General features: G+C 47.2%; 2 protein-coding genes and 1 long non-coding RNA gene across 4 annotated transcripts; 1 reads left to right on the top strand and 2 right to left on the bottom strand.

The window, feature by feature from the left end:
- Positions 1 to 26278: 26278 nt before the first annotated feature.
- LOC121272692 (cytochrome c oxidase subunit 7A1, mitochondrial) lies at positions 26279 to 80774 on the bottom strand. Its single transcript, XM_041179419.1, has 4 exons — positions 80666 to 80774; positions 34275 to 34355; positions 29503 to 29587; positions 26279 to 26487 (listed from the first exon to the last, which is right to left on the bottom strand). The coding sequence occupies exons 1-4, from the start codon at positions 80690 to 80692 to the stop codon at positions 26429 to 26431; spliced, it is 252 nt and encodes an 83-aa protein (XP_041035353.1). The 5' UTR covers positions 80693 to 80774; the 3' UTR covers positions 26279 to 26428.
- Positions 80775 to 102372: 21598 nt separating this feature from the next.
- On the top strand, positions 102373 to 106941 carry LOC121272588. The gene is made up of 3 exons (XR_005941891.1): positions 102373 to 102624; positions 105324 to 105450; positions 106518 to 106941. It is a non-coding gene; the product is annotated as an uncharacterized LOC121272588 (long non-coding RNA).
- On the bottom strand, positions 104449 to 194435 carry LOC121272587 (synaptosomal-associated protein 25-like). 2 transcript variants are annotated; one of them, XM_041179240.1, is made up of 8 exons: positions 194277 to 194435; positions 173321 to 173470; positions 161557 to 161598; positions 136539 to 136587; positions 130021 to 130138; positions 118853 to 118987; positions 110963 to 111107; positions 104449 to 109634 (listed from the first exon to the last, which is right to left on the bottom strand). In XM_041179240.1, the coding sequence occupies exons 2-8, from the start codon at positions 173390 to 173392 to the stop codon at positions 109566 to 109568; spliced, it is 630 nt and encodes a 209-aa protein (XP_041035174.1). In that variant the 5' UTR covers positions 173393 to 173470; positions 194277 to 194435; the 3' UTR covers positions 104449 to 109565. The 2 variants fall into 2 exon arrangements, with proteins under 2 accessions (XP_041035174.1, XP_041035175.1); XM_041179241.1 differs by lacking the exon at positions 130021 to 130138 and adding an exon at positions 129529 to 129646.
- Positions 194436 to 224178: the final 29743 nt, after the last annotated feature.

Raw genomic sequence — 224178 nt, 5'->3', positions numbered from 1 at the left:
CCAAGGGGATAGGTTCCTTCCTTTCTACCCTATCTATGCCCCTCATAATTATACACTTATACACACCTCAATCATGTCCCCCCCTCAATCTCCTCTGCTCCAAGGAAAATAACTCCAGTCTATCCAATCTCTACTCAGCCCAGGCAACATCCTGGTAAACATCCTCTGCACTCTCTCTAGTGCAATCACATCCTTCCTATAATGCACGCAATATTCTAGGTGTGGCCTAACCAGCGTTTTATACAGTTCCGGCATAACCTCCCTGCTCTTACATTTTATGCCTCGGCTAATAAAGGCAAGTATCCCATATGCCTTCTTAACCACCTTATCTACATGTCCCACTACCTTAAAGGACCAGTGGACATGCCTGCCAAGGTCCCTCTGATCCTTGGTACTTCCCAGAGTCCTACCATTCATCGTGTATTTCCATGCCTTGTTTGTCCTGCCCAAGTGCATCACCTCACACTTATCCGGATTAAATTCCATTTGCCACTGATCAGCCCATCTGACTAGCCCGTCTATATCCCCCTGTAATCTAAGGCTATCCTCCTCACTATTTACCACCCTGCCAATTTTCATGTCATCCGCGAACTTACTGATCAACCCTCCTATATTCAAGTCAAAATCGTTTATATATACCACAAACAGCAAAGGACCCAACACCAATCCCTGTGGAACCCCACTGGACACTGGCATCCAGTCACAAAAATACCCCTCGACCATCACCCTTTGCTTCCTGCCACTCAGCCAATTCAGGGTCCAATTTGCTGAATTGCCTTGGATCCCATGGGCTCTTACCTTCGTTATCAGTCTCCCATGCGGGACCTTATCAATAGCCTTGCTGAAGTCCAAGTAGACTACGTCAAATGCATTGCCCTCATCTACACACCTGGTCACCTCTTCGAAAAATTCAATCAGATTAGTAAGACATGACCTCCCCTTAACAAAGCCATGCTGACTGTCCTTGATTAATCCCTACCTCTCCAAGTATAGATTAATTCTGTCCCTCAGAATTGCTTCCTATAGTTTCCCTACCAGTGAGGTTAGACTGACTGGCCTGTAGTTCCCTGGTTTATCCCTTCCTCCCTTCTTGAATAACAGTACCACACTGGCTGTCCTCCCATCCTCTGGCACCTCTCCTGTAGCCAGAGAGGTATTGAAAATTATTGCCAGTGCCCCTGCTATTTCCTCCCTTGTCTCACTCAACAGCCTGGGATACATTTCACCCGGGCCTGGAGATTTATCTACTTTTAAGCCTGCCAGACCACTTAGAACCTCCTCCCTTTCTATGCTAATTTCTTTAATTATATCACAGTCGTTCTGCCTGATTTCCATACCCACGTTGTCCCTCTCACTATGAACATCGACACAAAGTATTCATTTACAACCCTACCTATGTCTTCCGGCTCCACACACAAATTACCACTATGGTCCTTAATGGGCCCTATTCTTACCCTAGTTATCCTCTTACTCTTAATGTACTTGTAAAATAACTGGATTTTCCTTTATTTGGCCAGAGTGGACTGGGAGCAGCTACTTTTAGGTAAATCTGCATCAGAGCAGTAGGACTCATTCAAGGAGGAAGTAGGGAGAGTACAGGGCCAACATATTCCAGTAAAGATCAAGGGTAGGATCAACAAATCCAGGGAGCCCTCGATGTCGAGGGATATACAAGATTGGATAAAGAGAAAAATGGAGGCTTATGGCAGATACTGAGGGATCTTATTAAAATCGGCCTTCCCCAACCTTGAATCTAACAAAGTTATGATCACTATCTGCAAAATGCTCCCCCACTAATACCTCTATCACTTGCCTGGCTTCATTCCTTAAAAGTAAGTCCAGGACAGCCTCTTGTCTTGTAGAACCTTGTAGGGGACAATGATCATTGTATCATAAGTTTAGGATCACTATAGAAAAGGACAATGAACAATCTAGGTTAAGAATAATTAACTGGAGGAAAGCCAACTTCAATGGGGTAAAAATGGATTGGGGCCGAATAAATTGGAGCCAAAGGTTGTCAGGAAAAACGGTAGCTGAACAATGGGCTACCTTCAAAAAAGAGATGGTTTGGCCACAGTCAAGGTATATTCCCTCAAGGAAAAGGTAGGGCAAACAATCCAGAGCACCCTAGATGACAGAAAAGGTAGAAATTAACATAAAGAGGAAGAAGTGTGCCTATGACACGCATCAGGTAGAAAATACAATTGAGAACCAGGCTGAATACAGAAGGTTCTGAGGGGAGGTGAAAAAGCAAATAAGAGAAGCATAGGAGGAGTATGAAAAGAGACTGGCAGCTAACATAAAAGGGAATCCCAAACTCCTCTATAGGCAAATAAATAGTAAGAGTGTGGCTGCCCATTGAAATTTGTCACCATCCTGAGGGTCCTGTGTGACAACATGGCTGCCAATGTCCTGAGTAGAGGATCTGAAACTGACAATTTCACATCTGAACCAGGGCCAAACAAGGTTGCGTCATCACCCCCAACTTGTTCACCATTTACCTGACCGTCACTGCCCACCTCATCCAAGATGACGTACCACCTGGTGTCAGCTTTCAGTATTGTCTGGACGGGGAGCTCTTCAACCTTGGCTGCTTCTGGGCAAAAACAAAACTCGCCTCCGTGGACATCCAAACCTTCAGTTTGCAGCTGAACGCTGGGTGATGATTCACTCTGTACAGGATATGCAAAGGACACTTGACTTCTTCAACACCTCATATATGAGGCTTGGTCTGTCCTTAAACATTTCCAAGACGAAGGTCTTACACCAACCTTCCCTGAGCAGTTGAATAGCCCATGCATCATCTATGTAGATGGGGTGGCTTTGGAGCATGTGCAGCACTTCCCTTATCTCAGTAGCCACCTCTCCCAAGGGATTACCGTCGATGAGGAAGTCCAACACTGGGTCAACTGTGCCAGCACTACCTTCAAGCTGGACCAACAGTTTGACAGCAGGAAGTCAACAAAAAACAAAAGAACAAAGAACAAAGAAAAGTACAGCACTGGAACAGGCCCTTCGGCCCTCCAAGCCTGCGCCGATCATATTGACTGTCAAACTAAAACATTTTGCACTTCCGGGGTCTGTATCCCTCTATTCCCATCCTATTCATGTATTTGTCAAGCTGCCTCTTAAACACCACTATCATACCTGCTTCCACCACCTCCTCTGGCAGCGAATTCCAGACACTCACTACCCTCTGCGTAAAAAACTTGCCCCGCACATCTCCCCTAAAGTTTTCTCTTCTCACCTTAAATCTATGTCCCCTAGTAATTGACTCTTCCACCCTGGGAAAAAGCTTCTGACTATCTACTCTGTCCATGCCACTCATAATTCTGTAAACTTCTATCAAGATTCTGGTTTATAAGGCCATTATGTTGAACACCCTCCTCTGCTGCAGCAAAACATAAATTGTCTACTGACGCCACATTAAGATCTTTGAGACCTTCCATCAGCAGCGCTTGCATTGAATCCTGGGGATGAAATGGGAGGACTGCTGGACTAATGTGAGCATCCTCCATAAAGCTGCATCTACCAGTATTGAAGCCCTGCTCCTTCAGAACCAACTCTGATGGATGGACCATTGTGTCCAGATGCCCGAAAATCGTCCCCCTCAGCAGGTTCTATCCTCTCAGCTCTCTGTTTGCCAACACTCCAAGGGCAGCCAAAGGAAAAGGTATAAGGATATGCTTAAAACACGGAAGCATTAACACCACTGACTGAGAGGAGAATTCTTCCAATCGCTTGGCATGGCACCACCTGGTCCATCAAGGCACAAGCCACTTCAAGGCCCAGTGACTCGACAGCGAGGCGGCAAAGGAAAGAGAAAGAAACCAACCCGGGGCTGCGATTTCTACTCCCCTGCGCAACAATGTGCCCCCACTGCAGAAGAACATCTGGATCCAGAATTGGGCTCCTCAGTCACCAAGTCTGGCGGACGTCATCCTCAATTCTGAGGGAACACCAATGTTGATGAGGGCTGATTAAGGACCAAAAAAGGATTTTACACATGGAGGCAAGGGGCATGGCTGAGATATTAAATGAATACTTTGCATCTGTCTTTACAAAGGAAGAAGGTGCTACCCAGGCCATGGTGACAGAGGAGGAAATTCAGTCACCAGAAGGGTTTAGAATTGATATGGACTAAGTATTGGATAGGCTGTCTGTACTTAGAGTTGATAAGGCACCAGGACTGGACGAGATGCATCCAAGGATACTGAAGGAAGTGAGCATGGAATCACAGGGGCACTAGTCATAATTTTTCAGTTTTCCTTAGACTCGAGAGAGATGCCGGAGGACTGGAGAATTGCAAACGTTACACCCTTGTTCAAAAAAGGACGTGAGGATAAGCCCAACAACTACAGACCAGTCAATTTAACTTGGGTGGCAGGGAAACCTCTGGAAACTATAATTTGGACAGAATTAATAGTTACACGGACAAATATGTGCCAATTAAGGAATATCAGCATGGATTTCTTAAAGAAAAAACGTGTTTATAATTTGCTGGAGTTTATTGAAGAGGTAACAGAGAGGATTGATGAGGCCAGTGCAGTCAATGTGATATAAATGGCCTTCCAGAAGTCATTTGATACAGTGCTGCACAACAAACTTGTGAGAAAAGTTATAGCTCATGGAATAAGTAACAACATGGATACAAACTTGGCTGAGTGACGGGAAACAGGGAGACTAGTGCTTAATAGATGTTTTTCAGGCTGGTGGAAGGTTTGTAGTGGAGTTCCCCAGGGGTCAGTACTGGGACCCTTGTTTTTCCAATTATATATTGATGATCTAGACCTTGGTGTACACGGCACAATTTCAGCATTTGCAGATGAAACAAGACTTGGAAGCAATGTAAACCGTGAGGAGGACAGTGTAGGACTTCAAAAGGACATAGGTAAGCTTGTGGAGCGGGTGGATAGTTGGCAAATGAAGTTCGATGTGGAGAAATATGAGATGATACATTTTGTTTGGAAGAGAGAGACAATATTAAATAAAGGCTAAAGGGTGTGTAGGAGCAGAGGCACCTGGGTGTATATGTGCACGAGTCATTAAAGGTGGCAGGACAGGTTGAGAGAGCAGTTAATAAAGCATACAATATCCTAGGCTTTATTAATAGGAGCATAGTGTACAAGAGCAAGGAGGTTATGATGAGCTTATGTAAGACACTAGTTAAACCTCAGCTGGAGTATTGCGGAAGAATGCGTAGGGTTACAGGGAGAAGGGAAGAGAATGGCACTAGGTGAAATGCTCATTTGGAGAGCCAGCGTAGACACGATGGGCTGAATGGCCTCCTTCTAGTGCGTAACTCTTCTGTGATTCTGAATTGTGACTGAGCTAACTGCGTCTGTTAGTCTGTCCAGTGCAGGCAGAGGATGAATGACCTCTTTCGCTTCATCAGCCTCCTCGCTCTATACTCACACTCTGTCCAATCAGCCCACAAGTGCAGCCGTCGTTTCTTCCCACAAGCCCTGAGAATCCCCCTGCCCCCTTCCCGGCAACGCTTTTCAGAGCTTGCTTTTCAACTGCATCATTAGATCAGGTTGGAAACTGGTGGTGCTGAGGTTTTACTACCAGACCAGCTGCAACACCACCCCTCCCACCATGACCATTGGGGTTCCTCCCATCATGCCGGAGGAGCATCATTCAGGCTTCTCTCCCTCTAATCATTCTGCTTCTCCTGCTCTATTCCATGATCCCATTGTTATAGTGGTTGACATCCTGTCCCTCCCCACTGAAGTGTTTGATGTTGGTGTCCTGATGCCCCTCCCCATTGCACTGTCACCTACAGAGACCCCACCCCCAATGAGACCATCAAGTGCTCCCTCACACCCGTACTCCCCATACCTGCTTCCCATTTACAGGCTGCAGGTGCCTCCCCTGACTGTGACTGTGCCCATCTGTGGCCCAGTATCAAGCCACCTATCCCTAAGACCGACATGTGTGTTGAACTGACCACTCCCTGAACACACCATGCTGGGCATGACAGACACAGGACTGACAGGCCCTCCCCCTCCCTAGACTGGGACCAGGACAGGCATGCCAAGGGCATCCCTCTACATTATGGCGCGTGGATCCACAGGAGTGGCTATGCTTTGTGGCTCTGACTGCTTGTTGAGAAACTACCCAGGACCGTCTCAGCGTTGTGGCCCTGTCTAATACCCGCATCTCCTGCCCAGTCATGTGTCCGTGTGCTTTTGCCCCTAGCCATTCCCCCTCCCTGTCAAATATTTGCCCTCTAGCCCCTTCCCTTGCCTCTGTTTTGTCTCCCCCGACCCCCACTACCCCAGTCAAGCCTTTACCCTCCAGCTCCTTCCTGTTGGTCTGGCGTGGTAAACCTTGGCTCTGACGCAACCCCCACTCCCCACCCCACACCCCCCCGCCCCCCCCACCCCACCACATCCTTGAGTTCCCGCTGGTCTTGCCCATGCAGACTGGCATGGGCACAGATTCAGAGCAGCTGCGAGCGCAGTGAAAGGTGAACAAACCACAAGGTCAGGAGTGAAGTGCTGCTCTCCAGGTGCACGTCACTTAAATGTGACTCAGGTCAGTCTAATCAGCGGCTGGTGGGGCTATCTGACCTGGAATAGGGGCATGATGGTGGTGAGCTGCCTTTTTAATGAGTTTTCAAGATGTTCAAATGCGTTCACATGTGGTTCCCGATGTGACGGGCTGAGCTACCCGGCCCGGTCAGGAGCAGAAAATTGCAAACTATTTCTCCATTGGCAGGAGACGGACTTTTGGCCATTGTCCACATTTTCCCATCCCGGCCTCCGACCGGAAAATCCTGCTCAAGGTGTGAGCAGACCCTGCAGGGATTGCTGAGTGTGCAGAGCGATGGCATTGGGACATTTCCACGCTGGGCACAGTGGAGCTAAATGGTTGACTCCACAGCAAAACAGGACATCAACTCATTTGGATGTCAGCGCTGGCACTTACTGCATGCTGAACTTGGGGCATGTTGGCTGTCTGGGGGTCAGGTTACCCAGTGCCAGCGGGTGTTAAAGGGCTGCTTGCGGCCATCCAGAAAGCTGTGCGTCCGTGCTTTTTTTTGGATGGAGAAACTCAGCTGGGGCCAGAATAACCCCATATACTAATCTGGTTTTTCCAGCTCTCCGCAGGAAATCCTGACTCCAGCCTGGCAAGAAAGGATTTGCATTTCTCAGCAAGTTTCCCTTGAAGCAAGCGATTCAGATGGACAATAAATAAACTCAATTTTCCACCCAAGAAGTATCTGCAGATCCACTCTATCATTAATAGTACAACTCGGCCATTCTACAACAAACTGGCGATGGGGATAAATCAGATTTGCTACTGTCCCTCACCCAGTGATTGTGAATATCTAAGATAATTAAAGAGAAAGGAAGATATACTCACCAGGTATGCTTGTTGCTTTAAGTTAAAGAAAAAAACGGGTTTTGATCCAAATGGCTGACAAATCTCCTGGAACAGTCCCGACATTTAAAAAAGAATACTAAAATTGAAAGACCCCCTGAGTGAGACTCCACAAGATGGTTAAGCAAAACATTAAAAAAAAGAAAAAACCCAGCAGAATTGCCAGAAAACGGAGAAGAAATTGTTTTTTTTTCTGAACATGAACGAAGTTTATCAAAGTTAAAAGAGAAAAAGGCCCAAGATCGGGAGGATCCCGCCAAAACTCAAAAAGCACGGGAAACACAGCACAGAAAAGCTGCAGACACAGCCGAGAAAATCAAAAACGGTGACTGCTCTTAAAGCGACAATACATTTAAAGTGGTAAATACAAGAAAAATGGCAATGGACAGAAAATTAGAAGAGATCTCAGAGGGAAGGCAACAAGAAAATAAACAGTTGAAAGAACAGTTGACTGTCCCTCAAGATCAAATGCAAGTGGAATGTGTAACTATTCTGCCACATGAAGAAATGAAGACAGTCTCAAATGTAGAATGGAAACACAGCAGAAGAAATGTGAAGCCCTGGTGATTGGAGAGGGTTTGGGGAAGCCCTGGTAGTTGGAGAGGGTTTGGGGAAGCCCTGGTAGTTGGAGAGGGTTTGGGGAAGCCCTGGTAGTCGGAGAGGGTTTAGGAGAAGCCCTGGTAGTTGGAGAGGGTTTGGGGAAGCCCTGGTAGTTGGAGAGGGTTCAGGAGAAGCCCTGGTAGTTGGAGAGGGTTTGGGGAAGCCCTGGTAGTTGGAGAGGGTTCAGGGAAGCCCTGGTGATTGGAGAGGCTTCGGCGAAGCCCTGATGATTGGAGAGGGTTCGGGAAGCCCTGGTAGTTGTGAATAGCTGGATACAGCCAGGAGACAGGAGTTCAGATTAACTCCAAGGCAGTGCCAGCTCAGTGAAGCAAAGAGCTGAAGAATCTGCTAAATGAAGCCAAAGAGGCTTTGGAGGCAAAAGCTGCAGAATTTTCCAAGAAGCAGACGGATAATGAAATTCTGGGAGACTCAACCACTGAGATCAGACAAGATGAGCTGGCAACTGGGAGAAGTCTGGCCAATGGCGACGTCAAAAAGAAGGCCAAGATTAAAGTCTGTGCGAGAATGAAGAAGGCACCTAGAAAGATACAGAAATAATAAGAGGGTCTCCCCCTCTTGAGGAGAAAGTGAGAGCTAAAAGAGAGGCACCTGCACCAAAGAACACCTCAGAGCTCAGATCATTCCCAGGGATGATCAGCTATAATGTACGGTTCTTACCCAATTTGTCTACAGTGCTTCCCTCCCCCCTGCATTCTCTACTCAAAAAGAACAACGTTGGTCTTGGAAGGCACCCCAGAAAGAAGCTTTCATAAAGGTGAAGCAATTGTTACACTCATCCAATCTATTAATGCATTAGGACCAGGCGAAAGAATTGGTGCTGACATGTGACACATCTCCCTATGGTGTGGGAGCAGTGCTCTCTCATCGGATGGATAACAGCACAGAACGGCCAATAGGATACGTATCAATAACACTGACCACAGGGGAAAAGGGATAATCACAGATAGAGAAAGAATGTCTGTCCATCATCTTTGTTGTCAAGTAATTTCACCAGTACGCTCACGGCCGCCATTTTACAGTCATTTCAGACCACAAACCATTGCTAGGATTGTTTAGTGAGGACAAGGCTATACCACCCATAGCCTCAGTGAGAATATAATGATGGGCCTTAATTCTGGCAGCATATGAATATACTTTGGTCCATAGGCCTGGCGATCAAATTGCAAACGCCTTTACATCTTTAGTCTTTTGCCTTTACAAGAAAATGATGAGCACATTCCAGTTCCATAAGGAACTTGTTTTACTGTTAAATTTCTTAGATTCCTCACCGGTATGAGATTGACAGATCAGAGACTGGACAAGTCGGGACCAGATCCTATCTCAGGTACAAGAACAAGTGCTACAGGGTTGGTCCCAGGAGCCTGTATCTGATGAAATGAAACCGCACTGAAACAGAAGACATGAAATAACCAGTCAGGATGGCATCTTATTGTGGGGAGCACGAGTGCTAGCTCCTCCAAAGGGAAGGGAGCCACTTTTAGTTGAACTACACAGTGTCCATCCAGGAATTTCCCGAATGAAGACCATAGCACACAGCTATCTATGGTGGCCTGGGATGGATGGTGAAATAAAGAGTTTAGTAAAGCACTGTGTGTAATGTCAGCAACTGCAAAATTTGCCAGTGACAGCTCCATTACACCCATGGGAATGGCCAGATAGACCCTGGGAGTGGTTACACATTGACTACGTTAGACCTTTCCTGGGAACAATGTTTCTGCTAATTGTCAATGCCCATTCACAATGGTTGGATGTATATGAGGTGAAGGCACCAACGTCGGCCGCTACAATTGAGAAACTACGTCAGAGTTTTGCCATTCACAGATTGCCAGAAATAGTCGTTTTCGATAATGACACGGTGTTTACAAGTGGGGAGTTTCAACAGTTTTTCAGCCTCAATGATATCACTCATGTGAAAACTGCACCGTACCCACCCTCCCTCAAACAGATTGGCCAATAGGGCGGTTCAAACGTTCAAGACAGGAATGAGAAAGCTAACTGGAGATTCCTTGGTAACTAAGCCAGCACGCTTTCTTTTTCATTACAGGACCACCCGTCACACAACCACAGGTGTCACACCCGCGGAGTTATTGTTGAAATGCTGGAGGAGGAGATTGAGCTTAATAATGTCAGATTTAGAGGGGAAGGTGGAAAGGGGTCAGGGAAGGCAGAAAACTAGACATGACTGGCATAGTCGTGAGAGGAAATTTACTGTGGGAGAGCAGGTATACGTGAAAAATTTCGGAGAAGGACCAAGGTGGTTACCTGGCAAAATAAGTGCAGTGACTGGATTTCTATCTTACCATGTGGAGGTGAAAGGGTAGATCATCCATAAACATGTGGACCATTTAAGGAAGAGAGAGACAAACCACCAAGATTTGGTTCCACCGGTGATCATGACTGGGTCAGCATTTCCTGTTGAGGATATTCAACCCAGGACTGACATGTCTGATGTTCCTGTAAGAGTTGAAGATACAGAACTGAAAGTGTCACCGAAGCACCTGATGTTCAGGCAACTCTGTCAAAGGAGGTTCCTGACAAAGAATTTGAAGTTGTGGAACTGCAGCATTCCAGGAAACCACCTGAACGACTGAACTTGTAAATTCCTAACCCAGTGTAAATATTATGTTGTCTTGAGAAATATGCAGTTTTAAATATAATATGTATAGCCAAGTTAAAGGGGGAGGAATGTAGTAATTATGGTTTTATTTAGTGTGTAATGTACCTTTACAAATAATATGTATGAGAAGAAATCACATGATCTGTAGTAACCAATAGGAGAGCAGCACGGGCTACCTCAGCAGTCAGTGTAGAGATAGAGTTGGAGTTGAAAGCACACGTATAGTTGCTGCTGAGTATATTGTAAATAAACTTAATGTTTCCACCCAAGAAGTGTCTGCAGTTCAACTCTCTCATTAATAGCACAACAGGACCACCCTACAACTAGGTCCTGATTTAAAATAGGGTATTCCTGTAGTTTGTTGTCAGAAACACATATTTCTATTACACCATTAACAACCTCAGAACCTCCCCAAAGTGCTTTACAGGCACTGAAGTGTTTTTGAAGTGTAGTCACTGCTGTAAAGTGGGAAAGTTTGTGCACAGCAAGATCCCACAAACTGCAATATGATAATGATCAGATAATCTGTTTTTCACAATGTAGATTGAAAGATTAAATATTAGTCTGGACTCCTCAGATAACCACACCCCCCCACCACCTTTGAAATTGTAGCCATGGGATCTTTTATGTCCACCTGAGAGCCCAGAAGGGGCTTTATTTTAACGTAGTCTGGAAGACGCCACATCTGACAATGCAGCACTCCCTCAGTACTGCGCTGGGACTGTCAGCCTGTGTATTTAGTTTAACGTAGTCTGGAAGACGCCACATCTGACAATGCAGCACTCCCTCAGTACTGTGCTGGGACTGTCAGCCTGTGTGTTTTCACGCTCATGTCCTAGAGTGAGGTTTAATCCCACAAGTTTCTGACCCCATGTCAGATCACTTCCCAGAGAGCCGCAGCTGATATGGGATTTAAGTGGTGTGTTTCACTCTAGTTGGTCTGGTTTAGTTTAGTTTTATGTGGCTTAGTTTGGGGCGCAGTCCTTTCAGTTTTATTTGAGTTTCTTGTTCACCAACTGTAATTTAATTGGTCATCGATTGCTTTAGTTTGATTTGATTTCCTTAAAGTGATTTGGATTGGTGCATTTTGGCTAAAATTGGTTTCGTCCTGTGTGTTTGTATTCAGTTAGTACTGTTTGGTTTGCTTTAAAGTAACCTCTGTGTCGTTCTGAGCACAGCACATTGTAGCCGATGTGTTCTTTGGATTGGTTTTAATTGAGATATACTGTTTGGTGTGATATTGTGAAGTTTGATCTGAGTTGAGGCTTCACAGTTGTTATGTCGAGTGATTCCCAGAAGTTTGAGATAATCACACTTTTAGACTCAAATGCTGCAGCTCGATTGAATGTATTTCTCAGATTACACAAGTGCTGTGAACTGATATGTTGTTGCTTGGTGTACAGACTGTAGTGAGTGATGTTGCATTCTGGATATATATGTATACATGCCCATAACAATATAGTTCCTAAGTCTCTTTGGATAATATAACAATGTTCTTTCTGTCATGGGGTGTGGGCATCACTGGCAATGCTGATGCTTGTTGCCCATCCCTCATGGCCCTTGAACTCAATGGCTTGCTAGGACATTTTAGAGGGCATTGCTGAGTCTGGAATCACATGGAGGCCAGACCAGGTAAGGACAGCAGATTTCCTTCCCTAAAGGTCATTAGTGAACCAGATGGGTTTTTACAACAATCGATGATAGTTTCACGGGCACCATTCCTGAGACTAGCTTTCAATTCCTTGGTTTATTAATTGAGTTTAAATTCCACTGGCTGCCATGGTGGGATTGGAGCCTGCACCCTCAGAGGATTAACCTGGGTCTCAGGGTCACTCGTCCAGTGACATTATCACTGCACCACTGTCACCCAGGATATAACAACAGCCACCAAGTCATTTCTGCTCCGGACAAATGAATTTGCAAATCTAAATGAATGAAAAGCTGCCTATTCCAGCACCACCATCACTGTTAAAATCCAGTAACACAATCGTCTCTGAGCTATAAGGCACTGATAAAGGAGGAATCTGCTTCTTCAGTTTCAATGGGATTACAGTTTTAATCCTGTTAGAAACCATAGACCAAGGAAGCTGCAATAAAACACAGTATCCTGATCCCCAAAGTAGCAGCGCACTCAACCAGCAGAGCTGACAGTTAAAAATGCGAGGCTCATTCTCCAGCAGCCCTGAATGAATTGGATTCTCCAGAGCGAGAAGCTGCCTCTATCAGTTTCCTGTCAATTTGGACAGAAAGCTGCAACTATTCACCCATGGCAGAGAGCTGTTCCCAGTCAAGCCTGGTGAGGCAGGGAACAGCCCATTTGTTGGGCCCAGTATACATGCGAGTATTTAAACTGAGGCATGTTCAAAACTGGGTTTCACCCTCAGGGGCATAAAGAAATAAATCGAGGAGCTGCTCCTGGCCTTTTGGGGATGTTGAAGTTGAAGTTTTTGAAATGTCAACATTTACTCAGACAGATTGTTGGGGCTGCTGGAGGATTGGAAGGATGAACCCATGCTTGACCAGCTCAGTATTTCCAGCACTTTCTGTTTTTTATTACAAGATGGAGAGATTAGGAGTGAAAGGGCAGGATAGACCCAAACCCATTGAACGTGGATCATGTTGGTTGAGGTCAACTGAAAGTTAAGCATTTATGGATAGAGAATGAATTAAGAAAATTTCTAAGCGCTGTCCCTACTCCCACCATGAACCTTCACCCTTACACCCACCCAGAAGGATAAAACCATTCAGACCAGTGCTCTCATTCCCCAGTTTTTACTGGTGTTCCATTTTAAATTATACAAGACCTGTTCAGACCAGTATTATTTTCCCCAGTTTTTACTGGTTTTTTCCTTCTGGGTTTTCTCTTACTGAGCACTGTCTCTACATCCTGTCTACCCCCACCAAACCTTTATCTGAGTCTCCAGCTTCCCTTAGATGCTCACTCCCAATTCTGCTCACTCCCTATTCTCCCTGGCTCCCTCCCTATTCAGCTCATTCCCTATTCTGCTCACTCCCTATTCTCCCTGGCTCCCTCCCTATTCAGCTCACTCCCAATTCTGCTCACTCCCTATTCTCCCTGGCTCCCTCCCTATTCAGCTCATTCCCTATTCTGCTCACTCCCTATTCTCCCTGGCTCCCTCCCTGTTCTCGCTCCCTATTCTCCCTGGCTGTGTCTCCCAAGCTTCTATGCCCACCACCTTTCTCCCTGTTTCACGCCTCTGCCCCCACCCCACCCCCGCCCCACCTCCACCCCACCCCGCCCCACAGCCTGTACATCACACACCGGCCTGTATGTCAGATATAACCATTAATAATGACAGTTTATTTAACACTCTGACTACAGAACTGTTTTAATTTTATCTTTAACTTGGACTCTGGTCCTCTTGCCCCAATGGGCCTGGTTTAATTTGAATTAATAGCCCAGGTTACTACTTAATGCCTGTCTCGGACCAATGTTCCCTATCATGTTTTGTTAATGAGTGTGGCCGATTCAATTCAATGTTTGCATGGCCCCTCCCACACATTATTTTAAACAGGAGAATTTGTTGGTGGTCTGCGTGCTCCCTTCAGGGTTGCTGCACCATCAATGCGCACGTGCACATCTTAGAGAGAACATTGTTCCTGCCTCACCGTCTGCCCATCGACTGCTGAAGCCCTCGTCCACGCCTTTGTTACTCCAGAGCTGTCAATTCCCAAACCTTCCTGCCTGTTTCCATTCCTTCGTCCTTCACAAATTTCACCTCATCCAGACTCTGCTGCCTGGGTCTTAACCTGCACTGAGTCCCCTTCCCTCATCACGCCTGTGTCCCTCATCCTAACCTGCACTGAGTCCCCTTCCCTCATCACTCCTGTGTCCCTCATCCTAACCTGCACTGAGTCCCCTTCCCTCATCACTCCTGTGCTCGCTGTGCTCCATTGGTTCCTTGTCCAGAAAGGCCTTGAATTTTCGATTCTCATCCACGTGTTCAAATGCCTTCCCCTTCTCCATCTCTGTACATCCTCTAGGGTTTCTGTGCCCCTCTAACTCTAGCCGTCTGCAGCACCGATTTCCATCACTGGTGGTCGTGCCTTCAGCTGCCAAGGCTGAAACTCTGGAATCTCCTCCCAGAGCCTCACACCCTCTCTCCCCTCCTTTAAACTCTGGAATCTCCTCCCAGAACGTCAGAACTTCTCTCCCCGCCCCCCCCTCCCCCGTTTAAGTCAGTTCTTAAAACCAACTTAAAACCTGCCCTAATATGTCCTTAAGTTGCTTGGTGCCATTTTTGGCTTGGTAACAATTCCGTGGAGTATCTCCGGATGTTTCACTGTTAAGATGTGCAAATTGTTGTATGTGAAGGTGTTTTATATGTTCGAGAGATGTACCATATGGTGGAGATCTTTGTGGTCAAACTGGGCACTATCTGCATTCACTAAGTCGGACAGAGTAATATGAAAGCAGCTCAGGGACAGGAGCTGCTGTGCTGCAATAATCAGCAGCTACTGCTCACTGACAGTTGCTGTGTCCCTTTGCCCTTAGCGGCCCAGTGGTCTCTTTACACAATTGCCCAGCAGCAATCCTCTCTATTTCTATTTTAAGGCTGTTTTGCCGTGAGCACATTAACCAGGCTGCGAGTTTTTAATTTAGAATCAGCGCTCCACACTCAGTCAGCAGAAGCGCACCGGGTGCCAGTCAATCCATGAGCCAGCTTCCCGTGTGGGTCAGTTGGCCGCATTTTCACAGAGACAGGGAGACTCCACGACCCTTTAAAAATGACGGGTGGGACCCGCATTCAGAAGTCTCACCGACACCGCACCCCCCCCACCGCCGTTTCCCGACAGTTCCAACTTTGGCCTGCAGGGGGAAGGGGGAGGATTGTGATTCACACTAGAGGGAAGCCTGAACTCAGTAGGGACATTTGGACTTAGTGCTGAGCTCAAGCAGACTCCATATTGGCTGTTCCAAGGGCCTTAACCCACAGTGTGGGAGTCAGGAATTGATGGAGTAGAGGTAACACTCTTGAACAGCAGATTAAGTGTTATGATCTGAAGTTTTTGAAGCACCCTACTCTTTAAATTTGGGGGAAAAAAACAGGTTTTAGCTGTCAGTGAAAGTTAAAAAAATGCTCCTAGACTACTTTGATTGACAGGCCATCTGGAATAGGTTAGGAAAAAAGCACGACCACCTGGTCCATAATTTCAATAGAGTTCTTTTGTGACATTTCCCGGGACCTGTTTTACGTCATTATGAATACTTGGCTGAGTTTCAAAAGCTACAAAAGCATTACCTCAACATGGGGTTCTGAGTTCACAGTTTGATTGACAGTTTAAAGGATTAACTGTCCTTGATGTGGCTACTGAATAGAAGTGTGTGTTGTTTTATGAAAGATTAAGTTCTTGAGATTTAAAAGCTTTGAATGGGTTTCAAGAAGATTTTTTTTTCATTATCAAGTACCTAAGAGTGAGAGACATATTGGATTATTAGAAGTTTGTTTTCATCTCCACATGGATCCTGAGGTCTGCAAACTGTGGATAGTTGTAGAGTGGCTAAGGAAGTGGCATGGAGGGTATAAGAGGATGTGGGGGTGGGTGGGGGTGAGGGGGTGTGAGGGAGTGGGGGGTGAGGGGGTGGATGGGGGTGTGAGGGGGTGAGGGGGTGTGAGGGGTGAGGGGGTGTGAGGGGGTGGATGGAGGTGTGAGGGGGTGAGGGGGTGTAAGGGGGGTGAGGGGGTGTGAGGGGGTGGGTGGGGGTGAGAGGGGGTTTGGGCAGGACTGGGTGGGGTGAGGGGGTGTGAGGAGGTGGTGAGGGAAGGTAAGGGGGTGAGGAGGGGTGAGGGGGGTGAGGCAGGGTGAGAAGGGCGTGTGAGGAAGATGAGGGTGTGGGTGGGTGTGAGGGAGTGGGTGGGCGTATGAGGGGTGTGAGGGGGTGTGAAGGGCTGGGTGGGAGTGTGAGGGGGTGAGGGGGTGTAAGGGTGTGAGGGGATGTGAGGGGGTGAAGGGGTGTGAGGGGGGTGTGAGGGGATGTGAGGGGATGTGAGGGGATGTGAGGGGGTGAAGGGGTGTGAGGGGGTGTGAGGGGATGTGAGGGGATGTGAGGGGGTGTGAGGGGGTGTGAGGGGGTGTGAGGGGGTGTGAGGGGGTGTGAAGGGGTGTGAGGGGGTGGGTGGGGGTGAGGGGGTTGTGAGGGGGTGTGAAGGGGTGGGTGGGGGTGAGGGGGTGGGTGGGGGTGTGAAGGGGTGTGAGGGAGTGTGAAGGGTTGTGGGGGTGTGAAGGGGTGTGAGGGGGTGTGTGAGGGGGTGTGAGGGGGTTGTGTGGGGGTGTGGGGGTGTGAGGGGGTGGGTGGGTGTGAGGGGGTTGTGAGGGGGTGTGAAGGGGTGTGAAGGGGTGTGAGGGGGTGTGAGGGGGTGGGTGGGGGTGAGGGGGTTGTGAGGGGGTGTGAAGGGGTGGGTGGGGGTGAGGGGGTGGGTGGGGGTGTGAAGGGGTGTGAGGGGGTGTGTGAGGGGGTGTGAGGGGGTTGTGTGGGGGTGTGGGGGTGTGAGGGGGTGGGTGGGTGTGAGGGGGTTATGAGGGGGTGTGAAGGGGTGTGAAGGGGTGTGAGGGGGTGTGAGGGGGTGGGTGGGGGTGAGGGGGTTGTGAGGGGGTGTGAGGGGGGTGGGTGGGGTGAGGAGTGGGGTGAGGGGGTGAGGGGTTGAGGAGGGGGTGTGAGGGGGTGGGTGGGGTGTGAGGGGTGAGGGTGTGTGAGAGGGGTGAGGGGGGTTGAGGGGGTGTGAGGGGGTGTGAGAGGTTGTGTGGGGGTGTGAAGGGGTGTGAGGGGGTGTGAGGGGGTGTGAGAGGTTGTGTGGGGGTGTGAAGGGGTGTGAGGGGGTGTGAGGGGGTGTGAGGGGGTGTGAGGGGGTGTGAAGGGGTGTGGGGGTGTGAGGGGGTGTGAAGGGGTGTGTGGGGGTATGAAGGGGTGTGGGGGTGTGAGGGGGTGTGAAGGCGTGTGGGGGTGTGTGGGGGTGTGAGGGGGTGTGAGGGGGTGTGAGGGGGTGTGAAGGGGTGTGGGGGTGTGAGGGGGTGTGAAGGGGTGTGAGGGGGTGTGAGGGGGTGTGAGGGGGTGTGAAGGGGTGTGAGTGGGTGTGTGGGGGTGTGAAGGGGTGTGGGGGTGTGAGGGGGTGTGAGGGGGTGTGAAGGGGTGTGAGGGGGTGTGTGGGGGTGTGAAGGGGTGTGGGGGGGTGTGTGGGGGTGTGAAGGGGTGTGGGGGTGTGAGGGGGTGTGAGGGGGTGTGAGGGGGTGTGTGGGAGTGTGAAGGGGTGTGAGGGGGTGTGAAGGGGTGTGGGGGTGTGAGGGGGTGTGAAGGGGTGTGGGGGTGTGTGGGGGTGTGAAGGGGTGTGGGAGTGAGGGGGTGTGAGGGGGTGTGAGGGGGTGTGAAGGGGTGTGGGGGTGTGAGGGGGAGTGAGGGGGTGTGAAGGGGTGTGAGGAGGTGTGAAGGGGTGTGGGGGGTGTGAGGGGGTGTGAGGGGGTGTGAGGGGGTGTGAAGGGGTGTGAGGGGGTGTGAGGGGATGTGAAGGGGTGTGAGGGGGTGTGAGGGGGTGTGAAGGGGTGTGGGGGTGTGAGGGGGTGTGAGGGGGTGTGAAGGGGTGTGGGGGTGTGAGGGGGTGTGTGGGGGTGTGAAGGGTGTGAAGGGGTGTGGGGGTGTGAGGGGGTGTGAGGGGGTGTGAGGGGGTGTGAAGGGGTGTGAGGGGGTGTGAGGGGGTGTGAAGGGGTGTGGGGGTGTGAGGGGGTGTGAGGGGGTGTGAGGGGGTGTGAAGGGGTGTGAGGGGGTGTGAAGGGGTGTGAAGGGGTGTGAGGGGGTGTGAGGGGGTGTGAAGGGGTGTGGGGGTGTGAGGGGGTGTGAGGGGGTGTGAGGGGGTGTGAGGGGGTGTGAGGGGGTGTGAAGGGGTGTGAGGGGGTGTGAAGGGGTGTGAAGGGTGTATGTGAGGGGGTGTGAGGGGGTGTGAAGGGGTGTGGGGGTGTGTGGGGGTGTGAGGGTGTGTGAAGGGGTGTGAAGGGGTGTGGGGGTGTGAGGGGGTGTGAGGGCGTGTGAAGGGGTGTGAGGGGGTGTGAGGGGGTGTGAGGGGGTGTGAGGGTGTGTGAAGGGGTGTGGCGTGTGAGGGGGTGTGAGGGGTGTGAAGGGGTGTGAGGGGGTGTGAGGGGGTGTGAAGGGGTCTGGGGGTGTGAGGGTGTGTGAGGGGGTGTGAGGGGGTGAGGGGGGTTGGGGGTGGGTGGGGTTGTGAGGGGGTGTGAGGGGTGTGAGGGATGGTGAGGGTGTGTGAGGGGGTGTGAGGGGGTGTGAAGGGGTGTGAGGGGGTGTGAAGGGGTGTGAGGGATGGTGAGGGTGTGTGAGGGTGTGTGAGGGGGTGTGAGGGGGTGTGAAGGGGTGTGGGGTGTGAGGGGGTGTGAGGGGGTGAGGGGGGTTGGGGGTGGGTGGGGTTGTGAGGGGGTGTGAGGGGGTGTGAGGGATGGTGAGGGTGTGTGAGGGGGTAAGGCGCTAGTGAGGGGATGTGAGGGAGGTGAGGGGGTGTGAGGGGTTGAGGGGGTGAGGGGGGTTGGGGGTGGGTGGGGTTGTGAGGGGGTGTGAGGGGGTGTGAGGGGGTGTGAAGGGGTGTGAGGGGGTGTGAAGGGGTGTGAGGGATGGTGAGGGTGTGTGAGGGATGGTGAGGGGGTGTGGGGGGTGAGGGGGTGTGAGGGATGGTGAGGGGGTATGGGGGGGTGTGAGGGGTGGTGAGGGGGTGTGAGGGGTGGTGAGGGGGTGTGAGGGGGTGAGAGGGTGTGAGGGGTGGTGAGGGGGTGTGAGGGGTGGTGAGGGGGTGTGAGGGGGTGAGAGGGTGTGAGGGGTGGTGAGGGGGTGTGAGGGAGGGTGAGTGGGTGAGCGGGTGTGAGGGGTGTGAGGGGGTGGGGGGGGTTAGGGGTGTGAGGGGGGTGAGGGGGTGTGAGGGTGGTGGGGGTGTGTGAGGGCATTTCAGGGGGGTGAGGGGGTGTGAGGAGTGGTGAGGGGGTGTGAGGGTGGTGAGGGGGTGTGAGGGCATTTCAGGGGGGTGAGGGGTTGTGAGGGAGGGTGAGTGGGTGAGCGGGTGTGGGGGGTGTGAGGGGGTGGGGGGGGGTTAGGGGGTGTGAGGGGGTGTGAGGGCGTTTCAGGGGGGTGAGGGGGTTTGAGGGGGTGTGAGGGTGGTGAGGGGGTGTGAGGGGGTGTGAAGGGGTGTGAGGGGGTGGGGGGGGTTAGGGGTGTGAGGGGGGGTGAGGGGGTGTGAGGGTGGTGAGGGGGTGTGAGGGCATTTCAGGGGGGTGAGGGGGTGTGAGGGGGTGTGAGGGTGGTGAGGGGGTGTGAGGGGGTGTGAGGGCGTTTCAGGGGGGTTGAGGAGTGTGAGGCTGAGCGTTTAACATCTTCTAAAGCAATTGGGGCAAAGTCCCAGGGACCTGAGGTGAGATTCCCAACCACTCACCTGTCCCCATCTTCCTGGAGCTAAAATTGGGTCTAATGCAGCCCTTTAAATCAAAGTGGGTTCACCGAACTGGGACATTTCCTGACTTAAGCTACCCATCTCTGAAGTGAAAATCCAGCCCAAAGTGTACACGTGTCTCTAATTGTACTTCTATCAGTCCGTCTCTCCCTATTTATCACTCTTTCTGTCTTCTCCTGGCCTCTTCCTATCTCTCTTCTGTCTGTGTGCATCTCTCTATTTCAGCCTCCCCATCTCCCTCAGTCTCCGTCGGTGGGCAATCCATTCACCCCCATTCTTTGGTGGGGGGGGGCAGACTTGGCAGCTTGCCCTGCTTATTGGAAATGGGTGGGTAAGGCAGAAAATTGGTCATAATTGGACCGTGAAAAGGTGTAGCCCACACAGACCCAAGTCTCACACCAGGGGCCTGAGTAGCATTCTTCAGAAAGAAAATACCCCAGACAGCCTCCCATATTTAAAGACACAGCCCCATAAAAGGAAAGTCCCACTTATGGACTGCAGGCTGCAGAATCATTATCTTTTTTACTCATTCATGGGATGTGGTCTTCGCTGGCTGGGCCAGCATTTATTGCCCATCCCTAGTTGCCTTTGAGAAGGTGGTGGTGAGCTGCCTTCTTGAACCACTGCAGCCCATTGCACCTCACACACACACACACACAGACGCACACACAAGCACACACACACACACACACACACACACACACACAATCCCACACACACACACAGACACACAGACACGCACATGTGCACAACACACACACACACACACACACAGACACACACACACAGACACACACAGACACAGACCCACACACAGACACACACACACACAGACACAGACCCACACACACACACCCACACAGACACACACACACACGCAAACACACAGACACGCACATGTGCACAACACACACAGACACACACACACAGATACGGACACACACGCAAACATACACACATGCAGATACACATAGACATACACAGACGCACACACACACACGCAGACACACACAGATACACAGACACACACGCACACAGATACACACATGCAGACAGACACACACACACACACACAAACACAGACACACACACAGATACACACACACAGACACACACACAGACACAGATGCACACAGACACAGACACACACACACACACACACATGCACACACAGACACACTCAGCGGCTGAAATTTTCTGGTCCTGTTGGCATCAGGCATCATAGCGGGAGGGTAAGGGGGGATAGGGACAATATGCTGAAAAGGCCAAAAATCAGATTCCTGCCCTGCTCACCTGAATAATCCCCCCCCCCAACCCCCCACTGGAGCATCCAAGCACGTCAGTGTGATTACACCCCAACGTGTTTCACAACTGTACATAAGCGACCTGCACCTGGCGAGCTGCCCTTCACTCGGGACTTCGAGGTTTGTTTGCCTACCTTGCTTCAGGCAGCGCTCGTGGGCATCAGCGCCAGGCTTCACAGGCAGCACCACATCACTTTCAGAGGGATTCACGGGCGGGTCTCTACCCACCAGACCAGCCATAAGGCAGGGGGTGGCTTTTCAACGGCTGCAGGGCTGGGGCTTGTTTGGGGAAGGGGGAGAAGTGGCCTCAGGCAAGGGAAGAGGCTGCAGGGTGAGGGCTGTACTGGGGAAGGGGGGTATCCCAGGGTGTGTGTGGGGGGCACATGTTGACCTGTGCAAGTGGCCTCAAGAGTGTGAGGGCTGAGGAGGTTGTCTCCAGAGGAGATGAGGCCAGATGGAGATGTGAGGGTGTGTGTGAGAGAGTGAGTGGTGATGTCCCTTGAGCTGGCAGTGAGTGAGATGCCAGTGAGTGTGTGATGGGCTTGAGTGTGTGAGTTTACAGTGATGAGATGGTTGTCTTACCCTGGGGGCATGGATGAGATCCTTCATCCTCTTTCTGCACTGGATGACCAACCTCTTGTGTGCAGCATTGGCACTGACCACCTCTACCATCACCTCCCAGCCCGGGCGGTGAGACTGATGGGCCTCCTGTGTGGGGGTGGATGACATCACGGCATGGACTCCACAGCAACCAGAAGGTGTCCCAGGGATGTGTCACTCAACCAGGTGAGTCTTCTTGGCTCTTGGGGCCAGGTGCTCACTGGAGCAGGTCCTGGGCTGCGAGCATTGAGAAGTGTAAGTTTAAACTGCAGTTTAAATCTGGCGCCTGGTGTGAGGAAGAAGTGAAGGGACGGTGTGGTGGGCAATTCAGAGGCTGCCTGTCAGCGAGATGGTGTGTTTCCTGTGGCTGCATAAGTAATGAGGCAGGAATGGGACAATACATCGTGAAAAGCCACCATTGTGGCCAATGGGTAAGATGACCTTTTCCCCATCCACTCACATTTAGCGCAAATCTGGGATGATTCTGCCCACAGACAGACACACACACACACAGACACAGACACACACACACACACACACACACACACAGACAAACACACAGACAAACACACAGACACACACACACACACATACACACACACACACAGACAGAGACACACACACACATACACACAGACACACACACACACGGACACACATACACACACACAGACACACATACACATACACACACACTCACACAGACACAGACACACACATACACACAGACACACACACAGACACACACACGGACACACAGACACACACACACACACACTCACACAGACACAGACACAGACACACACACAGACACAAACACACAGACACACACACAGACACACACACACGGACACACATACACACACACAGACACACATACACACACACACTCACACAGACACAGACACACACATACACACAGACACACACACAGACACACACACACAGACACACATACACAGGTACACACACACAGACACACACACAAATTGGCACAGACGCACATTGACACAAAGGCACACACTGACACAGACACACAGACATAGACACACTCTGACATTCTGGCTGCTCTCTTGCAGGACAATTGGCCCACAACAGGTGAGAAAGCCAGAAGAGGAACAGGATGTACACATCTCCTCAGCTCCCTGGACCAGATGGATCATATGAAGCTGGATAGGGAGTCAGTGGTATCCAGTCAGTGGACACCTCCTGAACGAGGTTTCTGCCTCCTGCACCTTCTCCACTAACTCCTCACCCTCACCCTTTAAGGTGCCATGAAACAGAAACTGCCGATGGTGTGACAGTGGGCCCCCTGATTTCCTCCCCACACACATCCCCCTCCCCTTTTGTTTTTGTGGTTTCAGACAGTCAGGAGCTGTCTCCCCTCAGCCTCTGCAGAGACAACGGAAAGCGAGAGGAGGGAGAGAGCTCTGGGGAAGAAGCCATCACTCATTCTAACTCCATGGACACCAACTCAGAGACTGGCACAAATGTCAGAGGAGGGTGTGCACGTGGTGAATCACTGGGCACGAGGAGGGCGTGCACGTGGTGAATCACTGGGCACGAGGAGGGCGTGCATGTGGCGAATCACTGGGCACGAGGAGGGCGTGCACGTGGTGAATCACTGGGCACGAGGAGGGTGTGCACGTGGTGAATCACTGGGCACGAGGAGGGTGTGCACGTGGTGAATCACTGGGCACGAGGAGGGCGTGCACGTGGGGAATCACTGGGCACGAGGAGAGCGTGCACGTGGTGAATCACTGGGCACGAGGAGGGCGTGCACGTGGCGAATCACTGGGCACGAGGAGGGCGTGCACGTGGCGAATCACTGGGCACGAGGAGGGCGTGCACGTGGGGAATCACTGGGCACGAGGAGGGCGTGCACGTGGCGAATCACTGGGCACGAGGAGGGCGTGCACGTGGTGAATCACTGGGCACGAGGAGGGCGTGCACGTGGGGAATCACTGGGCACGAGGAGGGCGTGCACGTGGCGAATCACTGGGCACGAGGAGGGCGTGCACGTGGCGAATCACTGGGGATGAGGAGGGCGTGCACATGATGAATCACTGGGCACGAGTAGGGCGTGCACGTGGCGAATCACTGGGCACGAGGAGGGCGTGCACGTGGCGAATCACTGGGCACGAGGAGGGCGTGCACGTGGGGAATCACTGGGCACGAGGAGGGCGTGCACATGGCGAATCACTGGGCACGAGGAGGGCATGCACGTGGCGAATCACTGGGGATGAGGAGGGCGTGCACATGATGAATCACTGGGCACAAGGAGGGCGTGCACGTGGCGAATCACTGGGCACGAGGAGGGCATGCACGTGGCGAATCACTGGGGATGAGGAGGGCGTGCACATGATGAATCACTGGGCACGAGGAGGGCGTGCACGTGGCGAATCACTGGGCACGAGGAGGGCGTGCACGTGGGGAATCACTGGGCACGAGGAGGGCGTGCACGTGGCGAATCACTGGGCACGAGGAGGGCGTGCACGTGGCGAATCACTGGGCACGAGGAGGGTGTGCACGTGGGGAATCACTGGGCACGAGGAGGGCGTGCACGTGGCGAATCACTGGGCACGAGGAGGGCATGCACGTGGCGAATCACTGGGCACGAGGAGGGCGTGCACGTGGCGAATCACTGGGCACGAGGAGGGCGTGCATGTGGGGAATCACTGGGCATGAGGAGGGCATGCACATGATGAATCACTGGGCACGAGGAGGGCGTGCACGTGGCAAATCACTGGGCACGAGGAGGGCGTGCACGTGGGGAATCACTGGGCACGAGGAGGGCGTGCATGTGGGGAATCACTGGGCACGAGGAGGGCGTGCACGTGGCGACTCACTGGGCACGAGGAGGGCGTGCACATGACGAATCACTGGGCACGAGGAGGGTGTGCACGTGGTGAATAACTGGGCACGAGGAGGGCGTGCACGTGGGGAATCACTGGGCACGAGGAGGGCGTGCACGTGGGGAATCACTGGGCACGAGGAGGGCGTGCACATGATGAATCACTGGGCACGAGGAGGGCGTGCACATGATGAATCACTGGGCACGAGGAGCGCGTGCACATGATGAATCACTGGGCACGAGGAGCGCGTGCACGTGGCGAATCACTGGGCACGAGGAGGGCGTGCACGTGGGGAATCATTGGGCACGAGGAGGGCGTGCACACGATGAATCACTGGGCACGAGCAGGGCCTGAACGTGACGAATCACTGGGCACGAGGAGGGCGTGCATGTGGGGAATCATTGGGCACGAGGAGGGCGTGCACACGATGAATCACTGGGCACGAGGAGGGCCTGAACGTGACGAATCACTGAGCACGAGGAGGGCGTGCATGTGGGGAATCATTGGGCACGAGGAGGGCGTGCACACGATGAATCACTGGGCACGAGGAGGGCGTGCACGTGGGGAATCACTGGACACGAGGAGGGCGTGCACGTGGGGAATCACGGGGCACGAGTGAGCTGCAGTCAGGACAGGGTGACAGCTCAGCTCATGGGTGAACCCTCCGGAGAGTGGGGCACCCCAGTGCTGCAGGGGACTCAGATGAGGGCCCTTTTGGAATGGGGTACACGGGACACTGATGCACACAGGCAGCGAGGCACTTGGTGAATTGGCACGCCTGCCCATGGTCACTGACCAGGAGCATGGTGGAGTCCAACTCCGCTGTGGCAGGAGGCGTTGCTCAGAGCTTGGAGCCCATTGTGGAAGTGGTGGCACAGCCAGGCTGGGTTATGACGGAGGGTCTGCTGGCCAACCTCTCAGCTTCCACTGCCACAGAGACTGCTCGATCCCCCCCACCCCCCACCCCCCCACCCGAGTGGGGGCTCAGACTGACGTCACGAGGTCCATGCTTTGTTGCCATGCAGGCTGCACCCTGGCTGCGGGTATCAGTGCTCAAAGGGGGGCCTGCGAGACTCATGCAGCGGCCCAGCTACCACAGGTTAGCAGGTACGCCGAGGTACCGCGGGATTGGCAGTGGGTCCGCTGCCCTCGCTCCGAATGGCAGCATTCGTGCTACCGCCACTGCCCACATGACCAGTGCCCTTGCCCCTGCCTCACCGTCAGTCAGCCCAGGTCACCCGATCCTGCTCCAAGTCTCACCTCCTGACACAGCTGCAAATAGCTCCCGTAGTCCATCCTGAGCTCAGTTTAATCCAGCATGGGCTGGGCGGGTAGTAAGGGGTCAGCAAACTCACTCAAGCGACCATCACTCGCAGACCGACCAACACCTTAAGGATCTGTTACTCCAAAACCCAGAAAACACCAGAGTCCAACCTGTTCCTTTAACGACATTTTAATGGTAACCACAGGCACAAATGGGAACACAGTGGTTATGGCACACGGGATGACTGTTGGTTTCCTTCATTTCAGCAGAGTTGCAATCGAAGGCAAAGCTTCGACCGGCCCTGCTTGGCTCCCCACTCTCCCTCATTTCTTTCCTCGAGGCAGAGCAGCCTGAAATAAATGATAGAGTGAGAAGCAGGTACCTGGGGAAAGAGCAAGAAAAGATTAGTGAGGAGCGAGTGTGATTATCAACAAAAATAAAGTATTACCCTAAGTGAAAGTGTTGTCAATAATTACAGCACATCCCTCCAAGAAATGGAAAAGGAGGATAATCATTGTTATAAGCAGAGCACAATCATTACTCTGGTGTTCAATTGTGTTGTGTTTGATTACGTGAGCCTGTTACTATCGATGCTCACTGTGCTTGATTGATTAGGTCTGGGTGTGGACTCACAGAAAAGTAAACAAAGCTGTAGAAAGAGCTGGAAGCCTGGGCTGAAGCATGGAGCAGACATTTTAAAGCACTGTGAATAAAATCATTAGAGACATAAAAACTAGTGTCATCTCCACATAGCTCGGAGGTGTAAAATATACAATTACTGCAAAGGTCACGCAATCATTACTGACCACAACACAATCATTTATGCACTCTACTCACTGTCAATACCTAATAAATCCCAATATTAGTGAAGAGAGAACACAATCGTTAATGGAGATATCCAATATTGAAAAGGACCTCCTAACCAAGTGGGAATGCTTCCTGCTTTTCTCTCTCTTTCTCTCCAGAGGTGGTGACCATCGCTGGGGCACAGGGAACAACTGACACCCAGCTCCACCCCAGCTCATTACCCAGGCACTAGGCTAAACAGCGATTGGTATTCATTTGTTGAAGGATTCTTCCGATCTTCCACCTTAACCACAGCAGAAGATCCGATAACCACCAGGGAAATGCCTTAGACATAAGAAGTGAGGTGGGGTAGGTTTGGCATTCATTCAGTTAGGGTCAGAGTGATCTCCTGAGCTCATTTTGATTCAGTGAGGGGGAGAGGGAGGGGGCCAGAGAGAGATTTGTTTTTCCCTAATTGACTTGGGTTTTTATCTGGTTTATATGCAGACGCTTCCATTTGCTTCAATCCCCACCACAAACCCTGTTCCTCTGCCTCTGACTCCATCCCTCTCCCTGAATACAATCTGAGGCTGAACTGGACACCAGGCCTTCAGCTACCTGGGCCCGGAGCTCTGGAATTCCCTCCCTCTCTATCTCTCGCTCTCCTTCAGGACCCTTAAAACCAACCCCTTTGATTAGGCTTTTGGTCACCTCTTGTAATGGGCTGGGGGCTGGATTTAAAGGGGGCGATGTGGCCCCCCCACCTCTCGCACCCTCCTCCACCATCCCCCAATCCACCATCCCCCACCCCTCCCCCCGCCAGCCACGGGAAGTCCACCCACAATCCCGATGACTGCCCTGCAGCAATTTCACACTGGGAGCAGCGTTAAACGCTTGAAAGGGAGTCTCCCGCCTGAGAGAGCTGCCGGCCAATCGGGAGAGATGGTCACTGCTGGGTCTACAGGCAGTCCCATCGGGCTGAGGAGCCCAGGTAAGCCTGGGTTGGGGGTCTCACTGGGCCTGCCAGTCTGTCTCAGCCAAGGAGCTGGGTGGAAGGAGGGTGGGGTGGTGGTGGGCGGGGGGGGGGGGGGGGGGGGTGCGCAGGTTAAAGAGGTCAGTGGGAGGGTTAAAAGTGGGGGGTGGGGGGGGTTAGGATGACTATTGGTGGTGGAGTGAGCTCACCGCTGATGGACAAAGGAGGCCCCATCTCTTGCTTGACACCAGCCTGCAAAGCTGTAGGGCTTCCCACAGAGTGTAGGCCTCCCCCAAAACACGAGGCCTATTGATTGCCCATCAATTGGCCACTTTGTTTTATATGATTGTTCATGGGATGAGGGCGTCACTGACACTAGTTTTTATGTCTCTAAACGGTTTTATTTACAGTGCTTTAAAATGTCTGCTCCATGCTTCAGCCCAGGCTTCCAGCTCTTTCTTCAGCTTTGTTTACTTTTCTGTAAGCCCACACCCAGGCTTAATCATTTATCGCCCATCCCTAATTGCCCTTGAGAGTTGAATGACTTTCTGGGCCATTCCAGAGGGCATTTAAGAATCAACCACATGGCTGTGGGTCTGGAGTCACATGTAGGCCAGACCCAGGTAAGGATGGCAGATTTCCCTCCCTAAAGGACATTAGTGAACCAGACGGGTTTTTACAGCAATGGTTTCATCATTAGACTTTTAACTTCATATTTTTTATTGAATTCAAATTTCATCACCTGCCGGGTGTGAGATTCAAACCCAGGTTCCCCAGAGCATTACCCTGGGTCCCTGGATTACTAGCCCAGTGACAATACCACTGTCTCCCCCCCACCCGCCTTGGCCCAAGGCTGGCCAGGCTCCTTACCTACCCATTGCCCATTGTAATGTGGGTCACAGGTCAGGGGTGGGTGGCCAGGTCACTTGTTATATTTTATGAGGCCACCCCCCCACCACCACCATCTTCAAATGGGCTGGCAGGGGCACGGGGGTGGGGGTGGGGGTGGGGTGCTGTAACTTTCACCCCTCTGTCTTTATAAAGCTCCTGTGAAGCCCCTCGGGGCATTTTCACCTCACTTGACAAAAATCAGGCATGGACCACAGGCCCATATTGCCCCGAGTATTGATGTAATCAGCCTGCTCGAGGGGATTGAAGGATTTGACCTGGTAGAAAGGGAGAAACTATTTCCTCTGGTCGGGGGAAGTGGGGGGGAAGCCCAGGACAAGGGGGCAGAACCTTAAAACTGGAGCCAGGACGTTTGGGGGTGTGGGGGGGGGGTGGGGGAGGTGATGTCAGGAAGCATTTCCTCACACAAAGGGGAGTGGAAATCTGGAACTCCCTCCCCCAGAAAGCTGGGGCTAAAGTGAACATTTCAAACCTGAGGCTGATAGATTTTTGTCGGGGTTAAAGGATGTGCGGGTGGATGGAGTTAAAATACAAGTTAGCCTATGATCTCATTGAATGGTGGAACAGACTCGGTGGTGGGGGTGGGAGAGAGATTGAATGGCCCTAAAGTAATGTTACGCTGCTGGAGGGAGGGAGGGGGTTGGGATGGTTGGGGCGGCTGCTCTCAGGGTGGGGTGGAGAGGGGGGACATGTTTGTACCATGCTACACTCCCAGTCACTCGTGCTCACCTCCGACTGTGATTGCCATGGTGATGCGGTAGAGCACAGCGTCCACTGTCCCTCCCTTCAGGTGCACGGGGAGATCATTGTCTGCCTGAGATAAGACACCAAACAGCATTGAGAAACAGCAGGACCTCTCCAAGCCTCTCTGCCGTACGGTGCTAAACTCTAAACAGACGCAGATGTAGATTTTTAAGTTATAGAAAGAAAAATAGCTCACATTTGGATAGCAAAATCAGAACATCTTTTACCAGTTGGTGTGGTGTAGCCTCGGTTGTGGTGGTCTTGAGGAGAGGGGTCGGCTCAACCTCGGTGGGCGTGGCTAATCCCAAGTATATCCAATCCCCAATCCCAGTCCTGGGAAATCCAATCCTGGGGGTGGGGCAGGGGTATGGGAGGGAGCTTGTGGGAGAGGCGTGAGTGCAGCTCCTACAACACTCAACGCCCAAAGGGAAGGTCTGTCATAGGGCAGAGAGCAGGAGAGATTAAATGACCAAAGGCTCCCTGTTGCAAAAAGGAAGTGGGAAAAAAAGACAAGTAAAGAAAAAAAAAGATGTGCCGAGATGAGGTATGAATGGCAGGGTCGCAGCTGCCTAAACGCAAAGGAATGTGTTTAAGAAATGAGAGAGAAAAGCAGAACCTGCAAAAAATAAAGGACACAAAACAAAATGGGGCAGAGGGTTCGATGTGAAATTGTTGAACTCAGTGTTAAACCCAGTCGAGTGCCCAGTTGAAAGATGAGGCGCTGTTCCTCGAGCTTGTGTTGAGTTTCATTGGAACACTGCAGGCCAAGGACAGAGAGGTCAGAGGTGGAGGATTCAAATGGTAGGGCGGAGTCACGCTTACAGGTTGAGTAGAGGTGTTGTACTAAAAAGGTCACCCAATCTGAGTTTGCCTCCCCATTGCAGAGGAAACTGGGTTGTGGGCAGTGAAAACACTATACCAAATTGACAGAGGTACACGTAAATCACTGTTTCACTTGGAAAGAATGTTTGGAGCCTGGGACAACGGGAAAGGAGAAGGTAAAAGGGCAGGTTTTGTATCCCTTGTGCTTGGATGGAAAGATGCCCATTGTACCTGTGCCAGCTCTTCATGTGATGACCCCCAGGATCCACTGTGCGACACTGTCACCACCTCCCTTCCCTCTGCGTCACGTGTCGAGGATAACCCTCAGCCAAATCCTTCCATGACCTGAATCCTCCCTTCCCTCCCAGAGTTCATGTTTCTTGTCATGAGGCTATGTCCCCTTAATTTTGAAAATGTGGTTTTCAAACTTCCAACTGACTGGAAATTTTCCAGTTTGAACTGAGACAGAACAAACTGCGAGGCCACCTTCCAAGATGAAGGTGAAATAGAAAGAAACCTTCAGACCCATCGAAATCCATCACTGTCTAAGGAAGAGGCATTAAAATGCAAAGGGCTGTATAATGAAACAATGGCTGCCACAGGCAGACCCATCCAAAGCCCCTTGGAAATACACAATGGGTGAAGTATTTTAGACCAGGCTGCAGCCATTGCAGAGAAGGATTTCGAGGATGTTTTCAGGATGGGAATCTGGCTGGAAGCTGGACTCTCTCTCTCTCATTCTCTATCTTTTGGAGCAAGTGTATTACCGGTTTAGAAGCCAACTTTACGACAGATCTTCCAGTGAGCCGAGATTTCGTAATAATTGCAGCATCTTCTATACCTGACTCCAACCACAAAACCAGCTAATCCAAATCATCCACAACATTTAACAATCTAAGCCTCAAAGCACAATCAAAGGACACTTACCTGTCTATTAATTTCTTTATTGGACTCAACTTCCCTTTTTTCTGATACCGCCTCTCTGATGTTGCATTTTTATTATTTTTTCCTTCTGGTTTAGTGGTTAATAAATTCACTCTTTCTTTGACTCAAGGAAACCCTGTTTAATTGGCTCCTTATTGCTCACAGTTTCAATAGTTAAATACATTCGGAAAAGGCAAATCCTCGTGAAAAAAAAAACACTGAAACCTTTGTTGTGAACAACTGAGGAGTTTGAATAGAGGAGGAGCCAGTTCACCCCTTCTCACCTGGTGGTAACACCCTGCCCGCTGGCTCTGGGGGATGGGAATGGTTGGCAGGCTCCAGGCTCTAGTCTTCTCAAGAGACGAGCAAGAGGCTGTCCACCTCGACAATCATGGCACATCTGACTCCATGCCATCCCACCCATCCCCCCTCCCCTCCCTCCCCTCCACTGTACCCGCTTCCCTCCCTCCCCTCCCCCACTCCCCTCTCCCTCCCCTCCCCTCCCCCACTCCCCTCTCCCTCCCCCTCCCTCCCCTCCCCAATCCTCACATTCCTCCTCCTCCCCGCCCCCCTCTTCCCTCCCCCACTCCTCCACCCCTCTCCCCTCCACCCCCTGTCGCCTCCCCCTCCCCCTCCCTCCCCTCCGTCCCCTCTCCTCCTCCCCCCTCTCCCCCCCCCCCGCCCCTTGCAGCCAACCTCCCCAGGAAGAACACTCCTTGGGGCGGGAGTATGAGGGAGAGGCAGAAGGCAAGGTCCCAGCTTTAGGTTTGCACTGCCCTTTCCTCTTTAACACTCTCCATCCGATGGACTCCGGGGAACAGCAGCACTTGACAAGATAGTCTTGTTAACCTAACGTTTGCCAAATGGCTCCATTGGAGCCGACAGTTGGAGTTTTTAGTGGGATTTGCATAGGATGTTCCAAAAAGCAGCAGGAAGTGTGAAGGGTTCCAGCCCTGGGTGCTCATCAGGCAGGGCAGGGAGAGCATGTGCTCAGTCCTGGGCTGAGTGGGACATTCAGGGACTTTGCAGTAATCAGGGTGCCCGTACAGGACCTGGGCTATAACCTCACCTTCCCATTGGCCAGGACAGCTGATCACCTGGACTGAGAGAGGTGAGAGACTGATGGTGGCTCCTGTGGTGCCCTCAGGATCCAATCACTTACTGACCTGGGTTTAGCTCAATGAAAGCTGTGGGTTCAAACCCTACACCAGAGATTTAAGCACCTAATCGAGACTGACACTCCAGTGCCGTACTGAGGGAGCACTACACTGCTGGGGGTGCCGCTCACCTCGTGAGAGGAAAGGCCCCCATGGCTATACGTGCAGAGGAGCTCTGCCCAGTCTCCTGTCTAATGTTTATCCCTCAACCACCATCACTAAAGCCAATAATCCACTCATTATCACATTGCTGCTTGTGGGATCTTGCTGTGCACAAGTTGGCTGCTGCGTTTCCTACATCACAACAGTGACTGCGCTTCAAAAGAACTCTTTATTGGCAGTTTGCTTTTTTGGGAAATCCTGAGGACATGAAAGGTGCTATAGAAATGCAGGTTCTTCATTTCCCCAAGGATTATATCTAACAGCTCCCCACATCACCGGGACTTGCTCTTCCTCCTCTGAGATCTGGTGTCCTCCTCCTGCCGATGTCCAGGTGGCTCGAGGGCTCCAGGGATGTTGCTGCAGATTAAGACCTCGCTCAGCGGGTGCATTAACATGGAGTTTGCAGAGAGAAGAGCAGATCCAACATTAACAATGAGTGAGGCTACCAGCCCTCTGTGCAGCAACCCATTCACATCTGCACCGATAAGGTCATCTGAAAGTAGCCAAGGTTCATGCTGACTTTGGTCAAGGAGATGGGCAGCAGCCTCAAGTAGGACCACCTCAGGCTCCAAAAGCAACGGGCTTGGGAGCCACTTGACCCTCACTGTGAAGCTCAGCTGTCAACCACAACTGGCTCACACCCAGGGGAGGGAGCTGGGATAATTAGCAAAGACAACAGCAGAGAGGCAGCCATGTCACCAGGGGTGAGGGACTTCAGTTAATGTGGGGAGAATGGAGAAGCTGGGATTGTTCTCCTTAGAGCAGAGAAGGTTAAAGGGAGATTTAATAGAGGCGTTCAAAATCATGAGGGGTTTTGTGAGGAGTAAATGAAGAGAAACTGTTTCCACTGGCAGGAAGATCGATAACCAGGGGGCACAGATTTAGGATAATTGGCCAAAGAATCAAGGAGGAGATTATTTTGAGCACAGTGAGTTGTTGTGATCTGCAAAGCACCACCTGAAAGACTGGTGGAAGCAGATTCAATGCCAAACTTTCTTAAGGGGAATTGGCTAAATATTTGCAGAGGGAAACCTTGTCGGGCTAGGGGGGAAAGAGCTGGGGAGTGGGGCTAATTCTTTCAAAGAGCCAGCACAGGCACGATGGGCTGAACAGCCTCCTCCTGTGCTGTAAGACTGTGAGATTCTTTGACACAGGATAAAGAACGTGGCTTTCATGTTTTTTTTCAGCTTCTCAGCCTTGTCTCCTGCTCGGAGGAGGATTCTCGCTGCTGTTCCAGGTCAACGTGCGGAGAGGAGGAAATCTGCCCCCAAGGTCCTTTAACGCTGTTGTCTATCCGTCCGATAGCACCTTCACACCCATCCCAAGGATGACCCTTGAACCCGAGCGCTCAGGCTGCAGACTCAAGCAGACTCTGGGAGAGTTCACTTATCCAGCACATACCACGTTAACCATCATCGAAAGCAATGCTACTTCTGTCATGGGATGATTATCTACAACACTGTTTCCCTCAGCATAAAGACAGCAAAAAAAAGAGTGGACAGAGAGAGGGGAAAAAAAGACAGGAAAGGTTTTAAAAGTTTAAAAAGTCTAGAAATATTTTCCACCAATTCACAGGCCCCTTTCGGGACCTCCATTTTGACTGGCATGTCACCTTAAATCGTGTCTCATGACATGAATTATTATTTTTGTCCAAATTCACTATTAATTAAAATTGCTCAATGTCACTGGTACCTGAAAGATCTTCTGATATTCCGGCACTTTGTTTTTTAACTGGTTTCTGACTGTTGTGGAGAAAGATCTAGAGGCTAGAGCCTGAGGGAGGAAAGAGAAAAGGCAATGTCACTCCTCAGCTGTACATGACGCCTGTTGCTACGCTGTCCACTGAACTTTCCAGACCCTGTGGGACCCTGGTATCCTGAGTTAACCGGGATCTTCCGCCCCGGCCACTTTCTGAACTGGCTTAACCAGATTGTTCGCAACCTCGATATCATCTCTGACCCTGAGGTGAACTTCTAACCCCATACCCTCTCTGTCACAATGACTGCTTACCTCGATCTCTGTTAAAGCACCTGATTCCATCCATGCCTCAGCTCATCTGCTGCTGAAACCTTCATTCGTACCTTTGTTACCTCCGCACTCAACTATTCCAATGCTCTCCTGCCGAGCCTCCCAAAACATCACAATATCTAAAACTGAATCCTAACTCGCACCAAGTCCCATTCACCCATTAGCCCTGGGCTCATTGACCCACACCGGCTCCCGGTCCAGCAACTTCTCCAGTTTAAAATTCTTATCTTTGTGTTCAAGCCCCTTTATGGCTTTGCCCCTCTCTATTTCTGCAATCCCCTCCATTCCCACAACCCTCCAAAATCTCTACACTCCTCTGATTCTGGAATCCTGCACATCCCCAATTCCCATCATGCGCCCTTGACCTTCAGCTTTCCAAGTCCAGATCCTGAGTACCAGTCTAAGCCTCTCCTCCTTTAGTACACCAACAACAACCTGCATTTATATCGCACCTTTAACATAGTAAGAGGTTTCACAGAAGCAATTATCAAACAAAATTTGGCACTGTTTTACATAAGGAGATATGAGGGCAGCTGACCAAAGCGAGGTCAAAGAGATAGATTTTAAGAAGAGCCTTAGACCCAGATTTTTGCCATAAGGGAGACGCTCTCCATCTTGGTGAAAATGGCAGAGGAGCCTGGAAATTCTAAGTCTCGCCCCCGAACATGGCACTTCCTATTTTTGCGAGCGGTGGGGAGGGGGGAGGGGGGGTGGGGGGGTGGGGGGGGTGGGGGGGGGGGGGGTTGTGGGCTGGTGGTGGGCGCTGGAATTGAACCTTCTCTTAAGGTTAACTTGCAGGTTGAGTCGGTAGTTAGGAAGGCAAATGCAATGTTGGCATTTATTTCAAGAGGACCAGAATATAAAAGCAGGGATGTGCTGCTGAAGCTTTATAAGGCTCTGGTCAGACCACATTTAGAATATTGTGAGCAATTTTGGGCCCCGTATCTCAGGAAGGATGTGCTGGCCCTGGAGAGGGTCCAGAGGAGGTTCACGAGACGATCCCAGGAATGAAAGGCTTAACATATGAGGAACATTTGAGGACTCTGGGTCTATACTCGATGGAGTTTAGAAGGATGAGGGAGGATCTGATTGAAACTTACAGAATACTGAAAGGCCTGGATTGGGTGGACATGGGGAAGATGTTTCCATTAGTAGGAGAGACTAGGACCTGAGGGCACAGCCTCAGAGTAAAGGGAAGACCTTTTAGAACAGAGATGAGGAGAAACTTCTTTAGCCAGAGAGTGGTGAATCTATGGAATTCATTGCCACAGAAGGCTGTGGAGGCCAGGTCATTGAGTGTATTTAAGACCTATATAGAGAGGTTCTTGATTGGTAAGGGCATCAAAGGCTACAGGGAGAAGGCACGAGAATGGGGTTGAGAAACTTATCAGCCATGATTGAATGGCGGAGCAGACTCGATGGGCCGAATGGCCTAATTTCTGCTCCTATGTCTTATGGTCTTATGGCCAGGGTTCATGCATGCACGGTTTACGGAAGCAGCTGGCCATTTAAAACGCTAGTTGACTCTGCTAAACTGAGACTTTGGAGGCCAGGAGCATGAAACCTGGAGTGTAAAGGCTAGACCAGGTAAGAGTGGGACTGAACTTGGTGGGTTAATTTGGATAGCCAGAGGTAAGGTACCCCTAGGAATCTGGTGCCAGAACACCTTTGGGAGAGGTAAGGCACCCTTTGGTATTGTTAAAAGTACACATGATTGTGCATAAAAAGTGCATAAACTAATTGGAACTGTCAAAGCTGTCAAAGAACTATCAAAGGATACTAGATGAGTTGGCATGGAGGGGGTAAGGGCAAAGGGTGGTGGGTGGGAGCATGGGCTGGCATGAATTGGCACTAAGTTGGCAAAGGGGCTATAAAGGGTTGGGGGTGTGGCGGCATAGAAGGTATGAGGGCCCATGGGGGAAGGGTAGAGGGGCAAGGTTGGCATAGGGGGTAAGGGGGGGCATGGGTGGGAGGCATGAGGTGGCATAGGTTGGTATGGATATCTCTTTGACCAAGCTTCAGGTCATGTGTCCTAATATTTTCTTATCCATCTTTCTGTTATATTTTGTTTAATAACACTCCTTTAAAGCGCCTCAGGGCATGTTAGTGTGTTAAAGGTGCTTTATAAATGCAAGTTGTTATTACACTGCGTTTTGAATATATTCAATGACCCAACCTCCACCACTTCCCTGTTGTTTCCCCACAGCCCTACAAAGTATTTATCTAATTCCCTTCTGAAAGTTACTACCAAATCTACTTCCAGCACTCTTTCAGGCAGCGCAGTCCAGATAATAACAACCCGCTGTGAAAAAAAATCTCCTCATCTCTCCTCTTGATCTTCTATTGGTTATCTTCAATTGGCATCCTCTGGTAACCGACCGTCCTACCAGGTTCTTCCTATTTCTCCATTAAAACCCCTCCTAATTGGAGCAGTTGTCCAGAGATAACCTCGTCGGTTTGACAGCTGCTACAAGTGAGGGTGTTTGGAGGCTGGTGGAGGGGGTTTGGAGGAGATACCCCACCATTGTCCTTACAGTGCCTTCACTTCCTTCCTGCTCTAACACCCAACACCTGCTCCTGGAATCTTTGAGTGCACAACAGCACCTCTCCCCACCCCCACCCACCCACCAGCGCCAGAGAGGGGCCAGTCTGACTGGAACCCTCTTATTGGTTGCATTCCACCAACACACAGCTTTTGAATAACTCAAAGGAAAATAACTCTATTGAGAGTGTAAGGCTTATCACTTCCAGATGCTGAATGTAAAGCTCAGGCCCAGCTCTCTCCTGTTCATCTCTATGGAAACCTCTTATTTTCCAGGAAGTGTTTTCTGTTGCTATAGGTTTACTAATGTTGGGTAGATGTTTTTCTGACTTTTTTTGTCTGTTCCTCTCTATACTATTTGAGGTGTCTTTGTGCCAAATATGCGGCTGCTTGGGGTGTAATTCATACATTGGAGATTCCAGGGTTCAGGATTAAAATTCTCATCCTTGTTTTCAAATCACTTTCTCTCCTATCTCCCGATCTCTCTAATCTCCTCCAGCCCCACAACATTTTTTTATTCATTTACGGGCTGTGGGCTTCGCTGGCTGGGCCAGAATTTTTTGCCCATCCCTAACTGCCCTTGAGAGGGTGTTGGTGAGCCACCTTCTTGAACCGCTGCAGTCCACGTGGTGTAGGTACACCCACAGTGCTGTTAGGGAGGGAGTTCCAGGATTTTGACCCAGCGACAGTGAAGGAACGGTGATATAGTTCCAAGTTGGAATGTTGTATGGCTTGGAGGAAAACTTCGAGGTGGTGGTGTTCCCATCTGTCTGCTGCCCTTTTCCTTCTGGGTGGTAGTGGTCTTGGGTTTGGAAGGTACTGTCAAAGAAGACTTGGTGAGTTTCCTTTACTTAGGCCCCTCTAATTCTGGCTGCTTGAGCATCCCCAGTTGAAGGTGAAGTTGTGTTTTCGGATAATGGGACCGAGGTGCAGGATGTAGTTGAGAAATTGTCCTCACTACTCAGCCGCTCAGAGTCTCTCAGTGGAACTCCCTCCCTAACAGCACTGTGGGTGTACCTACACCACATGGACTGCAGCGACTCAAGAAGGCAGCTCACCACCACCTTCTCAAGGGCAATTAGGGATGGGCAATAAATGCTGGCTTAGCAGTGACTTCCACATCCCATGAATGAATTAAAAAAGGGCCATTCTCTGATGTCTTGGGGCATCCGCATTTATATCTGATCTTTTCCCTTGTCACACTGGCACCACTCTCCAACCCAACAGCAATCCAACTTCACTCTCCTGACCAATCCCAATCTGGCATCACTTTCATGCCCAATCACCAACCTGAGCTTCTCCACTCTGTCCAATCCCAAGGTGACCCTCCCTACTCTTTGCCCAACCATAACCTGGGGCCAAACTGGTTTCACTGCCTGACTTGGGCCCCAATCCAAACCTGCTTCTTGCTGGTGGCCTAACACTGAAAGCAGGCATGCCCAGCAATCAGCCTGCTTCCCGGCTCAATTTTAACTTGCTTTTCTCCCCTTGCTTCCTGCTGTTATCTGCCCAATCACCAAGCGGCAAAAAAAAACGTAGGTTGTGGCTGGATCTGTGAGGAAGGGAATGTGATGAAAGGAAGCATTGTGTTAAACACCCAGGGATAATAATGGTGCAGGAGACACAATGCTCTTGTGAATGCTCAGCCGGTTAACACCTCCTAGTACTGAGGGAGGAAGGTGATGCTGCATTATTCATGTTACTATTAGTCAATGTAACATGTATCCCGGCAGCCATATCACATTCCCAGTATTCCTGACAAGTGTAATCACTCACCAACAAGCCTATTCATCACTGTTCTTTTTGGAATGCATTTCAACCTTCATTCCTGTCACTTGGGATGTGCTTTGGGAGTATTTACTTTTCAAGAGTTCTGTCATTATAAGCCCAAGCTGAACACCGGGAAAGCACTGCACAAGCTGTCTTGTGAAAGAGTCAAAACCAAGTCACAAAGCAGAGATTGTTTGTCAGTGCCTCAGGTGGACAGTCCATGAAGAACACTGGGTGAGGACAGTGCGTCGGATCGATCAGCTGGCCTTTGAGATCTTTGTGAAATGAGATTGGTGAACTTGACCCAATCTGAGCAGGCCTGGGCCCAAAGTATAAAACTGTTCATAATTTCTACCAGCTAAATGGAGGTCGTGTAGCACAATAGGTAACACTCCTGCCTTTGAACCAGGAGCTGTGGGTTCTCATGTGTGAAGATATGAAACAACCAAAATAAGACTGGGTAGGTCAGGGCTGTTTTCCTTAGAGCAGAGAAGGCTGAGGGGGCATCTGACTAAGGTATACAAAACTATGAGGGGCATAGATAGGGTAGATAGGAAGAAATGCTTTCCCTTAGCGGAGGTGTCAGTAACCAGGGGGCATAGATTTAAGGTAAGGGGCAGGAGGTTTAAAGGGGATTTGAGAACATTTTTTTTCATCCAGAGGGCAGTTGGGATCTGGAACAGACAGCCTGAGGGGGTGGTAGAGGCAGGAACCCTCCCAACATTTAAGAAGTATTTAGATGAGCACTTGAAATGCCATAGCATACAGGGCTACGAGCTGGAAAATGGGTTATAGCAGATAGGTGCTTGATGGCCAACATAAACACGATGGGCCGAAGGGCCTGTTTTTATGCTGTATAACTCTACGACTCTATAACTATAAATCACAGAATCATACAGTACACAGGGAGGTCATTTGGTCCATCGAACCAGTACCAGCTCTCGGAAAAGAGAGATCCAATTAGTCCGACTTCTCATAGTTCTACAAACGTATCCTTGTTCAATAAATATTCAATCCCCCTTTGAAATTTACAGCTGGAACTGCTTCCACTGCCCCTTTCAGACAGTGAAATCCAGATGGTGACCAAAAGGGGAGTTTTTAAAAAAATCATCTTTTCACCAGCATTTTTAAATCAATTATTCTAAATCTATGTCAATCCAAAAATATTTACACTTCATTAAGGTCCGAGTCTGGCAGGCAAATACCATCAACTCTTTGCCTAGCTGCTGCCATTAAACCAAACATGCTCTTTGTCCAAAAGTTAGGTGTGTCAGCTCATTCCAGAATTGTCAAAGCAAGAGTAGCCTTTGGCAGATTGGAAACTGCAAAGGACATCAGACTGGGAACTGTAAAGGACATCAGACTGGGAACTGTAAGGGACATCAGACTGGGAACGGTAAGGGACATCAGACTGGGAACGGTAAAGGACATCAGACTGGGAACTGTAAGGGACATCAGACTGGGAACTGTAAAGGACATCAGACTGGGAACTGTAAGGGACATCAGACTGGGAACGGTAAAGGACATCAGACTGGGAACTGTAAGGGACATCAGACTGTGAACTGTAAAGGACATCAGACTGGGAACTGTAAGGGACATCAGACTGGGAACTGTAAAGGACATCAGACTGGGAACTGTAAAGGACATCAGACTGGGAACTGTAAGGGACATCAGACTGGGAACTGTAAGGGACATCAGACTGGGAACTGTAAAGGACATCAGACTGGGAACTGTAAGGGACATCAGACTGGGAACGGTAAGGGACATCAGACTGGGAACTGTAAGGGACATCAGACTGGGAACTGTAAGGGACATCAGACTGGGAACTGTAAAGGACATCAGACTGGGAACTGTAAAGGACATCAGACTGGGAACGGTAAAGGACATCAGACTGGGAACTGTAAGGGACATCAGACTGGGAACGGTAAAGGACATCAGACTGGGAACTGTAGGGACATCAGACTGGGAACTGTAAGGGACATCAGACTGGGAACTGTAAGGGACATCAGACTGGGAACGGTAAAGGACATCAGACTGGGAACTGTAAAGGACATCAGACTGGGAACAGTAAAGGACATCAGACTGGGAACTGTAAGGACATCAGACTGGGAACTGTAAAGGGACATCAGACTGGGAACTGTAAGGACATCAGACTGGGAACTGTAAAGGACATCAGACTGGGAACTGTAAGGGACATCAGACTGGGAACGGTAAAGGACATCAGACTGGGAACTGTAAAGGACATCAGACTGGGAACTGTAAAGGACATCAGACTGGGAACTGTAAGGGACATCAGACTGGGAACTGTAAAGGACATCAGACTGGGAACTGTAAGGGACATCAGACTGGGAACTGTAAGGGACATCAGACTGGGAACTGTAAGGGACATCAGACTGGGAACTGTAAGGGACATCAGACTGGGAACTGTAAAGGACATCAGACTGGGAACTGTAAGGGACATCAGACTGGGAACTGTAAGGGACATCAGACTGGGAACTGTAAAGGACATCAGACTGGGAACTGTAAAGGACATCAGACTGGGAACTGTAAGGGACATCAGACTGGGAACTGTAAGGGACATCAGACTGGGAACTGTAAAGGACATCAGACTGGGAACTGTAAGGGACATCAGACTGGGAACTGTAAAGGACATCAGACTGGGAACGGTAAGGGACATCAGACTGGGAACTGTAAAGGACATCAGACTGGGAACTGTAAGGGACATCAGACTGGGAACTGTAAGGGACATCAGACTGGGAACTGTAAGGGACATCAGACTGGGAACTGTAAAGGACATCAGACTGGGAACTGTAAAGGACATCAGACTGGGAACTGTAAGGGACATCAGACTGGGAACTGTAAGGGACATCAGACTGGGAACTGTAAAGGACATCAGACTGGGAACTGTAAAGGACATCAGACTGGGAACTGTAAAGGGACATCAGACTGGGAACTGTAAGGGACATCAGACTGGGAACTGTAAGGGACATCAGACTGGGAACTGTAAGGGACATCAGACTGGGAACTGTAAAGGGACATCAGACTGGGAACTGTAAGGGACATCAGACTGGGAACTGTAAAGGACATCAGACTGGGAACTGTAAGGGACATCAGACTGGGAACTGTAAAGGACATCAGACTGGGAACTGTAAAGGACATCAGACTGGGAACTGTAAAGGACATCAGACTGGGAACTGTAAAGGACATCAGACTGGGAACTGTAAAGGACATCAGACTGGGAACTGTAAGGGACATCAGACTGGGAACTGTAAAGGGACATCAGACTGGGAACTGTAAGGGACATCAGACTGGGAACTGTAAAGGACATCAGACTGGGAACTGTAAGGGACATCAGACTGGGAACTGTAAAGGGACATCAGACTGGGAACTGTAAGGGACATCAGACTGGGAACTGTAAAGGACATCAGACTGGGAACTGTAAAGGACATCAGACTGGGAACTGTAAAGGACATCAGACTGGGAACTGTAAGGGACATCAGACTGGGAACTGTAAGGACATCAGACTGGGAACTGTAAAGGGACATCAGACTGGGAACTGTAAAGGACATCAGACTGGGAACTGTAAAGGACATCAGACTGGGAACTGTAAGGACATCAGACTGGGAACTGTAAAGGACATCAGACTGGGAACTGTAAAGGACATCAGACTGGGAACTGTAAGGGACATCAGACTGGGAACTGTAAAGGACATCAGACTGGGAACTGTAAGGGACATCAGACTGGGAACTGTAAGGGACATCAGACTGGGAACTGTAAGGACATCAGACTGGGAACTGTAAAGGGACATCAGACTGGGAACTGTAAGGGACATCAGACTGGGAACTGTAAGGGACATCAGACTGGGAACTGTAAAGGACATCAGACTGGGAACTGTAAGGGACATCAGACTGGGAACTGTAAAGGACATCAGACTGGGAACTGTAAGGGACATCAGACTGGGAACTGTAAGGGACATCAGACTGGGAACTGTAAAGGACATCAGACTGGGAACTGTAAAGGGACATCAGACTGGGAACTGTAAGGGACATCAGACTGGGAACTGTAAGGGACATCAGACTGGGAACTGTAAGGACATCAGACTGGGAACTGTAAGGGACATCAGACTGGGAACTGTAAGGGACATCAGACTGGGAACTGTAAAGGACATCAGACTGGGAACTGTAAGGGACATCAGACTGGGAACTGTAAAGGACATCAGACTGGGAACTGTAAGGGACATCAGACTGGGAACTGTAAGGGACATCAGACTGGGAACTGTAAAGGACATCAGACTGGGAACTGTAAAGGGACATCAGACTGGGAACTGTAAAGGACATCAGACTGGGAACTGTAAGGGACATCAGACTGGGAACTGTAAAGGACATCAGACTGGGAACTGTAAGGGACATCAGACTGGGAACTGTAAGGGACATCAGACTGGGAACTGTAAGGGACATCAGACTGGGAACTGTAAGGGACATCAGACTGGGAACTGTAAAGGACATCAGACTGGGAACTGTAAGGACATCAGACTGGGAACTGTAAAGGACATCAGACTGGGAACTGTAAGGGACATCAGACTGGGAACTGTAAGGGACATCAGACTGGGAACTGTAAGGGACATCAGACTGGGAACTGTAAAGGACATCAGACTGGGAACTGTAAGGGACATCAGACTGGGAACTGTAAAGGACATCAGACTGGGAACTGTAAGGGACATCAGACTGGGAACTGTAAGGGACATCAGACTGGGAACTGTAAAGGACATCAGACTGGGAACTGTAAGGGACATCAGACTGGGAACTGTAAGGGACATCAGACTGGGAACTGTAAGGACATCAGACTGGGAACGGTAAGGGACATCAGACTGGGAACTGTAAGGGACATCAGACTGGGAACTGTAAGGACATCAGACTGGGAACTGTAAAGGACATCAGACTGGGAACTGTAAAGGGACATCAGACTGGGAACTGTAAAGGACATCAGACTGGGAACTGTAAAGGACATCAGACTGGGAACTGTAAGGACATCAGACTGGGAACTGTAAAGGGACATCAGACTGGGAACTGTAAAGGACATCAGACTGGGAACTGTAAGGGACATCAGACTGGGAACTGTAAGGGACATCAGACTGGGAACTGTAAAGGACATCAGACTGGGAACTGTAAGGACATCAGACTGGGAACTGTAAAGGACATCAGACTGGGAACTGTAAAGGACATCAGACTGGGAACTGTAAAGGGACATCAGACTGGGAACTGTAAAGGACATCAGACTGGGAACTGTAAGGGACATCAGACTGGGAACTGTAAAGGACATCAGACTGGGAACTGTAAAGGACATCAGACTGGGAACTGTAAAGGACATCAGACTGGGAACTGTAAAGGACATCAGACTGGGAACTGTAAAGGACATCAGACTGGGAACTGTAAGGGACATCAGACTGGGAACTGTAAAGGACATCAGACTGGGAACTGTAAGGGACATCAGACTGGGAACTGTAAAGGACATCAGACTGGGAACTGTAAGGGACATCAGACTGGGAACTGTAAAGGACATCAGACTGGGAACTGTAAGGGACATCAGACTGGGAACTGTAAGGGACATCAGACTGGGAACTGTAAAGGACATCAGACTGGGAACTGTAAGGACATCAGACTGGGAACTGTAAAGGACATCAGACTGGGAACTGTAAAGGACATCAGACTGGGAACTGTAAAGGACATCAGACTGGGAACTGTAAAGGACATCAGACTGGGAACTGTAAAGGACATCAGACTGGGAACTGTAAGGGACATCAGACTGGGAACTGTAAAGGACATCAGACTGGGAACTGTAAGGGACATCAGACTGGGAACTGTAAAGGACATCAGACTGGGAACTGTAAGGACATCAGACTGGGAACTGTAAGGGACATCAGACTGGGAACTGTAAAGGACATCAGACTGGGAACTGTAAAGGACATCAGACTGGGAACTGTAAGGGACATCAGACTGGGAACTGTAAAGGACATCAGACTGGGAACTGTAAGGGACATCAGACTGGGAACTGTAAAGGACATCAGACTGGGAACTGTAAGGGACATCAGACTGGGAACTGTAAAGGGACATCAGACTGGGAACTGTAAAGGACATCAGACTGGGAACTGTAAAGGACATCAGACTGGGAACTGTAAGGGACATCAGACTGGGAACTGTAAGGGACATCAGACTGGGAACTGTAAGGACATCAGACTGGGAACTGTAAGGGACATCAGACTGGGAACTGTAAAGGACATCAGACTGGGAACTGTAAGGGACATCAGACTGGGAACTGTAAAGGACATCAGACTGGGAACTGTAAGGGACATCAGACTGGGAACTGTAAAGGGACATCAGACTGGGAACTGTAAAGGACATCAGACTGGGAACTGTAAAGGACATCAGACTGGGAACTGTAAAGGACATCAGACTGGGAACTGTAAGGGACATCAGACTGGGAACTGTAAAGGACATCAGACTGGGAACTGTAAGGGACATCAGACTGGGAACTGTAAAGGACATCAGACTGGGAACTGTAAAGGACATCAGACTGGGAACTGTAAGGGACATCAGACTGGGAACTGTAAAGGACATCAGACTGGGAACTGTAAAGGGACATCAGACTGGGAACTGTAAGGACATCAGACTGGGAACTGTAAGGACATCAGACTGGGAACTGTAAAGGACATCAGACTGGGAACTGTAAAGGACATCAGACTGGGAACTGTAAGGGACATCAGACTGGGAACTGTAAGGGACATCAGACTGGGAACTGTAAGGGACATCAGACTGGGAACTGTAAGGGACATCAGACTGGGAACTGTAAAGGGACATCAGACTGGGAACTGTAAAGGGACATCAGACTGGGAACTGTAAGGGACATCAGACTGGGAACTGTAAAGGGACATCAGACTGGGAACTGTAAGGGACATCAGACTGGGAACTGTAAAGGGACATCAGACTGGGAACTGTAAGGGACATCAGACTGGGAACTGTAAAGGACATCAGACTGGGAACTGTAAAGGGACATCAGACTGGGAACTGTAAGGGACATCAGACTGGGAACTGTAAAGGACATCAGACTGGGAACTGTAAGGGACATCAGACTGGGAACTGTAAGGGACATCAGACTGGGAACTGTAAAGGACATCAGACTGGGAACTGTAAAGGACATCAGACTGGGAACTGTAAGGGACATCAGACTGGGAACTGTAAAGGACATCAGACTGGGAACGGTAAGGGACATCAGACTGGGAACTGTAAGGGACATCAGACTGGGAACTGTAAGGGACATCAGACTGGGAACTGTAAAGGGACATCAGACTGGGAACTGTAAAGGACATCAGACTGGGAACTGTAAGGGACATCAGACTGGGAACTGTAAGGGACATCAGACTGGGAACTGTAAAGGGACATCAGACTGGGAACTGTAAAGGACATCAGACTGGGAACTGTAAGGGACATCAGACTGGGAACTGTAAGGGACATCAGACTGGGAACTGTAAGGGACATCAGACTGGGAACTGTAAAGGGACATCAGACTGGGAACTGTAAGGGACATCAGACTGGGAACTGTAAAGGACATCAGACTGGGAACTGTAAGGACATCAGACTGGGAACTGTAAAGGGACATCAGACTGGGAACTGTAAGGGACATCAGACTGGGAACTGTAAGGGACATCAGACTGGGAACTGTAAAGGACATCAGACTGGGAACTGTAAAGGACATCAGACTGGGAACTGTAAGGGACATCAGACTGGGAACTGTAAGGACATCAGACTGGGAACTGTAAGGGACATCAGACTGGGAACTGTAAGGACATCAGACTGGGAACTGTAAAGGACATCAGACTGGGAACTGTAAAGGACATCAGACTGGGAACTGTAAAGGACATCAGACTGGGAACTGTAAGGGACATCAGACTGGGAACTGTAAAGGACATCAGACTGGGAACTGTAAGGGACATCAGACTGGGAACTGTAAGGGACATCAGACTGGGAACTGTAAAGGACATCAGACTGGGAACTGTAAAGGACATCAGACTGGGAACTGTAAGGGACATCAGACTGGGAACTGTAAGGGACATCAGACTGGGAACTGTAAGGACATCAGACTGGGAACTGTAAGGGACATCAGACTGGGAACTGTAAAGGACATCAGACTGGGAACTGTAAAGGACATCAGACTGGGAACTGTAAAGGGACATCAGACTGGGAACTGTAAGGGACATCAGACTGGGAACTGTAAAGGACATCAGACTGGGAACTGTAAAGGACATCAGACTGGGAACTGTAAGGGACATCAGACTGGGAACGGTAAAGGGACATCAGACTGGGAACTGTAAGGACATCAGACTGGGAACTGTAAAGGGACATCAGACTGGGAACTGTAAGGGACATCAGACTGGGAACTGTAAAGGACATCAGACTGGGAACTGTAAAGGACATCAGACTGGGAACTGTAAGGGACATCAGACTGGGAACTGTAAGGGACATCAGACTGGGAACTGTAAAGGACATCAGACTGGGAACTGTAAAGGACATCAGACTGGGAACTGTAAAGGACATCAGACTGGGAACTGTAAAGGACATCAGACTGGGAACTGTAAAGGACATCAGACTGGGAACTGTAAGGGACATCAGACTGGGAACTGTAAGGACATCAGACTGGGAACTGTAAAGGACATCAGACTGGGAACTGTAAAGGACATCAGACTGGGAACTGTAAAGGACATCAGACTGGGAACTGTAAGGGACATCAGACTGGGAACTGTAAGGGACATCAGACTGGGAACTGTAAGGGACATCAGACTGGGAACTGTAAAGGACATCAGACTGGGAACTGTAAAGGGACATCAGACTGGGAACTGTAAAGGACATCAGACTGGGAACTGTAAAGGACATCAGACTGGGAACTGTAAGGGACATCAGACTGGGAACTGTAAAGGACATCAGACTGGGAACTGTAAAGGACATCAGACTGGGAACTGTAAGGGACATCAGACTGGGAACTGTAAGGGACATCAGACTGGGAACTGTAAAGGACATCAGACTGGGAACTGTAAAGGACATCAGACTGGGAACTGTAAGGGACATCAGACTGGGAACTGTAAGGGACATCAGACTGGGAACTGTAAAGGACATCAGACTGGGAACTGTAAAGGACATCAGACTGGGAACTGTAAGGGACATCAGACTGGGAACTGTAAAGGACATCAGACTGGGAACTGTAAGGGACATCAGACTGGGAACTGTAAGGGACATCAGACTGGGAACTGTAAAGGACATCAGACTGGGAACTGTAAAGGACATCAGACTGGGAACTGTAAGGGACATCAGACTGGGAACTGTAAAGGACATCAGACTGGGAACTGTAAAGGACATCAGACTGGGAACTGTAAGGGACATCAGACTGGGAACTGTAAGGGACATCAGACTGGGAACTGTAAAGGACATCAGACTGGGAACTGTAAAGGACATCAGACTGGGAACTGTAAGGGACATCAGACTGGGAACTGTAAGGGACATCAGACTGGGAACTGTAAAGGACATCAGACTGGGAACTGTAAAGGACATCAGACTGGGAACGGTAAAGGACATCAGACTGGGAAGTGTAAAGGACATCAGACTGGGAACGGTAAAGGACATCAGACTGGGAACTGTAAGGGACATCAGACTGGGAACTGTAAGGGACATCAGACTGGGAACTGTAAAGGACATCAGACTGGGAACGGTAAAGGACATCAGACTGGGAACTGTAAAGGACATCAGACTGGGAACTGTAAGGGACATCAGACTGGGAACTGTAAGGGACATCAGACTGGGAACTGTAAGGGACATCAGACTGGGAACTGTAAAGGACATCAGACTGGGAACTGTAAGGGACATCAGACTGGGAACTGTAAAGGACATCAGACTGGGAACTGTAAAGGACATCAGACTGGGAACTGTAAGGGACATCAGACTGGGAACTGTAAAGGACATCAGACTGGGAACTGTAAGGGACATCAGACTGGGAACTGTAAAGGACATCAGACTGGGAACTGTAAAGGACATCAGACTGGGAACTGTAAGGGACATCAGACTGGGAACTGTAAGGGACATCAGACTGGGAACTGTAAGGGACATCAGACTGGGAACGGTAAAGGACATCAGACTGGGAACTGTAAGGGACATCAGACTGGGAACTGTAAGGGACATCAGACTGGGAACTGTAAAGGACATCAGACTGGGAACTGTAAGGGACATCAGACTGGGAACTGTAAAGGACATCAGACTGGGAACTGTAAAGGACATCAGACTGGGAACTGTAAGGGACATCAGACTGGGAACTGTAAGGGACATCAGACTGGGAACTGTAAAGGACATCAGACTGGGAACGGTAAGGGACATCAGACTGGGAACTGTAAAGGACATCAGACTGGGAACTGTAAGGGACATCAGACTGGGAACTGTAAAGGACATCAGACTGGGAACTGTAAGGGACATCAGACTGGGAACTGTAAGGGACATCAGACTGGGAACTGTAAAGGACATCAGACTGGGAACTGTAAGGGACATCAGACTGGGAACTGTAAAGGACATCAGACTGGGAACTGTAAGGGACATCAGACTGGGAACTGTAAAGGACATCAGACTGGGAACTGTAAAGGACATCAGACTGGGAACTGTAAAGGACATCAGACTGGGAACTGTAAGGGACATCAGACTGGGAACTGTAAAGGACATCAGACTGGGAACTGTAAGGGACATCAGACTGGGAACTGTAAGGGACATCAGACTGGGAACTGTAAAGGACATCAGACTGGGAACTGTAAGGGACATCAGACTGGGAACTGTAAAGGACATCAGACTGGGAACTGTAAAGGACATCAGACTGGGAACTGTAAGGGACATCAGACTGGGAACTGTAAGGGACATCAGACTGGGAACTGTAAAGGACATCAGACTGGGAACTGTAAAGGACATCAGACTGGGAACTGTAAAGGACATCAGACTGGGAACTGTAAAGGACATCAGACTGGGAACTGTAAAGGACATCAGACTGGGAACTGTAAAGGACATCAGACTGGGAACTGTAAGGGACATCAGACTGGGAACTGTAAGGACATCAGACTGGGAACTGTAAGGGACATCAGACTGGGAACTGTAAAGGACATCAGACTGGGAACTGTAAGGACATCAGACTGGGAACTGTAAAGGACATCAGACTGGGAACTGTAAAGGACATCAGACTGGGAACTGTAAGGGACATCAGACTGGGAACTGTAAGGGACATCAGACTGGGAACTGTAAGGGACATCAGACTGGGAACGGTAAAGGACATCAGACTGGGAACTGTAAGGGACATCAGACTGGGAACTGTAAGGGACATCAGACTGGGAACTGTAAGGGACATCAGACTGGGAACTGTAAAGGACATCAGACTGGGAACTGTAAGGACATCAGACTGGGAACTGTAAGGGACATCAGACTGGGAACTGTAAAGGACATCAGACTGGGAACTGTAAAGGACATCAGACTGGGAACTGTAAAGGACATCAGACTGGGAACTGTAAAGGACATCAGACTGGGAACTGTAAGGGACATCAGACTGGGAACTGTAAAGGACATCAGACTGGGAACTGTAAGGGACATCAGACTGGGAACTGTAAGGGACATCAGACTGGGAACTGTAAAGGACATCAGACTGGGAACTGTAAAGGACATCAGACTGGGAACTGTAAAGGACATCAGACTGGGAACTGTAAGGGACATCAGACTGGGAACTGTAAGGGACATCAGACTGGGAACTGTAAGGGACATCAGACTGGGAACTGTAAGGGACATCAGACTGGGAACTGTAAGGGACATCAGACTGGGAACTGTAAGGGACATCAGACTGGGAACTGTAAAGGACATCAGACTGGGAACTGTAAGGGACATCAGACTGGGAACTGTAAAGGACATCAGACTGGGAACGGTAAAGGACATCAGACTGGGAACTGTAAGGGACATCAGACTGGGAACTGTAAAGGACATCAGACTGGGAACTGTAAAGGACATCAGACTGGGAACTGTAAGGGACATCAGACTGGGAACTGTAAAGGACATCAGACTGGGAACTGTAAAGGACATCAGACTGGGAACTGTAAAGGACATCAGACTGGGAACTGTAAAGGACATCAGACTGGGAACTGTAAAGGACATCAGACTGGGAACTGTAAAGGACATCAGACTGGGAACTGTAAAGGACATCAGACTGGGAACTGTAAGGGACATCAGACTGGGAACTGTAAAGGACATCAGACTGGGAACTGTAAGGGACATCAGACTGGGAACTGTAAAGGACATCAGACTGGGAACTGTAAGGGACATCAGACTGGGAACTGTAAAGGACATCAGACTGGGAACTGTAAGGGACATCAGACTGGGAACTGTAAAGGACATCAGACTGGGAACTGTAAGGGACATCAGACTGGGAACTGTAAAGGACATCAGACTGGGAACTGTAAGGGACATCAGACTGGGAACTGTAAAGGACATCAGACTGGGAACTGTAAAGGACATCAGACTGGGAACTGTAAGGACATCAGACTGGGAACTGTAAAGGACATCAGACTGGGAACTGTAAAGGACATCAGACTGGGAACTGTAAGGGACATCAGACTGGGAACTGTAAAGGACATCAGACTGGGAACTGTAAAGGACATCAGACTGGGAACTGTAAAGGACATCAGACTGGGAACTGTAAAGGACATCAGACTGGGAACTGTAAGGGACATCAGACTGGGAACTGTAAGGGACATCAGACTGGGAACTGTAAGGGACATCAGACTGGGAACTGTAAAGGACATCAGACTGGGAACTGTAAAGGACATCAGACTGGGAACTGTAAGGACATCAGACTGGGAACTGTAAAGGACATCAGACTGGGAACTGTAAAGGACATCAGACTGGGAACTGTAAAGGACATCAGACTGGGAACTGTAAGGGACATCAGACTGGGAACTGTAAGGGACATCAGACTGGGAACTGTAAAGGACATCAGACTGGGAACTGTAAAGGACATCAGACTGGGAACTGTAAGGGACATCAGACTGGGAACTGTAAGGGACATCAGACTGGGAACTGTAAGGGACATCAGACTGGGAACTGTAAAGGACATCAGACTGGGAACTGTAAGGGACATCAGACTGGGAACTGTAAAGGACATCAGACTGGGAACTGTAAGGGACATCAGACTGGGAACTGTAAGGACATCAGACTGGGAACTGTAAAGGACATCAGACTGGGAACTGTAAGGGACATCAGACTGGGAACTGTAAAGGACATCAGACTGGGAACTGTAAGGGACATCAGACTGGGAACTGTAAAGGACATCAGACTGGGAACTGTAAGGGACATCAGACTGGGAACTGTAAAGGACATCAGACTGGGAACTGTAAGGGACATCAGACTGGGAACTGTAAAGGACATCAGACTGGGAACTGTAAAGGACATCAGACTGGGAACTGTAAGGGACATCAGACTGGGAACTGTAAAGGACATCAGACTGGGAACTGTAAGGACATCAGACTGGGAACTGTAAAGGACATCAGACTGGGAACTGTAAAGGACATCAGACTGGGAACTGTAAGGGACATCAGACTGGGAACTGTAAAGGACATCAGACTGGGAACTGTAAAGGACATCAGACTGGGAACTGTAAAGGACATCAGACTGGGAACTGTAAGGGACATCAGACTGGGAACTGTAAAGGACATCAGACTGGGAACTGTAAGGGACATCAGACTGGGAACTGTAAAGGACATCAGACTGGGAACTGTAAAGGACATCAGACTGGGAACTGTAAAGGACATCAGACTGGGAACTGTAAAGGACATCAGACTGGGAACTGTAAAGGACATCAGACTGGGAACTGTAAAGGACATCAGACTGGGAACTGTAAAGGACATCAGACTGGGAACTGTAAGGGACATCAGACTGGGAACTGTAAAGGACATCAGACTGGGAACTGTAAAGGACATCAGACTGGGAACTGTAAAGGACATCAGACTGGGAACTGTAAAGGACATCAGACTGGGAACTGTAAGGGACATCAGACTGGGAACTGTAAAGGACATCAGACTGGGAACTGTAAAGGACATCAGACTGGGAACTGTAAAGGACATCAGACTGGGAACTGTAAGGGACATCAGACTGGGAACTGTAAAGGACATCAGACTGGGAACTGTAAGGGACATCAGACTGGGAACTGTAAAGGACATCAGACTGGGAACTGTAAAGGACATCAGACTGGGAACTGTAAAGGACATCAGACTGGGAACTGTAAGGGACATCAGACTGGGAACTGTAAGGACATCAGACTGGGAACTGTAAAGGACATCAGACTGGGAACTGTAAGGGACATCAGACTGGGAACGGTAAAGGACATCAGACTGGGAACTGTAAAGGACATCAGACTGGGAACTGTAAGGGACATCAGACTGGGAACTGTAAGGGACATCAGACTGGGAACTGTAAGGGACATCAGACTGGGAACTGTAAGGGACATCAGACTGGGAACTGTAAGGGACATCAGACTGGGAACTGTAAGGGACATCAGACTGGGAACTGTAAAGGACATCAGACTGGGAACTGTAAGGGACATCAGACTGGGAACTGTAAAGGACATCAGACTGGGAACTGTAAGGGACATCAGACTGGGAACTGTAAAGGACATCAGACTGGGAACTGTAAAGGACATCAGACTGGGAACTGTAAGGGACATCAGACTGGGAACTGTAAGGGACATCAGACTGGGAACTGTAAGGGACATCAGACTGGGAACTGTAAGGGACATCAGACTGGGAACTGTAAAGGACATCAGACTGGGAACTGTAAGGGACATCAGACTGGGAACGGTAAAGGACATCAGACTGTGAACTGTAAAGGACATCAGACTGGGAACTGTAAAGGACATCAGACTGGGAACTGTAAAGGACATCAGACTGGGAACTGTAAAGGACATCAGACTGGGAACTGTAAGGGACATCAGACTGGGAACTGTAAAGGACATCAGACTGGGAACTGTAAGGGACATCAGACTGGGAACTGTAAAGGACATCAGACTGGGAACTGTAAGGACATCAGACTGGGAACTGTAAGGGACATCAGACTGGGAACTGTAAAGGACATCAGACTGGGAACTGTAAGGGACATCAGACTGGGAACTGTAAAGGACATCAGACTGGGAACTGTAAGGGACATCAGACTGGGAACTGTAAGGGACATCAGACTGGGAACTGTAAAGGACATCAGACTGGGAACTGTAAGGGACATCAGACTGGGAACTGTAAAGGACATCAGACTGGGAACTGTAAGGGACATCAGACTGGGAACTGTAAAGGACATCAGACTGGGAACTGTAAAGGACATCAGACTGGGAACTGTAAAGGACATCAGACTGGGAACTGTAAAGGACATCAGACTGGGAACTGTAAAGGACATCAGACTGGGAACTGTAAAGGACATCAGACTGGGAACTGTAAAGGACATCAGACTGGGAACTGTAAAGGACATCAGACTGGGAACTGTAAAGGACATCAGACTGGGAACTGTAAAGGACATCAGACTGGGAACTGTAAAGGACATCAGACTGGGAACTGTAAAGGACATCAGACTGGGAACTGTAAAGGACATCAGACTGGGAACTGTAAAGGACATCAGACTGGGAACTGTAAGGACATCAGACTGGGAACTGTAAAGGACATCAGACTGGGAACTGTAAGGGACATCAGACTGGGAACTGTAAAGGACATCAGACTGGGAACTGTAAGGGACATCAGACTGGGAACGGTAAAGGACATCAGACTGGGAACTGTAAGGGACATCAGACTGGGAACTGTAAGGGACATCAGACTGGGAACTGTAAAGGACATCAGACTGGGAACTGTAAGGGACATCAGACTGGGAACTGTAAGGGACATCAGACTGGGAACTGTAAAGGACATCAGACTGGGAACTGTAAAGGACATCAGACTGGGAACTGTAAGGGACATCAGACTGGGAACTGTAAAGGACATCAGACTGTGAACGGTAAAGGACATCAGACTGGGAACTGTAAAGGACATCAGACTGGGAACTGTAAAGGACATCAGACTGGGAACTGTAAAGGACATCAGACTGGGAACTGTAAAGGACATCAGACTGGGAACTGTAAGGGACATCAGACTGGGAACTGTAAAGGACATCAGACTGGGAACTGTAAAGGACATCAGACTGGGAACTGTAAAGGACATCAGACTGGGAACTGTAAGGGACATCAGACTGGGAACTGTAAGGGACATCAGACTGGGAACTGTAAAGGACATCAGACTGGGAACTGTAAGGGACATCAGACTGGGAACTGTAAAGGACATCAGACTGGGAACTGTAAAGGACATCAGACTGGGAACTGTAAGGGACATCAGACTGGGAACTGTAAAGGACATCAGACTGGGAACTGTAAAGGACATCAGACTGGGAACTGTAAAGGACATCAGACTGGGAACTGTAAAGGACATCAGACTGGGAACTGTAAAGGACATCAGACTGGGAACTGTAAAGGACATCAGACTGGGAACTGTAAGGGACATCAGACTGGGAACTGTAAAGGACATCAGACTGGGAACTGTAAAGGACATCAGACTGGGAACTGTAAAGGACATCAGACTGGGAACTGTAAGGGACATCAGACTGGGAACTGTAAGGGACATCAGACTGGGAACTGTAAGGGACATCAGACTGGGAACTGTAAGGGACATCAGACTGGGAACTGTAAGGGACATCAGACTGGGAACTGTAAAGGACATCAGACTGGGAACTGTAAGGGACATCAGACTGGGAACTGTAAAGGACATCAGACTGGGAACTGTAAGGGACATCAGACTGGGAACGGTAAAGGACATCAGACTGGGAACTGTAAGGGACATCAGACTGGGAACTGTAAGGGACATCAGACTGGGAACTGTAAAGGACATCAGACTGGGAACTGTAAGGGACATCAGACTGGGAACTGTAAGGACATCAGACTGGGAACTGTAAGGGACATCAGACTGGGAACTGTAAGGGACATCAGACTGGGAACTGTAAGGGACATCAGACTGGGAACTGTAAGGGACATCAGACTGGGAACTGTAAAGGACATCAGACTGGGAACTGTAAAGGACATCAGACTGGGAACTGTAAGGGACATCAGACTGGGAACTGTAAGGGACATCAGACTGGGAACTGTAAAGGACATCAGACTGGGAACTGTAAAGGACATCAGACTGGGAACTGTAAGGGACATCAGACTGGGAACTGTAAAGGACATCAGACTGGGAACTGTAAGGGACATCAGACTGGGAACTGTAAAGGACATCAGACTGGGAACTGTAAAGGACATCAGACTGGGAACTGTAAGGGACATCAGACTGGGAACTGTAAAGGACATCAGACTGGGAACTGTAAGGGACATCAGACTGGGAACTGTAAGGGACATCAGACTGGGAACTGTAAAGGACATCAGACTGGGAACTGTAAAGGACATCAGACTGGGAACTGTAAGGGACATCAGACTGGGAACTGTAAAGGACATCAGACTGGGAACTGTAAGGGACATCAGACTGGGAACTGTAAAGGACATCAGACTGGGAACTGTAAGGGACATCAGACTGGGAACTGTAAAGGACATCAGACTGGGAACTGTAAAGGACATCAGACTGGGAACTGTAAGGGACATCAGACTGGGAACGGTAAGGGACATCAGACTGGGAACTGTAAAAGACATCAGACTGGGAACTGTAAAGGACATCAGACTGGGAACTGTAAAGGACATCAGACTGGGAACTGTAAGGGACATCAGACTGGGAACTGTAAAGGACATCAGACTGGGAACTGTAAAGGACATCAGACTGGGAACTGTAAGGGACATCAGACTGGGAACTGTAAAGGACATCAGACTGGGAACTGTAAAGGACATCAGACTGGGAACTGTAAAGGACATCAGACTGGGAACTGTAAAGGACATCAGACTGGGAACTGTAAAGGACATCAGACTGGGAACTGTAAAGGACATCAGACTGGGAACTGTAAGGGACATCAGACTGGGAACGGTAAGGGACATCAGACTGGGAACGGTAAAGGACATCAGACTGGGAACTGTAAAGGACATCAGACTGGGAACAGTAAGGGACATCAGACTGGGAACTGTAAAGGACATCAGACTGGGAACTGTAAGGGACATCAGACTGGGAACTGTAAAGGACATCAGACTGGGAACTGTAAGGGACATCAGACTGGGAACTGTAAGGGACATCAGACTGGGAACTGTAAGGGACATCAGACTGGGAACTGTAAGGACATCAGACTGGGAACTGTAAAGGACATCAGACTGGGAACTGTAAGGGACATCAGACTGGGAACTGTAAGGGACATCAGACTGGGAACTGTAAAGGATATCAGACTGGGAACTGTAAGGGACATCAGACTGGGAACTGTAAAGGACATCAGACTGGGAACTGTAAGGGACATCAGACTGGGAACTGTAAGGGACATCAGACTGGGAACTGTAAGGGACATCAGACTGGGAACTGTAAAGGACATCAGACTGGGAACTGTAAAGGACATCAGACTGGGAACTGTAAGGGACATCAGACTGGGAACTGTAAGGGACATCAGACTGGGAACTGTAAGGGACATCAGACTGGGAACTGTAAAGGACATCAGACTGGGAACTGTAAGGGACATCAGACTGGGAACTGTAAGGGACATCAGACTGGGAACTGTAAAGGACATCAGACTGGGAACTGTAAGGACATCAGACTGGGAACTGTAAGGGACATCAGACTGGGAACTGTAAAGGACATCAGACTGGGAACTGTAAAGGACATCAGACTGGGAACTGTAAGGGACATCAGACTGGGAACGGTAAGGGACATCAGACTGGGAACTGTAAAGGACATCAGACTGGGAACTGTAAAGGACATCAGACTGGGAACTGTAAAGGACATCAGACTGGGAACTGTAAGGGACATCAGACTGGGAACTGTAAGGGACATCAGACTGGGAACTGTAAGGGACATCAGACTGGGAACTGTAAAGGACATCAGACTGGGAACGGTAAAGGACATCAGACTGGGAACTGTAAGGGACATCAGACTGGGAACTGTAAAGGACATCAGACTGGGAACTGTAAGGGACATCAGACTGGGAACTGTAAGGGACATCAGACTGGGAACTGTAAAGGACATCAGACTGGGAACTGTAAAGGACATCAGACTGGGAACTGTAAAGGACATCAGACTGGGAACTGTAAAGGACATCAGACTGGGAACTGTAAAGGACATCAGACTGGGAACTGTAAGGACATCAGACTGGGAACTGTAAAGGACATCAGACTGGGAACTGTAAAGGACATCAGACTGGGAACTGTAAGGACATCAGACTGGGAACTGTAAAGGACATCAGACTGGGAACTGTAAAGGACATCAGACTGGGAACTGTAAGGGACATCAGACTGGGAACTGTAAAGGACATCAGACTGGGAACTGTAAGGACATCAGACTGGGAACTGTAAAGGACATCAGACTGGGAACTGTAAGGACATCAGACTGGGAACTGTAAAGGACATCAGACTGGGAACTGTAAAGGACATCAGACTGGGAACTGTAAGGACATCAGACTGGGAACTGTAAGGGACATCAGACTGGGAACTGTAAAGGACATCAGACTGGGAACTGTAAGGGACATCAGACTGGGAACTGTAAAGGACATCAGACTGGGAACTGTAAAGGACATCAGACTGGGAACTGTAAGGGACATCAGACTGGGAACTGTAAGGGACATCAGACTGGGAACTGTAAAGGACATCAGACTGGGAACTGTAAAGGACATCAGACTGGGAACGGTAAAGGACATCAGACTGGGAATGGTAAAGGACATCAGACTGGGAACTGTAAGGGACATCAGACTGGGAACTGTAAGGGACATCAGACTGGGAACTGTAAGGGACATCAGACTGGGAACGGTAAAGGACATCAGACTGGGAACTGTAAAGGACATCAGACTGGGAACTGTAAGGGACATCAGACTGGGAACTGTAAGGGACATCAGACTGGGAACTGTAAGGGACATCAGACTGGGAACTGTAAAGGACATCAGACTGGGAACTGTAAAGGACATCAGACTGGGAACTGTAAGGGACATCAGACTGGGAACTGTAAGGACATCAGACTGGGAACTGTAAAGGACATCAGACTGGGAACTGTAAAGGACATCAGACTGGGAACTGTAAGGGACATCAGACTGGGAACTGTAAGGGACATCAGACTGGGAACTGTAAGGGACATCAGACTGGGAACTGTAAAGGACATCAGACTGGGAACTGTAAGGGACATCAGACTGGGAACTGTAAAGGACATCAGACTGGGAACTGTAAAGGACATCAGACTGGGAACTGTAAGGGACATCAGACTGGGAACTGTAAAGGACATCAGACTGGGAACTGTAAGGGACATCAGACTGGGAACTGTAAAGGACATCAGACTGGGAACTGTAAAGGACATCAGACTGGGAACTGTAAAGGACATCAGACTGGGAACTGTAAGGGACATCAGACTGGGAACTGTAAAGGACATCAGACTGGGAACTGTAAGGGACATCAGACTGGGAACTGTAAGGGACATCAGACTGGGAACTGTAAGGGACATCAGACTGGGAACTGTAAGGGACATCAGACTGGGAACTGTAAAGGACATCAGACTGGGAACTGTAAGGACATCAGACTGGGAACTGTAAAGGACATCAGACTGGGAACTGTAAAGGACATCAGACTGGGAACTGTAAAGGACATCAGACTGGGAACTGTAAGGGACATCAGACTGGGAACTGTAAGGGACATCAGACTGGGAACTGTAAGGGACATCAGACTGGGAACTGTAAGGGACATCAGACTGGGAACTGTAAGGGACATCAGACTGGGAACTGTAAAGGACATCAGACTGGGAACTGTAAGGGACATCAGACTGGGAACTGTAAGGGACATCAGACTGGGAACTGTAAAGGACATCAGACTGGGAACTGTAAGGGACATCAGACTGGGAACTGTAAGGGACATCAGACTGGGAACTGTAAAGGACATCAGACTGGGAACTGTAAGGGACATCAGACTGGGAACTGTAAGGGACATCAGACTGGGAACTGTAAGGGACATCAGACTGGGAACTGTAAGGACATCAGACTGGGAACTGTAAGGGACATCAGACTGGGAACTGTAAAGGACATCAGACTGGGAACTGTAAGGGACATCAGACTGGGAACTGTAAGGGACATCAGACTGGGAACTGTAAGGGACATCAGACTGGGAACTGTAAGGGACATCAGACTGGGAACTGTAAGGGACATCAGACTGGGAACTGTAAAGGACATCAGACTGGGAACTGTAAAGGACATCAGACTGGGAACTGTAAAGGACATCAGACTGGGAACTGTAAGGGACATCAGACTGGGAACTGTAAAGGACATCAGACTGGGAACTGTAAAGGACATCAGACTGGGAACTGTAAAGGACATCAGACTGGGAACCAGTAAGGACATCAGACTGGGGACTGTAAGGGACATCAGGACTGGGAACGGTAAAGGGACATCAGACTGGGAACTGTAAGGGACATCAGACTGGGAACTGTAAAGGACATCAGACTGGGAACTGTAAAGGACATCAGACTGGGAACTGTAAGGGACATCAGACTGGGAACTGTAAAGGACATCAGACTGGGAACTGTAAAGGACATCAGACTGGGAACTGTAAAGGACATCAGACTGGGAACTGTAAGGGACATCAGACTGGGAACTGTAAAGGACATCAGACTGGGAACTGTAAGGACATCAGACTGGGAACTGTAAGGACATCAGACTGGGAACTGTAAAGGACATCAGACTGGGAACTGTAAGGGACATCAGACTGGGAACTGTAAAGGACATCAGACTGGGAACTGTAAGGGACATCAGACTGGGAACTGTAAGGACATCAGACTGGGAACTGTAAGGGACATCAGACTGGGAACTGTAAGGGACATCAGACTGGGAACTGTAAGGACATCAGACTGGGAACTGTAAAGGACATCAGACTGGGAACTGTAAGGGACATCAGACTGGGAACTGTAAGGGACATCAGACTGGGAACTGTAAGGGACATCAGACTGGGAACTGTAAGGGACATCAGACTGGGAACTGTAAGGGACATCAGACTGGGAACTGTAAAGGACATCAGACTGGGAACTGTAAGGGACATCAGACTGGGAACTGTAAGGGACATCAGACTGGGAACTGTAAGGGACATCAGACTGGGAACTGTAAGGACATCAGACTGGGAACTGTAAAGGGACATCAGACTGGGAACTGTAAAGGACATCAGACTGGGAACTGTAAAGGACATCAGACTGGGAACTGTAAAGGACATCAGACTGGGAACTGTAAAGGACATCAGACTGGGAACTGTAAGGGACATCAGACTGGGAACTGTAAGGGACATCAGACTGGGAACTGTAAAGGACATCAGACTGGGAACTGTAAGGGACATCAGACTGGGAACTGTAAAGGACATCAGACTGGGAACTGTAAGGACATCAGACTGGGAACTGTAAGGACATCAGACTGGGAACTGTAAAGGACATCAGACTGGGAACTGTAAGGGACATCAGACTGGGAACTGTAAAGGACATCAGACTGGGAACTGTAAGGGACATCAGACTGGGAACTGTAAAGGACATCAGACTGGGAACTGTAAAGGACATCAGACTGGGAACTGTAAGGGACATCAGACTGGGAACTGTAAGGGACATCAGACTGGGAACTGTAAGGACATCAGACTGGGAACTGTAAGGGACATCAGACTGGGAACTGTAAGGGACATCAGACTGGGAACTGTAAGGACATCAGACTGGGAACTGTAAAGGACATCAGACTGGGAACTGTAAGGACATCAGACTGGGAACTGTAAAGGGACATCAGACTGGGAACTGTAAGGGACATCAGACTGGGAACTGTAAAGGACATCAGACTGGGAACTGTAAGGGACATCAGACTGGGAACGGTAAGGGACATCAGACTGGGAACTGTAAGGGACATCAGACTGGGAACTGTAAGGGACATCAGACTGGGAACTGTAAAGGGACATCAGACTGGGAACTGTAAAGGACATCAGACTGGGAACTGTAAGGGACATCAGACTGGGAACTGTAAAGGACATCAGACTGGGAACTGTAAAGGGACATCAGACTGGGAACTGTAAAGGACATCAGACTGGGAACTGTAAGGGACATCAGACTGGGAACTGTAAAGGACATCAGACTGGGAACTGTAAAGGACATCAGACTGGGAACTGTAAGGGACATCAGACTGGGAACTGTAAGGGACATCAGACTGGGAACTGTAAGGACATCAGACTGGGAACTGTAAGGGACATCAGACTGGGAACTGTAAGGACATCAGACTGGGAACTGTAAGGGACATCAGACTGGGAACTGTAAAGGGACATCAGACTGGGAACTGTAAAGGACATCAGACTGGGAACTGTAAAGGACATCAGACTGGGAACTGTAAAGGACATCAGACTGGGAACTGTAAAGGACATCAGACTGGGAACTGTAAGGGACATCAGACTGGGAACTGTAAAGGACATCAGACTGGGAACTGTAAGGGACATCAGACTGGGAACTGTAAGGGACATCAGACTGGGAACTGTAAAGGACATCAGACTGGGAACTGTAAAGGACATCAGACTGGGAACTGTAAAGGACATCAGACTGGGAACTGTAAGGACATCAGACTGGGAACTGTAAGGACATCAGACTGGGAACTGTAAAGGACATCAGACTGGGAACTGTAAAGGACATCAGACTGGGAACTGTAAAGGACATCAGACTGGGAACTGTAAAGGGACATCAGACTGGGAACTGTAAGGGACATCAGACTGGGAACTGTAAAGGACATCAGACTGGGAACTGTAAGGACATCAGACTGGGAACTGTAAGGACATCAGACTGGGAACTGTAAAGGACATCAGACTGGGAACTGTAAAGGGACATCAGACTGGGAACTGTAAAGGACATCAGACTGGGAACTGTAAAGGACATCAGACTGGGAACTGTAAGGACATCAGACTGGGAACTGTAAGGACATCAGACTGGGAACTGTAAGGGACATCAGACTGGGAACTGTAAAGGACATCAGACTGGGAACTGTAAAGGACATCAGACTGGGAACTGTAAGGACATCAGACTGGGAACTGTAAGGGACATCAGACTGGGAACTGTAAAGGGCATCAGACTGGGAACTGTAAAGGACATCAGACTGGGAACTGTAAAGGACATCAGACTGGGAACTGTAAGGGACATCAGACTGGGAACTGTAAAGGACATCAGACTGGGAACTGTAAGTACATCAGACTGGGAACTGTAAGGGACATCAGACTGGGAACTGTAAAGGACATCAGACTGGGAACTGTAAGGGACATCAGACTGGGAACTGTAAGGGACATCAGACTGGGAACTGTAAAGGACATCAGACTGGGAACTGTAAGGACATCAGACTGGGAACTGTAAGGACATCAGACTGGGAACTGTAAAGGACATCAGACTGGGAACTGTAAGGGACATCAGACTGGGAACTGTAAGGGACATCAGACTGGGAACTGTAAGGGACATCAGACTGGGAACTGTAAGGACATCAGACTGGGAACTGTAAAGGACATCAGACTGGGAACTGTAAGGGACATCAGACTGGGAACTGTAAAGGGACATCAGACTGGGAACTGTAAGGGACATCAGACTGGGAACTGTAAAGGACATCAGACTGGGAACTGTAAGGGACATCAGACTGGGAACTGTAAGGGACATCAGACTGGGAACTGTAAAGGACATCAGACTGGGAACTGTAAGGGACATCAGACTGGGAACTGTAAGGGACATCAGACTGGGAACTGTAAAGGACATCAGACTGGGAACTGTAAAGGGACATCAGACTGGGAACTGTAAGGGACATCAGACTGGGAACTGTAAGGACATCAGACTGGGAACTGTAAAGGACATCAGACTGGGAACTGTAAGGGACATCAGACTGGGAACTGTAAAGGGACATCAGACTGGGAACTGTAAAGGACATCAGACTGGGAACTGTAAGGACATCAGACTGGGAACTGTAAGGGACATCAGACTGGGAACTGTAAAGGACATCAGACTGGGAACTGTAAAGGACATCAGACTGGGAACTGTAAGGGACATCAGACTGGGAACTGTAAAGGACATCAGACTGGGAACTGTAAGGGACATCAGACTGGGAACTGTAAGGGACATCAGACTGGGAACTGTAAAGGACATCAGACTGGGAACTGTAAGGGACATCAGACTGGGAACTGTAAAGGACATCAGACTGGGAACTGTAAAGGACATCAGACTGGGAACTGTAAAGGACATCAGACTGGGAACTGTAAAGGACATCAGACTGGGAACTGTAAGGACATCAGACTGGGAACTGTAAAGGACATCAGACTGGGAACTGTAAAGGACATCAGACTGGGAACTGTAAAGGACATCAGACTGGGAACTGTAAAGGGACATCAGACTGGGAACTGTAAAGGACATCAGACTGGGAACTGTAAGGACATCAGACTGGGAACTGTAAAGGGACATCAGACTGGGAACTGTAAAGGACATCAGACTGGGAACTGTAAAGGACATCAGACTGGGAACTGTAAGGGACATCAGACTGGGAACTGTAAAGGACATCAGACTGGGAACTGTAAAGGACATCAGACTGGGAACTGTAAAGGACATCAGACTGGGAACTGTAAAGGACATCAGACTGGGAACTGTAAAGGACATCAGACTGGGAACTGTAAGGGACATCAGACTGGGAACTGTAAAGGACATCAGACTGGGAACTGTAAAGGACATCAGACTGGGAACTGTAAAGGACATCAGACTGGGAACTGTAAAGGACATCAGACTGGGAACTGTAAAGGACATCAGACTGGGAACTGTAAAGGACATCAGACTGGGAACTGTAAGGGACATCAGACTGGGAACTGTAAAGGACATCAGACTGGGAACTGTAAAGGGACATCAGACTGGGAACTGTAAAGGACATCAGACTGGGAACTGTAAAGGACATCAGACTGGGAACTGTAAGGGACATCAGACTGGGAACTGTAAAGGACATCAGACTGGGAACTGTAAGGGACATCAGACTGGGAACTGTAAGGGACATCAGACTGGGAACTGTAAAGGACATCAGACTGGGAACTGTAAGGGACATCAGACTGGGAACTGTAAAGGACATCAGACTGGGAACTGTAAAGGACATCAGACTGGGAACTGTAAGGGACATCAGACTGGGAACTGTAAGGACATCAGACTGGGAACTGTAAAGGGACATCAGACTGGGAACTGTAAAGGACATCAGACTGGGAACTGTAAAGGACATCAGACTGGGAACTGTAAGGGACATCAGACTGGGAACTGTAAGGACATCAGACTGGGAACTGTAAAGGACATCAGACTGGGAACTGTAAAGGGACATCAGACTGGGAACTGTAAGGGACATCAGACTGGGAACTGTAAGGGACATCAGACTGGGAACTGTAAAGGACATCAGACTGGGAACTGTAAAGGACATCAGACTGGGAACTGTAAAGGACATCAGACTGGGAACTGTAAGGGACATCAGACTGGGAACTGTAAAGGACATCAGACTGGGAACTGTAAAGGGACATCAGACTGGGAACTGTAAGGGACATCAGACTGGGAACGGTAAAGGGACATCAGACTGGGAACTGTAAAGGACATCAGACTGGGAACTGTAAGGGACATCAGACTGGGAACTGTAAAGGACATCAGACTGGGAACTGTAAAGGACATCAGACTGGGAACTGTAAAGGACATCAGACTGGGAACTGTAAGGGACATCAGACTGGGAACTGTAAAGGGACATCAGACTGGGAACTGTAAAGGACATCAGACTGGGAACTGTAAGGACATCAGACTGGGAACTGTAAGGGACATCAGACTGGGAACTGTAAGGACATCAGACTGGGAACTGTAAGGGACATCAGACTGGGAACTGTAAAGGACATCAGACTGGGAACTGTAAGGGACATCAGACTGGGAACTGTAAGGACATCAGACTGGGAACTGTAAGGGACATCAGACTGGGAACTGTAAAGGACATCAGACTGGGAACTGTAAGGACATCAGACTGGGAACTGTAAAGGACATCAGACTGGGAACTGTAAGGGACATCAGACTGGGAACTGTAAAGGACATCAGACTGGGAACTGTAAAGGACATCAGACTGGGAACTGTAAAGGACATCAGACTGGGAACTGTAAGGACATCAGACTGGGAACTGTAAAGGACATCAGACTGGGAACTGTAAAGGACATCAGACTGGGAACTGTAAAGGACATCAGACTGGGAACGGTAAGGGACATCAGACTGGGAACTGTAAGGGACATCAGACTGGGAACTGTAAAGGACATCAGACTGGGAACTGTAAGGGACATCAGACTGGGAACTGTAAAGGACATCAGACTGGGAACTGTAAAGGACATCAGACTGGGAACTGTAAGGGACATCAGACTGGGAACTGTAAAGGACATCAGACTGGGAACTGTAAAGGGACATCAGACTGGGAACTGTAAAGGACATCAGACTGGGAACTGTAAAGGACATCAGACTGGGAACGGTAAAGGACATCAGACTGGGAACTGTAAGGGACATCAGACTGGGAACTGTAAAGGACATCAGACTGGGAACTGTAAAGGACATCAGACTGGGAACTGTAAGGGACATCAGACTGGGAACTGTAAGGGACATCAGACTGGGAACTGTAAGGGACATCAGACTGGGAACTGTAAAGGACATCAGACTGGGAACTGTAAAGGGACATCAGACTGGGAACTGTAAAGGACATCAGACTGGGAACTGTAAGGGACATCAGACTGGGAACTGTAAGGGACATCAGACTGGGAACTGTAAAGGACATCAGACTGGGAACTGTAAGGGACATCAGACTGGGAACTGTAAAGGACATCAGACTGGGAACTGTAAAGGACATCAGACTGGGAACTGTAAGGGACATCAGACTGGGAACTGTAAGGGACATCAGACTGGGAACTGTAAGGGACATCAGACTGGGAACTGTAAAGGACATCAGACTGGGAACTGTAAAGGACATCAGACTGGGAACTGTAAGGACATCAGACTGGGAACTGTAAAGGACATCAGACTGGGAACTGTAAAGGACATCAGACTGGGAACTGTAAGGACATCAGACTGGGAACTGTAAAGGACATCAGACTGGGAACTGTAAAGGACATCAGACTGGGAACTGTAAAGGACATCAGACTGGGAACTGTAAAGGACATCAGACTGGGAACTGTAAAGGACATCAGACTGGGAACTGTAAGGGACATCAGACTGGGAACTGTAAGGACATCAGACTGGGAACTGTAAAGGACATCAGACTGGGAACTGTAAAGGACATCAGACTGGGAACTGTAAGGGACATCAGACTGGGAACTGTAAAGGACATCAGACTGGGAACTGTAAGGGACATCAGACTGGGAACTGTAAGGGACATCAGACTGGGAACTGTAAAGGACATCAGACTGGGAACTGTAAGGGACATCAGACTGGGAACTGTAAGGGACATCAGACTGGGAACTGTAAAGGACATCAGACTGGGAACTGTAAGGGACATCAGACTGGGAACTGTAAGGGACATCAGACTGGGAACTGTAAAGGACATCAGACTGGGAACTGTAAGGACATCAGACTGGGAACTGTAAAGGGACATCAGACTGGGAACTGTAAGGGACATCAGACTGGGAACTGTAAAGGACATCAGACTGGGAACTGTAAAGGACATCAGACTGGGAACTGTAAGGGACATCAGACTGGGAACTGTAAAGGACATCAGACTGGGAACTGTAAAGGACATCAGACTGGGAACTGTAAGGGACATCAGACTGGGAACTGTAAGGGACATCAGACTGGGAACTGTAAAGGACATCAGACTGGGAACTGTAAGGGACATCAGACTGGGAACTGTAAAGGACATCAGACTGGGAACTGTAAAGGACATCAGACTGGGAACTGTAAAGGACATCAGACTGGGAACTGTAAAGGACATCAGACTGGGAACTGTAAGGGACATCAGACTGGGAACTGTAAAGGGACATCAGACTGGGAACTGTAAAGGACATCAGACTGGGAACTGTAAAGGACATCAGACTGGGAACTGTAAAGGACATCAGACTGGGAACTGTAAAGGACATCAGACTGGGAACTGTAAAGGACATCAGACTGGGAACTGTAAAGGACATCAGACTGGGAACTGTAAAGGACATCAGACTGGGAACTGTAAAGGACATCAGACTGGGAACTGTAAGGGACATCAGACTGGGAACTGTAAAGGACATCAGACTGGGAACTGTAAGGGACATCAGACTGGGAACTGTAAAGGACATCAGACTGGGAACTGTAAAGGACATCAGACTGGGAACTGTAAGGGACATCAGACTGGGAACTGTAAGGGACATCAGACTGGGAACTGTAAAGGACATCAGACTGGGAACTGTAAGGACATCAGACTGGGAACTGTAAAGGACATCAGACTGGGAACTGTAAGGGACATCAGACTGGGAACTGTAAGGACATCAGACTGGGAACTGTAAAGGACATCAGACTGGGAACTGTAAAGGACATCAGACTGGGAACTGTAAGGGACATCAGACTGGGAACTGTAAAGGACATCAGACTGGGAACTGTAAGGGACATCAGACTGGGAACTGTAAGGACATCAGACTGGGAACTGTAAAGGACATCAGACTGGGAACTGTAAGGGACATCAGACTGGGAACTGTAAGGGACATCAGACTGGGAACTGTAAGGGACATCAGACTGGGAACTGTAAAGGACATCAGACTGGGAACTGTAAGGGACATCAGACTGGGAACTGTAAGGGACATCAGACTGGGAACTGTAAGGGACATCAGACTGGGAACTGTAAAGGACATCAGACTGGGAACTGTAAGGGACATCAGACTGGGAACTGTAAGGGACATCAGACTGGGAACTGTAAGGGACATCAGACTGGGAACTGTAAAGGACATCAGACTGGGAACTGTAAGGGACATCAGACTGGGAACTGTAAGGGACATCAGACTGGGAACGGTAAAGGACATCAGACTGGGAACTGTAAGGGACATCAGACTGGGAACTGTAAGGGACATCAGACTGGGAACTGTAAGGGACATCAGACTGGGAACTGTAAAGGACATCAGACTGGGAACTGTAAAGGACATCAGACTGGGAACTGTAAGGGACATCAGACTGGGAACTGTAAGGACATCAGACTGGGAACTGTAAGGGACATCAGACTGGGAACTGTAAAGGACATCAGACTGGGAACTGTAAGGGACATCAGACTGGGAACTGTAAGGGACATCAGACTGGGAACTGTAAGGGACATCAGACTGGGAACTGTAAAGGACATCAGACTGGGAACTGTAAGGGACATCAGACTGGGAACGGTAAAGGACATCAGACTGGGAACTGTAAGGGACATCAGACTGGGAACTGTAAGGACATCAGACTGGGAACTGTAAGGACATCAGACTGGGAACTGTAAGGGACATCAGACTGGGAACGGTAAGGGACATCAGACTGGGAACTGTAAAGGACATCAGACTGGGAACTGTAAGGGACATCAGACTGGGAACGGTAAGGGACATCAGACTGGGAACTGTAAAGGCATCAGACTGGGAACTGTAAGGGACATCAGACTGGGAACTGTAAGGGACATCAGACTGGGAACTGTAAGGACATCAGACTGGGAACTGTAAAGGACATCAGACTGGGAACTGTAAGGGACATCAGACTGGGAACTGTAAGGGACATCAGACTGGGAACTGTAAGGGACATCAGACTGGGAACTGTAAGGGACATCAGACTGGGAACTGTAAGGGACATCAGACTGGGAACTGTAAAGGACATCAGACTGGGAACTGTAAGGGACATCAGACTGGGAACTGTAAGGGACATCAGACTGGGAACTGTAAGGGACATCAGACTGGGAACTGTAAAGGACATCAGACTGGGAACTGTAAGGGACATCAGACTGGGAACTGTAAGGGACATCAGACTGGGAACTGTAAAGGACATCAGACTGGGAACTGTAAGGGACATCAGACTGGGAACTGTAAGGGACATCAGACTGGGAACTGTAAAGGACATCAGACTGGGAACTGTAAGGGACATCAGACTGGGAACTGTAAGGGACATCAGACTGGGAACTGTAAAGGACATCAGACTGGGAACTGTAAGGGACATCAGACTGGGAACTGTAAGGGACATCAGACTGGGAACTGTAAAGGACATCAGACTGGGAACTGTAAGGGACATCAGACTGGGAACTGTAAGGGACATCAGACTGGGAACTGTAAAGGACATCAGACTGGGAACGGTAAAGGACATCAGACTGGGAACTGTAAAGGACATCAGACTGGGAACTGTAAGGGACATCAGACTGGGAACTGTAAGGGACATCAGACTGGGAACTGTAAGGGACATCAGACTGGGAACTGTAAAGGACATCAGACTGGGAACTGTAAGGGACATCAGACTGGGAACTGTAAAGGACATCAGACTGGGAACTGTAAGGGACATCAGACTGGGAACTGTAAGGGACATCAGACTGGGAACGGTAAGGGACATCAGACTGGGAACTGTAAAGGACATCAGACTGGGAACTGTAAGGGACATCAGACTGGGAACTGTAAAGGACATCAGACTGGGAACTGTAAAGGACATCAGACTGGGAACTGTAAGGGACATCAGACTGGGAACTGTAAAGGGACATCAGACTGGGAACTGTAAGGGACATCAGACTGGGAACTGTAAGGGACATCAGACTGGGAACTGTAAAGGACATCAGACTGGGAACTGTAAGGGACATCAGACTGGGAACTGTAAGGGACATCAGACTGGGAACTGTAAAGGACATCAGACTGGGAACTGTAAAGGACATCAGACTGGGAACTGTAAGGGACATCAGACTGGGAACTGTAAAGGACATCAGACTGGGAACTGTAAGGGACATCAGACTGGGAACTGTAAAGGACATCAGACTGGGAACTGTAAGGGACATCAGACTGGGAACTGTAAAGGACATCAGACTGGGAACTGTAAAGGACATCAGACTGGGAACTGTAAGGGACATCAGACTGGGAACGGTAAGGGACATCAGACTGGGAACTGTAAAGGACATCAGACTGGGAACTGTAAAGGACATCAGACTGGGAACTGTAAAGGACATCAGACTGGGAACTGTAAAGGGACATCAGACTGGGAACTGTAAAGGACATCAGACTGGGAACTGTAAGGGACATCAGACTGGGAACTGTAAAGGACATCAGACTGGGAACTGTAAAGGACATCAGACTGGGAACTGTAAGGGACATCAGACTGGGAACTGTAAAGGACATCAGACTGGGAACTGTAAAGGACATCAGACTGGGAACTGTAAGGGACATCAGACTGGGAACGGTAAAGGACATCAGACTGGGAACAGTAAAGGACATCAGACTGGGAACTGTAAAGGACATCAGACTGGGAACGGTAAAGGACATCAGACTGGGAACTGTAAAGGACATCAGACTGGGAACTGTAAAGGACATCAGACTGGGAACTGTAAGGGACATCAGACTGGGAACGGTAAAGGACATCAGACTGGGAACTGTAAAGGACATCAGACTGGGAACTGTAAGGGACATCAGACTGGGAACGGTAAAGGACATCAGACTGGGAACTGTAAAGGACATCAGACTGGGAACTGTAAAGGACATCAGACTGGGAACTGTAAGGGACATCAGACTGGGAACTGTAAGGGACATCAGACTGGGAACTGTAAAGGACATCAGACTGGGAACTGTAAAGGACATCAGACTGGGAACTGTAAGGGACATCAGACTGGGAACTGTAAGGACATCAGACTGGGAACTGTAAGGACATCAGACTGGGAACTGTAAGGGACATCAGACTGGGAACTGTAAGGGACATCAGACTGGGAACTGTAAAGGACATCAGACTGGGAACTGTAAGGGACATCAGACTGGGAACGGTAAGGGACATCAGACTGGGAACTGTAAAGGACATCAGACTGGGAACTGTAAAGGACATCAGACTGGGAACTGTAAGGGACATCAGACTGGGAACTGTAAAGGACATCAGACTGGGAACTGTAAGGGACATCAGACTGGGAACGGTAAAGGACATCAGACTGGGAACTGTAAAGGACATCAGACTGGGAACTGTAAGGGACATCAGACTGGGAACTGTAAAGGACATCAGACTGGGAACTGTAAAGGACATCAGACTGGGAACTGTAAGGGACATCAGACTGTGAACTGTAAAGGACATCAGACTGGGAACTGTAAGGGACATCAGACTGGGAACGGTAAAGGACATCAGACTGGGAACTGTAAGGGACATCAGACTGGGAACTGTAAGCAGTAGGTCTGCCTACCAAACTAAAAGGCTCAGGCTTTTGCGGCATCGTGGAGACTCAGTGGAGCTTCCAAAATTGCAGGCAGGGCCTGGAATTGGAAGCCCCACCCCCAAGTCTGACAGATCCAATTTTTGTCGTTAAGGGATGTGGCGAGGGGTCACTCACATGAGGGAAACCCAAACTCAGCAGGACCATTTGAACTCAGTGCTGAGTTCAAACAGACTCTGTTTTGGCTGCTGCAAGGCACTTAACCCGCCGTGTAGGAATCACAAATTTATGGAGTGGATGTAAATGCTCTTGAAGGGTGGATAATGTGTGTTTAACTCTCATGATATGAAGTTATTTAAATCTCCAGCCCTTTCAAATGACAACAGGCTTCAGGTGTCAGTGATAATTTTTTTAGAAGTCTGTTCTAGCAGTTTCAGTGGTTGTCTGTTGACATTTCCCTCAGGGTTGTTATTAAATGCTTGGATGATTTCCAAAAGCTACAGTTATTCTAGTGGGGCAATTCTGAGTTCACAGTCTGATTGACAGCTTAGAGAGGCCATTAAAGGTTTAGCTGTCTTTGGTGTGGGGTATGAATGGATGTTTGTTTATTTGAATATGAGGTTAAGTATTTAAGGTTTTAAAACAAGCTTTGAATGGACTTTCATGAATGGGATTTTTTTTACTATCAAGTCTGTATAGTGAGTGCTGTATTAGATTTTTAGAACTTTATTTTATTTCATCGCCACTGGCGACTGAGGTCTGCCCAGAGCGGATACCTGGTGAATTGGCACAGGGCTGTAAGGGGCCATTGGGGTATATGAGTTTGCATGAGATGGTATGGGGGAAAAGGGGCCATGACAATATGGGTGGGGATCAGTTGGCATGAGATGGCATGGGAGTTTAAGAGGTCATGGGGGGGGGGTGGGTGGGTGTATAAAGGACCATAGGGGTGGGTGAGGGGTGAGGCAGTGTGAGGGCTAGAAGGCCCAAAATCTTATAACACAACTGAGATGAAATTCCAGAGAATTGAGGCAGGCTTGATGGTAATGGTGGAACAGGGGATATGTCAGGCCATGAGGATACAGATTGTGCTCGAGTACAATTCTGCAGCTGCTGATGGCCCACAGTGCCTCATGGATGCCCAGTCTTGAGGTGCTAGATCAGTTCAGAATTGATCCTAGTTAGCATAGTGATAGTGCCGAACAACAGGATGCAGTGTGTCCTCTGTGTGAAAATGGGACTTTGTCTTTAGAACGACTATGCGCTGGTCACTCCCACCGATACAGTACTGGACAGCTGCATCTGCGACAGTTAGATTGGTGAGGATGAGGTCAAATGCGTTTTTCCCTCTCGTTGGTTCCCTCACCACTTGCTGTTGACCCAGTCTAGCAGTTATGTCCTTTGGAACTCAGCCAGCTCAGTCTGTAGTGGTGCTACTGAGCCACTCTTGGTGATGGACATTGAAGTCCCCACCCAGAGTACATTCTGTGCCCTTGCCACCCTCAGTGCTTCCTCCAAGTGGTGTTCAACATGGAGGAGCTGAGGGAGGGCAGTACGTGGTAATCAGCAGAAGGTTTCCTTTCCCATTTTTGATCTGAAGCCATGAGACTTCATGGGGTCCGGAGTCGATGATGAGGGCTCATGGAGCAACTCCCTCCTGACTGTATACCACTGTACCACCACCTCTGCTGGGTGTGTCCTGTCAGTGGGACAGGACATACCCACAGATAGTGATGGTGGTGTCTGGGACGTTGTAAGATACAATTTGGTGAGTATGACTATGCCAGGCTGTGGTTTGACTAGTCTAAGGGGCAGCTCTCCCAGTTTTGACACAAATCCCGGGTATTAGTGAGGAGGACTTTGCAGGGTTGACAGGGCTGAATGTGCTTTTGTAGTTTCTGGTGCCTAGGTCAATGCCAGGTGGTCCGTCTGGTTTTATTCTCATTATAATTTTCAGCAGTGGTCTTGCTGGGCCCTTACACAGTGTAGTGTCACATGTAGGTCAGACCGGATAAGGATGGCAGATTTCTTGCCTAAGAGTCATTAGTGAACCAGATGAGGTCTTAACAACAATCTCACAATCACCATTACTGATAATTGCTTTCATTTTATTCCAGATTTTTAAAATTCAGATGGATGAGCAAATTCAATTTGAAACATCACCGTATGTGCTGAAGACCAGTTTCCTTTCATTATTGGCCGTCTTGATCAATGAGGAGAGCTAGTGTGAGAAATGGAAACAATCCTGCTGGCACACTAAGGTCTTATAACTGAGTGAAATCTGCTGAGCTTGCTTCTGCCTTTCCTTAATGTTTCTTCTTATTAAACCTGTTTTTGCTTTATTCTTTAATGGGACGTGAGCTTCGCTGGCTGGGTCAGCGTTTATTGCCCACCTCTAGTTGCCCTGGAGAAGGTGGTGGGTGAGCTGCCTTCTTGAACGGCTGCAGTCCCTGTGGTGTAGGTCCACCCACAGTTTGGAGCTTGTGTAGAGATATGTGGTTTTCCCAAGTATTCCCTGTCTATCAGACAGAGATACCGGATGCAAGACATCATGTACCTGCCTCCAATGAGGCTCTAACCCTTGGTAGGTCAGGTTATTAGCTGGAAAGCGAGGCCTTGCTTTTATGGATGGTCTTTTGCACAGGGCTCAAGAGTAATTATCTAGTGAGAGCTGACATATGGCCCTATCTCCCTGTAGCTTGCTGCTGAACAGATTATCCATTCAGTTTTTGAAGGAGCCATCTGGAAAGTTGCAAAAACTGACACCAACAATCAATTTTTACAGGTATTTTTGTTTGAATTTCCAACACTGTCGCTGGGTCAAAATCCTGGAACTCCCTCCCTAACAGCACTGTGGGTGTGCCTACGCCACATGGACTGCAGCGGTTCAAGAAGGCAGCTCACCCACCACCTTCTCAAGGGGCAATTAGGGATGGGCAATAAATGCTGGGCCCAGCCAGCGACACCCACATCCCGTGAATGAAGAAAAAAAGATGTTTCTTTTAATTCTCCTCAGCTGGCTGGTGCACAGGTTTCTCTGTTTCTGTCTCTCTTCAATTTCGGCTGGGGCCTATGGGGGGGGGTTGCCTGAATAATCTTTAGCCCAATGTCATCTGAGCCAAGAGTTTCCACCTTAAAGCAAGAAAGATTTGCATTTATATAGCACTGTTCACATCCACCAGATGTCCCAGAGTGTTTCAGAGTGAATGAATGAAGCACTTTTGAAGTGTAGTCACTATTGTCGTGTAGGAAACAAGGCACAGCAAGCTCCCACAACCATCAGTGTGATAATGACCCAGATAATCTGTTTCTGTAGTGTTGATTGAGGGATGAATTTTGGCCTGGGCACCTGGGATAACTCCCTCATGCTCTTCAAAATAGAGCGATGGGGTCTTTTACATCCTCCGGAGAGGGCAGCCTTGGTTTAACATCTCGTCCAAAAGGTGGCAACTCCAACAGTGCAGCACTCCCTCTGTACCGCATCGATGGGTCGACTTTGGTTTTATACCCAAGTCCTGAAGTGAGACTTGAGCCCAGAACCTCTTGGTGTAGAGACGAGAGCACCACCTACTGTGCCACGGCCTTGGGCACAATCACTAAACCCGGCACAAATAGGACACAGAATTGTGTTAGTTGTCGAAAGGGATTTTTTTTGAACTCTTGCATATTTGCACATCGCCGGACTTAAAATCTTCATGAACCAGCACAACTGGGCAGTGGTTTCTAACTAAATTCCGTTTTCAATTTTTGCATCAGAAAATATTCTTGGCTGTATTTAAGAGCAATAACCCTGTGTAGCTTGGTTCGCTACGGGCTCAGCAAGAACAAAATTACAACATCAACTCTTCACCTGTGAGTAATCCAATTTTAAACTACTGAAAATTACTTTTAAAAACTATTGCATTTTCATTGGTGTGCGGTAAGATTCTAAGTATTCTTTTTTAATTAAAAGCTTTTAAAATGTGTCTATTAGCATCCATGCATCTAAGAGAAAGTTTAATTTTGAGATGTTCAGCGAAGGCCCATAAACAGGTACAATTAATAGCAACAAAAACAGAAAATGCTGGAAAAACTCAGCAGGTCTGACAGCCTCTGCGCAGAGAGAAGAAGAGGAAGCAGAGGGGTCATACAGACTCGAAACGTTAATTCTGTTTCTCTCTCCACAGAGGCCATCAGGCCTGCTGAGTTTTTCCAGCATTTCCTGTTTTTGTTTCAGATTTCCAGCATCCGCAGTATTTTGCTTTTACAATTAACAGTAACTTGCAACACTTGCTCATTTGATAGGGCACGGGCAGTTTTTTCGGGGTGGGGCAGCGACTTCCAGTGCAACGTTTTTTTAAGCTAGTGTGATTCACACTGGATGCAATTTACACTTGAAACTCTGCAATCTTTTGTGGTGATTTGGCCGAGTTTCGAAACAGCCTGGCCCTGATCTTTGGCGACTGCACTGTGGCTCCTACTGCTGCCGCTCAGTTTTCCATCTCTGCGTTCCTCTACAGTCCATTTGCCATTTTGACTGCTCTCTGCTTCCCTGGTTTCCCGGTCCTCTTGTCTTTTCCGAAGTTATTAATTATTCCTTTGTGATTCCCTCTTTGTCTCTGACCCATTCTCGACTTTCCACTTCAGCACCTGTCTACTCCAATCAGTCTGCTGCCTTCTCTCTCTCTCTCTCTCTCTCTGTCTTGCTTTCCCTGTTTTTAAATCTGAAGACTTTGTCCCACTAGTGAAGAATGCACTAGTTAACTGATAACTGGCAGTTAACAGGCAGTTTTCAGTTAACTGGTGCATTGTCAGGCTCAAAATTGTCAGGCAACAAGGCTGTCCTAAGCCACAAATGTAAGATACCAAAGAAGAGATTTACCAGAATAGTAAAGGTAAGGGATTTCAAATATGTGGATGGGCTGGAGAAAGTGGGCTTGTTTTCCTTGAGCAGAGGAGGTCAAGGGGAAATTTGCTGCAGGGGATCGAATTTGCAGCAGGGTTTAACAGAGTAAGGAGAAACTGAGATTTGTCAATGAGGGCACAATTAAGATAATTGGCAAAAGGAGCCAGAAGGTAGAGGAGGAGAACCTATTTTATGCAGCAAATTGTTGTGATCTGGAATGCACTGCCTGAAAATCGAGGTGGAAGCTGATTCAATAATAACCAAAAGGGAATTAGATGAATACTTGAAAAGCAAACATTTGGCAGTGCTGCGGGACTAAGGGAGTGGGACCAATTGGATAGCTCTTTCAAAGAGCCAGCACAGATATGATGTGTCAAATGGCCTTCTTCAGTATTGCAAGATTCTAAATAGCTTCTATTTTAATAGTTGTTGGGTAGCGCAGAACTTGAGTATTGCTGAAAAGTAACACATGTTGTCGAATTTTTTTGTCTTGCACTCATCAGGACAATTTGCAAGAATACCAAATTGTGAAGAGAACAACAATTTGTACTGCATGAGAAGACAGTGCTGATTGGTTGGCAAGTGGACTCTGATTGGTAGAGGCGTTGCCATGGAGAATGCACCAGTTAACTGAAAACTGCCTGTTAACTGCCAGTTATCAGTTCACCAGTGCATTCTCCATGCCAACGCATCTACCAGTCAGGTTTTTATTCTACAGAGCGACACAATGACCTGAATTTTCAGCTCAGTGGGCGGGCGCAATTGGGGGGGCCCAGGAACAGACAGGAAACAGACCACTGACTATGATCGGCCCCCCGACCGCCATTTCACGCTGGCTGGCCAATTAACAGCCAGCCAGCACCCAGCGCGTGGGGTGGGGGTGCAGGAGGAGTGGGGGCACTGACGTCAATGCGGGTGTGGGCCAGCACTGTCAGGAAGCTCCATGAAGGCTGGGAGCAGCCTCAGGGGCTGGAAACCCGAAACCCAGGAAACAAAGTTTTTAAAAATCAGGAAAGAAAAGTCCAAGCATCACAATCAGGCACCTGAACCTATCGATTATAAAAATGCTGTCCACAGAATTCGATTCTTATTTTATTTCATCCTGGAAACCTCATCCCGCGCTTGGATGAGGTTTGATGAAAAATGTAAAGGCTGCCTGGCCAATTCGCCCATTTGCCAACCGTAAGGATGGGTCACCTAAAATGACAGACAATTGCGCCATTAATGGGCTTAATTTCCTTCTTAATTGTTGGCAGGCACACTTCCCACTATTTCGCGCGCTCACAGACCGAAATATCATGTGAGCGTGGGATGATGACAGGACACTCGCCCAGCGCCGTCTTGCACCATCTCTCACCCAATATCAGGTAACCCGCCCGATCAGCATAAAATTCGGCCCACTGTGCTTGTTTTTCCCATCATTTGATGATTGGGAATTTACTTTATTCAATGTTTATGGTCAAGCAGATACTAACAGTATCCAAACAGTAAATGGTCAGGTCAGGGATGTCTAACGTTCTTGTCTACATTTTGGAGTCTTGGAGACCAGGTATATTCCAGGGCTTTCTGATGGAAAGTCACAGACCCGAAACGTTAACTCTGTTTCTCTCTCCACAGATGCTGCCAGACTGGCTGAGTATTTCCAGCATTTTCGGTTTTTATTTCAGATTTCCAGCATCTGTGATATTTTGCACCCTTGCTTTTCTTCAGAAAGTGTTTTGGGACTTTTACTTGATAGGGCTGACTCAGTTTAATGCCTGATCCAAAAGGTGGCAGCTCTGGCAGTGCAGCACTCCCTCAGTGCTACACTAAAGTGTCAGCCTAGATTTTGCGCTCAAGTCTCTGGAGTGGGGCTGGAACCCCTAACCTCTGACTCAAAGGCAAGAGCACGTATCACATTGCTGATTGTGGGATCTTGCTGTGCACACGTTGGCTGCCAATGGTCCCTCCATTACTTCAACAACTCAAAAAAGTACCTGATTGCTTATTAAACACTTTGGGATTTCTTGAGGTTGTGACAGGTGCTTTATTAAACGCTTATTTAGTGTTTTATCTCCTTCTGATTATAGTAAAACACTCAAAAGTTCCACCCACTTTGAGATCACAAGATAAATACAGATGAGGAAGGCCATCCGACTCAATTTAGTACAACTCCCCAGTTATTCCCGAAATAACTCCATGCTATCTGGCTGCACTATCTTACCCTGATGCCCATTCTGTGTGATCACTCTGTGTCAGCGACCTCCCAGCACTAGTCCGAAACCTGCCTCCTACCAATTTGAACCCGTGCCTTTGCCCTATGGTACAGCTTAGAACTAACTTTCCAGGGTTTAACTGTCCGACGTGTCTCTGCACTGTCACAGAATCGCAGAATTGCTACAGTGCGGAAGGAGGTCATTCGGCCCATCGTGTCTGCACCAGCTCTCCGAATGAGCAACTCGGCCAGTTCTGTTCTCCCACCTTCTCCCCTTAGCCCTGCACATTCTTCCATTTCCTTCTGAAGGCTTCAACTGAACCTGCCTCCACCACACTCTCAGGCAGCGCATTCCAGACCCTAACCACTTGCTGCGTGAAATAGTTTTGCCTCATGCAGTCATTGCTTTGTTCACCAATTGCTTTAAATCTGTGCCTTCTCACTCTCGATCTTTGTCACCTCTCCTTGCAAAGCTGAAGCTCTTCAGATCTTGCTCTGTATTTCAGTCCTTTGATGCTGCTCCTCATTAAGCTGCCTGCAGCATATCTCACTTGTGTCTCCTCTCCTTAGCACAGTGTCACTCTTAAACTCTGTATTCTACTGTAATCTTACTGTTAATTCAATCAGAAGAACACAACCCCTGCATCGTCCACAGGGGCACAGAGCTGAAGCCTGGAGGCTGTCCGAGAGACAGTGGGTCACCCTCTGGCATTAGCCTGACCACTTCAATCAGCCTCACATAACGGTGCGGAATGACTGGCGTGAGCAGGGACCAATGAAGGAGAGGAACCTGCGACAAGCGGCCAATCAGGGATGCTAGGGGGCAGGGCCCAAATTTAAGTCAAAGTCGGACTGACTCACGGCGAACTGTAAGAGATCTTTAAATATTTGTGTTTTTCAGGATTAAAACGGGTAAAATCGACAGCAAATGATTCAAAACAGCAGTAAGAAATAAAGATCAAAGACAAGACATGCAAGATTTAAAGCAAAAAATCCAGGCTGATATGAATTTTAACATTAGCAAAAGTTCTTCCAACTTTAATAAAAGTTTCTTAATTTGTATGGAATAGCGGTGGGAAGGTGGAAATGAGATAAGAAAAGTTAAACCTGAGATATCAGCAGGAGGTGCTTCATGCTGGGTGGCTTTGAGCTGCTCCTCTTGTCCTTTACTTGTTAAAATGCTGTCCAAGGACGTTCAGTGTGACAGCTCTGAAACTCTGCAGCTGCCAAATCACAAGGCTAAGGGCAGCTGCACAGATCAAACTTCTGTTCGCATTCACCGCTGCTGCAAACAGTGCGAGAGAGAAACATAAACAATTTGCATTTATATGGCACCTTTTCGAGACCTCGCGTCATCCCACAACCCTACAATTAAGCATTTTCGAAATGCTGTGACCAGAGAATCAGAGAATGGGTTACAGTACAGCAGGAGGCCATTCGGCCCATGGTATCCATGCCAGCTCCCTGTCAAGGCAACTCAGCTAGTCCCACTGCCCTGCCCTTTCCCTGTGGCCCTGCAAGTTTCTTTCTCTCTTCAGGTTCTTATCCAGTTCCTTTGGAAAGCCCCGATTGAACCTGCCTCCACGACACTCTCTGCCAGTCCATTCCAAACCCTAACCCTGTGTAAAATAAAGTCCTCATATCATTGTCGTTTCCTTTACCAATCACTTCAAATTGGTGTCCTTTAGTTCCTGAACCTTCCGCCAACAGGAACAGTTTCTCTCCCATCCAGGCACCTCATGATTTTGAACGCCTCTATCAAATCTCCACTCAACTCTCTTCTACTTCAAGGAGAACAGTCCCAGCTTCTCCAATCTATTTTCCTGACTGAAGTCCCTCATCCCGGGGGGAAATGCAGCAGCCAATTTGCGCACAGCGAGCTCCCATAAGCAGCAATGAGACAGTGACCAGGTCATTTGTTTTAGGGTTTGGTCGAGACATAATTATTGGCCAGGTCATGGGAGGGCTTTCCCTCTCTCCTTCACAATAGAGCTGTGGGATCTTTCAGATCAAAGTGAAAGGGCAGGCAGGGCCCCAGTTTAATGTCTCAGTTATAATTTCTGACAGTGCAGCACTCCTTCAGAGTGTGTCAGCCTACACTTCGTGCACAAGTGTTTTGGTGCAAAGTGAAGAGAGATACCGAGCCAGGGCTGCCTCTGAAGATATTCTCATAGTTTCTTTCCCCTCACTGGTTTCCAACATCAGTTCCTCTCCTCTCAGAATCCATACTAAACTGCAGGAGCCAGTCACCCTTCAACACTGGTTTGTCTGTGATCGTACCTAGAGAATTATGGGCCTGTCTGACTGAGTGCTCAAATCGCTTTAAAGATTTAACAGGGTGGATGGATCAAGAGAAACTCTTTCCTGTGGTGGGGGAAGCCCAGAACAAGGGGGCAGAACCTTAACATTAGAGTTAGGCTGATCCGGGGCGATGTCAGGAAACACTTCTCCCCTCACAGGGGAGAGGTAATCTGTAACTCGCCTCCTCCCCCAATAAAAACTGTCACGGTTGGGAGTCAGTTAAAAATACTAAGACTGAGATTGCTCGATATTTCTCAGGTAAGGACGGCTGGATGGGTTATGATACAGTTCAGCCATAATCTAATTGAATGGGGAAACAGGCTGGAGGGGCTGAATGGCCTTCTCCTGTTCCTATGATTCCATCCCCAGCCACATATCCAGACTGCAAATTTCCTGAAGCTGTTGCTGGACATTCCTCAGCAGTGGGGATATCATAAAGATGGAATTCTGCAGCTAATTCTAGCATTGATACCAAAATAAAATACTGCAGATGCTGAAAACCTGAAATAAAAACAGACAATGCTGGAAATAATCAGCAGGTCAGACAGTATCGATGGAGAGAGAAACAGAGTTTACATCAATGAACTTTCCCCAGAAACCTCTTATGGTCTCTTACACTCAGTTCATTGTCAGAAGCTATGGGTTCACAGCCCACTGTAAACAGCCTGTGGATTTGGGGTGTGAGATTTTCAGTTTCTATCTGTTCTCTTTCTTAGACAGTCCCTCGGGATTGAGGATGACTCACTTCCAGTTCAGTTCGATGGGCCCTGAGATGGTTGGTGAGTCCGATGCGCAGTCTGCAGACTCTGTCACAAGTGGTGTCGGAGGGTCAGGTAGGTGAGTTATTCAGAGGTTTGTGCACTTGTCCTGATGCCACAAGTTTACCTCAGCGTGTTCCTGACAGAGTCTCTCACCGTGTTCAATATCTCCTTGAATGAATGTCCTCCATTTTGGTCAGTCACAAGACAGGGACTCCCATGAGTCAGTGGGGATGTTTGATCTCTTCAGGGATATTTTGAGGACATCCCTAAAGTGTTTCCACTGTCCCCCTGGGAGTTTCCTGCCACGGCCAGGTTGTGAGTAAAGCAGTTGCTTTGAGAGTCTGGTGTCAGATATGTGAACAACACCTGCTCACCAGCCCAGCTGGTTTTGAGAAAATGGTTGAGACCACGACCAGATCAGTCCTGATCTTATTGAATGGTGCAGCAAGCTTGAAGGGCAGAATGGCCCACTCCTGCCCCGAAGTCCTATGTTCCTATACGTTCATGGGATGTGGGCACAGCTGGCGAGGCCAGCGTTTATTGCCCATCCCTAATTGCCCCTTGAGAAGGTGGTGGTGAGCTGCCTTCTTGAGCCACTGCAGTCCATGTGGTGTAGGTACACCCACGTGCTGTTAGGGAGGGAGTTCCAGGATTTTGACCCAGCGACAGTGAAGGAACGGTGATATATTTCCAAGTCAGGATGGTGAGTGACTTGGAGGGGAACTTCCAGGTGGTGGTGTTCCAATGTATCTGCTGCCCTTGTCCTTCCAAATGATAGTGCTCGTGGGTTTGGAGGATGCTATCGAAAGAGCCTTGGTGAATTCCTGCAGTGCATCTTGTAGATGGTACACACTGCTGCGTTAGTGGAGGGAGTGAATATTGAAGGTGGTGGATGTGGTGCCAATCAAGCGGCTGCTTTGTCCTGGATGGTGTTGAGTCTTGGAGCTGCATTCACCCAGGCAAGTGAATTAATGTCTTGCTGTTGGGCATGTTGGTTTGGGAGAAGACTCTGCTGTTGGAGCCCTTTTCTTGCCAATGGATTTGGAGAATCTCGGTGGTATTTCTCTCGTGCTTTGAGGTCCTGCAGCCTAGAGCTGGTTGCACACCTTAGGGTTGAAACAGTAAAGGATAACCACTCATTTGTCTGCATTCACTTTATTTCATTACAGCCTCCAAATTATTCTTGGTTCAAGCACTGAATGTATTCAGGTAAATGTCTTGCTGCTCTTTTTGCATAGTCTTTAATTAGTTTATTTTAAACAGCTGGACAGTTCCATGCAAATAGCAGAAGAGGAGCTTCAAACAAACCTCTCAGCTTTTGTAGGTCGGTGTCCCCGGGGTTAAATCCAGGGCTTTGCTCTCTCCGCAGACCACCTGTTTCTGAGGCTCCAGTATCCATTGTGACAATGGAAGTTCCCTATTAGTGTTTCTGAATGCTCACCCTGTGTCACTCACCCTCAGCTGAGATAATCATAGAACCACTCACAACACAGAAAGAGGCCATTCGGCCCATTGTACTGGCAGAAAAAGCTATCCAGCTTGATCCCACTTTCTAGCTCTTGTTCTATAAGCCAGTGGGTGACAGCGCTTCAGGCGCATATCCAAGTATTTTGTTTAATGTTATGAGGTTTTCGGCCTCTGCCACCCTTTCCGATAGTGAGTTCCAAACCCCCACCAACCTCTTCATGAAAATGTTTCCCCTCAACTCTTGTCTCAACCTTCTACGAATTAATTTAAATCTATACCCTCCCTCCTCCCCCCCCAAGTTATTGACCTCTCTGCTAAGGGGAATAGGTCCTTCCTATCCGTTATATCCAGGACCCTCATAAGTTAATACACCTCAATTAAATCTCCCCTCACCCTCCTCTGTTCTGAAGAAAATCACCTCAACCTACTCAATCTTTCCCTCACAGTCAAATTGTTCCAGTGCTTCAGCTGTGACCTGACTAGTCTTTTGTACAATTGCAGCATAACCCCCATTGGCTGATAAAGGAAACTATCCTACATGCCTTCTTGACCACTTTATCTCCCTGTCCTGCTCCTGTCAGTGATCTGTGCACGTGCACTCTGAGGTCCTTCTCTTCCTCTACACTTCTCAGTATTTGAACATTTATTAAGCATTCCCCAAGGGCATGACCTCAATCCTATGGATTGAATTCCACCTGCCCACTAACAAATCATAGAATCATGCAAATGGTTATAGAGCAGAACAAGGCCATTCAGCCCATTATGTCTGTGCTATCTCACTGCAAAAGCAACTAAGTTAGTCCCATTCCCCTGTCCTTTCCCTGTAGCCCTGCAATTTTTTTTTCTGGAGAAGTGTTCATCCAATTCCCTTTTGAAAGCCAGGATTGATTCCGCCTCCAGCGCACTCTCAGGCAGTGCATTCCAGATCTTAACCACTCGCTAGTAAACAAGTTTTCCCTTTTGTCACCTTTTACCAATCACCTTAAATTGGTATCCTCTGGTTCTTGGCCCTTATGCCAATGGGAACAGCCTCTCTCTATTTACACTGTCTAGACCTGTCATGATGTTGAACACCTCTAACAAATGTCCTTTAAACATTGTCTGCTCTTCTGTAAGGAGAACAGTCCTTAATGATATCTTCCAGCTTCTTACTCCTCATCATTAACCATATCATATCATCTGCAAACAACTTAATCATGCCCCCTACATTCAAGTCTAAATCATTGACATATACTGTTAAAAAGGAAGCTGAACCCTACAGAACCCCACCGGAAACAGGTTCCCAGTCATAAAACACCCATCCATCATTATTCTTTGCTTCTTGTCACTGAGCCAATTTTGAATCCAGTTTGCCACTTGTCCTTGGATGCCAAGGGCTTTTACTTATCTGATCAGATTGTCACCTTGTCACAATCCATTTGACTACATCAAGTGGTGTTACTCTCATTGACCCCCCCTTGTCACCACTTCAAAAACTTCAATCAAGTTAGTCAGAAATGACCCTCCCATCACAAATCCATGAAGACTGTCACTGATTAATCCATGCCTTTCTAAATGATGATTAATATTGTCCCACAGAATTTCTCCCTATAACTAGACTGACTGGCCTGTTATTATTCACTCTATCCCCTTCTCCCTGTTTAAACAATGGCACAGGGTAAGCTGTCCTCCAGTCCTCCTGTACCACACCTGTAGCCAGAGAGGATTAGAAAGTGATGGTCAGAGCCTCTGCTATTTCCTCCCTTACTTCTCTTAGCACCATGGGATATATTTCATCCAGGCCTGGCAATTTATCCGCTTTCAAAGGTGATAAATCCATTAATATTTCTTCTCTCACTATGCTTATCCCATCCAACAATTAACAACAATGTCTGCATCTTCCCACTCTTATGAGGACAGGCACAAAAGTATTTATTAAGAAACTAGTTAATAAAATCCAAACCGGTTAGTGAAGCCAAAACCAAGACACAGAGCCTTTCTTTACTGAGAGAGAGAGCTTAGTGACTTTGTTTAGACTCATAGCTCTTCTCACACCCCCAGTGTCCCAGCTGTCCCCTACTTATACTCTTTTAGGAAAATAAACAAAAGATAACCTAATTAACTAATTAAAATGACAGTCCTTTAAAGCGACACTATAACAAAAAGGCAAAACTTCAAAGGAAACTTAACAAATCAAATCAAAATGTTGTTCCTGGGGCTGATGATGCACTCCAGCCCCCAAGGTGCTCACTGGTCACCGACGGCTTTAAGCATACCAGCAGATGCTGTGTGCTACCTCTCCAGGGACACCCGGAAGTCCCCTATTTATATGTGCTCGAAGTACTTAATTAGACAATGCCCTTCACCTGTATATCTTAACAATATAATTAACGTACCATTAACAACCATGCTGATGTCTTCCAGCTCCACACACACATAATCTTTTTGGTCCTACTCTTTTATGAAGCATCTTAGGGTTTTACTTGATTTTTATACCCTGAGCTTCTTTTCCTAATCCTCTTTCTAATTTCAGCCCTACATTTTCTATCCTCTTCCAGGCTTTCTGCATTGAGTTTTTGGTGTCTGACATAAGTTTCCCTTTTTTTGCCTTGTCCTACCCTTGTATCTTCCTTGACATCCAGACACCTCAAGGTTTGAGAATCCCACCCATTTTCTTTGTGGGAACAACGTTTGTTCTAATCTCTGGAGCTGCCATCTTTTGAGAAGTCCAAAAGCGGGCAGGTGGCACAATAGGGACAGGACGGGTAGGGTCATGGCCTGAGTTCTGATGTACGCTTTGTTGTAAATGAAAGTGAGCTCACATGGATGCATAACTTCAGTTGATGTGGAGAGACTGGAGAAGCTGGGACGAACATCCTTGGAGATGAGGGGAGAACATCCTTAGAGCTGAGAAGATTAAAGGGAGATTTAGAGCAGGCGTCCAAAACAATGAGGGGTTTTGATGCAGTGAGCACAGCAAATCTGTTTCCACTGGCAGAAGGGTCAGTAACCAAGGAAACAGATTTAAGATAATTGGCAAGAGGTGCAGAGGACGGATGAGGATATTTTATTTACTCAGTGAGTTGTTATAATCTGGAATGTGCTGCATGAAAGGGCGGTGGAAGCAATTGTAGCTTTCGAAAGGGAGTTAAGTAAGTACTTGAAGGGAAACATTTGTTGGGCTATAGAGAAAGAGCTTGTGAGTGGGATTAATTGGGCCACTCTTTCAAGGAGCCAGCACAGGTTTGATGGACTGAATGGCCTCCTTCTATGCCCTTTGACATTATAAATTGAAACTTTTAATAGTTTGGCATCAGCACAGAACAAAATGGAAAACATGCATTTGCTTCTGAAAATTTGTGCCTTCAATGACCGGCTTTCACTTCTTAAACTGTGGTGCAATGTGGAATGAAACACTGGGTCTAATTTTACACTCGCCTTTCCTCACTCCCCCCACACACGGTTGATCCCACTCCTCCACCCTGCCCTGCTGAGATCTGTTAATTCTACACAGACTGAGATTAAAGTGGCAGAGACACAGTGTGAGAAGAGACCGACAGTTAAGATAAAAGAGAATCCAAAAATCGTCTCTCGTCGTATGAATAGTAAGAAAGCAGTAAAGCAGGATGGGGACAATTAGGGAGCAAAACAGAGATTTACTCATGGAGGTAGAGGTACTGAATGAGTACTTTACATCTGAGTGCAGCAAGGAAGAAGATGCTGCCCCAAATCTTAGTGAAAGAGGAGGTAGTGGGGGCAGCTGGATAGGGTAAACGTTGATAAAAGGGAGACATTAGAAAGGCTGGATGAACTTAAACGTTTACGTCACCGGGACAGCATTGGATTTGTGCACATATACCCCAAGTCCCTCTGCTCCTGCATCCAAGGATAATGAGGCAAGTAAGCGTGGAATTTGCAGAGGCACTGGCCATAAACTCCAACCCTCCTTGGAGACAGGGGCGGTACCAGTGGAGTGGAGAATTGCAAATGTTACAAATCTTGATCAAAAAAGGGTGTGAGAATAAGCCCAGCAACTACAGGCCAGTGATGAGAAAGCTTTTAGAACTGATAATCTAGGCCAAAATTAACAATTACTTGGACAGGCGCAAATAATTTAAGGAAAGCCAGCACAGATTTGTTAAGACTCGTGTTCAGCTAACTTGATTGGTGAGGTAACAGACAGAGGGTAGATGAGGGTAATGTGTCCATGTACTTCCAAAAAGTGTTTGGTTAAGTGCAACATACCAGACGTGGCAGCAAAATTGAAACCCACAGAATAATAGGGACAGTAGCAACATGGATACGAAGTTGGTTGAGTGACAGGAATCAGAGAGTAGTGGTGAAAGTTTGATTTTTGGACTGGAGGAAGGTCTACAGTGGGGTACCCCAGGGGTCAGTATTAGCACTGCTGCTTTTCCTGATCTATATTAATGATCTAGACTTGGATGTACAGGATACAATTTCAAAATCTGCAAATGGCACAAAACTTGGAAGTATTGTGAACTGTGAGGAGAGTTGTGACAGACTTCAAGAGGACACAGACAAGTGGAATGGGCAGACAATTGGCAGATTAAATTTAATGCAGAGAAGCGTGAAGTGATACATCTCAATAGAAAGAACAAGGAGAAGCAATATAAAATAAAGGAGACAATTTTGAAGGGGGTGCAGGAGCAAAGGGACCTGGGTGTATATGTGCATAAGTCATTGAAGGTGGCAGAGCAGTTTGAGAGCGCGATTAATAAAGTGTATGGGATCCTGGGCTTTATAAATAGACACATAGTGTGCAAAAGCAAGAAAGTTATGTTGAGCCTTTATAAAACATTAGTTCAGCCTCAATTGGAGTATCCTGTCAAATTCTGGGCACTACAATTTAGGAAAGATGTGAATGCATTAGAGGAGAGTGCAGGAAAGATTGATGAGAATGGTTCCAGGGATGAGGAACTTCAGTGATGTGGATGCACTGGAGAAGCTGAGGTTGTTCACCTTGGAGAAGAGAAAGTTGAGAGGAGATTTGAAAGAGGTGTTCAAAATCACGAGGGATCTGGACAGAATAAATAGAAAGAAACTGTTCCTGGTAGTGAAAAGGTCAGGAACCAAAGGACATCGATATAAGGTGAATGACTAATTAATCAATGGCAAGATGACAAAAATCCTTTTTACAGAGCGAGCTGTTAGGACTAGGAGTGTTCTACCCGAGAGTGTGCTGGAGGTAGATTCAATCGTACCTTTCAAAAGAGAATTGGATAAGCACCTGGAGAGAAAGAAAAGGACGATGGGGAAAGGGTGAGGGAGTGAGACTAGCTGAATTGTACTTCCAGAGAGCTGGAACAGACATGATGGTTGGAATGGTTGCCTCCCAGGCTGGAACCATTCTACAATAAGCGCCAGCCTTTTCAAAAATGCTTCTGTCAATTTCTAATGAATCACTCCTAATGGTGCTCTTATTGGCTGTGTTCAAAAGTTGTGGTTTCTAAAGTGACAGTGCTATTCGCATCAGCTGGTAGGATATTCAATGGAAGTGAAATTGGCTTCAATAACAGGTGCCAATTTTATGTCTGGTAGGACAGTTGAAAATCCACCCCATTATCTCAATGCAAGGTCTGTACCTTCATGTCCCCAGAAGGAAAGTAACAGGAGGTTAAGGAAAGTAACAGGAGGTTAAGAACCTGTGGAAAGTGGAGACCAAAAACAGAACTGAGGAAACTGAGGATCTAGAGACACCAGGTGGGACCAAGGACCTGAAGAGCAAGAAAAGTCCAAGAACTAAGGGCTGGATTTTCACCACAACAGAGTGTCTCCCTCTGAAAATGGTGCAAGTGCCCGAAAATCAGAAGTCCCCCTCCCCCACTCCCAAACGCGGCTCTTCCCATTTTCACGCGCGTTGTCATTGGCCATTGAAATCATCAGCTGCCTCCGCTGGAGTCAGGTTTTTCTATCCCAGGACTGTGAAACCTGAAGTGTGCAGGGCAGAGCTGGTAAGAGCAGGCATTAACTTTCTGGACTCGTTTGGATATCATGATACCCCTTTAGAGTTGTAAGTTACCCCCTTTACTTTTACCTTTGTTCTTTACCCCTTTGGACATGGTCCCAGGACAGGTCAGGTGCCCTTTGCAATTGTTAATGTTAGGCATAAATGTGGGTAAAAAGTGTAAAACTCTGACTGTCAAGGTCATCGAAAATGTCAACAGATCTATCAAAATCAACTGTCAAAATCAACTGCCAAAATCAACTGTCAAGAGGACCTGTCAAAGGGAGCTGTCAAAGGGAGCTGTCAAGGTGTCATTGGCATTTAAGAGTCCTGCCCTTTATATCTTTGAAAAAAGTATCTGGTGTGTTAAAAAAAATCATTGCTTGCTATTTCACTCTGTCTGTTCACATAAGCCAGAGGGCTTCCATTACTGGATTATTGCTGCATGACTGATTTCACAACCATCCATTATCACAGTAGGGTGCCTGCCATTGCAGTTTGATTGACAGCTAGTAGTAGTTATAGACTCTTTGAAGTGGAACTATAAATTCTAATGCTTATTATTATTAGGGATTATGCACTTGAATTAAATGTTTGTTGTTATAAGGCTTTATGTAATAGAAGGAATGTACATGTAGTAAATGGGTTTTTATGAATTAAAGTGTTGGAATAGACACTTAGAACTTTATTTTATAGAACCATCTTTTATCTCATCTCTGCATGGGTCCTGCATTCTGCCCATGGTGGATACAGCGTGAGTTAATTTGGTAGGTGTAGGGGCAAAGGGTGGTGGGTGGGGGGGCATGGGTTGGCACCAAGTTGGAATCGGGGCTATAAAGGCCAATAAGGTGCATACAGGACATGAGGTGGCCTGGGTTGTCATGGATGGGGCATGGGGCATGTCTGGGGGTGGGGAGGGCAAGGGGGTGTGGGCTAGAGGGATATTTCATGTTTCATTCTTTCTAAAAAAAATTTGGACACAGTACCAGAGCCCCAAAGCAAGCCTTTTGCCCAGCCTGCCTCTCCACCCGGCATGACTTCAAATCCAGCCTGCCAGCCACTGCCCCCCCCCCTGGAAATCTGATGTCCAGGCAGCCATTTTTAGTCCAGTTTGTGGAGCTGGGAATCCTCCTGACTCTACGCATTTGACTCACGAATGAAAATCCAAACCTAACAGGTGGATGGAGCAAGTCTGTGTTCATTTCGATGTAAAGCCAAAGGTTTTCAGTATCGGATAGCTTAGAATTCGTCCTACACTTTCAAGACGTTCATATCTTGCTGCAGTGTTTTATGGAGAGTCCCCTTGTATCGATGTCTGATCCCCCCCTCCCTACACCCCACCACCTGATGCCACCCAGAAGCACTCTCAATTGGCCCACTGGTGAAGAACGGAAAGCTAGAGGTTGCCAAACTTCCAGGATTATCCTGACGTCTCCGGGAACTAAAGATTAATCTCCTGGATATGGCTGCAAGCGACACCCAGGAGGAAAATCCTAGCCCTGTTAAAACGAATGGTACCTCTTTTTCATTCTCTTTGAACAATTTCATTAATGGTTATATTGGACATGGGGTGAAAAGGTTGTTTGACTGGGTGGTGTGCCTAGGTCACGTGATGCAGACACATCTTCTCAATAAACTGCACAGCCCAAAGATAGCACGATGTCACATTAGACATCACATACACTGAGCAAGCGGTGAGTTGGATGTAGAGCTGGTAAAACCAGCCCAGGAAACACAAGAACTAAAAGTAGGTCTCCACCTGCCGCTGGATTAGAAGTCGGGGAGAGTGATCCCAGAGGTACTGAGGAGGATGCCGGGTGGAGAGGCAGCCTGGGCAAAAGGCTTGCTTTGGGGCTCTGGTGCTGTGTCCAAACATGAAACATCCCTCACCCTTCACCCACTTACCTCCAGACACACACCATGCCCCATCCATGCCACCTTATGCCCTGCACTCATCCCATGGCCCCTCATACTCTCCATGCCAACCTATGCCCCTGTATCCACCCCATTGGCCTTTATAGCCCCTATTTCAATGGTGCCAATCATGCCCCCACCCATCACCCTTTTTGACTTTACACCTACCGTATCAGCTAACCCACTGTACACCATGCACAGACCTCAGGACCCATGCAGAGCTGAGATAAAATAAAGTTCTATAAACTAAAGCTCTAAGTGTTTATTGTTGACTACTATATTGGAAAAAACACTAATTCATAAAAACCCATTTACTGTATGAACATTCCTTCAACTAAATAAAGCCTTTTAACAACAAACATATTTCAGAGTGATTATTAATAGCACTGTGTCAGCTAATGAATTAGAGATTGGGCAGGGCTTATGACAGGATCTACAACAAACATCTATTTTGCAGCAAACAGAGTCTATTTATCAACAAATAGAATCTACATAACAATGAACAGGAACTCTTTCATCTCAAATAGCATCTATTTTAAAGCAAACAGACTCTATTTAAACAGGGGTCAAACTAACTGCAGCAAACAGGACTCATGACCAAAACTACAGCAAAGTCTCCCAATAAAAGAATGATCATTTCTTCGGCAAAATGCAGTGAGTGGAGGATAGTTACGCAATACAAATTATGTCCATAAAATCAGTTCCAGTCGTTTACAGCAATGTGGGATCCAGGCTTGACTGACAGGGAAAATTACCCACTCATTATCATTCTGGCCAGGAATAATAGTGCATTTTGACACTACCAATAGTATTGGTGCAACATATAATGCAGCAATTATATTTACAAAGGTGAAGACAGCAGGTGAATTGTGCATTTGCCATTGATTGTTGCAACATAAAAACACCTCTGAGCTGAAATGATAGTGAGTTCTGTTATATTTGGTCTATAGACAAAATGGTCCTGATCTGCACAATGCCATCACTTCCATCAGTGAGTTTAGTGTTGAGCAGGTTAATATTTAGTGGAGTGAACTGTGTCAAGGTTGAGTTCACTGTTCTATTAGGGGTTTCTTTGTGCTGGAATGCTCTTTGCTTACCCTGTGTTTTCCAGACCCAGGGCTGATTCCTGTGTTTAGATCTTTGTTTAGATTCAGCACAAAGTTCAACAGTTCCAAGTGCCAGTCAGCCTGAGACCAGCTACTTTCCCAGCTCTGGATAAACTGAAACACAGAGTGAGGTGGGAATGATTTCCTCACTCATTTGGGGGCTGGAGGTTTCCATTACTCTTTGCCAACTTGTCTACCAACTGTGGCCAAGGGGGCATCTGAGTGTTCTGCTGAGAGTCCCGACCAGCCTCATGCTTAAGAAGCTCCTAGGGGGAGCAGCAAGGGTGACTATCCTCCCGACTGCTCCACTCCTTCAGGCTGAAAACGGCCATGGTTTGACATATTTATTTATTTCTTTAATGATACCCAACTGGAGCTATACTCACCCACCCTGGCAGATTGGTAGCAGTGTGGCAGTCGGCGGGTAGTGAAAGCAACACTTGTTACACTGCACCATGTAATACAGCTGCATGGTGCTGCACTATTGCTCTGTCTCATTTCTGACTGTTTGCTTTTTCTGCCTGTTTAGTTTGCTCCATTGCAGCTCTGGTGATAGATCACAGAGGGGGAAATAACCAGTAACATCGATAAAGTGTGGGAATGACAAGAGGAGATTGTGATGGATGGAGAGTAGGGACTGGAGGCCAGAGGTGATCAAGAATCAGGAGTGTGAGGGAGCTGGGAGTCATGTGGAAGCTTTAGGTTGGTTTAGACTTTGGTGGAGTGAGGAATTTCCTTAGGATTTCAACAAAAAAATCTAAAATTTATAAAATTTCAACAGCACTTTTCACAAACCCAGGACGTTCCAGCAGCCAGTGAGATAATTTTTGAAGTGTAGCCAGATAAATTTGGCTGTGGGAAAATATTGAGCAGGACACAAAGGGTCCTGCGCTCTTGCTTAGAACATTGCCGTGGAATTTCTGATGTCCTCCTGAGAGGGGGGGGTTAATGTTTTGGTTTAACGTCTCAGCACCTATGAATAGGGCAGTGCTGCCTCAGACCAGCCTTGGCGATGATCTCAAGTCTGTGCAGTGGCACTTGAACCCACAAGCTTCTGATGCTACCCGCCGAGCCACAGCTGCCATAGAGCAGTGTTGCTTCCTTTAGCCGGCCCCATATCGTTGTGATGCCTCAAGTATCACGATCCAGACCCTCCCAGGGGCACGTCACCACCCAGGAGAAATGGCACCTGGCAAAATCCGAGGGCAATAAGAGGGGGAAACCTGGAAAATTCCGCTCTCACCTCCCTGGGCAATGGGCATATGTCCAGCAAGCAATGCTGATGTATCTCATAGGCTTCTCACCTCTCCTAGGGTGTGAGCTGTGTTCCAGCCAGGAGCGGGAATATAGAGCGAATCAGCATTGACAGCAGAAGAGTGATCCACGGATCCCACATTCTCTGGGAAATGAAAATGTGCCCAACATCTCAACTAATCCAACCAACCTGGTAAGCGAAATCCCTACTTCTCCATATCCAGTTGTTCCACAGAAACACAATATTATTTTATAAACCCTGATTATTTTCATAGTCCCTAAGCCTGTACTTTTCTAAAGTATAACAGACCCAATTCTCTGAAACTATCTGGGATGTTTCAAACTTGGAATTACCCGTGAGGTTCAACTTCTCTGTATCCTTTTGGAGACTGAACCAGGAGATAATATTCTCACTAACTGAGATCTTGCACAAAGGCAACAGGCGTGTGTTTCTTCCTGAATACAAACGAGAAACCAGGTTTGCTTAACCAAAATCATAAAAATCTTAAAACCGAAGGAGGCAATTCAGCCCATTGTGCCCGTGCTGGCTCTTTGAAGAGCTATTGATCAGTGCCACTTAGTGTCTGCAAATTTCTCAAACGTTTATCAAATTCCCCTTTGAAAGTTACTATTGAATCTGCTTCCACCTCCCTCTCAGGCAGCACATTCCAGATCAGAGCAACCTGCTGCATAAAATCTCCCTCGGATTCTTTAAAAGCTCATGGCTTTGGTCACTCAGTGGATACGCTTTAACATCCTTTTGTTCACTGCTGGGTCACATTCTGCTCCCTGTAAGTTTTATGTTTGTTCAGCATTTGACTGGCATCATTTGCCAAACACAGGCCCCAATGCACCTACACATTAAGTCGTAGCATCCTGAGCTGTTCTGTTACAATGTTGAGCTACATAGGGTAGTTCTGGTTTAACCTGTGTGTTTAAATTTAAGGAAAATTGAGTAAAGAAGGGGTCACGTGACCTGTTCCAAATGCTGGTTGATAGCAAACATGGTTTAGTTGCTAAGGGAATAAGAGAAGTCAAGGAACTTGCTAAAAGGTGTAAAATTCTCACACTTGAGACAAAGCACAGATTTGTCAGCTCCAGGCTGTTGGACAGAAGAGAAAAGAGGAAGAGGGAAAAACCAGGAGGTTCTCTGTTGTCCACAGAGAGGAGAGGCTGCTGGTTCTGCGAGCTACCACGGCGGGAGGGACACGGTCTCTAGTTGAAGAGGCCCATCCTCCAGCAACCTACGGATTCCGGGGGATTTGTTCTGGGAGATTTATTCAGCCTTCTAGAGATTCCAGGAGAAGAAGAATCGTTGGAACAGGCTTTACTGCTGGTAGTGGATTAAGAAACTCTCTGAAAACTGAGGAAAACATCTGGAGACAGCCACTCTAAGTAACCACTCGGCGGTATGGGGATATGGGAACCCAGAAGCTGAGATCAACTATGAACTGTTTGCTAAAAGGACTGTAACTCTGTTGAAAGTGTGATGGCTGATAAGTACACAAGGGCACTGTCTGCAATTAATGTAAGTTGCCTGCAAAACAAAATCAGTGTTCAGTCATTAGTTTTTTCTAGTCATTTGTTACAGTAAAAAATTCAAAATGTGAAATCATGTGTTATGCTTTCAGCTAATAACTGAGTTTGAATCTTTTTTTAAAAGTTATCGGTCTCTAAAGAGATCATAACATAACTCCCGCACCTATCTCAGTATTGTCCACAAACAGGTGGATTGTTTCTCTAGCTCCTACATTTAGGTCATTAGTTAAAAATAGTAAAGAGGATTGGCCCTAACACTGATCCCTGGTAACTGGTAATTGGCCAACCCCAAGTTAATCCATTGGTAACAATGTACTGTCCCCTGGCATTCAGGCAATTCAGGATGGGCATGGAATTCTGAGTTGCCATGGATGCCTACATCCCAACAAAGAATTTTTAAAATGTCAATGCTCAATCAATCAGCAGGTTACCACTAATTCCAGAAGATTCTATCTTATAAGGGAGGTTCTTGTGAGATGCTCCTGAAAGTCTGGGTGGATGATAAAAACTGGCTTACCCATTCCATACTCACACAGAATCACAGAATGGTTAAAGCACAAAAGGAGGCCATTCAGCCCATCTTGTCTGTGCTGGCCCTCCAAAGGAGGGATTCACCTACAGCCACTCCTTGGCCTTCTCCCCGTAGCCCTGCACATTCTTCCTTTTCGGATAATAATCCAATTCCCTCTTGAATGATTCAATTGACCCTGTCTCCACCACACTCTCAGGCAGCGCATTCCAGATCCTAACCACTCGCTGCATGGAAAGATTTCTCCTCATGTCTCCATTGATTCTTTTGCCAATCACCTTAAACCTGTGCCCTTTCGTTCTCAATCCTTCTACCACTGGAAACAGTTTCTCCCCATCTACTCTCCAGACCCCTCATGGTTTTGAACACCTCTATCAAATCTTCTCTTCTTTAAGGAAAACAGTCCCAACTTCTCCAATCTATCAACGGAACTGAAATTCCTCATCCCTGGAACCATTCTCATGAATCTTTTCTGCACCCTCTCTAATGTCTTCACATATTTCCTTAAGTCTAGCTCCCAGAACTGGACATAACACTCACTCCAGTTAAGGCCAAACCAGAGTTTTATACAAGTCTAATATAATCTCCTTGCTCCTGTATTCTGACCCTACGAATAGAGGTGAGGATGTTGTGTGCTTTGTTAACATGCATGTAACCTGTCCTGCCACCTTCAATAACTTATGCACATGTCCACAAACTTCACCCTGCCTGCTAATTATAATGATATTGGCCTACACAATTGGGACCTCAGTTCACTTATAGCTTCGAGGTGAGTGGAACGTACATAGCCTACCTGACATTGCGCTGTGCCGGTCTTGTAGCGATGAACGCCTCGCTGCTGGGACTGTAGGGTTGGTCTGCTCCTCCTCTTTGTCTACATTGTCCCAAGGAACATCACTGCACCGTGGTACTCATGCAGACCTCCACTTTCAGGTAGTGACCGGTCCTGCGGCCAGGGTTGGGGAGTGCAGGGGTCTCCTACTCCCGGTGGCTGAGACTGTCATCCACAAGGACATCACTGTGCAGCAGTGGTCAGGCAGAACTCCAGCTTCAGAAACTTGCACCTCACCCAGGGGTGGGTGTGAAGCCAGGATGGGGATGACAAACACAAGGTGGGCAAAGGGGAGGGAAGGCTGTGGAATGGCAGTGAAGGGGAAGGGTGAACATGAGGCCGCCTTTCTGGGGTCACCCTCTAACTTGATGTTGCTGCAGGAGTGAGCAGGAGTCTGTTTAGAAAATAAGGAGGAATACCTCCTTGTGATGAAAGCCACTGAAAGCCAATGGCTTCATTAGCACTGTTAAAGGGCAACTCAGAACTCAGCGGCTTCACACCACAGTCGCTGCATCTCAAGAGGAACACGGGAAATAGAATTTGGGAATTAAGGCAACAGTGAAGGGGGCACAGCTGCATCATACGTGGCATTCCATCAATGAAGGCCTGTCACATGGTCCCCAGATGTGACACTCCTAATAGGCCGTAGGTCATCCAGCCATTGACCACGTGCAGCTGACTGGTCACTGCTGTGCCACATCAGAGATTGGAGCATTGAGGTAGGTGTGTCTCAGGGACAAAGCAGCATCAGCCATTGTGCAAGTAGAGCAGCAAAAACTTTGGACCCTCACAGTCTCCATATGCTTTACTTTCTTGCCCCTTGAATCATTAATGTCTTCAACGTTTCCTTTCAGAGAGAAGGGAAAAGCAGATATGGATCCAGGGCCCAATGCTGCCTTTGTCAGGGTCCTAATGCAATGGAGGTGAAAGGGGGAGAGGTGATGCCATGTGCAGCTCCAGCAAGAGGCCATGCCTGAGGGACATGGTCAAGCAGAGCCAGAGCATGAACAGGATCTCTCACACCTGTTGTGCACCAGATTGGCCTGTATGAAGAGGAAAGAAAGGCATGTGTGAGAAGGGATGGAGCAGAGCTTGGATGAGATGCATGACCACTGTGTGTGGTGAGCCCTCCCCAGAAGGGCCAGAGGATGGATTGTGAGCTACATGATCGATGTGAACGTCTCGGTGAGAGAACTAGTGTTGATATGTGTCCCCCGCTAATGGTTGTGTGAGATCCCTGAAGAGAGCAGCCAGTTGAGTGCACGATGTCTCGATGAGAGTTTGATATTGGAGGGAGCTGAAGGATGACTTACCCTGGTGGAGTGGATGAGATCATCCATCTTCTTCCTGCTCTGGAGGGTGTTTCGGGCCCAGTCGAGCTGACTCGCTCTGTGACAGCCTCCCGGGCCGGAAATGTGAGGCTGCTGTGCTTCCTGGGACCATCCCTGGGATACAGGACATGCCTGTGTGCCCACACTCCTCTGACCAAGGCCTGGAGGGCCCGGTGGGTGAAACGGGGGGGCGCTGCCTTCTGCTTGAGGCTTTCGGCCTGCTTCTTGTGGCTGGAAGACATCTCTGCCCGTGTCCTGAAGACAGGTGGACTGGAGAGAACGAGATTATGTGTTGAAGTGGCGTTTAAATGTGGCGCCCAGACCTTTGACCCCATCAGCTGACAGTGGGAAGACCAATCAGCTCCCGACCCGCCAGGTGATTCAGCCCGATACTCGCCTGGGCATAATCAATGACCCTCCAAGCACGGATTTCCCGCCATTCCGGCCAGCAGGATGGGTATTACCAAAGCCGCCCACCACCTCACACAGCCTCATAAATGGAAAATTCCAGCTGTTCACTCTGCTTCTCTCTCCGCAGATGCTGAACTTTCCCAGCCCTTTCTCTTTTTATTTCATATCTCCAGCACCAGCTGTATTTTGCTTTAATTATACTGGAGCACGAGGAACAACAAAGGCAGAACAGTTGCTAAGGCAAAGCTTCCCAAACTATTTTCCAATGTGACCCCATTTTAACACTTGAAAGTTAAGGTGACCCCAGACACCAACAAAAACAGAACATGTGATAAAACAGCGAAGTAACATCCAATATGTAATTATTAACGTTTACAATCAATAGATAAGGCATCGTATAAATATGAAAATCTATGTTTTTGCAGTATTTTGTAAAAATGTTATTAATTTATGTACTCACCAGTCTATTAGTTCATCTGAGCTCCTCCTGCTTGTGGATCTTGACCAGGAAGCAGTGGATATTATTAACATTCACATTGCTAATCGATAGCAACATCACAATAAAGGTTTCCATTAAAACATTTTGACATCGTTGATTTTAATGAGGCAAATCAAATAAACTTCTAATTTTCTACTGAGGGCTTCAGTCTCTCTCTCTCCCCACCCCCACACTGTAATCAGCCCCTCTCCCCCCCCCACCCCCATACACACACATACTATAATCAGCCCCTCTCCCCACCCCTCCCCCCCCACACACATATTATAATCAACCCCTCTCCCCACCTCCCCCCCACACACACATACTATAATCAGCCTCTCTCCCCACCTCCCCCCCACACACACATATTATAATCAGCCTCTCTCCCCACCCCTCCTCACACACATATTGTAATCAATCCCTACCCACCCACCCAGCCACACACCGTAATCAGCCCCTCTCCCCCACCCACACACTGTATCAACCCCTCTCCCCACCCCTCCCCCCAACACACACACTGTAATCAACCTCTCTCCACCCGCCCACACTGTATCAACCCCTCTCCCTACCCCTCCTCACACACATACTATAATCAACCACTCTCCACCCACCCAGACACACACTATCATCAGACCCTCTCTCCCCCATCCACACACTCTAATCAGACCCTCACCCCCCCCCACCCACATTGTAATCAGACCCCCTCCCCCCACCCACACTTTAATCAGAACCTCACCCCCACCCACACTGTGATCAGACCCTCACCCCCACCCACACTATAATCGGACCCTCACCCCCACCCCCACCCACACCCACACCCACACCCACTCAGTAATCAGTCCCTTACCCCCACCCACACTGTAATCAGACCCTTACCCCCACCCACACTCTAATCAGACCCTCACCCCACCCACACTGTAATCAGACCCTTACCCCCACCCACACTATAATCAGACCCTCTCCCCCGACCCACACACTATAAGCAGACCCTATGCACCACTCCTATCACAGCTGTGACAGCCCAGGCCCCAGCTCAAACCCCAGCCTGAGCTGGTGGGCCGAGTGTGGCACTGCAGGTGACATTTTTAAATGATCTCGGGAGGAAGGCAGGTGCTTAGGCCAGATCCAGTGAAAGGTTCAATGGGGGAAGGGATCACACGACTTTCCATTGAACAAGCTTATTTCACATCATTAATAGGGTGCAGATCACAATGGTACGATTGCGATAGTGAGGCCGAGAGACACACAGGGTGAGTGCAGGGCTGGACTCCGTGCTAGTGCAGGGCGTAGTCTCAGAGGAGGGGGTGCTTGTAATCCCATTCGCAATTTGTGTGACCCCAACTGGGGGTTTTAACCCACAGTTTGGAAAACACTGCAGAATGGAGCGCACAAGGGTGACCAATTGGCTTCTGTAAAGACACTGGGGATGCTCTGCTGGGTGATGATGGTTCAGAATGGTCATTCTGTGGCTTTATGTCAGTATTGTTGCCAAAGCCATGTTGTGATGGCCCATGAGAGAGGGGCTGGAAAGGTGTGGCAATGGGATTTGTACAATGGGATTTGGGGTTGTGGTCAGATGAGGCAATGAGAGACAGCCCAGTCAGAACGGGGATGGGCAGCTGCCTCCCACACTCCTCACCATGTCCCTGGGAGGGCAAGGCCTGGGCCCTCAGGATGCCCAGCTCGTGGAGGTTGACCACGCTCCGACGGACGCTGCAGGGCTCTCCAGGAACAGTGCAGGCAGCGGAACCGTCGCTTCAGCACCTCAACGGTCAGCTCTGGAGATGTTGGGCGGGGCAGGGTGGCTCCAGGTGTGGCTCCCGCTGACCACGTGTGGTTGGGTTGCGGAATGGAGTCACGAGACCTGCGTGGTGGATAGACCCTCTCATCCAGCTTGGCTTGACGCGATGGGCCGAAAGGGTGAAAGCCTGGGAGCCCCCTTCAGCAGACAAGGCATCTCGCTGAGCTTTCTCCTCCCCCCTCCCTCTGCGAGCTCATGGCTGCCTCAGCTCCATCCTGCTCGTGTTGCAGCTTTGGCCCCCACCCCCCCCCCCCATGGGTGAGGGGGGAGGGTGAGGGCGGGGGGGGGGGGGGGGGGGGGGGGGGTCAATGGCCTTTCAGTCACAACTCTGAATCTTTGAAGAAATGACTAGGCAGGCAAGTCAAGACAGAGAGAGAGCAAAGGTTCAGGGGTCAAACAGGTCACCGAGCTGTTCCCAGTTGAAACATCCGCTTTCACGCTGTGGGGTCAGATTCTAAGACAGGCACAATGGGGAGGGATTGGCTGAGAACAAGAGTCCGAAGACCGTACGGGTGCGCGCTCAACAGGCTGGCGCGTGAAGCAACGCGCGATGGCGGCGCGCGGGCGTTCCCAACGTCATCGCGGACTCGTGCGAAATGTTTCGGTCAGCGCAGGTGTGTGTGTGCGTGCGTGCGCGCGCGTGCGTGTGTAAGAGTCGGCAGCGCGCCCGCCGACTGAAGGCCGCTGAAGTAGTAACTGACAGGGATTTTTCGCCGGCCGTAACGGTTGGCTGGCGGACGGACGGACGGACGGACGGACGGAACGAATCGGCCGGGCGGCCTTTGCATTTTTGAGGAAATCTCATCCAAAGGGGCGGGGTGAGGTTTCCGTGATTCATTTTTGAAAACAATTAAAATGTTTTGAAAAAGTTTTCGCCGCCCGCCCGCATGTTGAGGTGACTCGTTCCGAGACGTGGGACGTTTTGTTTTTTCTCCCCGGGTTTTAAATTCCGTCATAATTGATTTTAAGTGAGGCAGCTCTCCGCCATCCTCCCACACACCCCCGCGCGCCCCGCCCCGCCCCGCCCACTCCGGCAGCGCTGAGCCTTCCAGCGCGAGCTTCCCGCCCATTAATTGGCACAGCCAGTGTGGAATCGCCGCGGGGGCGGGATGAACTCTAACAGCCAATTGCAATGGCCGCATTGAGTTGTCCCTCTCCTCATACCCGGATGTATCCAATTCACTGGTCATGGGATAGACCAAGCCGTTTAATTTGACCAATTCTTGCGGATGGGGGTAACACAGGAAATATTAGGGGTAGAGGGAGGGGGAGGTCAGGTGACCATTTGGGTCACAGCTCTTCTCAGTTTACCCAACTCAACCTTCTGACAGACAAACATTCACACAAGAGTCAACACATTGGTGTGGGACTGGAGTTACATGTAGGCCAGACCAGGTAAGGACGGGTGGTTTCTTTGGCTAGAAGGCCTCAGTGAACCGGTCATTTACGGATTTAAGATTTTTTTTTACTTGAGTTCATATTCTCGAACAGCTGTGGTGGCATTGACACTCATACTCCCGGGATTATTAGTCCAGTAACATAACCACTGTATCTAATCTGAACCCAGGCACTATGCTTAAAGTATGTTAAAGATATAAAGAGTGTTTTTATTTTACCATTTTAAACTGCATTCCATGGATGGCAAGTAGCCTTTGGCACTCCACCATGTGGCTGTTCTACTTGTGTAAGTCTGGAATGTGTAAGGTCAGCAGCACATTTACCCTTAAACGTTCCTTAAAGAACATTCTATTATTCTTCCACCCTCACATCTGATTCTCATTGGTGATTTGGCTCACCTTCCTTCCTACGCTTTGCAAACTCTTCACCTCACTTTCTTAATAACCAAAAACCTGCACCAATAAACCCCGACCTGTGAGACTCCAGCCAGTGGCCTCTTTTCATTGGATGGCTCACATTTGCATAGCCAATTAAGAGCTGATTGGCTCCTTTCACAAGATGAATGCGCAGGATCCAACGAGTTCTTGAACAACTTCAGTTCAATTTGTTCATCACTTTTTTATTCTTTCATGGGATGTGGGTGTCGCTGGCAAGGCCAGCATTTGTTGCCCATCCCTAATTGCCCTTGAACTAAGTGGTTTGCTGGGCCATTTCAGAGGGCAGTTAAGAGACAACCACATTACTGTGGGTCTGGAGTCACATGTAGGTCAGACCAGGTAAGGACGGCAGATTCCCTTCCCTAAAGGACATTAGTGAACTGGATGGGTTTTTACAACAATCGATGATAGTTTCATGGTCATCATTACTGAGACTAGCTTTCAATTCCAGATTTATTAATTGAATTTACATTCTATCAGCTGTCATGTTGGGATATGTGCCCATGTCCCCAGAACAAGTCCACTGAAATAACCATTACACCATTCACTTCCCGTGATGAAACTTCTCCTGAAATCAGTTCTATATTTGCCCTTGCACAGTCTGAACTCCTGCCCTGGCTACAATAATGGGCAGAATTCCCTTGCTCTTTATCAAAGAGTGGCACAGGATCTACTGGGGAGGGCAGACAACTCTCTCAGTGCTGCACTGGGTGGAGATCAGCCTAGGTCATGTGCATGAATCCCTGGGACTTGAACCCATGACCTTCTGATTCAGAGGTGAGAGCGTCAATCACATTTTTTTCCCCTAAATCGAGTTTACCACTAAAAGAAATGGTTATTTTAAGACTTGCATCTTTAACATCCTGTCAATGTAGACTCCCCCCCCCCCCCCAGGGTTTGTCTTCATGTTGGGGATCCAAGGACACCTGAAATTGTATTGAGTGATCAAACTCATCCATCTGTGATGCAAGACAAAGGAAACCTTCATCTCTGTCTATAGACAAAGACAGGTCCAGAGTAGAGTTTTCAATCCCCCAGGATTGTCCTGGACTCTCCAAGAATCAACTTCCTAGAGAGAAAAGAAAATCATTAAAAAATCATTCTCTCTATAATTTTGGGGGGGAGGAGGGGAAGATTTTCATTTATATAGCACCTTTCACGATTGCCAGATGCCTCAAAGTGTTTTACAGCCAGTGAAGTGATTGTAGTCACGGTTGTGATGTCAGAAGCGAAAGGCTGCTTGATGGGGGCGGGGTGGTTGGAGGTAGCAATGAAACTTTCAGGAATATGTCTAGTTGGAGCTGACATCCCTGCTCCAGAGGTGAAGGGCAAGTCTGTAATCCGTTACAGCCAGCCCCTTGTTCCAGTTACTCAGTAAACAGCATCACATTGCAGTACCCACAGGTTTATTTTATTTTGGTTCAGATGATACAGTTTCTGACAATTGCAACCAAAATTACACAGAGTCTCAGACTCCCATCACCAGGTTTTGGGAAGAATGGGAAGGGTTACATCAAATCACTGGGTCTACAGCCTTCCCCCACTAACACTGACCCTTCCTGCTTGTTGCTTTTCTCATGGCACTTTCATCTTTGCCCAATGGTTTCCAACCACTTGCATCTTCAGTATCCCCTCCCCCTTCATCAACCAAGCATTGCTCTTTGCCATTGGCCCAACAATGGCCTGTAAAATCTTTGGGATTAAGCCACTTGTCGGTCAGCAAGTAACTACAGAGCCATCAAGAGCACAGGCTGAGCAATGATACATACACCTGTACACAGCACTAGCCATTGGGGGAGAAACCCTGCCAACAGTCAATGGATCAGCATCGCTGTTGTTTCAAATTAAGGAAGTTTTGAAATCCAGGCCACCACATCCAGCCACAGGAACAGAGAGAGGCCGAACAGCCCTCAGCAGCTACACATAACCTCAAACGTTTTGCAGTCTGAAGGATGTTGAGAGATCAAGCATGCCTCACAGGCTCTGGCCGAATGTGACCAAAACAGGATTTTAGACTGTTAATTAGGGTTGCCAACCCTCCAGGACTGGCCTGGAGTCTCCAGGAATTGAAGATCCAGACACTGCTGTGTGCAACCTGGGAGAAAAATCATCGGGGCATTAAAAAAACACTGTTTCTTTTAAATTTTCTTTGAATATTTCTCTTTAGCTGATATAGAAGTGTTGAAAATGGGGGGAAAAGGCTGTTTGGCTGACAGTCAAGCATCATCCAATTGGGTAATGAGTCTTTTTGCTTTCCAGTTGGTGTAGGAAGGCCGTACATCACAAGGATGGACGTGTTCACGGAATCACACAGTGCTGAAGAGGCCCTTCGGCCCATCGAGTCTGCACCGACACGTGTTGGCTGACTAGTGGCTGGAATGTGGGGGTAAGTCATGTGATGAAACCTCCAAGAATACATTTAATCACAGTTGGCAACCCTAGTTACCATGGAGACATCTATGTGCTCAGACTATCGTGTAATCCAGGGTGAAGGGGAAAGGTGTGGAGGGCTGGAAGGCAGGGCAAGAGGAATAAAACCTGAGGTCAAATTATAAGAAAAAAATAAATCAGAGAGAGACAAGGCCCTTTCATTTCTGGAATAATTTAGAGAATTTAGAATGAATAGAATGATGTGATTCGGGATGGACTTTAAGCCTGTAACATCAGCTTTTTTAAACATTCATTCTCGGAATGTGAGCATCACGGACGTGCCAATATTTACTGTCCATCCTCAGCTGCCTTATTTGATACAGCTGAGTGGCTGTCTCGGTCATGTCTAGGTCATGTCAGACCGCAGACGGTGGTAAGAGGAAACCATGTTGGTCCGGAGTCACCAGACTGGGAAAGGACGGCAGGTTCCTTTTCCTGAAGGACATTAAAGGACCTGTTGGGCCTTTGATGACAGTCTAACAGCTTCACGATCACTAATCCCAACTGCTTATACACATTGAACTCAAATCCTTAACTGGCCACGATGGCTTCTGCAGCTCTGGCCTCTCGCTTACCAGCCCTGAAGCACAATCACTACATAACCATAGCCCCCATGAGAGCACGTTCAGTAAAGTAGGGAAAAGGTGCTATGGCAAACCCGGGTTATGTGAGGCATCGAGCACTCTCCCAGGGCTTGAGGAACAGGTCAGAAACACTCACAGTAGTTTGGAAGAGACAGCAAGTAAAGTAATAGGAATGATTTCAACAAACTGGGTTTAAATTCCCCTCTTTAAAGTTGCCCATCAAAAGCAAAGCTGTTCCATTTCCCAATAAAAAGTGCCTTTAAGGCATGCGTCACCCCATAATTAACATTGCAACATCTTAAAAACAAAGTCATACCCAAGCATTCGAGCGTTTCATCTGTGCTTATTCATTTTTAAATTGCTGACGTTGTTACACTAGATTTTCAGCAGATCTTCATAATGAAAGGTATTACTTCACACGAACAATGTTTTATTATAGAATCTTAAAGCAAGCTAAACCGAGAGGAGGAGTTTGCCACAGCTATTCCCTTATTACGGTCAACTGGCTACAGACCACCCCAGCTATGCAGGCCTGTCATTTTTCCTTTTATTAGTATTTCGAATATTAATTCAGGAATAAATCGTGCCCAATCAGCTCTGTATTTACAGTAATTACTGTGCCTGCTGGAGGCATTAGTTCCCGGAGGTTCAACAGCATGGTGCGGACTGAGATTACAGGAGATCTACAGCTTCTGAAAGGACAGGGCCCTGGCCCAGGATGAAATTATTAGGGTGACCATATTTTCTAAATCAAATCGAGATGCACAGCCCAAGGTTCAGCCGCACCACCCAATCTGGCTCCGCTCACTTGTCCAGTTACCAGCGGTTCCCACCACTCGCATATTTTGGCTCCAGGCCCCATTTTATCTGCCAACTGGGTTTCACAGGAAACCTGTGCACGGTTCTGGAGCTATGATTCAGTGGGGAGCGGAGTTTGGTGGGGGTGGGGTCGTTGAAGATGTTGAAAATGGACTGGGTGCAGCTTCTTCCTTTGCCAGGTGGATATGTTTCAATGAATTAACACCTCACTGAGTCCACCCTTTCTATTGGTGAAAACAGGAGATTGACATCCATCCCTCCCACCAATCAGAACCCACCCTGCCCACTTTCTTGATCGACCAAGGGGCAGCTCGGGGTCACGTGGCTCTTGATTTGAACATATAATTTTTTTAAAGTTCTCCGGATTCTGGGACTGGAACAGTGAGTGGGAAGTCCTCAGAGACATGACACAGCAAAACGGGCCGCACTGCGTAATGGAGCCACAAAACAGTGACGGAGTCAGGTGAGGAAAAGATCATCAACATTCAACACAAACGGTGAAAGAATTGTCTTTGTAAGGTGAAGTCCTAAGAGCAAACTCCCTCCAGGTTTCAGTTTGCCTTAAGAGCCCAGTTGCAATTCAGTATTGGTACAGATTAATAAAGCGAACACAAGCAGAAACCGAGGTGCTGTAATTCTGAGCCTGCGAGCAGCGTCAGGGTGTGATGGGGTCAAACACTGCCATGCAACACTACCGAATGCATAGTTTCAGTTATCGAAGGAAGAACAGATCTCGGAGCTGGGAAAGTGGTAACAAACCATCTGCTCACCGCAATGTTACTGATGGTGGTACAGAAGCTGAGGCGGGCTGGATAGGGGTGACGAAGCCGTTTATACTTTCGCACAGGCCGCATGCAGATCTCTTGCAAGGCCAATGAGTTAAGAGGTCAGGGGGCAGGGTGCAATGACATTTGCAAAGAGATGTTTGTGATGCTTTCATTGGTGCAGAAAACCATCAGGTAACCACAGTAACAGTGAACTGACAAGTAAACGAGCACTTAAAGAGACAGCACCCCCCTCACTGTATAAAACGACTGTATTAAAATAGGAACAAAGAGACAGGATTCCACTTTCCAGGGGCTTCATTCTACAATGCGGAACAGAATGGTCTAAGGGCGCTTGTTCCCTGGGACCTTTCATTTGTTAATTTCAGTATTTTAAGAAATAGTTTGCTGTGAATGTCGGACGTTAACTATTCTGAAGTAACTTAGAGAAACACAAGTACTGGGAACATTTCTTAAAGGGGTAGAGTTGTCTGCTTTTTTACATGTGGAAATTCCACTCTCCATGGACGTGGGCCCCACTGGCTCAGGAGGTACCACTGGAAAAGTTTGGGCTGGAGATGAGTTTTTCTATGGCACAGCCTCCAAAGCTTCCTTTCAAAAATTCTCATCTGCAGATGCAGAACACCAAATTGGTGTGTCAAGAGAGCAAGCTCCCGTGTCCAACGATCGAAGGACGGAGGTAGCAGAAAATATGTCGGGGGATGTGCTTCCCTATCTAATTAGGTGTATCTTTGACACAACAGAATCTGGGAGCTGGGAACTGAAGGGGGAGGGTTAAGTGTGGAGGAAGTGCTAAGGTGTGTGGACGCTCCTCAGCACATCCCTCAGTATCTTTCCAACTCCCTCCCTTCCCAAGTTTGCCAAAAAAAATTGGCCGGAATGTCTTAAGTCGATGTCGCCATGTCTGTGCTTTATTGGCTTTTGGTGAATGCAAAGGTACAATAAAAAAGGCCTTGATTTTCACCCCAATGTTCCAAATACCTGGATTATCTGAGGCACACACATCCAAAAATTCCCTAAGCCGAGAAAGAGCAGGTTACCAGGGAAAATGCTGTCTCTTTATTATAAGCAACTACAGTTGTGTCCTAATAAACACTCATCCTATCCAAACCTGGGAAACCCCAGTCTACTATTTCAATCCCTAGCCCCTTTTGCGGTAAACAAGGAATCCTGATTTCTACATAATATTGCTTGGCAGAAGTTAAGAAGAGTTTTAAGTGGGTGTACTCAGCGATGGAATGGTACTGGCAGAGAAATCTCTGGCACCCAGGACAGTAACTCTGGCAACAAGCATAGCTCGTGCAGGATAAATGCCACCCGGAATGTGCTGGAGATTTCTCGTCCCAGTCAGTTTGTGGGAACCATGGCCTTGGAACAGGAACCATCCAACTGGGGTTTGGCTCCTGGTCTATGGTCTTGCATCCCAGTGAATTATTTGGCTAATAGGTCACAGGCATCAGGATTTGCGGTTCTCTGGCTAGAAAAGGTCTTAGGATCTGCAGGGTGTTTATCAGAATTCAACTGTGTACTGCCAGCTCGCTTTCAGTTTGTGCCCACTTTTATCACAATTACAGAGAAAGACTCAAACATAAAAAACCACTGACAAGTACAAAGATTAAAAAACTAAATACACTCCATTTACTCTTTAGACAGGCATTAATACAAATTCACATTTAAAAAAAATACACTTTCCACAACTGGAACAATTTGTTACACTGAGAAATTATAAAATAAATTAAAATGTACAGAAAGATATTGAACCTTGTGGTTTCCTATCACAGCAACAGGGACTTGCCCCTCCAGGACCTTTCGGATGCTGCAATGGAGAATGGGATGGGGGAATCTGGCAGTGCGAGCAGGGTGGGTGAAAGGTTTGCTTCCCTTCAGCCACTTTCCAGCATCTTGTTGGCGTGCTTGTTGGCTTCATCGATGCGAGCTTTGTTCATATCCCCCTGGGTGAGAGCAATATGTGGAGTTTAGAGTTGTGCGTGTGTATATACCCAACTCTCCAATGTAACCTTCTGCCATCGTTCCCTACAATTCTGTCATTCACTCCCTCTTGTTTTCCTTTCCCATCTCACCTCTAAACCCAAATCTCCAGTCAGCTCTCTTAACTCCTCTTCCAATCCTTGCCCTATGTCCAGATTTCACTCGCACCCCTTGTAAAAAAACATCTTGCTCCATTAAAAAGGCACTTTAACAGTCAAAGCTGTTGTGTGATTATTTCTATTTTTAGTGGCTATAGTTTTGATACAAAGGGCAGTAGGTACAGTGGCGCAGTGGTTAGCGCTGCTGCCTCACAGCTCCAGGGACCCAGGTTCAATCTTAACCTCGGACTTTTGTGTGGAGTTTGCATGTTGTCTGAGTGATTGTGTGTGGGTTTCCACTGCCTGTTTCAGTTTCCTCCCACAGTCCAAAGACATGCTAGTTAGGTGGATTGGCTATGGTGAATTACCTCTTAGTGTGAGGGTGTGTGCCCTGTGATGGACTGGATGTACCCTGCCTACTGCCTGTTGGGATAGGCTCTGACTCCCTGTGACCTTGAGTTGGATAATGTGGTTCTGGAAAAGTGAGTGAGTTTTAATACAAGATTACTCTGGATGATGGAATATCTCATCTTTCCAAGGAAGGTTCATAGGAAACCTCTGACCTACACCTAGGAATACTTTGCCAATTAATTGGCATTTGTGGAAAATACATCTGACATCTGGAAATTGAGCATCTCAAAGTGCAATTATTAAAATGGAGGAGCTGTTGCTTAGGTTTTTAATCAGCTCCAAACAAATGCAAAGAGAACATAATTCAGGCTGAGACTCCCGGCTGTAGTGAGGCAGTGCTGCACTGCCAGAGATGCCATTTTTCAGATAGCACCATCTAAAGAGCAGGCCAACATTTAAGCATCAACCAACATTCACAGAGCAGATTGTCTGATGAATTATCTCACTGGAATTGTCAGGACATTGTAATGCACAAACATTTCAATGATATTTAATTGCAACCAGCAACAAGGCTTCCCTTTGGCTGCACTGGATATGGTCTGACACTCCCAATCTCAACTAATCAATATATCAACATTATGAACTCAAACTTGAATTCATTTGAACGACTAGCTCCTAATCTGATAATGGCCCAACATTGTTTGATGTTTGAGGGATGCACCTAAAGTCAATTGGTCATAAAATGTTATTTGAAACTCTGGTTACGTTACAGAAATATCTCATACCAGACGTTCTGATCCACTATCTCAAACAAAACGTTCCGCCAATCTCACTATTATTACCTTGGTCACAATCCGGTCAATCTGGGTGTTCTGGGAACTTATCTCATTGCCCATATCAAGCGCCATATGTCGCAGGTTTCCGATGATACTGCCCACCTGATCCAGGTTTTCTTCCATCTCATTTTCCCGAGCATCTTCTGTGACTCTGGAATGAGACAAGTTGCCTAAGGTGAGATGTTAAATTCAGAAGCGTCCCCAGGTGCCTCTCATACGGGTACCTTTAGTTTGACTGCAATGCACCAAACTCAACAGCCAGAACAGAACAACTAACATGAGTGAGTGAGGACCAATAGCCCAGGTGACTGGCGAGCTGTAGATATCCATGGAGGTTGGGTCAGGTTAGTCAGCAAAACCAAAAGTTGCCTTTTAAAAGAAATTTAAAACCAGTCAGATGACATTTTCATTGAACTGATGGCGTTCAGGGTGCGATTTTAACATTCAAAACATGACGGGCGGAATTTTCCATTTCTGAGACTAACAGGCAGTTTTGACAGTGCCCACCCCACTGGCCGGAATGGGGAGAACCCACGTCCGATGTTGGGCTTGGAACCTTATTAATTATGCACCGGTGAGTATCGGACCGAATCACCTGGCGGGTCTGGAGCTGATTTGTCTGTCCCGCCATCAGCTGGAGGGGTCAAAGGTCCGGGTGCCATATTTCACAGAATCACAGAATCACACAGTGCAGAAGAGGCCCTTTGGCCCATCAAGTCTGCAACGACACGTGAGAAATACCTGACCTACCTACCTAGACCCATTTACCAGCACTTGGCCCATAGCCTTGAATGTTATGATGTGCCAAATGCTCATCCAGGTACTTCTTAAAGGATGTGAGGCAACCTGCCTCCACCACCCTCCCAGGCAGTGCATTCCAGACCGTCCCCAACATCTGGGTAAAAAAGATTTTCCTCACATCCCCACTAAACCTCCTGCCTCTCACCTTGAACTTATTTCCCCTTGTGACTGACTCTTCAACTAAGGGGAACAGCTGCTCCCTTTCCACCCTGTCCATGCCCCTCATAATCTTGTACACCTCCATCAGGTCGCCCCTCAGTCTTCTCTGCTCCAACGAAAACAACCCAAGTCTATCCAACCTCTCTTCATAACTTAAATGTTTCATCCCTAGCAACATCCTGGTGAATTTCCTCTGCACTCCCTCCAGTGCAATCACATCCTTCCTATAATGTGGCGACCAGAACTGCACACAGTGCTCCAGCTGTGGCCTCACCAAGGTTCTATACAACTCCAACATGATCTCCCTACTTTTGTAATCTATTTCTTAAACAACAGCCGAACACGTACATCCCAGACTCTGCAGGTCACCTGTCTCCAGGAGACTGTTACTGATGTGTTCCGTGCACAAGAAGGAGGCAGCATCCAACATGACGCCTCTCCAGGCCTTGATCAGAGGTACATGCAGGCGCATTGGGATGTGCTCTATCACAGGGATGGTTCCAGGAAGTACACCAGATTCAACCCCCAGGCCTGGAAGGTCATCGCCAAGGAGGTCAGTGCAGATGCCACCTGCACCCAGAACAAGATCCAGTGCAGGAAGATCTCATCCTTCAGCTCCCTCCAATGTCAAACTCTCATCATTGTCATCATGCACTCAAATGGCTGCTCTCTTCAGGGGTCTCACACAACCATTACCAGGGGACACATATCAGCATTGACAGACTCAAGGAACCTTCTACATCACCATCATCCCCATCTATCATGTGGCACACTCTCTATCCTCAAACCTGCTGGGGAGGGCTCACCACACACAGGAGGCCTGAATCTTTGCTGACCTAAGAGCCACCCCTTCTCCTCACCTGCCTTTCTTGTGTCTTCGTCCAGGCCAAGCTTACCCACAACAGGCGGGAAAGTCCCCAGGGGGTGGGATGGGCATGGCCGCCATCACGAGCCTCAAGGAGGCTGCAGCCCAGATCGCTGGGGAGGACAGGGATTGCTCCTTTGGGGAAGAGGAGATCGGATCGTCTCAGCAATCCAATATGGATCACTGCTCCATGAATTCATCACATCCTGAAAGTTACAGTGAGCGACATGCAGTCTTATATTCCTCATGTCCTCGTCTACTAAAACTCCATTCTTTATCATACTGGCACCTTCTCGATGCCCAAAGGGAACATCACCAGGATTCCCAGCCACGTCTGAGGAGGAAGATGGTGAAGAACTATCACAGCGTTCACCCGCACCCTCCAGCAGTGCATAGACACACACCTCGGTGAGGGACATCTCCAGATGAGGCTTGGGCTCACTTTCTGGGGAACACCTCACCCACACGTCCCCGCAGCAGTCGGAGGCAGGGACAGCCCAGATCCCTGGCACTCGGAGGGCTGCTGGAGAGCAGCCACCTGCCCAGTCCGCATCATTTGATGAGCTGCTGGAAGCGGCCTACTAACTCAGGATGGACAGTCAGTGAGAGGCAGGGGGGACAGTTGTGTTTGGAGCCCTCAAAGAGGGTGACTGCCAAAGTCACCAAAGGCAAGAGGGCAAACAACTCCGCAGGGGTCCTGCACCCCTGCTGTGGATATCGGGGCTACACCTAGAAGGAGTGGAAAGCCTAGAGATATCAACAAATTTTGAACACAGATTGTTGCACGGGTGAAGACAATGACTGTCACTAATTGAACGTCTGCAGATATATTCACTTTCACTGCATATTGTCTCCTGTTTCCTTTCAGCGTTCCCCCTAAAGGTTTTGCATGCACCCATTCCCACCATCCCCCAGCAGTTCTCCTGCCTGCAGCCAACCCCACGACAATCTGTAAGGAGAAGGGTCTGTGGCAGGGCCTCTCAGGGCCTCATGCAAGCACTCTCCCCGCACGTGGAATCTTCACTCTCCCTGCACGTGGAATCTTCACTCTCCCTGCACGTGGAATCTTCACTCTCCCTGCACGTGGAATCTTCACTCTCCCTGCACGTGGAATCTTCACTCTCCCCGCACGTGGAATCTTCACTCTCCCCGCACGTGGAATCTTCACTCTCCCCGCACGTGGAATCTTCACTCTCCCCGCACGTGGAATCTTCACTCTCCCCGCACGTGGAATCTTCACTCTCCCCGCACGTGGAATCTTCACTCTCCCCGCACGTGGAATCTTCACTCTCCCCGCACGTGGAATCTTCACTCTCCCCGCACGTGGAATCTTCACTCTCCCCGCACGTGGAATCTTCACTCTCCCCGCACGTGGAATCTTCACTCTCCCCGCACGTGGAATCTTCACTCTCCCCGCACGTGGAATCTTCACTCTCCCCGCACGTGGAATCTTCACTCTCCCCGCATGTGGAGCCTTCACTCTCCCCCACACACACGGAGCCTTCACTCTCCCATCCATCAAACTCATCTTACTGGTCTTTCGCACAATCATTAACGCTGCTGTGCTTCCCTTTCTGTTGTCTATCTGAGCTGACTGGCATCTCCTCCCACACAATGACCCAACTCCCATGCAGCACCTGTGCCTGTCCAACATGAGGCTCCGCTCACTTTCAGTTTGAGAACAATGGGAGTGGTCACTTTTTTATGAGCTGCCCAACCACTTTCCCTCCCCCGGTCGCCAATGTCCTTTCCCCCATCGCCATTGAGCCTCTTGGCATCACCTTCAACCTCCCCACCATCCCCCTCCAGCCCGAACCCTTCTCCTTCCAGGATGTCCAGGTGAACCTACATGTTCCCTACCTTCCTGAACATCCCACCCCTGTTCACATTGACCTCCCCGACCTCCTCCTTCCCACCCCTCCCCGTGTCCGTGTCTATCTCCCCGACTAACAACCCTCGCTGCTCCTTCATCTGACACCATCAAACCCTCACCCTCCCACCCTGCCAGCTCCCTCTGCCCCCTGTAACGTTAACCATCCCCTCCTATCACATGCACCCTGAGCTCACACCCCGGGAGTCAGCAGCTGACTCCACCGAGCCTTGCCTGTGAATACGTTTACCTGGGAAACTCCTTCGCCCCCATCAGTACCTCGCACCCCGCAGCTCGAGGCTCTCATCCCCCATACCAAAGTCCCTGGGAGAACGCTGGAGCCCATGGTGAATCCCCTTGAAGATGGTGCAAAGCTTCAGAGAGGTCCCTGAAAGGTCGAAGCCTCAGCCAAGGTGAAGCTGCAAGGTGGAGACCTTCCACCTTCTGAAAGCTGCTTCTCACAGGAGCCATGTGCTGAGGCACCACCCACCATGTGATGCATGTGTTCCTCCAGGGCCCGGTTAGCTGTTGGTTTCCATCAGCTTCCTCTCGTTGGATGTTCGCAAGTTGAACAAGGCCCTAAAGCTAAGTCCCAGCTTGTGCACCCCACTCATTTTCAACCGGGTTTGAGGCCAATGTAATTTCCCGTTGGAAATCCTGACAATGTGCCGACGAGCAGCTGTTTCAATGAGCATCTGTGAGATGTTAATGAATGCAAATGGTGTTGATGCTGCTAATCAGCAGGATAATCACCATTAACCCGCCATCGGGAGAACTGCAAACTCTTCTTATACCGGCAGGTTTCCCACTTTTTGGCTGCTGCTAGATTCTCCACTCCTGCCCACCATGGAACCTGCCACGGGAGGGATGGGAAAATTCCACCCAATGAGTTATTTTAGAGAGGGGAAGTTAGCTGTAGTGAGGGAGTTCAGGGAGATGACTGGAACTCTGTTAAAACAGATTTGTTTCTCAGGGACAGTTACACTGGGATGGGTGTTGGGAGATTGTTCTAGAGAGAGTGAGACAGGGAGATAGGTATCTGAACCATTGTAACTGATTGGCTCTAACTACTGCACTTCTGATTGGCTGTGAGCCATTTTCCCAGATGGCCTGTACTTGGAGTTGGCTGGCGCGCTCTCTGATTGGCTGTGAGCTGAAATCTGCAGTGTTCTCATTAATTGCCCTAACTGAGGCTCAACTCCAGCTTGGAACTACTTTGTCCTACTTTGAACCGTGACCTCTGGCCTGAACGCTGACTTCGTTTCAGGCCGCGGCTATGTTCTCACTTTCAAACCTGCCGTAATTTTGTTAAGTGACTGGCCCTGGCCCCTGCTATGCCTCCCATTTTCTTGCAGACGTCCCACTTTCATGATGAGTTACAAAGCCTTTGTTTCTTTAATGGCCTAATACTTCTGTCCATAATTTGGCTGAGATGATCTACTGCATATTTCACTCATGGTTCCACTGTATTTGTTTATATATGTATACATTGATACATATACATACATATATTATGCATACTTCCCCCTCATTCTTCCGACTGGATTCATACACCTGCCCATCTCCTTTGGAAGAATGAAAAACAGTTGCATCTGTTCTCTTCCCTGGTGTTGAACATTTATATCTAGAATCTTCTGTTTTTCTTGTAGAAAAATCATGTCTTACTAGGCAGCTGTTACTTTAGTGTGACTTTGAGATTTGTCATACCCATCGTATTATGAATTTTCAGTCAATACTTTTAAACATTGGAGACAAACACGATATTAAAATGGCTGCTGAAAATCACATGACCTTTGACATTTGGGCTACAGTCAGTATCAAGTCTCAGGTGAATACCTAATTAAATATGGACATTCACAGCCATCAGGGAATTCACACAACTCTTTGTCTAAGGATGAGCCAACACAAAAGGACTATGGCATTTCCAGACTGCCTGACTGAACAAAAGGATAGATTGAAATTCAATTGCTGGAAGATGTAGGTAAATGGCTCCTATCTCTGTCCCAGTGTATCATGATGGCTTTCCCCATCCAGACTAGACTGGGTGAACCTCAGAGGAGTTAACCCACAACACAGGGCATGAAATCAATGTAAACATCACCCCTTATTTGGTGGAGGACCTGAACCTGTGAACAGTCACATGATGAGAGGCAGCTGTGTTTTTCTCTGCTTTTAAAAATCAGCTAAGAGTTTTTAGCAGTTAGTCATCAGTTGTCAGTTGGTCAAAAGCCTGACCATAAACGAACTGCAAGTCATCAAGCATCCAAGGTAATTAACAGCAATACTTTGAAAGTGGGAGGTGCCAACTGAGAGAAGGACGTGTCCAAGAGGACATTGGGGCCAGTTGGGGCCAAGCCTATTACTGAGGTAAAATGAAAAGGGAAGTCAATACATCATGAGATGAACAGCACTTGTGAAAGGGACAAGGGAAGTACAATCGCAGTTACCGTGAAATTGTCCACTAAACAAACAAAGCATCAGGTTCAAAATCCTAAATTCACCTAAACCCAGCAGCTCAACTCCTGAGCCCACTGAGGACAACATGCAAGGGAGAACCCAGACACCTCACAGCGGTTTAAAACAATATACCACACACCATCATCCTAGAAATAAGGATCATCAATAGACCAGAATCCAAGTTGTCAGATCCAAGGGTTGAGGAAACAGTGATTAAAGGATTAAGGACTCTACAAGCAAGACAACCCAGCAATCAGAGCAATTTAAATACTGCAAAACTTTGAAACAGACCTCAGGCCTGTGATATCTGTCTCCTCCCCAGGAGCCAGCCTGGAATTTGAATTCTCCCTAACTTTAAATACAGTAAGAACCATATGCCTGTTAATTTTACAGGCCCCGAAGCCACGGTACAGATACTAGTGAAACCTTCATCAGATGACATGTAAGTAGGGATTTTAAAAGGAGATGCAACACACTGAGGAAATCGTGGGAGTATCAGATTTCTGTACGAATGATAGAATCTGTGAGGAATGTAGAAGGGCACCCATCGCAACCTGTTCCAGTTTAAAATTCGCCTGAGAACCAAACTTCTGGTTATTCGACTACAAGAAACCTCACAACCTGCTGTGAATCCTTTGCTTTACAAAACCCTCACTCCAACTTTAAATCGTTCAGGAAACCAGCCTGCCATGTGCAAGATCAAAGATCATAAATCAGAGACTGAGATAACTATAATCTGTAAAAGTACATTACCTTCACTTGTATCCAATATCTGTGTGTGCATGCGTGTGTTTGTGTGCGTATGCGTGAGAAAGAGTGAGACAGAGAAATAAAGTGAGTAAAGCTGCATTAATTCAGGGTAAGTGTGTGAGAATAAATAACCTTTATATTTTAACTCACAAAAGCTTACTGCTGAAATCATTTAACATACACTCAAAGGGGTAAGAAAACACAGACCTCTTTCCAGACAACGCATATGGATCACGGGCCATAAGAAAGCACAAAAATCCAGAATGCAGTGTGTTTAATGCTCCTACAAAGAACAGATTGGACGACCTTCCATTCTGAGCTCCCGCTGTAACAACAAGTACTCCCAGGTCAGAGGAAAGCATGGGTTAGATGCAGGATAAACTTCCCTTTATTCTAGCCTTCACCTGAGAAAGCCCACCCTCACTGTACCAGTGTAATATTTACCCATTCCTCACACAAGTTCCTTAGTGGCCTCTCTGAGTGGTATTGCCAATCTAGTGTGAAATTACAGACCATTCTGCACTGTAGGCGGGGGTTGCCAACTCTGGCCGGTGATATTCCTAGAACTTTCTTCACACGACCTCCTGCCTCCAGCAGTAAGACTAAATGAAAGAGCATCGCCCATCACCTCCAAAATTTTTATAACTAACATCCAATGAAAATGAAAATAAAGCCTTTTTTTAATGCCTTTACAATCTTTTCTTGTCTTGCTTGTGGTCATTTTGGAGAGATTAATCCTTAATCCCTGGAGACTCCAGGACAATCCTGGAGAGTTGGCAACCCCTCCATGTTTCTAACTGCCCAAAAGCATTTCTTTCACTAGAGCTTTCCTGTCAGGAGGAAGAGTAAAGACCTTGATCAGCCTGGGCTGTGTCCAACATCACCCAATTTCCATCCACTAAACATATTCCTGTCCCCAAATGTCAGTGTGAACGGGAGCGGACTTCACCAAAATAAATTTCTACCCTCTGCTCTTTGTTTACAAATCTTTTACCTTCGGATGTATCCACCGCTCATCGCCATCTGTTCCCGATCATCCATCACTCTGGCCGGCTGGCTGGCCACTACACCGTCCTGGTTATTCCCCCACACCTTCTTGTAGGCTCCTCCTGTCTCAAAGTTCTTTAACCTTGGAAGTAGAAAATGTACAAGCGTTATTTTTCCTTTACAATTGTTTAAAGCCAATGCCTTCCTAGTTATATATACCCCATGACCACACTTTACAAACAGGTCGTTGGGCAGCTCATGGCATCAGTTCCTAACACTTCGTGTGATAACATTTTACTCATGCACCTATTCCAAGACACTTTGCTCTTTCTCATATTCTAGCTGTTGCTGTGCTGTGAATATGGGAGGTACTTTTCTTCAAGGTGGTGAAACAGCCTGGACTTATTGGCTTGCAGTGCCTGTGAGGCCCATAAACAACAACGCGATAATGACCAAAATATCAATATTTGAGACACCGGTTAAGGGATAAATATTGGCCAGGACACAGGAAACCTGCACCTTCCCTTGTGTAGATCGTGCCATGGGACCTGTTATGTGCACCTGAGATGGCAGACTGTTTAAAGCCTCATCTGCAAGATGGTACCTCTGATAGGGTAGCACTGCCTGGGTGCTGCACTCAGAGTGTCAGCCTAGATATTTTGTTTGAGTTTCCAAAGTTGGGGCTTGAACCCATAACCCAGAGGCAAAAATGCTACCATTAGGCTGCAGCTTAGCCTATTATTAGAGCTCCCCTGTGGCTCAGTTGGTATAAGGAAGAGGTCTCAGGGTTAATCCATAGTTAGTGTTCGCTGGTAACCCTGAGCCAGAGTGGTATTAAGGATGCTGCAATCTCCAACAATGTCCCTGGGCTAGGGAGTGGGGAAGAAGTCATGAGGATTCATGCTACAAATAACAATCCCTTCGAGAAAGTGGAGTTTTTATGGAAATCCATGATGGCCCCTGGCAGGTGAATACCTTGTGAACATTCACCATCTGTGCTCATGGCTAAAACCCCAGAGGATGAAGGGGGGAGAGGGGAAGAGGAAGAAAAAAAACTATAGTCCGTTTTGAACAGAGTGGAGAACATTACCATTCTGCAGCCAATTCGGCCCTACAGCTGTAACATTTGTCAATAGGAATTAATTATTTGTAAGCCTTTTAGTGAACACTGCAACTGCCATAAATTAATTAGAAGTACAAGGTGCCAAGAGACTCTGTTCTGTACAGCACCACTCAACAGTGGAAATAATATTAAGACAAGAGTTGCAAAGGTCTCAACTAATCTTGTTTGAAGTGCACTGGAGGAGCTCTGTTGGTTCATCAGGCAAGTGGACTGGGGTCAAACACTTTATTGGGTTCAGATCTTTATCCTGGCCATTCCCTGTCCCAAGTTAATTTGTTACCAACATGAGGGCCAGGCAGGAAGGATGTTTCCCCTGACTGGGGGGTTTAGAACCAGGGGACACAGTCTCAGAGTAAGGGGCAGGTCATTTAGGACTGAGATGAGGAGGAATTTCTTCACACAGAGAGGGATGAATCTTTGGAATTCTCTACCCCAGAGGGTTGTGGAGGTTCAGTCATTGAGTATGTTCACGATTGAGACCGATAGATTTCTACATGTTAAAAACATTGAGGGATACGGGGATAATGCAGGAAAGTGGTGTTGAAATAGAAGATCAGCTGTGACCTCATCGAATGGCGGAGCAGGCTCGAGGGGCTGAATGGCCTACTCCTGCTCCTATTTCTTATGTTCTTATACCTTGGGCTTAATTGCGTCTTTTCCAACCCATAGACTGATATCACTCAATCATTACTCTCCCTTTTCAGACAAGGTCACGTCCTATGCTCGATCAGGGTAGATAATGGAGGGAGGTGAAGTTTCTCCCTGTTCTGATGGCCCACTGGTACATAGGGGTTTCCAACCCTCCAGGATTGGCCTGGAGTCTCTGGGAATTAAGAGTGAACTTCCTGGAAACTTGTGCAGCAAAACCCGGGAGAAAAATCATAAACCCATTAATTTTTTTTTATGTTATCTTTGAACATTAGTTTTAAACTGGCCGGAGCTGCTGCTGGAGAGTTCTCGTCACTCGGTTACTGGAGTGGATTCTCTGGAATTGCAGTGAGGAGGGACAATTTTATTTTTGGATGTTCTGGTGCTAGGCTGCTGATAGGGGATTCCCAAAGATCAAGTGAGGGAGTCTGAAGGCTCCTTGGGGTGACTGGGGAGCAGTGAGGGATCTGAGGGGACAGCACTCCTGCTTATCTTGGCTCACAAGGGGCTCAAAGACAGATAGAAGTTGGCCAGTTTTGGCCAGTACACATGTTGCCAGGCAACAGGCAGTGTAGGACTCCCTGTGTGGGTCTTAAATTTACGAAGCAGTGTCAATGCTGTTAATTGTATATTAATTGAGTGTTGATTATACATAAAAGTGGTGGGCATTAACTGGGGATTCACTGGTGCTCCTATAAATAGGAGCAGCCCTCCGTGCCCTTTAGCTTGGTGAGGATGGGTTTCCTGTATGGGGTGTTGCTGCACGCCCTGCACCTCCTTACCCTCGTCCGCTGTTTGGACACGTGCCTTGTTGTCGTCCAGCGGCGTGGGTCCCCAGTGGAGGACTTCCTACTTGGCAGTCCTTCCCCTTACCATCGGGGATCTGGGGTGGAGGGCGTTGCACGCAGCAGCCACATACAACCGTAGGATGTGTCGGTTCACGGACCCCCAAGACGCCCGTGTGTTTTGCGCCCTTGTGGAGTCCGTGGACCACGCACATGTTAATTGTTGTAGGCTGCACCCCCTTTTTAGTTACTTGAATAACTTGTTACTTTTGCTCTGTTTGCCCCACGCACCTGATCTTCGGTCACCCGGTGTGGAGCGGGGGAGCGGGAAGGGAGGAGGACGTCCTCGTGAACCTGCTCCCAGGCCTGGCCAAGTTGGCCATCAATAGGCCCAGGCAGCGGGCGATCGAGGGGAGGGGGTTGTCCAACCTGACTGTCTGCCCCTCTTCCATGGCTATATTTGCGGCCGGGCGTCCTTGGAGAGGGAGCACGTGGTGTCTGCCGGCACCTTCGGGACCTTCCGTGCTCAGTGGGCACCGCGGGGACTGGGGTGTTTTATTAATCCCTTTAATCACATTTTGATTTGACATTTGCAAGTTTCCTTTAAGGTTTTGCTTTTCTATTTTGCAGTAAGTATCCCTTTATGGGGCTGCCTTTTAATTTGTCCCTTAATTTGTTAATTTCATTTATTTGGTTCCAACAGAAAGGGTTATAAACAGGAGCAGACTGAAACTGTGTATTTTTAGAAGTTTTGAGGTGCATGTTTGTACAGGGTGTATTTGTAAATTAAAGCTTACAGAGTATATAAAGGTTAGCTCCAGTTCTATCCTTCACCACCTGACTATCTAGATCAGAACAGATGACATTATTGGGCATTTCCATAGGCCCCCGCCTGCTTTTAGGGAACCTTGTCCAGGGCCTGAATCATCACCAGTTAATATTTTGGCAGGGGTTACATGGTTAAATTTGACATTTTATTTCCTGCTTTCTTAAAGAAGGGTTTACGATCAGTCAGTGGGGAAAATATTTAACAGAGACTTCTGTAAAAACGTATATTATTTCAGTCATCGATCCTCTCTCACGAAGGGACTACAAGTGGCTCGAGGGTTCAATAACTCGATTGAATAACTATTCAAGCTCCTGTGGTGTTGCACAGAGGGATGAGTGACGAGTGTAGGCTTCAGGGGGAGGGAGTTAGTGGGTAGAGATAATTATGCCAGGGCATGCAGACTTGACATTACAATCCCTCCACTGAGAAGGAGGGCGTATTGCAATGACCACCACAACAACTTGTCTTTATAATGTAGTTAATCATCCCAAGGGGCTTCACGGGAGCATTATCAAACAAAATCTGGCAGTGAGTCACCAAAGGAAGTATTCAGACAAATGGTGAAAGAGAAATGTTTTAAAGAGCATCTTAAAGGAGGGGAGAGAGAGGTAGAAGGGTTTAGGGAGAGAATTTTGAGGCTTAGGGTCCAGGTAGCTGAAGACACAGACATCAAAATGGAGTAATTAAAATCAGACGTGCTCAAGACCTCTGCCTGGAAGTTCCCCTCCAAGCCACTCACCATCCTGACATGGAAATATATCGCTCTTCCTTCACTGTCACTGGGTCAAAATCCTGAAACTCCCTCCCAAACAGCACTGTGGGTGTATCTACAACACATAGGCTGCAGCGATTCAAGAAGGCAGCTCACCACCACTTTCTCAAGGGCAATTGGGGATGGGCAATAAATGCTTCCCTAGCCAGCAATGCCCACATCCCATGAGTGAATTTTTAAAAAGAGGCCAGATTTGGGGGAGCACAGATATCCTGAAGGTTTGTGGGACAACAGTACTAAAAGTGTCGTGAGCCTCTGGAACATGTTTCCCTGATGCAATGGGCACTGACTCTGCCAACAAGAGGGATCTGTGGTTTCCGACTGGGGTAGAGATTGCACCACCTGGAAGATAAATGGCTTATGGCCCACATGATGCTCTGGGCTAGTTTTGATCGCCTGATTTTTGGATGTCTCAAGAGATTTACATGGGCTGCGGACAGGTGGGAACCAGGGGGAGAAGAAAGTGTCCAGTCATGATGCTGCAGTGTGGGGCAGGATTGATGGAGAGGTCATCTTTACCTGCTTATCCGTTTCATATGTCAGTAAAACAGCCCTTCCCAAAGCTTGAAATTCCGAGGGGATAACCAGCAAATTAAAAATGTCAGGGTGAATAGGACTGAGTAGCCTGGGTTTCCAAGGTGAGTTGGACACCCTCTTTGAGGCTGTGTACTCTGTAAAGCTTCACTCAATGATAAAGCAACACAAGCAGTGAAAGAAAAATAATGCATGTACTCTGGATAGAGGAACGTGGGGATTCTCTTAACATTTTATGCAGTGTCCCTGTGCCCGTGGCTCTCTCCATCTGCATGACCTCTCCATCAACCCTGCCCATGACTCTCAGAGAAGCTCCGCACATGCATTGGAATGTACATACTCACATACATTCTTAATGGAGCTCATTCTTATCTACTGAGTCTGTAAGGCAACGTGGCAAGGTCATGGAAGTTGGGAAGAATTTCATAAAGGTCTCCCAAGCTGCTTCCAAGACATTCATTGGCACCCGTCTCCCCTTCATAATTTTACACACATTCTGCAACTCAGCAGGGAAAGGTTATCTGTCATTAAATTGCCTTCTGAATGATAGTGGGCTACTCAGTCACCATGCAGGCCAAAGCATTCAAACCATGCGGAGAAATGATCTTCTCTTCATGGTACCTTCAGCTGAAGCAATCTTAAGTGATAGGCTACAGGTACATACAGAAATAACACATCCAGTTCATCGCTAGGGCTAGTTATAGGACATCGCGACACCAGTATGTGTATGAGCATTACATGTTTCAGCTCCATTCACCCTTCACAAATACATTGGGGCTGCCAACCCACCAGGACGGCCCTGCAGTCTGCAGGAATTGAAGAATAATCTCCAGGGGGTTAAGAGCAACTCCCAAGAGAAAAATCATAAGAGATTTGTGAATTGTTAACATTTTCTTTGCACCTTTTCATTGGAGTTTAGGGGGGGGCGGAGGGGCTGCATGACTGAGTCAAAATTAATCTCATTGGGGAATGAAGAATCTGTTTGCTTTTCAACTGGCTGTGGGAAAGCACAGCACATGGAGGATGGACCAATGGTGGGAGAGTAAGGGATGAAGGGGTTCAAGGCAAGATGTCACATGATGAAACCGCAAGGAATCCACTCATGTAGAGCTTCCAACCCTATATATGCCATCTGTCTCCCTGGGTATCTCCTGCTAAGCTCCCCCTGTCTATCTTCCTCACCGCTTTTCCTTATTTATATCCCCGTCAATCAATATCCCCCCCTCTATCTCCACACCCATCTCTCTGCACCCCATCCATCTCCCTCATCAATCTATCTCCCCCGTCTATCTACCTCTCCGTCCATCTATCTTCTCCACCCATCTATCTCCCCATCTATCTATCTATCTTCCCTGTCCATCTATTTCCCATGTCTACTCACCTCCCCCTTCAATCTACCTCCCCCTTCAATCTACCCCCTTCCATCTATCTCCACCCCCATCTCTCTCCCCATCTATTGCCCCGCCAATCTATCCTACAATCTATTCCCCCTTTAATCTTGCCCACCTCTCTCCCCAACCTCTCTCCCCATCTATCTCTCCCATCTTTCTGGCCATCTACCCCGTTCCACTCCCTCTCCCCTCCTATCTTCTCATCTATTTACCCATCCCTCTCCCCGTTCTACTTCCTCATGTCCCTCCATGCCCCCTCCCTTCCCCCATCTCCCCTTGTCTCTCCAAACTCCTCTACCTTCCCCCCGGCTTTTTCCATCTCTCCCCTGTCCACCTTCCCTGTGTCACTCACCGCCCCTCTCCTTTCCGCCTTTCTTCCCCATGTCTTTCCCCGCCCCAACAACCCCACTACCCCCACCCCCGGCTACTTCCCCATCTATCTATCTATCCCACCTCTCTCCCCCTCATCCCTCTCCCTTGTCGCTCACTATTTACTGTGTGTTCATCACATTCCAGATGGCACATTTTTATTTTTCACAGCTGCAATAACTTTTAAAGAGAAGGAAATCTTGGCATTTCATCCCAGGCTCTTCTGAGCCACATCCTGAAAATTACAAGCAATTTACCTCCCACTGACCCCACCAATTGAAAAGAAACAACCACGTGAATTCCCATATTGAATAATTGATTAACTGGAGAACCTCACAACCAAGCTCGAAATCTCACAGCAGTAACAAAGGAGGCTAGATTATGATTGAATTTTTCTTTATGCAACAGCAGAAGTGTTTAGGAAAATGTTTAGGAAAATTGTTCCCATTCAGTAACTTTGACACCAAAGCTGTGTTATTTCTAGAAATCTAATCAGACATCATATTCCTGGTGGGTAGCATTAAGCTTTAATGTCATAAAACCCTGACTGATAGTTAGTTTCTTAACAGTCATATTTATATATATATATATATATATATATATATATATTTTTATATATATATATATAACAAAATTTTGCAGAGCAGAACACATTGACAGGTTATTTACTCAGTGCTCCAGTGCTTTAACAAATCGATGCCTCACAAACACAAGGATGTCACATAAATAGCCCCAGTGACTATCTGTTAGCAGAAACAAGCACTGAATGACACAGAAGGAGAGAGACAACCATTTTTCAAGAAAAGGAAAGAACGAAAGAGTCAGGTAGTAATTGAGCGAGACACACGGGAGGATTTCGTGTCATGGTTTCCCGATGCTTGTTGTTAACAGGCCTTGGAAACAACAATATCCACTGAATACCCACTGGATAGGCTCCCTCGCAGCAACCAGTGAGATAAACCAATCAAAACTATGCTCTAAAGGGCGCATACATGGCCTAGCATTTAGAAGGTAACCTTTGTAACTTATGGAATTGGACCATTGGCCTTGTCGCCATCCTCACCTCAACCCAGCTGGCAAGTTAGGTTTGATTTTTTTTTTTGACCACCTTTGTCTGGTGCACTCGGGAAAAAAACACTGTCCTGGCAGATTTTCCTGCCAAGAGTCTTTCCTGAGACGTAACTGCTGAAAGCTGTGATGCCTCTTCAACCATCAAACTGATGCAACGCCCAGGTTTCCTCTGAAATTCTTGTGGTTTTTTTTTCACTGTGAATCTTTCGGGTTTACACAGTGCACGAGGGCGCTGAGGGTCCAGCGGAGGATGGGCCCGTTCAAGCGCACAGTGGCCAGGAGTTTCTGTCCTGACACCGGCAGGCACCGGCGCAAGCCGGATGGGAAAACGTGGAGAGCTGTTGACTTTTAATGACTGTCCGAGTTTTCCCGTCCAGCCTGCAATGCTGCCCACTGGTGTTGGGGCCGGAGATTCCTGCCAAGTGTTGATGACCACAGCTACTGGCACTGACCACACTCATCAAGTTTTGGTTGTTCCCATCGAGAAAAGGGAGGACAATACTGGGGTGACTACATTTCGTTTCACGCCAATAGCGCCATCACAATTTAAAGATAAGGGGGGGTCCCCCGTTCACGAGGGAGATGAGGAGGGAATTTCTTCTCTGAGGAACGTTAGTCTTTGGAATTCTCTTTCACAGTCAGCAGTGGAGGCTGGGTCACTGAACATATTCAAGGCTGAGTTAGATTTTTGGTTGACAAGGGAATTAAGGATTATGGGGGACAAGCAAGAAAGTTGAGTTAAGGCCACAATCAGATCAGCCATGATCTTATTGAATGGCAGAGCAGGCTCGATGGGCTGAATGGCCTACTCCTGCTCCTACTTCTTATGATCCATTGTTGAATCTCACCTGACCAAGGTGTGTAATACAGTGCAAAACTTCCTCCTCCATTCCTTGACCAATGAGTAAGAGCAAACATCCGTGATTAGTTTGATAGTGGCTTCAAGTTTAGACAGTTTAAGGGGAGATGGTGGCGTAGTGGTGATACCACTGACTAGCAACCCAGAAGCCCAGGCTAATTCTCTGGGGGCATAGGTTCAAATCCCACCATGGCAGCTTGTGGAATTTAAATTCAATTAATAAGTCTGGAATATAAACTGATTTCAGTAATGCTGGCCATGAAACTATCATTGATTGTTATAAAAACCAATCTGGTTCATTAATGCCCTTTAGGGAAGGAAATTTGCTGTCCTGGCCTACATATGATTCTGGACCCACAGCAATGTGGTTGATTCTGAACTGCCCTTTGAAGTGGTCTAGCAAACCAGTAGGTTCAGGGGCAATTAGGGCTGGGCAACAAATGCTGGACTTGCCAGTGACGCCCATCAACCATGAAAGAATTTTTTAAAAAGTTCAGAGACTCAGTACTCCAAATCTACTTTGATTATCAAGTCAGCTGTCAAAAGTGTGGAGAAAGCTTCTGCTGATTACCAGACATTTAGAACACTTACCACTAAGGGACTGAGACGCAAATTATTACTAGATGTCTAGGTGCTGAACACCAACCTCAATTTAGTTTGCCAGAGATTAATATGTAACTCAAGAAATGCTACAAGCTTAGAAACTGACCAACAGTCAGCTGACAACATACAATCACCCTGACAAGAAGACCCCAAAACCAAAAAGCGATATTAAAGACTTACCTTTGCTGTAGTGATTTCACATGCTGGTGTCTAATGGTGGGAATCTCTTCATTGGACACTGAAAAATTACATTTCATGTGTACAGAAGGAAAGTTTGACCCTGCACATCTCCACTGTGCTTCTCCTCTCAAATGATTCGAATTAGATGAAACTCTTGTGTTTTCTATTCTCCAAATGTTGGCCATTTTCAAGACAATTTGGTGACAATGTTTGGTCTCTGTAAATCTGTCTCCTGTTACTCACTGCCAGGATATTTCCTTCCTCTACAATCTATGGGCTTGTACAATGAGATTAAATCTAGGGTCACCCTGTACCTTGAGTCAGGAAGCAGAAATGATGGCCAAACTCCTAGCGTGCAAGCCTTGCCAACTGGATGTAATGTCACTGGACCAGTAATCCAGAGTCCAGGCCAATGTTCTGGGGACATGGGTTCAAATCCCACCATGGCAGCTGGTAGAATTAAATTCAATTAATTAACCTGGAATTGAAAGCTAGTCTCAGTGATGGTGACCATGAAACTGCCATCGATTGTTGTAAAAACCTATCTGGATCATTCATGCCCTTTAGGGAAGGAAATCTGCCATCCTTATCTGGCCTGGCCTATTTGAGTCCAGACCCACAACAAGGTAGTTGACTCTTAACTACCCTCTGAAATGGCCCAGCAAGCTCTGTTCTCACCACCAACTTCTTGAGGGCTATTAGGGATGGACAACAAATGCTGGCCTTGTCAGTGACGCTCATATCCCATGGAAGAATAAAAAAAAAACACTGCCATATAGAGGGGGCCATCAGCTTCTGTGTCTGAGCTGGTTTCAAAGCCAATTCTCAGATCTGAAATCTCATGTCACGGCTACTACATCCTGAGTTCTATCCTGTTACTACCCAATTGGACAAGTTTAATTCACAGCACCAGGGTGGGCAATGGGTTAGTTTATACCCAATAATAAAATATTGCAATGTTAGCTGAGTTCAGGATAACTTGACGCCATTATCATTGGGGCCTTCAATGGAATTTTTTCATTTAAAATCCAACAGATGGGTAGCACAAAACAATTGAATGATTCAATCTAGCGTTTAGTGGAGGGAATGAAACTCACAACATTGACTAGGTGGGGGGAGGGAGGGAGTTAATGTGCCGGTGATATCTCTCGGAGACAGGATATTTTACTGTTAATCACCACTCGGCATTTTGAACATTTGTCTCCGTGGAGATAACCAAAGGCTCTACATGGCATTCATGGCTAGCCAATCAGAAACTTTGCTGATGAGATACAGTTGGTGGGAAAACTCAAAATGATCATCTTATGGATTGAGTTGAGCTTCATGGAATCAGAGAATGAGAGTCTCAGGGAATGAACAAGCCAACAGTTGGGAGGTAATGGTTCTCACGCCTACGCTACAGCAGGTGGTTCATGAGGCTGTCAGTGGCTGTATGGAGCCGTGTTATTTCTGAGCAAGCAGGTTTCAGGCAGGCATGCAGGCAGGCAGGTGGCCTCTCAGACCAACAGTTGGCACCTACTTATTGCAGGGGCAGGAACAAAGACCACAGCATTTGCCCAGATCCGACAGATTTTTTTCTGCTTCTTTCATGTCCTTATTGATTTGATCCATTCCCTCTTCAATCCTCTCCAGTTGCTCTGAATGAGGAAGACAGTTAGTTTCCACAGACACTGACAACAAAACGAACAGGGGATCAGTGAACCCCACAAACTGATCGGGGTTGAACCAAGGCAATTGCAAAATGGGGCATAGATGCTCTTGGAGAAGCTTCAGGATGTTGGACATTGATGTCCCCAATTGGCACCCATACCACAGTTTACACCGCCCCAATCAGCGAGGGATTCCCTCATCCCTCTGACGAGCTACACACTTGTCAAGTGATGGAAAAGAGAGAAATAGACAGACAAAAAAAAGTACCACATGGACACAGGAAGCTATCACAGTACCCTGACTCAATGGGGCCAGTGTAGGCCCTTAAAGTGCCTACTATTTGGCAAATGCCAATACCTACTTGGCGCATGGGCAAACGCAAAGGCCACAGCACTTTGCCATGTCTGATAAATTTTTCTCTGCCTCCTTCATGTCTTGGTTGATCTGGTCCATGCCCTCCTCAACACGATCAAGTTGTTCTAGTCAGAACAGAAGCAAAGGATTTGAGTTTCAAGAGGAAAAAATAATCGGGGGCAAACAGCATTGAGAACGAGTTGGGAAGTTTGTTGTGGGACTGATATTCCAAATTCATGACTGAACTACTCGCATCCAGTTATCTTTAGGTCTGCAAGTTGGAGATACGATGCTAAAATGTTATTTAAAAAACAGTGGCACGTCATAATTAGGATAAGGGTCACTTGATTATCATTCCCCTCTGTTCCATATTCTTCCACTCCTCCCTGTTAACTACTTGGATACATGTCATTCAAGGACAAGCTGCAGTGCTCCAGGAAGTAACAAGCTCCACAAATGCAGTTACATTGCTCCTGAATCAGATAACCGGGTGACAAGATTGATCAGGCTGCGAAAGGACCAGAACACCTCACTCCTCCAATCCCCGAGAGCTGCCTCAGATGAAATTAAAATTAAAATGTAAGCATGCCAGACAGGGCTTGCACTTGCTACTCGCAGGTCAAGTTCCCAAGCCCAACTGTATTGTCAGAGGTCATACTGAATAGAAAGCAGTTGTACCTCCTCAGTGTTTGGGGGTGGGGGTGGAAGTGGGGTACTGTCTCACACACTTCCAGAATAGCATTGACAAAAACTCAGCAAGTGTAACACCATACGGGTTGGGAAATGTCATGTGAATATAGGATTCTAACATCGAAAAAATAACATGAACCTGAAATAAATCGGAGGAAAGCAAGAGGGGAATGTATTAATCCTGGGTGAGATTGATCACGGTGGGGTGGGGGGCTACACATTGGCACAGTGGTTAGCGCTGCTGCCTCATAGCTCCAGGGACCCGGGTTAGATCCTGACCTTGGTTGTAGGTCTGTCTGTCTGTCTGTGTATATGGAGTTTGCACATTCTCCCCGTGTCTGTGTGGATTTCTGCCGGGAGCTCCAGTTTCCTCCCGCTGTCCAAAGACATGCTGGATAGGGTGATTGGCTAAGGTAAAGTGTGTGTGTGTGTGTGAGAGAGAGAGAGAGAGTGAGGTGTGTGTTTGTGAGAGAGAGGGATGTGTGTGTGTGTGTGTGAGAGAGAGAGAGAGGGATATGTGTGTGTGTGTGTGTGTGTGAGAGAGGGAGAGAGGTGTGTGTGTGTATGAGAGAGAGAGAGTGAGGTGTGTGTGTGTGAGAGAGAGAGAGAGTGAGGTGTGTGTGTGTGTGAGAGAGAGAGGGATGTGTGTGTGTGAGAGAGAGGGGTGTGTTTGTGTGTGAGAGAGAGAGGGATGTGTGTGTGTGAGACAGAGGGCTGTGTGTGTGTGTGAGAGAGAGGGATGTGTGTGAGAGAGAGAGGGATGTGTGTGTGTGAGAGAGAGAGAGTGAGGTGTGTGTGAGAGAGAGAGAGAGGGATGTGTATTTGTGTGTGAGAGAGAGAGGGAGAGAGGTGTGTGTGTGTATGAGAGAGGGATGTGTGTGTGAGAGAGAGAGAGGGATGTGTGTGTGTGTGAGAGAGAGAGAGGGATGTGTGTGTGTGTGAGAGAGAGTGAGGTGTGTGTGTGTGTGAGAGAGAGAGTATGGAGGTGTGTGTGTGTGAGAGAGTACGGAGGTGTGTGTGTGTGAGAGAGAGGGATGTGTGTGTGTGTGCAAGAGAGAGGGATGTGTGTGTGTGTGTGAGAGAGATAGAAAGTGAGGTGTGTGTGGCGGTGTATGTGTGTATGAGAGAGAGGGATGTGTGTGTGAGAGAGAGAGGGAGAGAGGTGTGTGTGTGAGAGAGAGAGAAAGTGAGGTGTGTGTGGCGGTGTATGTGTGTATGAGAGAGAGGGATGTGTGTGTGTGTGTGAGAGAGAGAGAAAGTGAGATGTGTGTGGCAGTGTATGTGTGTATGAGAGAGGGATGTGTGTGTGTGTGAGAGAGAGAGGGAGAGAGGTGTGTGTGTGAGAGAGAGAGAAAGTGAGGTGTGTGTGGCGGTGTATGTGTGTATGAAAGAGAGGGATGTGTGTGTGTGTGTGAGACAGAGAGAGAAAGTGAGGTGTGTGTGACAGTGTATGTGTGAGAGAGAGAGGGATATGTGTGTGTGTGAGAGAGAGAGAGGGAGAGAGGTGTGTGTGTGAGAGAGAGAGAGAGTGAGGTGTGTGTGGCGGTGTATGTGTGTATGAGAGAGAGGGATGTGTGTGTGAGAGAGAGAGAGAGTGAGGTGTGTGTAGCGGTGTATGTGTGTATGAGAGAGAGGGATGTGTGTGTGTGTATGAGAGAGAGGGATGTGTGTGTGTGTGAGAGAGAGAGAGTGAGGTGTGTGTGGCGGTGTATGTGTGTATGAGAGAGAGGGAGTGTGTATGTGTGTATGAGAGAGAGGGAGAGAGGTGTGTGTGTGAGAGAGAGAGAGGGAGAGAGGTGTGCGTGTGTGTGTGTGTGCCACCCTGCGATGGACTGGTGTCCCATCCTGGGTGTATGACTCCAGGCTCTGACTCCCCATGACCCCGAATTGGATGAAATGGTCCTGGAAAAGTGAGAGATTGATTACCAGGAATTTGACTGGGGGTTTCAACCAATGAGCTCAAGATGTGATTTTCATTGCAGTCACAACCCTTACAATATGTAGAGCAGAGTTTGGAAAAAGCAATCAGATTTGAGTTTTCATTCAGAGGATGTGCCCCATGATTGGCCTTTTGTGATATATCAGAACCAACACGTTCTCAAGAATTCTCCCATCTAAACTGTTATCTTAGCTTTCTCCTTCAGATACTAACTGACCTGCTAAGCATTTCCAATACTTGCTGATCTTACTTCAGATTGCCAGGATTTACAGCTTTCCTTTCCACCTTTGATCTTTCGTCTGCCTACCTGTGCTGGGGGTGTCAACACCGTCCATCAGCTGGGACCTGCCACTTGTGTTCCCCGAGCAGGTGGCCCCAGTGAAAGGCTGAATTTGTGACACTGTCACAGGCAGGTCACTGGAAAGAAATCAGCAGTGAAACGTTGTGGATATTCCAGATGTGACCATGAAGATTCAACGGGGTTAATCTGCAGGCGGAGTGAATTGCAATCGCATTATACAATCTTCTGGAGTTTAGTTTCCATTGAAATCTATGAAAAGCTAGCCCAATTTATGTGTGACACAGAGCGTAGAAATCAGCCAGTATTCCTGGTCCTGATCCAGCGAGACCTATTAGAAAGTGTTGGATAGACAGATGTCTGGTGAAGGTAAGGTCAGCTGTGCTGCCTTCCTTAACTAATGAGCCTTTAACAACACACAAACCTAGATTTGCCTACTGGCGTTGTTTTGACCTAGTTGTTTTACAGACTGATTAATGCCGGCGTTGAAATAACGCTGATCGGGAAATCTAAGGTGTGCCTAGAGAGGATTGGAAACTGAAGTGAGATGTCAAAGGCTGTTTCCATGTATATGGAGCTATGAGCTAGCAAAGGGTTGGAATTTTCAGAGGAGAGAAGGAAGCAAAAAACTGAAAAACCAAGAATAAAGTGGGAAAAAAAACTCCTTTCGAGATCCCACCACTATCTGTGCCTCTGTTTATTAAGCAACAAGGGGCAATGTAACCAATTGCAATGCTGTAAACAGGAATTTAATTTCGTATCCAGACTTTCTGAAAACATGGACAGCAAGATTAATAACTTCTTTTGACTCCAAGGCGATTAAACAGAATTTCCCATAATATCAATGCACAAAATGTGCTGGGTATTTGATTAAAGGCCAACCAAGAAAACATTTTCCTCTTTTTCTTGTAACTCATCTTACAGGTAATTTTACAAGTTTACAATTAATAACAGAAAATATCTTGAAATAATTAGGTTGCATGGTGTACACGCAGAGAGATTAAGTGTGAACCATTTGCAGTTAATAAACCTGTTTGCAGAACAACATCATGTTTCTTTTATAACTTGCACCATTTTCTAGCCATGTATTATCAAAGAGATGGAGCTGATTAGAGTTTGGTTTTGATGGGCATGAAACTGGTCCCTTTCTTTCCACCTTCTCTTTGTCTGAGTTCATCACTGGTGCCCATTTCCCCTTTTCAAGATCTCTTGTCTCCACATGGCTCAGAAGGCCGCCAATGATCATAAGAACTTCTGACCAACTTGGTGGTCCTTGGCCAGTCGACAGACCTTCTATTGAGTTGAGACCACCTGGGCTAATCCTTTCTTGTTCACCTTCACTTGCCCCCACCCACCCCACCCCCTACTGCCTCCCCAAAATGCTAACATTCCACTGTTCAAACCATCCCACCCAGCAAGCTCGGTAAACAAAACCTTGCCCACTCACTGCTGGGTGACAATGAAAGCTTGGCACCTCCCCGCCTTCAGCCAGCTGATGCTTTTTCCCTCTGTCCCACATGGTACAGAAAACTATTTCACTGAGTCTTGGTGCCCAAAATCACATATTTTGTTTTCTCTGACATTTTCTCTCTCTCTCTCTCTCCTTCCAAGAGATGTATCCTCATAACGCAGGTCAGGAGGAGTAACAGGCCATCTCAATACCCACTGAAATATGGTCTTAAGCATTCTGCCTGCTCATTAACACTTGTCCGTCTCTCCCACGTCAAACTGCACCACCTTTTTCTATGAGTTGGGGATCAATCTGTCCTATTTTACCGATTAGAGGAACATTGTCAATTGTATAGAATTTCTTGTCCTAAGTTTTCTCACCTTCCTGGCTGATGCAGGCAGCACAGGGAAAACAACTGGGATAAAACTGAGGGAGCAATGTTTTGAGTACATGTAGGGGTGGAGTAACCTTACCCAATGGCACTCCATATCCACACTACTCCCAAGAAGTGCCTACCCCAACCCAAAGTAAAAACCTCCAGCAAATTGGCTGAGCTTGTCGCCAAAATCACAAACAAGCGGCCAGTTTATTGGGGGAGTAGTCACTGGACTAGTAATCCAGAAACCCAGGCTATTGCTCTGGAGACAATTAATAATTCTTGAATATAAAGCTAGTTGAGCCATCATCAACTTGGTTCACAAATGTCCTTTAGGAAAGGAAACCTGCTACCCTTACCTGGCCTGGACTCCATGATCCACACCAATGTGGTTCCCTCTGAAATGGTCTAGCAAGCCACCCAGTTCAAGGACAACAAATGCTGGCCTTGTCTGCGATGCCCACATCCCATAAAAGAATAAATTATTAAAAAGTCTGCTTTTGTTTGATTCATATTGGCTTTGGGTTCGGTCAACAGGTCTACAACAGCATCCGCAATGCTCAAATTAAGTTGGTTTCTCTGGGCTTCAAGAGTTGGGTAGCTAGCAGCAGAAGCGAGGAGCCAAGGTAATGTTTAAAGCCTTGCAAAGTAATGCTTTCAACAATTACTGTTTTGCAACTGAGAGGTACTGGCTGTAGTCCCCTTGTTTATAAGCCTTGCTCATCCCGAACAGCCTTGCATTCTGATTGCAACGCTGATTGGATCCATTGGTTTTCAGGCATTGAATAGGATAAATTTAATTACGAGTACATGAGATTCTAATTGGAATTTGTAAACAGTGTTGTGGGGATCACTTTCCACAAATTCTGTCACATACATCTGTTCCTGGGCCCAAGAAGGAGAGTTCAAATCTCACCATGACAGTTTGGGATGTGAACCTGGTTTCAAAAGAATCTTGAAATAAAATGTTGCAAGTACTCAACTAGTTTACTCTTATCCTTCAGGGAAGGAAACCAGCCACCTTACCTGGTCTATATGTGACTCCAGTCCTACGTCAACATGGTTGACTCTCAACTGCCCTCTGGATTGGCCTAGCAGGCCCCTTCCACTGTCTCAAATTACTACAGAGAATAGAATACAGCGCTTCAGTGAGAAGGGTCACCATCACCTTCTCAGGGACAACTAGGACTGGGCATCTCCAGAATGAAATTTAAAACCGTTAAAAAAATAAATCAGGCTTGACTCAAATCGTTCCAGATTGAAATGGGTTAGGGATTAGGATGTTGTGATGTGGGGCAAGACTGAAGAGCAGGATGGCTGGTTGTTTTAACTGTACTGGAGACCCCTGTGAAATCCAGAAGTGGAATAAGTCACAACATGTCCACTGTAATATCACAGGTACCTGAAAAATGAATGACCTATGTCAAGATCTCAAAATAATTCGTTGGGGAGCATCACTCTTGCTGTCTTATTTTGGATGGATTAGGTCAGCAGAGGCCAGGTCTGGAACACTGGGAACATCCTGGGTCTGTATGACTTAGCTCCGCATTGGGCCACACATTTACCCACTGAGCGAGAGTGGCATTCTAACTTTATGCATCATACCAGCAATAGGAGAATGGTTTCTTTGTGCAAGTGTTGCTCTGTAGCTCAGCACCATAACTCTCATCCCCACAGCCCCAGCTGTTGCCTCAGTCTAAACTCAGAAGGATCAACATTTCCCCTTCCATCTCCTGATATGAACCCATGAGTGTTTTCTGAAACCCACTCACCTCCTTGTTCATCCAGCATGACAAGAGTCCTGATCCCAGCATCTTTGCTCTGTGTGAGGTAAGAAGCAGAAAAGAATGTGAGAGACAGAGAACTATTCAGAAGGAAACAGGTACAATTGTCAGCTTTTTTACGTATATCAATAGTCCAATTCTTTACCATCCTCGTTTGGTACAGTTCCTGATAAGAGTAAAACCAGTGTGCGCTGGAATACTACAGATCAGCTGTACTACAGAAGAGTTCCATTAACTACACACACAGTTGCTGCAAGATCTGAAGAACGAAGTTTATGACTGTAGACCTCACAACACTGATGAACATCAAAATTGCATGTCCTTCAACTCACTGGGTAAGTACCATATCACCAATTTGGTTTGAGATGCACAGGATGTTGGGCTTGGGGTTCCCCCAAACCAAGCTGCAGAGAAGGCCACAGGCCTACTGTACTATCCATGCCCTGGACAGCGATACACTCACTCACCTAAATTGGGATCCAAATCTGGCTGCATTTAACCAGCTAGAACTGTATAGCTTACCAACAAAGAGTGCTTGTAGGTTTCCTTTTGGAGATTTAACTGGAATAATCATACCTGTTGGAGCTGAGTGTGCCACAGAGATTTGACTTGATTCCAATTTCCCAATGACCAGACTGGCTACCTTGAAGCTAACTTGATCCCAAGAGCTTGCACAAAGTATAGAACTGGCCATGTATATATAAAGCATGGACCTAGCCAGCTCTATGACAGAGTATGGACCTAACTAGTTATATGGACACAGCATAGCCTTAGCCACCTCAGGGTGACCACGGTCCTACATTTCCCGCGATCGTCTCGTAATTTGTCCTTTTGTCCTGTGTTCCAGGGCTAGGCCTTCCCTAACCTGATTTCTTTTGCAAATGACTTGTTTCTGCACAGGCATCAGGCCTGGCACATACACAGACTGAGTCCAGAGATGCCCTGTGGCTGATTGGATGGGCTGACAGTGAGTCCCTCCCTGCGGCTCTTACAGGCCCAGCAGCAGCCCCATGCCACCCCCCCACCCCCCAACCCCCGCTGTTACAGGTTTGCCCCCATGTCAAAGTGTCCACTAAACTTCTTGCTGGGAGCTGGCCGTCCTGCAAGCAATAAGCACAGAGTAAGGGCTTGGCGATGCATCCATATAGTTATTTCTCAAGATTAACATATTACAAAGTTGGGTCAGCAGGGTTACTGGGTCAAAACCCCGGAACTCCCTCACTGTGGGTGTATCTACACCACATGGACTGCAGCGGTTCAAGAAGGCAGCTCATCACCACCTTCTCAAGGGCAACTAGGGATGGGCAATAAATGCTGGGCCCAGCCAATGATGCCCACATCCCGTGAAAGAATAAATTTTAAAATGTGTTACTTTCCAATCAGCCTTTTATCCTACTGAGAAAGCTTAGGAAGGGAGGGAAGGAATTACACCGCCTCTAGGCCAAGGAAAAGGAATGAGTTAAAGTAAGAGTCCAACCCCCTGCACCTCTGTGAAACGTCAACTAACCAGGGGAAAACAAATAGCTGAAATGATTATTTTAAAAGGAGCCAATGGTTTTCTAATACTTAGATAGTTGAGCTTTGAGCTGATAAATAATTTGAGACTGTATTCCGTCTGGCAACTGATTAGACAGCGAGTTTTAATGGGGGAAGAGGGAATTTTTTTGTACAGGAAGTGGAATTGTATCCTGGGCTATTTGGACTAGCTCAGAATTTAGCTGGGAGAAATGTTACACAGTGCATTGGAGTGTGATTTACATCCAGAATATTATCTAGTAATTTATGAATTTTCAGTCTCCTGCACTGGAAGCTATCCAGTAATGATCCATTCCCACTGCGTGTTCTGGCCCCCTGGGGGTTATGGTGTTTATTCAGCCAATTTATTTCTTCTTCAGTTTTTAATGACTTTGTCAGGGGAGTGATGCAGGAGACTTCCTCATCGACTCGTGTCAATCTTGATTTGTGATCTGTGCAGGAGGACTGGTTTACCAGCTCCTATCCTCTGTGGATCCACAACCTTATGGAATAGAATCCTGGACTGTAAGAGGGTGTAGCTAATCTACACAAAACTCCATTTTAGCAGTAGTGAAAATCAATCAAATCTAACCCTGGTGAGAATGGTTTCTGTGTTTAAATCTACGTGATGGCAGGGCAGGGGAGCAAGGTCATGGATTAATTCCCGTTGCACTATTTTATATATCGAATGGCAGAGCAGACTCATGGGGCGAAATGGCCTACTCCTGCTCCTAACTCCCGTGTTCTTGTACACCCTGACCTTACCCCCACTGCCCTGCCATCACTTAGATTTAAAAACAGAAACCTTTCTCGCCGGGGTCAGTGTGTATTCTTGTATATCAGGCTACACCCTGCCTCGATCTGACAGGAGCTAGGCAAAACCATTGAATGAGAGCAGTAGATTCAAGTGTTTAAGGGTTGGTTAGAAACTGTGACCCCCAGAAGAGAAACTCTCTGAGAGTATACGCGCTCCTTCAGTGTCTCTCAGTGGGTAGTACTCTTGGGTCAGAAGGTTGTGGAATCCAAGTCCCACTCCAGAGACTTGAGCACATAATCCAGGCTTACACTCCAGTGTAGTACTGAGAGGCTGCTGCATTGTCAGAGGTGCCATCTTTGGCATGAGATGTCAAACTGAAGCCCTGTCTGTTCCCTCAGCTGGGTGTAAAAGATCCCATGGTAATGTTTTGGAGAAGAGCAGGAGAGTTCTCCCCTGGTCTCCTGTCCTGGCCAACACTTATCCCTCAACTAGCAACTCTAAAAACAGATTATCTGGTTATTATCACACTGCCTTGTGAGAGTCTTGCTGAGGGCAAATTGGCTGCCACATTTTCTACATTACAACAGTGACTATAACAATTGTGCCCTCAGGTATCCTCAGGTTGTGAAAGGTGCTGTATTAACACAAGTCATTTTTTTTTGTTTATCCCTGCTTCCATTCTGTCGTTCTAATCTATCGCGCTCAAGGACCACAGCTCCCCAGGTCCCTCACGACAGGCCTCACTCATTCCAACAGCAATGTTGTTGAACATCAGTGATCACCATCAGATTTCCCACCCTCTCTACATATCATGGGACAGACACCTACTTGCCCCAAGGCCACTCCAGATCATTGTGCTTTAGATATGGGCTGCTTTTCACTCCCTGCACAAACAGCACCAGCAAAATCACTTGTTTGGCACCAGGATTGAGTCGGCACAAAGGCAGAAGAAAGCAAGAAAAAATAAAAAGAAAGAGGAGACTCTCTGACCCTGAATACAGAGTGAATGCAGCATGTTGTCAGTCACTTGGAGACCAATTGCTGGGTCCTGGAATGAAGTACAATTGCTATTAAATTTTGACAGGCCAGGATATAGAATGGTGAGATTTCACAACAAATTGCCTGAAAACAGCTACACAGAGAACGCATTGTTTCCATGTCACGTTCCACTCTTTCTCTAATGATACGAATTTACACTGTGGTGGATCTCACCAACACTGGCTACCTACTGAGATAAAAATCCATTTGCACTTCAAGAAAATGAGTCGGAGGCTCATGTGATGAACCCTGGAGCATCTGTGCAATCACAGAGGCTTCTAATCGGCCAGAGTCGCTCTTTAGGAGAAGGTAGTAGCAGTCGTCAAAACGCTATATAGCTTCTTGTGAATAAATCTGTTTAAAATCAACAGAGGTCTTGACCTAGTACAGCACTGAGGGAGGGCTGCATTGCCCTTCGGATGTGAAGTGAAACCCAAGTCTCATCCGCCCTCTCAAGTGGTTGTAAAAGATCCCATAGCATTAATTGAAGAAGAGGGGAGCTCTGGTGTCCTGGGCTAATATATATCCCTCAACCAACATCACTAAAACAGATTATCTGATCGTTATCAAGGAACTATGGGCAGCTATACAAATGCAAGTCTTACTTTATGATGTCCTCCAGGTTGTCACCAAATGATCAATCTTTACCTGTCAGCCTAAGGAGTAAATGCAGACAGCTGGATTCTGCCCTTAAATGTAACCCACCTACCATAGAATCTATAAACCGATAGGGAGACAGTCAGGAGTGGGGGAGACAGTGGTGTAGTGGTGATGTCACTGGACTAGTAATCCAGAGACCAAGGCTAATGCTCTCCGGCCATGAGTCCAAATCCCACCAACCAGCTGGTGGAATTTAAAGTCAATTAATAAAATCTGAAATTGAAAGCAAGTTTCAGTAATAGTGACCATGAAGCTATCAAAATTTCTTCTCTCAGAGGGTGGTGAATCTGTGGAATTCTTTGCCCCAGAGGGCTGTAGAGGCTGGGTGGTTAAATATATTCAAGACTGAGAAAGACAGGTTTTTAATCAGTAAGGGAATCAAGGGTTATGGGGAAAAGGCAGGAAAGTGGAATTGAGGATTATCAGATCAGCCATGATCTCATTGGATGGCGGAGCAGACTCGATGGGCCGAATGGCCTACTTCTGCTCCTACAGTCTTATCATCGATTGCTGTAAAAACCCATCTGGTTCACTCATGCCCTCTAGGGAAGGAAATCTGCTGTCCTTGCCTGGTCTGGACTACGTTTGACTCTAGACGCACAGCGATGTGGTTGACTCTTAAATGCTCTCTGAAATAGCCTAGCAAGTTGGGCAGTTAAGGATGGGCAACAAATGCTGGCCTTGCCAGCAATGCCAACGTCCCAAGAAAGAATGAAAAAAATGTGAGTTATGTCTGTGGCTGAAACCAGGGTGTTTCTCAGCTCTCACCACGTGCTGTAGAATACTACATTGTTGCACACAGGCTATGGTGGAGTCGTGAATGATGTGGCATCCTGGACATATGCAGATAACAATATAGTTCTTAACTCTTTTCAAATAATATAACAAAGGGCCGTGGATGATTTTTTTTTTTTGCTTCCCAGCATAATGACCAGCATCACACCAGTTCAATGGCAGCTAACTGAGTATAGACTTGAGATGGGCCATGGGGCTTTCCTTGCCTGTGTGCCTCGGTATTACACCAAGTGGTGCTTTTATCACTCAGAGCCAGGGGTGTCCGAACCTTGACCCTTTGCAGGGTGAACAGGGCATTCCATGGTGTATGTAAAGCTTAAGCTCATATTTCATTTATTTTTTTTTGCTTTTAAACAATGCCCAAACTTTATCAGAATAACTGCTGGTGTTGGCAGGGACTTTGTAAGTGAAGTTATTTTTCACATCACAGCTCTAGCTCTCTTTCTATTGCTGGCTGACCTGCTGGGTGGTACCAGCATTTTCTGTTTTTGTTTCACATTTCTGTCATCTCCAGGCTTCCTTTTCATCTCCACGCTGCTTTTTTTTTTGCACCAGGCTAAATGCACTTTTTCATGGACCCGACGACAACTCCCACCTCATCCACGGTAAAGAGGCTCCCTTTACACCTGGAGTGGTGGATGGGGCCAATGGATAGCAAGTGGGGTGGGTTACACAAGAATTAATTCCACAGTCCCCTGCTCCTAAAGGGGGCCTTCGTTCACACAGGGGATAGTCCAGGGAAGCAGGGTGACCAGCCATGCCCACTTATCCCTGACTTCTCTGCTGTAAGTGCGGAATTGTGGAATGAGTTCCCCACTTTCGATGCAGCAGTCCGGTATTTCCACAGAACTGCAGGACTTGGTTCTGTGGGTAACACTCTCACCTCTTTGACCAGATTAGCACACCAGGAGTTTGAACTCAGGCCTAAGGTGGCACTTCAGCTTTTGGAAGTGTCATCCTTCGGGTGAGACTACAAACTGAGAAAAATAACTTAGGCTTGTATAGCACCTTTCTGGACATCCCAAAGTACTTTACAGACAATTAAGTATTTCTGAAGCATTGTAATACAGGGAATGCAGCAGCCAGTTTGTGCGCTGTTAGATTCCACAAACAGCAATGTGATAACGAGCAGATCGTGTTTTAGTGATAAGAGTAAAATACTGCGGATGCTGGAAATCTGAAACAAAAACAGAAAATGCTGGGAAAACTTGGCAGGTCTGGCAGCATCTGTGGAGAGAAAGACAGGGCAGAATCTACTGTCAGGCATGCAGGGGGGGTGCCCCGCTCGCCAACGTGTAAAATGATGTGTGATGACATCGGGCGTGTGTCCTGATGTCACCGCACATCATTCCGATCTTCAGTTCGGTGGGTGCGCACCAGAGTCGGCCGCACTCCCACCAAACTATCAAAGGCCTGTTAAGGCCATTAATGAACTAATTAAAGTACTTGTCAGGGCTGCTTGTCCAACCTTAAGGTTATTGGGCAGGCAAAGAGCCCAAGCGGCCTTCGCATTTTTCATGGAACCTCATCCACAGGCGGGATGAGGTTTCATGAAGGGTTTATTAATTCAATAAAATGTTTGATGACTATTCATAAACATGTCCCAGCTCATGTGACAATGTCACATGAGGGGACATGTCTGGGTAATTTTATTTTTTATTTTTTCCAATGTTTTAATATGAAATTAATCTCCCTGAGGAAGCTCTGTGCCTCAGAGGGATTCCTGCGCTCTTTCACACACCTGAATTGGCCCGCCCATGTAAAATGGCAGCATGCAGACGATCGCGGGTGGTGATTGGCTGCTCGCCAGCCCGCGTCCACAACCCAACCGGCCAACCCAACGGAGAGAAAATTCTCCCCACGGAGTTAATGTATCGAGTCCATATGACTCTTCTTTAAGTGACGTTGGATGAGGCATAAATGTTGTCTATAGGTTGCTTTTGTGAGAGGGAAGTAATGATGATGGGAAGCTAAAAGGCAATGTAAAGCCTGGCATTGCTAAAGTCAATGTATAGAACAGGTGAATGTCTGTAGAGCACCCGAGAGAGGTTAGAAGAGCAAGGGAGAAAACATTATTGAACCAGAGAGAGGAACCAAGTGCTCAGATGAGAAAAGCATCAAAAATTATTTCTGGCATCTGTGAGTTTAATTCATGCAGCACAGGAGACTGCATATAGAATGGTTGAAGTATTTATTGGAGGGCACTAGTACCCCTGAGGGAGATTGAGATCGTGCCGAAGGATCGTTGCTTCTTCAATTTGTTTCTGCTTGGCCCAAGTGTCACCTCAATATCACAAAATAAAGCTTAACATCGTAACAGCACTTGCAAATCTCAAAAAGCCCAGTGTCTCCTGCACCAATTTGTTCTCAGGTGCTTGAGGCCCAGATCAAGTGCATTTAGCTCTTGTGCCTGACTGTAGCCTGCACCCATGTGCTCCAAACCATCCAATTGGGTGCTTCACTATGTTTCTATTGATATTTCAACATTATTAACCTGAAATTAACCATCCCATCAAAGTGGAGCAATTTGTGAAACTGAATGAGGAGATTAAGGATGGAATTGTCCCAGATTTTCACACAATATGGTGGTGGGCAGGAAAAATGTAATTTTACCCACCGGCCGCAATGGCAGCTTTTCACACCCTAATCGGCCCCTTCCAGCCTCATTAATTATGCAGCCACAGGAATCACACCGTCTCGCCGGCGGGCAGCCTCTGATTTACCTGCCACACTGTCACCTCACTGAAGCCGCGCCTACACTTCTCAATGCTTGCAGCCCAGGACCTGCTCCGGTGAAGACATAGCCCCAAAAGCCAAGAAGAGTGCAGACCCTCCATCCTGAGATGCCTTCTGGACACCATGGAGGCTCACCGCGGTGTCCTCCACCCCCGCTCTGGTTGCAGGAGGCCCATCTGTCTCACCACTCTGGCTTGGGAGGCGATGGTAGAGATGGTCAGTGCACAGAAGAGGTTGACCATCCAATGCAGAAAGAGGATGAATGATCTCATCCATGCTGCCTGGGTAAGGCAACCATCTCATTACTCTAAACTCACACACACACAAGGCCATCACACATTCACTGGCAACTCACTCACTGCCAGCTCAAAGGACATCACCACTCACTCTCTCACACACACTCTTACAATTCCAAATGGCCTCATCTCCTCTGGAGATAGCCTCCTCAGCCCTCACCATCTTCAGGCCACTTGCACAGATCAACATGTGCCCCCACACACACCCTGGGATACCCACCTTCCCCAATACAGCCCTCACCCTGCAGCCTCTTCCCTTGCCCGAGGCCACTTCTCCCCCTTCCCCAAACAAGCCGTAGCCCTGCAGCCGTTGAAAAGCCACCCCCTGCCTTATGGCTGGTCTGGTGGGTAGAGACCTGCCCGTGAACCCCCCTAAAAGTGATGTGGTGCTGCTTGTGAAGCCTGGTACTGATGACCACGAGTGCTGCCTGAAGCAAGGTAGGCAAACAAACCTCAAAGTCCCGATTGAAGGGCAGCTCGACAGGTGCAGGTCGCTTACGTACAGTTGTGAAACACATTGGCGTGTAATCACACTGACGTGCCTGGATGATCCAGTGTGGGGTTGGGTGACGGGGGATGATTCCGGTGAGCAGGGCTAATAATAAAATGCTAAGGTATTGAAATTAGGTTCCAGACGGGTGGTGGTGGGAAACATGGCCCATCACTGACGGATGGAGCAGACAATCGCAAACCTGTTTCATGACGGCATGAAGCTGATTTTTGGCCTGCCCACCATTTTGTCCGCTCACACCCACCATGACGCCTGACACCAACGGGGGTGGAAAATTCCAGCCATAACGTTTTGGTTTTCTGGTAGGTTTCACCATTAAGTGTATGAGGACAAGTACATGATATAGATAATGCAAATCCTGAATGAGTTACGTGACAAACTTTACAGAACAAAGTGTGCTTTCCACCGACTGTTTCTGTTTTTGTTTTTGATGTCACAGCAATGAGATTTTTTTTTGACGGTGAATGACAGGAATATTTATTAGTTTAATGTTGGTATTTTTTATACAACTGTTATCCTGAAACCTGGGTGAAGGGACACAGAGCACCGTGCAAGACACAACCTAGGCTCAAAAGGTTGGGAAAGAAGCTAAGTTAAAATCAGTCAGGAATTAGCAATTAGCCATTGCCAAGTTTGCGATTTAAAAGGTTGTACCTATAGATAGGACAACTGACCACATTTCAGAGCAGCACACAGTTCCACCATTCCCAGAAAGAGTGTATTAAAGTAGGAGACACATCAGTGGGTTTCAGCACAGTGGGGATTTCAAATTCTTATTGTTGTGTTCAGATCTCTCCATGCCTTACCTTCCTCCCTGTCTCTGTAACCTCCTCCATTCCTACAGCTCTCTGAGAACCCTGAATTCCACCAATCCCGGCCTCTTGTTCATCCCCGATTTCCTGTTGGTGGTCATGCCTTCAGCCATCTAGGTCCAAAACTCTGGAATTCACTTTTTAAATCTTCCTACATCTCTTTCCTTCTTTAAGGCACTCCTTAAAACCTACCTCTTTGACCAAGCTTTTGACCATCTGCTATCAGCTCAGTTCCAAATTCTGTTTGATAACACTCCTAACATGCACCTTGGAGTGTTTGACTGTGTTACAGGTGCTATATCAATGCACATTGTTTATGTAGAGAGGGGGGAGAATGTGTAAAATGGCTTATTTAGAGCTTAGGTGGGTTGGGAGAATAAAGGGCAGGGAAGCAAGGGTCATAGTAATGTGTAAAATGAAGTATTGTGGAGTGCGGAAGAGTGATGCACAGGGAATTGTGCATGGGCTGGGGAGCTATGCATGGGCTGGGGAGCTATGCATGGGCTGGGCAGATATGCACCGAGTGGGGAGATATGCACCGAGTGGGGAGATATGCACCGAGTGGGGAGATATGCACCGAGTGGGGAGATATGCACCGAGTGGGGAGATATGTATAAGGGAAAGTTGTGCACAGGGATGGGGAGTTGTGCATGGAAGTGCTGAAGGGAGGCCTGAATGTCTTGTTGCCTAGGATCCCATGAATCTTAATCGGCATTTGTCTTGAGTCCTTGGGGTTTGTCTCAGACTGTTCAGTTGTTTATATAATCACTATAAAAAGAAACTGAGATAGCAGCACATCGTATTGTTAACACACCAGTTGTAAGACTAAGAAGATTTTTAAAGCAGCCCTCTATTTGAAGATGGTGATGTTATTTTCTGGAAGGTTTCTTGCCACCAATGCATATTAAAAATCTATATTGAAAATAAAGAGGCACTGGGGAGGGTTCAGAGAAGATTTACAAGGCTGATACCAGAAACGCATGGGTATACATATCAGGAATGAATGGAGAGGCTGGGTCTCTTTTCTCTTACAAATAGGAGGCTGAGGGGTGTCCTAATAGAGACCTTTAAATGATGAAACATGTTGTTAGAGTGGATACAGAATATTTGCTCTTGTGGGGAAGACCATAACCAGAAGACAGCAATATAAGATAGTCACCAAGCAATCCAATAGGAAATTGGGAATAAACTTCTTTACCCAAAGAGTGCTAAGAATGTGGAACTTGTTACCACAGGGAGTGTTTGAAGTGAATTGTATAGACGTATTTAAGGGGAAATTAGACAAGTATGAGGAAGAAGGGAAAAGAGGGTTACAACTGTAGTGTTAGATAAGGAAAGAAGGGAAGAAGCTCAAGTGATATATATACACCAGCATGGACTGGTTGGACTGAATGGCCTGTTTTGTGCTGTATGTCCTACATAATCCTATTTAAATCCCTATATAGTCCATCATCTCCTGCCACTGCAGTATTAAAATCATCAACAGTGCACTCACTTACAGCTCCAAACCTCTGCTCCATTACAACTTTATTAAATATCCCTTAATGTTAAACTTACCAATATTAACACCAACATTAATATTAATTTGAATATTAATAGGTTATGGCTTTCAGGAAAGACTGACTGGACTGGGGCTCTTCAATCTGGAAAAAAGACTGAGGGGTGACCTGATAGAAGTCTTTAAACCTATGAAGGTCTTTGATAGGGCTGATACATTGAAAATGTGAGCGGAACCAAATCTAGGGCTCATAAATATAAGAGTCACCAATAAACCCAACAAAGAATTCAGGAAAAGCTTCTTTACCCAGAGAGTGGTGAGAATGTGGAACTCACTGTCACAGGGAGTAACTGAAGCAATTAACATTGATTCCTTTAAGAGGTAGCTGAATAAATACATGAACAAGAAATGAATAGAGGGATATCTTGATAGGGTTGCATGAAAAGACTCCTGTGGAGGATAAACACCAACACGGAGCAATTGGCTGAATGACCTATTTCTGAATTGTAATTTTTTTTCCCTTTATTCGTTCATGGGATATGGGCGTCGCTGGTAAGGCCAGCATTTGTTGCCCATCCCTAACTGCCCTTGAACTGAGTGGTTTGCTGGGCCACTTCAGAGGGGCAGTTAAGAGTCAACCACATTGCTGTGGGACTGGAGTCACATGTAGGCCAGACCGCTTAAGGATGGCAGATTTCCTTCCCCAAAGGGCATTAGTGAACCAGATGGGTTTTTATGACAATTGATGAGAGTTTCACAGTCACCAAAGTGAGTGGTGAGTCAGTCAGAAAGGCCATTCGGTCTCTCAGCTGCCTGCATTCTCCTCATTGGGACAGCTTCAGATTGGGGACATTCAGGGATAAAAGATGAACCCTCCGGAACCTGCCCTGATGCCTCCTAATAGTGTGCTTTTTACAGGACTGTACTGACAAAAGTAATCATAAGAATAATGAAATCATAAAGTTAATTGGCAGTAATTTAACTGGAAGAAAAAGAGAATGGGGGGAGAGAGTTTTACTTGGTCATTTATGGATGCCCTAGTGTGGACATATATTGATCATCCCTGGTCCACTAATCTATATAGAAAAGAGAGAAGAATGAGATCACAGAATCACAGAAGATCACAGGAAGAAATGGAACAAAATAAATCCCTTGATGTTTATCAATAATTTCATGCTTTTATTAGTTTTCCTTTCATATAATAGAGAATCGAAAGATGACTGGAGAACATTTCTGGTCAGCTTTTTAACTTATTATGCTTATTTGAATATGTGCTGTGAGCATGTCAAAATATCTCAAGTTCTGAAATGTCTCTATTTGTTTTAAATGTAAGACTTTTATGTGAATTATGTTGAATGCTAGAATCACAGAGTGCAGAAGAGGCCCTTCAGCCCATCGAGTCTGCACCGACACGTGAGAAACACCTGACCTACCTACCTAATCCCATTTACCAGCACTTGGCCCATAGCCTTGAATGTTATGACGTGCCAAGTGCTCATCCAGGTACTTTTTAAAGGATGTGAGGCAACCCGCCTCCACCACCCTCCCAGGCAGCGCATTCCAGACTGTCACCACCCTCTGGGTAAAAAAGTTTTTCCTCGCATCCCCCCTAAACCTCCTGCCCCTCATCCTGAATGGAAGAATGAAAAGAGTAGTAAGAATAAGGAGATTCAGAGAGGTCAAAGAACGAAAGAAAGTAAAATGGCTGCATTACTAACACACTTTTTATGACCTCAGGATATTTCAAAGTGCCTTACAGACAATGAAGCAGTTGGTGACATGAGGTATAATAGGAAACTAGAATGTGAGCTATATCGTGTGGGAGAGAGACGAAGAAAGAGAAAGAAAGAGAAAGGCCGAAGGAAAGAGGAATGAAAGATGAACGAGAGATATTGAAAGGGAGAGAAGGAGCATGAAAGGAGATAGAGAGCGAGAGAGAGAGAGAGAAGCGGGGGAGAGAGAGTGGGTGGGATTTTTCTATTGGCCTGGTGCTTTTCTGTTCCTGAGTGTGGTGGGAGCAGATTCAGACAATGACCAAAGTGTGTTTGTTCTCCTTGTAGACTGACAGACTTAACACTCCCAACTCCAAACAGAACTTGCCATTCATTGAGCTACACAGCAAGCTGATGTGAAACTGTCCTTCAACATCTGCTCAGCAGGGCTCATACAGTGTTCTACTGGAACAAGGCAGATTTCTGCTTTTCCCTTCCTTCTAATGTCTCTCTGATCTCTCTGAAGGCCGTAGGTGCCTAATCAAAAGAGAAGGTGATGTTCCTCAAGCTGCAGTTGAGCTTTATTGGAACAGTGTAGGAGGCTGAGGACAGAGGTCAGAGGGGGACTGCGGCAAAGAATTAAAATGACAGATGACCGGAAGCTCAGGGACATCAGGGACATGCTTGTGGACTGAATGGGGTACAGGGCATGGGGTGGGATAGGAATTAATCTCAGCTGATGTTGCAAAATGGTTAATATTGCACTGACTGCCTGTTGCTACCTCCTGAAATTAAACTTAATTGCAGCCAATGGAATGGAATATGGGGGCTGGGCAGGGGGGCTGCTGGGGGTTAATGGGCAGGGAGGTTCTGGTCACTTTGTGCTACAGTCCAGGAGGAATCTCTACCCCATGGGCACCCCCCCCCCCCCCCCCCCCGGCTTGGCATGAATCCATTAAGCTTTGAAGAAACATTAAAAACACAGAATGCTGGAAACATTCATCAGGTCAGGTGGTGTCTGTGCAAAGACAAACAGGTCGATGACCTTTCATCAGATTCTGGAGAAAGGTTAGAGGAAAGGTTACAGGTTTTAAGTAAGTACAGGGACAGGGAAAGAGGGGAGCAGGGGAAACATAAAGAAAGGTCAGTGATAGTGTGGAAAGCAGGAAGGATTACATAACAAAATAAAAGGAAATTAGGGCAGAGTTTATGGTCTGAAATCATTCAACTGAGTGTCGAGTCCAGAAGGCCATAGGTACCTAATCAAAAGATAAGGTGATGTTCCTCAAATTGCCACTGAGCTTTATTGGAACAGTGTAGGAGGCCGAGGACAGAGAGGTCAGAGAGGGACTGCAGCATAGGATTAAACTGACATGTGACCAGAAGCTCAGAGTCAGGGAGGAGCTTTACAAAGCAGTTTGCTTTCACCCAGTCTGCTTTGGTCTCCTCTAGTGTAGAGGGGACTACATTGTGAGCAGCACATGCACTATCATAAGCTGAAAGGATTACACGTCAATCACTGTTTCACTTGGAAGGAGTGTTTGGGGCCTGGGGTGGAGAGCAGAGAGGGGATAAAAGAAAAGGTGTTGCATCTCCTGCACTTGCATGGGAAGGTGACACGGGAAGGGGAGTTAGGGGTGAGTGAGGAGTGGTGTCGGGTATTGTGAAGCAAACAACCCCTTTGGAATGCTGAAGGGGAGAAGATGTGTTTGGTGGTGACATAATGCTGGAGGTGTTGGAAATGGGAATGATTTGTTGAATGTGGATGCTGGTGGAGTGGAAGGCGAGGACAAGGGGAACCCTATCCTGATTCTGGGAGGGAGGGGAAGGGGTGAGAGTGTGTGAAATAGAACAGACACAGTCAAGGCCCTGTCAAAGTTGGGGGGAATCCTTGCTTGAGACAAAATGAGGGCATACTGGAATATCTGGAATGGAGGGTCACATTGTCAGAACAGATGTGACAGAGACTGGAAAACTGAGATAATAGAACAGGGTGCTTACAGGAAGCAGAAAGGAAGGCATCTGTGGGAGTCAGTGGACTTATAGTGGATATTGGTTAATAGCCTATCCCCAGAAACGGAGACAGGAGTTGAGGAAGGAAAGAAAAGAGTTGGAGGTGCTGTCAAAAGAACAATGGCAAGTTGCTGCAGTGCAACTTGTATATAATACATACACAGTGCACTGCTGGTGGAGGGAGTAAACAGTTAAGGTGCAGGATGGAGTGCCGATCAAGCGGGCTGCTTTTCTTGGATGGTGTCGAGCTTCTTGAATATTGTTAGTGCTGCATTCATACAGGCAATGGAGGGTATTCCATCGCACTCCTGGCTGGTGCCTTGTAGATGGTGGACAGGCTTTGGGAAGTCAGGAGGTGGGTTACATGATGCAGACTGAATAACTTCTGACTTGCTCTTGTATTTATATGGTATTTATTCAGTATTTATATGGCTGCTGTAGTTAAGTTGCTGATCAACGGTAACCTCAAGGGTGTTGATGGTAGGGGATTTAGCATGTTAATACTGTTGAATGTCAAGGAGAGATGGTCATTGCCCAGCCCTTGTGAGGCACAAATGTTACTTGACACCTATCAGCCCAAGTCTGCATTTGTATATGGACCTTTTCAGTATCTGAGGAGTCGCAAATGGTGCTGAACATTGTGCTATCATCAGTGAACATCTCCACTTCTGACCTTATGATGGAGGGAAGCCCACTGATGAAGCAGCTGAAAATGGTTGGGCCTAGGATACTACCCTGAGGAACTCCTGCAGTGATGTCCTGAGACTGAGATGACTGACCTCCAACAACCACAACCATCTTCCTTTGTACTAGATACGACTCCAACCAGTGGAGAATTTTCCCCTGATCTCCATTGACTTCAATGTTGCCAGGGCTCCTTCATGCCACATTGGAACAAACGCTGCCTTGATGTCAAGGGCAGTCACTCTCACCCCACCTCTTGTTTGGACCAAGGCTGTAAGGAGTTCGGGAGTCCAGTGGCCCTGGCAGAACCCAAATTGACTATCAGCGAGCACATTGTTCACACAAAGGGCAGCGGAGATCTCGGATTCTGTTCCCTGGCAAGTTGTTGAGGCTGGAGGTCAACTGAAAATTTCAAAATTGAGATCGATAGATTTTTGTTGGGCAAGTGTAATAAGAGAGGGCGGGTATATGGAGTTCAAGTACCGATCAGCCATGATCTAATTGAATGTTGAAACAGGTTTGAGGGGCTGATTGGCCTCCTCCTGTTCCTGTGTCCCTTTGCCCACTCAAATGAAATTCTAAACAATAATTCTGCTCTCTGTCTCCACTTTCCCAAATTCCATTCTTCCCCATAATCCTGTTTTATTTGTATTAGCTCAAGCTTTACTTTGTCATTACATCAAACTATTTCATCCTTCCTAGTCATTGCTTTGATGTTTAAATACTTCACCCACCTGTATTCTTATCTATTCCACTTAGATCATACATTTTTAAGTTGTGATCCCAGTTTTATTAAAAATAAATTTTTAATAAAACCACAGTCCTCAGGAACTGGCCAAGAGCCAAATGCACATACCTACTGCTGAGAAAGAGGTGGAGCAGTGAGAATGTCACCAGACTAGTACTCCAGCAGCCTAGGCTGATGATTTGGTGATTATGGGTTCAAATCCCACCAGCTGATGGAATTTAAATCCAATTAATTAATAATTCTTGAATTAAAAGCTAGTCTCAGTAATGGTGACCATAAAACTATCACTGATTGTCATTAAAAACCCATCTGGTTCATTAGGTGCTTTAGGAAAGGATGTCTGCTGTCCTTACCTTGGCTGGTCTACAGACCCACAGTAATATGGTTGACTCTTAATTGCCCTCTGAAATGGCCCAGCAAGTTACGCTGCTCAAGGGCAGTTAGGGATGGGCAACAAATGCTGGCCTTGCCAGCGACACCCACATCCCATCGAAGAAAAAAAATTCTGAGACAATCAAAACTTAACCTTTTTGATGTGAGACACAAGCATGTTTTCCTCTGTCTGTTTCCTTGCTCTGCGGTGACACAGGCCTAGGACAGTGTGTCGGACTTCAGGCTGCCTCCATTGATTGTGCCGCAGTTGTGCATGAGAACAGATGTTCAGTCAGTGCCTTTGACGGGCTTTAATTGATTGGTTGCCAAGCTGTCACAAGGCGTGAGTGAAGCCTTTGTCTGTGACCACAGACAGGGTTATCGACACAAAGACTTAGCTGGCGATAGTTGGTTTTAATCAAAAGTGGGATTGCTACAACGGGAGATAAGTGTCACAATGGCTGTCCAACGCCACAAGTCAACACCAGGAAATGAACGGCTGTAAAAAGCAATCGTGCTTTCAGTTCAGTTATATTATGATTTAATTGAATAAAGGAATCAGAAACACCTGAATTAGGTGACAAGCATGTTAACAGCTTTGTTGTTACATTATGTCATTACTGAGTGTAATATCAGGTGTTACAAATTCCACACGTTTGGGTTTATGGATATATGTTTTGAGCGTTACAAAAGGCATTTAGCCCAGAAGGAATAATGGATTCTGACAACTCAAAGTGTGTTTCCTGAGAATTAAAAATGTACATTTCTATGTACTAAAAATTCTACAGGAAACGTTAACGGAAACCAATCTACTTGCTGATGGGTGATAGAGAGGCACTTGCTACACAAAAGTTCTTTATGAATATCAAAGCTGCTTCTATTTCTCCTCCAACCCTACAATCCTCTGGGATCTCAGCACTCCCCCAGTTTTGGCCTCTTGACCATCCACCACTTCCTCCCCCCACCCCACACCCCGCCTCAACTCCCCTCCCCCCACCACTGATGGCCATGCCTCCAGCAGCCTAGGCCAAATCCTGCTGTCTAAACATCAGGTGCCTTTCTCCTTCTTTAAGATGCTTATTAAAACCTACTTATTTGACCCAACATTTGTCTACCTGTCTTAATATCTCTTTATGGGTCAAATTTTGTCTGGCAAGGCTTTTCCTTTATATTCATCATGAGGTGTGGGTCACAGGTTTGGAAGGTGTTGTCGAAAGAGCCTTGGCAAGTTGCTGCTGTGCAGCTTGGTGACAGTGCACACTGCTGCCACTCTGCAGCGGTGGCGGGGAGAGGGAACTGTCATGTCCTGTAAATGCACATCATATCCACAACTTTCCAGACATGAACTTTACTCCGTGTGGAATCTTTTGGAACTGTCTTTTCTTTTAAAAGTGGACAGTAATATGTGCTGCAAAAGATGACCACTGGGGGTCATCTGACCCGATCTGTGAATTCAAAAACTGCCACATTGCATCACAAGGATAAAAAGACATACATTCCAGACTAAAAGGTGTCAACCACTTATATCCTGAGACCATGCAAAAGGCATTCTTGAATTGAATGGGTCTTTCTGAAACAAGATAGTGACTGTCTCAACCCACTTCAGGAGGCGGTGGCATAATAATATTGTCACTGGACAAGTATTCCAGAGAGCCAGGTTAATGCTCTGGGGATCTGTGTTCAAATCCCACCACAGCAGATGGTGAAATTTGAATCTAACAAAACAAAATCTGGAATTAAAAGTCTGATGATGATAAAACCATTGCCATAAAAACCCATCTGGTTCACTAATGTCCTTTAGGGAAGGAAGGAAATCTGCTGTCCTTACCTGGTCTGGCCTACATGTGACTCCAGATCCACAGCCATGTGGTTAACTCTTAAATGCTCTCTGAACAAGGGCAATTTGGGATGGGCAATAAATGCTGGCCTAGCCAGTGACGCCCATATCCCATGAACAAATTAAAAAAAAAACAATAAACCAGCTAACCCAAGACAATCACCAAATTTGGAAAAGGAAATTTTGAGAAGCCACATGGTAAGGCTGCCATGTTTGTCTTGTCATAATCTTTAAGTGCTGTCTGCAGAAGATACAGCAGCAGCAGTGGAAAGGAACTGGAGACTGAAACATTGCAAGGTCTCCAGGCCTGTTTCTTTTTAGCTCCACCAATACTGCCAGCTGACCTCCTGGTAATGAGGCTGCAAGCAACTAACTTCAGGACCTGCAGAAAGTCCATGGCCAGGTTTTCCGGCCCTGAACACCAGCAGGCATCTCCAAATCTTTCTGTCCCGCCTGCTACAATGCCTGTCAATGTCAGGGCTGGAAAAGCCCGTCTCACCCCTTTGATCGAATCCTGAAAACCACTCCAGCACGTGGCTCCGGCTGCTGAACTTACCTAGACTACACTTGAGGAGTGAAGACGCCTTTTTCATCAGGCCTCTGAAGCAGGTTTCCCAGAATAGGACAATCACATGAATTATGAACTAATCCTTTTGTTTATAACTTGGAAAAGTCTCCTTGACTGTACTTTCCTTGAGTATGTTTGTGTGTGTGACCGTGTGAGTGAGTGCCATAGGATTGGATTTTGGGGTGAGCGCATGAATAAACAATCCTCTATGTAAACCCATGAAAAACTTGCTGCTGGTTATTCAAACTGTCCACACGCTCGGGGGTTAAGAAGCACACGTCTTCCTTTCAAAAGTTGACTGCTTATGGAAAGTTGGGAAGGGAATAGGGGTTTCAATAGTTCTCTCTCACCTTGTCTGTAACAGAATGTTTAAGGCAGTGGATGGGGAGCCTATCAAACGGGCAGCTTTCCCCTGAATGATGTCGAGCTCCTTGGCTGTTGTTGGAGCTGATCTCATCCTGTGCAGGGGTGGGTGGGAAGGAGTAAGCGGGAAGTTAGTAGCGAGACCATTGAGTTGGGAACATAGAGATGATGAGTGACCAGTCAGCTCTTAAAAACAGGGGGAACATGATGTGTTCACCCAGGGAATCAAGCTCTGAAGGAGGAACGTTGCTGAGAATACCAGCAGAACCTACTGGTTTTCCCTGAGTAATTTTAAAAGATCTGTTATGGCTGTTTCAACCTCAGGGACAGGGCCATCGGCCTAACATTTTAATCCTATGGCACCACCAGCCTGGCACTGTGGCTCCTGGCACTCACTAGAAGGTGGGTTGAGTTTCATGTGTTGAAGCCCTTGGGTAGTACTCGAACCCATGATCTTCTAGCTCAGAGGGGCTACCAGCTGAGTTAACAGGAGTCAAGCTAAGCAAGGGCCAATGAATTGTGACCTGCCTGAACTGCTCACAAACTTTGAAGACCCTTTCTTAGTTGCAAAATTGCTGTGTTCAGGCAAAATGAAATCAAGCATATCTGTTAGAGGTAGAGGTTTTACACAGAATTTACATACAGCAACAGGGCAACTGATTTATGCTCTACACCAGCCTCTTCCCAATCTAATGCTCCAGCCATGACCAGAGGTTATGGGATATCACCTCTATTGCTTCCAGTTTGAAACTAAAAATGAACAATGCTCCTTCCCACAATAGTCTGAACGCAGTGCCAGCAGGAATCCTTTAGAATCATGGTTTCCCAGTCATCCTTAACATTCTGAAGAATTTTACACTGTTAACCTTTGGGTTTACTGGCAAAGCAACAAAGCCTCAGCAGATTAGATGGTTGCAGTCTTTTATCAGGTAAATTATACACAATCTGCTGAAGCAGTCAGTTTATTCATCTGGATGGCCTCTCTTCAATCAGCTGCCTCCAGAGGATATGTGTGCCAAGGAAATATTAGCAAAAAATAAAATAATATTTAAAAGAACCTCAGTGCATAGAAACATGGAAACATAGAAAATAGGAGCAGGAGGAGGTCATTCGGCCCATCGAGCCTGCTCCACCATTCAATATGATCATGGCTGATCCTCTATCACAATGCCGTACTCCCCATACCCCTTGATGTCTTTAGAGTCCTGAAATCTATCTATTTTCTTCTTAAATATATTCAGTGACTTGGCCTCCACAGCCTCTGTGGTAGAAAATTCCACAGGTTCACCACCCACTGAGTGAAGAAGTTTCTCATCATCTCAGTCCTAAATGGCCTACCCCTTTTCCTGAGACTGTGACCCCTTGTTCTTGACCGCCCCCCCCCCCCACCCACCTCCCCCCCCCACGCCCCCCAGCCAGAGGAAACATTATCCTTACATCCAGTCTGTCCATCACTGTCAGAATTTTATGTGTTTTAATGAGATCTCCTCTCATTCTTCTAAACTCCAGTGAATACAGGCCTAGTTGGCCCAATCTCTCCTCATATGACAATCCTGCCATCCCAGGAATCAATCTGGTGAACCTTCGCTGCACTCCCTCTATGCCAAGTATATCCTCTCTTAGGTTAGGAGACCAAAAATTGTCCACAGTACTCCAGGTGTGGTCTCACCAAAGCCCTGTACAGTTGCAGTAATACATCCTTGCTCCTGTACTCATGTCCTCTCACAATGAAGGCCAACATACCATTTGCCTTCTTAACTGCTTGCTGCACCTGCATGCTTGCTTTCAGTGACTGGTGTACAAGGACACCCAGGTCCCTTTGTACATCAACATTTCCCAATCTATCACCATTTAAATAACACTTTGCCATTCTGTTTTTCCTACCAAAGTAGATAACTTCACACTTATCCACATTATACTGCATCTGCCATGTATTTGCTCACTCACTCAATCTGTCTAAATTGCTTTGAAGCCTCTTAACACCCTCTTCATTGCTCACATTCCCACCTAGTTTCGTGTCATCAGCAAACTTGGAAATATTACATGTGGTTCTCTCATCCAAATCATTGATATATATTGTAAATAGCTGGGGCCCAAGCACTGATCCCTGTGGTACCCCACTAGTCACTGCCTGCCACTCTGAAAAAGACCCATTTATTCCTATTCTCTGTTTCCTGTCTGCTTAACCAATTCTCAATCCATGCCAATATATTCCTCCAATCCCATGTGCTTTAATTTTACACACTAACCTCTTACGTGGGACTTTATCAAAACCTTTCCGAAAATCAAAATACATCACATCCACTGGTTCTTCCTTATCGATTCTGCTAGTTATGCCCTCAAAAAACTCCAGTAGGTTTGTCAAACATGATTTCCCTTTCATAAATCCATGTTGACTTTGTCTAATCCCATAGATATTTTTTAAGTGTCCTGTTATCACAGCATAGCAGAAATGAACAGGTCAGAAGCTAGGAATTCTGCAGTGAGTAACTCACCTCCTGACTCCCCAAATCCTGTCCACAATCTACAAGGCGCAAGGCAGGAGTGTGATGGAATACTCTCCACTTGCCTGGATGAGTGTAGCTCCAACAACACTCAAGAAGCTTGACACCATCTTGGACAAAGCCGCCCACTTGCTTGGCATCACATCCACAAACATGCACTTCTGCCACCACCGACGCACAGTAGCAGCAGTGTTTACCATCTACAAGATGCACTGCAGCAACTCACCAAGGCTCCTTAGACAGCACCATGACGAGGGTAGCAGACACATGGGAACACCACCACCTGGAAGCTTCCCTCCAAGTCACTCATTGTCCTGACTTGGAAATATATCGCCGTTCCTTCACTGTTGCTGGGTCAAATCCTGGAACTCACTCCCTAACAGCACTGTGGGTGTACCTACACCGCATGGAGTGCAGCAGTTCAAGAAGGCAGCTCATCACCACCTTCTCAAAGGGCAATTAGGGATGGGCAATAAATACTGGTTCAGTCAGTGACACCAACATCCCATGAACAAATAAAAAAATGTTGTAACTGAACAAAGCTAAGCCCTATCTCCACTGGGTTTCTCTTAGTTTAATCTATAGGGAACAATTGTTCATCATGCAATGTGGTTTGGTGTTGTAGCGTAAGCTTTTTTTATTTTTATTATGGTCTTAAATCATCAGCCCAAATTGCTCACACCAACAGTGACACGCTTGTAAACCTTTCTTGCTCTCTCCACATACAACCCAAGTTTGGAGTTAGACTGTCGGATATTTATTCAAATTGGATAATGTCTGAATAAAATCCTGGTGTCGGCACCAACGGAGACTGAAAGACCCCGACCCAGACTTTGTCCTTCAGTTCAGCTGCTGGTTCACATTAACAACCCATCTGTCAATTGCTCATGTTATTAGCACAAGGATTCACATGAACAGATGTTCCTCTAAATGCATCAACTGGGACAAGCAAGCTAATTATTTGCTGTAGAGTGTGCTTGCTTGTGTGGTGAAGATTAATGAGATTTAATAAATGTGGCGACAAACTTTCTGTAGTATGACAAGCCAGCCCGAAACAATCCCCATTGCCCATCTATTTCCAAAAGACAGGAAAGCCTTGCATTTATATAGCACCTTTCCTGACTGAAGCTCTATTTTGAGCTGGTGGCTTTGTGGAGATGATGGTTCTTGCTGGATAAAGAGTGCGGTTTGACAAGTGAATGGGATGTGGGCCTTGCTGGGCAGGCCAGCATTTATTACCCATCCCTAGTTGCCCTAGTTCAGGGGGCATTTAAGAGTCAATCACAGTCATCATGCCCCCACTGTGGAATTGCACCCCCAGCCTCGCCAGCCCTGGATTATCCTTTCCCTACCACATTGTTCAATCTGCTGAGGTCCCAGCTACCTTTAGCTCCAGGATTAGACTTCGGAGGGTGGGGGCGATGGGAACAGCAACTGAAACTTTGCAGAATAAGAACTAACTGGAGCATATCGCCAGACTATTTTGCGAAATTTAAATACCTGGAATCTAAGGTAAAATGGCCATTACATATGGGACGGTACTTTTCTTAAGATGCCTGAAGCTGGGTGGAGCTTAATGTTTATTCATTTATAATATTTACATACGAGGCTCCAATCTCAAGCACTGACCCCGTGTGTTGTGTTAAAAATTCTATTACTTGAGAGCTAAAATACCGCTGGTTATTTTCCTGTACCCTGCTAGTCAGGTGACAATGGATATTCTATTGGAAAGCACAAACTGGTTAAAATAAAGAGAGGCTTCATTTCCTGAGGGTGATTTGAATTTGGAACGATACCGAACAGCTGACCATTACCATCCTAGGGTTGCCAACTGTGATTAAATGCATGCCTGGAGGTTCCAGCACTTGACTTGCCCCCACCCTCCAGACATTCGTCGGCCAACACGTCCATCCTGGTGATGAACTACCCCAATTGGAAAGCAAAAAGGCTCATTACCCAATTGGATGATGCTTGACTGACAGCCAAGCAGCCTTTTTTTTTTACCATTTTCAATATTTTTATATCTGGTAAATGGAAGTGTTCAAAGGAAATGACAAAAACCCCCAATCTTTTTTAATGTCCCAATGATTTTTCTCCAGGGCTGCACATAGCAGTGTTCTGGAGATTGACCTTCGATTCCTGGAGACTCCAGGCCAATCCTGGAGGGTTGGCAACCCTATACCATGCCCACCCAATTTCTCTACATTTGATAGATAGTGAAATGGGGCTGGTGTCTAATAGGCAGTTAATTCATTATCGCCCATTTTACGCAAACATCCATAGTTAAAATAACAGCCCCCCACCCCCACCCCACACCCACCTGCTGTGCTGATGCAATTTAAACCTCAGTCAAGAAACAGTAAGAACCAGCAGCAGCAAGTGTGGGAAGACTGGTTCCCCAGGAGGTAGTAACAGAAGCTGGAGGAGCGGGGTGGGGGAATTTGGAGGGAGGGCGGGGATGGGAGACCAACTTCATAAGTTGCTGGCTAAGGGCACGGGATTTGTCACTGGTTGAGAGCAGCTCTCCCACTCGGGTGTGAGGTGGTGCCTCCTGTATTCAGCAGGTCCTCTGTTCAGAAGCGATGTCAAGGGTCAGGCGATAAAATCTGTGGCTGTTCTAGGGGAGCCAAAGGGGGGAGCGGGGGCAGTTTATTGGTATCCCTGCTCTGGAACTGAGGCATGGAGGTTAGGGAGGTCCCCAGATGGATGATTAATCCCCCGCTGGTGTGCTCTTTGTGGGGAGGTGGTGGTGTAGTGGTATTATCACTGGACTAGTAATCCCGAGAGGCAGGGTAACGCTCTGGGGACCTGGGTTTGAATCTCACTGTGGCAGATGGTGAAATTTGAATTCAATTAATTAAAAGTCTAATCAAGACCACAAGACCATTGCCAATTACGATTAAAAAAAACCCCATCTGATTCAACAATGCCCTTCAGGGAAGGAAATCTGCCACCCTTACCTGGGCTGGGATTTTCTGGGCCTGTTGTGGGTGAGGTGATGCCCCAGCCAGAAGTCCATTGACTTACGGTGGGACTGGAAGATCGCGGTGGGTGGGTGTGGAAAATCCCACCCCTGGTCTGGCCTATAGGTGACTCCAGACCCACAGCAATGTGGTTCATTCTTAAATGCCCTCTTAATGTGGGCAATAAATGCTGGCCTAGCCAGTGATGCCAACATTCCCATGAATGAATTAACCTGTGCTAGGTTGACTGACCTCTGCCAAAGCAGCAGTAGAAAGCGGCATCTCTCGTGCACATCTAGACTAAGGGGAGGAACAAATAAGGTTCCGGTGCTACCTTACTGGAGAGTGTTGAATGAGGATAAGATTGACCCCATCATGGTCAAAAAGTTCATCACGGATGTTCGCACAGGGGGATTGATCACTCGGGTGAGAGTAGCCATGGGTGTTAAACAGGATTTGGGGTGGGGGGGAAGGAAGTTTAGTGCGTGTCATTTCCATTTTGTCCCCCCAGATGTAAATCTCGCTCTGTGATGATCCCAAGCAATGCCCGAAATGTCACAGGAACATGACCGCAACAGGAATTCACCAATATAAAATAATAAATGAAATTTGCTGGCACGGTACCTCCTCCACCAGTTGCAGCATACGGCGGGTGCTTTCCAGGGACTGTGGAGAGAGAAAGAGAGAGAGAATCACACAATTAGACCACTGTAAACAAACACGAAGGCTTCAGTTTACCAGCAATAAGTTCTGTGTTTTAATAAACATAAACCCAAGCCAGATGGGCAACCTTTAACCTCTCTAGAGCCCTAACAAACTTCAAAAACAATCACAGGTTCAGAAAGAAAGAACTTATACAGCACCTTTCACAAACTCAGAGTGCCCCAAAGCACTTTACAGACAATGAAGTACTTTTGAATCATACTCACTGTTGTAAGGTAAGAAACTTGGCAGCCAATTTGCGCACTGCAAGATCTCACAATCAGCAATGTTATAATGACCAGGTAATCCACTTTCAGTGTATTACTTTCAGTGGACTAGGCACTTTACAGCCTTTTGGACTGAATATTGAGTTCAACAATTTTAGATCTTAAACTCCCTCCTCCATCCCCACTCCCTTTCTGTTTCTTCCCCCTCCTTTTTTCCAATAATTTATATAGATTTTTCTTTTCCCACCTATTTCCATTATTTTTAATGTATTCCACCGATCATTTATCTATACTTTTTATGTCCTTTTAGTCTCATTTCACCCCACCCCCACTAGAGCTATCTGTACCTTGCTTGTCCTGCTATCCATTCTTAATTAGCACAATCTTTTAGATAATATCACCACCTTCAACATCTCTTTGTTCTTTTGTCTGTGACATCTTTTGGTTATCTCCTCCTATCACAGCTTGCTTGTCCCAACAATCACCACCCCCCCACCCCCCCCAACTTAACCAGCTTATATTTCACCCCTCTCCTATTTTTACTTAGTTCTGTGGAAGGGTCATGAGGACTCGAAACGTCAACTGTACTCTTCTCCACCAATGCTGCCAGACCTGCTGAGTTTTTCCAGGTATTTTTTATTTTTTGTTTTGGATTTCCAGCATCCGCAGTTATTTTGTTTTTAATCCACTTTCAGTGATATTGGTTGAGGGATAAGTATTTGCCAAGATACAGAAAAGAGCTGTTCCTCCCCAACCTCCCCATGGAGAAACTCCAAGCAACCAGTGCCGAACCTCAACCCTGCCACTGGGATTGAAAACAAATCCTCCCTATTGGAACAAAGTGTGGAATGGTGTGGGAGAAACAGGTTTAAAGGCAGGTGGGGCAAAACAGTGCTGAGCAATATCAATAATAAATAATAAAAAATGTCTATTTGTATGCATTCCTGTCTGTAAATCCATACTCCCTGATGCATGCACTCTTGTCTGTAAATCCATACTCTCTGATGCATGCATTCCTGTCTGTAAATCCATACTCTTTGATGCATGTATTCCTGTCTGCAAATCCATACTTCCTGATACATGCATTTCTGTCTGTAAATCCATACTCCCTGATGCATGCATTCCTGTCTGTAAATCCATACTCCCTGATGCATGCATTCCTGTCTGTAAATCCATACTGCCTGATGACTCACGCTTTTGAGTCAACTTTTCCCATTATAAATTCCAATCTCCACATTTATTATTGAAAGTGCTTATGTAAACAAGTCATGCCCGGCAAGGTGGGCTGCTTTGTACTTCTTTGTACTTGCTAGTCTGTCTGCATGCCACGTTGTCTTCGTTGGCTCGCTGGCTCCCTGTCTGGTCCATGTATGCGGCTCAGTGAAAGAATTCGATGGTTAGTGCAGATGGTTAGAATGTGGTGATAATACAGGGTAATGCCAAAGTCCCAGGTTCAGTCCTTATACTGGCCAGTGTGGCTGCTCATCCTCCACGCATGCCCATGTCTCATCCTAATTTTGGACATCAGCCATCTTGAGCTGAAGCACAGGTATCTCTGCGCAGTGTGTGTCCCGTTCCTCTGGCCGAACATATGATCTCTCTGGCAAACAGAGGAAGGACACACTTCTGTGCACGCGTGTGTATGCTTTTATTGATGGTTACCATTTCTTTGTATGAAAACAAAGAGCTGGGAGATGGTGGCATCGCAGTAATGTCACTGGGTCAGTAATCCAGAGGCCCAGGCTAATGCTCTGGGGATCATAGATTCAAATCCCACCATGGCAGCTGGTGGAATTTAAATTCAATTAGTTAATCTGGCTTTGAATGCTAGTCTGATTAATGGTGACCATAAGCCTATCATGAATTGTTGTTAAAAACCCATCTGGTTCATTAATGCCCTTTAGGGAGGGAAATCTGCCATCCTTACCTGGTCTGGCCTACATGTGATTCCAGACCCACAGCAACGTGGTTGACTCTTAGCTGCCCTCCGAAATGTCTTAGCAAGCCACTCAGTTTTACCAGGCTGGTGGTTCAAGAAGACAGCTCACCACCACTTTCTCAAGGGCGTTTAAGGATGGGTAACAAATGCCGGTGTTGCCTGTCACACCCACATCCCATGAAAGAATAAAAACTATAAACGTGTCCTGCTGTAATTACACCTGTCCACGAATGGGGGCGCTCTTTTGCTCTGTACCTCAGAGCTCCATTTATATATATATATACATATATTTATCTTTATATTCCGTACTTTCCTTTAAGTTTATAGTTTTACTATAAATAAGCAATAGAATATCAAATTATTATATAAAACATGGCCAAAATGCATAACTTTAAAATGAGGCCTAACTTTAAAATGCATGCCCTAGGCCAGTTACAGCTCCCAGCTCTAACCCCACTGCACCTGAAGAATACTGTTGGCCTTGGCTGTTCATACACACAGCCCACAGGAGATAAACCAATCCCTGTTTGAAATCAGGCACTATGACAGAGTTGTTAAAACAGATTAAGGCCTTTGCTGAAAATAATAGGTTAAAGAATGTCCTGTGAAGAGGTTAAGTGTTCACTAATGATGCTCCTCACAATTCCACCCTCATGATACAGGGCACCAGAAGACACCAGGAAAAGAGGTGACAATATGTGCCCAGGAGTGAGGAATGGGCTAGTTTGTCACCAGCACCGATGGCAGGGTCCCAGCACCCAGAGTGCACACAAGCACAACTCTGATTCAAATGTGATGCTACCCGGCCGTGAGAAACAAGGTGGCAACACTTTGAATCAGGTGGCTTTTTACATTTGCCTGTTCCCCCAGCCCATCCAACCCCAACCACCCCCCATCCCCTCAAATCATCCACCCCAACTGATTGTGACAGTCACACAGCGGAGAAGTGAATGGGTTAATACCATCCAGTTTAGATTGCAGCTGCTCCAGCCTCTGGGGCTCATCGAGGGGTTAATAGAATAAAAACCTGGCAGACAGTGTAAACACGACGAAAGTGAAGTTAAGTTAGGTGCTCTCTGTACTGCCGTTAATCTGTTTTAATTTCTGATGCTATCTTACTCATTATACTATGTTATAGCACACACTGCATAGACAATAACCCAGAGGCAAAGTTCCATTTCCCCTCTGTCGCTGTCAAAGCCCTGGGCTCTGGAATTCTCAGGCTAAATCCCTTGATCTCTCCATCTTCCTCTCCTCCTTTGAGACTCTCCTTAAAACTCTGCGACTCATGACCAAGTTTATCATCCCTAACCCTAATATCTCCTACTTCAGGTTAGTGTCCAGAACCCCCCATCCCCCAACCCCACACCCTACCCCCACCCCCTACCCCCCCATCGCAGCGTGTATTCCCGCAGGGTGGCCAGCTTAGCCATTGAAATCTCCGTTCACATCAGCGAGACCGGAGGATCCCACCGGTGTGACGGGCTGGAAAATCCCAGCCTCTGTTTCCGTCTCCACAGACGCTGTTGAGTACTTCCAGCATTTTTTGTTTCTCTTTCAGATTTCCAGCATCTGCAGTATTTTACTTTCATAAGGATGCATGAGAGCAGGTGAGCCAAGGAGAGAGAGAGAGAGAGGCGGAGAGGTATCAGTGATGGAGAGCCAGAGCTCCGGGACCAGATGGCTCAAAAGAGCAATGACAATGGGTGACAGTCAAGACGCCAGAAGGGAAGGGAAGCAGAGATCCCAAAGGGCCACAGTGCTGCAGGAGGTTGCTGATGTAAGGAGGGGGTGAGGCTGTGGAGAAGCATGAGGATTTTAAACTAGAGGTGTTGCTGCAGTGAAAGCCACTGAAGATCAGCGAGCGCAGGCTGCTGGATCCTCTATGCTGCTTTAACAGAAGGTAGTATTTAGACTGTGCTCTCCTCTTACTTTGCAACACAAAGGCTGCAATTCTCTCCTCAAAATAAGCACAAGCGTTAAATCGACCAGGACACTGCTCCTGCCCTTTTTGACTGCTGTTGGATTTATCCTCCTTCTTCCCCACTGGCATCTCATTTGACAAACCGCCTCATTCTAATCATCAGGAAGGTGGGTGTGTGTTTCTTTGCCCTTTGCAGTTTCAGGTCCCACACAGCCACAGCCATGAGGTGTCAGCATCAATTATCCGCTTCCCCATCACACACTGCGAGCTCCCATCTTTAATATTTCCTCTATCCTCAAGGTCAAACTTCACCTCATCTCGCTGCATCCATTTTCACTCTCTCATTATTCACAGCCCCGTGACTCTCCAGAGGCTGGGGAAATTACTGCCAATCTGGCCCCTTCGTAATTTTACAGCCGGGCGGAGGGTTTCTGAGCCAGGGATAAATAAGACAACAATCTCAGCCTCTCCAAAGTCACTGAAATTCATGAAAAACACCTTTGTAAGTCTAGTACTAACAAGTATTTCCCATTTGAAAAAAGGGAGAGATCTTTATTTTTTTATAGAGCTTTATTGTGTCTCTCAGAAACGCCTCAAAGTGCTTCAGGTACAATGAATTAAGTTGCAATGATTACCAATTACCAAGACAGCCTACTTCCACCTGTGTCCATCTTGCGTAGAATCACAGAATCTTAACGGCACAGAAGGAGGCCATTCGGCCCATCATGTCTGCACCAGCTCTCCAAACGAGCATTATGACCTAGTGGCATTGTCCTGCCTTTTCCCCGTACCCCTGTACATTGTTTCTATTCAAATAATCATCTAATGCCCTCTTGAATGCCTCGATTGAACTTGTCTCCACCACACTTCCAGGCAGTGCATTCCAGACCCAAACCACTCATTGTGTTAAAAAGTTTTCTCTCATGTCACATTTGCTGGTTTTGCAAATCACTTTAATTCTGTGCCCGCTCGTTCTTGATCCTTTTACGAGCGGGAACAGCTTCTCCCTATCTACTCTGTCCAGGCCCCTCATGATTTTGAAGATCCCTTTGTTGCTGAAACCCTTTTCCATATCTCGGTTTACTCTGGACCGGACTATTCCAATGAATTCCTGGTCAGCCTCCCATCTTCTATTCTCTGTAAACTTGAGCTCACCCAAAACTCGGCTGACCATTTCCAAACTTGCAGTAAGCTCCATTGCCCTGTCACTCTTGTGTTCACTGACCTACGTTGGCTCCCAGTCTACCAACAGTTTGAATTTAAAGTTGTTATCTTTGTGTTCAAACCCTCGTGGCCTCACCCCTCCCTATCTCTACGACCCTCCGAGAATCTTGCTATGCCTCCAGTTGTGTCCTCTAGCACATTTTGGATTTCTTTCACCATGTCATTGGCAGCTGTGCCTTCAGCTATGGGGGGCACTAAGCTCTGGAAGTCCCTCCTTAAACCTCTCAGCCACTCTACCTCTCTCTCTCTGTCTTTAAAATGTTCCTTAAAAGCTGCCTTTTTGTCACGTACTAATATCTCCTTATGTGGTTCGGTGTCAGATAATCTCTCTTGTGAAACATCTTGGGACCATTTGCTACATTAAAGGTGCTACATAAATACAATTTGTTGTTGTGCTGTCATATTGCGCTCAACAGGATCCCAAAAAGGGCAATGATAAAAAGACCAGTTTGTCATTGGGCTGTTGGTTGAGGAATGAACATTGGCCAGGCCACCAAGAGAGTGCCCTGCACTATTCTTAAAAGTGCTCGGGGATCTAAATAATCTGAGTCCTTAAATGTATTCCAATGAAAGCATTGGACACTGGGGGTGGTAATCAATGGAGCTGATGGGGGGTCTCTTGCCCGCTGGCTGCAGAACCAGCAAAAGCATCGCTTTTATTGGGGAAGGTTGGCTGAATTCAGTGCCAATCAGGCACTTAACTGGGCAGCAGATAGCCTTCCCCGGGATCAAGGACCCCAGGGTGAGTTGAGCCCTCTGAGAGCTGCCAGCCAATCAGGGGCCAGCACCTCTTCATTGCTCAGCAGCACCACAGAGGAGGCGGCTGCTGCTGCCGGTACTACACCCACTCGAGGCGCAGGATCACCGTGGACCCATGAAACAGTCGACTGGTGGGGGGGCGATGGGGTGGTGGGGAAGGGGGCAGGGATATCCTTCTGCGCTTACTATTCTACGGTGTCAATTTGAACCACCCCGAGGGGCAGGAAAAGCTTGAGTGAGGGGCTGGAATTCTAAAGTTCAAGAACCCAGCTCCAATCTCCTGTGTTTCCTGCCGGTGTAACATCGGTGCAGCAATTCAGAAGCTGGGCTAGGCTCCCGTTACAACAGACTACTGAAGATCCAAAAGCCCAATAAATGTCATCAATGTAATTATATGGTCCACACGGGAGAGGGTCCTGGCTAGCTGCTACCTGGGATCAGCAGCATGACGGGACAGGCTGACTGCTCAGAAGAAGCCCAGGTAAATTTAAAAGCTTCAGCCACTCTTTGAAATCCTCGTGGGCCAAGAGGAGCATGAGTACTCATTCTTCTGTCAACCTCTCGAGCCCGGTAGTCCCACGGCCTCCCTGCAAGAGGAGTTCCCAGCGTACCCTCCCAGTGTGAAGCCTGACTGCCGAGACCCTGGCTGAGGGCCCCTGTTGCCAGATCTCCCCACTCTTGGCTCGGTGATCATGTGAACAATCTAACCAGGTAACGGGTGGTCCTCTGCAGAGATTTATTCAAAAAGGGCCTTGCTGTTAAGATAGACAGGACCTCCACCGATCCATCACTCAGTTACAGGCTACCTCATGCACCCCACCCTGTAAAAATTGTGGCTTATATGTACACCCTCCTGTACCACAAGCTGCCGTTGTACTGCGATTTATTCTTGTTCAGATCCACAATGACCTTACCTTTGGTCTTCCCAAAAGCAGGATCCATGGATGGTTAAGACCAGTAGATCCGGCAATACTGGGCTGGATTTTGCCCTCCCTGCCGGCTCTGCTGTTGGTATCCGTTACCCACCAAATTTTCTCATGTTCCTGAGCTCAGATCAAATGTTACAGAATTTACAGACCTTGGCAGACCAACATCACCCAGCCGCCCCCATAAAATGTCAGACAGTTCAGGGCAGCCTTCCCACAGCCTACCCGGCTGCTACCGAACTGCCTGACATTTTACGGATTTTACGGGGGCGGTGGGGGGAGCGGGGGGCTGGTGAGGGGGTGGGTGGGTGGTGAGGGGGGGTGATGGGAGGGAGGGTGGGGGTTCAGGGGGTGGGTGGGTGGATGGGTGGTGGGGGGTTGGGGGTGTGGTGGGGGGGAGAGTGGGTGTGGGGGGTCAGGGAGTAGGGGTGGGTGGGTGGATGGGTGGTGGGGGTTTGGGGGGTAGGTGGTGGTGGGGGGTCAGGGGGGTGGTGGGGGGGTCGGGGTGGTGGGGGGTCGGTGGGGGGGTGGTGGTAGGGGGTGGGGGTTGGTGGGGGCTCGTGGGTGACATCGGTCTACCAAGGCCTGTAAATTCTGTAACATTTGATCTGGGCGCAGGAACATGAGAAAACTTGGCGGGTAATAGATACCAACAGCAGAGCGGAGATCGTGGAGCGGGATATTGGGAGTATCCATTCTACCGAGAATCAAGAATGAAAACATAGCTTGGACGAGAAATAATCCGAATATAGTGGATCACTGTCTCTCTAACAGGAATCAAAGAATAAAAGTAAAATACTGCGGATGCTGGAAATCTGAAACAAAAACAAAAATAGCTGGAAAAATTCAGCAGGTCTGACAGTATCTGTGGAGAGGAGCATTGTTAATGTTTTGAGTCCGAATGACTTCACCAGAATCTGGTGAGTTCTGAAGAAAAGTCATACGGACTCGAAATGTTAACTCTGTCTTTCTCTCCACAGATACTGTCAGACCTGCTGAGTTTTTCCAGCAATTTTTGTTTTTGAGTCAAAGAGTAACTCTGATCACTTTTTTTTTCCAATTGAAAAGGTCCTCTGGTGGTTTAAGAATGAATGTACCAACGTGCTAACACAACAAGAGGCCCAAAGTTTAATCCATAGTCTGCAAAGAATGAAAGACGTGCATTTATATAACTAATGGGCTGAATGACCTCTTTCCATGCCATACAAATGTTTATGTTTGATTCTATTGCCCCTTTCAGAACTTCAGCCCGTCCAATGCCCCTTACAGCCAATGAAATGCTTTTTAAGGGTAGTGGCTGTTGTAATATAGGAAACTCTGTGACTCCCAACAGCAAACAGAAGCAGGAGCTTGGCACCCTCCCCACCCACCACACTTCATCCCACTGCTGATGTCATTGCTGTGTGCCCGTTGTCCACTGAACCTCTCGCTGACCAGTCTCCCCATCCTGATCGGGCCTTGCTCATTGCTCCACTCCAGGTCCCTCACTGCCCCCTGCTCACTACCCCTCTGGCCATCTCACTCACTGGGAGTAAGGCAGCAAAGTTAGCCGAAAAATGAGGGGAAAACAATTTTCTTTTCAAGCGGAGTTTGGTCTGCGCCATCTTTGATGCTGGCAGCTGTCTGGATGTCACTGGCAGTGATTGCATGAGCGGGGTTGTACCCCCTGCAGTTGCAGCATCAGTAAATGCAGCCATTTCCTGTTCCCTTTCCCCCTTAAGTGTTGAGTTTAGCCCTTTAAAGGACAGTGAGCTGAATAGTGCTAAGAGCTGTCTGATTCAATTAACTATCCTACTCTTTCATCAAGATTGATCATGTCCATAGGGCTTTGATCTATCAGTATCCAGTGAGTGCTCTCATCTGAATTACCTCCCACCACCACTTCCCCACGCCCAAGATATTTTACTGATATATTATGTGTACAGTCACTGTTAAGTCATTTATCCATGGTTCATCGGCAGAACTGTTTTTGATTCTCAACTTGTCATGGCAATTCCTCTCACACTGAATTTATAATGAGACCTGGCTGAGAGCCCACACATCCATTAGACTGTTGAAACAGCTGAGCCCCAGGGAAATCATTGCTCGATTGACAGCTCTGGTTCTCTGTTCTCTCCTGTCCAATTTTCTCAATGTTTATTTACACAAAATAAAGAGGTTTCAAATGCTTGCAGTTTCTGCTATTGATACTTTAAAGGGCCTGGATGATTGGCACTTTTATTGGCCTGTAGTGACAGGAGTTTTATTTTCAGAAAGTGTGAAATTATGAACGAATGACTGTTTTTAAAGCTCTTTTAACACATCCTGTTGTCACTATAAGGTTCAGTGATTCTATATGGTGGGTGAATGGGCAGGGAAGAGTTATAGTTGGCATGGGGGTGTGAGGGGCTGTGAGGGATGAGGGTCCTACTGTTTTATTATAACCGGGACGACGTCCCACAGCCCATCTCGGTGTCCAGACTCTTTCCAGGGTCAGCAGGCCTGACTGCAGCATGCACCCTCACCCCCCTCTGAACGGTGAAAGTCCTGCCTTTGTGGGTGCTTTCTCTGGAGGCCAGGAAAATCCAACTCTTTATCCCCTCCAAGGCCAATATATCCTTCCTGAGCAGGATAATGTGTTCTCCTGTATCCTTTCAACCATGTATGACTGATTTAATATTGTAAGGATGTTACAGAAGCCAAATAGGGAGATAATCCTGCTACTTTATAAATGATCGGGGTGCAATAATTACTGTGTACAGCTCTCGTCACCACAGTACAAAAAGGATACTGAAGTTATTAAAAAGATACAAAGGAGAGGTTGGGACTGTTTTCCTCAGCAGAAAATGTTGCAAGGAGATTTGACAGGTGTTCAAAATCATGAGGGATCTGCACAGAGTGAATAGGGAGAAGCTGTTCCCATTGGCGGACGGATCGAGAACCAGAGCAGGTACAGAGTTAAGGTGACTGGGAAAAGAAGCAATGGAGACATGAGGAAAAGCACTCTCCCTCAGCATGTGATTAGGATCTGGAGCACACTCCCTAAGAGTGTGGTGGAGACCAATTCAAACGAAGCATTCAAGAGGGAATTAGATTATTATCTGAAAAGGAAGAATGTGCAGGGTAACGGGGAGATGTCAGCGGAGTGATACTCGGTGAATTGCTCCTTCAGAGAGCCAGTACAGACATGACATGCGAATGGCCTCTTTCTGTGCTGTAACCATTCTGTGATTTTATGATTCTATCTCTGATGTACCTGCAGATGCCCATGTTTTATTCCTCCCATACCTGATCTGTTCTGGGTATTAACTAATTGTTTTATTTGACAATCATTTGCTTCATTCACCTGAAACCCGCCAAGCTCTCATTGGGGGTGGTGACCAGAATTGCATCCAGTTCATGCTTTAGGAAGGATGTGAGGGTCCCTGAGAGGGTGTGGAAGAGATTTACCAGAATGGTTCCAGGGATGCGGGATTTTAGCCACAAGGTTAGATTGGAGAAGCTGGAGCGAAGGAGATTGAGGTAAGATCTGATTGCAGTGTACAAGACTCTGACAGCTTTAGATAAAGTAGACAAAGAAAAGCTGTTCCCATTAGCTAGTGGTTCAAGCAGTAGGTGACACTTTCAAGGTTTTGGGCAAGAGATACAGGAGGGGGTATAAGGAAAAATTTCTTTACACAGCGACCTGGAACTCACTGCCCAGGAGGGTGGTTGAAGAGGAGACATTCAATCATTTCGAAAGGAAATTGGACCGGTACTTGGAATTAAACTTGTAGGGCTATGAGAATATAGCGAGAGGATAGGACTGGTTGGAATGCTCTACAGACAGCTGGCACATGCTTATTGTCCGAATGGCCTCCTTCTGTGCTACAATAACTCTATAAAAGATTAATCAGAATGATTGTGGGGAAAGAGAGATTGAGGAGTGATTATGTAAACTGGGCACGTTCTCAAAAGGAATGAAAAGGTTGAAAGGTGCTCCGATTACTGTTTTTAGGGTTCCAGAGGGTCGAGGTAATGTTGACCATGACAAGCTGTTTTACCTTGAACAGCAGACCCAGGGGTCTGTGCTTGAAGGAGGGGCAAATTCAAAAATAACCTCGAAGTAATGGGAGCAATGTTAATTTCTGCCACCCATTGGGAAACTAATGGGTACGAGTACAATGCTGGTTTTACTACCTGCCCAATTTTACTCCCCGATGAAGTTAGTAGAGAATAATATTGACATGGTGTAAAATGGGTGTTCCACATGATCCCACAGATTTCTCGCTCAGCAAGTTAAAATTATCACCAACATTTCAGGAAGCGAATGGCTTTCCTATGGGGTAGACACCCTAGGGACACAATGCAAGTAGTTAAGTGTCGGTTCATTCAAATGCATATTTAGATAGATTTCTTTTGGATGATAACCTTTTTGGGTATGTGAGTAACTTGATGGCATATGGTAAGTGTAACAAGTTTGAGGAGGACAGTTGACTTTGGACCTACGGTTCCCAAAGCTTTCCACCAGTGGGGTTTTTCTTATGTCATGTCCGGCTCTCTTATAGATTCATTGATAGAGATCTATCACTTTAATTGGTCAACAACTCCATTATCACTGTATCAAACTAGATGGACCATGGTCTACCTTTCATTTCGCAATTGCAAGCTTCCTGTGCAATGGTAGAATGTATTTATAAAGAAATGCCCTCTTGGAATTGCCACTCACCTCGTCTGTGATCTGGTCAGCACAACGCTGCATTTCCTCCAGCTCCGACCTCATATCCACATCGCCATCCATGCTGCTGTCCGTGGTTTATCGTGACAGCACCTCACGTCACGTAGAAGCACTTGTGGTTGCACAAAGGCTTTCAAGGATCTGAAAATCAGAAAATGGAATGCTTTAAAATGGTTATCATATTTAGACCATTTATTAGGTGTCAGCCGATATCACTCTCATCTCTGAGTTGGACGGTCATGGGTTCAAGCCCCGCTCCAGAGCCTGACACTCCAGTGCAGTACTGAGGGAGTACTGTACTGTCATGGGTGCTATCTTTTGAATGAGATATTAAACTGATGCTTCATCTACTCACTTAGGTAAACGTAAAAGACTCCATGTCATTATTTCAAAAAAGAGTTAGAGCACTTACATAGAATAGAACCAAAGAACAGCATAGGAGGAGGCCATTCAGCCCATCATGTCCATGCTGGCTTTCTGCAAAAGCAACTCAGCTCATCTCATTCTCCTGTCCTTGTCCCATAACCCTCCAATTACTTTTTCTTCAGGTGCTTATCCAATTCCCATTGGTTCTTGACCCTTTCACCAATGGGAACAGTTTCTCTCTATCTACTCTGTCCAGACTCTTTGTGATGTTGAACAGCTCTATCTCCTCTCCAGTTTCTTTTCTCTAAGGAGAACAACCTCAGTTTCTCCAGTCTATCCACAAAACTGAAGTCCCTCGCCTCTGGAACATTTCTTATAAAGCTTTTCTGCACCCTCTCTAAAGCCACCACATCTTTCCTAAACTTTTTTTTTGGTTGTTCTTTATCCCCAGTGTTTGCCACCATCACTAAAACAGATGATCTAGTCACATTGTTGTTTGTGGGAGCTTGCTGTATGCAAACTGGCTGCTGTGAAAGTAACAACAGTGAACGTACTCCTAAAGCACTCTATTGGTTGCGGAACGCAGAATGTGAGAGACTATTATATAAGTGCCAATTCTTTCTTCCACTAGGTGACTTTAACTGTAACTAAGAAATCCCACACTCAATAGACTTGGAGTTTCCTCATTAAAAAGCAACGCTTTTTTTTTATTCTTTCATGGGACGTGGGCATCACCTGCAAGGTCAGCATTTGTTGCCCATCCCTAATTGTCCTTGAATTGAGTGGCTTACTCAGCCACTTCAGACAGCGGTTAAGAGTCAACCACATTGCTCTGGAAATGAAGTCACATGTAGGCCAGACAAGGTAAGGACAGCAGATTTCCTTCCCTAAAGGGTAGTTGTGAACCAGATGGGTTTTTATGACAATCAGTGATAATTCATGGTCATCATTACTGAAACTAGCTTTACATTGCAGATTTTATTAATTGAATTTTGAATTCCATCAGCTGCCATGGTGCGACTTGAACCTGTGACCCCCCAGAGTATCAACCTGGGTCGCTGGACTATTAGCCCAGTGATATTACCACTACACCACTGTCTTTCCCTCATGGTGGATAAACAAAGTATTTCTGACCACCTTTGACTATCTCTTGAGTGTAGCCATTTTGTTTTTTGTCCCCAATCCAGATAAAGAATGTGGCCCAATGTTAATGATAAAGTTTCTTAATGGACAGAACAGGATTAGGGGTCAACACCCATCTGATCTGGATGGGGCAATCCAGATTTTGTGTGGCCATCCAGAAATTCCTCAAATGTAGGAAGATCACCCTAAATTATTGGGTTTTTTTTACAAAACAAGAGAACATTTTGCCACTGGCAGGGTAGGGGCTAGTGGTGATATTTTTCAATGCAGTTACGTAAACAACAAAACAAATATCGGAACACAAATCATAGTCCGCTCCCTGCCCTGCCCGTTTCTCGCCACCTATCTCATTTTCAACAACATTAAAGACAAAGCCTAAATCAGGCCACGTTGTTGCTCAATGCTTTCTTGTTTTCATTCTCACATTAAAGCTCTATGGAAATGCATGGATATGGGAAACTGAGCAGCCACCAGTGTGACTCATCATTTTATAAAGCTTTTTACACTAACTCTTAAAATAGATCTTTCAAGCGATAAGTGCTGGAAAAGCACAACAGGTCCATTCAGTGTGTGAAAGAGCAGGAGTAGAGGACACATCCTAATGAAGAGCCTACCATAATGTTAGCCCAACACCTTCAGACACACATGCTCTATATTTCCAGTATTTTCTGAGGGTTAAGGGTATATTTCTCCAACCCTACTTCCACAATTTTTTCCTCTTTTAAAGGCACTCACTCACTCACCCAGGTTGGGGCACAGTTTCACAGGCCTAAGGAACTATGCTGTATGTCACCAAGGGTTGCCAACTCTGGTTGAGACTTTTCCTGAAGCTTTCATCAAATGACCTCCCGACTCAACTGCCCCATCCCTAGGGTCGCCAACTGTGATTAAATGTATTCCTGGAGGTTCCATCACATGACTTGCCCCCACACTCCAGCCATTAATCGGCCAACACGTCCATCCTTGTGATGTACGGCCTTCCTACACCAATCAGAAAGCAAAAAGACTCATTACCCAATTGGATGATGCTTGACTGTCAGCCAAACAGCATTTTTTTCCCATCTTTAATATTTTTACATCTGGTAAAGAGAAATTTTCAAAGAAAATGTTTTAAAAGTCAATTTTTTAACATCCGATGATTTTTCTCTCAGGGTTGCACACAGCAGCATCCTGGAGATTGATCTTCAATTCCTGGAGACTCCAGGCCAGTCCTGGAGAGTTGGCAATTCTATACCCAGCTCCTCTCTATCTCCATTGGTCTATTCTGCAGATGCACTGCATTCCCATGTCCAATCGGAAAAGGAACAGGTTGAATTAGACTTGAGCACAAAGTTTCCGCTGAAACTCCCAGTGCAGTACTGGGGGAGTTCCATACTGTTGAAGGTGCTGCATTTTAAATAAGACATTAAACCAATCCACCCTGTCAGATGGTGTGGAAGAGTTCATGGGGCTATTTCGAAGAAGAGGAGGGGAGCTCTCGCCAATGTCCTGGATAAAACTTATTCCTCAAACAACATCACTAAAGCAGATTATCTGGCCATTATCACATTGCTGTTCGTGGGAACTTGCTGTGCACCCATTGGCTGCCACGATTCCTACATCACAACAGTGACCACACTTCACAAGTACTTAATTGCTTGGAAAGCACTTTTCTGAGGTCGTGAAAGGTGCTATAGAAATGCAAGTCTTTCTTTTATTCTCCTGGCTCCCCTCTATTAGGGCTCAGTGAATGCTTCTCTGTGTAGCACCTGAGAGTTTTGGCACAGTGAAGGCACAGTCTAAGTGGAAGGTGCTGACCTGCTTTTGCTTTTCAAAAGTTCCTGCCTTGTGAAAGCTCAGGTGAACGTTCGGGGGAATCAAAGAGTTAAAGATGGAAAGCAGGACTCAGTGACGCTGAGGAGCAGTGAGCAAGGAATATATTAATACCTTACTCACGACACAGATGCCTGGAGCTAATGGACAGGAAGGCTTCAAATGGGGCAATTAATCATGCAAACAGCCCATAAACAGAACCGCCCAGCAATTAGGTGTTAAAACCACCTCTCAATAGGATCGGTAGTGGAAGATGGAATTTTGCTTTATTGCTGTCATTTCCATGAAGCAGCCAGCGAGATATGATCTTATGTCAAATCCCCACACCAGATGCTGAGGGACATTAGTGCAAGAGAATGGAAGAGCTTCTATGTTGGCCACTTGAATCCTGATTTTAATGGGGTGGGAGGGAGAGGTACGGTGAGTGTGAATGGAGTACCTAGGGAGTCCAGAGTCATGGATCCTGTCCAGTTTGAACAGCCGGTCTTTATTTACATAAACTACATTCAGTACTATCCAAACCCAGCCTGATCCGCTACCAGACTGCTGAGCAGGAGTGGGGACTCAGCAACAAGAGGCGGCCGGGGTCTGATGAGAGGGAGTCTGAATGCAATTGGGGTTGAATTGTGAGGGACGGGGGGGGGGGGGGGGGGGGGGGGGGTGACTCTGAAGAAAATCCCCACTGGCGCAGGCCTTCCTCGAAATGGTAGCGTTAACAAGGGAGAACTGCACATACGTAAAGCTACCCCAACATTCCTGTAATATGTTGTGTCAGGCGAAATAAAATGAAAAATCTTCCCCGGCCTCTTAGATTAACTCATGCAGTGTTAACTGGAGCCAAGTAGAAGCTCCTGATAACTATCGCTCCTACGCTCGCTGACAGTCATTGGCTCCTGGTCCAGCAGCTCCTGGATTTTAAAATTCTTATCCTTGTCCATAGCCTCGGCCCGCCCTAGCCACACAACCCTCCATGAACTGTTTCTCCAAGCCTTTTGTACATCCTCCTTCCCACCATTGTTGGCCATGCCTTCAGCTGTTCAGACAATAATCTCTGAAATTTTCTCCCTAAACCTCTCTCCTCCTCTATTCAAAATCTGCCTCTTTGGCCAAGCTTTTGGACTCCTGTCCTAAAATCTTCTTATGTGGCTCAATGTCAAATGGTGTTTAATAATTCACCTGGGGGGAGGATGTTTAGCTTGCTGGGCAGGCGCGTGCCCAACCTGACAGAGTGTAAAATGATGTGCAATGTCCTCCTCCTCGCCCACACAGGCAGTGCTGAGCGCTCTCACACGCGTCTCATGCTGTGTGGGCTGTAACTGACCCATCAGCGTCAAATCGCTGTGCACCCCCGCCAAGCCTGCCCGACAAGGGAAAAACCCTCCCCCTGGGAAACGTCTTGGGATGTTTGTCTATACAAATGCAATTTGTTGCTGCAGTTATGTCCAAGGGCAGCGTTCCACTGAGATCTGGTTAGTTGGGATTGTGGGATACTGATAGCCACATGACACCTCACTGATGTTCTGTTGCCAGAAAGCAGCCCCCTCACTCCAGCAGCAGATTCACAGCCCCGTCCAGCTGAGAGAAGCCCCTCTGGAGAGAGAAGGGCCTGAAATGCACTGCTGGAGGAGGAAGATCCAATCAAAAGAGAATTGGATGATTAGCTGAAGTGAAAAATCTGAAGCGCTGCAGGGAAATGGCAGGGGAGTGGCACCAGGTGAGTTACTCTTGCAGATGATGGGCTGAATGGCCTCCTTCTGTGCTGTAACCATTCTATGATTGACTTATTCATGAACGCACATTGACATTCACCTCACACGTCCTCAATAAGTACGTCCCAGTGTTAAAGATCCAGAAGGGATGGATGTATAATAACTTCTAGACTTAGGGAAACGTTGGCAACAGGAAAAGACTCTTTTGGCCATCCCACTGGCCCCATAAAAATCCGAATAAAAAGTCCAGGCCAATGTGGGGGAACATAACCTGGACAACCCCACTCCAAAATCCATTAGGCAGAAGGTAGGAAGCTCGTGCATGAGCTAATAAAACCGGAACCGGTCTGTGTTCAAAGCTACATAAAAAACACAAAGTGCCGGAAGAATCCAGCAGGTCTGGCAGCATCTGCGGAGCAAGAAACAGAGTTAACGGCCGGGATTTTCCGGACCTGTCGCGGGTGGCACCTGTCGTGGGAGAGGCAGCGCCCCAGCCAGAAGCCCATTGACTTGCGAAGGGACTGGAAAATCCCAGTGGGGGGAGGGTGTGGAAGATCCCACCCAACGTTTTGAGTCCATATGACTCTTCTTGGCAACTGACAGTTCTAAAGAAGAGACACATTGGACTCGGAAGGTTAACTCTGCTTCTGTCTCCGCAAAAGGTGCCGGAACCTGCTGAGTTCTTCCAGCACTTAAGCGTTTTTATTTCAGATCTCCAGCACCTGCAGTATTTTGCTCTTATTCTGTGTTCAATCCTGTTTTATTGAGGCTAATGCTGAGTCTCCTGGCCTGATATAATCAGCCCTCGGCTACCTCAGGCACAGGGGAACCATCATTAGGAACTGCAATGTTTGCACCTCGGGCCATCCAATCACCTGCTCTGCCACCGAATGTAAATCAAAATATTCCGAGCCCGTCAAAAATAGCAAGTCAGGTAATTTTGCGAGGCAGCTTCCAGCTTGGCACCGGCAGCATTCATTCAATCTCAGGATCTGTGAATCCAGCAGAGTAAAGAGTGGTTGTGGTGCCTTCAAAATAGCTGAGATCTTCTATGTCATCTCAGTTCAATGCCTCATCCAAAAGATGGCACTGACAGTGCAGCAGTCCCTCGGTACTACGCCAAAGCATCAATCTAGATTACGTGGCCAAGGCTCTGCAGTGTGACTTTAACCCATAAAGATAGCGCCTCTCACTAAGTGAAGCTGGCAAATTGGTTCAAAGCCGGCGATGTGGAACTGTTAATAATTAAAATTCTCAATGAGTTTTCAGTAGCAACAGGAAGCCTGATCCCTTTTTTTTTAATTCAAAAATGTTAAGAAGACACCAATCAAAGGGTCTTGACCCAGAACTCACATAACAACCACAGATACAGTCCTATCCTGTTCTAGCCAGAGAAAAGATTGTATAGCCCCACCAGCAAAGTGATGGTAAAAATCTCACTCAAATCGCACTCCTCAGTTCACAAGAACAAATGGGATTGTCCTGATGAACAGGAGAACACAATGAGAAGTCCCCAGGTGATTCAGTAAAGCCTTCGGGAGCTACAATTGCTCTCAGCCTTGGTCTGTTTGCGGCCTGTTCGAGTGCCGCAGCCTTAAGCTTACAGAAGGAATTAGCGCTTCCCCAGAACGGCCGTGGAGTATAAAGGAGAGAGGCAGAAACGCAGAGAGGTTTAAGGAGAGGATTCTAGAGCTTAGAACCTGGGTATTTAAAGGCACAGCCACAGATGGTGGGGGTGTAGAAAACCCAAAATGCACAAGAGGCCAGAATTGGAGGAACACAGAGATCTCAAAGGATGGTAGGGGCAGAGGAGGTTACAGGGATAGGGAGCGGCGAGGTCATGGAGTTGATTTGATCACTGAGATAACAGTTTTAAATTTGAGGTGTTTCTGGACCAGGAGTCAATGTACATCGATGAACACAGGGCTGGTGATACAGGTTTGGATATGGGCAGAAAAGCTTTGCACGGGCTAAAGTTTACAGGGGGAGGAAGATGGGAGAGGAGCCAGGGAGTGCACTGGAATAGTATAGCCTGGAGGTGACAAACATATGAATCTGTTGTCAATAATATTAGACTTTCCACGATGTTCACCAGCTCTGACTGCCCTGCTCCAAATACTGAAGCAGAGCCATTACCAGTGGCAGATGGGCCCAACATTGGTTCATTATCAGTTTGTTTCTGCGGCAGAGTACATCACTGGTGTAACAAAACCCTGGTCATTAAAAAGCAGTTAAACTGTTGCAGAGACTCTCTTTCAGAGATTGCATTGACAGAGGGCAAGATCTTATTGTGCCTGATGGTGAAACGGCCTTCACTGGATTCAATAACAAGCTGATACCAATCCACTACAAAATATCTTAGTGTATGCCAAACCGAATGCCGCTGGTTGTACTTAGGATGCATGATACAATCTGAATTTGGGAGCTACTCCAACAAATTAAACTGTTTCAGAAACAGTTACAAACCAAAAGGCCCAAGGAAGGCCATTTTGGGCTTTTAAAAATTCCCAATTCACTCTAAAAGATCTGTCTAAATTTGCCTTACATTGTTTTCTACTGCTGTTAGGGATATATGGGCACATCAAGAACTGTTGAGTTTCGTCTATTTAGAACGAGAATCGTTTAAGAGTTAATTGACCTTAGCTAGTGTTTGGATGAACATCACAATTGCTCTCAGGATTCTGAAAATTTGGAGGTGGAAAATAATTAACCAAAGTTCCAGCTCCTGATCATTACCCAGTGATTCTTGTTGAAAAGCAGATGTTGGGCGCAGACAGGGTTGGTTTCAGTAATGATGCTCTCAAGGTTGAATTCTGAAACTTACATTAGAATTGAACCATTTGGATGAGGTGCCAGAGGATTGTCAACACCAATTGAATTATAACCTTGGGTCAGTCGGGATCATTAGGAGAGAAAGGGGGAGATTAGGAAAATAAGGGATCGATTCCTAGGTATATACCTCTGAACAGCAAAGCCCACTCTGTTGAGGAAGAATTTCTTTTGATGATGGTGGAAACTGTAGAGTAAAGGGTTAACATCAAGAGCACTGATACCAATGTAACTGCTGATGTAACTATGATGCAATGTCACATGATTAAGTAACAGAGATCTGGTGGGAAGCAGAAGAACGACCTCATGTAGAATGCTGAGATGTACTAGATCTGTAAATACACAAGAATGGTTTTTACTAGTAACAGTAACAACCTTAGGATAACAGAAAAACTCTAAAAAAAACATCTAGACCTGAATGCAAGACGAAACAGAAACACAGTTTCTTCTGTAACGTGCCCGCTATGTCACTACACCTAGTCACTACAGCAATTTCGATTCCCCCCCTCTGACCCCTCCCCCATGGAGTTACAATCAATTTGTTCCTTTATTTCCCTGAGGTTGACAGCGATGTCTGACTGTGTGGTCTCATCCCATTGCAGCCAACTTTATTCACAGCACCATCAATAGGAGACATACCCTTTCAAAATCCACCATGTCGCCTACACAACAGCCGGGTCTACACCATAAAAACAACTCATTGGCTGAAGAGATGTCATCAGGTTTGTCTGCATTCGAGAGAATATAATCAGAACTAGATCAGGCAATTTCCCAATTCATGTTCTCATAGATCCACAGGGTCATGGATAAAGTTTAAATCCCTGTTCCCTTTAATTTACATGAATCCCAAGCTGCTGATCCTAACAGACGCCATTCAAGCAACCCCACTCAGGATAGTGCTTTCTAAACTTCCAGCTCAAAATAATTCTAAGGATGAACAACTCAGTAAGAAATATAACTCAGAGTTTTGTGTGTGTACTCATGCAATTGTAAGAACCCAAGAAGAATGAAAAAGTAGGAGGAGCAGTAGACCATTCGGTCCATTGAGCCTGCTTCGCCACCATTCAATAAGATGACCTGAGTGCAACCTTAACTCCACTGTCCTGCCTGTCCCACCCCTCCCCCAAACCTTTGACTCCCTTGTCAATCAAAAATCTGTCTAACTCAGCCTTTAATATATTCAATGACCCAGCTTCCACTGCTCCCTGGGGTAAAGAATTCCAAAGGTTAATGACCTTCTGAAAGGAGGAATATTCCTCCTCGTCTCCATCTTAAATGGGACACCACTTATTTCGAAACTCTTCCCCCTAGTTCTAGATTCCCTCATGAGTGGAAACATTCAGCATCTATTTTGTAAAGCCCCCCCCCCACCCCCTCAGAACCTAATATATTTCAATAAGATCACCTCTCATACTTCTAAACTCCAATGAGTACAGGCCCAACTGCTCAACCTTTCCTCATACAACAACCCCTTCATCCCAGGAATAAACCTGGTTACCTTCTCTGAACTGCTCCCAATGCAAACCTATCCCTGCTTAAATAAGGAGACCAAAACTGTACACAGTACTCTAGGTGTGGACTCACCAATTTCATTTACAGCTGTAGCAAGGCTTCCCTACTATACTCCATTCCCTTTTCAATAAAGGTTAACATTCCATTTGGCTTCCTAATTATTTGCAGCACCTGCATGCTAACTTTTTGTGATACATGTGTGAGGACACCCAGATCCCTCCATATCACAGCATTCTGCAGGCTCCTTCCGTTTAAGTAATGTTCTCTGTTTCTTTTCTTCCGGCAAAGTGGACATCCTCACATTTTCCTACACTATACTCACCTCCCAAATTTTTTGCCCATTCACTTAACCTATCTATATCCCTTTGCAGGCTCTTGGGGCTGGATTTCGCCATTAAACCGGGAAGTTCGAGTCAGGAAATTTCCCAACTTGCCAGATCTGTCTCCTTTAAAAGGGCCCTTGTCTGCCATATTTTCATTCTGGGGAATCCTAAGAGGGAAGGGGTCAGGTCCACTGTCTCAGGGATTGTTCAGATGTGGCCAGGGAGGTGGACGAGTGCCGAGACGTTGGTTGGAAGGCCCGCCTTGATTCACTGAAACTTTGGCCCAGTTGTGCAAAAGACTGCTAGGCCCTCTAGCCCTCACCCCTCCCTGCCCTCTCATACCCCAATTCCACCCCCATGACCCATGCCACCTCCATGCCCCCTCATACCCCAATTCCACCCCCATGACCCATGCCACCTCCATGCCACCTCATACCCCAATTCCACCCCCATGACCCATGCCACCTCCATGCCCCCTCATATCACCCATGCCACCTCCAAGCCACCCATAGCACTCCATAGCCACCCACCCAGTATCTACTATGGACAGACCTCAGGAGATGAAAAAAAAACTCCTAACAATCTAAGAGAGTTCTTACTCATACACACTTGATTCTGGAAAAAAAAACTCTTGTTTATGAAACCCATTCAAAAATTCCAAATCCACCCAAGTGGTCAACCTGTTGTAAAAGCAAACAAACTTCTATTTGCTAACCACATCAAAGACATCAAATCCATTAACAGCCCCTGAAAATTGTCAAGAAAAATGTGAACTCAGCACCCCTCCCCCACAGAGATGTTTTCTGAGCTTTTGAAACTCAGTTGTGCATTCATAATGGGCTCAGCTGTAATAAAAACCCTTGGGAGATGTTACAATGAAATCTATTGAAACTGCAGGAACAGATGGCTAATGGTGTTTTGTAAGCTACACCAGATGGCCTGTTAATCAATGCACTCCAGCAGCAGGTGTCTTCCTTACTCCAACTGAAAAAATGTAGTCTGTTTTTTTTAATCCCCAGATCTGAGGATTTAAATAACTTCATATCATGACATTTAGGTAGACCTCATCTGCCATTCAAGAGCATTTATGCCTCCTCTATAAATTTGTGACTTCCACACTGTGGGTAGAGGCTCTTGGGACAGGAAAAATGCTGTCTGTTTGAGCTCCGAACTAATCTTAAGTGGCCCGGCTGAGTTCGGGTTTTCCACCTGTTTCATTCATGGTCTGACCCTTCCCCCTTCGGCAAAAATGGAATCTGCCAGAAATGTAGGTCAGACTTCTGTCTCCTGGTCCCACCCGCCATTTTAAAGGCCTCCTAAGTTTGCCTGGCTCCACGAAAATCTCGCCTCCTCATAATTTGCTTTCCTATCTATCTTCGTATCATTGGAAAATCTGGCTACAATGTACTTAGTCTCTTCATCCAAGTTATTAATACAGATTGCAAACAGTTGAAGCCACAGCATTGCTCCCTCTGGCACTCCACTAATTACAGTTTGCCAACCCCTTTATCTCAACTCTGTTTCCTGTTAATTGGCAAATCCCCTATCCATGCTATGGGCACTATAAGCTTTTATCTTGTGTGGTAACATTTTATGTGGCACCTTATCGAATGCCTTTTGGAAATGTAAACACACTATGTCTACTAGTTCCCCTTTATCCTTCCTGCTTTTTACACCCTCAAAGAACTCTAACAAATTTGTTGCACATGATTTCCTTTCACGAAATCATGAACCAATCATAAAATCAAAGAATTGAACAGCACAGATGGATGCCATTCAGTCCGTCGAGTTTGCGCTGGTTCTTTCGAAGGACAATCCATTTAGTCCCAATTCCTATTTCTTTCCCCATATTCCTGCAATTTTTCTCCTTTAGTCTATCTGCATTAACTGTAATCCCTCATCCCTGAAACTGTTCTGGTGAATTTCTTCTGTAAGCTCCAAAACCTCACATCTTTCCTAAAGTGCGGTGTGCAGAATTAGACACAATCCTCTCGCTGGAGCTGGTTTAACAGCCTGGCCTGTGTACTTTCCATGCCTTTATTTATAAAGCCCAGGATTCCATATGCCTTATTAACTGTTTTGTTAACCTGTCCCGTCACCTTCGAAGCTTTCTGCATAAACACCCTCAGATCCCTATGTTCTTGCAGCCCCTTTAAAACTGTACCCATTTAGATTGTATTGTCTCTCCGCATTACTGATTATCTTAAATCTGTGCCTTCTGGCTATCAACCTGTTAGTAGCTTGTGCTCAGCATAATGGCTACAATATGCTTAGGAGTGCTCAGATACAAATCTTTCCATGGATTTATCTCACCAAACCTCTGCAACCTTTATTAACCCTACATCCCAGCTTAAACCCTGTCCTCTTTTGAATTTCTGCCATTAGGCATTCATGATCACCTCTTTTTCCATTCCGCCAAGGATTGTCTTCCTATCCCCCCTTCATTGCCACATCTCTTCCTTCAGACGTTCCTCAGCACCTATCTATGACCATACCTTCGGTCACAAACCCTTCCCCCAAACCCACTGCCTAGGATCTTCATTGCAAAACACCTTGGGACATCTCTCTCCGTTAGGACTTCTCTGTCATCCTTTGGCAGCACCTTCCAAAACCCACGACCACTACCATCTAGAAGGACAAGGGCAGCAGACACATGGGGACACCAACACCTGGAAGTTCCCCTCCAAGTCACTCACCATCCTGACTTGGAAATATATCGGCTGTTCCTTCACTCTCACTGGGTCAAAATCCTGGAACTCCCTCCCTAACAGCACTGTGGGTGTACCTACACCACATGGGCTGCAGCAGTTCAAGAAGGCAGCTCACCACCACCTTCTCAAGGGCAACTAGGGATGGGCAATAAATGCTGGCCCAGCCAGAAAAGCCCACATCCTGAGAATGAATAAAAAAGAAATTAGGAATGCTATATCAATGCAAACTGTGACTGTTTCATCACTGCACACAGTTTCGGGGAGCAGTGACCTGTTGAGTAGGAAAACACAGCAGTAAATGCACTGTAGCAGAATCCTTCTAACAGCAATTAGGTGAAAGGCCAAATTATGATTTTTTTTTTGAGGCTCTTATTGAGGGAGGAATGATGTTCACGTCACCATCAGAACTCCTTGCTCTCTCCAGGGAAGGATTTTTAACATTCAGATAAACCGACCAAAGGGGCCTCGGTTTAATGTAACATGAGTATTAGTAACAGGGACAGAAATAACCTGGAAGAAGCATAAACTGGGACAGGAACCATACCACAGTGGACAGCAATCCCTAGTTCCAATTAATTGTACCTGTCCCAGGAGTTGATGCATCCCAATAATATCACAGCCAGCTGAATGCTGTACTTTGAGTCTTTGTACTGTTCATTGCGATGTGACTGCAAATTAAATAATGTGACACACTTGCCCTAAAGGCAGACAGCAATGAATCTGGCATTTCTGATTAATTTTGGCAGTAGAAAGCGACAATTTAATTTACTTAAAAAAGACAATTCCCCTCCTTCACTTTTCCCCTCCTTCACTCTTCCCCTCCTTTACTCTTCCCCTCCTTCACTCTTCCCCTCCTGCACTCTTCCCCTCCTGCACTCTTCCCCTCCTTCACTCTTTCCCTCCTTTACTCTTCCCCTCCTTCACTCTTCCCCTCCTTTACTCTTCCCCTCCTTCACTCTTCCCCTCCTGCACTCTTCCTCTCCTTTACTCTTCCCCTCCTTCACTCTTTTTCTCCTTTACTCTTCCCCTCCTTCACTCTTTCCCTCCTTCACTCTTTCCCTCCTTTACTCTTCTCCTCTTTTATTCTTTCCCTCCTTTATTCTTCCCCTCCTTTACTCTTCGCCTCCTTCACTCTTCCCCCTTCACTCTTTCCCTCCTTTACTCTTCCCCTCCTTCACTCTTCCCCTCCTCTATTCTTCCCCTCCTCTATTCTTCCCCTCCTTTACTCTTGCCCTCCTTCACTCTTCCCCTCCTCTATTCTTCCCCTCCTCTATTCTTCCCCTCCTTCACTCTTCCCCCTTCACTCTTCCCCTCCTTTCCTCTTCCCCTCCTTTATTCTTTCCCTCCTTTCTTCTTCCCCTCCTTTACTCTTCCCCTCCTTCACTCTTCCCCTCCTCTATTCTTCCCCTCCTCTATTCTTCCCCTCCTTTACTCTTCCCCTCCTTTACTCTTCCCTTCCTCTATTCTTCCCCTCCTTTACTCTTCCCTTCCTCTATTCTTCCCCTCCTCTATTCTTCCCCTCCTTCACTCTTCCCCTCCTTTACACTTCCCCTCCTTTATCCTTCCCCTCCTTTATTCTTCCCCTCCTTTATTCTTCCCCTCCTTTACTCTTCCTCTCCTGAATGGTTGCTCCTCCCACCTTGACAGAGAGCTCTCTGTTCCAGGGATTACAGTTCCTTAGAGCCAGGCATCCTTTGGTACCTCGTCTCAGGTGGCCATTCTTCATGTGTGGGCCTTCACAGTGAGCTGCACAGAATATTGAACCGTGGGGTCCCTCACAGCCAAGCCCACTCTTAGCTCCACCCAACGACACACATACCTAAGGTGATTAAAGGACTTGATCGGGTAGATGGAGAGAAACTTTTCTCTCTGGCGAAGGGAGTCCAGAACAAGGAGGCCATTCAGGAGTGATATTAGGAAGCATTTCTACACACAAAGGGGACTGGAAACCTGCCCCTAAAAAGCTAAGGCAGTGGGGAAGCATTGGGAATCAACTGAAAATTTCAAAACTTAGATTGATAACTTTTTTTTTGGCTAACAGTCTTAAGGGTTGTGGAACCAAGGCAGCTGGATGGAGTTACAATACAGATCAACTATGATCTAATTGAGTGGCGGAACAGGCTCTATGGGCTGAATGGCCTCCTCTTGTTCAAATGTCCTACAGGCATGGGATCACTGGACAGCAAGAAAGCCTGGTCAATTTTCCCCTTCCTTACCTGATGCCATTTACAGCACCATTAGCAACAGCCTAACCATTACTGGCTGTGCTTTCAATATTCTATCTTAGAGTGTGAGCAAAACTGCCAAGGCCTGCAATTATTTCCCGAACTACCCTTGAGAAAGTGGTGCCGAGTGTCTTCTTCAACCACTGCAGCCCATGTGTTGTAGGTACACTCAGAGTGCTTTCCTTCCCTGGAGTGGTTTGCTGGGGCCATTTCAGAGGCTGGTTAGGAGTCAACTATAATGCTCTGGATCTGGGGTCATGTGTAGGTCAGACTGGCAGACTTTCTCCCTTGAAGAAACCAGATGAGCTTTTAGGATAAACTGGTAGTTTCATGATATTAATACATTGATACCACAAACACAGAGACCACCTTATAACCTACAACAGGGACAGTAGAGAAACGAAGCTGGATTGCATCACTACTTGCAAAGGAAGCAAAGAACTTCAAAATCCTTTGCAGGAACTGCAGAGTCACAGACTCGAAACTTTAACTGTATTCCTCTCCGCAGATGCTGTCAGACCTACTGAGTTTTCCCAGCTATTTTTGTTTTTGTTTCAGATTTCCAGCATCCACAGTATTTTGCTCTTAACTGCAAAGTCTTCCCTAGCAAGGCACTGACCACGCACCCAAAAGTGCTAATGGTAGAGCTGATTGCAAAGAAAACACTGCAGCAGAAGAGAGAGAAGACAGAACATTAAGTGGTGGAAGCTCAAAGATCCACAAGTGAAGGAGGAATTCAGAGGTCAGATGGCGAGACCACTAAAAGAAATAGAAGATACAACAGATACTGTAGAACACTGGTGGAACTTGGTGGCAGGCTTGATTAGCAAAACCCAAAGCCTGTCCACCATCTACAATGCACAAGTCAGGAGTGTGATGGAATGCTCTCCACTTGCCTGGATGAGTGCAGCTCCAACAACACAAGAAGCTCGACACCATCCAGGACAAATAAGCCTGCTTGATTGACATCCCATCCACCACTTTAAAAATTCAGTCCCTCCACCTCCACCGCACTGTATCAGCAGTGTGTACCATCTGCAAGATGCACTGTAGCAACTCACCAAGGTTCTTCAACAGCACCTTCCAAAGTTGCAACCTCTGGCACCTAGAAGGACAAGGGCAGCATGTGCATAGGAACCTTACCACCTGGAAATTCCCCTTCGAGCCACTCACCATCTTGACTTCCTTCACTGTCACTTCACTGGGTCAAAATCCTGGAACTCCCTTCCTAACAGCACAGTGGGTGTACCTACACCACAGGGGCTGCAGCGGTTCAAGGAGGCGGCTCACCACCACCTTCTCAAGGGCAATTAGGGATGGGCAATAATTGCTGGCCCAACCAGCGATGACCACATCCCATGAAAGAATAAAAAAACTGGTGAGGAAGTGTGTGAAAGGTCACCAGGGAGGAGAAAGACTGGGAAAGAAACTTGCGGTAGAACGAAAACACAGAAAGTACAAAGAAGGAACTGTTTAAAAAGTGGAAACAGTCAGGACTCGAAGAAGATATGGATGGGTACAAAAAGGCAAACAGGAATGCAAAGAAAATGATTGCTAGAGAAGATGTCCTGATCATGGAAGAAATATATGAAAGTCAAAGAGGGGCAAAAATATATCTTCAGAATAGCAGCTGCTTGAGATAGGTGAACAAAAGGTGTGGGAAATGTAGGTACGATCAAGTATGCAGGTGGCATAACCTTAGTGAAACAGGATGAAAAAAAGAGAGGTCAGGCTAATACATTAACTGGCTTGTGAATGCAGAAATCCCAAGAACAAAGACAGAAGAGGTAGCTGCAAATCAAGGAATGACAGCGAGCATCAATCTGGAGGCAAACAGAACATCACTGAAAGAAATGAAAAGCAGCGAAGCAGTAGGACTGGATTAGATACCAGAGGAAGTATGGACCTGCCTACATGAATATGGGGTCCAGGTCCCGCACAATATTCAAAGGAAAAGAGGACATTCAAGGTTGCAAAAACTACCAAGGAATTAAACTCCTAGCACATACCTTCAAGGTATTGGAGAGAGTCATGGACCAGAGACAGAGAAAAATAGTCCACAAAGGTCGGTTCAATTCATGCTCAGAAGAAGCACTACTAATGCTATGTTTGCTTTGAGACAAGCAGTGGAGATATATTGGGAAGGTCAATGCAAAATGAAGAGTATTCCATTGACCTGGAGAAGGTTTATGACTGGGTGTCTAGGAAGAAAGTCTGGAGATGTGTTAAAATTTGCAGAGACTCTGAGAAGTGCTGACGATGATTACAGGACATGTACAAATAGTGCCAGACAAGAGTAAGAATCAGGGTCGGGGAGAATGAGAGTTTCAAATTCAAAGCTGGTTAATACCAATGGTCGGCACTGAGCCCCTTCCGCTTCCTGATTGTCATGGATGTTCAAACTATGTAAATGAGACAGGGTCAATGATATCTGCAGATGACATTGAGCTTTGCAGTAGGAATGATGAGAATATGACTGAGTACCTGGAGAACTGAAGAAAAGCTCTGCAAAGCAGGGGTACAAAGATCAGTAGACCAAAGACCCAATAAATGGACTGTCAGTTTGAGCCTAGGGAAGAGAATCAGAGTGATGATGTGAAGACTTGGAGACAGTGAATAGTCTCAATTACCTGAGGACCAGCAGCCATTGGTGGCAGAAGTTGGAAGTATGGGAACGGAAATTAAGCAACAGAATAGCTCTGGTTGGGGTAATTGGAAAAAGTGCAGTGGGGTGTTCTGTAAGAGGAAAGAGACCATTGAAGCTGAAAGGAAGAATCTACAAGAAACTTCAATCACATCAAGAAGGGAGGAACTGGATACTAATGAGATTGCGGATGCTGAGATGGATGTGTGGAATCACATGAAAGGACAAAACTGGAACCAGCACATCGGTGGTGGTGGTGGTGGTGGTAGTGGTGGTGGTTGGGGGGGAGGGGGGTGGGGGGGGGGGGGGGGCAGCGTTGGTGGAAGGCAATGACGCTTGTGGAAGAAAGTAGCTGAGAAGATACTGGAGTGACATGGTCATCTGTTGCAGACAGAGAGAGAGAGATAATATGTGGTGAGGCTGGTGATGGAGATATGATGGCTAGGAGAAGAGAAAGGCTTGAGGCCAGATGGAAGGATGCAGTGGCGAAAGACTTCACACAGCAGGATTGGAAGAGGAATGGATGACTGAGAGGAGGAGATGGGGCAGGGTGATCAACCAGCATTGTGACAAACCCAGTTCAAATGGGAGAAGCTGAAAGAAGATTGCTACAAATTCTGGGTAAAGTGTCATCAAAGATAGATGCACCTATATAAGGGCAATTATCCAAACGGACATAATTGATCCAGTTCTGGGTAATGCATTCCCTACAGCAACTGGACCATAGTAACAAATACACTGAGCACCAAGGAAGCACCTCCATAAAAGGGAGAAAATTAGGTGAAGCAAGTGGTGATTAAGAATCTGAAGAGAGTGGCAGATTTGTCAGTTACTCCCTTTATTTAATTGTGGCAAATTGGCGGAAAATTCTTAAGCGACTGAGACGTCAAGTAAAATCCAACATGGTCAGCACCAGCCATCTTTAACCAAATCAGAATAAGAGTGTTATCCACAGCTCTATTCACTGAAGTGACAGCTAACAGGCTGGGTTTTGGAGCATAGGAACATGAGTAGGACATTCAGCCCCTTCAAGCCAGTGCCATCATTCAGTTGGATCATAGTTGATATGTATTTTAATTCAATTTATCTGCCTTGGCTCCACATCCCTTAAGAACCCGTATCAAACAAAAATCTATCAATCTCAGTTCTGAAATTTTTTAACTGACTCCCAGCCTCAACAGCTGTTTGTTGGGGATGGGGGGGGACACTCTAGATTTCCACTCCCCTTTGTGTGAAGAAGTGCTTCCTGACATCACTCCCGAACGGCCTGGCTCCAATTTTAAGGTGCTGCCCCCTTGTTGTGGACTCCTCCACCAGGGGAAATGGTTTCCCTCTGTCTAAACCAACAACTCCTTTAATCAGCTTGTACAGCTCTGGAGAAAGGTGTCAGAGATTTTTAGTTATCAAATATGCCCTAAAAAAAAACCTTGTATTCCAGAGGCAGCCATTTTAAGTGTCTTGTCAAAACTGCAGTTTGAATGTGACCATGTCACTGAGAAAGTTACATTTTGCATTTTTTGTGAGTCCATCCGGTTTCTATCTCCTTTGATTAATCAGTGTTGATTCTGAATTTGAGTGAAGTTATTTAATTCAGTACTCAGAAAAAACTGCCATTTATGTAGAGCTTTTCAGGCTGTTCCAAAGTACTTAACAGCCAATAAATTACTTCTGAAGTGTGGTCACGGCTGCTGTACAAATATATAGAGAATGCAGCAAATAGCAACAAAATAACAACAGTCCATCTGCTTTGGTGATTGTGGCTTGAGAGATGTCCATTGGATCTTTCACGCCCACCTCAGGTGGGTGACAAGACCTCCAATCAACGTCTCACCTGAAAGACAGCACCTTCAACAGTGCAGCACTTTCTTACAGTGCTGCGCTGAAGAGTCAGTGTCGGTTATGTGTTCAAACCCTGTAGATGGAGCTTGAGGTCACAATATTTGGATTCTGAGAGGTGAGAGTGCTACTATCCAGCCAAGACAAGAATAGCCCCAGACCAGCTACTTGATTCAGCTGTTTGCCCAGTTATTACTGCGTAATTGTCACTTAGGAATTGAGCCTTTACCTTCCCCATCCATTCCTATGGACATGAATTTTGTTCAAAAAAGTGGAGGAGGGACACAGGTTAATGCTCATTACATTTGCTTTCTTCCCTTCCCAGCCTCCTGAAGACACTGTTTCACTGGCTACAGGAGACAGGCATCTCGATATCTTGCCTAAGGGAGCCTGGATAGTATATACCAGCAGACTATTGAACCACGGGGGTATCACATCTAAGCTGGACCCCCTCTTCACTCAACAGGTGCACAGTGAGTGATGAGGAGGGTCTGGCTGAGATTCCTCCCTCCGTAGTACAGGGTTTTAAGTGAGATTGCACTATTTCTACGGGCCTCCCCCTCCCGAACTAGAGCTAAGCTAAATTAGCACAGATCTAGGATAAAACGTGCGATCAATGTCCGTTCCACATTGCACACGTTATCAAACGAACCACGGGGGAAGGTCCTGCCACTGATTTTGGAAAAGTCCCATCATACTATCCATGTCCGGACACTCCGACCTCTGGCGGAGCATCGCACCCCTGGCCCCACAAACCCCCTGCCCCTGGCCCTGTTGTGGGACCCGCTGATTTCAAAGTATCGGCCGTAAGTGAAGTCCTTGCACCGTAAAGAGTTAAACTCCCGACTCTCTATTCCGAACTCAGTCAGATCAACACATTCCTTCCCTCTGTGCCCGACGGACTGACAATGGCACAAACACTTGACTGGAAATCCTGCACAGTTTTGCATCAACAGCTTATGGCGCCATCAAGTGAAATAGTTCATTTGGTGGACGGGGCGGACGGAGGGGGAGGTGGGGGGCAACTTAATGTTAATAATAACCTGTTAAAGGACTGATCTTCGAAGCCCCTTTGTTGTTCTAGTTTTACGGGTTTGATGTCATAGCAACAACAGGCAAAACAGCCAGAATCACAGCTCTGGAACTTGCACCAAGAACAGATCTAATCACCTACTTCCACTGTTGTTGCTTCATTACATTCGGTATCTTACTGCAGGATTATCGTATTATAAACATTAAAAAACTTTAACCACAGTACAATTTGAGGTAATAACATACTCAGACCTCTCCCAATAAGCCAGCGTCCACAGGTTGTTCAAATCCTGTGCAGCATCTCGGTCCCAGACCTACCAACCCATGCAACACTATTCTCAGACCAAGCAAAACCATCACTGAATGGAAAAGACGGATCAAACAGGTGCTTCACTATCGCCTACTGTTTTCAGACTTCCTACCTTATGGTCCCTGCGGTTTGAACCGTTGGTATTTTTGATGATCCCGTCTTGTCCTCCTCATACACAAAGGCGAGCCGATGTTGAAACGAAAAAAAAACCTTCAGCAGAAAGATGCCCCGTCACTTTCAACCCCCCACCCCTAATACCCCCCCCACCCCACCCCACCACCAAACACACGCCAAAATAGATTAAATCCCAATAAAGATAGCCCTCCTGTAAAACAACTCCAGGTGCCCAGGAAGGGAGCTGAATCTCTCACCACTCTACATTGTAGTTCTCATCTGTCTGAAGTAACTAAGCTTTTTGTTCTAAACACGCTGCATAATGACTGGCTAGAAATGCTGGGTTTTTTTTTTAAATTGTATTAATAGTACAGTACTAACCGTCAATTTCTCCTGATCCCTCTTGATTTTTGGGGGGGAAAGACTGCGAGCATTAATCCACTCTGTGATGGCTGGTTTTGCCTCTCTCTCTCTCTCTCGTTCTGTGCCTTCGGATGAATCGCTCTTTAAGAAGCTGGGAGACAAGGCGAGAGAGGCTTCTCTCCACCTCCCACAATTCCCATTCAGTAAGAGCGCACACACACACACACACACACATACACACTGCAGCAAACTGCTGACAGCTCCTGAGTGACACTGCACCTCGGATTCAGGCTCCACCCAAACAGCCTGCGATGCTGCGTTCCGTGTCTAATCGTAACTCAAAGGGAGAGAAAGGAGCTGCTCGATTGTGGCTCAGTGAACAATGTACAAGGGGTTAGAGGAGCAGAAGGGAGCGGGCCTTGAGCTACCGCTCTCTCTCTCTCTCTATGTATATATACACTATATATGCAAATACACTTCGTACACTGGGTTGAATGAGGCTAGAATAAAATAAACTCCAGAATAACCTCATCTATCTTTCTGGCTACATTTTTTTTACTCCCTGTTAACAAAGTTTCAAATGTGGGCAGATGACAAGTAAAAAAAAAGTATGTAGCCAAAGTGGTAAGTTCAGAAATAAAACAAAGAGATAACCAACTCTGTTAGAAAGACAAAATTTTAACGGCACAGGAGGCCATTCGGCCCATCGTTTCTGCACCAGCTCTCCAAATGAGTATTATGACCTAGTGCCATTGCCCTGCCTTTTCCCCGTACCCCTGCACATTGTTTCTATTCAAATAATTATCTAATGTCCTCTTGAATGCCTCGATTGAACTTGCCTGCACCACACTTCCAGGCAGTGCATTCCAGACCTGAACCACTTGTGTGAAAAAGTTTTCTCTCATGTCTTTTGCAAATCACTTTAAATCTGTGCCCTCTCATTCTTGATCCTTTTATGGGCGGGAACAGATTCTCCCTATCTACTCTGTCCAACTCCCTCATGATTTTGAACATCTCTATTGAATCTCTTGGCCTTTTGCTCTCCAAGGAAAACAGTCCCAACCTCTCCAATCTATCCTCATAGCTGAAGTTTCTCATCCCTGGAACCATTCTTGTAAGCCTTTTCTGCACTCTCTCCAATGTGTTCACATCCTTCCTATAATGTGGCACCCAGAACTGTACACAATACTCCAGCTGAGGTCTAATGAGTGTCTTATATAAATTCAGCATAACCTCCATGCTCTTGTACTCTTTGCCCCTATTAATAAAGCCCAGGATACTATATGTTTTATTAACTGCTCTCATCACCTGTCCTGCCACCTCCAATGATCTATGCACATATACACCCAGGTCTTTCTGCTCCTGCACCACCTTCAAAATTTCCCCCCTTATTTTATATTGTCTGTCCATGTTCTTTCTACCAAAATGTATCACCTCACATTTCTCCGCATTGAACTTCATCTGCCACCTATCTGCCCACTCCACCAACTTGTCTATGTCCTTTTGAAGTTCTACATTGTCCTCCTCACAGTTTACAACACTGCCAAGCTTTGTATCAATCACAAACTTTGAAACTGTCCCCTGCACACCAGATCTAGATCATTAATATATATCAGGAACAGCAAGTGTCCCAATACCAACCCCTGAGGAACTCCACTACAAACCTTCCTCCAGCCCGAAAAACATCCGATGACCATTACTCTCTGCTTCCTATTTTTCAGCCAATTTTATGTCCAGGTTGCTACTGTCCCTCTTATTCCATGAGCAATAACTTTACTCGCAAGTCTGTTGTGTGGCACTGTATCAAATGTTTTTTGAAAGTCCATGTACACCACATCAACAGCATCAGCCTCATCGACATTTTCTGTTACCTCTTCAAAAAACTCCAGCAAGTTAGTTAAACACGATTTCTCCTTTAGAAATCCAGGCTGGCTCTTCCTTATCAATCCATATTTTTCTATGTGACTACTATTTCTATCCCGAATAATTGTTTCTAGAATCTTGCCTACCACTGAAGTTAAACTGACTGGTCTGTAATGTCTGGGCTTATCCTTACAACGGTTTTAGATCAAGGGCATAATGCTTGCAATTCTCCAGTCCTCTAGCACCTCCCCTGAGCCTTGGGAAGACTGAAAAATTATGGTCAGTGCCCCTGCAATTTCTACCCTCACTTCCTTCAATATCCTTGGATGCATCTCATCCAGTCCTGGTGCCTTGTCAACTTTAAGTACTGACAGTCCAATCAACACCTCCTCCTTATCAATTTTGAACCCTATAGTGACACAGTTTCATCGTCAGTCACATGGGTAGCAATTACCTCCTTGGTAAAGATGGATACAAAGTATTCATTTAATACCTCAGCCATGGCCCCTTCATCCATGTGTAAATTCCCTTTCAGGTTCCTAATCAGCCCTAGTTCTCCTTTTGCCACCCATTTACTATTTATATGCCTATAGAAGACTTTGGGATCCCCCTTTATGTTGGCTGCCAATATTTTCTCAAAATCCCTCTTCGCTTCTCCAATATGCTTTTTCACTTCCCCTCTGAACCTACTGTATTCCTCTTGTTCTCAATTGTATTTTCGACCTGACATCTGTCATAAGCACACTTTTTCTTCTTTATCTCGCCTTCTATCTGCTTTTTCATCCAAGGAGTTCCGGATTTCTTTGCCCTACCTTTCTCTTTTGATGGAATATACCTTGACTGGGCCTGAACCAATTCTTTTTTGAAAGTAGCCCATTGTTCAGCTACAGTTTTTCCCGCCAATCTTTTGTTCCAGTCTATCTGGCCCAGCTCCGTTCTGGCCCTATTGGAGTTAGCTCTCGTACAGTTAATGATTCTTACTCTGGATTGCCTATCGTCCTTCTCTATCATCGTCCTAAAATGTACAATACAATGATCACTGTCCCCTAAATGTTCCCCGATTGATATTTGATCTACTTGGCCCACCTCATTTCCAAGAACCAGGTCCAACAGTGCGTCTTTTCTTGTTGGATGGGACACATACTGCTGTAGAAAATTCTCCTGAACACAATCTGGGAACTTTTGCCCCTCTCCACACTAGCACTGTCCCAGTCTAGAGTCGGGTAATTAAAGTCACTCATTATAACTGCTCTATAATGCTTGCATCTCTCTGTAATTTCCCTGCAGATTTGTTCTTCTGCATCCTTCTCACTAGTTGGCGGCCTCTAGATTACAACGAGCAATGTAATTGCACACTTTTTGTTCCTTAGCTCTAGCCAAATTGATTCTGTCCTTGAACCCTCTAGGACATCCTCTTTCTCCGGCACTGAATGCTTTCCTTGACAAATAACCCCACCCCTCTTCCTTTCCTTCCTTTCCTATCTTTTCTGAACAATTTGTACCCAGGAATATTTAACACCCAGTTCTGCCCTTCCTTCAGCCTCTCCGTTATCGCCACAACGTCATATTTCCACTTGGCAATCTGCGCCTGTAACTCCCCAGTCTTACTTAGTATACTCTGTGCATTCACATACATGCAGCGTAACCCTGAGTTAGATTTTATTACTTTCTCCCTCACCCTGACTTCACCTATTAACTTACTATTCTCTATACCAGTGCTACCTGTCTCTCCCAGTATTCTGTGCACCCTGGTCTTCCTCTCTAATATTTTCTCTTGGTTCCCACACCCCTGCTGAGTTAGTTTAAAGCCCCCCCCCCCCCAAAAGCACTAGCAAATTGCCCCACAAGGAACTCAGTCCCAGCTCTGTTCAGGTGCAGACGGTCCAGCTTATACAAGTGTCATCATCCCCAGAGCCAGTCCCAGTGTCCCAGGAATCTAAAGCCCTCCCTCCTGCACCATCTTTCCAGCCACACGTTCATCTGCCTTATCCTCCTATTTCTGTACTCACTGGCACATGGTACTGGAAATATTTCAGAGATTAATACATTTGAGGTCCTGCTTGCTAATTTTCTACCTAGGTCCCTAAATTCTGATTGCAGGACCACATCCCCCTGGGCCAAACACCCAGCATCTTCTGTTCTTATATCATCTTAGAGCCCATAAGTGGTCAGTTTTCTTGCAGTGCTGTCAACTTTCAATAGCAAGAGTAGATAATACATCAGGGTATCAATTTTCTGCTTTTTTTATTGAGTTGTCCAGTTTATTATTCTCCTTACCAAAAGTCAGAATAAAATATGACACAGTGAGAAAGTTTTAATTTGAAGGCGGCTTAATAATTTTACATTAACAGATATTCTAGCCCTGCTTCAAGACCTCCAAGTGTGATTTGAATATAATAGGTAGCTGGATGAAAAACCAACAAATTAGAAACCTTGGAATTCAGACTGTGTACTCTTAAGCTATAAATCTGGAGATCCTACTGAATAAATCCATGTTGTATAATCGCTGACACTGTAGCAATAAACTACAAAGTGTGCATATGGTTGAGTGTGCCGCTTCTGTTATACACTGTCAACATCCTGGGGGTTACCATTAATCAGAAACTGAACTGGAGCAGCCATATTGTGACTACAAGAGCAGGTCAGAGGCTGGAAATTTGTGGTGAATGACTCACCTCCTGACTTTCCCAAGCCTGTTCACCACCTACAAGGCACAAGTCAGGAGTGTGATGGAATACTCTCCGCTTGCCTGGATGAGTGCAGCTCTCGCAACACTCAAGAAGCTCAACAAACATCCAAGATGAAGCAGCCCACTTGACTGGCACCCCATCCACCAGCTTAAACATTAGTTCCCTCGACCACCGATGCACATTAGCAGCAGTGTGTGTACCATCTACAAGATGCACTGCAGCAACTTATCGAGGCTCCTTCGACAGCACCTTCCAATCCTTTGACCTCTACCATCTAGAAGGACAAGGGCAGTGGACACAGGGGAACACCACCAACTGGAAGTTCCCCTCCAATGCCATTCACCATCCTGACTTGCAACTCACCACCACCTTCTGAAGGGCAATTAGGGAAATAAATACTGGCTTAGCCAGTGACACCCACATCCATGGTGAAAAGAACAAAGAAGAAATACTTCCCTTTATCTGGCCCGTGTGCAGCAATAAACATTAGCATAGACCTTTAGGTTGAATAACCTGTTTGTGTCCTTTAGGATTTATTTACATAACTCAATCTCAGGATGTCCGAAAGCACTTTAAGCCAATTAAGTACCATTTACACAGCAAGATTCCACAAACAAAAATGTAATAAATAGCCAGTTAATCAGTTTTGTTTTAAGGGATATTGCTAAAGGTCCCTTGAACACTTGTCCAAACAAAAGGAGGTAAAATCACAACCATTAACAAATGTATATGTTGCTAATGTTTTCTCTTCCTCTCTTCCACTGAGGGTTATAATACAGACAGGATTGGGGGTGAACTGAAACCATTGTATCCTTTCCTTTTGTATCCATTAGACCTGCCGCACAATGTGACTGGACAGTCTTGCTTGAAAATAAGCTAAAAAAACGCTTGCTGGACTTGTGTAGGAGTAATTTGTGTAGGAGTGATGTGTGTAGGAGTGATGTATGTAGGAGTGATGTGTATAGGAGTGATTTGTGTAGGAGTGATGTGTATAGGAGTGATTTGTGTAGGAGTGATGTGTGTAGGAGTGATGTGTGTAGGAGTGATTTGTGTTGGAGTGATGTGTGTAGGAGTGATTTGTGTAGGAGTGATTTGTGTAGGAGTGATGTGTATAGGAGTGATTTGTGTAGGAGTGATGTGTGTAGGAGTGATGTGTGTAGGAGTGATTTGTGTAGGAGTGATGTGTGTAGGAGTGATGTGTGTTGGAGTGATTTGTGTAGGAGTGATGTGTATATGAGTGATTTGTGTAGGAATGATTTGTGTAGGAGTGATGTGTATAGGAGTGATTTGTGTAGGAGTGATGTGTGTAGGAGTGATTTGTGTAGGAGTGATGTGTATAGGAGTGATTTGTGTTGGAGTGATTTGCGTAGGAGTGATTTGTGTAGGAGTGATGTGTGTAGGAGTGATTTGTGTAGGAGTGATGTGTGTAGGAGTGATGTGTGTAGGAGTGATTTGTGTAGGAGTGATGTGTGTAGGAGTGATTTGTGTAGGAGTGATGTGTGTAGGAGTGATTTGTGTAGGAGTGATGTGTATAGGAGTGATTTGTGTAGCAGTGATGTGTGTAGGAGTGATTTGTGTAGCAGTGATGTGTGTAGGAGTGATGTGTGTAGGAGTGATGTGTGTAGGAGTGATGTGTGTCGGATGATTTGTGTAGGAGTGATGTGTATAGGAGTGATTTGTGTAGGAGTGATTTGTGTAGGAGTGATGTGTGTAGGAGTGATTTGTGTAGGAGTGATGTGTGTAGGAGTGATCTGTGTAGGAGTGATGTGTGTAGGAGTGATTTGTGTAGGAGTGATGTGTATAGGAGTGATTTGTGTAGGAGTGATGTGTGTAGGAGTGATTTGTGTAGGAGTGATGTGTGTAGGAGTGATTTGTGTAGGAGTGATGTGTGTAGGACTGATGTGTGTAGGAGTGATTTGTGTAGGAGTGATGTGTATAGGAATGATTTGTGTAGGAGTGATGTGTGTAGGAGTGATTTGTGTTGGAGTGATTTGTGTAGGAGTGATGTCTGTAGGAGTGATTTGTGTAGGAGTGATGTGTGTAGGAATGATTTGTGTAGGAGTGATTTGTGTAGGAGTGATGTGTGTAGGAGTGATTTGTGTAGCAGTGATGTGTGTAGGAGTGATTTGTGTATGAGTGATGTGTGTAGGAGTGATGTGTATAGGAGTGATTTGTGTAGGAGTGATGTTTGTAGGAGTGATTTGTGTAGGAGTGATGTGTGTAGGAGTGATGTGTGTAGGAGTGATTTGTGTAGGAGTGATGTGTGTAGGAGTGATTTGTGTAGGAGTGATGTGTGTAGGAGTGATGTGTGTAGGAGTGATTTGTGTAGGAGTGATTTGTGTTGGAGTGATTTGTATAGGAGTGATGTGTGTAGGAGTGATGTGTGTAGGAGTGATTTGTGTAGGAGTGATTTGTGTAGGAGTGATGTATGTAGGAGTGATGTGTTTAGGAGTGATTTGTGTAGGAGTGATGTGTGTAGGAGTGATTTGTGTAGGAGTGATGTGTGTAGGAGTGATGTGTATAGGAGTGATTTGTGTAGCAGTGATGTGTGTAGGAGTGATGTGTATAGGAGTGATTTGTGTAGGAGTGATGTTTGTAGGAGTGATTTGTGTAGGAGTGATGTGTGTAGGAGTGATGTGTGTAGGAGTGATTTGTGTAGGAGTGATTTGTGTAGGAGTGATGTGTGTAGGAGTGATTTGTGTAGGAGTGATGTGTGTAGGAGTGATTTGTGTAGGAATGATTTGTGTTGGAGTGATTTGTGTTGGAGTGATGTGTATAGGAGTGATGTGTGTAGGAGTGATTTGTGTAGGAGTGATTTGTGTAGGAGTGATGTATGTAGGAGTGATGTGTGTAGGAGTGATTTGTGTAGGATTGATGTGTGTAGGAGAGATGTGTGTAGGAGTGATTTGTGTAGGAGTGATGTGTGTAGGAGTGATTTATGTAGGAGTGATGTGTGTAGGAGTGATGTGTGTAGGAGTGATGTGTGTAGGAGTGACTTGTGTAGGCGTGATGTGTGCAGGAGTGATGTGTGTAGGAGTGATGTGTGTAGGAGTGATGAGCTACCGCATGATACATATGGCAGGATTCATCCTCATGGTTCCCTACGTCCATGTATGTATGGGCTGCCCAAGATACACAAAAGTGATGTCCCTTTATGCCCTATCTTATCTACACACATCATTTTGCACAGCACGAATTGGCCAAATGATTGGCTGAATTATTAAAACCAGCTTTGACCAAGTTTTCCACATACACGGTGAAGGATTCCTTCACATTTACGAAGACCATACAGAGCTTGCATATCGATTGCAATGCTGTGTCCATGTCCTCATTTGACATTGCTAACCTATTCACCAATGTTCCACTTAAGGAAGCCATAGGTATTTGAGCTGCAGCACTATATCGTGGCGATCAGTAGTCATTGAATTTATGAACTTGGCAACTTGTGCAGTTGAGTTCAATGACACCATGTGTGTCCAAATAGACGGTGTTGCCATGGGATCCCCTCTAGGCCCGGCTCTCGCAAACACCTAACCTCTTACCCCTCGCATATTTCCGATATGTGGATGGTACGTTCGCTACATTTAAATCCACAGCTGCATGTAACAATTTGCTTACATGTCTTAATGGGCTCCATCCTGCACTCAAATTCACCTTTGAACTGGAGCAGTCAAATGAACTTCCCTTCCTTGACGTACTAGTGGAGAAATCTGCCAGGAGGTTCTCTACCACAGTCTACCGCAAGCCTACCTTTACTGGTCAATATACGTGTTGGGATTCTTACAATTCCTATAAATTGGTCTTAGCGTAACCTTGTAAATAGAGCCCCAGCCATTTGTTTGTCATGCAAGCTTGATGCTGAAATAGGCACATCAAAAGCATCCTGCAGGATAATGGCTCCCTGATCAGATCGTTTCACACTGTGTATCTCACAAACTCATGAACGGGCCTAAGGCCGTCATTTTCGGCCCTGAAAAGTGCCCAGTCCACCTCAGATTACCCTGGAAGGATAAGGTATCTCAAAGATTTGAGCAAAAGGTGAAGCTGGCTGTTTCACGTTGCTACTATGCAGTAGCAACATGAGTGGTATTCACCACTAACAGGATGCTGCCGTCAAGCCAAAAAGACATTCTGCCTATCACACAAATGAGTAATGTGGTATATGAATTTCAGTGCCAGTGTGATGCTGGGTATGTAGGCCATATGTCCCAAGACTGGAGGATTGTATAAACAGGCAAGGTATGGACCGTACCCAACCAGCCCATGCTCGCAAAACTCAAAACACAGTGTCCAACATTAGATGTGATTTCGCGATTGGACAACATTTGCTAAATAATCCTCAATGTGCTAAAAGTTACACTGACAACCGACTTAAGATTGTCAGTCAGTCTCGCAGTGTGACATTTTTGCATGTACTGGAAGCTACATATATTAATACATGGGGCCCTGTTCTTTGCAGACAGGAAGAACCTGTACACACATTGTGCTTGTTTCAGCTAAACAAAACGAGTGACAGCCATCACTGATTCATTCCTCAGGGCAATGCCTTGACCAATCATGGTCAAGCTGCCCGATTTAAATTTTAAACAATGCTTGGCAGTTAACTGTCAGTCACTATCACTGGTGCATTCTCCATGCCAATGTCTCTACCAATCAGAGCCCACTTGCCAACCAAACTGCATTCTCTTCACATACAGCATAAATCATTGTTTTCCCCTTGTGTTGGTATTCTTGTGTAGTGTCCTGATGAGTGCAAGATGAAAAGTTTTGACATGTCTCTTTTCCAGCAATATTCAAATTCTGTAATACCAAATGACTATTTGTATCTTTCCTCTTAATGCCTGTAATAAGTGTAGTTTTTGAAGAGGAAACTGTGTGTGTGTGTGTGTGTGTGTGTGTGTGTGTGTGTATCTTCAACCCTCAGAGTGCGTGGTCAATTTAAATAACAGCAGCAAGCTTCTGTGGGTTTAAATAAAGAGATTTATTTATTCCTGCATTCACCACAAAAGTTCAAACACTATGCCAGTCATTCACACAAACACACTCAAGGTAAAAATACAGTTAGAGAGAATAGTGCACTTTTACAAACACAAGAATAGTTCATATTTCACTTGTCTGACTGATTGTCTGGCTGAGAACAGCCATTGTGGGCCCAGTAAAGAAAGGGGCCTTCTCCACCCTTGAATTTAGTTTAGATGAGTTCAAATAGGTGAAGTCGGATATCAGATGTATTGCAGGATTCCCTGGGATAGATGAACGCTCAGCACGTCATGAAGCTTAGTACTTGTGGGCTTTCGTATCAGGAGATCCAATTTCTTTACAAGTGGTCTTGGATTTAAGGATCAGGCGGGGAGGCTTTTTAAGATTTTCCAACCTCCAGATTCTTAATGGCAAAGAAGACACAGCCTTTTCCTGCAGCTGTTGTTTCTTGTGGTATCCTCTTCAGGTCCAGATCTTTCTGGGTCTTCATCACATTGAAGCGTATATAATTCTGACAGGGATGGACAGACTGGATGCAGGGAGGATGTTTCCTCTGGCTGGGGGGGTCTAGAACAAGGGGTCACAGTTTCAGCATATGGGATAGGACTGAGATAAGGAGAAACTTCTTCACTCAGTGGGTGCTGAACCTGTGGAATTCTCTACCACAGAAGCTGTGGAGGCCAAGTCACTGAATATATTTAAGAAGGAAATAGATAGATTTCTGGACTCTAAAGGCACCAAGGAGTATGGGGAGAGAGATGACGCTGAGACAGAGGATCAGCCATGATCACACTGAATGGCAGAGCAGATTAGAAGGGCCGAATGACCTACTCCTGCTCCTATTTTCTATGTTTCTAGCTTTCAGATAAAAACTCAATATCTCCAACTGGTTTTGGTCACATGACCAATAATGGTATCATCCACCCAGAATGGTTGAAAGCCAGAAGCCATTGCGATGTGATGGATAAGCGATGAGTTCTTCACACTTACCGAAGGTGAATTGGTTTCTGCCCAGCTCTCATTGTTAGGGTTCCAACTCAGAGACATGGGACCTAGACTTGTGTTTTGGGTAAATCCCCCAACAATAGCAAGTCTAAATTCCACAGACAGGGCAGACGGACAGTGCGTGCCCAACCTGATCGGGAGTGAAATAGTGCGCGATGATGTCAGGCGAGGGTCCCGACATCATCCCACCATTCGTGTGATATTTCGCTTGGCGGGTGCCAGAGCAGCGCCCGCCTTTAATTAAGCGCCCACCTGAGGCCCTTAACAGTCCAATTGACCGAGTCTTTTCCTCGTCTGTGTGATTTTTTGTTCGTTGTATGGGCAAAATGGGCTGGCGCCCAGCTGATATTTTCACAAGCTTTATCCAAGGGCGGGATAAAAAGGGTCAGCAGCATTGCCAGTCTGAGTAGTGAGGAATTTAGGAGATAGTTTGAAGCTGGTTCCTTATTGGTACTTGGCAGCTTCATCTCTGTTCGGGGCTTCATTCTTAGCATTTCCAGGCTAATTCCAGGACTCATTGCTGCCTGCCAGGTCCCCGGAGGACTCAGACCATGTAGACCCTTCCAGGTATCAGACAGCCTTCCCTTATCCTGGGAATGGGGATTGTGGGCTCCGCTGGTGGCACCTCCTCTGAGGAGGAAGAGAGGGGCAGAAGGGGGAGGAGGCCAGGTGTCCCTGTGCAGTTTCCAGGGGAGGGACCTGTTGGAGGAGAGGCGCAGACACAAGGGGCGCAGAGCCAGCAGGTAGTCCAAGGAGGAAGGGGCTGCAGAAGATGCCACTATCCTGCTGCCAGGGTTTACAGGCGGTGATGCAGCTACCTCAATATGTCCGAGGTGCAATGCCGAAGGAGGCTCTGCCTCTCAAGGCAGACAGTGACCTCCATTTGCCAGATGATTGGCCCTGAGATCAGCTCCGACTGTGTAGGTGGACACCCAATGCCAGTGGCTCTGAAGGTCACAGTGACCCTCAACATCTACGCCTCCGGCTCCTTCCAAGGGTCAGGGGGGATCTGTGTGGAGTCTCCCAATCAGCCGTCCACAGTCAAGCTGGTGACAGAAGCTCTGTTCAGGGGGATATTGACCTTTATTCTTTACCGTACAGACGAGGCCAGCCAGGCTGAGCGAGCCAGAGGCTTTGCTGCCATTGCTGGGTTCTCCTTGTCCAGGGCGCTATAGACTGCACACATGTGGCCATTAAGGCGCCAGTTGATAAGCTGGGTGCTTTCGTCAACAGGAAGGGATTTCACTCCATGAACATGCAGAGAGTGTGTGACCACAGGATGCAGATTCAGCAAGTCTGTGCAAGGTACCCTGGCAGCTCACATGATGCTTACATCCTGAGACACTCCCAGGTGCCGAGGCTATTCAGTGCTCCAACCCGACTGGATGGATGGCTGCTGGGTGACAAGGGCAATCCATTGAAGAGGTTGTTCATGGTGCTTCTCCGCCAACCAAGAACAGTGGCAGAGAAGCGCTACAATACGAGTCAGGCCTCCACAAGGGCGGTGGTAGAGAGGACCATAGGTCTTCTCAAGATGTGCTTCCGATGCCTGAACCATTCAGGGGATGCACTACAATACCCCCCAATGTGGGTGTCACTGATAGTGGTTATACGCTGCGCTCTCCACAATCTGGCACTGGCAAGGGGGGGACCCATTGGAGGAAGAGGATCTTGATGCAGCTCCACAGGCCACAGATGATGAATCCAGTAGTGAGTCCGAAGAGGAGCACGTTGAGGAGAATACTGGGGGTGTGGAGCCAGACCTCGGAAACCTCTAGGGAGGCAGGGACACCAGGGACCCCTTGATCCAACTCTCCTTCAGCTGGGCTACCAAAGATCAGCTTCAAATGCACAAGCTCTTAGTACTCTGTGGGTGAGGGGCCCAGAAATGGAAGCTGCCAAATTTCTAGACCCTGTTCTCTTGCTAAGTATTTTCTAGTAAACATGTTTGTTGTAGAATGGATTTCAGTTTTAATCTATTACAGCGAAGCTATTGGGTGTCTCTGACCCTTTGTGTAATGAATGGTCTGTCAGAATCGGAAGGCTATCCACTTTATTCACTAGGCAATAAATCAGCCTGTAGACAGGACCTAGATGTTATTGACTCGTTTTTGTTTCCTCTTTCTCACTACGCCAGGGTGTCCAGTTTCAGAAGTTAAAGGAGACTGAGCAGTATGACAGGTTACACTCATATTGTCAACTCTGATTGGGGGTTTCATCACATAACCTTCCGACTCGAACCACTCCACCCCCACACACTCACCATTGGTACATTATCCAAGTGCACAGTTTTCCTACAGCCAATTGGAAAAGAAATAATTCTGTTATTCATATGGATTAATCCTACTGTCAGACAGAGAGAACTTTCCCCCATCTCCAATGTTTTTAAAACAAATAAGTCAGTGTTCAAAGAAAATGGAGACATTTTCTTTCCTGCCCCTCTGCTTTTTCTCCTGTTTTATTTTCTCAAAGCTGTGTCTTGGATATTGATCTTCAATTCCTCAAGGGTTGGTAACTTTAGGTTACACATTGGCCTATGGGGCATGGTTCTAAGCTGGCTCAGGCTGATGAAATGAAAGTAGGTCCCTCATGAAAGGCTTTGGGCAGTTTTGATCCAACTGTGAATGAACATTGGACCACAACCCCCCCAAACTGACCTTCTAATTGGCAATAAATTGACAAGCTGATTCAGGAAGGCAAGGAATAGCTGGAAAGGGAAACGGAGAACTGTTACGCTGGTACAAGTAAGGGTTCCTCTTGTCCATGCACTCGTGGTAGCACTCGAATCAGTATGTTCAAGTTGCACTCAGGAATTTGAACACGGATAGTAGGCTGATACTTCAGTACAGCGTTTGAGGGAGTGCTGTATTGTCAAAAGTACTCTCTTTTGGATGATCCTTCAAGGCAAGGTCCCAACTGTCCTCCTCAGGTGCATATCACAGGTCTCTTGTCATTACTGGAAGAAGAGCAAAGTAGTTCTCCTTTGTGTCCTAGCCAGTATTCCTCACTCACCAACAACTTCAAAACCTGCTCATTTATCCCAAATGCTCTTTGGCTGTGAGGCATCCTAAGGATGTGAAAGGTGCTTTAACAATGCAAGTTTCCCTTTTCCGGGATTAGGTTGTAGGAGTACCTTTACCAAATGTACTGTACCTCACCTGGGAGTATTTGATGCTGGTACTAATTGCCTGAAATAGGAAGCGTTCAATTCCCAGCACTAATATCTCTAATCTTTGATAAATAGACAACTGACAAAGCAAGTAGAGAGAAAGAAAGTGTAGCTCCAAAACAAGTTATTTAGCACATCATTACCACTCTCTTCCAACAGATGTTTTATCGTTTGTGATTTATACAACCTCCTCATCGAATGAGTAATCACAGGGATTACTCACCAGAATGGAATATTGAGAAGATTCTGACACCCAAGTGTGTTGAGCACAGATTCTCCCGCTGTTCAGGATGACTGCTGTTACATGGCTCCGGGCTTTCTGGCAACCTTCCGCCAGAAGTTACAGCAGTAGACCGGGAGAACCCCAGCCTGTGCTTCATTCAAACTTCTCGCTACTCGCATTGCTACATCGCTGATTAAATCAGGTCGCCGGACCGCTGACCCATGCCGCCATTATTGAAAACTCTTCTCCCTGAAGCGCGCCACCACCATTTTGCGAAGTGTACCAAAACTGACAAGTGCGGGAAATCCATTGTTCTGCAGTGCACGGCGATGCCCTCTTGGAAGACTGTAAGCTCTTAAATCTGAACCCACTTTTTTAAAATCTTCAACGTGGACCAGAATTCCATACTTTCAACTCCACTGGGACTTACCCAAAGCCCTGATCAGTCACAAAATTGGAGTCCTTGGAGGAAAAGATTTTTAAGATGCAGCACTGCTTCAGGTTTAAATAAAAAATCAGATGCAAACACCCTTCTTTACTCAATAGGGCCAATTGCAGATTACATCATTATACAACAAGATATTGATGAGACATCTGCCAAATTTTAGGAGGTTTTAAAATCCTTTGATGTTTATTTCAACTTGAGATCCAACAAAATATTGGAAAGAGCTAAATTCAATAAGAGATTCCAGCAGCCTGGGGAACCTGTCTATTCCTTCATAAATGATCTCTGCAGGATGGCAGAGGGGTGTGAATGGGGAGATTTAAAGTTTGAGCTCACCTGAGACAGAATTGTGGTGGGTGTTGCAGATGATTCATTCTCTGACCTCCTACAAGCTAAGGATGATCTTACCTTAGACAAGGTGTTCCAACTAGTTAGACTGTCTGAGCTATGTGAACAACACAGGACAATCCTTAGGGGATAGCATACAGCGTGGGGGGAGGAGACAATCCTGAGCCCAGTTTATCAGATCACGAAGACACTGGGACAATCCAAGTCAGGGAAAGCAATTCCTGAACTGCCCGGCAGAGTGACCTTGCCAGTGCTGCTGTGTGAAGTGCCCTCACAGGAAAGATGAGTGTCCTGTGAGTATGGCCCAATGCTTCCACTGTAACAGACAGGGACACTTTGATAAACTGTGCAGGTCAAAACCCCAGCACCACACAGACACCCCAAAGGTCCTCCATGAAGGTCAAGACCGGTAACCCAGAAGACACACAGCCATGCTTTTTGGGTGAGGTCAAAGGTTGTGGTTCTTCATTTTGGAATGCTGACCTCCTGGTAAATGGTTATCTAACAAATGTTAAATTAGGTTCAGGAGTCAGTGTGACAGTCCTGTAGGGTAAGGAACCATGGCTAAAAAACCTCCAAGTTCAAACAACGGACAGTTTGCTTCATGTGGCAGGAGGATTCCACCTTCCAGTCAGAGGCATCCTGCAGGCAACTCTGAGGTACAAGGACAACATAATCCAAGCAACCCGCTTCATGATCCATAACTAGGACTACTCTTTATTAAGCCGCAATGCCTGTATCGAGCTTAACCTCCTGCAATGGACTGATCAGATCAACAGGCACGGGCCTGGCTCCAAATACAGGCAAGAGTTCCTGAAGCTCTTCACGTGACTGAGCAGCCTGGAAAATGCCCCAAGATCACACTCAGGTGTGACACCAAGTCAATGTGTCTTTTCATTCCACGAGTGGACCCCCACCCCCTCACTGATGGAGTACAGAGGCAGCTGGATGAATTGGTGCACATGGGAGTCATTTCCCCAGTCAGCAGCCAAGCATGGTGCTCAGGGATGGTCCCAGTCCCAAAACTGCACAGGTTTCTCTGTATCTGTGTAGACCTCACGCAGCTGAACAAGGCCGTAGCCAGGGAGGTCCATCACATGTCCTCAGAGGGTGAGAGCCCTACCTTTCAAGCAGCACAGTATTTTCCAAACAGGCAGCTCCCCCTCAATGAGGACTCCCAGCTCCTATCTACATTTAATACCTGCCGTGGCAGATTTCGTTTCATCCCTTTGGGATTGTGTCGGTGTCAGAGATATTCCAGTGCACAATGTCAGACATCCTGCAGGGTTTTCAGAAGGTCATTTGTCACATGGATAACACTGTGGGTCACGAGGTCATGGTGGCAGAGCACGATGAAAGGCTTATGGCAGTCTTGGAGCGACTGCAAGAGGTAGGGCTGATTCTGAATGAAATATGTGCTTACCAAGATCTCCATTCAGTTCCTGGGTCATGCCATCAGCAACAAAGGTGTCACAGCGAACCAACACAAACCAAAACAATCACCACCCCCCCCACACAAACCAAAACAATCACCGCCCCACACAAACCAAAACAATCACCGACCCACACAAACCAAAACAATCACCGAGCCACACAAACCAAAACAATCACCGACCAACACAAACCAAAACAATCACCGACCAACACAAACCAAAACAATCACCGACCAACACAAACCAAAACAATCACCAACCCACACAAACCAAAACAATCACCGACCAACACAAACCAAAACAATCACCGACCAACACAAACCAAAACAATCACCGCCCCCCCACACAAACCAAAACAATCACCGACCCACACAAACCAAAACAATCACCGACCAACACAAACCAAAACAATCACCGACCCACACAAACCAAAACAATCACCGACCCACACAAACCAAAACAATCACCGACCCACACAAACCAAAACAATCATCGACCAACACACACCAAAACAATCACCACCCCAAACAAACCAAAACAATCACCGTCCCACACAAACCAAAACAATCACCGACCCACACAAACCAAAACAATCACCGACCAACACAAACCAAAACAATCACCGACCAACACAAACCAAAACAATCACTGACCAACACAAACCAAAACAATCACTGACCAACACAAACCAAAACCATCACCGACCCACACAAACCAAAACAATTACTGACCAACACAAACCAAAGCAATCACTGATCTACACAAACCAAAACAATCACTGACCCACACAAACCAAAACAATCACTGACCTACACAAACCAAAACAATCACCGACCCACACAAACCAAAGCAATCACTGACCTACACAAACCAAAACAATCACTGACCCACACAAACCAAAACAATCACTGACCTACACAAACCAAAACAATCACCGACCCACACAAATCAAAACAATCACCGACCAACACAAACCAAAACAATCACCGCCCCACACAAACCAAAACAATCACCGCCCCACACAAACCAAAACAATCACCGACCAACACAAACCAAAACAATCACCGCCCCCCCCACACAAACCAAAACAATTACCGCCCCCCCACACAAACCAAAACAATCACCGCCCCACACAAACCAAAACAATCACCGACCAACATAAACCAAAACAATCACCGCCCCCCCACACAAACCAAAACAATCACCGCCCCCCCACACAAACCAAAACAATCACCGACCCACACAAACCAAAACAATCACCGACCAACACAAACCAAAACAATCACCGACCCACACAAACCAAAACAATCACCGACCAATACAAACCAAAACAATCACCGACCAACACAAACCAAAACAATCACCGACCCACACAAACCAAAAACAATCACCGACCCACACAAACCAAAACAATCACCGACCCACACAAACCACTCACTTCCCTCAGTATCCTTGGATGCATCTCATCCAGTCCCAGTGCCTTGTCAACTTTAAGTACAACCGTCCATCTAATACCTCGCACTTATCAATTCTAAAACCTTCTAGTGTATTAATTCCCTCCTCTTTCATAAAGAGCACTTAGTAAATTGTCAACAAACAACTTTAAAACTGCTGGAACAGATGCCACACCGCTTGGTCTGTCAATCAAAGCAATAGCGCAGAGTTTTTTTTATCTCTCACTGACATCTACAGCCTGGTTTTTGTTTCATTTTTAAAAGGTTGTAGATTTAAATAGTTTCACATCATGACAGGTAAACCACACCTTATCTGCCCTTCAATTACAATTATGTCTACTCCATTTTTTGTGACTCCCACACTGTGGGTTAAGGCCCTTGCAACAGCCAGAATGCGATTGATTTGATGGCTCTGCAGCGATCGGCTTTCTCTCCTGTGAGTGTCACACCCTGCCCCCTTTCCCCTACTGGCAAAAATTGAATCCATTGGAAATGGGGACGGGACTTCCACATTCAGGTCCCGCCTGCCATTTTTGAAGGTCCTCGGAATCTTCCCGACTCCGTGAAAATCCGGCCTTGAGCATTAACACTGACTGCAAAAAGCACAAAGGACAGAACAACTGAAAGTCATACATCGCATATACTAAACGCCCACACAACAATAACTGGCATTTATGCAGTGTCTGCAACATGGTTAAACAACCCAAGGTGTGACACAAGGGCCATAATCATAGAAAATTTGACAACAAGGCACATAAGAAGATATTAGAGCATGGGGCCAATATATCAACAAATGAAGTTGGTTTTAAGAAGCAGCTTAAAGGACAGAGAGAGGTGGGGAGGTGGAGAGGTTTAGGGAGGGTATTCCAGGGCTTAGGGCCTAGTCAGCGGAAGGCGCGGTGATGAAAATCAGGGATGCTCAAGAGGCCAGAATTGGAGGAGTGCTGACCTGTTGTAGGGCTGGAAAAGATTACAGAGGTCGGGAGAAGTACTTGCACGGACAGATACTGACTTGGAAATATATCGGCCGTTCCTTCACTGTCAAAATCCTGGAACTCCCTCCCTAACAGCACTGTGGGTGTACCTACACCACATGGACTGCAGCAGTTCAAGAAGGCAGCTCACCACCACCTTCTCAAGGGCAATTAGGGATGGGCTTAAATGCTAGCCTAGCCAGCGACACCCGTGTCCTGTGAAATAATAAATTTTAAAAATGCTAAAACAAGGTTGAGAACTTTAAAATTGAGGCTTCACTGAACAGGAAGCTAATAGAGCAATACCTCTGGAAACAAACTCCATAAATGCCACCTCTCTGGACCAACTACTGGAGGGCAAGAGAACAGAGGGGCATCTTCCTCCACATAATCTAGTCTCACCCACACTCATCCGGTCTGAACTACAATCCAGGGGATGAGGAGGAGCATGATGGGCTGTACAGCCACAAAGGACCAGGTTCAGGGCTTGTTGGGACTTCCCACTGGAAAGCAGGCTAGTGCACCTCCTGCTACCAACTGCAAGAAGGCTCACTCCCCGGCCCACTTCACCCATCACAGTCTGCAGCCCTCCCAGCAGTAAACACCAGGCAGAATGACTTATGCCAGGCAGAATGATGGATGATGGATGTGCACTCTGCCAAGTCTGGCATTGTCCCAAACTTTATGTCTCACTAAACAAGCTGCTTCATCTCAGCAAAGAAACATGCCCACTGGTCACCAAGAGTTCAGATACTAACTAATATCCAAGATTTCTCTACTCCAGCCCCAGGCATTTCTAGCCCCTGGAATCCGAGATTAAACAAGGTATCTCGTGCCTCCCATGAACCCGCACACCATCCCACCCCCCCAACCCCCGAAATCTGTGATGCCCCTAGAACCAGCATAATCATGCCAAAAAACATGGATTTATCAATGATGTGCTCAGTCATGATCATATTGAATAGAAGAGCAGGCATGAGGGGCCGAATGGTCTTCTGCTCTTATTATGTTCTTTTGTACTCCGGGAAACACTGTACAGTCAAAGTGTGCATATATATGAATGTACAGCTAATGTGCATCAATAACTGTGAATTTACTCTCAAACGTGCAACAGCCTGATAAAATATATATGTTAATTATATAGAATTACATCAAGTCTACAGCACTGAAACAGGCCGTTCACCTCAACTAGCCTGTGTCAGCCTTTATACTCCACATGAGCCCCTCCACCAAGGCTCATCAGCATAACTTTCTATTCGTTTCTCATGTGCTTATCTAACAGTACCTTAAATGCGCAGCTGATCTGTTTTTTTAATTAATTCATGGGATGTGGGTGTCACTGGATAGGCCAGCATTTATTGCCCATCCCTAATTGCCCTTGAGAAGGTGGTGGGTGAGCTGCCTTCTTGAACCGCTGCAGTCCATGTGGTGTAGGTACACCCACAGTGCTGTTAGGGAGGGAGTTCCAGGATTTTGACCCAGCGACAGTGAAGGAACAGCCGATATATTTCCAAGTCAGGATGGTATATGGTTTGGAGGGGAACTTCCAGGTGGTGATGTTCCCATGTGTCTGCTGCCCTTGTCCTTCTGGATGGTAGTGGTCGTGGGTTTGGAAGGTGCTGTTGAAGGAACCTTGGTGAATTCCAATAGTGCATCTTGTAGATGGTACACACACTGCTGCTACTGTGCGTTGGTAGTAGAGGGAGTGAATGTTTGTGGATGTTTGAGGATATATAGTTATAGGTAATATATATGGATATATATGGATATATATTCTAGTGTACAATAGTGTATGCATGTGAATGTGCACTAAATATACAAAAGTTTCAGCAACATATACGTAAATGTACTTTCTGAGAATTCAATAAAAACTACTCTGTTAATTTGAGATCCCCTCCATATTTCAAACAAAGAATGTTCTTTTATCTTCTGAAGGTCTCCTGGGATAAAACTGATGATCCCTTACTTGCTCTTCACAATGTCAGTAATCTTCCGCCCTAGCTAGAGTGACAAGTATTTAGTCAACAAGTTACTGTTTTGTCCATTTAAGGAGATAACTTGAATGTTCTTTTGTCCTTCATTAGTAATGTTAATATTTCCTCAGGAATGTTCCAGGATTGTTACATTCTGTCTAAAGGACACATAAATGATTCACATGCTTTGCATATAAAACAAGTTAAAACCAGTTGTAGTCCATCAAATCAGAATAAAAGACACAACTCTCACATCAAGTAGCCTCTTATCATCAAAGGACATAAAGGGGAGAATCTTCCCCATGTTGGGTGGGCTGGTCAGGAGTGGGTACGGGCAGTGATGGGGTCTGCGTTGCCTTTTTACACGGGCGGGGGGCAATTAAGGCCCACTTCACGACTCCTGTGCGTAGCGGGAGTGGGAGGGCAGTGCTCAGACCGCTGGGTCCAATGGCCTGTGTAAAGGGAGCTCTGGCAGCCTTGGAAAGGCTGCTCGCAATGGCTGGGAGAGGGGCTCTGCAGAGGGGAATTGGTGGTGACACAAGTCCGGAGGGTAGGGCAGAGTGACAGGCCAGGCCGGAGGGTAGGGCAGTGGGACAGGCCAGGCCGGAGGGTAGGGCAGTGGGACTGGCCAGGCCGGAGGGTAGACCATTGGGGCAGGCCAGGCCGGAGGGTAGGGCAGGGGGTCAGGTCAGGCTGGAGGGTAGGGCAGTGGGACAGGCCGGGCCGGAGGGTAGGCCAGTGGGACAGGCCGGGCCGGAGGGTAGGGCAGGGGGTCAGGTCAGGCCGGAGGGTAGGGCAGGGGGTCAGGTCAGGCTGGAGGGTAGGGCAGGGGGACAGGCCAGGCCGGAGGGTAGGGCAGGGGGTCAGGTCAGGCTGGAGGGTAGGGCAGTGGGACAGGCCAGGCCGGAGGGTAGGCCAGTGGGACAGTATGCCCCTCATTTTTCAGGCGAATGCCCAGCTGCCCTCCTGGAGGAGGTGGCATGGTGGGGGGAGGTCTTTCTTCCGAGGGACAGGAGGCAAAGGCCCCACCCCCACTTGACCAAACGAGTGTGGGAGGTGGCCGAAAGTGTCAACTCCCATGATGTGGTGCAAAAGGTTCAACAATCTCCTGCGCTCGGGGAGGGTGAGTACGATGTTGCTTCAAGTCACTTAATGCAGTCTCCACCGTTTCCCCCAAACCCACCCCACACCCTCCCCCCGCAAACTCTGAGCACAGTAACGTCATTGAATCCCTCACGGCCTGTATCCCTCGCTGGGTGGGCCAGCAGAGATTGCCCATGCCCAGTTCACTCTGAGAGGGTTGAGCTAGGATGTGTTCTGCATCCACAGCATGACTGACACTGACACCCAGAGTATAGAATGGGGGTGAAACTCTAGGGTCTGCACCTAGGCAGAGTTCTGGAACTGCGCAGCGTGTTGAAGTCAGAGGGGTAAAATGCTGGGAGGGGAGCTTCCAGTTGGCGGGGCACCAATCCATCCTCTGGTGTTTGCGTTCCACCTGCTTCTGCCTCCTTGCTTAGCAAAGTGACACCTTGTGGTGCCACATGTGGAGGAGGCAGCATTTGGGCAATGGGGGGGTGGGTCAGCCCTGGCTTGTTTGGGTGAGTGTGCGGCAGCTGCGGGGTGACGAAGAACTGGAGCCCTGCAATGTCCCACTCTGGCTGGGTTGGCAGGGAATGCGATGGGAATTCAGGTGCAGGCTGGACTAACCAATGCTCCTCTCCCTTGTTCAGGAAAAGACTGCGCACAATGCGTTGGAATGAATACAGACTGGCGGAGGGCAGGCCCAGCTGGCCATCCTTATGGCTTTCGAGCAGCAGGCCATGGACCTTGAGGGGTGCCATGCCCCCAGGTCCACCGGTGGCGGTGAGGCTGGGGTGCCACGGGGAGGTATGTTTGGCGAGCACTCAGGTCACCATGTGTGTCACAGAAGCCATGGCACTGCTGAATGCTCCGTGATTGAAGTTAGCAACATGGGTTTAACATTGATTATGGAAGGATGAGCACATAATGATCTGGGGGAGCGACATGCAAGTTGACACTGTCTGCACTGTAACGAATCAAATGTCCTTTTTCTTCCTTTCAGTATCACTGGAGCAGAGCCGGGAGGAGGAGGCAGAGGGGCCCACCTCTCACCCCTGAAGTCCCCGAGCAAATGCACTCGCCAGCATTACACCATCTCAGCCAGGCAGGCACCAACGCAGATACCAGCACCTCAGTAGGAATTAGATCTTCGGCTAGTGTCCCGGGGCACGGCAGTGAGGGCACTTCACACTGGCTCGAGCTGCGGCCAGAGACAGAGAGTGCCCAGGGTGCCAGCAGTCGGAGGACTGTTGGGGACCAGGTACTTGCTCAGTCGGCGGCTGGTGATGTGCCTCTGGGGTCGTCCGTGACGCAGGGATCGCTGGAAGTGCAGCAGGGTATGCGGGAGGATCTGGCAGAGATACATGAGGCTATGCTTGGCTTGGTATCCATGGTGGAGGAGTCCACGAGGAGCATTGCCGATGCAATGAGCATCATGGCCAAGCGCCATGCTTCCTCCATGGAGAGAGCGGTGACTCTCATGGAGAGGGGCCTTCCAGGAGAACAATCAGGACCTCCTCAGGGTGCGCTCGGACCCTGCAAGCCCTCACAGCAGCATTGGCCACAGCTGGTCAGTGCCAGTGTGGGAGGTGGTCTGGGCACCAAGTATCCCAGCTCGGTGCCCATCTATCCACGATGAGCAGGGGGTCCAAAGCGACCTCACATTGGCGCAGCTGCTGCCTGTTGTCTCTGCAGGCTCCTCTCAGGGCGCTCCGGATGAGGGCAGCAGCTGCTCCGCCCCTCTCCCAGTGATCGTGGCATTCGATGAGGCTGTGGTGACTGGGGAGATGACAGCTGTGGAACTGGCAGCTCCCTCCCAGGCAGAGCCATCAAATGCTTCTGCGGGCCAGAGGATGTCCGCCAAGGTCATTGAGACCAGCAGGACAGCACAGTGAGCAGGCTGTCTCGGATGTCAGTGCCAGCGAGGGACAGCACCTAGATGTAGCACCCGTAAGCGTAAATTTAAGGCACACCACAGGTGTGTCCCTGCCTCCCTGGAGTATGCCCAGGTCAGCGTCTACCCCCTCAGTGTTCACCTGTGCATGCTCATCCTCGGACTCACTGCTGGACTCATCGTGTGCAGTTGCAGCAACTGTGTCTATGTCTTCATCATCCACTGCGTTCCCCCCTTTCCAGCGCATTTACGCTGGTGCTTTTATGTTGGCCCATAGTAATTAGTCGAAGACTTGGTCTGATGTCCAACACTATTTTTGTTTTGCTTAATGTATTCAATTTTATTCACTCAATAAATGTTGACATGCTGCCATGTCTCAGGGTGATTCCTTACTTCTGCAAGTGGACGGGAAGCCACGATGTTATAAGTGAGTTGTTGGACATTGAGCATTATTGACAAGGTGCTTAGTTAATGTTATTATCCAGGCTGATTTAGCGCTCAAGTATCGAGTGTGGAGCCTTCAGCCCTGGCATGTGTTGAAGGTCCATCTGTGGTGGGCTAGCTGAAGGTTCTTTGGATTAAAGCCTCCTGGGTATCCTTGCCTCCCTGGAGTATGTCCGGGTCAGCGTCTACCCCCTCAGCATTTCCCTGTGCGTGCTCATCCTCGGACTCACTGCTGGACTCATCGTGTGCAGCCACAGCCACTGCGTCTACATCTTCATCATCCACTGCATCCCCCCTTTCCAGTGCCAGATTGTGGAGAGTGCAGCATGCAACCACTGTCAGTGACACATGATCTGGAGGGTACTAGAGTGCACCCTTGAGCGGTCCAGGCATCGGAAGCGCATCTTGAGAAGACCAACGGCTCTCTCCACCACAGCCCTTGTGGCTCCTATTGTAGCGCTGCTCAGCTTCTGATATTGGATGGTGGTGAGCCACCTTCTGAGGGGATAGCACTTGTCACCCACCAGCCAACCATCCAGTTGGACTGAAGCAATGAAGAGCCCCGGCACCTGGGAGTCTCTGAGGATGTAGGTGTCGTGGGAGCTGCCTGGGAGGCAGGGTCACCCTACATCACATTAGGCACCACACGGTCTAACCTTCCATAGCAAGGACACGCAAGCACGTGGAGCGCAGGAGAGAGCAGATCGATCGGTGCCAACACCACCTTGAAGCTCCCCTCCCAGCATCTCATCACCTGCACTTTGCCATGTCCTGGAGTTCCAGCCCTGTGTCTGGTTGCAGCTCCTCCAGGTTGTCCCCAAAACAGTCATGTGCATCTCAGTGTGACACATGCTGCGGGGGCAGAACCCATCTCTTCACCCTCTCAGGGTGACCTCGGCATGGGCAATATCTGCTGGTCCACCCAGTGAAGGACACATGTTGTCAATGATTCAATGCAGTTACTGCATTCAGACTTGGAGGGGGGGGTGGGGCAGCAGGGGGGCAAGCCTACCTGCTGGGTTAAGTGACCAATGCCAACATGGTACTCACCCTTCCTGCGCACAACAGGTCGTTGAAGCGCTTGCAACACTGGACCCAGGTGCATCGCACCACATCGCGGGAGCTCACCACCTCCACCACCTCCTCCCAGGCATGTTTGGTCAGTGTGGGGGGGCTTCATCCTCCCGTCCTGGGGTATGAGGACCTCCTGCCACCTCCTCGAGGAGGGCAGCAAGGCAATCATCTAAATAACGAGGGGCACAATAGCCCCCCTGCCCTACCCTCCTGCCTGGCCTGCTCACCAGCAGCGCTCCGGGGAGTCCTCCCACTGGCCGTGATTCTCAGCCTTGGACAGGCTGCAGCAACTTTTCAAAACAGGCGGCCGTATCGCCATGGGACCCAATGGTCAGTGCAGTCCCGCTGCCTCCTGTCCACTCCTGCTGACCTCAGGAGCCGCGATTCACGCTGGGTGGGATTTAATTGGCGCCTGTGTAAAATGGCGGCGCAGACCCTATCGCGGGCGGGGATCAGGTCCACACCCACCCGTGCCTGCTCCAGCTCCTCCCTCCTGACAACCAGAAAGTTCTGCCCCATGTTACAATAAAATTATATACAGAAACAAGCCACTTGGCCCAAGTAGTCGATGCTGGTGATTATGCCCCACATGAGCTTATTCCCACCCTTTTCATCTCACCTTATCACCATATTCAACGGGGGGGATGTGTGGGAGCGGACACGGGCAGGCGAGTTCCTGATCGGCACTCCCGGGTCGGGGGCCAATTAAGGCCGGCCCAGCGTGACCTCCACCCTCCCTGTGCAGACGGGCGGGGGGGGGAGGATTCCTTCGGCCGGGAACGCACTCTTTCACGCATACGCACGAAACAATGCACAGGTCTCCCTGGGGCTAAGTGCTGCCTCAGGGAGATCGGCTCGGGTTCGAAACTTCAAATAAACATGAGAAATAAAGTTTGCTGCCATGTTCCCCTGTCATGTGACACTGTCACACGAATTGGGACACGTCCACTACTTTTATTCTGAAATATTCTGAGATTTTTAAATCACTCATGAAACCTCCTCCCGCCCGTGGATTAGGTTTGATGCTTTTTCTGAAGCCCGCCAGGGCTCCCAGCCTGCCCACCAACCCTAAGGTTTGTTTGGGCAGGTCCATTAATGACTTCAGTTAGTTTTTTAATGGCGTCAATAGGCTGTTGACAGGTCGGCCGACTCGGCTCTGCACCCGCCAACCTGAAAATCTAAATGGTGCCCACCCGACATCAGCCCCACCCCCCCACTTCACCGATCATTTTATGCATCGAAGAGTGGGCCCCACCCTTCTGCCCCAAGTGTTTATCAAGCTTGTTCCTAAATACACCCAGGCTCATTGTCTCAACCACTCTCTGTGGCAACGAGTTCTCTGGGATAAAGATGTTTCTGCAGAATTCCCCATTGGATTTATTAGTGATTTCTTATGTCTGGTTTTGGGCACTATTCCCCCACCACACCATGTTCCACACCACAACACCACCCACTTTAAAGATCTCTATCGGGTCACCTTTTAGCCTTCTCTTTTCTGGAGAAAGGAGCCCCAGCCTGTTAAGATTTTCCTGGTAATTATAATCAATCAGTTCTGATATCATGCTTGTAAATCTCTTTTTGCACCTTCTCCAGTGCCTCTCTGCCCTTTCTTTAACGTGGGCTGGAATTTTGTGGAGGTGACAGGGGTGTCAGCCGCCAGCTGGGAGGCCAGCGAGAGCACCCTCATCACCTCTTTTCGGGAAGGTCCGCCACAGCTGGTTCTACTCAGGCACTTGACAGGCCTTCCCCCAGAAGCAAGGACCCCAGGTACGGAAGTCCTGTCCGCCAAGAGCTGCCAGCCAATCAGAGGCCAGCAGCTCTATTGAACAGCAGTGCCACCAGGTAGGCAGTGGCCGCTGCTGGTATGACACCCACCCGAGGCCCAGGTCGTGGCGAGATCCTGGCCAGAGGTGGATGGTGATGGGAGGGGTGTTTGTGGGAAGGAGGGGTGGAGATGTCAGTATCAAGGGCAAGGGGGTGGCACCTCTCAGCAAGATCCACCCCCCCCCGCCACCCCCCCCAACCAACCTGCACCTCACACTTCACAGTGCTGGTTCCCTCAATCAGATACTGAGTACTTCTGAATAAAGGCCCTCTCCCCGCACGAGTCTGGTTGTTGTGTTCCATGCAGGGCGAGCCCTCACCTGCTACTAGGTTAATACCACTGGTAGCGGAATGAGACCCTCAAGTAGGCAATAGTTGCCCACAAGGGCATCAACTGGCGACGAGACAGAAAGGCCAACACGTCATGGAATTAACTGGGGCTGAGGCAGGAATGTCGGGGTGGGTCCCCCCTCTGCCATGCTCCCACCTGATTAAATGCCCTGCCCACCACCAAACTCACCAAGGGGAAGGCACAAGATTCTGCCCATGGAGACTAGGACTGTGCAGACAGTACTCCGATGCACTGTAGTCTAATCTAGGTTTTAAACAAGTTTAACATAACTTCTCTGCTTTTTAATTCTATGTCTCTAAGAATGAAACCTCGTGCTTTGTCCGTCCCCATTTCCAGGGCTGTGCCCTTTAAAATTATGGAAGGGTTTGGTAGGATACTTGGATGGTGCTTTGATGTGGCCTGGTGGTGGGGGAACAGTGTCCAAAACTAAACATAAGAAATCCCTAATAAATCCAATGGGGAATTCTGTAGAAATATCTTTATCCCAGAGAACTCGTTACCACAGAGAGTGGTGGAGACAATTAGTATGGGTGCATTTAGGGGCGAGTTAGATAAACACATGAAGGGGAAGGGAGTAGAAAGATATGGTGATAAGGCGAGATGAAGTAGGGTGGGAAGAAGATCAATCTCCAGGGCACTGCTGTGTCCAACCCTGGAGAAAAATCGTTGGGGCATTAAAGAAAACTATTTTTTTGTCATTTTCTTAGAACATTTCTATTTACCAGATCTAAAAATATTGAAAATGGGGGAGATAAAGGCTGTTTCTCTAACAGTCAAATTGCTAATGAGTCGTTTTGCTTTCCAATTGGCGTAGGAAGGCCGTACATCACAAGGATGGACGTGTTGGCCGATTAATGGCTGGAGCGTGGGGGCAAGTCATGTGCTGAAACCTCCAGGAATACATTTAATCACAGTTGGCGACCCTATGAAAGGTGCTCTGTAAGAGTATTGCAGCAGTGCTGAGATGTGGCCATGTGCAATGTTATTCTATGAAGGGATACAACAACTGGAGTCAGTGCTCATGAGGTGCATAAAAACAGAATTGGACTGGTTGGACCAGGAGGCTTGTTTCTGTGCTGTAATTTCTATGGGCAGGATTTTCAGCCCAGTGTGCAGACACACGCCCGACACACACAAGCGTGAAATAGGGCGCGATGATGGGGGGCAAGTGTCCCAACGTCATCGCGCATGAGCACTATATTTTGGTCAGCAGGCGCACGCGAGAGTCAGCAAGGCGCCCGCCAACAATTAAGAGGACTACTAACCCCCTTAATCAATTAAGTAAATTGAACTTTTCGCTGCCCATCCAATCGAGAGGCGAGCAGGTGAATAGACCAGGCGGCCTTTGCATTTTTTGCGAAATCTCATCCACGCCCAGGATGAGGTTTCGAACAGTGGCTAAAAAAAAAACATTTCTAAGACTCATATTTCACATGTCCCTGATCATGTGTCAGAGTCACACGTAGGGATATGTTTCCCTTATTTTTAAAGCCTTTATTTCTCATGTTAAGAATCTTCAGCTCCCAGAGGCAGCTCTGTGCCTTCAGGGATCTTTCACTGAGCGCAACACCCCCCAACACACACACACACACGCAAACTTCACCTGTCGCACTTCTCACCCCCACCCCCAACCCCGGCAGCGCTGACGTTATCAGCGCACGTTCCACACTGGCCGGCCGTTAATTGGTCAGGCCGCACGAAATCGCAGTCGGGACCCAAACGCGGGTGGTGGAACCTTGTGTGACCTCTCCCAGGCCCACCCAACTCTCCTAAATCCTTTAAGGTAAATCCTCCCCTATGTAACTCATAAGAACAAAGTACTTTATAATAGTGTTTTTATCATGTCCTTGGGATGTGCTGAAGCACTTTACAAACAATTGATTACTTTATTGAACGATACAGCACAGAAAGAGGTCATTCAGCCCATTGTGTCTATGATTTGATGTTTACTACAGTTTTGTTGTTTTGTAGCAATCAATTTATTTTTTAACGTTCTTTCATCAGATGGGGGCGTTGCTGCCAAGACCAGCATTTGTTGCCCATCCTTAATTGCCCTTGTACTAAATGGTTTGCTGGGCCATTTCAGAGGGCATTTAAGAGTCAATCACATTGCTGTGGGTCTGGAGTCACATGTAGGCCAGACCAGGTAAGGATGGCAGATTTCCTTCCCTAAAGGACATTAATGAACCAGATGGGTTTTTATGACAATCAGTGAAACTATTGGAGAAATTTCTGAAGAGGGAAACTATTGGAGAAAGTTCTGAAGGAGAGAATCTATCTCCACTTGGAGAGGCAAGGTTTGATCAGGGATAGTCAGCATGGCTTTGTCAGAGGGAGGTCATGCCTAACAAATTTGATTGATTGCAGTTGATGTAGTTTATATGGATTTCAGCAAAGCCTTTGACAAGGTCCCACATGGGAGACTTATAAAGAAGGCAAAGGCACATGGGATACAGGGTAATTTGATAAGTGGGATTCAAAATTGGCTTAGCTGTAGGAGACAGAGGGTGATGACAGAAGGCTGCTTTAGTGACTGGAAGCCAGTGTCCAGTGGCGTACCACAGGGACCTGTGCCGGGTCCCCTATTATTCATCATTTATATAAACGACATAGGTGACTATGTGGGGGATAGGATTAGTAAGTTTGCGGATGACACAAAGATTGGCCGGGTGGTTAACAGTGAGGTTGAGTG

This window comes from Carcharodon carcharias, chromosome 34 (assembly GCF_017639515.1).
Source record: "Carcharodon carcharias isolate sCarCar2 chromosome 34, sCarCar2.pri, whole genome shotgun sequence".
Classification (NCBI taxonomy): domain Eukaryota; kingdom Metazoa; phylum Chordata; class Chondrichthyes; order Lamniformes; family Lamnidae; genus Carcharodon; species Carcharodon carcharias.
The sequence above is the reverse complement of the archived record's forward strand: the minus strand, read 5'-3'. Positions and strand labels throughout refer to the sequence as shown.

Excerpts from the sequence above, each read along its gene's own strand:
- LOC121272692 (XM_041179419.1), bottom strand. The coding sequence starts at position 80,692 with ATGAAGCACCTCCTGCTGATATCTCAG. Across the intron at positions 34,356-80,665 it reads ACCTCCTGCTGATATCTCAG|GCTCTAGCCTCTAGATCTTT; the intron begins GTTTAACTTTTC and ends TTCCTCCCTCAG. Across the intron at positions 29,588-34,274 it reads AATATCAGAAGATCTTTCAG|GCAGACAATGATCTCCCCGT; the intron begins GTACCAGTGACA and ends GTCTTATCTCAG.
- LOC121272587 (XM_041179240.1), bottom strand. The coding sequence starts at position 173,392 with ATGGATGGCGATGTGGATATGAGGTCGGAGCTGGAGGAAATGCAGCGT. Across the intron at positions 136,588-161,556 it reads TGCTGCAACTGGTGGAGGAG|AGCAAAGATGCTGGGATCAG; the intron begins GTACCGTGCCAG and ends TACCTCACACAG. Across the intron at positions 118,988-130,020 it reads TGCGTTTGCCCATGCGCCAA|GTTAAAGAACTTTGAGACAG; the intron begins GTAGGTATTGGC and ends TCTACTTCCAAG.